The 288,358-nt window shown below is 40.4% G+C and overlaps 2 protein-coding genes, 1 long non-coding RNA gene and 2 pseudogenes across 6 annotated transcripts; 3 read left to right on the forward strand and 2 right to left on the reverse strand.

Moving 5' to 3' along the window:
* Positions 1–1,388: 1,388 nt before the first annotated feature.
* On the reverse strand, positions 1,389–113,522 carry LOC127632828 (plasma membrane calcium-transporting ATPase 3-like). Of its 4 annotated transcripts, XM_052111628.1 has the most exons (22): positions 112,858–113,522; positions 70,707–71,008; positions 44,298–44,495; positions 42,820–43,077; positions 40,332–40,457; positions 39,822–39,944; positions 38,526–38,561; positions 34,898–35,068; positions 33,747–33,961; positions 32,964–33,206; positions 32,589–32,833; positions 30,119–30,347; positions 27,694–27,873; positions 26,927–27,014; positions 26,255–26,361; positions 24,975–25,166; positions 24,305–24,518; positions 19,498–19,709; positions 18,913–19,020; positions 15,353–15,535; positions 12,287–12,376; positions 1,389–4,444 (listed from the first exon to the last, which is right to left on the reverse strand). In XM_052111628.1, the coding sequence occupies exons 2-22, from the start codon at positions 70,900–70,902 to the stop codon at positions 4,241–4,243; spliced, it is 3,618 nt and encodes a 1,205-aa protein (XP_051967588.1). In that variant the 5' UTR covers positions 70,903–71,008; positions 112,858–113,522; the 3' UTR covers positions 1,389–4,240. The 4 variants fall into 4 exon arrangements, with proteins under 4 accessions (XP_051967588.1, XP_051967585.1, XP_051967587.1 ...); XM_052111625.1 differs by lacking the exon at positions 12,287–12,376; XM_052111626.1 differs by lacking the exon at positions 38,526–38,561 and having other exon boundaries at positions 4,303–4,444; positions 12,175–12,376.
* Positions 113,523–122,560: 9,038 nt separating this feature from the next.
* LOC127632835 (uncharacterized) lies at positions 122,561–135,335 on the forward strand. Its single transcript, XR_007969143.1, has 3 exons — positions 122,561–122,795; positions 132,507–132,676; positions 133,722–135,335. It is a non-coding gene; the product is annotated as an uncharacterized LOC127632835 (long non-coding RNA).
* A 53,758-nt stretch (positions 135,336–189,093) lies between these two features.
* On the reverse strand, positions 189,094–203,122 carry LOC127633003 (epiphycan-like; annotated as a pseudogene).
* Positions 203,123–224,366: 21,244 nt separating this feature from the next.
* LOC127633005 (uncharacterized) lies at positions 224,367–225,137 on the forward strand (annotated as a pseudogene).
* Positions 225,138–251,972: 26,835 nt separating this feature from the next.
* Positions 251,973–266,187, forward strand: csf1a (colony stimulating factor 1a (macrophage)). The gene is made up of 7 exons (XM_052111856.1): positions 251,973–252,235; positions 257,855–257,968; positions 258,455–258,517; positions 259,758–259,928; positions 261,113–261,302; positions 263,024–263,878; positions 264,044–266,187. The coding sequence occupies exons 1-7, from the start codon at positions 252,203–252,205 to the stop codon at positions 264,268–264,270; spliced, it is 1,653 nt and encodes a 550-aa protein (XP_051967816.1). The 5' UTR covers positions 251,973–252,202; the 3' UTR covers positions 264,271–266,187.
* Positions 266,188–288,358: the final 22,171 nt, after the last annotated feature.

Below are 288,358 nucleotides of genomic sequence, written 5' to 3' on the forward strand. Positions count from 1 at the left end.
GGTTTAAGCTACACAGGACACTAAAATACCAATCACACCAGGTTGTACATATTGCTTTGAACCACCAATTTGTTTATAAGTAATGCATGCCACATACAGTTGATGATATTATGTTTATACAAAAATAACACCAGTGTATATTACGGTTTCTTATGAATTACAGAAAAATGATTTTCTATTGACTGCTTCCCCACTAACCCCACGTGCAATCAAATACAATTCTGAATTCATATAATACTTAGTTCATGAATTATGAATAAAATTCTTATTATAACTTAATCTGTTATTTTCCAGTTTTAGAACACAAACTTTTATTTACAGCTGTGGTGTATCATTCCTCCCATCCCAACCAAACCAAACAAGAGCTGTCAGACAACTTCAGTAGAGTAGCAATGTGTTAAAATTCAGTTATTGCACAACAACTTGAAGCAATTCTCTGTTTAAACAATGCAAGAGAAAAACAAATGCAGTAACAAATTGTCCTTCAGAGCTGTTAAAGTTAAGGTAAATTCAACAACAATGGCTTTGATCAATTCCCCTTTTGTTTTTTTAAGTACCCATCATTTACAGCTGTGTAATTACTGTAATTACTGGAACCTGAATATAGATGCAGTCCAATTAGGTTATTTCAATGACAATCAAACGTTGTGGAAGGAGAACAAACATTGAACAATCTTTAACATAAGTCGGAACTGATTGTACAAAACAACACTTTGGCAGAATTTAAAAAAAGCTCTAATTGGAAACCACTGACTGCATCCACAAGAAGTCAGATACATCCTTTGTCCTTTCGTGGAACATGACAAATTGTAGTTAAAAATGTTCTGTGTCTTTTATATCAACAAAATGTTAACTTTAGTTAGCCTAATATTCGCCAATGTATTATACATCAATCTCTTGCAGGACATAAAGTACAATATAGTTTCAATCTAAAGAGCAAGTTTGAAGACAGCATATTTGTACCTTAAATAACCAACTTCATCTTGAATGAATATTTCCCAAAGTAGTCTTATGAATTAGTCTGTGTAACCTCATAACAAAAAATACATTGTAAAGACTGCCAGGACCAGCACATAAGGACATCTTATGGATGCAAGCCAATAAATGCTCACTCTTCTGATGAAAACTTGACCAGACCGTTGACTTGCAGTAAACAGTAAACTTTCTCAGCCCTGACATCAAATTTCACACCCTATGTGGTTACAAACTTGGCATAAATATTTATACTTTTATTTATATAACTGCAATATGTACTCTTGTTTATTTTGCTAATTTGTCATGCCACCAAACCTTCTGGCCTATACACCTATATTTAAATTTTTCCAAAATATTAAAAAGTACTTAATATAAAAATACAGAACAATTGTAAAAAAGGAACAAAACATTGAGTTTTATATGAAATTCAGGCATGCTTCCCTACAATAATGCACCATGTTCCACTTTAGCGAAATAATAAAGACTGCCAGTAGGGGGAAGCACAGCATCAACTGACTGCTGTGGAACCGTTCCGTAAACATTAAAGTGGTCCATTTAGGGTTTTTTGTTTTGTTTAGTTTGTTTTTCCTTTTTTCTCTAGGCAGTGACTCTCTGTGTTTTTGAATTTGGTTGGAGATATAAAATAAATTGCAAAAACAATGGGATATAAAAGAACAATCTATAAAATATGGCTCTGTGCAAGTAGAAAAGGTGTAATTTGAGGAATCTATTTAACCTAGATTGGTATGCGCGGAAAGTTGGGCTATGGCAGTAGTATGGTTCGGCTAATCAAAAGTACATGTCATATGGTAATTTTCCACTGCACGGTACAACTCAACTCGACTTTCCTCGCTTTTTGGAGGTTTTCCACTGTGGATAGTACCTGGGACTTTTTTTTTTAGTACCACCTCAGTCGAGGTTCCAAGCGATCCAAGCAGATACTAAATGTGACGTCAAAACCCTGCATATCACTGAGAGAATTGTCACTACCAGTGTCACTGAATTTGCGACATGGGACATCAACCCGCTAGTTTTACAGTTAGCTACAGTGATAGCAGTATCATTTGTTCATGCAGCATCATTTGCACTTTCGAATTGTAAAAAGAAATGGCTGTGCACAAAACCATGCCTTGGTCAATAAACGAGGTGCAGATGTTCCTCTCGTTAGCGACGAACAAAACAAAGTGAAACGAAAAAGTCTTTAAGGATGTGTCTCATCTATTGGCTGCACACGGCTACCACCGGACCTACCAATAGTGTATGGAAAAGAAGAAAAAATAATTAAAGTGGTAGTGGTTCGACCAAATGGACGCACGCTATCTAGACCGGCGAGCAATGGGAGGGAGAGTGCCCTGGAATAGGCCACGGCTGGAGTCCACGATGGAGTACATTAACTCTATATTCTGCTTGAAAGCTTCACTTCAAAAGTTTACTGGAGTACAAGCTACTGGAAAGCTTGCTTCTAAAACAACCAGGCCAATTTACATTTACATTTATGCATTTGGCAGACGCTTTTATCCAAAGCGACTTACAGTGCACTTATTACAGGGACAATCCCCCTGGAGCAACCTGGAGTTAAGTGCCTTGCTCAAGGGGCCAACCGTGGCATCTTGGTGGTGCTGGGGCTTGAACCCCCGACCTTCTGGTCAGTAACCTAGAGCCTCAACCACTGAGCCAGCACTGCCCCATTTAATGGTTACACTTGAGTAAAATCACCATGCAACAACTGCTTTGTGCAGCACAGTGAGCTAGTAGCAAACAGCTAGCGGTCGTGTTATTGTTTTGTGTCACGTTTAAGATGATGTCAATGCAGTAATTTTGATGATCAGCCTATAATCCCACCCACGTTGAGGCGGCACTAAACAGCAGTGGAAAAGAAATCTCAGAAAAGTAAAGCGAGTAGAGTCAAGTCGAACTGTAGTGTGCAGTGGAAAAGTGCCAAAAGAAGCCACATTCAAGACCAAACAGAGAGCTCATAGGGTCCAACAGAGGCTCCATGCTGCATCAATGATGTTTGTTATTGTGTGTGTTTTATTTCTCTTTCATTTTAATATGAAAATCATGCTAACTACGTGCAGTGTCCTAGCACTTCTGGGATCCGTTTTGGGATGGCATTTTGGAGCTTTACCGGTGCCATATGCATAACTGATCACTCTCTTGGAGCTTGTGTGAACCCCAGCCTGATGTTAGACAACAAACAGTACACCTAACTGCAGAGCTGATCAAGAGTTGAAAAAGACTCAATAGTTTTGTTTTAAAATACACATATACATTTGAATTAATTCTATGTATTTTTTTCTCTGAAAGATGTTAAAAGAAAATTCATTAGTTGAAAGATCATATAAAGAAGCATTACAATTCCCATTATCATACAATCAGACACAGATAAAGACAGATACATGCACGCTATGGTGGTGTGCTGTACCTTTGATAAAGAACTTATCAATTAGCTGGGGCATTCATTGGAACTTTGTTTTGAGGCAGATAAGCATTAAATGAACTAACAAGAGACTAGAGATGCCTGTTCGGTGTGATTTGATGAGATGTAGGATAACCCTCCCTGCCCCCACAAGAGCCAATCAGGTGGTATTAACGTGGCGATTAAATAGGTTATAGCGTCTTTTATTCTGCTAACTTTTTACTATAGCATCCTTGCATCTGTACATATAAAGTGACAGAACACCCAAAATGAACCTGACAGCATCTTATGTGACAATGTCTGAAACAATGGCAAAAATGTAGTGTGTCTGAACTAATTAAAACTGTCCATTAGAACATAGAGCCATTTTTAAAAACAGAACAGTGTGCATAAACACATTTGGCTTTTTCAGAAAAAAAAAAAAAAAACATGTAAATGAGAATCCTGAAAACAAATAACAAAAACATTTACAGTATTACGCAAGACCAGAGATGTGACAATACAAAAATGAGTAAATGGTTGCCGCAGCGTCGCCCTCTAGTGCGTGAGTTGGGCCACTCGTCACATGGGCTAGAGCACAGCCCCATGTACTTACAGAGCGCTGCTGCTGCCAACACAGTGCAAGTCAAGAGGGGCAGAGGTGGGGGAGATGGAGGATGTCTGGAAAAGGATGTCTGGAAAAGGATCGTGGTCACCCCAACGGCCACTGGAGGTGCTGTCTTTCAGGTGTGCATTTGCAGGGCTCACTGTGTTCCACCGGAGTAGTTGGAGTGTGTCCGGTGCACATGTCAAGATAGGTTTTGGGGCAATGACATTTAGACTGGAGAATAAAGGGTGGTGGGCGGGTCAGACAGAGCCAACCCCAGCACCGGAAAAGGAGAAGATGGGCTCGATCTGTACAGAGTTCTCATCAATCTGAAAAACATGGGGTTCCTCCTCAGAGAGGGGTACAAACTCAGGGTGGGACATGAAGTTATGGATGGAGTTTCTGGAGTCTGGCTTCTCTAGGCCCTCGTACAGGGAGCTACGGAATGCATTCACCACCTTAATCTGCAGCGAGGAGTTTGGAGAGGAGAGACAAAAAGAGAAAAAAGGGAATTAGATGGATTGCATTGGCATGGTGTTTGCTTCATGCGAGCAGTAGGAATAGATGCATAAACATCTTCAGGGAGACAAAAATATGGTAATTGGTGATATATGTTAACATCTCCACAATAGCTATCAAGCAACTTATGAAATATAAATAATAAGCAAACAAATAAAAACAACACACACCCACTACAGAAACTGGGAATGAGGAATAAAATAAAAAAAACTAAATCACAACTATAATGCATTTTCTAAGATTGACTAGGGGTAAGTGAATGATGAATCATGCATAGCATAAAATCGAACACTCCACAAGTGAAACACAATAATATCAACCCACAAGCATCAAAACAATAAAAACAAAATCACAGCAAACACAGAACCACCACAAGACATGACAGGCATGTTATGTGTATGTTTGTAGACTTTAATGGTAAACGTATTCTGGAAACCGTTAGGTAGGGGTGGCCGATAAAGCATATGAAACAATAAACTGTTAGAGAATAGGCATTCCAATTACTCAATGTTAAAATAAGGAGGAACTTGTGAAACTGACCCTCTGCGGAGAACTCGTCCACCATAGTTACTGTTCCTAACTATGTCAGGCTTGCCTACTTACCCTTGATCTATCTCTGGCAAACAGGGAAATGGAAGCGGATTAAGTGAATTACTACAAGGCGTATTAAATAATCTGGGTTGAGCATTTCTATACAGTATTTATATTTTGTAAGCAAAACATGGATTAATAAGAGTGAGGCTGAGCAAATAAAAATGGGTATTTTTTTAAATGACTTATTTAATTTGATCGCACATGAAAACCAATGGCACTGGTCATCAATGACAAATTGTTGAAAATGGTGCACCAAAAAACAAAACCCATTAGAAATGCTTGATATGAACCTAAACTCTCAAAATATGCTTTTAAGGTGATACATTGCAAAACATTGGCATGTTCTGACCATTTGTGCACATGAACCAAAGGTCTGACCTTGGTACACATTTATTTACATTTGGAAGTGTTTAACCCACAACTGATCCTTAAAGTGGATTGCTACAATCTGGAGAACAATTTTAAAACAGGTGCTTCCAGGCATACAGAGACTGGCAGTGTATGGGCATAGCAGTCATTTCAGCCCTCATTATAGAAGTCATTACACTCAATCTGCAGCATCTCCTGTCAGCATTCAATAAAACAATATACAACTGCTTCAATACGGCAAATACAACTCTCCCTGAAGCAAGGAGGTCATTGAGCTATTCCATAATGACAAGGCGGGCTCCCTCAAGATATTGCATTTGATGCAGGTGATGGAAACGTGCAATGATTTGCATTGCACTTCAGTAAAAGTTTTGGCAAAGTGCTTAAAAATGTGAAACATTTTATGGAAACCCAGCTATAGAAGATTTTCAACGAATAATGTCTTCAATTTATGTCCGTTTCTAACTCAAAGCTATCCTATGTCTTCAGAAAATTTGGAATATAGTGCCCGAGTTACATGGACCATTTCATGTTGCTTTTTTGTTCTTTTGGAGCTGTGCGCAAAATCACGGTTACTTTTGTTGTATGAAACAAGCTTCTCGGACATTCTGCCTAACATCTATTGTGTTTTATGGAAAACAGAACATAATACACAGGGTTGAAATGACATGAGGGTGAATAAACAATGTATAAGAAATATTTTTTTTATTTGTATTAATTGATATATATACATAAACAAATGGTGATATACATTATGCTTATATTGTCGGGCTGCCTCTACTGGTAGAATTTTAACATTGTGAAATGTGCAAGACCAGTGATGGGGTGAAATCAAGCATGGAGAAGTCAAGAGCTGTCAGGAGTCAGAGAAAGAAGAGAAGATGCTTTTGTCAGTAAGTGAAGCGCACACGCGTGCACACACACACACGCAAAAACAAATTCAATATGGGTTCTTGATTTTATGACTCTACAGAACTGTTTACTAATGAGCATGAAGGGTATAAAAGCTTGAGCACTTAGTATGCAGGCCTTCATTCTGCCATAGAACATCTCCAATTTATTAAGAAGACAAAAAGAGGCAAGTATACTCTGGAGATGCATGTGAAGGCATAGTGAGCATTAGTGGCAAGAAGGCAAGCAGGACAGTTTGTCAGGTTGTCTTGTGGGTAACTAAACCAGAATGAGTTTTGACAGGCCGTTGCGCTTGGAGAGTAGTGATCCATGCCCGGTGCCAAACAAGTCAAGTTACCATTCTCTCAGGGTGTCATTTAGTTTGAATTCAGTTTGAATTCCGTGTACAAGGAAAAAAACCCAAACTATAAAAGCAGATCTCCCAAGAATTTTAGTAGACTAGACAGAGTGTTAAAATGAATAGCATGTGCATCTACTGCTTTAAAACATATGCTCTGTGCCTCTATGAGACCCTGCTAAAACGTCAGAAACTAATCATGCCCTCCTGCAATTTTCATGATTTCAACATTGAAAAAGACCATAAAGAAAAATGTGAATTGGTGTAACATGTAGCAACAGAATTTTAGGGTCAGACAGCTTTTAACAGACACATCTGAAGAACCCTCTCCCCTGCCAGCTCAACCAATTAGCAGTGGTTTAGCCTGCTCAATCCCTGTTTATTTCTCTGGTTTACATTTTTGTACCATGCAGCTATGTCGGTCACGCTTTTCCCCCCGACTTCCTCCTCCAAGCCGGAGAGAGCCAGGGCGGTATGTTGCTCTCTTATTCAGCCCCGCCCCTTTTCCAGGCTCTTCTCTTCTGAATTTTGTCATTTATCTTCCTGTTTGTATTTAAGCTACTGAGAAGTGTTGATCAAAATGGATTAGGATTGGGAGTACAGAAAGTATTTTTCAGCAAGAGTTGATGGTTGAGTCTTTGGCACCCCTTTAGTACACGAACATGCTCGTGAGGTTTTTTCTGTCACAAGCTTTTGTTTCAAAAACGTTTCATGCTTTTTCAGACACCCGAAAAACCTACTCACCTTAACAATAAAACGATGGGTGAATGACATGAAAAGATGGCCAGCTAGAGGTGTCGTACAGAGATATTTTTAATGACTTTACATGGTCTCTTGGAGTTTGAGCATGGAGGTATATCAGTACGTCCACAGCATGAAGGCAGGATCTTGTGTATTTATGAATGAAGTACTCTTGTTTTAAAATCTTCCCACTCTGCTTCCCCTGAACACTTTAAAATATTCATAATAACTTTTGACAACTCTATAACCTGTAAATCCACTTCACTAGCTAATTACACTTTGGTTCCAAACTTCTTCCATTTACGGCCACTGTGCTCCTTGGGACCTTCAATGCTGCAGAGATTTTTCTGTACCCTTCCCCAGATCTTTGCCTCAATAAAATCCTGTCTCGGAGGTCTACAGACAATTCCTTGGTCTTCATGGCTTGGTTTCTGCACTGACATGCACTGTTAACTGTGGGACCTTATATAGACAGGTGTGTACCTTTCCAAATCATGTCCAATCAACTGAATATACCACAGGTGGACTCCAATTAAGTTGTAGAAACATCTCAAGGATGATCAGTGGAAACAGGATGCACCTGAGCTCAATTTTGAGTGTCATGGCAAAGTCTGTGAATACTTATGTACAAGTGATTTTATTAGTTTTTTATTTTTAGTACATTTGCAAAGATTTCAAAGAAACTTCTTTCATGTTGTCATTATGGGGTATGGTTTGTAGAATTTTGAGGAAAATAATGAATTTAATCTATATTGGAATAAGGCAGTAACATAACAAAATGTGGAAAAAGTGAAGTGCTGTGAATACTTTCTGGATGCACAGTAGATGGCTTGTTGAGGAGAGGTTTTCTAGGTGATTTTTTTTAGTCCTTTTTCACCTGCCAGACTATAAAACAGGTGATATCTCATAGACTTAGATTGAATAAGGGACCCAAGTGATATCTATAGTTCAGACTTCAGCCATGTCCACACTAATCCATTTGTTTGAAAAGAAGTTTGAACCCTTCAATTTAGTTTCCTAGCAAACGTTTTTCCAAAGTATGTGGTTACGGACAATGTTTTTGAAAATGCTGCTCTAGTGTGGATAAGAGTGTAAACAGCTAAATAAAAGAAGATTTGTTCTTCTGTGTCTAACCTAGCTCGTCCGTATGCTATGCATACTGTAGATACGCTGTTTATAGAGGTCGACAGATATATCGGTTTTGCAGATTAATCGGCACTGTTAACGATTTCTGGAACTATCGGTTATAGGCAAAAATCCACACTGATAATTTTCCCCGGCTGTGTCCAGTGCTGGAGCGGTTGGGAAGGGTGCACTGTCATTATACAGTATGAGAGCGGCCTCTAGAGGTGAAATAAAAACTATCACTTATGCCTTGTGGTTGTTTTGGCACATGTAACTGCATGAACAATGCAGATTTAAAACACGAACAACTAAAAGGTATGTATACTGTACATGTTGTCATATCATTATAAAGTAATTAATTTCTTAAATAGATGCTGCCTTAATAGAGAACAGCAGTATGTTTGCAGACCAGGCTGAGAGGACGCTAACATAAAGCTAACCTCAAGCAGTTAGACAAATGTGATAAAAACACCTACCCAAATGTTTAAATAAAATGTATCACCATCTATTTGCATTAGTTTATATCTAGTCACGATTATGCTTTAGCCAGCTAAGCTGTATATTTAAAGGTACTGAGAGATTTGAGAAAAATATCTTCATGCAGTCAAGAGAAACGTATAAACAAATCAGAAATGCATCTGATTTTAATTAATTGTTTATCCCCACAGTAAAACATATTTTTATCATTTTGTTTAGATAATCATCAAGTGATTGGTGTGTGTGTGTGATGAGTTTCTTTGAGAATTTAAACGAGCGTAACAGTTTCACATCAAAGACCCCTCACCAGAAGTGAAGTGATCAGTCACTTGAAGACGTGCTATAGCTCTATGAATCACAAAAGGCTGAGTTTAATAAGTAAATGTATAGTATGCGCAGCGCCAGCATGTTAGTGAATGGTGCTGCTCTGTTTACACACACCCGCGGCTATTTTTAGCCTTCACGCATTGCGCAATATTTAATATGCATTTAGAATGGCACGGGAGGTGCATTTGACCAGAATTTGAATAAGAAGTGAATTAAACTACTGTGAACTTGCCTACAAACAGACACATACAGAACTTCCTGGAGAGTTTGGATGGAATGTCGAAATAAAAGTGTGAGGGTTTTTAAAAGTGCACGACTTACATATAAGTCAATAATAATAATAATATTAATAACTATGTATTGTTATTATTATTGTCATCATTAGTATTTGTTTACAATTTAGAACTATTTTTAAATTGAATGTGTTCCAAAAAACTTTGTAATTGAAAAGTGGACTGATGTCTTACAACTAAATTGAACAAAAAAGAGATCTGAATCCTTTAAAGTCCAGATGTAATTTAAAGATTTTTGAGAAAAATCTAAAATAAAACACTGGTTTCTTTTCTACTGAAGACTTGAAGATTGGAATTACTGTTAATTTTGCTGCTACATTATACAGTCTAGCAATAAATAATAAAGTGTTTCTTAATAAGCTCTACATTTATATTGAAATAATGTGTAGTTAGAGGTTTGAGATTCTTTACATATTAAAGAGTACTCCCAATTAGTTCCACACAAAAATGTAAAGATATTCTAAACTGATTATGCAAAAAAACAACACTGGTATCGGATCAGGATCGGTATAGGCCGATACTGAGATTTCCGGTATCGGAATCGGAAGAGAAAAAGTGGTATCGGTGCATCCCTACTTTAAATGTTGTTTTTTCATTCAATATCGGCCAATTAATCGCTTGTCTTCCCAACTTAGTTATCAGTATCGGCAAAATCCTATATTGGTCGACCTCTACTAGTAACCGACCACAACACCCTAGCAATCACATAGTGACACAACAAAAACACTCAGAACACCTTAGTAACTGCATAGCAATGCACTAGCAACCACCCATAACACCCTAGCATCATGGTGTTGACGTTTGCATGGGCAAGCACCACTTACAAAATCTAGAACAATTTCCATAGCTGGACTATCTCTGTCCTTCAATCTTCAAATAAATATTTTCAATTGATTCTAGTCAAACCTTTTTATTTCTTTCCAACTGCCTGTATCTGGATCTCTCTCATCTACGGTTCATCAAACCTCTGACGCAATTGCTGCCTTCACAAACACATACATGCACATTGAACAGTGTAATGCAAGAAGCACTACTGATGTAACCTAAATAAAGCTGGAATAAACATCCTATGACTCATAGCTCCTCCAAGAATATCAATGAAGAGAGATGGAGACAAAGTATAACATGTGGTGTCAGAGTAGGAGACAAGGTGTGATGAGGGGGCTGAAAATATGAGAGTGAGAGATGGAGTTGGCACAGTAAAGGAGAAAGAGAGACAACGAGAAAAAGACTGTTTAAGAGAGAGAGAGAGAGAGAGAGAGAGAGAGAGACAGAGAGAGAGAAGGTGCATGAAAGGTAGTTGTGAAAAAGGAAAAGCGCTGGTGATAAAAAGAGAAAGAAAGAGATGGTGCAAGTGAAAAAGAGAAGCAGAGAGTGAAATAAAGAAGGGAGAAGACTATAGTACATAGCGTGAGAGTGGAAAAGGCAGAAAGGACTGCAAGGGTGCAAGTCGGGCGTCAGTTGTCAGACAGTGAATGCGCCGTGCAGGTCAACATTATACATCATCCATGTGGGAAAGATCAAGGTCAACAATAAGACCGTCTAAATGCTACAAGCCAGCTCAGCACATTGTGCCCCTTAGAGTCCAACCACACTGTTTCATTATAAGTACAGGGGTGGTACTATCGGTTAATTCAAGACCTGCATTAAACCCCAGTTCTCAACTTTCTATCGATCCAGTGTTTAGCCTCAACACCTCATCCTGACTAGATATGACGCATCAAGTTTCCGGAGTCAAGTCCTTTTTTTTGTCCTCACTGAAAGTGAAAGTGAAAGTTTACGTAAACGTAACAAAATCACAGCCAATAAGAGCATTATTGTTGTTTTAAATAGAGCTGGAGTTTGGATGTACAGTATTTCAAAATTAATAAAAGAGATGTTTGGGATTAGTTTGGGATTATATTTTCCTGTGGTAACTCTCAAAAGCATGCAGTCATCAGCCAGGCAGTCCATATTCAAATTACACATCATGCACTGGTTCAGACGTTGGAAGAAATGCAAAGTGAATGAGAAAGAAATATTATGGACAGGGAAGAGAATGGTTAGACTTTAGTGCAGAGATTGTGAGAATAAAAAGAGGCAAGAAAATAAAAATAGGGATAGAGCAAGACAGAGAAAGGAAGAACAGTCCAAAAAGGCAGAGAGGGATGGGTGGACAAGGTTCCCACACCATAGACCAATTTATTTCCATGACTTTACCAGTCATTCACGATTACTGGATGCAAATTTAAAAAACTCCCTGTACATTTTTAACCAATTAAATATGTTAGAACTCTTTACTAAATCATTTTCTATGGCCTTTTTAAAATTTTATTAATTTTCATAATGTTTTCAGTCCTGGAAATCATAACTTAAAAACTTCCCTGTGGGAATGTGGGAACCCTGAGTAGAACAGTCGTTACTGCAGCATATTCATCAGGTTATGAAAGCATTCAGTGCATTCAGCATGGCCATCATGCAGCAGCAGTGATAGTTTGCCGGCATGTTATGTGGCACTCACTGCCTGTAGTAGAAGAGGAAGCAGGGGCGGGTGGCCCAGCAGCCACGGCAGAGTTGGCAGACAGGGAAGAAGAGGAAATCCCCACATGGGTGGGGCTAGAAACAGTTTTTGCATCGTTATGCTGGCTGACCACGGAGGGCTGGCGACGAAGTGCCCCAGGCACCGGCGTTTGGCCCGTCTGGAATGTATAAACCACGTCCATCTGTAAAGAACAGGGACAAGGGGAAAAAGAGGAAGAAAGGGAGGCAGAGAAAGACCAAGACCCAAAAGGCATGGTTAGAGCAGATAAATGTGTTACTGGAAAAAGAGAAAGGGAACATTCTCTCCCCCAACAAATAAAAAGTTCAGTTAGTATTGAGTCTGTCAGGCAGGAGAGGGGCTGGCTCAGGAAGATAAAAAGGAAAGTTTAATGTGGAGGGAGTTTTTTTTTGTATTTTAGGAGAAAGGAAAGGCTGTGAAAGTGTCCATGAAATAGAAAGGCAAAGAAACTAGCTCTATGAAGTACTGATTAGTTTGAATTGTACTTGTGCCAATTATTTATTTTATTGTGTGTCACTAACCATGCATGACAGATAAAAATAGAATTCCAAAAGGATTTTAAAAGTAGGATGGTGGGACTTTGGGCGAGGGGGAGAGATAAGGAACAAATTAGTCGAGCAGTGTTTTTGCTGTCAGTTGGCTGGCTCCTAATCAGGAATAAGAGGAGGAGGGGAGATGAAGGAGTGAGAAGAGTGTTCAGCCTCTTTTTCAACTGGGCTTGTAGGAAAGTCTGGTAGAATTAGCAGGGATGGGAATCTGGAACAGGGGGTCTTAATCTATTCAGGGCAGCTACACATTATCTCTCGGATACATCATATTAATTCCTAACACCCAAATGACATAAGAGATGTACCAGAGAATGGAGACAGGAAGAGGGAAGGTTTGAAATGCTCCCATATAGCAACAGCTTAGGAACGTAAATTCTCCACGACCTGGTGCACCACTGAAAGCGAAATTACGCTCTCTTAAAGCTGAAGTATGTAATTTCTGCATCACCACAACAAAATAGCAAAATAAAAATAGTTTTCAAAAAATGTTTCTGAATACGCCCCCTGCTTGCCATTGATCAAACAAACATACAGTCCCGCCCCAAGCTCACTCCATTGGTTGAGTCAATGTTGTTGTCTCTATTGATCTCACTCATGATGGTTCGCTTAAATCAAACAGAGGAATTATCATAATGCCACAGAGACACAGTGTTTAGTTATCAAGAAAAATAACCAATGATTGGCTCACTTAAAGTCGTCTCAGCATATCAATGTGGGATAGGAGGAAGTATTTTACATTTACATTTATGCATTTGGCAGACGCTTTTATCCAAAGCGACTTACAGTGCATTACAGGGACAATCCCCCTGGAGCAACCTGGAGTTAAGTGCCTTGCTCAAGGACACAATGGTGGTGGCTGTGGGGCTCGAACCAGCATCCTTCTGATCACCAGATAACCAGTTATGTGCTTAAACCACTACACCACCACCACTCCTTTTTTAACACCGAGAAAGTTACATACTTCAGCTTTAACGATACCAAACAAAAACAAACCCCTGAGATTCTTAACAACTAGATTGTGATAAAGTGAATATGTTGTTTTTCAAAGTGGAGACAAGCAAATTAAATCCAGAGGGAAAAATCTAAGCCTGTGGAACACATTCAAACTCTTCGGTGGGAGGTTTAACGCCCTTTCCACAGTGTTTCATAAAGAATATTCTCATTCACTCCTTCTCAGAATCCTCGCCCACAAACGCACAAACACTCCTGGAGGATTCAGATAAATACATTAGTGAATCCGCTCACTGAATCCACTCATTGTTAGTGAGAAGCAACACTGTGTCATGAATGAAGCCAATGGAAACTGAAAGGAGATCCTCCCACATGCACTTCATAAACAGAGTAAAATTCAAGGTCTTATTCTCGTACATCTTCCAATGAAAGAGTGAATGTTGCATTCCTAAAGACAGAGCCAATATGATTTGTATGCGAATCCCTGAACACAGAGTTCCTCTTAGACCCCAGATATCTCTACGTAGGCTCTGTGTATTGTCAGAGAGTCATGGCTGCCCAACTGGTAATTCATGTACGTCGTCTCCAGGGCATGTGCTGCTTTTAAACTGGGCCACCATAGCAGCTCACAAATCTGTGCTCAGTCTTTAGGGAGATGGTTTTCCATGATGAATCTATCGGAACACTCGGTGGGCACTGCGGTAAAGTGATTGTAGATGCCTCGCAAACTTTTAAATCAGAATGCATATTTTTGCACTCTTAGAGTACCATTTCGTGGAATATGTGCCGCACACCATATATTGTGCTGTTGCACAGCATATGGAACTTATCTGGAAATGTAGTGTTTTGTTCTGTGTATGTATGATTTATTTAAAATTAATAAAGATTATTGTGTAGATCAATGCTGATTTGTTTGAGAAAGAATCATGGCACATTAGTGAATAGATTTCCCCTCCACCCCTATAAAATACATGTACCATTTGAAATAAAGGACTAGGGTAAATGGTAAACATCCTGTGAGTGTGCACAAGGGTTTTATGCCTGTATTAAAAGTATTGTGATGCACGGTGAATGTTTTTTCCCTTTCACCTGATACATACATATATAGAGTTGCAATATGAGGTTAATATGTATATACTGACATGGTCAAACCATAAACACAGATAAACTACACACCTTTTTACAGTGAGCTGCCAAAGACCATATACAATTTATACAGACAAGACCTACAGTGGCAGGGATTTGTGTAGGTCATTGCCCTTGTATCTAAGCCTTAATAGACTTTATTCACACTAGCGCAATCATTGATTTTTATTGGGAATGACAGTGAGGCTGTGCAGTATAGACTTACCATCTCTTCAATGGCACGAATGGTATAAAGCTCCTAGATCAAATCTGATTTTCCACAACTCCTGTTGTCTGGAGTTCTATGTATACTGAATGTTCTTGAACAAATATTTTAACAATGAACGATCCAAAAACACTTCAAACTGCAGTACAGCTCATTGAAGAGTCTGTAAGTCTATCCCATTAAAAATCAAAGATGGAACTAGCATGAATAAGGTCTACACCCACTCCTGGGGCATTTGATGGTAGAGACAGGCATGAGAGGCTGAAGTAAAAAGCAAAGAGCAGCTTACCTGGGTCTGGATGCGGTTGAGTCCTCGGAACCATAGAATCTGACCTCGACGGAGCTCCATCTCAGCAATGTCAATCTCATTCTCACCCTCTGTTAGCACCTCCTCTGAAAACTCATTCTTGGGGATGCCGTGACCGGCCTCCTTCAGGAACTTGAGGTGGTGAGTGGGGATGGCAGAGATGAGCTGGAGGAGGACAAGGGGAAAAAAACAGGGTAAAGTGATAGCAACTGTGGCTTATTAATTCCCAATTTTTCGCACCTCAGACTGTAAACGAGTCTCGAAATGGGCAGGAAAATATGTGGGCTGGTATTGTGGACGGGGAGAGGGAAAACGGAAGGGGGTCAAGCGGAGCCAAACACACACACACGTGAATGAAGATGAAAACAAGAGTTTGGGGCTGTATATTAATCATGGTACAAATGTGTGAATAGTGAAGACAATAGAACCGTTTTGCTCAAACCTTTGAAAATTAAGTGAGAACAGCACTCAGAGCAGACATTACCACCAAACCAGCACTGCTTTGAGACAGTGCTGGTTTGGTTATATTTGTTCTTACAAGAAGTGTTTTGGGATTAATACAAGTTAAACTCTAAAGACAACATTTATGGCATGATGTTGATTGCCTACAGTAAACAGGGCCAAAAATTAACCAGGTCACAGGGCAACGGTGCCACTAAAAGTGACAAAAATACCCCAGGTATTTCAAAAGAGAAAAGGGAAATGATCATTTGATCTATTTGATAATATTCTCTTAGGCCTATATAATTATGGGATTTAGGGCCTAAGCAGCCACTATAGGTGTAGATCTCAGAGGCAAGTGTATTTGAATGTGTAGCTAATAAGAAGTGATTGAAAATGGAGTTTACATAAAAATTTGTGGTTAACCGATATATCGCCGAGGCAGATAAATCAGCCGATATTCAGAATTTTTTTATTAAATCGCATCTGCCGATTCATTTTCCCATTTGGCTGATTTGTTTCTTGAGTGCACTGAGAATCGGTTTGCATGTGAAGCGGCTGAGACATGTAAACGACCAGTCACGGTTCGTTTTGTTGTTACATGCCATTGTGTTACTTCAATAATAGACCGGTGTGCAACACAGTCTCATTTAAATGGTCCACATATCAGAGCTGCAGCAGACGCGTTTGAGCTCATAATGTTAAAGTGCTCACCTGTGTCATTCTCCCTCTCTCCCCAGCAGTTCCCTGTAACTTTTAACTTGTTTTATTCTTGTCTAATGATACTGTAAAAAGGCAAATATCTATAAAACTAATATCATATACCGTCTGCTAATATGCACATATCTCGTTCAAATAGATGTAATAAACCAACCTCACACAACTTCAGCAGATCCAGCGTCCTGTGGAGCGCTCATTTAGGGCAAATATCAATAAAAACTCTATATACCATTTGTAAATATGCAGAAATCTCGTTTAAACAGATGTAATTCACGAAACTCACGAAAATCCAGTGTTTTCTTCCAGTGGAGCAATCACCTAATAAATCCTCTGAAGCATAAATTCTATCAACCAGAATCAAAACTTCAAGATCAGGATCAAAAGTTCCTCTGATACAGAAATCATGACGGTCAGTCCGTGACAATCCAAGCAGTTGATCCAGGACATTTAAACTGTCAGGAGATTGCTGCTCACGCTGGATCCGCACAATGCGTGAGTGCAACTTCAAAGTAAAAGCACTTCACGTGTGCTATAATAAATGTCATATTCACTATGCACTGTTTGTACAATTGAAATCCTTCTGTGTTTTTTGAGAATATTAGATTGTTAATGCGCACATGCCATTCATGGTTGCTGGACTACTGTGTGTACTGTTGTTTCCTTCTTCCTAATATATTAAAAAAAATTTCATGGGCAAATTAATTATAATATATTATTATAATTATAAAAATTATAGATATCGGCATCGGCCATTAAAAACCCATATCGGTCGATCACTAATCAAAATCTACCAAGACAGATTATACAGCTTTCTGCTGTCTACTAACGTAAGGGCTGGTCAATTATAAATGCTATGTTACTTGTGCATTATTTTCAGGTACTTCTGTATTTCATGTTGCTTTTATTGTATTGGCAACAACCATAATTGTTCAAATGTAAAATTAAAGGAATAGTTTAACAAAAAACATTGTCAATTCTCTCATCATTTATTTTGCAGTCTTAAACTCGTATGACATTTTTTTCCCTCCAGAACACAAACACAAGATTTTTTTTAAGGTTATATTATGCGGTTTTGTCCATACAATGCAAGTGTTTAAATGTTTAAACAACAAAAAAAGACAAGGGCAGCATAAAGGTTATCAATACAACTTGAGCAGTTTGATCCATGTCTTCTTTTCGAGTTGTATGGATTACATTTATTTGGCATTTATGTCCTTTATTGAGCATGAAAGTTTCGGACCCCATGGATTGCATTGTATAGACAAAAACGTATCATATATCCTTAAAAAAAATCTTTGAACAAGTCTGAAAAATCTAATGCGAGCTTGTGACGACATAAGCGTAAGTAACTGATGGCTTTGACTTTTTGGGTGAACTATTTCTTAACTGACATAAAAAAAGTATCTAGCATAAATGGATGACACACTGAATGTTATATTAGTTAGAAAATAATGTCCTAATAAGGTAAATAATACCCATAAAAATCAATTTCAAGGGGGCAAATATTACAAAAAAGAAATACATTTCTGACAAGGTGCTAGAGTTAAATGGAAAAATATTTTGACAATTTTAGTGATAATTTGCGTTTCCATTAGCTATAAATTTTGTCGCAAAAAACCCTTGGATGGAAACAGTGAATTGTATGTGCCATTCACGCTGGTGTCATCTTTTTGAGAGCTGAACTTTGAGGTGGCTGCAATCATTCTCTGCCTCTCTCTATCCCTCCCACAGGTTTAAAATCACACATAGCTTCACCTCCCCCTCCCCTGCCCTCCCGGTGGGATTGAAGAGGGAACTAAAGATGTTCAAAATCACCCACGCGGTGCATTCTGTTATGATGTTTTCATTATTGCACCACTGAGAAGCTTGTGCATCTCTATCTCATGCACTTTGTCATCGGTAAATGTGTTCTTCTGACTATTTAGGCTTGATTTAGGCTTGGAAGACTCAAGAGTTATTGATAAATTGATTATTGACCAACAAAGACAATCTGTAACAGGTTATCTTCATGTTTTATATAACTAAATTGAAGACATTCAAAGAATTTTTAATACAAATAATTAAAAAAAAGTTCAAACCAATTAAAAAAAATGAAACAGAGGGGTTAATCATTGGAAATACTGCATTTAACAAGCCAATCAATTAGAAAGACAAATGCTAATTAAAAAAATTTCCATTTCATTAAGATACAAGCAATATTGCATCTTTGCCTTAGATTCCCTTAAAATTGGCTGTGTGAAGCAGCATTTTTGGAAGCCTCTCAAAATTTAAGACAACTGCAAACAATATTAAAGATATTTAAGACTTTCTTTCTGGGCTTACGTTTTGGAAAATAATTTTAAGACATTTGAAAGCTTTTTAAGAATAAGAAATAGCCTTACTTGACCCCAAAGCAGCTCACCAACCCCTATGAACACACACCAGAGCCACTGATCGATGGTAAGGGCTGTGCAGGAGAATGGCTTCCCTCCAAACTGCACAATGACAATCTGTAACAAGGTATATTCCATTAGTCCAGTTAAACTGCAACAAGAGGCTGAGAGTTACAGACATTTTAACACCATTAAGGGGTGTTGTCTGACACAATGCAAAGAGGAATACCATGGTAAAAATCACATTAACCCGCAGACTCAGGTGGCTTTTACCATTTATAAAATAGTGTCAATATGAAAAACATTCAATTAATAATACAAATTATCATTAACAGAACCAAAATGTACAATTCTGACCAAGTAATGCCATTTATGAACCTATATGTAGGCTGTTTACGCATGCTAAGCAACATGACAACTTAGCACATGCACAATTGTATTAATGTGCGTTTACAGGTGAGTGCATATCAGCAATTTTACATCAGATTTTAGAGACAGAACTCCGTTTTACAAAGACTAAACAGCTCCTTGCATCAAATCTACCAAACCGACTTATTAAACAATTATTTCTTTAACTTTGTGATCATGTTTCACCTGCAGGACAAAGGTTCCCAACACAACGCTGCAAAAAATTGGGTTCCGATAGATTCCCTCAAACACGTTCCTCTCGCCGTGGATCTTGCGGGCATTGATCTCATTGAAGAGCTGCATCATAACGAAGACGTTGAAGATGATGGTGTAATGCTCAGATGGCGGGGAGTGGAGGGGGGCGTTACGGCCGTTATCGATGTTAAACAACTTCTCACCTTTGGGGACAGCAAGATAGTTTCAGTAAGTGAATTTTAAAAACACAATTCAAAATTAATACAGTGGTATAAGTCTTGGAAAGCACTTAAGGGGATTTTCAATAAATACATGTTCTTGTTAATTAAAAACGAATGCGATAATTCCAGTCAAGCGTAATGGCCACAGAGAGAAACATGAAAAAGTGTTTTCCAGCTGTAAACTTGTAATATATTTACACTTGTCTAATCAGTTGGCAGCAGCATAACATGGGAACATTTATAGAGAACTCTCCTGAAGCACTGTGACATGCTTTAGGGCTTTAGTTGGCCTGTGATGTGATCTGTTAGACAAATAGGGATCACAGGCTGGTATAAAACAATTATTTACACATACACCACCAATTTGAGTCAGGGTTTTACTGTTAAATTTGCAGTTGCATAGAAGAAGGCAATTAACTTTGAGAGAATATCCTAACAAGGAACTATTTTACACTTTTTACTCCAGTGAATATTTCTCAGGATAGGCTTAGTTTGAAAGTCAGTTTCTGTATATGCACATACTGTACTTTCAAGTCTTGGCTACAATAAAAGTGTATGCCTCTAATTGGGGTGTGCAGCGAAGCCATTATCTGTATCTGTTACTATGACAAAATTATCTGGATCTGTCAATGTATTTGGATAGAACCGGTTGTGGGCGTGGCATTAACCGGAAGGGTCTCAAAACTAATTTTAAAATGCAACTCTTTTACATTTATAGTTCCTGTATATAAAACATGCCTCGGATAGGCCTATTTAATTATTATTATTTATTACTGATATGTTCTCTATTTTGTTCTCACCAAATGAAGCTGGATATGTAGGCGACATTAACTGTGGAATGTGTTTTTAGCTTTGGTTTTTCCTCGTATTTTTGTCTTTAATATCTGCTGAAAAAGAATTTTGGTTTATGTCTGCAATGTGCAAGTATATGTTTAAGTTTATGTGCAATGCGCAAGTATAACAAAGTTATTCTGGAGGCAGAGGTGCCAAGCAATTGTGAAATGTCAAGCACACATTTTGCAGTGAATATTAAATACAAATACAAACATTCAAAAGAAATGAGTAAAAGATTAATTAAGCTTACAAACAGGTTAAAGCACTCTAAATTTATATCAGAAAGTTTTGATAGGCTACACTTGAGGCACTTGTGTACACATATTTTAACATAATGTGGAGGATGCAATTATTAAGTTAAATTACATGTGCAGAATAAATAGCAAGAATGAGGCTCTTTACATTTCTAGAAGAGAAAAGTGGGAAATATTTGCATGTTTTGTTTTCTCTGTAATCCTCTGTGCATGTGCAGGAATATTCTGAGCAGATTTACAAGTATTTAAACCTCTATGGAACATGTCAACTGTTTGGTAGTAAAGGCTAAACCATGCAATTACCTTAATTGGTGATGTGGATAAATGTGGCCAGATTAAAGAGAGGGACAGACAAGCTCCTCTATAAAATCATCACTTCTCTTTTATGGATTTATGGATTATGGATTCTTATGTGTGAATTGTGTGCAACAGTTGGTGTTAATGTGTTAACGGACATTTTAAGAAGTAGAAAATGTGTATGATATAGTATCCTTGCTAATCTTACTCTTGACAAGATTCGATTTCTGTGATGTGCACAATTAAGAGACTGAAACGGAGTCAAGAATGGAACAATCTAATGAACTTGAAATCATACCGTGTGAATTTTCATTCATAAGGTTTACGCTGTAGTAATATTGGCTTCAAAGACTCATCATTGCTTTGTAATTTTGATTTAAAATAACACTTAATACCTGTGCTCGTTGGATGATCAGTCTTCTGAATATTTTTTGTATTATTCGGATGAATTCGTTATCCATTAGTAATTATTTGTGCCGGTATTCGGCTTCGGGCACATCCCTAGCCCCAAAAAGTGGGGCAAGTTGTCTAAATGGAACCTGCCATTAAACAGCCTATTATAGTCTTTTCAGCAAAATGTAAACATTAAAACAATAATGAAACAGCAAATAAATATATATAAATAAATAAAAATGACATACATCAAACTCCAACTTGCCCCAGGCTGACATTTATGAGAAATACCCTTGTCCTGAGAACACAGTTTAACCTTTCTGTTAAAACTATACTGTATACTGTAAATGACCCTGAATGTACAGTATGCTAGTGTGGTTTTACTGTGTTCACTAGTTAACCAAACAATTATAGCAAAAAAATAAAGAAATCTATTTTTGGAATTTTAGTTTGTAGGTTAAAATTTGCAATAAAATATTCCAATTTAAGAGGGTTTACAAAACCACAGTTAGAGTGCTTGTGACCTTAAAGGTTACTGAGATATAGCCCTTCCTTTCCCAGAAGGAAAACTAGTCCAGAGGGGTATTCCAGAAAGCAGGTTAAGCGACTTTACCTGGGGTAAATTTACTCAGAATATGCGGATACCTAAGCTTTCTGTCCAAAAACTCAGGGAACTTGCAGGGTATGTTAGTAGCCATAGCAGCTTACTCTCTGAACATAACCTGCTCCAGAGTAGGTTATGTTCCAGAGTTAGTTTATTTCAGGTAGATGTTGGTCGTTTCAGAGGCTGCCATCGCATTCGTGCCCTTTTAATAGTGGCACAGTGGGCGTGGAAATTCAGATTACACACAATATTATACTTTTAAAGCAATATTACAGTAAACTGCAATCTTTACCTCACAAATCATCTTTACTCCGGGATTTCCAGTCTCACAGTTTTAATACAGAAATATTTTTTAACGCAGAACACATTGGAAAGTAACCCACACTCTTTACTATGAAGACAGGGCTTTATGTATTTATATTTAGTCTTCTAATAAATCATTTTTATTCTATACATTTCATAGAATAAAATTATTATAGCACCCACATTCTCTTTACAGTTTCTTCAGTCAATGAATATTATTGTTATTTATAAAATGACATTCCATTGTATCAATATGTACTGTATGTAGGTAACGTCTACCAATTAAAATCTTAAGCAATTAATCACTCGTAATTTTTCTCACTAACAAGATAATATGTGATCATTTCACAGACCACAGATATAGAGGTAATATATTTTATCACTTTAATTCATGTAGGCTACTGTACATATAAATGCACACATTTCCAGACTTGTTCATTGTACTCTCGTTATTATCTGAAAATATAAATGAGACATGATGTCATTTAAAGTCACCCACAGTGCCCTCCTTTAGCTGGTGGTCAGGTGATTCAATGAAAAGATGAATCAGCCTCCTCTACTCCAGAAGCTGTACATGGTCCATCTCTAAATACAATTTTTGTTCTGCCTTTCAATAGGGACCTTTTACAGTTTCTTATTAACAAGGAAGAGATTAGTTACTTTTCCCTAATGCTGAGATCATGAGCATCTATAATGTATAGTTAGACACATGATCTTCAATTAAAACAACATAATTTCATTCCGTACCAAGTTGCTGGAGGCAGATGGACCCTTCTGAACATGACAACACGACATGACAAGTTGTAATGACACATTAAATGAGATAAGAACACAATGGACATGTAACTCCTATCATTGTCCACCTCCTACAGCAGATCTTCATCTTATAATGCACATGAATAATCATGTGTGGCCTACTGAAAAACATTACATTAAATCAATGGAAAATGATGACAACTGTGGGAGATCCTACAATTGAAAGAGGGTATATTAATACAACGAGACCATCAGCAACTGTGGGAAAATAAAGGTGATATGATTCTAAGTTTTTAGAAACCCCAACTGGGTACATCAAATGGCACTAAAAATAAAGGAATTTATACATTATACATAATACATTCAGTTCACATGAAATACAGTAAAATAAAATTAGTGTGCACAGATCATGGTAAATACCATTAAAATTCATCTTAAAATATTTAGTAAACATATAGCCTATTATCATAATATTAATAAAATATGAATGTAATACTTATAATGAAGTTCAGTGCAAACAAATTACATAATGGTCGACCAGTTAAACATTAATGTAGGCGAGAGAGGTCTAATATTAATGTTGAATTAAGCTTTTATATGTACGGTAGAACTTTATAGTTCTATTCATTTAAATATTCACCCAATGATTCAGTATAATTTCTGTCAAGCAAACTCTCAGTCTTAAACCAATGTAGCTCATATCGCTATTACGAGTGAAGATGAAATAATGCTCATTTGCAGTCATTAAAACTTCATGTTCTACTTCACTGAAATACGGCACGCCTTTCTTCTTAGCGTCTGTTTCCATGGTGACTCATGGATTCGGTGATCTCCTGAGAATGCCTTTCTACATTCACAGAGAACGTGCAGAAACTCTGAGTTCCAAACTCATGGTTGAGTGAACCTGTTCTGGAACCCACATACCACGAGTAAGCAAGTTTTGGGTTAATCAACCGAGAGTTCAGGATTTATGTCACGGTAAGTTTACCTTGCTTTCTGGAATAACCCTCAAATCTCCCTCATTTCAACTCAATACTCAGGCAACGCAAAAACAATGAATATTTGAGATGTTGGAACTCATTAAATTGTAGATTCAATTTTGGTAAAACCTTATCATGAATAGAGAAGCCTCTTACCAGCAAAAAGAAGAGTAAATGTGATGACAAGTTGGTAAATGGCATGACCTAAGATGTTCTTCATCATAGTCCTGGAAATGAGTGGTTTGTTCCGACCGTAAGGTTTTCGCAGTAGGAGTGATTCTGTCGGAGGTTCCGTTGCCAGAGCCAAGGAAGCCAGTGTGTCCATAATCAGATTTACCCACAACATCTGAACGGCTTTTAGAGGAGAGTCCTGCCGACACAATCAGAGTGAGTCGCCACAGAAAGGACATTATAATAGTATTGTCATATGTTATGTAGTTAGGCTAAGACACAATAAGACTTGCCAGCCCCATTTGAGTTGAAGTCTGGCACCGGCGCTTAATGGACACGACATGTTTCATTGAATAAAAAAGACTTTGTCTTTTCTTGTAGAGTTCCTTTGTCTTTATGGTTGCATTCTTTAATTATGAAACATCATGATGAATTGTCCCGCACAATGGCATACTTAACCACCAAGTACTCTTGTGTTTTTCCACCTAGAACCCAGCAATTCGGCACTTTTTGTCTTTTGTAGATGACTCATTCTCTGTCTTTTATAACATATACGTTTGGATTTCTGGGCCACAGTGTCAGATTTCATCTACAGATGACATAAAATCAAATGTGAAATACAAAAAAAGAGTTACGTCAAAGGATGTTAGTGTACCTGTGTGATGCATGCCCCAGTGAATGCAACGATCACCGCCACCACATTGACAGTCAGTTGAAACTGCAGAAACTTGGAGATGCTGTCGTAGACGTTACGTCCCCACATCACAGCTTTGACGATACTGGTGAAGTTGTCATCCGTAAGGATGATGTCAGAGGCCTCCTTTGCAACATCTGTGCCAGCAATTCCCTGTAAGACAAAGAAAGCAGCAGCTCTTAAGAAATATTACACGAGTGGTGGTGGTGTAAGGGCTCTGTAAGTCGCTTTGGATAAAAGCATCTGCCAAATGCATAAATGTAAATTTGTCTTCGTAAATACTGGAGAAGTCTACTTTATTATGACATGGAGATACAGGTTCATTCTCAGGAATGAGATGGTTCTTGTTAACAAAAATGTTGAAAGAAAGGAAAAATCATCACTTCGTTAAAAGAGGAAATGCTTTTTCATGGCTTTGGTTGTTTTCTATATCAAGATATAAAAGAAGTTGTGGAGAAAAGACTGAAGGGGCAGGTTTACCATCCCTGCCTTCATTCTAACCTAATGTCCTCCAACTGGCAGTTACCACAATTACTTAATACTTTAAGATGGTGTGTCTGTTTACACTCTCCACATTAAGGGCATTTTTGGAAGCCCACTAATTCTTCTTGTGGGGTCATCTGATCAACAAGCAAGGGCTCCATGAGCATTGATCACCCACTGATGAACAAATGAGACCACATTTTGCAATGATGGCCAGAGGCATTTTGGCTTGGTGCAGAGCAGGGGATATTGGACATGGATTAGAACAAAACCTCTCCAGTTATTAAGGCAATCTTTGACAAAGTCTAACACCTGCTGCCAAATCTTTTGGGAAAAGAAATGGCAATAAATAAAATTAAATCACTAGCCAAAATGATATTAAAAAAAGCAACAGGCAAATGCTTTTTTAAGGATGCATTTAAAAGCTATTATTTTTACACACACACACACACACACACACACACACACACACACACACACACACACACACACACACACACACACACACACACACACACACACACACACACACACACACACACAACTGTTTTAATTGTCTATTTATCCATTTGAAGTGATTTATTAATGTATTCTTTTATTGTTACATTTAACTACATTTTTATTTTTCAATTTAATAAATTAATAATGAATTTCCTTAATTTTATTGTGAAGTCCTCCATTGTGTAAAACCGGTGTCTGAAAGAAAAACGAAGCATTGATTTGACTGGGGGAACACAAAAAATAAACACATTATTTACCATAGCAAATCCAACATCTGCTTTTTTAAGGGCAGGACCATCATTTGTTCCATCTCCAGTCACAGCCACCACCTGTCTTGTCTCTCCAACTGTGCTGTCAATGATGCCTGAAAGACAACAAAGCAGGCATTGCCTTAGGGGAAACCAAAATAGGTTACAAGATTTTAACCTACACAAATAAAAGATTATACAATACCTGCACACACAAACAAAACGTCTGTCTTTGTATTGTTGTTTAAGCCTCATAAATATGAAAAGCATCCATTATTTCAGCATGAATTCATTAAAGGTCACCATAATAGGCATTGGGCATCTAATACACTACATGGACAAAAGTATTTGGGCACGTGAACATCATCCCCATATGTCTTACATGTGCTTGTTGAACATATCATTTTAAAATCATGAGCATTAATAGGGAGTTGGTAGCTTCCACTCTTCTGGTTCAGCTTTCCAATAAATGCTGGACACATGGTTGTGGGGATTTCCTCCCATTCAGACAAAAGAGCATTATTAAGGTCGGACCAAAGGTGTTCAAAAGGTGTTAATTACAAGTGGTGTCCACATACTTTTGACTATGTAGTGCATGTATAAGGTTTTATACAGTAGAAAAGTGCACTGAAAGTGTAAACTGCAAAATATCCTATTACAAACCATTCATAAGTTTCTCACCTTTAACCAGAGTGTGTTTGTCTGTAGGGGAGGAACGGGCCAGAACACGTAGTTTTGGCCAGACCTTGTCAAGACGCTCTTGCTCCACCTAGGGATAGAGACAAGAGTAAAATAAGCACTTTGCATGTCCTTGTATATTAAAGGAATAGTTCACCCAAAAATGAAAATGATCTGCTAATTTACTCAGCCTCATGCCATTCAAGGTGTGCATGACTGTCTTTCTTCAGCAGAACACAAATTAAGATTTATAGAAGAATATTTCAGGCAGCTTTGTAGGTCCACAAAACTTAGCGAAACGCTAAGGGTGTGTAATATTTAAAACATTTTTTTTACTAAAAATGTGCGCTTCCGGACAGCTTGAGGTTTGTACATTGACGAGGGTGGAGTTCAAACCGCCTCTAGAGTGACGTAAACGTATCTTCTCCACTCGCTCACTCACTCAAACTGCATTCAAACTGATTCACACATCTCTCCTTGTTCAATGTTCCAAGATGGCGCTGCAGTTGACATATTTAAACGTCGAACGAGATTACTTTTATGATTGCTACATGTGATTTTTGGAGCTTCAAAAATTTGGCACCCATTCACTTGCATTTTATGGACCTACAAAAACTGAGATTTTCTTCTAAAAATCTTAATTTGTGTTCTACAGAAGAAAGAAAGTCATACACATCTAGAATGGCATGAGGTAGAGTAAATCATGAGAGAATTTTCTTTTTTGGGTGAACTAATCATTTAACTGTCCATAAAGATCTCAAGCTCCTTACCTCTCCTTTGTCATTACGAATCTGCTGGTTGAATTCTTTGCCCTCCATGCACAAGAAGTCTTCTCCAGGCTGCAGGATTCCACATTTGGTGGCGATGGCGCGGGCTGTGTTGATGTTGTCTCCAGTGACCATACGGACGGTAATGCCTGCTCGCTGGCATTTAGCAATAGCCTCAGGAACCTGCAGAGTTAGCACACAGGAGAATAGAAGGACCATTGATTGGCTTGGTTCAAAGCAGGAGTTACTGGGCAGCCACTGGCAAATCTTTATCCATTCAGCCAGACATCCACTCCAATACTGATCATGCTTAAATAACAAAATAGGCAGTCTGGATGGATTTTGATGAAGGTCGAAGAACCCAGATCACAGGGTTTAGCAATCATATTTTTCTCAAATACTCCACAAAATTCTACACAAGATGTTTACAATATCTAATTAAATTTAACAGCCTGAAGGTATATTTAAAAATGTATACGTTTGTAGGATGCATTTTCTGGCAGGTAGTAGGCAGTCGAGTCATTTCCCAAATCCAATCCACTGTCCTTTCAATTAAAAGTGACATTAGTTCAGATCAGTGCGTTGTCTAGACTAGGGCTAGGTGATAGGACGATGTAATCCGATATCGGCGGTGTCGGCATCTTATCATGTGGGTCATTGTGCATGACACTGCGGAGACTCACAGCATGTGGAGGCTCATGCTACTCTCCGCGATCCCTTACCAAGACTTACCATGCGCCCCATTGAGAACGAGAACTCCTAATCACAACCACGAGGAGGTTACCCCCATGTGACTCTACCCTCCGTATAGCAACTGGGCCAATTTGGTTGCTTAGGAGACCTGGCTTGGGTCCCACAGCACACCCTGGATTCGAACTTGCGACTCCAGGGGTGGTAGTCAGCGTCAATGCTCACTGAGCTACCCAAACCTCCTCTCGGCCAGGGGTTGACGATGTAATTGGATATAGTAATATTTTTTATATAAATATTGTGGCCATATTTCTTGAATATCTCCCAGCCCTAGTCTGGACAGCTCAACTTTGGATTTAGATTTAACTGAACTCAACAATGCCAGGAAACCTCCCACAATTTTTTTAAAACCAATTGGTTCATCTTGCTCCAATACAGTGGAATTTGTTTTGTATTGTTGTCACTGGAATAAATGTTGAACTTTTTTTGAAAAAAAAGACCAGCTGCAATTGGGTGGAAGACAACCCTATAGGTGATAACATTGCTGGCCTCAGATCAGTACTGAGGATATTGTAGTCACTCTTGGTGTGGCACTCTGACAATTCTGTGTTGTTTGTTTAGTGGTGAAGGTAACGAGACTACTTAACACATGAAGAGGCTGGATCCAGAGGTTGTGTGTGTATTCTGGAGTCCTATGTAATTATCCGTACTCAGTCTTGCGATGAATCACACCACACCCGTAATTAGAGCCAATAAGCTCACTTATTTATAGATAATTGAAAACCTCCCAAATTGTTCCCATTCACAGAGATTTCACAGGGCGATGTCACACAATACCATGTCAGGTGAAGAACATGTAATCTTGACATGATGCACAGAAACTAGTGTGCATTTATAACCTATAAACTTGAATGCTGTCTTGCCTCCAAACATGGCTACAAGTGAGTGTTTCTCACTAGGACAAAAATATTTTAACCCATCTTGTCATCACTACAGTGCTCTAAATTTCCATAATAAAGCTGTTAATGAGTTTGTTCTACTATCAGGCAGATTACAGTATTGTCTTTATCTCTCATCACAAGTCACAGGCTTTTTCTTGGTTTGCTGATAGATGGGCAGGTAGATGGGCAGAAATATGGAGTAAATAGACAGGATATTTGTATACTTCAGATTTCCTTCCATAGCAAGACATGAAAGGCATTAGCTGGCAGCTTAAGATAGGAGCAGCCCACCACATTTCATATAATGAAAATGTACAGATCATGATTATCATGAGATAATGATGAATTCATTGCAGAACGTCAAGTACCATATGAAAGTGTGGACAGGAATAGCCTCATTGGTGGGGGACAATCTGACCTATTTCCCTTGAAGGTGGTAAAATGGGTATATGACAGGGGACTGTGCTATTTTTTTTATTATGGATCAGTGCAGAATTTATGTCAGCTTCCCTCAAATTAAGTGGCATACATAATTGTGTATTTGGGTTAAATTGATTCCCCCCACCTTTTTGGAGTAATGTGATCTATTTTATCTCTGATTCCTGTTAAATATCCCTAACCCTAACATGTTTGGGATTATTGTAAGGTAATCAAGAACAAAGTTCACATTCACTTCTTGGATACAAGTTGTCTTCCTCTGTCCGTTCACCACACAGTCAGATGTTCTGTGGCACTGACAGGTGGTCAGTTGTTCAATTCAGCTTTAGATATAAAGTGTACAAGTTTGTTTTTCTCACCTCATGGCGGACAGGATCTTCAATGCCCACCACACAGATGCAGGTCAGGTCATTCAGAATCTCAGCTTCATTGTCCCAGTCTGGCTCTGTTGTAAAGTTTCTCATGGCTACGCAAATGGTCCTTAAACCATCACAGGCCATTGGCTCGATCACTTTCCGCACCATCTCATCCCGATCCTTGGCCTTGAAAGCACGAGGCTGGCCTGAAGCATCGAGAACATGGGAACACCTGATAGAAAAAAGAAAGTTTAATATTACTTTAAATAACAATTATTGCAACTTCATCCGAGTTTTCAACATCAGTTTATCAATCTCAAGAAATCCCTATATAATTAGGCTGGATTTGGGGATTACCTGAGGCCAATTGGATGCTTTCTTGGGAAGGCATTTACAAAAGACCCATTCTTCCCAAAAATAGGAGCATAAGAGAATCCAACAGAAAGCAGAGGTCTGGGCAATTTTTACTTGAAACACTGTCTAAAACATTATGCTCAACATGCAAGATGTATTGCAATGGGTGAAGACCATCTGCATGTGTATGACTGTAGCAGCTGTGGCTGCTATAAAGGGATTTATTCATAAAATTAACTCAACTGTACAGACATAACTGCGAGTGTGATATTGCTTTTATTCAACAGTAGTTCAACAAACAAGTAAATAAGGAAAAACTAAGGACTGTCCCAAAAAAAAGCCCTTGTGTGTGGAACTACTTTCTTAGGCCACGGATCAGGATCTTCTGTGGCTAGTTTCTATTTCGAAAAAGTCACTTTAGAACTATTAACGACAGCCTTTGCTGTTTCTAACAAGTTACTGAATTAACAAGGAGGTGTGTGTGTGTGTGTGTGTGTGTGTGTGTGTGTGTGTGTGTGTGTGTGCGTGTGTGTGCGTGCGTGTGAGAGAGAGCAAGAGAGAGAGAGCGACTGAGCATGTGATTACCTGCATCTGTTACAGTGATGAAGAGTAAGCTGTTAGTTTAACTCTATTCCTCAGCTGTAGTGGTAGTTCGCTGCTCCAATCGTGGAGTAATGCTGCCATACATGCTCTCAGAATTATCCTACGTTTTCAATAATTCTACAATTTCAATAATCCTACAATTTCATCAAACAAGGAGGACACCAGTTTCATTCATGGGGAACTCTTATTTTGAAACGACACAGAAACCATGTTGGAATTTTTTTATGTTTCCTCCCTACTCAGATAGGTGTGATTACTCTGTCTGTCGCGACTCTCGGCTGTGATAAGCAGTACTACTGAAGCTGTTAGTTTAGCTTTATTTCTCAGCTATAGTGTAGTAGTAATCTGAGGGATCATGGAATGAGATACAATGCAGATGACTTCAAAGAAACTTGCACTCTGACTGACAGCAAGGTCTCTCTCAACGCAAGTTCAACTCGCTTATTGCACAAACAAGACGTTCTTTTGTTGCCACTTGCTGGCTGAAATCTTTAATGTCACAGGGATAAATTAACATTCACACCTGCTCTTACACTCCAGTTTGGAACACCACAAACACAAGAGGAGTGATACAAACAGTAAAGTATCCCAGTGGTGATGATCTAAGCTATAAGCACTCCTAGAACACCTCACTTCCAATCAGAAATGAGGACCGGAACTAACTGTTGCATAAATTATATAGACCATTCTATGAATGTAAAAAATAACAAAGGAATTAGAATGCTACTAGCCTTGTGGCACTTCCGGTATCATTACTAGATCTTATAAATAAGGCTATGAGTTATCATATTTTCTCAAAGTACATCAAACTTTTACCTGAAGTGATTTATCTAGACGTGTTGTTGATACTGATCGTCTACGCAAAATAGGTGATGAAATTATATAATAGTTTAGATGCTCAGAGTTATTTTCCACAGCGGAAAGATCCGGAATATTGGACCGCTCCTATTATACTCAATGAAGCTGTTCAATGAAGCTGTCTGCATGGCCTGCGGATAATGTAAGAATTTATTTTTGTGTCCCTAATTTGTTATTCGTTTTGGATAAAAGCGTCTGCTAAATGCTTCATTTATTATAATAGGAGCGATCATTGGTCACTTTTAGAGCTCTACCTATCAAACTTACAACCAGTTGGCAAAAATGTTCACCTTCCAAGATGTGTGCTACAGTTGTTAGTACTGCACCACATAACCTCTCGCTTCACTGCAGTGGTTCATGCATCCATTTGTTGGCGCATATTCTGAAATCTTAATGTTAGTTAATCTTAGTGTTAAAGTCACTATTAATGAAGCACCTCCTGCAGTTCATAAGTAGAAAATGTTCAAGGAACAAAGAAGTCACTTCCTTAAACCGACAAAGTCCTTGAAATGGTATATATAAATACACACACACACACACAACTAGAAAGGAACCTATATAAACTACTCAACTTCGCTTATCAACTAGTCAACCATCTTGACCCATCTCTAGAACTTTGCAAGTGCAAAGAGAGCGGAAAAGGATAGATCTCGCTTACTTGCGCAAGACGATCTCAGAGGCACCCTTGCTGTACATTCGGAACCCAGGACCAGTTGCGTTCTTTAACACAGTGCTCATGCTCTTCCGGGAGGAGTTGAATGTGTAAACCTTATAAAGTTTCTCCTCGGGAATTTCATCCCGAATAGGCTGATAGTCTCTCTTCAGATCCAGCACCAGACCCAAAAGTGAACACTCAGTCTTATTGCCCACATGCCTTGGCAGACCTCCCTCCATCTCTGGCGGCTATTGGGAAATAAGATACCTCATAAATAGCAGTCAAGAAAGGATCAAGTAGAATCCATTAGATATGTGATTAACTCATACCAAGATCAATTATTCATCGGAATCTTATTTACTTAAGGCTTATACTTACCATGATCTTGGTTGTGTATGCAGAGTTTATGGAGATGCTGTTGACTAATAACTCCAGAGTCTCTGGATTAATGGCCCCAGGTTCTGGAACATTCTTATAGTGTGTGTCACCAATATAGGCCTGGACCACAGTCATGCGATTCATTGTCAGCGTTCCAGTTTTGTCAGAACAGATGGCGGTGGCATTACCCATGGTTTCACAGGCATCCAGGTGCCTCACCAAGTTGTTGTCCTTCATCATTTTCTGTAGTGGAAAAACAGCAATTGATCTGTATTTTACAGGGGAAAGGCTAAATCTATTGCAAGAGAATGTTTTAGCCCTCTAACATGGGCCCCTTTTACACCTGGCATATACATGCGTTTTGTATCAGATATTCTTTTACAATACTGCTCCAGTAGGAGTGCATAGAGATCTCACTTACCCAAATAAATTGGAAAACATAATTGACATATTATTCAGAGGTTGCATTAACCAAAACATTTTTATTTATATTTTATATTTTTAAAAATTTCTATAGATATAATACCCTCACAATGTGATTTGATTGTTTTAATGTGGTCAAGTGCTATCTGATTGTGATCTAATCACCGAAAACAAATGTTAAGGTGTAAAAGTGGGTATAGATGCATTTATGCATCCCTCCAGCATAAATGCTGATAATGCCTCGCCATGCAGAAAAACACAGACTCACTGAAGAGTCACAGAGTTCACAAAGATGCAAAGCAACTTTTATTTTTTAGTTATTGTTACAAGACAAGTGTTAACTAATCCAAAGGCTCTCACCTTTACAGAATAGGCCAAGGAGATGGTAACAGCTAGAGGAAGTCCCTCCGGAACTGCTACCACCAGCACCGTCACACCAATAATGAAAAACTTTACAAAGTACTGGACGTAGATAGGCGTGCACTCGGCCGTCCATTTGTGCCCCTGCACGCCAAATGTGTCAATAACAAAGTACAGGATTAGGATGATGACGGTCACTGCAGACATGATGAGACCTGCCAGAGGAGAGGGAGTTTTAAGACCAATATGCCACAGGGGATGCAAGAATGCCTGCTGACTTCCTGTTAGTCATAACAGCAACAGCTGTGGGCTGATGCGCTCCATCTGAATGTGATTTGATTGTGAGGGTAACTGTAGGAAGTAGGATAATTAGGTGGAACACAGCCCAAAGGGACAAGCCTGTTTCCATACTGGATGACACGATTTCTTTAAGTAAAACAACCAAATGAACTCAGTTGCAGAAAGGATGTCTGAAGAAATCCATGTGTTATCATATCATATTTATAGCTAATGGTACACATATATTGTGCTTTAAACCAAACACAATTTACATTTCTGTGTTATGGGCAATATGGCTAAAGATTATATCTTGATATTTTCAGCCTTTTATCTACATACAATATATCTACACATAGTATTGAACAAATATATTTACCTACATATATTTTAAACTAAAACATTTTCAATATAAATACATTTCCACAGAGTGACTGATGCAAACACATTGCTGAACTTTATTGAAACTAATTAACGGAAATGAATTAAATTTACTAACCCAGTTTTTTTTCTACTGAAGTTTAAATCAGAGACAAGTATTATATACTTGCAAGTTGCGAGACAAGGACGGATCACAACTAGTCTAACAACACAGACTGAACGACCACTTGATGCAAGTTCAATGGCAAAATAAAAAGCATATTGAATTCATTGTGAAATTCACATTGTTCCTTCATTGTGATTATTCAATATATCACCCAGCCCTTTAACAAAAATGACATTTTCTGGTGTGTGCACCATGGGAAATATCCCTTTTCTCAACCTCTGCATGAATCAACAATGAATAAAAGAGTGTAAAAGTGGCATTCAAACAGGTCAGAATAATGTGAGTTTTAACAGGTGCACCTGACAATCAGGTCTGTGGGGCTCCTAACCTGCTTTTCCAATCTGTACTGCTAGCCTGGTCAGCTTGCTCTGCAGGACCGACTTCTCCTTCTTGGAGACATTCACTTTCTTTTTCTCCTTTTCTTCTTTCTCTTCCGTTTCTGCTCCTTCCTCACTTTTCAGTGGTTGGATCTCCAGGGCGATGCCATCCTGAGTCTTAGCTGTGGAGGTTGATTTCAGGAGTTGTTATGGGATCAAGGAAGGAACATGCCAAAAAAGGATGGAAGGAGATGAGAGGGTGCATAAAGAGGAAGAGGGGAGAAGAGAATGGGCAATTTAGTAACATCAAGTCATACAGTGGGTTCCAAGAGAATTATACAAAATAACCATATCAAAAGCAGAACTTCTTTTATGTTAGAGTGAATCTGGGCTGGTGAGAAGAAAACTCGAAATTCACATAGCCATTTCCCGGCAGGGTTAAGGTATGCAGGGTGAATTCTAAGTAGGTTCCAAGCAGAGCACAAAACATTTCTATAAAACCTGATTCTACATTGATAGATCATCCTTTTGTGGTTGGCCAATGGGTTACAAAACCCAGTAATATAATGAATAAAAAAAACTAAGTTTCTAGGTGTTTAAATCTTTGTGAAGATCAACCCGCAATCTACTTTTCTTCACACAAAAATCTCTTAAATGGCAATTAAAAAAATGGTATGTAATGGTAACTTTGCTAGTTTTAATTCAATTATAAAACAGGCAGGGATAAAATGACATATTGCATTACCCTATTTTAATCTTAAATAGAAACTTAATGGAGTTGAAGATCCAATTCAGTCATTTTCCATGGATATACATTGAGCCCTCACTCCAATTCGCATTAAGCTTCCAAGATAAACAAAAAGATAAACAAAGCAAGCTGCTTTTTCTACATGACGTGCAACAGACTGAAGTTAAGCACCTCATTGTGCTACATAAAATTGAGTGGAGAAATTCCTTAAAATCTAACTGAAAAACAGTCCAAGAGCCTACCTGACCACCAGTCACAACAAACAACTGACCAGAACTGACAGAGATGACCAGAACTAATAGAACAACCACACATGTATTGGGGATTGATGGACGGACTGACTGTCTGACTGACAACACGAACAGAGGCACGCACGACGAACAGGAGAGGCAAGTGATTTACAGACAACTGAAAACAGAAAAACAGTCCAAACAGCCAGATATACAACCACCACGAAGAAAACAAGGACCAAGAGGAAGACGAAAAAAATCATAGAGATTTTGGTTGATTTTTCCGCTCCCAAAGGAGAGTGCGGTAGGGGGAAAAGGTGAAGGGGTCAGATTTTGACCAAGAGAAGAGTGTACAAGAGGAGACAGCATGAAGTCCTGAGCCACACCCTAGAAAGAAGCAACAGTGAGTACAACAAAGAGCTAAACTAAACAAATGGACAAAAACAACAATCCACAGCCGGTCTATTCTGCAAGGGTGCAACTCCCACATAAGCCACGCCACTAAGCATTACATCAATACCATCAAAGACGTTAAAACTGGATGAAAACGGCCCATTTGTACAGAAATAAATGAAAACCAGCCTGATCTCATGAAAATAACATTAATGTGGCATCATTTTCAAAATGAGAGCACGTGGTTCCTTACAAGTATCACAGCAGTTCTGAGGTGAAATGTCTATACTAACAGAGGAGTTGTTTAAAGTTAATGGTATATCAAGTTTTTAATCAACAAAACATATCTCCCTGGCCTAAACCTTACAAATAGTGTCATAAAAAGCAAATGTGAGTTGAAAAACACTTCTAAAGCAACTGTGTCATTTTGTGGTGCTTCTATGAATATTTCGATTCAGGTTGCATGCTCTGCTGGACTCGTACCACTGTCCTTTGCATCGCAGAGCAACGCACTATCACTATTAGCTAGTGCCCAGTTGATAGTGTGTGAACTAGCTTGTAAATGTAGTTGATTATGTAATGCAAACATTAAAGTGTACGTAAGTCATGCGCTATAGTAAAAGTGTTTAGATGTCATAAGATAGCACTGCGTGAGGAACAGGGCAAAAAGTACGTTTTTATGAACTTATATTCTGCCATTTTACTTGTGATTTGTGTGAAAGGGAATACAAGCCATAGTTATTGTAGCGCCTCTAGTGTTCATTTCACCAGGAAACTGCCACAATACAGAAAACGATGCACTTAAAAACAATTTAGGTATTGAGACGTGTTTCAATGAGACCAGAAGATTTGCCGTACTCCTAACGCTAACATATGGTGTCTGTAGTCCGCCTTAGTGTTAAAACAGCCAATCACATGCCCTTTAGCTGGACCAGCCTGAATGTTTTTGATGTGTGATTTGAGCTAAAGAAGCACAATTTCTGAAATATTTTTGCTGAATACATTTTTTTAGACAGTTTCTGAAATTTTGGTCTTTCCGATTCATGTTGATAATAGTTGCAAGAATGAAAATACTGCCTCGAGACATCATGAATATATCTTTCATATCATGAACCTCTTGCCAAAGAATAGACAAGCCTCATCTATAAAGCCATAAACACATTTATGTATTTCTTTCTGGGAATTCAGCATCTGTGTGAAAAGATTTTGGCTGCATATGAATGTTTTATTTAAAGAAATTAAAAATATTATATTAGTTTTATGACATTGGGAACACTTTATAATTATGTATTCAAAGCTACAATCACAGCTCATGTAAATGTATGTGTGCTTGAGGTCAAGGAGATCTGAGCAGTTCTGTCTGGAGCAGATGCTTGGTCCCCGAGCACTATAGGGGGTTGAGTTGGGAGGGGTCAGTCAGAGCAGAGCGGGCACACTCTGAAACAGTCCACAGATGACCCGGTCAAGCAAAAAGAGTTTGCCATCTGAAAATAAGAGCCCTCTAAAATGTCACATTAGTGGAAAAGTATATCCACAGGACATAAATCTTTAAACCACAAACTTTGTAATTCATATAATTATTAGAGCTGTCAATATTAATGTGTTAACTTATGACATTAATTAAATGTGTTTAATGGCATTAAAAGCATTTAACGGAATCAAGGCATTTACCTAATTTTCCTTCACAACTTCATTTTACATTGTCTCATTTCTAAAGACTAGTTAAGAACCGGACATTCGTTTATCAGTAAATCAAAATTGATTTATAATACAAATTGCCCTTTTAACAAAACTAAAGACATTTGCAGTCTTTTTGCATGGTGGAAATTAAATATCATCAAAGCTCAACATGTTCAAAATATCACCTAAGCGCACAAACTACTGACAATAACAATATTAATAAGGTCACTGGAGGATTTCCGAAGCATAAATAAAACCTCTTTGCCACATATTTTGATTTCTTACCTTAAAAGAACAACTAAATGCATTACAACATTTTACATTTATTTATAGACTTTGCATAGAGAGGAGTTGCGGACATGCAAAGTCATCTGGCTGCTTAGTGCCATTTCCAGCAGGTGAGAGTTGCACCCTTTCATAAGTAAAGCGAGGCAAGAAGCTCCCCTGGGCTCAGCAGGAAGGGGTAAGCAACAGCGTGAAAGACAGAGAGAAAGTGAGCAAGTGAGTGATTGGGACTGACACGAGACTCCGAGACTTGCTGCTGAATGGGGAGGGAGGGGAGAAGGGAGAGGGAGTGGGTAAGGTTACCTTTGTTGCGATTTTCGGGGGGTCCTTGTTTTTTACCTGTTTAAAATGAGAGAGAGAGGGCGGAGGGCTGATATAACATGGCTCAAATTAAATAAACCAAAGACAGAATAAATAAAAATAAAAAAAAACAACAACAACAAAAGGATAAAAACTAGATAAGTAACACTACATTGCACGAGTATACGTGGGATTGGATGTGTCATCTATAGAGAAAGACAAGGACTGGAGGGTCTTTATGCACAAAACACTGATGGATCGGTCATTGTTTTTGACTGGCATACAACTGACGAAACTTCATTAGAATTCAGTTGTTTGATGAATGTTCTGTTTTGTTCGCTTGTATCATTAACTATGATAATGCCAACAGGGTTTGGCTGAAGCAAAAAGCAGTTTCTCAATTTGCATTAGCAAATCTGTCAGTCAACACATTCAACAGAAAACAATAGATTATTCTTGCATTATTGTCAATCTAAAAGTGGATTGCTGAACTTTCATTACAATCAAAATATAACAATTCTAAAAAATAAAAATCGATCACAGTACAGAAACGTTTTCGAGGTGTTCTTTTGACACTGGATATGACTTAAGGTCATGACAGAACAGAGTGTCAAACCATTTAGGTTGATGTGACTTTTGAAATAGATGGCGACCCAACAAACAGTAACATCTGAGAGACATTAAGAGGTGGCATCAGGTGAATGCAGTATTTGACATACCCTGGGGCACTAGGAAAGCCAGTCACAGCTTGTGTCCCAGAGGGGGTATATTTAATGCCAAACTGGCAATTAAAACAATGTGATGGGAATGACTGTGTTTCTTTGTTTAATTATCCCAATCATCCATCATATGGATATGTGTGTAGTGTTTACAAAACCTTTGAATTTGTAAACACAAAATAAGCCTGGTATTATCTACTACGTCTAACCAATTTGGAATGAGCAGCTAAAATTAAAAAGTGCTAAAGCTGAAGGACAAATAAAAAAGATACAAAACAAGGAAATCAAAGAAAACTTCAAGATAAAGAGTACAATGATTATAATGTAGGAAACTCAGGGAGCAATTTCAGTCACAGTTATGGATTCGTCTCCATTGATGTATGACAATACCGCAAATTAGGTTTAATGGTAGCAGAAGGTTTAGGAGGACGGGGAACTGTCCGGTAAATCACTGAAACAGCTCTTACCTCTGGCAGGACTGATGGCAAGTAGACCTCCCAAATAAAGAGGTAGACTGGTTTACTTACTCAAACACAGAGGGTATTATCCAAATTAGAAAGAAAGTATATCATATATTCACCTTTCTTCACTTTCTTCTCATCCTCACCGGTGGCGCCCAGTAGGGTGACAATGATTCCAGTCTGAGAGTTCATTCCCACAGCAGTGACCACCATTCTGCCAGATCCTTCCATCACATGAGTTCCTGAACAAAGCAAAAAGACAAGCACCATACAATTTGGCAATTCAAAAGCTTTGACAATAGCCTCATCATTGGTAACCAGAAGCATACAGGTTTGAGTTCCACAAGGAGCGAGTCATAGGTAATGTGCCCTTAAGCATAGCACTTAAGCCTAAGCTGTTCCCAGGAGAATGGCCCTTTAGTAGTCTACTGTCAGACACTTTGGATAAAAGCATCTGCTAAATGACTACAGTACTTACCAGTTACATGACAATACTTCAAACAAGATCAAAAGCCTCTATTGTGTTTCTAGAAAGAGTAGGGCCTTACTTGCCCAATTTTTCAAGAGACATTCAGTAATAGAAGTACAACATAATGTTTAAAACAAAGAAAGGAGACACTATGTCTCACCAGAAAGGAGCATGGGGTCCTTCTCCAGAGATTTGCGGACATGATCAGACTCCCCAGTCAGAGAGCTTTCATCAATCTTCAGGTCATTACCTTGGATCAAGATACCATCAGCTGGTAGAAGGTCACCTGATGGAACAGAACAAGGAGTTTGTGTGATGCACATGGATAGCTCTGAGATAGAGGAACAGATAGAGAGAGAAAAAGAGACACACACTGAGCATTTCAACAAGAGAAACGCAGCAGATTATAGATTGGCGACCATGACGACAGATCTCTCCTGTTGCTCTTGGACCCCCCCACGCGTCGCCCACGTTGCAGGCATCATGAGCAGCAGTGCAGTGACACAAGATGCAAAGCATGAGTCATGAGCCATGCTTTGTCTCCCAGAGAAGATCCTCTGACCAGCAGTCACATATGATCTGTCACAACCGCTGAAGAATTCACTGAGGCACTCGCCTCTGAGGTTTAATAAAAAGGCAAAGGTTCTAGGGGAAAACTATGCTTTATAAATACCTCAACACTCATATAAAAGAAAGATGGCACAGATGACAGAATACAGTGACAGCAGTACAGTCAGTACTATAAGGTAACAACTCACATCTAAATCAATCACACTGTGGAGACAAATTAACAGTTACAATAAGGTTAGCATTAGTTTAAAGTCTTAAACCATATGTGGATAAGACTAGTTCTTCCTGAAGATTTACCTAACACAGGGTCCTTTGAAAAATCTATCACCATCTGGAAAATAAATGGACCTTTCCTTAAATATATGCTTTAAACAGATTACATATTAAGGGGTATCTTATTCAGAACCAGTTCCCTTTTTTTATTTTAAGTATGAGGAACTTAATGATTTCATAACATTTGGTACTATTCACAGTTCCCGAATGTGCATTCTTAACCTAATTTGCATGGGACGCCGTCAAAAAATAAGATGACAGTGTCTCCTGCTCCATAATTCAATGGCACTGCAACACCGATACTGAGGCTACAGCGCAAAAATTCCAGCGCAACCAGTGTGGTCTAAACAGCCATCTCTTTTTAGTGAATTAAAAACACTTATGAATCAGTCAATGGTTACTGAATTTATCTGACTAATTTCCTGAAGCACAAGGTATTACTTTTGTCATGTCCGATGCAAAATTAACCATGGTCCATTATGAATTATGTTGTAAATAAGGCTTCAGAGACTTAAAGCAACTGACTGGAAATCCATATGAAAATGAGAATGAATTAATACGGTGTATGTTACCACATTTTATTTTTATTTAATATACAATTGGGACCAATTATTGGACTGGACATTTATTCTGCTACTAAAATGTCAATGAAAAGTCATTGGGTTTCTCATCACTGGCAACCAGGTCAGGTTCTATGCAAGAAATAAGAGCAAAAATTTGTGGGGGGTGTTCGCTGTCATTTTCTGCACAGGTTTGTGGTCCGTTCTGCATAACATGGCGGCTCATTTTAGCTTATCGCGGCCCATTCGGGACGTTTCGCGGCCGTACCACCGACCCGCTCAGTTCTCCCGATGGCCAGTGTGCCCCTCATCAGACCCAAAGTGCATCAGCACACTGGGAAAATGCCCGGTATGCCAGATTACCAGTCCAGCTGTGTTGCCAACAAATTGGAAAAATAGAATTGCAAAAATAGATTTTTCTTCAAATTCAAACAGATTTTCAAATACACACTCCATCTGCCAGTGGTTGAACAAACAGATAGTCCCAACTCAAACTTACGCAACAGGTTGAGCCAATGTTGCTGTGTCAGACTAGACAGACTGCTCAAACAAACAGATAAATGTTTGCAACCGCCATAGAGTCAGCATTTACACTTTTCGGGAGAAATCAAACCATGAAATGGGAATAAATGTTTATTCATAGTTTAATCTGCATATTAAAGAGGGACAGGAAATAGTAATTTAACATTGAAAAAATTACACAAATCAGCTTTAATAGAACTCCTTAAATTCCTTACATTAACCATCTGCGTCAAGGAGGAGGGTGAGGCTGGGCCATGAGGATGCATGGCCAGAACTGAATCAGCTGATCAGCTAAAGGGTAGCCAGAGGCGCCGGTTTGAGATAAAAGAGATGCATGTAGCCACGTTGAATGTGTGTCTTTGTTTGTTTTATGTTTGTGTTTTACATTAAAATTTATGTTGACTGTTCAGCCATTTCCCGCCTCTTTCTTGCCCGTCCTATACCCGTTACATCATCCCACACAAGTCTTGAATATTTAAGTGGGTTTAGTGATTCACGTATCCAGAGCACAAGACCTTCTGTAACTGCCACATTCAGACAACAGAAGCTCCAGTCTTAGAAAAAACCTCAGAGACCTCAATCCCGTCTGTGTCAGTAGATGCAATTAAAGACGTTCTATGTTAACAATTGTAACTCAAACGTCATTTACAAAACTAATCCTGTTCTAATAGTGCTCATCCTACATTTCCTCTTCCCTTTAATTCTGCAGACGTGAACTCTCACCGTATTTGATTTGTGCTATATCTCCCACGACGATTTCAGCCACAGAGATCTGGATGACCTGACCCTTCCGGATGACCGTGAACTTCTGTTCCTTCTCGATGCGGTTCTGCAGCCCACGGAACTGCTTTTCTTTACTCCAGTCGTTAAAGGCAGTCACCAGCACCACGATAATGACAGAGAACAAGATGGCAGCACCTTCAATCCAGCCTGCCTGAGCCTCACCCTCATCCTCCACACCTCCAGATGCTTGGCCACAGTCTGGAATAATAAAAACACAGAGAGAAAGCCCTTTATATTCTTGAAATATCAAGTAATGCAAAATCTGCACTTAACCAGCCTAAGCCAAGTATAACCTTTAAAGAGGTTTGTATAACCTTTTGAGACCTTTAGGAAACAAAACAATTTAAAACAGCAGATGCATGCTCGTGTTTTGTCAGGAGTCCAGAAACATGTTTCATCACAGATTTACACTTCATTGACCTAATTTCCTTCTTGAGAAATTTATGATTTTCTAAGGTCAGCCTTGTAGTTTGAGCCATATGGCTATTAGGAAAAGCCTGAAGTCACAGCCAAATTCAAGATTCAGAGTGGTGCATATGGTCAAAAGTCCCAAATGAACCCAGAAATAAACATAAGATGGAAAACATTGTGTCACAAAAAAAGTTTAGATCAAAACAGATTAGGGCTGCACAATAATGGTGAAAATGATAATCATGATTATTTTGCTCAAAATTGTAATCACGATTATTCTGTTATTTGGAGAAAAAAAATTACTGGACTGCATAATTTGAAAAATAAAATAAAAATAAAACTACTGTTGCCACAGCTTAGATCTTGATTCTAAAAAAAACATAAAATTATATTAAACAGTAGCTCTCATGTTATACAAGTTGTTAGAATTGCAAACTAGTAAATTATTCCTTTTATCCAAAATTAAGGTATATTTTGGCCATTATTTACTGCTAATAGAAACAGTTACTCTGAAAAGTGTTTACACTTCCATCCTCTTTTAAGATTATTATTCACATTATTATTATATTCCCATACCCTACAGTACTATATAGGTTAACAGTAACATATTTCTGTAATAATTGAGCATGCAGAATTGCTATACATTCTCAAGTGTCTATTTTGAAGGAAGCCTAATTATTTTATCAAGCCTTCTATAAAAGAGCTTGTGATTTGGTCTATCATCCATAGACACAGCCTAAAATGAAAAGCCTATAAAGAAAATGAAAAACAATTTGCAACTTTACCGTGCTGATAACCTCTCTTTGCTAACTCACTAAAATCACAGACGATTATGCTTAATTAACTGCGAGAGGCAGAAATCATGATCGCGATTAAAATACGATTAATTGTGCAGCACTAAAACACATAGCATTGGACTAGTCTCTGATAAAGCTCAGCCAAAGCATTCTCTGAGCTCTAATCCAATACTACCCAAACATGTTCAAACAGTGTGATTGAATACTCACTATCTTTGCCTTCCCCTTGTGGGTGGTAGAAGGACAGACCCAAGGAAATAATGGCTGCCACCTCCAGAATAATGAGGGTGACATCCTGTAGTGCCTCCCATACAAGTTGCAGAAAGGTCTTGGGCTTCTTGGGAGGGATGAAGTTTTTACCGAACACTGTGTAGCGTTTTTCCAAATCGGTAGGGTTTGCAGAAAGTCCTGCAAAAGACACAAAAAATAATATCAAGATATTAATATTGTATATAAATATTATTCACCAACTTTGAAATCTGATTAGATGACAGTTGATATTACCATTATACTTGGTTTTACAATATTGCATTACAGCATGTAATGCCTTATTGCTTTATAAAAACAAACGGACATCAACATGTGGTATGGAAGACTCTGTAAAAAGTAGCTTTTTTATATATTTGTATACAACAGGAGAAATTTGTGAGCTAGCATTTTGAATTACTAAATGGGGTTTTAATAATTGAATTATTAAACTTGGAAGTGGCAGGGGCATTGAGCCTGACTAATAGCACACCCCGATTCATTTATAATGAAAACAATTAAGCATGCCTGGACGCAACCAATGAATTTTAAAATGCTCTCCATGCCATGTCAGCTTTCATCGGTGCAAGAATTTGCTTTTGCAGTAGAAGGTGTAGGAACAGTAATCATATACCTTCAAAAGGTTAATATTTTAAACGCACACACAATAAATACAGTATAATTGCAGTACATTTTTGCATTTCAGGTGGATTATCATGGATATGTGTGTCAAGGTTGATATGAACAATGGAACAATTAATCAGTGTTGAGAGCCGGGTGTGCTTGTAGACGATAAGCCCAGAATATTGAATGAGTTTTAGCCTTTGCTTTAATCAACCAGAAACTAGTACATGGGGCTTGGGAGGGTTTAGGCAAAAAATACATTGCTTTAAATGGAATTCACACCAAAGCCATTTTGAAACAAGGTTAGTAAATTTTCCTCTTATCTGCCCATACAAAATACAAACAATTGCTCTGCCAAGTTGTCCCTTCCTCACAATAAAATCCCCATTCACAAAAAAAAAACACATTCAAACACATCTTCCAAACATTTCCCCCATCCAATTGTTCAGGAAACAGGTAGTCCCAACCCAAAGTAACACTATTGATTTGAGCCAGAAGTTTTTTGGCACAAAAGCAGACAGAGCAAAAAAACATGTCTGCAAATTCTGCCTGGGCATGCTCATACCCTGACATCAAAACCTCTGTTGTCTTTGAAACTGCAATGTTGTTTTGACCCAGCATTTCTATATCATCGGGTCAGTGTTCAGTAATCGAACAATCCCTCTTTTTGCCCTCTAATTTAAACAAGCTGAAGGTCAGAATTGATTTTCCAGAGATTGCCCCTCTCTTTATGCCTCCCCATATATTTATCTCTCGTTGCACTAACAGTCCACTCCAGGCTGGCCTGCGAGTGATTTGTATATGTGTCGACATTTACAGGATTGGAATTAGGGCAAAACCATCCTGGCCCGCCCTGTGGATTATTGAGTCAAAGTGACATTTCTATAAGCATTTCAAACATGCTCCACATCTTCTTGAGTTGGCTAGATTTTGTTTTCCATATCCACTTTCACAGGAGTGGCTCTTGGGAATATGCAAAACCACATATTTTCGATTAGTAGGCGTGTGGTCTGAACGACTAATCTGTTTCAAACCCTGTATAATTATGCATGTTTCGGCTTTATCAGATCAGAAACGTTTCTTATGGGTAGTTCACAATGGATGTGTTTATGCATTCAAAAACTTCTAGATGGAGAGCAGCAGAATGGATCAAAAGGCAGGGATTTTAAATGTTGGACTATTTTTAACTTGATCTTAAAAACATCTTTAAAATGCAATGCTTGTAGCAGGTCACTCAATTCAACACTCTTTGACATCTATTTGATCATTTGACACTCATGTCCCATCCCTATAGATGTCCTCAGGCTACAGCAGATGTTCTCCTTTTTTTTCATTTCATGCCCCTTTTTTTAAACTAGAAAAACTTTTTTTTGTAGAAGTATATATATAAAAGTATATAACATTTAGCTATTTTTATATACTTATAGAACATCCAAAAACAGAATAAATACAAAAGTCAAAGTGCTTGCAGGAGCAATGTTAATGTATAAAAGCTCAACCAAACGTAACATTTGTTATCTACTCATCCTTCTCTTTCCAAGCCAGCAGTGGTGGACAGTAACGAAGTAAATGTAATTCGTTACTGTACTTAAGTAGCTTTTTTGCGTATCTGTACTTTACTGAAGTATTTAAATTTGGGGAGACTTTTACTTTAACTCCACTACATTTCAAAGTCAAATATCTTACTTTTTACTCTACTACATTTTCAAAATCAGTCGTTCCTTTTTATTTATGAGTGGATAAAAACGTAACTGGTCAAACGAGCCACCAATCACAGTACAGCCGCGCTTTGTTTTGAACTTGCCTTGGCGGCATCTACTAAGCGCTGAACCAGGGGTGCGTTTCCCAAAAGCATCGTTAGCCAACTATGGTCGCAAGTTCCGTCGTTATCATCATAGTTCAACGAGTCGGTGTTTCCGAAACCATCGTTCCAACGAACATTCGCAAACAGCATCGCAGAGTTGTGTGGTTGGAACGACAGCTCTCGACCTGTGGTTAGAAGCAGAGTTTCTTGTTATTATAACATGTGTGCTTAATAAATTATTATCTTGAGCCAAATAAGCAAGATGACATTCAGTACAATCAGTATCATTTATTTAGAAGACATACAAATGTCCTTTATGTCTTTTAGTTTGTCAATAGATTTAAAGCACCGTTTTTGAAGAGTGCGCATGTGTGAACGTGCTCTAGTGCATAAGAACGAGCCTATGATTGAATCTGGAAATAAAGCAAATAACTGAGAAAAATATGAGATAGTCCTCAGATGACATGTCCGTAATTTATAGCAAAACATCTAGCATTAATTCGATCGCAAACAGATTCATTAAAAGTAGTTTTTACTCCACCACATGTGTGACGTCATTAACCAACGTGGTTGAACAACCAATTTGCGACAATACGGTTTCGGGAAACAGTTGTGACTAGCAAGTTGATTTCTTCAACAGTGCATCATACTACGGTAGTAGAGCAGCAAGTTACGTCGTTGTACAGGAAACGCACCCCAGAGCCGTTAAATATGAGAGTTGCGAACATAGACGGTTGCGACAATGATCTCGCCACCGCGCGGTCACGTGATTCGTGTAGCTCTCAATAGTTCCAAACAAATTGCGTTGCCAATGATTTTAAGCGGGGCAGAGAGCAGCAGCTATTATTGCAGCAATTATCGGTAAATATTGACGCATAATGTACATTGCTTATTATGTTGACACTAAAATGAGTAGCATTTTTTTTCTGGGGAGTAGCAGAAACACTGCATTAATACGTTTTTGTGTTTAATTTTGGAGGGAAATTGCCTGCTCCCATAACATAGAATATATATATATACTGTATATATATATATATATATATATATATATATATATATATATATATATATATATATATATATATTCTATGTATGTGTGTACGCGCGTGCGTGCGTGTGTGTGTATATATATGTGTGCGTGTGTCTGTATGTATGTATATATACAGTGAGGAAAATAAGTATTTGAACACCCTGCTATTTTGCAAGTTCTCCCACTTGGAAATCATGGAGGGGTCTGAAATTGTCATCGTAGGTGCATGTCCACTGTGAGAGACATAATCTAAAAAACAAAATCCAGAAATCACAATGTATGATTTTTTAACTATTTATTTGTATGATACAGCTGCAAATAAGTATTTGAACACCTGAGAAAATCAATGTTAATATTTGGTACAGTAGCCTTTGTTTGCAATTACAGATGTCAAACGTTTCCTGTAGTTTTTCACCAGGTTTGCACACACTGCAGGAGAGATTTTGGCCCACTCCTCCACACAGATCATCTCTAGATCAGTCAGGTTTCTGGGCTATCGCTGAGAAACACGGAGTTTGAGCTCCCTCCAAAGATTCTCTATTGGGTTTAGGTCTGGAGACTGGCTAGGCCACGCCAGAACCTTGATATTCTTCTTACAGAGCCACTCCTTGCTTATCCTGGCTGTGTGCTTCGGGTCATTGTCATGTTGGAAGACCCAGCCTCGACCCATCTTCAATGCTCTAACTGAGGGAAGGTCTCGCAATACATGGCCCCGGTCATCCTCTCCTTAATACAGTGCAGTCGCCCTGTCCCATGTGCAGAAAAACACCCCCAAAGCATGATGCTACCACCCCCATGCTTCACAGTAGGGATGGTGTTCTTGGGATGGTACTCATCATTCTTCTTCCTCCAAACACGGTTAGTGGAATTATGACCAAAAGTTCTATTTTGGTCTCATCTGACCACATGACTTTCTCCCATGACTCCTCTGGATCATCCAAATGGTCATTGGCAAACTTAAGATGGGCCTTGACGTGTGCTGGTTTAAGCAGGGGAACCTTCCGTGCCATGCATGATTTCAAACCATGACGTCTTAGTGTATTACCAACAGTAACCTTGGAAACGGTGGTCCCAGCTCTTTTCAGGTCATTGACCAGCTCCTCCCGTGTAGTTCTGGGCTGATTTCTCACCTTTCTTAGGATCATTGAGACCCCACGAGGTGAGATCTTGCATGGAGTCCCAGTCTGAGGGAGATTGACAGTCATGTTTAGCTTCTTCCATTTTCTAATGATTGCTCTAACAGTGGACCTTTTTTCACCAAGCTGCTTGGCAATTTCCCCGTAGCCCTTTCCAGCCTTGTGGAGGTGTTAAATTTTGTCTCTAGTGTCTTTGGACAGCTCTTTGGTCTTGGCCATGTTAGTAGTTGGATTCTTACTGATTGTATGGGGTGGACAGGTGTCTTTATGCAGCTAATGACCTCAAACAGGTGCATCTAATTTAAGATAATAAATGGAGTGGAGGTGGACATTTTAAAGGCAGACTAACAGGTCTTTGAGGGTCAGAATTCTAGCTGATAGACAGGTGTTCAAATACTTATTTGCAGCTGTATCATACAAATAAATAGTTAAAAAATCATACATTGTGATTTCTGGATTTTTTTTTTTAGATTATGTCTCTCACAGTGGACATGCACCTACGATGACAATATCAGACCCCTCCATGTTTTCCAAGTGGGAGAACTTGCAAAATAGCAGGGTGTTCAAATACTTATTTTCCTCACTGTATATATATTTAATGGTGTTGTGCAGGTTTATGTGAATGTATCATAACATTAGGATGTTAATAATTATGACCATAGACACTCGAGAAAAATATATACATTAAATAGTGTAAATGTATTATACCTTATGGGAACAGTCCCCTTCCCTCCAAAATTAAACACACAAAAAATGTATTCAATTCAAATATATATATATGACTAATTAATGTCATTTTATTAATAGATTGGTGTGCCAAGAGTGACATTAGTCTTCATGTAGACTGAGTTAAGCAAGAGTCTTGTGACAAATTATAATAGGACATTATGGCCATAAAAAATCATAGTACTTGGATACTTAAGTACATTTGAAGGCAAATACTTTTGTACTTTTACTCAAGTGAATGTTTAAAGGTAGCACTTCTACTTTTACTTGAGTAATATTTTACCTTGAGTATCTTTACTTTAACTCAAGTACATGGTATGTGTACTTCGTCCACCACTGCAAGCCAATATGACTTTTTCATGCATAAACACAAGATTGAGGGATGAGAGAATCGTGACTGAGACTCAATCTCCAAAACCACATAAAAGCACCATAAAAGTTGTCCATATCACTCGTGTGCTATATTCCCAGTCTACTGAAGCCATATGATAGTGTTGTGTGAAGGACAGACCGAAATGTAAGTGTTAATTCACTGAAACCTCCCACTTCACCCATTAAAGTCTGGCATGTATGTGAGAACATCAGTGTTTACATAAGTGCAGCACAGCGAGTGCACCTGACACCACATAAGAAGAAATAGAAATTACGCAGATTGGCTCTTCCGCATATTGTCACCAAGGGGTAGTCTTCCTTCCCCACTTACAATTCCTCCGCCCCATACTTTGAGAACCAATGGTTTACAGGATTATCTTCCAGGTATATTCCCATAAAACTCCTGACTCATTCAGGCCACTTCATCATTCAACAAAGACGGCATCCAGCCATATCAAAAAGAATCGTTTCACTTTGGAAGACAGCAGCTAGCCATGCAAATCAGTCCTGTCTGGCCTAGAGACAAAGAGCAGGGAGATGTTTGAGAGCTCAGGCCTTGGAAAAGTCTTGGGTTGGGAAAACAATGCAGATGTCCATCTTAATGTGCTTAAACGAAATATTATGAGTAATATTAGGAGCAAGAGTCTACCTTATAAACAGAAGAAAGCCCTGAGAGAAGGAGCTCTATTTTCATGATAATCAAGTAGAGGCACCAAAACATTATTCATGTGTTTATACGCTAGAGGCTAACAAGAGCTGCTTGCCTCCAGACAACGGCAGTCACATCTATAGCTGAGAGGCTGTTGCCGGGGGGCTGGTGTCAAGGTGACTGAAGCAGAGGGAGACGGTTGTGATGGTATTGGAGGAGATCCTTAATAGGGACACAGTGCTCAGCAGGGACGAGCTGACAACCAAGCACAACAGGCTGCATTCCAACTCGACACACAAGTAACTACACGAAAGAGAAACAGAAAAGGAAAGACATACGCAGAGAGCAGCCTTTCATGTTCTATATATTGACCCAATCTATTCACCTTAATCTGTGCTGTATGGTGTTGTATTAAGAACAAAGGTCTACTGATGAGATATCTGAAGCAGCATTGTGTCACCAGCAAAAATGTGTAGTTACAAGACATCTTCACATAGAAAGAGGAATACAGTGGTGACAAACACATTGGTCAATTTGGGAGTAGAACTCTTGCGGATTAAGGATACAAAAACAGAGGGAGGAAAGTCAGAGGAATGACAGGAACATTTTAAGCTTCCATAAGTATGAGAAGATCATGTATTCTGGGATTCAACCAGACATCTTGGATGCTTGGACGTGATTAATTCTACCTTTAAAATCATGAATTTTGTTTTACTCTCTTGGCCACAATGAGAGGTGGGATAGAAAGATCCTTAACACATGGAGAGTATAAGGGCTGTGGCAGTCTGGAGAAGACCCAACAGCTACACAAACTCTCCCTTTCTCTATGAACAGCAATTCCATCATTTTCTCACAACATCACTCAACCTGAAGCAAAAAGCCTAGCATTAAATGCACCAGAACAACAAACACCATATCCTCTTTTGCTTATACTGTGTGTGTGTGTGTGCAGTATATCCAATATATATTAATGTAACGCATGTGATTAATGAAAAAATGTTTAATGCTTTTATTTTTCATATTCACAATTAAGGCATGTACCAAACTGACATTAGATTCTGACAATTTATTCAGATCCATGTGAGTTGTAAATACTGTTAGAGGGCAGGGCTTTTGCAATGTGTTTAGTGGGGACATTACACACGAACACACAACAGAGAGTCTGTGCCAATGATCAAGTGCTGGAGAAAGAACCTCTTTTCACAACCTTTCACTGAAGTCCTTCATGGGTTTTTGTAAGTCAGCATTTTACCACATAAGCATGTAAATTCTTACAAGTTTGCTGTGCAGCTAGTTTTTCTCCCTGTTGATGCTCCGCTCAAATTTCAACTTTGTACCTGTTGACGCAGAGTTTTTGAAGTGTCAGAATTATCTTTATATTGGAAGTACCACCGCTAAAATCAGAACAATACGTGCTTTTCATATGGAGTTCAATGCAGCGCTGGATGCCCTGAAATGTCAAGGGCATTCCATATCTAAAGTGAAAAGAGAGCCTGTTGACTTATTAATATTAAATGAGGGTTTAATGCGCATTGAATTGCATAAACATCCCACTTACACTTTGGGAAATGTTTAATGTTACTCAAATAACATTATTGGAGCTATTTGAATACATTTCTGTATTTATACTATGGAGTGAAGCATTTTTGTTACATACTGTAATGTTTTGTCTTATTGTGTTGTTCTTTCCAAAGAACAAATAAATGCATTATGACATGAAGTATATATAGAGTCAAATTTTACAACTTTTAAAATCTGAGTTTAATCGCGATAAACTATGAAAAATTATGAGATTAATTTTGATTGATAAATGTTATCTTCGGACAGCCCTTATATATATATATATATATATATATATATATATATATATATATATATATATATATATATATATATATATATACACACAGTACTGTGCAAACATTTTAGGCACTTGTGAAAAAGTGAGGATTTCTTAAAATAAATTATGACACAAATAGTTTTCATGAATCAATTAACGTCACACAAAGTCCAGAAAACAGAAAAAGAGCTAAATAAATATTTGGTGTGAACACTATCGCCTTCAAAACAGCACCAATTCTCCTACTTACACCTGGACACAGTTTTTCTTGGATGTTGGATAGGATATTTTTTATGTTTATTTATTTAGTCTCAATTACTTCTGTCTCTACATGTAATCCCAGACTGACTCGATGTTCAGTGGGCGGCTCTGTGAGGGCCATGCCATCTGTTGCGAGGCTCCCTGTTCTTCTATTCTATTTGCAAAAGGAATGTTTGGGAGTATAAATAGCATATCTCCTTTTAAAACACTAATGTAGCAGATATAAATAACCATCTTAAGACAAATGTTTTTGTGAAACATCAAACAAGACATTTGCATAGTAAAAAAAATACAATAATTATATATATATATAGTTTATTATAAATGTTACATTTCTGCAATCTACATACACTACTGTGATGATAGAGCATGCTCCCATATAGCTTTAGTATACAAAAATAGCAAGGAAATACCCAATTTCCATTTGACCTTTTTCTGTCTGGTTAAGAACATTTTTATCAGCTCTTAATGATGTGTCAGGAATGTGAGGCTGCTCAACTTGCCTGTACAGTGGAATGAAAGTAATAACCTATGCTTGCAAAATGCAATGCTCTTGCTGTAGAGAACGCCACTACAAGAATTTAAGGAGGTGGCCACTTAATAAAGCCTTATTTTGTCATACAAGTCTGGTGTTCAATTAGCCTTTAACTTTTAATGAAACACTAGGGGGATAAAAAAAATTGTCACTTAAAAAAAAATTTCCGGCTAGATGCCAACTGATAAAGAATGCCCCCATTAAGAGTTACAAGTGCAATGTATTTATGTAAATCTTGATGCACTCTTGCTGCATTTTGTAGACAAATATTTAACCACGCTGTGTGTATGGATATCTGTGTGTCTTTCCCTTTCAGTGTGTATAGCCTCAGATTAAACAAGGATGTTTTTCATCCTTTCAAAAGAACCATTCACATTGCTTATTGCAGATCTACATAGACTACATATTGGTAGCTGGAAGGATCACCAACTTAGTTAGAATATTTAATAATACAAACAAGCATGGAGGAGGCAGGTGTTCTGTAGAGGTCTGCAGGCGTTGATTTCACACTAAACCAAGCTTTCCTATTAATACATCTAATGATTAATGCCTCATTGAACCCACAGACCCACACCTAATAGCCATTATATTGTATTTACCATCTAAGATTCTCTCTTTTCTAGTAGTGTGATCTAAAAGTCATTAGGGAGTGGATCCCAAAAAAAACACTGTCTTGACCTGATGAAACTGGACAATTGAAGGAGGTCTGAGGCCAGTGGTGTGGATGAGGGACTTTTGGTATGTCTTCTTCCCCTCTTTCCACTCCCCTTTCAAAAGACCACCTGACTCTCCTGTTGACATGCACAAACCCCAAGGAATTTCTGGACTTACTCAACAGGTTAATTTAACAAACAACCCATTGCATACAGCTCTAAATAAAATAAAGGCTGCTTGAATTTCACTCCCACTCAATAGACCACATTAAATCTGCAAAAAATAATTAACTCATTTCATATCAAAATACAGTCCACCATGAAAATTCAACTGAATGACAATACAGTGACTGTTAGAGGTGTTGTCTGAGCTGACTAATCACATACTCTCAAATTCGATCAAAAATGCCATATTAGAGCTAAGAGAGGAAAATGCAGAAGAAATTATGTGTCTATAGCATGTAGGAAATGTGGTTATATAAATGTACACAGTACTGTCTAAAGTGCCCATGTACCTCCACCATTATATGTAGGAACAGTATGTGTGAGCTAGGAATTAAATTAAACTGTCCTTATTCTACATTATTATGTAAGGAAATTTATAATGGAATTAGCTGCATTCGACAACCATTAAATAACCATTAGATAAATAACAAAAAACTAGTTAATTGTCTGAATAAAAATTCTCCACCATTAAAATCGTAATACAACGTCTTGTTGTATCCGCTCACAATTTCTATTGCAATGAATTAGCTTTAATAAGGGAATTATGATTAATTCACTCATTAGCCATGAGAATAATATTATTCTCATGGCTTATTGAAAATAATATTACATATAGGTACAGCTTTTAAGCAAAATCTTTTAAAAAGAGGGATAAGATTATTCATCAAAATATACCACAGTCAAATTATCGTTTGAGTACAGACAACATTAGTGCTATTCTAAACATAAACTAATCTAACACATAAAACATGGAACAGGTTGGTGAGTAAAGTGACAGAATGATCAATACAGTGAAAATGAACTTTATGGAGTCTGTTGACAATTCCTTAAGAACCATTTATCCTTCTTCGAGTCTAAATCGATTTGCAAAGTATTTGGATTACCCAAAGTATTCAACTAATACACCAGCACTTTGAGCAAAAGTCTTGGAGATGTACTTGCGTGTTGTTGTGTTTCCTTGCATTGCGTTCTTTGTGTTGCTTGGTTCTTTGGCTCTTTGTCGAAAGTTCGTTCCATCAATGTTTTTGATGTTATGATCGCAGATATTTATTGTCTGGTTGAAGCAAGGCCTTCCACGAGGAGGACTCGCAACTCCCGTTGGGTGTGTGAACCATAGAGCAGAGAGTGAGAGGCTTCCTCGGGACTATGCATGTCCCGATTTTTCCTTGGACTCTACATGGCACGAAGGATCTGGAAGCAGCAAGAGTTGCTTCCAAAAAGAGCATTGCAAGAGAGAAGTTCAGAAGAAGAGGAAGATCAAGAGAAGAGAGAGGAGTTCTTCCATGGGTAGGAAAGTTTTGAACTGACATTGGCCGAACCCAAAAGGTGTACTGAGCCAATCAGAAGTGACTTTCCAGACTCACAAGGTCGACTGGGCTATCCTTTTCAAAAGTTGATTTATGATCCTATGTGGAGGATTCTTACAAACTCCCGCTCAAAAATAGTGCATGTTTAATCATGAACTTTTATATATTGAAATGGTACAAGAGAGATGACATTCTCATCTACATTCTCTATGTAAACAAGCAATTATTTACATAATAAATATGACATTCTTTCATGAATATTATACGTGTAAGTAACAAAACATGAAAATACCTGGTTACAAATCATACTGGTTAATTCATTAGTTTTACAGCATGGATAATGCATTACACGTTATGAGAAACCTGATTGTCAGGGTATAATATCCATTTGAACCTTGAAGTTACCATACAAGATTAAAGATTATAATCATCGATTTGTTAGTTAGAAGTGATTACAAATCACTACACATATTTTTAAAAGGTACATCGGCTATAATCATTCATTTGTCAGTTATACAAGTGATCACAGGTCTTAGAGTAATTTTCAGAATGATCTAGCAAGGCTAGGTATGGTGTATATTTTATAGTGGTAAATCAAAAGAACTGGGACCTCATGAGGATCTCACAAGGAAACCTTTCAAAGAAAACCTGCTTTAGCTCTGTTTGGAAGTTCAGAAGGTCATGCTGAGGGTTTAAGTTTTTGAGCAAATAAGGATCTTAATTGGTCAGCTCTGTCATTACAAACCCTAGTTTGAAATTAAAAAGGCAACAAGGATCTCCCTCAGCAATATAGGCACCAAAGATTAATTTTTATGACACTCTAATAGCTCGTGGGGATCTCTCTCTGATATGTGGAATGTGACATTGTGTTCATTTGATGGCTTTGTTCGTGGATAATCCCACAAGCATTTGTGCTCTCCCTCACTCAATCTGTAATTGTTTAGGCCGTTCTGAAAAGATGGATGGTGCGGAGCATGGAAACATGGCCTGTCCCAAGCCATTTAGCTTCTCTGTCAGGATATTCAGATTAGTAGGAAAACCACTTTATTGACCATCCAAGTAAATTTATGTAGATATAAACCTGCAATTGGACTTAACAGTGGGCTACAATATGATTTTGCTGCCATGGCAACATGCTATAGAGGATATTCAAATTGCACAAACCAGCAATGCTCTTATTCACAGTATCAAATGCTAAATGAGCAAGTTCTTACCTGTGAAATGACACCTTTGAGGAACATATTAGTCATGATACATTCAAAGGAATATACCGGGTTCAATACAAGTTAAGCTCAGTTAACAGGTTTGTGGTATAACGTTGATTACCAAAAAAATTCATTTCAACTCCCTTTACTTAACAAAAGCAAATATTATATTTAAAGTAAGGCACTTACAATGGAAATGGTTATCAATATGTGTTAACATGATTTTAGTGTGCTACAATCGCTTACTAGATTACTAAATGATCGACAGTATGCAAAATTATATCCAATACTGGATATTACAGGATTTCATTGTCATGAAAACAAAGTTGTAATATTGTATATTGACCTGTTTCAGTAATATTCCTTTTTTCCCACAACCGCCATATGTGTGACCATCAGCTGAGGAAACAACGGAGGTGAATGGAAAAACACCCATAAAACGATGGCAAGTACACACGTCCAGCGGTATATCACCGTAAACATCTCTCATTCAGAAGTTACAAATGCGTGTACAAATACAATACATCAGTGATGATCCGTCTGTATAAATGTAAAAGCTGCTTTTAACTCAGAAGGTGACCGAAGCATATTAGTGTAATTGACTAATACGTTTACACTGCAGTCAGGTGGTGTGAATAAAGTCTGTGCTTCATAATCTTATGAGGTGTTATTTATTGACTAACATTAGTATATTAAATATAGACTATATTTATTCACATTATAGTGCTTTTTTATTTATTACAATGTGTTACAATTATGACATACCTTTATACAGTCTGGATGTTATGAATAACATTGCACTATGTGCATTACCAGTTTAAAATGTATCTGAATCGATGATGTTAAAAATATAATTGACCTATAATTGTACACATAACTGACATGTCTGAATAAATGAGCAAAGACCCACTAGTGTTTTATCATTTGCTCTCCCACATCATCGCTGCTTGACTTTCGAAATTAAGCCATAGGAGTTGAAAGATAAAACTTTATTGAAAGAAAAATTAAATTTCGGATTGGGTACTTAAACATCATCACCTTTTCAAGACGTATAAACAGAAATGTGCCCATTTCTCCTGCATGCCTGGTTCACTGCTTGTGGATGATGTCTTCATTCTCTGTACATTAAATCCGCTCCAGTGTTTATTATGCCCATGACATGTATAGTGAATAAGCATGCACTGATTCAAACAATCAGTTTCTGTGTGAGCGTGTACCTCCTGAAAATGTATATATGCCAATTTTAGCCACAGAAAGTGGGGAAAGGCATTAGTGAAGTTTCGCCCATTGTACAAATGTGCCTGGGTTTGTTCCTGTCAGGCAGCAGATGCCCTAACCCGCCCCCATCCTAATCAAAGCCTGTAAGGCTGAGTAGCCTGCCAGGAACAATTTGAGACATCTTTCTCCTATCGCGTGAAGTTTCGGTAAGTAAAAGAAATATGGATACAACATTAAATGTGTAATTATTTTTATTAAACGCAGTAATTAATGTTTGAAATTTCCCAGCCCGAGTACACCTTTAAAAAAATAAGTGATTTTGTCACACTAAAATAAAGTTGGTATGTATAATGTTTACATCTTGAAGCTTACTTTTAAAACAATGTGTATTTTTGCTTTTATGGACTGGATTAATAAATGAGGTGTTTCCTTTTGAAGAGATAAATTTGCTTGACGCTCGGCTTCCATAAGAAGGAATTGAAAGCGCTCTCTCAAATCTGCTCACTACACGCCAATGGAAACATACGATAAGTAAGCCAAACTGCTAGCTTTTTTAGCAACAAATTTTCTAGATGTAGAACACAGGCTATATATCGAAAATGACTCAAAAGCTTATCGTCGATATCATGGAGTTTTTTTATCGCGATAAATATTGATATCGTTTTATCACCCAGCCGTATTTTGCTCTGAAAAGATGAACTTATATACATATCTTTACATTAATTTTTTACATGAATTGTATAACAATAATATATATATATATATATATATATATATATATATATATATATATATATATATATATATATATATATATACACACACACTCACCTAAAGGATTATTAGGAACACCACACTAACACTGTGTTTGACCCCTTTAGCCTTCAGAACTGCCTTAATTCTATGTGGCATTGATTCAACAAGGTGCTGAAAGCATTCTTTAGAAATGTTGGCCCATATTGATAGGATAGCATCTTGCAGTTGATGGAGATTTGTGGGATGCACATCCAGGGCACGCAGCTCCCGTTCCACCACATCCCAAAGATGCTCTATTGGGTTGAGATCTGGTGACTGTGGGGGCCATTTTAGTACAGTGAACTCATTGTCATGTTCAAGAAACCAATTTGAAATGATTCGAGCTTTGTGACATGGTGCATTATCCTGCTGGAAGTAGCCATCAGAGGATGGGTACATGGTGGCCATAAAGGGATGGACATGGTCAGAAACAATGCTCAGGTAGGCCGTGGCATTTAAACGATGCCCAATTGGCACTAAGGGGCCTAAAGTGTGCCAAGAAAACATCCCCCACACCATTACACCACCACCACCAGCCTGCACAGTGGTAACAAGGCATGATGGATCCATGTTCTCATTCTGTTTACGCCAAATTCTGACTCTACCATCTGAATGTCTCAACAGAAATCGAGACTCAACAGACCAGGCAACATTTTTCCAGTCTTCAACTGTCCAATTTTGGTGAGCTCTTGCAAATTGTAGCCTCTTTTTCCTATTTGTAGTGGAGATGAGTGGTACCCGGTGGGGTCTTCTGCTGTTGTAGCCCATCCGCCTCAAGGTTGTGCGTGCTGTGGCTTCACAAATGCTTTGCTGCATACCTCGGTTGTAACAAGTGGTTATTTCAGGCAAAGTTGCTCTTCTATCAGCTTGAATCAATCGGCCCATTCTTCTCTGACCTCTAGCATCAACAAGGCATTTTTGCCCACAGGACTGCCGCATACTGGAGGTTTTTCCCTTTTCACACCATTCTTTGTAAACCCTAGAAATGGTTGTGCATGAAAATCCCAGTAACTGAGCAGATTGTGAAATACTCAGACCGGCCCGTCTGGCACCAACAACCATGCCACGCTCAAAATTGCTTAAATCACCTTTCTTTCCCATTCTGACATTCAGTTTGGAGTTCAGGAGATTGTCTTGACCAGGACCACACCCCTAAATGCATTGAAGCAACTACCATGTGATTGGTTGATTAGATAATTGCATTAATGAGAAATTGAACAGGTGTTCCTAATAATCCTTTAGGTGAGTGTATATATATATATATATATATATATATATATATATATATATATATATATATATATATATATATATATTAGTAAATTGCATTAATGAACATGTACAGTATTTTAATCGTGGGTACTTAAAAATACTGTAAATACTTCTAGATACCTTAGAATTAACCGGTTAAAATGTATAACACTGCGTGTATGCTGTGTAAAAATGCGGTCAGATTTTCACATTGATCTAACAAAAATGGCAGACGGGCTGAATGAAAATGCAAATTCACTCTCTGACAGTAGGTGGCGCTTATGGAACAGCAGAAATATAGCCGTTTCCCTGGTAACGTTAGTACACAAAGCAGCCCTGCACTTATAAACAATACTTTATTAGGCATTATACAGAGGTAAGATGAAAAGAAAATGCCATCAAAACTTTTCTGAATACAGTCAGTTCCCTTCAGAGATACATTTAAATAAAATATTCATAAAGGTATTGCATTCAAGGGCTTTAGTTAAAGTCTTCAGAAGTCATAATCAAAATGAGAGCACTTGGATGTCGTCACAAACACTTGTCATGTTTTAAATAAAGTATTGTGACTGCAAATCTGCCAGTTATGTTTTTATTTTGCCAACAAATGGTTATGGTATATTGTTGACTGTTGAGAAGGTTTAGAAAAGGCACACACATTTAGAGGAAAGGTCGGGTCATTTCAAACTTGTCACGCTACAAAACATGAGATTAATCGTGAATAATTTTTATTTACTGACAACCCTCAAGCATTTGAAAAGTAATTTTAAATATTAATCTTTCTGGATAATGAAATTATTTAATTACCTTTCCTTGTGGTTTTTAAATGTCTTGTGAAATTCGAGGTTGTGGTGGTTGTATCGGATATATTTGCTTTGCATATTGTGCATATGGCAAATCTTTTTAATTCAAATGGTCCAATTCGGGATCTTGACAATCATCATCATCATCAATATGACAATTCATCATATTGGCATGTTGTGAGTGCAGCGTTAACTGCGCAGATGAAGATCAGTGGAGCTGGCGGGCTTACATTTTTGCAGATGATTTAATTGATGTCGCAATATTTTTTTTAAACACATTTCATTACTGTTTATAATAAGTTATAGAAAATAATAATAATAAAAAACATTTATTTGTCGAGTCAATGGTTCTCAAGTTAAAGTCAAGTAAAGTAATTTTCTTCATTTAATCAAGCAAGTCACAAGTCCTTAAATTTGCGACTCGAGTCCCCCACATTTGATCCATACTGCCTAAAATAAACCACCCAACCTCCCCCCAAAACAAGACAGGCGCATATCATTTCTCGAAACTTTGAACAAAGTCCATGGCGAGTCATGGTTGTGAACACAGATTTGATTGATTTACCATAGAATTTAAGGAGTGGCTGTTTACAACTTGTGAAGTCCAAAGGCTGAGATAAAAAGATTTAATTCTTTGCATGAACTGCCATGATTTAGGGTTTGCAACAGCATACAAGCCGACCGGTATCTTTTTGCTGACCTATCACAAGTAGCGTATATCCTTATGATATCTTTCAAATGTGAAAGTAAGAAATCGATCGATGACAGAAAGTAATTAAAATTATGGTTGTTTGATACCAAAATAAACTAAATAAAATACATATATCCCAGTAAGCAAAAAGGGACAGATCGTATATTATGGGAAAACCCGCCCACGGCAATAATACGTTTTTCCTCCATTTTGTCTTCAGAACTATTGTTTGGTGGGAACCAAAGTTTACACTGTTGTGTTCTCTAGAATTCGCTAGAGCTGAGCACTTCTATACACCAATAGGTTGCCGCCGAACCGCGTCAAAGCTCATTACCATAATTTTACCCACGCTTGAACTTTACTCTGACAGCCACAAACGGCCAAGACGTGCCGGCCATGGATGCGCCACTTCGCGCTGTCGAGGGACGCTGGCTGCCATAGAAAATGAATGACCCCTGGTCGATTTGACGCTCTTGAAGCCTCTGGTTTGAACACACCAGGACAGTGATTTCAGTGCCAGGTCAGTATGACTCAATTGTCAATTTTAAAAGTTTTTACCTTTTTTCTTTTAACAAATTAACACGTACCATCGAGTAGATTGCTTACTTAGCATGTCTCAGACAAAACTTGTTTATAATATATGATTGATTGCACTGATTGAAGATTGTAAAATAGTGTCAGAGGGTTTAAAATCTCCACACTACTCTGCAATGCACCTACACAGAGCCTATGAAAAATGTTTTGTTTTTTTTCACCCACTCCTCCATTTAAGAGTGAAATAGAAACACAATTATGTGCCCTTCAAAAAAATGAGTCACTTCTTGTGTAGGGAAGACTGTACAGCTGTCCCTCCATTACTAAATGGAACGGAGCGATGATCAAAAATGTAATTAAGGGCACGATGTGGAGCAAATCTCAATGCAAAAATGATCCAACAGAGACCATATGCTGAACTGGAGACGAGAGGCCCACCGGTGTTTACTTTGCATGCTCACATTGCTCAACAGGGCGACAGCAAAGCCCAATCTCACCTTGCACTGATGGAGGAAAAATAAGGTGACCTTGATGCTGACAAACAGGTTTATGATGAAATATCACTAAGGTTGTTGAAGAGGAGTATAGTGGAGCAGACATTTTGACAGCCATTCTCTAAACTGGGATGCTTATTCATTAAGGGCTTGCAAATATCTTTTAAAGATCACAGTGAGGATCCAGCTTTCCTTAATATAAGCCAAGTCACCTTCAGTGCCACATTAATATCTTAAATCAAGAGAATTCTTCAAGGTTTGATGGTAAACAACCTCCTGAGCTAAAGCCCGACCCATGGAGCAAAACAAGGGTGTAATTATCTTGTCATAAAATGTTGCTTCAAATGCTATAATTGCTCATTGCACTCAGTACTCAGTCTCTTCTGGTTTGAACAATTAGTCCTTACATTAGCTCTTAATGGAGTACAGGCATCTCACATCCTTAGAAAATCAAACATCAAATACTATTGTAGCTTCCGCCAGCACCACAATAGGCGATTTTTCCAGTGATTTTCAGGTGTGAGGGAGATGGAAGCACGCATTAGTGTCTGCCAGTGGGAGGTCATTAATCCCTTGACAGTCAGGACTCTGTGCTGAGTTAATGGTTCCAGCAATGGAAAAAAGGATCCAACATGACAGCAAAAAAAACCTTCCATCATCGGGGTGGGCTCTTGTGTTCTCTACATGTTCTTTTGTTACTGAAGAACTGACAAGAAGCTGACAAGCAACTGACATTAAACTGATCTGTAGCTAACATGGTGTCATATGGCTATGAAATTATATAAAATATATTTCTGAATAGTTTTTATAACTTGCCACGTTGGCAGCAATAGTACTTTGTAAAGAACAAAAAATCCTAAACAGTCAAAATAGTCTCTTCAAAACTGGGCAGGAATGAGGACATTGAAGGCCCAGAGAGAGCCAAATGATGTGGGGTCTGAGGGATCTTCCACTAAAAGATTAAAATATCCAAGGCACTGATGACATGAATATATAAAGATAAGATCAACAGTTCGTTTTGTAGCTATATGACAGCAGTCCAATTTTTGTGCCATGACGACATCTCTGATTCATTTTCACAAAATTAGAACAAAAATATGTTTATTATTATGAAAGGCTCATAACATGCTGATTAATAAAGGTAAATTTAGACACAAAATATTTACAGTCTAAAGACAGCACGTTAACTTAGATGAACCATCTGAATCACAAATCAGACAGATGATGAGTGCTTCATTTTGCTTCTTCAGTGTGTATAAGCAAAAGATGCCAGTATCTGCAGTTGTGTCACCGCTGCTATTGTTAAAATAACTGTGCTTGCAACTACGTACAGTAAATTAGGCTTTATGTGGCGCCTCATGTCTATAGCATAGAGAGAAGCAACGTGCAGAGAGGAGAAATAAAGCGCAATCAGTGCTAGGGAATAAACGCATAGCGCTACATAAAACTTTACCTCTATGAAGACAGTGCTATTCCCGCTCTGTGTGTGTGTGTGTATTCATGTATGCTTACACAATCACTTAGCCAAGTGTCAGATAAGTAGCACAAAGATGTAGATCTCGGTCTGGATCGAAGAGTCTTGCCTATTAAGTACCCCTGCAATATACGGATGATTTTCATGTGCATCAGAAAGTAATTTACTTTATTTTTCCTCTCTCTCTCTCTCTCTCTCTCTCTCTCTCTCTCTCATTTTAATGTATACAATTATGTAATCATTTAATGTAATCTGCAACAATCATGCAACCACTTTGCTGTTACCAACTCACCCACAAAAATAACTACATTTGTTAAATAATTTATTTATCTATTCATCCATATTGACTATTTTCTGCATTTATTTATTATAATAATAATTATTATTATTATTATCATTATTATTATTATTAGCCTTGTCAGTTTAAATAAAAATAAATAAAAAATATGTATCCTGATATTTATGTCTTAGCATAAAGCTATAGGTATTTCATTGTTTTAGGTGTAATTTCGCAATTATCCTGCAGGTGTCTGCATAAATTTGCGTTCTTATGATGCTCTTAGCCCTGTATGATCACTCCAAGGCACTCATAAATCTACAAGCATTTTCAAGTACTGCTTAAGTTTCGATGGTTTGGGAAATGGCACGCAAAACAGAGGAATCGTAAGGCAAGGCAAGGCAAGTTTATTTATATAGCACATTTCATACACAATGGTAATTCAAAGTGCTTTACATAGAAGAGATTAAAATAAGAATAAAAAAATAAGAATAATTGAAACAGTTTAGAATAAAATAAAATACAGTACAAACAGTCGGACACACAGTGGCACAGTGCTCATTCAGTAAATGCACAGCTAAACAGATGTGTTTTGAGTCTGGATTTGAATGTGACTACTGTAGGAGCACATCTGATCTCTTCTGGAAGCTGGTTCCAGCTGCGGCTGGCATAAAAGCTAAAAGCAGACTCTCCTTGCTTAGAGTGAACCCTTGGTATTTCTAGCTGATGTGATCCTAATGATCTGAGTGATCTGTTGGGTTTATATTCAGTGAGCATATCTGCAATATATTGAGGTCCTAGCCCATTGAGTGATTTATATACCAGTAATAATACTTTAAAATCAATCCTAAATGTAACTGGGAGCCAGTGTAAAGACCTGAGGACTGGTGTGATATGTTCATATTTTCTGGTTCTGCTCAGAATCCTGGCAGCAGCGTTCTGTATGAGCTGCAACTGTCTTATGGTCTTTTGGGAAGGCCAGTGAGGAGTCCATTACAATAATCCACCCTGCTGGTGATGAAAGCATGCACAAGTTTCTCTAGGTCTTGACTGGAAACAAAGCATCTAATTCTTGCAATATTTTTCAGATGATAGTATGCTGATTTAGTTATTGCTTTGACATGACTACTGAAACTAAGGTCTGACTGTAGAGACACACCAAGATTCCTGACTTGATTTTTAGTTGTTTGACCCCTAAGCGTCAAGGTATGCATTCACCTTGAGAACGTCATCTTTGTTTCCAAACACAATGACTTCAGTTTTGTCTTTGTTTAACTGAAGAAAGTTTTGGCACATCCAACTGTTAACTTCATCAATGCATTGGCACAGGGAGTCAATGGGGCTGTAATCGTTAGGTGATAGGGCTAAGTAGATCTGTGTGTCGTCTGCATAGCTGTGGTAAGCAATTTGGTTCTCTCTCATTATTTGGCTCATTGGGAGCATATACAGGTTGAACAGGAGTGGCGCAAGAATTGAGCCTTGAGGGACTCCGCATGTCATGGGCGTCCACTCAGACTTATGGTCTCCTATACTCACATAATAACCTCTCCCTTCTAAGTATGACCTGAACCATTTTAGGACCATCCCAGAAAGCCCCACCCAGTTTTCCAGCCTGTCAAGAAGTATGTTGTGATCAACAGTGTCAAATGCAGCACTGAGGTCGAGTAGTACCAGTATTGATAATTTGCCTGTATCAGTATTTAAGCGAATATCGTTTATTATCTTTATGAGCTGTCTCTGTGCTGTGATGCGATCGGAAACCAGATTGAAAATTGTCAAAGTATCCATTTGAGTTCAAGAATTTGTTCAGCTGATTGAAGACAACTTTTTCAATGATCTTGCCTATGAAAGGCAGATTTGAGATCGGTCTATAGTTGCTTAATATGGTCTTATCCAGATTGCTCTTTTTCAGGAGGGGCTTGACAACTGCAGTTTTCAGGGAGTTTGGAAAACTCCCAGAGAGAAGTGAAGAGTTTATCACTTCTAGGAGATCTGCTTTTAAACAGTTGAACACACTTTTGAAAAAAGATGTGGGAAGTGCATCAAGGAGCAGGTTGATGTTTTAAGGTGCTGTACGGTTTCTTCCAAAATTTTGCCATCAATTTCTTTGAAATCAGACATAGTAACTACTTTCTCAGGTTGTGGTTTGATTTGTCTGACCCCAGAACAACTCAAGGATGTGCTGATCATCTTTCTGATATTATTGATTTTTCAGAGAAGAAAGAAGCAAACTCATTGCACTTGCTGTCTGAGAGCAATTCACTGGGAATCTGGCTTGGGGGTTTGTCAGTCTCTCTACAGTCGCAAAAAGAGTGCGTGTGTTGTTTAAGTTGCTGTTTATGATATTCGAGAAGAAAGTCTGTCTAGCTTTGCCTAGTTCCATATTAAAAGCATGGATGCTGTCTTTGTAGATGTTATAATGGACTACAAGTTTTGTCTTCCGCCACATGCGCTCTGCTTTTCTGCATTGTCTTTTCATATTTTGCACTGCTGTTGAGTTTCTCCAAGGTGCTTTTTGTCTGCCACTCTTCTTCCTGACTTTCACAGGAGCAATATCATCAATTACACTTTTAACTTTTGAGTTAAAATAATCAAGGAGAAAATCAACAGAGTCAGCAGATATACTTGGTGTTAAAGATATAGCCTTCATAAATAGTACACTAGTGTTCTCATTTAAGCATTTCTTCTTGACAGACACAGATCTAGCTTCAATGGCAGGAGAGATCAATATATCAAAGAAAACACAGAAATGATCAGACAGTGCTACATCCTTAATAACAATCTATGAAATGTTTAGACCCTTACTGATAAGTAAATCTAGAGTGTGTCCATGATTGTGTGTGGGTCCATGTACATGCTGAGTCAGATCAAAAGTTTTTAAAACAGTTATGATTTCTTTTGTCATATTGTTTTCTGCATTATCTATGTGAATGTTAAAGTCTCCAGCAATGGCAAAACAGTCAAACTCTGAGGTAATTGTTGATAACAGTTCTGTAAAGTCCTCAGCGAAGGCTGGAGAGTATTTTGGAGGCCTGTAAATAATGATAAGTAAAATGCGTGGAGCACCTTTTAACACACTACCCAGATATTCGAAAGATGGGTAATTCCCAAATGATATTTGCTTACATTGATAGACATCTTTAAAAGAGCAGCTAAACCCCCACCTCGTCTACCTTCTCTGCAGACACTCAAATAAGTAAAGTTAGGAGGGATGTTTCATTAAGGACTGTTGCACTACAGCTGTCTTCTAGCCAAGTTTCATTTAGAAACATAAAATCCAGGTTGTATGTGATAATTAAGTCATTGACTAGAAGTGATTTATTTTTAAGTGAGCGGATGTTTAAAAGTGCTAACTTAACAGTTTTTTCCCCACAGCAATCTTAGTTTGGCGTGTAATAGGCACCAGATTAGATGGGTTTGCTGTACGGCTTTTGAAGGCCTTAGACTTTCTATGATGTAATCGAACAGCAATAGAGATTGATACAGGCACACTGGGTTCCAGCTTGTTTTGTAAACATTTGAGAAAGTTACTGTTATCATAGCAGGGACCCAACACATATCACTGAGAGCTGGTATCAGTTGTTTTTGGTTCACCTCGAGCAGATGGAGGAGGGTGTGAGCCCTGGCGTTGTGGCAGAGGTCGAAGAGCTCTCACAGGAGGAGGGGAGGGCGAGCTGGGCCCGCAGGTGCTTGAGGGGCCTGACGTTTTTGCTTGATATCTGGGGGCTTGCAGCAAAAGAGTGGGATAGTTTGGTTCCAGCATACACCAGTTCTTCCATTTTCTCTGAGAAACATAGATGTGGAGATGCTGGAGAGAGGGATAACGTGTCTGGTGAGAGGGGCTGTAATATGCTGTCCTGGTTTCCCTGGATGTTTTCCAGAAAGTCGTCCTTGGGTGCTGAATCTTGGAGCAGTTCTAATATGTCACAGTCTGTCTGTGGTGAAATTTGTGGGCAGGGCTCAGATGAGATTGTGTCCATGAGCAGAAATTGTTGTGGCTGAGTGGTGTTATCATTGTCCTTGTGTGATTTGTCAACTGCATGTCCATTCAGGTGCTGAAGTGAAGTCCTGTGGTCATTCATACTGTGTCCAGGTGTGTGTGTGTGCCATTCAGATTGAGTGGATTGGCACACACTGCAGAAGGATGATTGAGGGAGAAGTAGATATTGTCCTTTAGCACTCTTGAACCAAGTTTGTTTGGGTGGTGGCCATCCTGTCGAAACAGTTGCCTCTGACTCCAGAAAAGATTGAAGTTGTCAATGAAGTTCACTCCTTTTATATTGCAGGTTTTTTGCAGCCATGTATTAAGCCCAAGCAACCGTGAAAACCTGTTTGTTCCTCTTGCTGGAAGTGGTCCACTGATGAATGTTTGAACTTTCAGTCTTTTAAGTGTTTCAAAAGTTCATTGAAATCCTTTTTAAGGAGTTCTGACTGCTCTTTATGAATATCATTCTTCCCCACATGAATGATGAGTCGATTTGCAGTCTTATGTTTCATCAGAATGTTCTGAACTTCCCTGTTTACATCCGAGGTTGTTGCTTGTGGAAGGCAGCATGTAGTTGTATCCCTGCTGCTAATGTTTCTGATTATGGAGTCACCCACTATCAGAGTCCTGGGTCGGCTGCGCTCTGAGCTGAATGCAGCTGTCTGCTTCGACCTTGGCGCCAGTTCACATCAGTGTTAGCTACTGGCTGATTCAGTCTGTGTTCGATCACATTCATCACATTTGGGGATTCCTCATTCATTAATACTTCAAATCTGTTCTCAAGATGTATAGGCGGTGGTAGGAAACCAGTGTTTGCATTCCTTGTCAGAGCCAGTATCTGGGGTAGAGGATGCTACTGCGGCAATATGAGATGCTCGTGACAATCTGATGTCTCGAGTGCCTTTTGGTCTTGCTCCCTGTTTTTGCCATCGATTTGTAAGTCGATCGGTTTGTTTCTCTACACTCAGTATGGCCTGTCGAGGAGCACTAGATTCATGGGACTCACCGGCTGTATGCTGAGGGCGTCCATGACGAGCTCTGTTGTGTGTTCCGTCTGGTTTGGTGGTCCTGTAAATAACTTTGTTTCAAGAACTGCAATCCTTCAGTAAAAGTCTGTGGCAGTTAGTGCAGCAAGTAGATTCCAGAAGAGGCATTTTCTCTTATCCTTTTGAATGTAGGCAGTTGTGTTTTCCCTTCCCTGGAATGAAAACTTTCAGTGGGAGGCTGGTCGGATAAAAGAATTCTGCTTTTTTTTTTTTTTTTGTAGTAATCCAAGCTTTTGAGCACTGTGCTGATTTGTTTAAGTTAAAATTAGTTAAAATTAGTTGATAAAAGGAGATAAAATATGAAAATATAAAAGCGATAGAGCAAAAGCGCGGAGCAGTAAGCAAGAGCGTCCGAACAGAAGCTGAGCAGGAACAGGCGTAAGATAGATTCTATGATCTACTTAGGCTTTCGATCCTTTTGGGAATCACAAATGATTCACAAATGCTGATTAAACCCTCTACAGACAAGTTGGAGAAAAAATAGCCATTTGCTAATTAATTTTTATTTTTACACGCCAGACTTTTGACAAAATGTAAGCGTAATACAACTGAAAACTGAAAAAGTTGATATGCAAACTGATAAGAGGGCATCCTCACTTATATACAAGTTTAAAACAATCTGTGGAAAAGTTCAACAAAAATCATAGTTGACTTCAACTGTGACTACAAATTTACCCGACAACAAAGTAGTGGTAGTGCATCTGAAGGTTAGCTGCATAAGTTCACACTGCCCCAACAAACACCAACATCCACCACTTGTTGGGTTCTGTCAGATCAGTGTGATCACCCTTTTGCCATTTGTTGGTGTCTGTATTCACAGAGTCAACATGTGTAAGGTGTTTAAAATGTTGGTGTCTGTTGGTGTTTGTTGGGGCAGTGTGAACTGGCCTTAAGAGTATTTCAAAAAAGTTTACAAAATGCTTAAATTAGAAAAAGGGGACACTGTTGGTTCAATTATAATGAGGCGTAAACTACATCCAACCACCAAAATATTGCCTAGAAAAAGACGTCCCTCAAGGCTCTCTGCACAAACGTGAAAAACCAAAGAGACACCAGCAATCAGAGAGCAAGTGAAGGGGCCAGTCAACCATCTCAGGAGCTCTACATAACATTGGCATGTATTAGCCTAGAGGGTGGTACTACAGAAGTCACTACTCGAAAAGCATATGCGACCTAATTGTTATGTGAGATAGGATAGAGCTTGTGCAGCATCATGCTGTGGAAATCCTTTTTTAGCTAAATATTAAGCAAATGCTTTCATAGCTGTAAAAGTTTCATGAATACAAAAATGTGGAAAACTGATATATGTAAACAACTAAAAAAATACTTTGTGTAGACCATTTCATTAATATAAGTGTCTGAGTGCTTTTGTATTGTGCACCAGTGCTTCCTGCATAGCACAGCACTGTGTCAAGTGCAGATCTTCATTGCCTCTTACCCTCAATTGTCGAAGTCTTGAGCCTGCGGCAGATCCCTTGCACGTCTCCGTAGCATTCTGCAATCTTGCTGACTGCTTCACCACTTCGGAGCTCCATCAGATCACGGAGCTGAATCATCGTGATGCCAAAGTCCCCATCTTGGTCGATCTCAGTGACCGAGTTCCCTGGCGGGTGGTCTGCAGTGTTGTTAGCCATTTTGACTTGCTAAATGTGAGTCACACCTCAGGACTCCGTCGGCTTGTAAACTTAAGGCTGGGAGTTGAAGTTATGCTTGCACTGCAAAAGATGCACCACGGAGAAACTGGAAAAAAATGGAGAAACAGACAGGCTTTAAATTATTTTGCAAATCAATGGAAACTGGCCTCATTTCTAAGATTTTGTGACAGAACAGAAAATATTCTGTCAGGAAATGTTGACACCATCTAAATTGCTGGGAAAACTTGTGGTTCTGAATGACGCATCGTGTTGAGAAAACACAGTGGGGTGGGGATAAATCAAACGTTACGAAACAGTGCAATCTCTTTCATGAATCTTTCACAAATGTTCACATTGCAGTTTTAAAAAGAACTAACAACTTCCTTGTGCACTCGAATATACAGATGCAGGATTTGCACATCTAATGGGAATCTCTATCTCAGACCCAGATTCTATCCATCACAGTCATACAATTAACCTCTGAGGAATCTGCAGTTTGGGAGCAAATTAAAGTGTTTATTGTTTTGCTACCAGTCTCCAAGCACAAAGAGGAGGATGGGAAGGGGAATCGAGAGAGAGAAAAAGCGGGAGCGAGGGTACTGGTGTGAGAATAAGCTGGTGGCAAAAAAATCCAGCCCATATCAAAGGGGCTTGTGTTAATGTGAGATAGGCGAGGTTCCAGATCCATCGTGTTTTCTTATGCACACCGAATACGAAAAATAGAGGTCACTCTTTGTTGTGTGCTTCCACTGAACCAAAAGATTACATTTTGGACTGGGAATCATCTATGATCACTAGAGAAAAGGAATCATCTCTATCACACATGTACAGTCAGTGTTAGTAGCCATGAAAGCCAACCACAGGGTGGTGGAAAGCCCTGAGGTGGACTTTAACCAAGATTGGATTACTGTCCACTCCTCTAATGTTTTAGCTTTAGTGTGGCTCAAGCTTCAGCCTCAGCCAGTGTACATTACATTGCATTGTCTCAGAGAGGAGAGATCGGGCCAGGGTTGTTTCATTCTGAGCAAAGTGACCTGATTCTTGAGTCATTCTTATTATTTAAACTACATGAATGGCAAAACTGCAGAGGTCAATGACTTTTCATCTCTCTTTAATTATATTGACCCTGCATAAAAGGGAATGATCTTATGGCAATTTTCCACTGCACGTTACGGTTCGACTCGACTATGCTCGCTTTCCTTTTCTGAGCTTGCTTTTCCACTGCAGTTTAGTACCGCCTCAACGTGGGTGGGATTATAGGCTGATCGCCATAGTTGCACCACCTCTACTGCCGTGACATCATCTTAAACGCGACACAAACAATACTGACCATAAACAATAACACGACCGCTAGCTGTTAGCTACTAGCTCATTGTGCTGCATAAAGCAGTTATTGCATGGTGATTTTACACAAAAGTAAGAGTTAAATTGGCCTTGTTGTTTTAGAAGAAAGCTTTCCAGTAGCTGGTCAACTAAATAAAGTGAAGCTTTCAAGCAGAATATAGATTTAACATAACAAAACATACCATCATCCATCGTGGACTCTAACTACGCCATGACTGAGTCAAGGGCACTCTCCCTCCCATTGCTCACTGGCCTATTGCCATAGACAGTGTCCATTTGGTCAAACCACTTTCTTCTGTTTGAACCACTCTGGCTGTTTTGGTCCTTGATGTTTCTGTAGTCACTTATAAGTTTTTCTTATTTTTCCCTACACTTTTGGCAGGTCTGGTGGTAGTTGTGTGCGGCCAACAGCCGAGACACGTCCTGAAAAACGTTTTCGTTTTGCTTAATTTCGTTCGTCGCTAATGAGAGGAATGTCTGCACTTCGTTTATTGACCACTGCGTGGTTTTGCGCACAGCCATTTCTTTTCACAATTCGAAAGCTGCGTGTACAAATGATATCGCTATTGCTGTTGCTAACTTTAAAACTAGTGGGTTGATGTCCTGTATCGCAAATCCAGTGACGCTGGTAGTGACGATTCTCTCTGACCAGTCAGTGATCTGCAGGGTTTTGATGTCACATTTAGTATCGGCTCAGCTCACTTGGAACCTCGACCGAAGTGGTCCTAAAAAAGTACCAGGTACTATCCACAGTGGAAAACCCTCAAAAAGTGAGCAGAGTCAAGCTCTACAGTGCAGTGGAAAAGCCTCATCAGTTTCAGGAGTATTAAGTGAGGCCTGACTTAAAAATATATATATTTTTATTGTTCTGTTGTATGCATGTGTGTGTGTGTGTGTGTGTGTGCATTTGAGTCTACCACATTAACCAGAGTACAGCTTATGGAGTTTAGTTCTAACATTAGTATTAATGTAACGGATGTCTGCAAATGATGAAATGTGTAAATGCCACAAGAACATGTTCTACAGTGTTTCTAAACAAATGTCATCCATTGCCCAAGGCATTCAGAGAGGCCATTATGAAGCCTTCAGATTAGAACAGCACAAAAATATTTGATCGCTAATGTGGAGGTAAAAAACAAATCTATTGTCGCATGCCATGTTTAAGAGAACCTGCCCAAATGGTGGAAGGGAACAAGATTTTGTGTCTACCCTTGGGAAAACTCACCACAACAATGCTAGGATGTAGTTGGTGGTTGCCAGGGCAGTCGCTAACTTATTCTGAGTGTTTGTTAGCATGTTGCTAAGCAGTTGCTAAGGTGTTTTGGGAGGTTGGTCAAAAGAGCCTTTCTGGATTAATGTGGGACCTTTTCACCCAATTCATCACCTGGCAAGCAAAAATCCTTGGAAGTCAGATAACTTAGAGAAGTAGCAGCACACCTGACCTCAACGAGCCATAAAAGTTTAGGTTTCAAATGTCATGTCCCTAGCACAAACAGTACAGGACGGTTTGTACACCAAAGTTTAATACTTGGGGTTAGGGGGTTGTACAAAACCCTAAGTATGTGCAATAGACACAGTGATGCTTGTCTTGGCAAACATCACTAATGAGGAAGACATTGGTAACACTGTGATTAACATATCAGCACTACAATTAGTTGCAACGCTGTTTGACCAAGGGTGAAAAATGCTGTTAAATGACACTTGTGTATTCAAGTAGGAACATAAGTTGGAACTATTGCTGCAACTAAAAATTATTTTGATAGTCGATTAATTTTCGATTAATTGATCAATCGGATAACAACATTTTATTTCCTGTATTTTCATAAAAAAAAATTTTTATATATATATATATATATATATATATATATATATATATATATATATATATATATATATATATATATATATATATAATTTTAATACAAAAAATTTAATAAACAGAAATGATAAAGGGCATAAGGATTTGTTTTTATTTACTGTACTGAATTCACAATTCTATACTCTTACAAAACTTTAAACAATGCCTGAATCATGAAAAGTTACATTTGAATTATTATTATCATCATCTTTACTTTCATGACATATGCAAAATAGTTCCTTTCTTTTACTTGTAAAACATAACAAGTACTGTTCATTAAAGAGTAAAATGATTCATTAGGGATGGAGTGGGACAAAAAAAAATCAACCCAGCAGAGGGCAATGGAGACACCAGAATAGAAATGCAGTATTAATAATTCTGCCAAGCTAAAATATACATAATTACATTAGATACATATGTTTTTACCATCACTGTTAACATAAAATGTAAGACTTTTTATGGTAATGTATGCTTATCCAGTAAAATTATGTTTGCCACAGTATATATTTACTGGTGAAATCATACATTACATTTGTCATTATCATGATGACTATTAAATATCAGGACCCTTAGCATTATTATACATCATATTCAGCATGAAATATAGTCCAATCATCTGTAAACACAGTGGAGATTCACTCTCACGATGAAAAGTCTGATCCCGGTCATTGTATAACATGTGCTTACATGATGAGAATACAATCTAAAACATTTAAAAAACTGGCACACTTTGACCTCCATGAAAGCTGCATGATTGATTAAATTGAAACTGAAATCGAGATATGTTGTTGCACTCTGCTCTCAAGATATCAGCATCGACACTTAAAAACCCAGTTGATCACTAGTACAGAACATAAATGGCATCTTAACACACGTTTGAGGAACACTCTTTCAGACAGAACAGCAACTATGGCAAACATCTGTAAGTTCACACTTAAGTATAACAAGACAAATAATAAAACCAGTTAATCAAGGACATTTCTGTCTTAGTCATACAAAAATATCATATTTTAAATCATGACCTGAATAATACTATTAACTCTTTCCCCGCCAGCGTTTTTAAAAAAAGTTGCCAGCCACCGCCAGGGTTTTTGACGATTTTCGCTAAATTTTATGGCCCGCAGAATATTTTCTTCCATGAATATATGAAGATGCTATATATCAAAATAAAGATCTGAGCCTCTGCTTTTAGGCAAAAAAAAACGATTTTATTTTATCTTCATTTGTTCTTTTTCATTGCCACTTGAACAGAGGTAGGTTTTGTCAAAAACAACATTTCGGACAAAAAGCTGAGAAAAAGGCATTTTTATCAAACAAGTGCTTTAGTATTAGTATGGTGTTCCACTTCTTCACGTTTGAAACGATCGCAGTCTGTTTCTTTGATCAAAGAGTTGCGTACTCTTTCAAAACATGCGCGCGGGTCTTCCTTACCGTATACCACCTAAAACACGGATACCTGGAAAATTCCGTGTTTGGCGGGGAAGCGTTTTTTCATAAAACCCGGAAAATTCTGTGTTTGGCGGGGAAAGAGTTAAGGGTGGAGTATACAGCAATCATACTTCTTTGAGTAGCTGTAATTTAAGCAATCAAGTGTAGCCTGGTAAAGCACTGCCAAAACCGCACTCTAATGCAAATCCTTCCACCCTTTATTTCTTCAGTGATGCTAGTGAGTTTCAAGAATCTCTTCGCATCTCGAAACAAACAAAATTAAAAGATTATTACCCTTTTGCCAAAGGCATACTTCCAAACCAATTTTAAAAAGAAGTACAGTCAAAAAAAGTTATTTGTGCATGGAACTACTTTCTTACGTGACAAATCAGAATCTGCCGTTGCTGGTTCAAAATAAATGATGCGTAAAAGCCTCCATTAGTAATTCAAAATTGACACTTCAAAAATAGGCTTGTGCTGTTTCTAACAAGTTATTGGATAAACAAGGATGGATGGGGTGTGTGTGTGTGTGTGTGTGTGTGTGTGTGTGTGTGTGTGTGTGAGAGAGAAAGATGGAGCATGTGCGATCACCTGTTGCCACTCCCAAGCAGGAAAAATAGCATCCAAGCGGGGGTATTTCTCCTTATTTCGCGGTAACCGGTGCACAAGAGTCGATCACTAAAGAAACTGCAATGTCCTCTGCCATTTTAAAAAACACCTATTGTGTAAATAATAGGTCTGTTGTGTCTCTAAGCTGTGATGAGCCGTAATGCTGTAGTTGTTCGTTTCAAGCCGTTTAAAGCTATTTCCTGATTTAGTAGTAGTAATACAAGCGATCAAGAAGAGCTGTTGTATGTAAACGGCTGACCCGGATTCACTTCACATCACCAAGCTGGCTCATATTAGACACAAAAATGATCTTTTGCCACCATCTGCTGGTTAACATATGTAATGTAAAAAAAAAAAAGTAACTTAACACATCTGCACTGCTCTTATACTTTAGTTTAGAACGGCACGAACACAAGCAGAGTGATACACACACAGTGAAGCATCAGATTGCTGATGGTGTCAAGACCATCAGTGCTCATGTAACATGCATACATACATACACTTGAAGTCAGAAGTTAACATACACTTAGGTTGAAGTCATTAAACAAATTTTTTAACCACTCCACAGATTTAGCAAATTACAGTTTGGCATGTCGTTTAGGATGAAATCTACTTTGTGCATGACACAAGTAAATGTTTCACTTTTAATTGACTATATCACAATTCCAGTGGATCAGAAGTATACATATGCAAAGTTAACTGTGCCTTTAAGCTGCTTGGAAAATTCCAGAAAATTATGTCAAGCCTTTAGACAAATAGCCTATTAGCTTCTCATAGGATGTTTACTGAATTGGAGGTGTACCAGTGTATGTATTATAAGGCCTACCTTCAATCTCAGTGCCTCTTTGCTTGACATCATGGCAAAATCAAAATAAATCAACCAAGACCTCAGAAAAGAAATTGTGGACATCCTCAAGTCTGGTTCATCCTTGGGAGCAATTTCCAAATGCCTGAAGGTACCATTTTCATCTGTACAAAAAACAGTATGCAAGTATAAACACCATGGGACCACGCAGCTATCATACCATTTAGGAAGGAGAAGCATTCTGTCTCCTAGAGATTAAAGTAGTTTGGGGCAAAAAGTGCAAATCAATCCCAGAACAACAGCAAAGGACCTTGTGAAGATGCTGGAGGAAACAGGTAGACAAAAGTATCTATATCCACAGTAAAACGAGTCCTATATGGACATAACCTGAAAGGCTGCTCAGCAAGGAAGAAGCCACTGCTCCAAAACTGACATAAATAAGCCAGACTACAGTTTGCGAATGTAAATGGGGACAAAAATCTGACTCTTTCGAGGAATCTTCATCTTGTCTATTGAAACTAACAAATTTTACTGTTTGGCCATAATGACCATCATTATGTTTGGAGGAAAAAGAGTGAGGCCTGCAAGCTGAAGAACACCATCCCAATCGTGAAGCATGGGGTGGCAGCATCATGTTGTGGGGGTGCTTTGCTGCAGGAGGGATATGAGGAAGGACAATTATGTAGACATACTGAAGCAACATCTCAAGACATCAGCCAGGAAGTTAAAGTTCGTCGCAAATGGGTCTTCCAAAATGGATAATGACCCCGTACCATACCTCCAAATTTGTGAGAAAATGACTTAAGGACAACAAGGTCAAGGTATTGGAGTAGCAACAAGCCCTGACCTCAATTCGATAGAAAATGTGTGGGCAGAACTAAAAAAAACATGTGCGAGCAATGAGACCTTCAAACCTGACTCAGTTACACCAGTTCTGTCTGGAGGAATGCGCCAAAATTCCAACAACTTAAATGAGAAGCTTGTGGAAGGTTACCCAAAAAAGTTTGACCCAAGTAAAACAATTTAAAGGCAATGCTACCAAATACTAACAAAGAGTGTGTAAACTTCTAACACACTGGGAATGTGATGAAAGTAATAAAAGCTGAAATAAATAATTCTCTCTACTATTATTTTGACATTTAAAATAAAGTAGTGATCCTCACTGACCTAAGACAGGACATTTTTATACACACACACACGTACACACACGCGCACACACAACTGGCCAAACGTTTTGAAATACTTGACAGAAATGTTTCTCATGATCTTAAAAATCTTTTGATCTGAGGCATATACTTAAATGTATGAAATTAGTTTTGAAGACAAAAATATAATTGTGCCACCATATTAATTTATTTAATTATAAAACTAACATTTTATTTAAAAAAAAAATACATTTTGAAATTGATGATTTGGACCAAATACTTTGTGACTACTTTGAAGATGCTAAAATATAACACAGATTTTTGTTTAGTCAACATAATTCCCATAATTCCATTTAATTTATTCCATAGTTTTGATTTCACTATTATTCTAAAAAGGTGAAAAGAAAATATAACAAAGAATGAGTATGTTTGACCAGTAGTGTATATATAAATTCAGCAAAAAAAGAAATGTCCTCTCACTTTCAACTGCTTTTATTTTCAACAAACTTAACATGTGTAAACAACTGTGTGAACATAAAAAGATTAAAAAAACTAAGACATAGACTGAACAAGTTTCACAGACATGTCACAAACAGAAATGGAAAAAAGTGTCCCTGAACGGGGGGGCATCAGCTGCATTAAGTATTGCAGTGCATCTCCTCCTCATGGACTGCACCAGATATGCCAGTTCCTGCTGTGACATGTTACCCCACTCTTCCACCAAGGCACTTGCAAGTTCCCGGATATTTCTGGGGGGAATGGCCCTAGCCATCACCTTCCAATCCAACAGGTCCCAGACATATTCAATGGGATTGAGATCCGGCTCTTAACTGGCCATGGCAGAACACTGCAGGAAAAACATATGTATCTAAAGATAGTCTTGCAGGAAATCATGCACAGAACGAGCTGTATGGCTGGTGGCATTGGCATGCTGGAGGGTCATGTTAGGATGAGCCTGCAGGAGGAGGATGTCTACGATTGCCATTAATGACAACAAACTCAGTCCAAAGATGCAGTGAAAGACCATGACCATGACCCAGACCATGACGGACCCTCCATCTCCAAATCGATCTCGCTCCAGAGTACAGGTCTCGGTGTAATGCTCATTCCTTCGAGGATAAATACAAGTCCGACCATCACCCCTGGTGAGACAAAACCATGTCTCGTCATTGAAGAGCACTTTTTACCAGTCCTGTCTGGTCCAGTGAAGGTGGGTCTGTAGCACATAGGCAACGTTGTTGCCGGTGATGTCTGGTAAGGACCTACCTTACAGTAGGCCAACAAGCCCTCAGTCCAGCCTCTTTCAGCCTATTGCAGACAGTCTGAGCACTGATGGAGGGATTGTGCGTTCTTGGTGTAACTCGGGCAGTTGTTGTTGCTATCCTGTACCTGTCCCGCAGGTGTGATATTTGGATGTACCGATCCTGTGCAGGTGTTGTTAAACGTGGTCTGCCACTGCGAGGATGATCAGCTGTCCTTCCTGTCTCCCTGTAGCACCGTCTTAGCCGTCTCGCAGTAAGGACATTGCAATTTATTGCCCTGGCCACATCTGCAGTCCTCATGCCTCCATGGTGCATGCCTCCGGCATGTTCACACAGATGAGCAGGGACCCTGGGCATCTTTCTTTTGGTGTTCTTCAGAGTCAGTAGAAAGGTCTCTTTAGTGTCCTAAGTTTTTATAACTGTGATTGCCTACCGTCTGTAAGCTGTTAGTCTTAATGACCGTTTCACAGGTGCATGTTCATTAATTGTTTATGGTTTATTGAACAAGCATGGAAAACATTGGTTAAACTCTTTACAATAAAGATCTGTAAAGTTATTTGGATTTTTACAAAATTATCTTTAAAATACAATGTCCTGAAAAAGTTTTTTAACTAAAAAACTTTGACACAGTCAAGGTTCCACAGCTCAGGCTGAATCACTATGGATTAAAATGGACTGAGCTCAAGAGAATGGATGGAGGGAGGGAGGGAAGCAGTGGTGGTGACTGGGGGCGACACACCAGGGGAGAGCAAAAGTGGGTGGGAACATCTGGGTAAAGAAAGGGAGAAAATAAGAGAGTGGCATTGCTCTGAGATTGAAGCGTAGTATGTTATTATGCATCTAAAAGGGGTAAATATCTCAATTCCCCCAGATAAGGCACTTTCATGCTGCCAATGTCTACAAATTACAAAACTGCCTTTATGTATCCTTCCTGTGTTGAAATGTCTGCCGAATAAGTTAGTGGCTGTCTGTCAGCCATTTCCAAAAACCCAATAATGCTTGCTTTATCATTTTAGGCAGAGTGACAAAAGTTTTTCTGCCTTTTACCAGGAAGCGGATAAAATTTATAAGCTATGTAATATACTTATCAAAGAGTGTGGCAAAGAGTTCTTTTAGTGGAAGTTTTTTTTTTCCTTCTTTTTTTATACCAAATATGACTTTCCCCTCTGCAGGTAGATGCAACGAACCAAAGTAGGCCAGTTTAACCCACCAAAGCCAGTGGGGGAGAATCAAACAGTCTGATGCACTCCCAATAATTAAAGGCAGAGCACCGGATGGAGGCAGCTATTAAATTACACCTGAAAGGTCTTTGTCCAATGAAGTTCAATTCAGGTGAGGCTGAGATGAACACATGGGGACAGAAGCAGTTTACAGGAAGTATGTTAAAGGAGAATTGTTTATTTTAGAGCATCAGCTTTATTTGTAATATACAAAACATCCATTCCAAGCAAAAGGCTTGAAGGGCTCACAGAAACAAACCAGTTCCCTGGGGAGAGTGAGATAAATGGTGTGCAAACAAACAAAGCATACGGCAGCAACAGGAACTTATGAACTCTCATTTTTAAAGGGATAGTTCAACCAAAAATGAAAATTCTGTAATTTACTCAACCTCATGTTGTTCCAAATCTGATAGCAGCAATCACTATTAACATTCATAAAAAAAATTTCCCATATGATGAAAGTGAATCGTGGCTGACACATTCTGCCTTGTGATCACATGAAAGAAAGAAAGTCATAAAGGTTTGGAAAATAAGGGCATGCATTTATTGATAGAATTTTCATTTGTGGGTGAACTATTCCTTTAATGTGAGGAAAGCAACAGAAGGCTAGAAAGAGTATGCAGTTAGTGATTTTGAAATCCCTTAAGTTACCCATATGGAGAGCTGACCAGTTAATAACACTTAAATGGTTGCCATCTCCCCCTTCCCCTGACCCCAGGTATGGCCACAGACTGTTGGACAGACAGTCATTCATCTTTTCTGTTCCTCCATTCCCAAGCCCCTACATTTCAGCTTTTCATTCATCAACTGCCCTGGGTCCCTGACAGGGAGAACAAGAAGCAAATATGCTGTGGCTGAAACGGATGACAAGCCAGCACAGAAAACAAAGGGTGATTGGAAACAGGCAGATAGTGGATGTATATCAAAGTTGACAAGGATTGTCTTTTTTGGAGGGGATGGCTGGGGAGATGAACAAAGTGATTGTAAGAGAGGAAAGCTGATACAGAGAAGGGTGGATTTGGTGAGACATTTTGACTGAAATGATAGAGGGGGGATGAGCAAGATGGAAAGATAGACATAACGAGACTGAGTGGAAATAAATGAAAGAGACAGATGCAGAGGATTAAGAAGAAAAAAGCAAACAACAGAGTGTTGGGATAGAGAGGGGACGGACACAGTATGATTACAGATGGCCATGTGTATGTGTGTTTGTGTAACAGGGGGCATGTAATTGGATGAGGCCAAAAGCAGAACACACTGTCTGTGTGTATAGAGGTGGCAGCCTGTGCCCACCCTTCCTCTGACTGCAGCCACACCTGCCTTGCATACTAAAGCGGCAGAATGCGGAAAATGGACCCAGCTGCTCTTGCTCTGCACCAATCCAGTCCACTCGCACTCATATGCTCACACACTTGCTGCACACAGACATCCTTCAGCCCAAAACACCCCCCAAATCCTAGTTGTGCTATACCATATACTCATAGTGGGGCATTGTACTCCATTTAATGTGTTAGGAATCCCAAAATGCAAGTGGGTAGTACAACAAACAAACCTTCCTATACCACAACTATGCAGTGTGCCAAGGCACAAGAGTGTACTATGCAGGTGTAACAGGGTTAAAATGTGAAAAGAGGTGGCAGGAACCAGACGAACCATCAAAGTAATATTTAATGAAAACTTAAACAAAAAGACACAAACATAATAACACACGGCAGCTGCGTGTGGCTCTCTCTCTCCCGAACTGCCGCATCTGGCTCATCTTTATCCATCTCCTCGGCTGATTAGCCTGATTGTGAGTGCACTCACGGCCTGGCCCCACCCTCCTCCTCATCACACTCCTCCCTCCTTTGCCTCAGGCCGAGGAAGCCCTGGTATGAAGTACAACCCCTGCAGTCTGGCTTTCCCTCCTTCTTCGAGACCTGGGAGTGAGACAAGGGAAGGGAAAAGGGGAGAGGGAAAGAGCGAGCCCAAGCGACAGTGAGAGAGAAAAAAATATTGCTTGCAGGTTCCCAGACACGCCATCGCCTGGTCCTCGTCCAATCCTCCACCCTCTGGCAAGTGACAGCCACTCCTCCCCAGGTGGACAGCAACAAGTCCTCCGACCCCTGGCTGATGAAACGCCCCTTAGTGTTATGGCAGCCGGTAGCGAGCACCTCCACCCCTCGTGGACGGCGGCCTTTCCTCTGACCCCTCCGCTTTCTGGTGGCCGGTAGCGAGCCCCTCCTCCCATCACGGATGATGGCCGTTCCTCCGTCCAGGCAGTCCAGGCAACCCCTGTGGATGGCCACGGCTGCTCCTTTAAGCTGACGGCAGTGGCGAGGACTCCATAACAGCATATCCGTCCTCCTTCCTGGATTTTGGCACCAGTGTAACGGGGGTTAAAATAGGAAAGGTGGAGGCAGGAACCAGATGAACCATCAAAGTAATATTTAACGAAAACTTAAATAAAAAGACACAAAAATAAACACACACAATGCAGCAGCATGTGATTCTCTCTCTCCTGAACTGCCACATCCGGCTCATCTTTATCCCTCTCCTCAACCCTTAACACTTACTAAGTTTAATAATTTTAAAGCATGACCACTATACATAAGTAATATTGGCATTATATTCATGATGGTAGCCAGAGGGGAACTGGCCCCCACAGTGGTTTTTCCAAAGGCTATGTCTCTCCATTAACCAACATCTTATGGAATTTTGTGTTCCTTGCCACAGTCGCCTTCGGCTTGCTCACTGGGTTTCTAAATACAATTATTTTTAATTACTTATTTTTAAACACAATTCACAATCGTATTTTAATCAAACTACACAACGATGACTAAGACATTATAGGTATTACAGTTTCATTTTCCGTTAATGCATGATTAGAAATGATAAGAAATGTGTTTTGGACGCTATACTGTAAAGGGGTTAAAGGAAAAGGAGGAGGCGAGAACCGGCTTGAGAATATAAATAATATTTTAATTAGAAACAAACCCACAAAAGGTGTCTGACAGCTGCCTGCAAATCTATTATCTGAATTTTAATGGAGGAGTGATGTAATCTGTCATGCTCAAGTTATGCCAATAGTATTAACACCAGCATTTATATCATAATACATATTATTTTTTGTAATAAATCTCATGCACTGTAGCTTCCAGTCTGCCTTTTACCCTCTCTGAGGCTTGATTAGCCTGATTAGGGACCGGGTGAATTACAACCCAGCCCCGCCCTCTGCCCGGTCACATATTTGTCACATATAAATTGCTGAAAAATACGTCACATGGGCTAAATATTCATATAGGAAACATACAATAAAATGGGTGAAAACAAAGCCATTGATTTACCTGATTCTAGGGACCAGAATATTACACACTGTGCTTCCTTCCAACTATATTTAAGCAAATTTTGATATGCACAAACTCCCAAAATTTGCTTTAAAGTTTATGTGATAGGAAAGATACATTTTCTAGAGTTTTGCATTAGTCAAAATGCGCATTAAGGCAATGGAAACAGTTAATTCGCAAAACAATGATGTGCTTTTAACCATCTGTGCATGTGCAATTTGTGTCTGATAGCATGTTGTGACATGGCCCAATGAAAGGTCCGACCTTGGCAAACAAATCTTTAACATAGACTTTGACATTCAGAAGTGTTTAACCCAATCATTAAAGTGTGTCTTGCTCCCATGTATGCAGAGTTTTGCAGCATATGGGAATAGCAGCCATTTTAGCCCTCATTATATGCAATATTACACTCAGTCTGCTGCATCTCCTGGAGTAGCAGTTTTAAATAAGACATTGTGCAATTCCTCCGATATACAATTGCTCTCAGGGAGAGTTGCAGCAAGCACAACTCTCTCCGTCATTCAACTGCTCCATCATGACAAAGCGTGCTCCCTTAATATAATTGTTATGATTTAATGGATAGAAAAACGTAATGATTTGCATCATCTTTAGTTGAATTTTTATAAATGTGTTGAAATAATGCTAAACATTTGGATAAAAAAACCCAGCTATAGACACATTTGATTTGGGCCGTTAAGCAACCACCCAACAATGACCCAGAGCACCCTAGCAACAATCTACAAAACCATAGCATTGCGGCTACGTGATTTGCATGGACAAGTATCACTCACGTTTCCTGCAGAAAATTGAAGAATATATATTTCCCTTACTAGAAATGTACAACCTGCTGTTTATGTGCATTAGAACAGATGGAAGGAACTGTCACACCCATGTCTCACCCATGTGTGCATACTGTGTGTGTTTGTGTCATTGTGCAGTTGGATGAGGGGGTTGGCATGAACACTGACTCATTCACTGGCAGGCTCATTCCTTTGACACAAGAACATTGAGGCACACAGCCTGGCTGCCTGGAGAAGGCCACACCCTGTCTGTAGTTATGTGACCAAAGGAAGTAGGAAATCCCGAACACAATCTCAAAAACTCTTAAAGTCTGTCAAAAAAAGGAGGCAGTGGATAGGAGAAGGAAAAGCAAGTGCAACTGCATTATTAAAATATTCCGAATGCAGAAAGAGTACGCCATTATTTTTTTGCTCTTTTCATATCATGAGCAACATGCTGAACTCATTCAGCTGCCAAACACTGTGCGCTCACACAGATAGCAAGCGATGTACCAAATCTATGTCTAAACAACGAGGTTGGTAAAATGCAATTAAACCCACCATTAGCAGAGCGTGGGTAGCAAGAGTTATCACGCCACAGGAGCAAAAGAAAAGAATGAAGACACAAATCAAACATTGAAGAGAAAAGAAAAATAAAACTAGCCAAAAGCCCTGGGGGTGGAGGGTGAGACAGATTGCATACAGGTGCAAATAAGTGAAATGAGCCAACTGTTTCTCCAACGTGAAACTCTGCTCTGCCCGCATCACTTAGGAGAGAATCGTCGCACCAAACAACTTTGCTGGTTTCACAGTATATCATTCATGTTGTGTAAATGTTTAACCCACACACACCAGTGATGGAACTTCCTAATGATGGGTTATGCTCTTATTAAAGGGAGAACAGAGGCAACCGCAGTGAAAAGAGAAACAAAATCATGCAAAATTATTATAAGCATTAGCGGTAATGAACCCTATTACAATTTTCATTAGAGTCTGAAATATGTTGGTCTTTTCCTGGAGCTGTAAAGTCCCTTTGCCAGCCCTTGAGGAGAAATCTACACCGAATAATGAAGCAAATTAATTAAATTTCACTGAAATACAACAACTGCACAAGCGCTAGTTTAAGAGGCTTTCAGAAGATGGCAAACACAATGGTCTTGTTTTTCTCCCAGACGTGCAGACGTCACAGAACCTGAGCCACAGGTCCCTCTGGATTCCCCATCTGGTGGTAGAACAAACAAGTCTGAAATGGCAGAAAACAGGCCTCCATTCTGCAAAGTGAAGCAGAATTTATAAAGTTTGTGAGCACCCATGTTTTGGTCACCACTGTGGTGGATCTGTAAGTGACATACTCTTTTGTGCATACACCACACAAGTGGTAGAAGAAAAGGAGTTGTGCTTTATAGACTTATATCTCTGCAGAACAAAAATGGGCTTTTCCCAATCAGTGGGAGTTTTCAAACCATTGAGATTCCCTACTTTCATTGGTTCATTTAGAAACGCCCATCCTTGTTTGGAAACGCCCACTGATTTCTACACTGAAATTCCCTACTTTCATTGGATAGCTTAGAAACGCTTATCCTGGTTTGAATACAACTACATATTTGAAAACACCCTTTACTGTTCTGCAGAGACCTTTACTTGGTACTTTGGGGAGGAGGAGGAGATCAGGAGTGTTGATCAACTCCTCCTGGAATCCAGTGGTGCCGCATCCTGCCAAATTCATGAGGCTTGAGACCTGCATCAGGTTTGGAGTGTGGTTTGCTTCAGAAGACAGGATGGGATACTCCTCAGGGCAAGTATGCTCTGGAGCTGAGCGTCAGCATCTGACTATAATCCTATTCTCTGAAATTAAATCTGTGCTCACTTGAGTTTTCCACTCTGCTGCCAAGGGAAGTTTTAATGGTAAGAAATACTAAATCTTTACAGACAGTAGTTGCTTACAGACGGTTGCTTCCCCCACAGCGTTGTGAACGCTGTGGGGGAAGGATCAGGCAGCCATCCCAAATCGTTGCATCTGCCTCTGGTGAAGTGCCTATTTGTTCAATACTTCAGTCACCAAAGCAGAGAAAACCAAATGAGCAAAGAGAGAATGTGTAAAAATTAGGGCTGTTATCGAGTTCGATACATTTTAGGCACTGACCGATTTGCCTCTAAACAATCGAGTATCAAAAAATGTCTTGTTGTTCGGTACCAAATTTCGATACCTAAGGGGTTAATCTCATCAACGTCAGTGACGTCAGCATGTAGCATGCTAGAAGTGCCCAAATCTATGTGTCAGTGATTGGCTGTGTTTAGGCATCAAGGAAAAACACTAGTTTATGCCGGTTACGCCCAGAAACGTGGCTCACACGTGAGGCTGTAGTGTGTATGTGTCCCAGTCCCCATAGATGTAAAAGATGTGGAAAAGATCAAAAGTGTGGCCACATTTCACCAGGCTCGATGCCAACAGCACACGATGCAATATTTGCGACAAGATAATTGCTGCCAAGACCGGCAACATGACAAATCCGACAGGTAAGGTCACTGTTTAACAAACAAACCAACAAACAAAATCAGCTAACTTGTAGTGGTACACGCTTGTGTACTTGTTACATTTCTGTGCACGGTGACAGTCCTATAAACTGGGACCTACGTAACGTTAGATATTGTTTGGATGTATGGCTATAGATAGCTAGCTAAATCGATGCTAAAAATGCTTTAAGGTTGACAGAAACTGAACAAGTTTAACTCACATTAAACAAGTTATCTTGTTAAACCGTACTAATCCTTAGGGTTGGCTGAATTAACAGTTTAGCTTTCTTGGTTTTTTTTTCCCCTCTTCACATTAATGTTATAGCCTCTGCCCCTGCCGACCCTGGCATGAGGAGACCAAAAGGCTCAGGAGATGATTCTTTGAGTCTTAAAAAAAGTCAACAAATTGAAAAAATAAATACAAAGTATTTTTAGGTAATGTTTGTAATCTTGTTAAAACGGATTTCATAAATGGTATCGAAAACGGTATAGTTCAGAAACCGGTATCGAAGTCAAGATATCGGTATCGATATCAAAATTTTTTGAACGATACCCAGCCCTAGTAAGAAAACAAAGCTATTTCTGCAGAGAGAATAGAGGACAGTTTCTAACACCTCATGATTCTTTAACAAGTCATTGTGAAACATATAAACAACAGTGCTGTTGCTCCACAGTCGATCATGCAAATTGTTTATTAGAAATGTAAATTCTGGTAAAGCTTACCCAGAGCACAGACTGTTAGTAACACTAAGCTTTCATTTTATTAAACCTGGACTTACCAAAGCATATGAAAATCAAAACACAAACACGGGACACTCCACCATGCCAACAAACAACCAGTCCATATAAAGCAAGCATTGCCTCTGGTCTAAGCAAGGGCCTAGAAAGAAAGTCAAAGGCAGGCTTATCACCTGTACTTGAGTCAGGGAAATTAGGGTATATCCAGGGGCTGGAACTGAGCTATTAATAAAAAGGAAGATGGTGTACAGGGAGGGGTATCCCTGAATTACTGACTGTGCGCTGGGTTAATTATAGTATGACTCATGGCACTGCTTGTGTCCCCTCAGCCTCTAAAAGACAAACTCTGAATGAGCGGGCCAACATTTCTGTTTGATCAACATGCGAATGCATATGACTCAGAAAATATGTGGGATTAAATCGGTTGTGTGTGCATGCGTTTCTATGTGGAAACATGCAGTTGTATTTGGTCCTCTAGATGCATTTGTGCTACTCAAACATAAACATGGCTTTGTGGTCTTTTGCATATTTTTAATAGTGATAGACCAATGTATGTCTTCAGGCTGATTAATCAGTCTGTATTTGCCTATTATGAGATAATCAACATCGACCCATATCTGTCCACAAGGCCGATTTTCACAAGTGTTTTTTTGCATGTGTGGGAGTTCCAAAATCTACTAAGAGCATTGTCAATGGGTAATGGACAAACATTTTCATGATTTAGTGAATTTTGAGTCAGTGTCATTATAATAAGTTTTTACATGCACACCAGTATGGTGATAACTATAAAAATCAGATTATTAAAAAAAAAAAAAAAAAACAGACAATGCAAGAAAACCGTTGTAGCAGGGCGGAGGGCGGGCTCGGTCGTGATTCTACACACCCGGTCCCTTATCAGGCTAATCAAGCCTCCGAGAGGGATAAAGGTCGACTGCGGAGGATTGTGCGGGAGAGAGAGATAGTTTACGGACATGTCCGTCATTTGTGTGTTTGTGTCAGTTTAAGTTTTATATTAAAAATATTATTTATATTGACAAGCCGGTTCTCGCCGCCTCCTTTCCATTGAACATGTTACAACCGTGTTTACATGAGACCTGAAATCATGGGGCCACTTTCTGCTTTTGACGTCAAAATATAAACACACATTTTACACACATTGGTAAAGAAGAACGTTCACTGTAAAAAATTAAATTGGGGGTTAAGTCACAGATAACATGAAATGTGAATTACTTTGCATCTACATACTTTATTGGCACTGTTAGTTAATTGTTGTGTAGTGATGTTAAGAGATCATCTTTTAACTTTATGAGGTTTGTTGATTGCCACCTTTACTGAGGATTGTGTGTTATGGGTATGGGTAGGTCTATTGTGTGTCTACAGTATGTCAAACAATTCTACGTACTGTCTTGCCTTTTCAGAGGCAAAGATTGTGCTTAACTTAATGTTAAAGTCATTTAAGACCATTCATGAGATTGAAATGGTCACACAATTTAAGTTCTCGTATTACGAATTGATAGCTGAATAGCTGAATAAGAAATTAGTAGTTCTCTCAACAAGAAATTTTGCATCTAGTGAACAAATTCTAAATGACTAAACAAGCAATGGTACGGAGGAAAGTTATTAAGACCTGTGATTAAGAAAACTATCGTGCTGCACTCATTTTTTAAACTTGACTCAACAATTCCTTTTTTACTGTGTGGTGGTTCTTTTAATCACTATGGCTGTCGAGTACTGCACTCTAACAAACTGGTAGCCAGTAAGGATGCTGCAGTATATAGAAAAGAGTAGAGAAGTCCTGGGGTCCGATTCCATGCTCATGTACTGGTACTCGTAAAAATGGTCAGATACCAAAAACCGATACCATCTGACATACGAATGTCATTAGGTAAACATTCAACCCACAAATTAAAACCATGTTATGTTCTAGTGAGATATTTTAACTGCAAAAGCTGTGATTTAATGAGATAAATTTATAGTTTGCATGTAATTCAAATGTGAGCGCTTGTGAATGTGTGAAGACAGTGTTGTGCTAACGCCAGCAGCTCATACCTTTAGAGCTCCTCCAAAGTTCATACAGGGATAACACCATCATGAGCGTTGTGCGCTCTGTTTGAGGCCAATGACAATACACAGATTGCAAATTCAAATTGTAGTGCAAGGTACATACAGAGCAAATACTTATTTAATTAAACAGCAGCCTTTTGCGGTTTAATAATCAGTTTGAGTCATTTAGCAACCGGCTTTTCCAGAGTGGGGAACTGCAAACATAACGTCAGTGTTCCTTGGTCAAACAACAGTGAAACACTTCAAAATAAAAGCTCTGTCAAAATAAAATCTACAATTATAAGAAAAAAGTATGACAGAAATATATCACTACTCTAAAGTTATCTAATATTCACTGTACTACTACTACTACTACTACTACTAATAATAATAATAAATCAGTAGTAATTGTATAATACTTAACCAGATCTAACATCTGTGATGCTCTGTTTTGCATCACTTTGTTTTTACAAAATATAACTCCAATGTTATAGTTTGGATTGTGCTGTGAGGTTCTGTATATAAGCACTTAATTTGATAAAAAAAATACTACAATATTGTGTTGAAAATTAATTGTTACCAATATTTTAATTTGATTCAAGTTGTAATTAATTTATTTATTTAAACACCATTTTGATGATAACATTGAAATAAACTCATAAGGATTATAGAAAAAAAACAAAAACAGGTATAGGATTTGTATCGGCAAGTACCAAAAATGAAGTATCGGTACTGGTACTCGTTCTAAAAAAAATTGTATCAGGACATCCCTAGTAAAGAGGATTAGTACATGGTACAAATATAGCACATTCCTCAATATCTGAAAAGTTCCCAACTTGGGTCACAGCAGATGTTACAACTGAAATAATACAGTTGCGACTGCACTGACTTAAGTGTGTGTGTGTGTGTGTGTGTGTGTGTATGTTTTTGTGATTTACGAGGACAATTTTGTAAGTTACAAATTAGTAATTACAAGGGTATTATGCTATAAATGTGATTTATGAGGACATTTCTAGTGTCCCCATAATTCAAATCGCTTAAAAATCATACTAAACAATGTTTTATTGAAAATGTAAAAATGCAGAATGTTTTCTGTGAGGGTTAGGTTTAGGGGTTGTGTTAGGTTTAGAGGATAGAATCTATAGTTTGTACAGTATAAAAGTCATTATGTCTACGGAAAGTCCTCATAATGATAGGTTGACCAACATGAGTGTGTGTGTGTGTGTGTGTGTGTGTGTGTGTGTGTGTGTGTGTGTGTTTGTTTTTGTTGTCCTAAGAGTTAAGCTCTGCAGACCCAAAAAAATTGCTCTAATTCCTTGCATTCCAATCCTGTCTTGCAGACCAGACTCCAGCTAAATGCAAAGACAAGCAGAAACGTGCCAAACTATTCATCAAAAATCAACAGCCTGAGTCACAAAGCACATTCCATTGGTTTCATTGTGACAGTGATTCTCTTCCTCTTGTGTTTCAGGTCCCTTTTCCACCATCTCTCTCTCTCTCACTCCCCCCCTCCCCCCCTTGTTTTGAACTGTTCCGAGAGATATGACTGTTAGTCATTCTGAGCCACTCCAAAAAAACTGTGTGTGTAGTGGGGTTCCACAGCCATATTTGTCAACCATATTCATTTCATGACATGCTCCACGAGTTTAACTGAGTCCGAGGCCCAGCATTAGGAAGAAAAGGGTAGCTGTTCAAATAGGTCCTGGATGCTCTTATTGAATTAAAATAGTGTCTCTTGTGACCTTTTCCTGAAAATTGCCAGGTAAACTTATTGAAATTCAGATTAATTAAACAAAAACAATCAACACACATGCTGACATTCACATTGTACAAGGCCTGAGAGGCATTCAAGCTTTAAAATAAAATGCTACAACAAAGGTTGCATAACCTCCACCACCACTCCACTTTTAAACAACCACACACAAGCAACAACACTCAGCAAGAAAGAACAGATAAAAAGCATCTACCCCATTGTTTAACAAATGATACAATGGGAATTGAAACTATCTGTTGTGCATAGTGAAACCATCAGCAGCTAAAAGATCTCAAACACAAGCTGAAAGTTTCAATTTTTGTGCATTACTGCATTTGAGGAAGTATTCATATCCAGAACATATTCCAAGTTAAAGAGCCAATCTCATCTAAACTACTGGGTAATAGCGTGTACTGACATATGTGAGCTGACTAACACATTTTGCCAAGAATGATAACCAACATGACCCACTTTGCTGTTTGGCACAGTAACGGGGTAAGGTAAAGTAAAAAGTACTAACGAACATATGGCAAATTCCACCTGCAGATTACAGCACACTGATTCACGCAAAAATTAAACTCTGCGGTTGGAATACTGAGAATACAAACATAACCTTGTCAAACAAAACTTTTTAAAAGTTGTGACGTTTATTTAAAGATTAAAGGGGCGTTTACGCGGACCGATTAAATTGCTAAATGTTGCCAAGTCGATATACTGCTGGTTGAATAGGGATGTCAAAATGATTAATCTATTGCTTGTAATTTGTTACTTTTTACTTATATTATTACTGGCTATTTACTTGTCATAAAAATGTACTTAAGAACTTAGAAATAAGACTAAGAAATTTGTTATTTTAGAGTTAGCCGTGTTATCAATTGATACTGAGAATTGTGAAATTTCTCTGGTATTGGTACAGATTACTGATATTTGGATATGGTAACAATGCTAGTTTGTTGCTTTTTTCACTCCTACTCAACTGCTGTTTCCAACTTTATCATGAATTGGATCACTTGAGCTCCAATGTCTGCATTGGTAGTAGACACCGTGTAGATGATAAAAGTTGAACTCTGCACAACTTTATCACATCGCCAATGGTCTCTATCGTTCACGTTGCCCCCAATCACAAACTCTCATTGAAAATCAATGACCTCTCGTCACTTTATCACTGAAAAGTGCTGTCATTGTAAATGCCCTTAATGTATCCATCCAACATCATAGTAACTATTAGCATAATAACTGATTCGTTTTAAAAAGCAGAACACTAATTACTATCATTTATCATTATGTTATTCAACAAACACTGCTGAACAAGCCACAGAGTCATTTTAAACACTTAATATAGTGCAATAATGTTTTTTAATGAAGACACTGATGCAGTGTTCATAAATGAGCATCACTAATGGGCAAAACCACTTCATAAGGGAGTCAAGTTTAGTGATTCTATACTGGCATCATGGCAGCAGCATGGCATAAATGAAGCAGGATGAAGTCTTGACATATCTACAGATGTCACTTTCTTTCCTTGTTAAGCCTTCTGCTTTATGCTGCCAATTATTTGACAGCGACAGAGGCTTTCTATATCAAATGTCAACAGTCAGTGAATGGCTGTGTGACTATCAGACAGACACACACCCTTGTGAGTTTTCTTTTGTTCCATTCAACAGGCCAAGCTACATAAAAATGCTTCATTTCCTCAAATGGACAACGCAAAAAATGCACACCCCACTATCACACACAAAACCACAAAAGATATTTTGCCTGCCACTTTTCTGAAAGTTTGTAAGACTTTCACAAAATGAAAGCTCTGGATCAAAACATTATCTTTTTCTCTCAGAGGATCATCTTTACTGTGGATTTTATTACAAACTGTCAAGATGAAAATTGTGCAGCAAGCTCTAATAATAAAACCCCAATGAGTAAACTCGATACAAAAGCCTAAGTATATACACATCTAGTAATGTATTATATTTTACAATTTTCTGAAGAAAATGTGAGTCATACCTGCCTAGGGCTGTGTATCGATTTAAAAAAAAATGTCTTGTTGTTCGGTACCAAATTTTGATATCTAAGGGGTTAATCTCATCAACGTCAGTGATAAGCATATAGCATGCTAGATGTGCCCCAATCTAAAAGTGCCGGTGATTGGCTGTGTTTAAGCATCAAGGAAAAAGACTAGTTTACACCGGTTACGCCCAGGGAAACGGCTCGAACATGAGGCTGTAGTGTGTATATGCGTCCCAACCCCCATAGATGTAAAAGATGTGGAAAAGATCAAAAGTGTGGCTACATTTCAACAGGCTCAATGCCAACAGCGCGCGATGCAATATTTGCGACAAGATAATATTGACATTTTATGAACTATACCCAACCCTATACCTGCCCATGAAAAACTCACCACTACAATGCTAGGGTATTGCTAAGGTGTTAACTATAGTTTATGGTACATTGCTATGTGGTTAATAGTGTGGACCAAGTCAACACTCCCCCTAAATCTTCCACATCTGATCACTATATGTGGCTTGGGTTCTTCCTTCAATGCAAGTTTATTTGTTTTGTGTTTTTTTACCCGTTATATCGTTAACAAGTTGAAAAACATGCAAAAATGGTATTAGATGCACCACCTATAATCTAAAGGTATTATTTATATAAACCTTTGTGTTGTATAATATTAATTTCCTATCTTTATTTTATCGGAAACACATTTAAAATAGTCTAATATGCATTTATTTGAAAGGTTGGCTTGACATGATGGCTTAGCAACTAGAAAGCTTCACATTAACTGTCAAAAGAGGCTAGGCTGTTTTGATGTAGTAAAGGCCCTCTGCTTGTTCAGTTGAAGGCCAGCTGCCACCCATGAGCTCCCATCCATCTCGGGATTGTCTTTGACATCTGCAAGGAAATTGGCTGATAGGAGCTCGACCAGAGAGCTCCACCCAATGTCAGCCAAGGATCCCGTAATTTCAATTAATTTTCAATTCTTCTGGCACACTGCATAAGATCAAACTACAAACATCATCATTTGCATTACAACATATTCAAAATGGTTCCACAAATTCGAAGGAGAGGTTACAAATCCTTAGATGTCTGAAATAAGCCATCAGGCAGAGAACAAGATGACTTTTTGTGAAATGTGTCCCCTAAGAAAAATGAATGTCACAAGATGCTAACATATGCATATGCAACTTTCTGCACAAACACACAAAATTCAGGAACCAAAAAGTTTAAATAGGGTAATGGAATTTCTTGTAAAAACCTCTTTTTTTACTCAGTTGTGATGGGGACTGAAAACAAATTCTTGTCCAGCAGTAGGCATATCTGACCACATTCTGCTATGCTGGATGTCACACTCTTATCCCCATTAACAGTTTGCCTTACACAGCAGTGGAAAAAGTTGGGAAAGAGACCTCTATCTACAAAGACTCCTTCAACTCCTCGCTGACTTGGGCTCACATGTCTTGAAAACTAAGAGTTCTTGTTTGCAGGGTGTGTGGGTTTTGCAGACAATTGCATTTCTGACCTGTTTTACCCTCCCTGTGCTGTTCATAGCCTCAATACTATGAATATGTTGGGTGTGTCACAATGTATGGAAAAAGATCACGACAGTTTCCATAACAGAGCTAAGATAGATACGAAACTTCCACCAAAGACTATAAGAGGTATGTGGTGACTGATCACATGAAGAAATGTGGAAAAAATACAAACATTCCATTCATCACTCTGTTACTTTGGAAATATTGTCACTGTGGAGATTAACAGTGAACAGTGAATGTTTGAATGTCAAACCCTTCTCGACTACCCAAACAAGCTATACGACCATACTGTAAAGTGACCTTGCATGTCACCACCAGATGTTGAGAAGGCATGACATAGTATTTTTTGCATCTATCATAGCATTCACAATAGCTTGAGGTCAACAATCAGCCAATAAATAAATAATTTCAGTCGGCCATTAAATATAAAAATTTTACCTTTTAAATCATGTTTTGTGGCATAACTGCTTTGTTATTGAGAGGATGGATACAGACTGGCTTCTTCAGTTAACAAAAAGCTGCACTGGTCAGCAGGCGGCTGAATCTAACACTGCAGCCCCGCAAAAGATATCAGGGAGGGCCTCGACACGAGGAATCATGCCCAAGAGTTTCCCATTTGGCATGTCGCCCAGCAACTAAATTAGAACCTTGCCTCTGCCAGGCACCTCTGAGACACAAACAACAACAACCAACTAAAGCAGGGCAAAGAAAAATAGCACCGCAAACATAAATATAATTGTCAGGCAGCTGTGGCTCAGGTGGTAGAGCGGGTTGTCCACTAATCGCAGGGTTGGTAGTTCAATTCCCGGTCCACACGACTCCACATGCCGAAGTGTCCTTGGGCAAGACACTGAACCCCAAGTTGCTCCCAAAGGCAGGCTAGTGCCTTGCATGGCAGCTCTGCCGTCATTGGTGTGTGAATGTGTGTGTGAATGGGTGAATGAGACGCAGTGTAAAGCGTTTTGAATACTGCTAAGGTTAAAAAGGCGCTATATAAGTGCAGACCATTTACGATTTACAGGACTGCAAAGATTTATGAAAGCAATATGAAGCATTAAAGATGAGGAAGCTTTTATTTTATTCATGACCACCAACTGGTATAACCCTCCACTCTGCGCCACGGCTCTAACCTGCAATCCGTCAGGCTTGTGAATGAATGCAACAGAATTCTCTCTCTTCGTGCCTTTCATTAACTGTAACATGCCACTGTTTGGCTTCAAATCAATGAAGTGAACCTTGCATCATACAATGCAAAGTAACTAATAAATGTTGCCTTAAATGCTATTACACTTGATCTTCATTTGTAAGGAAAGTGGGACATCTGAGGGTTAATGTTAATATACAGTACACACATTTAAATGCAATCTCATAATCACAAACTAAGGATTTAAGTATGTGAAGTGAACTATATCCCCTTTTTATATGTTATGCTCTAAGATCTAACTTGTCCTGACTTAGTCACAAACTAAATCTATAGAGTGCAACAGTAAACACCTACTTGTAATACAGCCTTGGTTCCAGAAGTATTTTTCAAATGAATTTTCTCCTAAGCCATTGGAAAAAAAAAAAAAAGCTAATCCAATATAAGCCACATTCACCACAACGTTTCGGGAGTGACAACTGCATTTACATGCAGGAGTGAATCCTCTGCTGTATTACATACACACATGGAATGACAAATGTAGTCACTCCCGTAATTACAATGACTGACAAATGATAACCATAGCAACAGGATTAAGCAAAAAAACAAAAAAGGTAAATGGACAACCATATATAGCTGCTATGTGTATGTGGACATATACAAGCCTTGTCCTTAACATCTTTTGAGGCAATGCACTACTCATTCTATAAAGCATTGCGAGTGATGTCATAAAATCAGAAACGACATTATAAATGTAAAACATATTATATATAAATTAAACATATACAAATATATAAGTGGTTTGAGAGTGTAGGGAAGCTGACTTGATGACGTCATCTGTTATTTTGCTGTGATCCCCGTTTCTGTGGTAACAGTGACTTCTTGCTCATGTGTACAAAAAAAATTATTTTAAGATTTATGCATTTCAATTTAAAAACTAAATTCTATCAAATTTAAAAGTATTCTTTAATAAAACATTAAATGTAAAAAAACTAAATATTTAAAGTTTTATAATTTTTTTTTAAACATTACACAATTTCAATTTGATGAAATTTTGTTATGAAATAGAAATGCTTAAATCTAAAAATGGCTAATATATTTTTGAGCATACGTCTTTAGGATTATGGATAGTGCAGTTCTTTACTGGTAATTCAGAAATTAAACAAATTGTTTTAATGTTAAAAACACACTGATAATGTGGCTGCTACAGAAGCATACATCACTTACAGTATGTCAGAGCTCATAGGTCTTAAAACATGTTTAAACATCATTACTAAAAAATCCTTAAACCAATAATGGGATTTGTACATCTGAACCCATACTGTTGCACTCAGTATTGATGATATGCTTAATGCATCACCAAATGATGAGCAAGGATATCCCAGCACAGGATAAATTGCCAAGTATCTTTCATATTTCCCTGATGTCAATTTACCAGTCAAAGGGCTATTATGGGTGTGTAGCCAACCTATGAGATTGTTTAGTCCAAAAAACACTCAGTCTATTCAGTAATTGAGAGCTCCCTCAGCATTGTCTCCAAAAACATTTCATTAAGAAACTGACAGTATCTGTTAAATGGGTCTGTCATACCATCTGAGGACATTGAATCCTTTCAGCCCACTTTTCTTCTCCTTATTCACAACTCACCAGTGGTGGACGAAGTACACATACCATGTACTTGAGTTAAAGTAAAGATACTCAAGGTAAAATATTACTCAAGTAAAAGTAGAAGTGCTGCCTTTAAACATTCACTTGAGTAAAAGTACAAAAGTATTTGCCTTCAAATGTACTTAAGTATCCAAGTACTATGATTTTTTATGGCCATAATGTCCTATAATAATTTGTCACAAGACTCTTGCTTAACTCAGTCTACATGAAGACTAATGTCACTCTTGGCACACCAATCTATTAATAAAATGACATTAATTAGTCATATATATATATTTGAATTGAATACATTTTTTGTGTGTTTAATTTTGGAGGGAAGGGGACTGTTCCCATAAGGTATAATACATTTACACTATTTACTGTATATATTTTTCTCGAGTGTCTATGGTCATAATTATTAACATCCTAATGTTATGATACATTCACATAAACCTGCACAACACCATTAAATATATATATATATATACATACATACAGACACACGCACACATATATATATATATATATATATATTCTATGTTATGGGAGCAGCCAATTTCCCTCCAAAATTAAACACAAAAATATATTAATGCAGTGTTTCTGCTACTCCCCAGACAAAAAATGCTAGTCATTTTAGTGTCAACATAATAAGCAATGTACATTATGCGTCAATATTTACCGATAATTGCTGCAATAATAGCTGCTGCTCTCTGCCCCGCTTAAAATCATTGGCAACACAATTTGTTTGGAACTATTGAGAGCTACACGAATCACGCGGCGGCGAGATCACTGTCGCAACCGTCTATGTTCGCAACTCTCATATTTAACGGCTCTGGGGTGCGTTTCCCGTACAACGACGTAACTTGCTGCTCTACTACCGTAGTATGATGCACTGTTGAAGAAATCAACTTGCTAGTCACAACTGTTTCCCGAAACCGTATTGTCGCAAATTGGTTGTTCAACCACGTTGGTTAATGATGTTAATGATGTTGGTTAATCTGTTTGCGATCGAATTAATGCTAGATGTTTTGCTATAAATTACGGACATGTCATCTGAGGACTATCTCATATTTTTCTCAGTTATTTGCTTTATTTCCAGATTCAATCATAGGCTCGTTCTTACGCACTAGAGCACGTTCACACATGCGCACTCTTCAAAAGCGGTTGCTTTAAATCTATTGACAAACTAAAAGACATAAAGGACATTTGTATGTCTTCTAAATAAATGATACTGATTGTACTGAATGTCATCTTGCTTATTTGGCTCAAGATAATAATTTATTAAGCACACATGTTATAATAACAAGAAACTCTGCTTCTAACCACAGGTCGAGAGCTGTCGTTCCAACCACACAACTCTGCGATGCTGTTTGCGAATGTTCGTTGGAACGATGGTTTCGGGAAACACCGACTCGTTGAACTATGATGATAACGACGGAACTTGCAACCATAGTTGGCTAACGATGCTTTTGGGAAACGCACCCCTGGTTCGCGCTTAGTAGATGCCGCCAAGGCAAGTTCAAAACAAAGCGCGCGCTGTATTGTGATTGGTGGCTCGTTTGACCAGTTACGTTTTTATCCACTCATAAATAAAAAGGAACGACTGATTTTGAAAATGTAGTAGAGTAAAAAGATATTTGACTTTGAAATGTAGTGGAGTTAAAGTAAAAGTCTCCCCAAATTTAAATACTTCAGTAAAGTACAGATACGCAAAAAAGCTACTTAAGTACAGTAACGAATTATATTTACTTCGTTACTGTCCACCACTGCAACTCACTTTCAATCCCATGCAAATGTGTCTGATAGCTTTCATCTTTCAGCTGAAGGGGAAAAAAGTGTTGGTCAGAAAATGACAGAAATATAGATTCCTCTGTGAGATTAAAGGGCTGATGAGGTAGTTTATTCTTAAGAAATTTTTTACTGATGTAAAAAAACAGCACCATCACTATTTGAAAAGTAATTTTTTATCAAATCTAGACAGGCCCAATTTCCCTTAGCCATCGCTCCAACACCTTATCCTTGAGTAATCATGCTAAATTGCTAATTTGGCAATAGAAAACACTTGCCATTATATCAAACACTGCTGAAAGTTATTTGTATTTTTAAATAAAGCTTAACATTGTCTTTGTGTTTGTTTTGGAGTTACCACAGTATGAGATAGACTGGCATGTCTTAAGGTCAATATTAGGTAATTGCCCAAAATAAAAGCAATACAATGCTTGAAACTGCCAAAAAACTTAAGATGTCATACAAAGGTGTACACTACAGTCTTCAAAGACAAAGGACAACTGTCTCTAACAAGGACAGAAAGAGATGTGGAAGGCCAGATGTACAGCTAAACTAGAGGATAAGTACATCAGAGTCTCTAGTTTGAGAAATAGACGCCTTGCATCCTCAGCTGACAGCTTCATTGAATTCTACCCGCTCAACACCAGTTTCATGTACAACAGTAAAGAGAAGACTCAGGTGTGCAAATAAATTCATCTTGTTTTAAAGGACATTTAGATATTTTTCTAAGAAAACAAGAGAAAAATGTTTTTTTGCAGTGAGGAAATATAGGCCAAGAATATTTAAGAAAAAGCTATGATAATTATCATATCAGTTTTGTGCTTCGTTTACACTTGAAGAGTGTCACCTTCAAGGCTCTCGAGTTCTTGCTCATCCGTGGTTGTTGATAAAGATGGCTGGCTGATGGCAAACCTCAACCTCCAACTACCACATTCAAGTAGGACACTCTCATTTTAAAATGTACCATAAATTGGAACATGAAGCAAAATCCAATTCAATATGACATGTTGAACAATTTCTATGAGCCACCCTCACTGGGAATTTTTTATACAAAGCTTTGTCATTGTTTTCATATTCGCTTTTTTTTCCCCCACACAATCTTCCACCCAGGCTTGTGTTATTGACTATGCCGCCCACCATTGCTCATAGTACAAGGCCAGCAGTAGAGGTTGAATGTGGGACCTGTCAACTGACTTGAACAGTTGCACTGGGAGACATTAGCGATCGTTATGTAACTGCCATTGCTGTGTGGGCTGGAGGAGCCGTGCTATCATTCTGATAAAGCCAGGAAAGCTGCTCTGTCTCACTGAGCTCAGACCAGCTAACTCACTGAATTTTGAGAAACAGCACAGGTCCTAGAACATTACAGCCCTGTATGCTGCCCTGGCGGGCACTACTAGTTTTGAGTTTAAACTGGGTCCTTCAAACTTGCTTGGTTGTTTTATGTTATTACCGCATGTTTTCCATGGTATGTGGATAAATCAAATTATTCAGTCCACACTAAATACATTTTCGCATCCATCTGTGCTGTTTTTCAAATGTTGTTTTATGTAAAAATGCACTAGACCTTGCTGTTTTTTCAGCATCTCGCACAAGAGCCCCCAGCTTTTTCAGGTGTTGTCAAACTGGTGAATGAGCGCAAAATTAATCTCAGGAGGCTGTACGCTTGCAGTCTGCAGTTCGGTTCACTAATAAAGCACTCCAGGCTCACTTGATTTTTCCCATTCACATAATGCTAAACATGTTTGGCCATGACAGGTTGTCACATACTCAGGAAAAGACATCACTTAAAGAAAGGATACGATGAGCATATTATCTGTTTCTATGGAGATGACAGATTCAGAAGCATATTAAAACTATTGAAAACTACACAAACCAAATTATAAGATTTTTTGTCAGTGTACTGAGCAAATTAAAATTTGAGGGTTTAACCGGATGCCTTGAAAAGCTGAATTAAGAAAAGATTATATTACTACTTGTGATACTTGTATTCTATGAATGGAAATAACCTAATGAAGTCAGGTGATCAAATATTAATTGTGATCAATATTATTGTTTCTTGTTATTATGACTAATATTCTAAATAAAAGAAAATACACTTCATTCAGTGCTACTGCATTAGTTTTCTCTTTTACTGTATAAAGTTAAATGTTATATGTAATAATATATTACATAACATTGATAGCAAAAATCTATAAAATACTTTTTGTTGAACAGACACCTGAAATCATGCTGCATACTCTTTTCAAGAGCATTAAACATGTTTAATTAATCTCATAAGTTAATATGCAGAGCTAATTGTATTATTAAAATTAAATATAGCCTATAATAATAATTATTAAAATCACTATTAGATTTTTCAAGTGGGCTGGGTCCCACAAATGACACAGTGTGAATGCAAAATGGACTGCCATAACTTTCAAGGTCACAAACCGGATCCTTTACTCTATCCATATTTTGGTCCACTTCAAGGGGCATCAAGTGTGAAAACATCCTCACACCATGTCAAGTTAAAAAGAAATGTAACTTTAGAAACATGCCTTGAGACCCCTGTGTCCTGTTCTTTATTTGTTGTGCTGCATTTAACTTTTTAGCTCAAGAACACGTTCTGTCTGAACAGCCGCCAAGCATCTGATAAATTCACACTGCATCTACATGCTGTAGCACAATGGCTTACAACAGGTTTCAACACTGAAGACGATCTTTTAAACCCAAACCAGAAGACACTAAAAGAAGACTCATCTGAGTATGCAAAGAAAAATATAAATAAAATAATATAAATTATAATAAGAACTTTAAATGACGTTAAAATAAAGTTATAGTACCCTGAAGAAGGCAGTTGCACCGATACACGTGGGTTTCCAATCCACAGTTCACATTTTTTACCGTTGACAGTTTTTAAATAGTTTCTAATATGAAATAGCCAACTTAATAAAAGGCGGTTTTAATTAAGGACTGAAGAGTGCCTTGGAACCAATTCTTGATCATTTAAAAACTTTCCCTACCAAACAACACCTGCATATATCTTTTAGAATTATTGAGTATAACATCAAGTTATAGCTTTGTCAGTGAACCACCAGATAATGATCCGAATGTAAAGCAAGTGAGAAGCCCAGTGTTTCAAGTTACCCCTCAAATGACGAATGTTTTATTTGGCGCCAAGTAAAACTACTGACTTAACTACTAAAACTTGCAATTTCTATGTTCGCCCTTGCAAATGCAGTAATATTATTTTCCTTAAAAAGGACTCAATGTGTTAATACGTCAAATGCAAATATATATACACACACACACACACACACACACAGTGTTTCCATGTTTTATGGGGACTTTCCATAGACATAATGGTTTTTATACTGTACAAACTTTATATTCTATCCCCTAAACCTAACCCTCACAGAAAAATTTCTGCATTTTTACATTTTAAAAAAACATAATTTAGTATGATTTATAAGCTGTTTTCCTCATGGGGACCGACAAAATGTCCCCACAAGGTAAAAATTTCAGGTTTTAATATCCTTGTGGACATTTGGGCCCCACAAAGTGATAAATACACGCTCACACACACACACACACACACACTTTAATTTTAAATTCAACTCGCAGCCTCAATATAAAAAAGTAGGACCTAATCAATCTGTATTATCATTTAAATGCAATGTTTTTACTTTTTTGACAAGGTTCAAGCTTAAGAGATTTTGTATGATGTTGTTGATGGATAGGCTTCCGAAAAGGTGAGGACTCATTGCTGATTTGATGAGACATCCTTTGATCTAGTAGAAAAACAACCACAGTACTATGTAATTATAGCATAAATCAGACACCCTACATCGATATTTCAGCCAATACGATGTAGTGAGATTACATTCCAAAAAGGAACAAAAATACATCCACTATGAAAACCCAACGGTACTTAGTAATGGTTTCGTTCACATATGTTTATTTGGGTATCAACTTTGGGCAGCTTTCTAGCTAATGTTGCTGCATTACACTGATAACGAACCTAAACTGATAACCAACAATCACACAAACTCAAACATGGCAGTACACAAACACGCCCTTAGTATTTCATCAAACATCACACAGAAGTGGGTGGGTGAAAGATAAATAGAGACAGAGAAGAAAGGGAAGGAATGAATGTAATGGAGCGAGTGAATGAAGACAAGATAAATAAAGAAGACAGAAAAAACCAGTAATGCAAGAGAGCACATCTTTAGAACTTATTTTAAAGTGGGCGATTTGGGGAGCACCATCCTCCATAACAACACAAGTTGTGATTGGAACGCAAAATATATATATATAATTTTGCCACTAATACAAAATTACTTATTTATGCATTTTGTTGCACATTCACTATTTCACCCAAGCTGAGCCAATATGAGTTGTGGCATCCCTGCAAGGTTCACTGGCATGTTGCATTCCTCTTCCAACAAACCCGAGCACGCACAACACAGCATCTGACAGCAGAGAGGAAAACAACATGCAATGCTAAGAATCACCTACCTATGTAATCATTACACTGCCACACTTAACCCTGGTACAAATGTTCTTCTCTTTAGTGGTGCTAATGCCTTAAATAACAGCAAACTACAAGGCAAACAATGAAAAAAAATCTGTGTAACGCATTGCTGGCAGAGGACGCAAAATCAGCATGCAGGAAACTATTTTTTTTTACCGTTAATGTGTAATAGAAGGACATAGAAGGATTCTTAACTATTGCTAACATACAATTCTGTGTCAGCCTGGCCTGTTCAGAAATGACAAAGTATAAAGCAATGGTGAGAACATGGTTCTTTCCATGCCATTCTGTCAAGAGATATTTGTCAACCTGCTTTTTAATTCAGTAGAAGCAGAGACTATTTAGCAGAGACAGGTCACGTCTATTAAAATTAATGGGAGAAATTGGAACGCCCAACCATGGAGATCTAAGCGCCCAATGATTAACGGGTATAGAAAGAGGGTCCTGCCTTACAGGTAAAAGAGCCAATAACCTTTCAGATAGAGTAATCAACTGTCAATCAACTTGAGAATGTGCATGCAAATTATTTTTTTGTGTAATATGAGGTAATTAAGCACAATTTATGATAACAGCATTATCAGATTTACTGCTGATTTGAAATATGTTCTTTGATCGTAATCTTGATAGACTATTTTGGAGATTTCAGTGTTCCCCCATTCAAGCAGATATGAGCTGCACTATCATGACTGGAAATATCTTTCCAGGAGCATTCCAAAGATGGCCGACAGTGTAATGACTTGCTAAAAAAACTTTGGTAGAAGTTAGAGGGTGAATCTCACAAAACCTGTTAAGAACACGTCACATGAAAAAGTCATATCAAACAAATAATAAAATATTATCGTGCACAGACTATGTTCTTTCTCTCTCTTTCTTTTTGGTTTGTTTTGGTTCATTTTTGGGTGTCATTTTCCTATTCTGCTCATTAAAAAAAAAAATTGGTCAGTAAAAAAATTACTAAAAATCAACATTGAGAATAATGGGAGTAAGGCTACAAAATAAAACTGAAAAAGTAACACATCTTGATTGTATGCATTACAGTAATAAGGAATGGGGGAAGGGGGATATGGGGTGTAAATGTATATGTTTTAATGAGACTGACCCTAGTATGCCCAAATTTTATGATACAACACATTGGAGCCTCTTCCACTAACAAAGGCTATATTTTCCATGTCAGCCAAATTCAACAGGTACATCCCCCACACTGTTTCATGCTAAACAATCCCTTACAGCTCGTTAAGCACCTCTAAGTGTGTTTTCAACACAACACTCTGAGCTAGTACATACAGTGAGGAAAATAAGTATTTGAACACCCTGCTATTTTGCAAGTTCTCCCACTTAGAAATCATGGAGGGGTCTGAAATTGTCATCGTAGGTGCATGTCCACTGTGAGAGACATAATCTAAAAAAAAAAATCCAGAAATCACAATGTATGATTTTTTAACTATTTATTTGTATGATACAGCTGCAAATAAGTATTTGAACACCTGAGAAAATCAATGTTAATATTTGGTACAGTAGCCTTTGTTTGCAATTACAGAGGTCAAACGTTTCCTGTAGTTTTTCACCAGGTTTGCACACACTGCAGGAGGGATTTTGGCCCACTCCTTCTCTAGATCAGTCAGGTTTCTGGGCTGTCGCTGAGAAACACGGAGTTTGAGCTCCCTCCAAAGATTCTCTATTGGGTTTAGGTCTGGAGACTGGCTAGGTCACGCCAGAACCTTGAAATGATTCTTACAGAGCCACTCCTTGGTTATCCTGGCTGTGTGCTTCGGTCATTGTCATGTTTGAAGACCAAGCCTCGACCCATCTTCAATGCTCTAACTGAGGGAAGGAGGTTGTTCCCCAAAATCTCGCAATACATGGCCCCGGTCATCCTCTCCTTAATACAGTGCAGTCGCCCTGTCCCATGTGCAGGAAAACACCCCCAAAGCATGATGCTACCACCCCCATGCTTCACAGTAGGGATGGTGTTCTTGGGATGGTACTCATCATTGTTCTTCCTCCAAACACGGTTAGTGGAATTATGACCAAATAGTTCTATTTTGGTCTCATCTGACCACATGACTTTCTCTCATGACTCCTCTGGATCATCCAAATGGTCATTGGCAAACTTAAGACGGGCCTTGACATGTGCTGGTTTAAGCAGGGGAACCTTCCGTGCCATGCATGATTTCAAACCATGACGTCTTAGTGTATTACCAACAGTAACCTTGGAAGCGGTGGTCCCAGCTCTTTTCAGGTCATTGACCAGCTCCTCCCGTGTAGTTCTGGGCTGATTTCTCACCTTTCTTAGGATCATTGAGACCCCACGAGGTGAGATCTTGCATGGAGCACCAGTCCGAGGGAGACTGACAGTCATGTTTAGCTTCTTCCATTTTCTAATGATTGCTCCAACAGTGGACCTTTTTCACCAAGCTGCTTGGCAATTTCCCGTAGCCCTTTCCAGCCTTGTGGAGGTGTACAATTTTGTCTCTAGTGTCTTTGGACAGCTCTTTGGTCTTGGCCATGTTAGTAGTTGGATTCTTACTGATTGTATGGGGTGGACAGGTGTCTTTATGCAGCTAACGACCTCAAACAGGTGCATCTAATTTAGGATAATAAATGGAGTGGAGGTGGACATTTTAAAGGCAGACTAACAGGTCTTTGAGGGTCAGAATTCTAGCTGATAGACAGGTGTTCAAATACTTATTTGCAGCTGTATCATACAAATAAATAGTTAAAAAATCATACATTCTGATTTCTGGATTTTTTTTTTTAGATTATGTCTCTCACAGTGGACATGCACCTACGATGACAATTTCAGACCCCTGCATGATTTCCAAGTGGGAGAACTTGCAAAATAGCAGGGTGTTCAAATACTTATTTTCCTCACTGTAGCTACAAGAGATCCCATTAATAGCCAGTCATCATACCATGGAGACCTGAGTCATGGTACTGGAAGCTACAGGCTCATCTTACCCACGATCATGTCTGAGGAGGGAACTGAACAACAGTACAACTCTCCCTTAATTAGAGGGAACAGATGCTCTGCAGGGTAAACAGCTTGATATGTACAACAATAAATTGCATCAGTTGGCTGGAATAATCACTGGAGAATAAAAGTTCTCAATAGCTCCAAACATCCCCTCCCCACCCAAAAGGTTGTGTAAAGTTTAAAACACACACAAGCACAACCACACACATACATTCACTGATCAGCCACAACATTAAAACCACTGACAGATGAAGTGAATAAAATGTATTATCTCATGACAATGGCACCTGTCAAGGGGTGGAATATATTAAGCAGCAATTGAACAGTTAGTCCTTGACGTTCATGTGTTGGAAGCAGGAAAAATGGGCAAGCGTAAGGATCTGAGCAACTCTGACAAGGGGGTAAATTGTGATGGTTAGATGACTGGGTCAGAGCATCTCCAAAACAGCAAGTCTTATTGGGTGTTCCCAGTATGAAGTGGTTAGTACCTACCAAAATTGGTCCAAAGAATGACAACCGATGAACCGGCAACAGGGTCATGTGCGCCCAAGGCCCATTGATGCGTGTGGGAAGTGAAGGCTAGCCCATCTGGTCTGATCCCACAGAAGAGCTACTCTAGCACAAATTGCTGAAAAACGTTATGCTGGCCATGATAGAAAGGTGTAAGTACACACAGTACAGTGCATCACAGCTTGCTGTGCATGGGGTTATGTAGCCGGAGACCGGTCAGAGTGCCCATGCTGACCCCTGTCCACCGCCGAAAGTGCCTACAATAGACATGTGAGTGTCAGAACTGGACCATGGAGCAATGGAAGAAGGTGGCCTGGTCTGATGAATCATGTTTTCTTTCATGTCATGTGGACGGCCGGGTGCGTGTCATTTACCTGGGGAAAAGATGGCAGCAGGATGCCCAATGGGAAGAAGGCAGGCTGGTAGAGGTAGTGTTACTCTGGGCAATGTTCTGCTGGGAAACATTGTGTCCTTTCATTCATGTGGATGTTACTTTGACACGTTCCACCAAACTAAAGATTGTTGCAGAGAACGTACACCCCTTCGTGGCAATGGTATACCCTGATGGCAGTGACCTCTTTCATCAAGATAATGCGCCCTGCCACACTGCAAAAAATGTTCAGGAATGGTTTGAGGAACATGATAAAGAGTACATGGTGTTGACTTGGCCTCCAAATTCCCCAGATCTCAATCTGATTGAGCATCTATGGGATGTGCTGGACCAACAAGTCTGATCCATGGAGGCCCCATCTCACAACTTACATGACTTAAAGGATCTGCTGCAAACATCTTGGTGCCAGATACCACAGGACACTTTCAGAGGTCTCGAATGGTCAGAGCTGTTCTGGCGGCACAAGGGGAACCTACACAGTGGTTTTAATGTTGTGGCTGATCGGTGTATATGTATGCATGCACACATGGTATCAGCTGTGATTTGTGGTTACCCTAGTTCTTTGCAATTATTAAAATATTATCCTAAAACATTGACTTTTAATATAAAACACTCTTATTGTTTGCAAATCTATCAGATGATACAGTGATCTCGGAGTTACAGTCATTCTCATTTTGTTAACAACAATCCTTCAGTCATGGGTTGGATTCTCTTGAATTATTGAGGCTCTGCAGGGATAAACTCAAATTTTATCACAGCATATTTCATAATGACTGACCTTTCTCCACTGATTATTTTGTGGCCATACTAAACATTGCTCATACATTTTCCACAAAATAAATGATCCTCACCAGCAGAAGATTAGCTCGTAAACATCCCCTGTGGGCCATAAAACAATACGGTGGCTTTTCACACAAGGAGACTTTGTGAACGTGAAACAGTAAACAAACCAATTGCCAGGCTTTTGCAGCAAGCAGTTCCTGCAACTTCTCACAGAACAGCCACTCACTTTAACCTTCTAAATCTTCAATATTACATTTTGGATTTTTTAAATAGAAAAAATAAAAACATGATTGTGCATAACTTGTCCTTGTCACTTTTCATACATAATGCATACTATCCACCTTTTTCCTGAATGAGGAAGTGTTCCACGATATATAATGGAAACCTCTTTTTGTTATCTGGTCTCCAGTGTTTTCAATCACATCTGAGAATTTTTTATGACATATGCAAAACAGTTCCTTTACTTGTAAAACTTTACAAAAAGTACTTTTCATTAAAGAGTAAAATTATTAATCAGGGATAGAGTGTGGCAAAAAACAATCAGCCCATCAGAGGGCAACTGTGACACCAGAATAGAAATTTTTATAATTCTGCCTAACTGAAAAATGCATAATTATGTTAAGATACATATGCTTGTACACAGCAGAGTATGTGAGTAGAGCTGAGTGGGAGCGGACCGGAGTGGCATGATTTGTGCCTGGAGCGAGGAGCGGGTGTTTAAAAAATCAGAGCGTCATTGTTTTCTATCGCTCCAAGAACGCTCCACTAATGCTCCATCATGGCCAAAACACCTGTTAACAGACCTTAATGCAATAATTCACCACGTGTTAAGCAGTGTTAAAAACAATTGGCATGAAGGAAAGATAGAATTTCTGATATAACCAGAAAGAATTTGATTAAAAAAAATATGAATTTAAAATCTAGCAGCACTTGGTAAAGTTCGACCTTCAGCGTGAAGGGTACGTTTCCTTTCTGTTTTCATGCTCCCTATTATTGAGTTAAGCTTGCAGTAAAGCTTGACTTAACTACATGCTTGTGTCTCGTCTCTTTATTCTTACGTCAACTAGTAAAAATGAATGACGGGATGGCGAAGGACAACACGAGTGGGGAAGTGATTGCCACGATCAAATGTTTGTTGTGAAATTCTAAAAGACATGTCTAAATAACACAATGATAATCCACTCACATGTGGAGAGAAAATCTAAAAGTCATCAATACATACATCTATCTATATCTCTCCCCTATTAAATATTTAGAATAATCATAGCAACATTATAATCTAATGCATCTCAATCTTATCTGTAGGCTATTATGTCCCGCATTAAATAGAATTGAACGGCGCAAAACACCAACTGAACCAATCAACATGTTAATATTGCGTAGTTTAATCGATTGCCATCTAAGTTTATTTTAGTGCCGTAGGCTAATTTATGCATTATACATTTGCAGATGAAGAAGCTCACAAATACGAATACAGGACAAAGTGTAGAACATTCTGAGAATGTTCCGTTCACAATTATTGGGCAAGGTTAATTAAAAGTGCAATAATAGAAAATAAAAGGCAATAATTAGGCAAAAATACATAGGCCTAATCATGTTTTTTTTTTTTTATTAACTTAATGTTTTTTTTTTCTGGTAATTTATAAAAGAAACTTGGACAAAATTGTTGTGTATTTTCCGCTTCAACTTGTCTCTGTTGTTTTTTAAATGAATTATAATTTACTGACGTCACTGATGCATCTTCTCTGTGTTCACTGCAAATATCCAACTTATTTAAATTCATTGTTGACGATTTCCATTATCAACAATTATTGATTTTATCGAATAGTTGTTGCAGCCATAGACAGCCACCACCATTGTGTCCTTGAGCAAGGCACTTAACTCCAGGTTGCTCCGAGGGGATTGTCTCTGTAATAAGTGCACTGTAAGTCGCTTTGGATAAAAGCGTCTGCCAAATGCATAAATGTAAATTATAAATGTGACTCAATTTTGAAGGACATTTTATTTTTTTCTCCCCTATTTGGAATTGCCAATGCGCTCCAAGTCCTCGTGGTGGCGTAGTGACTCGCTGCAATCTGTGTGGCGGAGGTCGATTATCTTGCCTCCGCGTCTGAGACAATCAATCCATGCATCTTGTCTGCAAGCATGCAATCCACGTGTCTTGTTGAGTGCGTTATTGCGGAGACATAGCGCGTGTGGATGCCCACGCTTTTCTCCAGGGCATCCACACACAACTCACCACATGCCCCACCGAGAGCGAGAACCACACATTCTAGAGACCACAAGGAGGTTACCCCAAGTGACTCTCCCCTACCAAGCAACCAAGCCAATTTGGAGACATGGCTGGAGTCACTCAGCATTCCCTGGATTCAAACTTGCGACTACAGGGGTGGTAGTCAGCGTCTTTACTCGCTGAGCTACCCAGGGCCCTGGGTGTATTAAAAACATAAGATATGTAAAATATATTTCTCTTTCTGACATCTTTTTTAAAGCCATGATGGTAAAAACAGCTATTTGCCATTTTTGTGTTGGGCCCAACCGGGCCAATAGAAAAAATTCTTAGCATTGAGTCCTGATATGTATTAAACAGCAACAGTCATTTAACATAGAGATTAATCTGGAAAAATATACTGATTTAAATATGTAACAACACATATGTAAAAGAAGACACGTGGATGTACTATAAATGTATATAAGTGGATGTAAGGTAATTTTCTTGCATGCATTTACACAAGCATATTGTGAAACTCCTAATCTGTGGGACTCAAGCCTTGTCTGTGTTTGATGATGTTGAAGGGTATTACAAATGAACTAATTTTGTCAAGTGAAGTGACTTTCAACAGATATCCCATGTTCAGCGAGTAGGGAGCAGTTACTGCATAAGGAAACCCTACGAATTGAAAAGCAGCTTTGGCCTGTATTATCTAATGGATGAATGACATTTAGCCTAATGGTCTGACTTAAAATAATAATAATCAATAAAATAATTATTAGTTTTATTATGTAGTAACCGTTGTATGATAGCACCAGGGCACTCGAAACTGTGTCATATTACGAATATAGTCACGATAAAGTGGATATACACGGATTTGCACAATATAGCATTGCCTCTTATCGCTTATGAATATTAAGTTAAGCGACAACTTGCGCATTGATGATGAAAATCCTGAGGTAAAGGGGGTCTTCTTGTTTTTTAATCGTTTGAGCTTGTAGCGCGAGGACACACCCAGAGAGGCGCGAGAGAGAGGCGGTGGATGTTACCCAAAGGGATGACGTCAGAGGGATCGACCGATTACCTCTTTTATCAGTCAGCCCTTCACTCGAAATACACCCGTTTATTTTTACCCATTAAAGAGAGACTTGTGAAATTGTCCATAGTGGAAAAAATGGAAGAAACCGCGGCCAAGTGAGCAACACAAATTCTCGACAGTTCTCACCTCGCCGTTGTGTGACTGCTCTGACACCTCAGACTTGACAGCAGCGATTGTGAAATGCACTAAAATGCGGCAACACGTATTTATATATTTTTTTAAATTTTATTTAAAATGTATAAGCACAACACTGGCATGCAGCGCACAGTTGCGTTATAGGAATACCGAACGAAAACAAGATCTAAGTAATATTTGTAAAGGTATATCCTCGACAACTACTACTTCCGCATTCAAATTGTTCACTGAAAAGCATTGCTGAAATAATATTTGCAACGGGCACTGGCAAAATCTTGTGAGCAAATGCACTAGCTTAGAGGAACATTTACAACAAACCAAATGGGACATACAAACACACCTGTGGGAAGAAAACAAAAGGGAAGTACATGGGTAGACCAAGAAAACAAGAAAATAACAAACCTTCCTTAGAGCTGGAGGGCAGTTTCTGTCAGGAAGAGTGAAAGCCGCACATGGGACGTTCCTCTTCATTCAGTGCATCCAGAAGAAACAACCATCGTTCCTTTTTGCTTTAGAACAAGCCCTTTCTCCTCAAAACTCACAATGATTAAAGAATGTCTGTAAGTGAATCTTGAACGGAAAAACAGATAAGTCTTTCTTCGGATAGTTGCTTTCAATCCGTGTTTGTTTACTCTGTATCTTGAAACTAACTTTAGAATTGGTGCCCGTCAACCAGCAGGATGGAATTCGTCGTTTTTCCTACATATAAAATCTGACCTCCGCGTTGGCTATATGTAAATAAACAGTAGATGGAAACTTCTTAGATCACACCAGTATAAACTAACCCGATGAGAAGAAGCCCGTCTGCTCGAAGCCAATCCAACAACCTTTTCCCAACAAGAAAGAAGAGGAAATAATCACAAGATGTTTTGGTGAATGTTCCGATTTGGTTACGGCGGAGCGCAACGCAACAGATCCCAGTTTTGTTTTGTTAACTGCTCTATTTTCTTGCGGGCGAACTGCTTACTCTTACACCCGTTTAACCGCCTGGAAAAGTGCGGATAAACGCAACCTTTCAGCGCGCAACGAAAAAGACACCGTCTCAATTACTGGTTGCCTTGGCTGGAAATCGAAAGAGGGAAGATAGAGATTCAGTACGAGGGTTGGGAGAACTGCGGCGGAGAGGGAGGGAGGGACTTGTGTGGAATCAGTCATTTAAGGTGGATCATAAGAAAAAAATCCAAACAAATGAATGGTCAGATTCTGGATGTTAGCGCTTATTTGAATACGAGCTTGTTCTTTTGAAGCACCTTTTTGGTGGGGGCTCAAATAAGTTTGTAATTAATGTTAGTAAACATTCAACACCTCTTGGACAATTGAGAACTGGAACATGATACTTGACAGCTATAGTCAAAATCAAAATCAACCAATGCCATGATAAGAAAACAATAGTTTAATTCCTAGCAGGTTTATCCAGACGTGCGCCCTTGTCAGTGTTATGAAATGAGCTTAAAGCCAGTAGCCCACATGTGGCCCATTAGTGTTTGTAGCCATGGTTACCTATGATTCTGTCATTATTGCATACTCTTAAAAGGGTAACTGCACCATGTCTTTTGATATTTCATAGATGTTTTCATTCATTGGACGCTTCTTTGACTGTGCATCTAAATAATGAGAATGTGCCTTATCAGTCTCACAATTATAGTGTTGTTGCAACTGCTTGTTTACAAAGACAAGTTGTTTTCAGTTATTATTAAAAATATGATACTGAAAATCATGCATGAACAGAGGAACATTAAAATAAATATTTTAGCCTATTTTCAAGATTTACGTATTTCAATTTAATAAAATTCCATTGTAAAATTCAATTGTAAAATTAAATTTTTGTGTAATGTAATATAAAAAAAATATTTTTTATAATTAATTAAGTATTAATTTGAATAAATTGTATTAATTTATTTAAATTAATACTTAATTATAAAAAAATATTTATTTTTTTTTGTATTTTTATTAAAGATTACATCAATTTGATGGAACTTTGTTATGAAATTGAAATGTGCAAATCCTTTTTGTGAAGCGAGGAATGTTACCACATTATTCCTAAGGGCAGGTGCTCATTGTAACATCACATAAAAGCTTTGAATGGCAGGGTTGTATCCAACGGGCAACAACTTCAATGTTGATCACTGTAATGAGTTCAAGCTCGGAGATGGAAGGGAGGAGATGGAGAGTAGTGATCCAGTCAAGTAAGGCTCTTTATTTCTCAGCCTTCAACACTCTGCGTGCACTCTTCTCGCTGCTTTTTTCAGTTCAATCAGATCAGTTTAACACAAACTTTGTCAACATATACTTCTCTGAGTCTTCAGCTTCAAAATTAAATAAAACAATCAATAAGACATGGCAGTCACTGGTCACTCGTGTTATTCTCTCTCTCTTGTCTGGCGGTGGCGTGGCCATTTATATGCCGCTATCCTCATGCTCACTGGAATTAGAGACAGGTGTTAGACATAATTTAGCTCAGGTGCCAGGTGCCCTTACTGCATTCTCTCTCCCCTCAACCACGCCCCCCACTGCCATGACTAAATCCGGGAAGCCATCCCCACCCAGAAGATTATTTTGAAGAGTGCCTCCGCAACACCGTGCGCAGAAGCACTGCTTCCGGATATCCACTAGGACTAATAAAAAGCGATGTCCGCTCTGTCAGCTCTAATGGCCCGACGAGGTCCATGACAATTCTTTCGAAGGTGACCTCGATTAGGAAGGGGGCGCAATGATGCTTTTGTGGCTGGTGGATTCACCAGCTGACATTCATGTTATGCCACACACCAGCTGCGGACATTGCTGCCAATGTCTGGCCAATAAGAATGGGCTATTAAGCAGTTCAGTGTCTTACTTTCCTCTAGGTGACCTGCCAACTGATTATAGTGAGCTGCCTGGAACACCATTTCCCAGTGGCTCCACGGTATTAAGTGCTGGGTTGTATCTTCTTTTGTTTAAGTGTCCTTCGTCACTCTATACAACAACTCGTTTATAATCGTAAAATAGGGATATGAAAGTGCGACACTTGGCCGGAGTTGTTGACCATCAATCACTCTCACTTGGTCGAAGGTGTGCTTAAGTGTTTCATCTCTCGACTGTTCCAGAGGGATATTCACTTCGGGAAATTACCTTAGGATGGGAGGGGCCGCAGCGGGAGCTGATGAAGATGGCCCCGGCTCCGCCTCCCCTGCCAGAGCATCGAACAAATCGCATCTCATTGCTTTTACGCAGGACCCATCCGCACATATGCCCTTTAATATATTTCTGAATTCAGGCCAATTAGTCCCCAAAATCAGCAGATGGGTGAGGCGGGAACTAACCGCGGCCTCTACTCTATGTTTTGTTCCCTGAAATTTAATAAGCAGGGTCACCATATGGTATTTGTGAATATCCCCATGCACACACTTCACTCTCACGGTTTTAGCTGTACCCAATGCCTCGTGTTGAACCAAGCATTGGTGGACCATGGTTTGATTATAACCTGTGTCCACCAATGCTTGGTGAGTAACCCCCTTGATCCTTACCGGCATCCGGAAAGCTCCGGCCCCGTCGGGGGCAGCCTGCGGGGTGTTGGGGATCCAGACCACTGTCCCCAGCTCCATTACAGGGCATTGATCCCGGAAGTGCCCCGGATCCCTGCAATCCCAGCAGGCTGTCCCAGATGCCACGGCTGCACTTGCGTCGGCGGACACGTCCACCTGAGGGGGGAGAGTGATGGGGCACTGTAGAGGCAAGGGCACTGTCCATCACCTCACACGGGGAACTTGCCTCGGAGGTGGAGTTCTGCAGAGGGAAGGGGGGAACACACAGGGGGAGGGAGGGAGAGAGAGAGGAGGGCTCTTTCGCCCTTGGATATGCCACCATATGGTCCTCCGCGAGTTGGACAGCTTCGTCCAGCGATGCCGGGCAGTGGCACTGGAAAAAATCCGCCGTTCCTTTTGGCAGATGAAGGATTAGCTACTCCAGTACCAACTGGTCGAGCACTCCCACGACGTCGCGGTTCCCCACCAGCAGCCATTTCCGGCATGCGTCTCGGAGCCGTTGGGAGAAGGCAAACATGCGGTTGGTCTTACCTAGCTTCAAGGACTGGAAGAGCTGGCAGTACTGCTTCTGGACTACAACCTGCCTTCTGCAGGATGGCCTTCTTCAGGTCATCAAAGGCCAGGAGGTTAGCCTCTGGGGCTTCCCCCGGACAACAACTGAAGGAGCCTGGCCGTCCACTAGTCACGCGGCCAGCCCCAGATCTCGGTGGTCCATTCAAACAGATCAAGAATCTTCTGCCCCCATTTTCAAGAGTGTGGGTGGGGGAAGGGGGCTGCGGTTTCCGGGCTCATAGTCAGGGCTTTCTACTGGCCGAGAAGGCTCCGGATCGCATGCTGGTCCTCTGCTTGAGCTCGCAGGATCTCAAAGAACCGGCGATCCTGGTCTTGGCGCAGCTCAATCAGGGATTTTTGGTGGCTCTGATGCATATCTCGGCCATCTGGGAGGACTCCATGGGGCGTATTCCATGTCCCGAGTTTCAGCTCCATTTCTTTATTTTTCTGCCTTCAACACTCTGTTGCTTTGCGCTCCGCCGAAATAGAGACAGGTGTGAGACATAATTTAGCTAAAGTGCAAGCGCCCTTACTGCATTCTCCACAGACGGGCACTCGACCACGCCACCACTGCCACAATCATGTATAAGATTAGAGGCCTGTGTCTGTTGAAATTCCAACATCAGTTCTGTAAAACTATGCAAAGCCATCTTATATTTAGAGGCTAAATAAAACAGGAACTATGTTCAAAAGTGTCATAATCTTCTCTTTGTGTGCTTTGGCGCTGTTAAAATTTCACAAGGCATATGGTAAGTTGCATAACTCGTCAATTTTCCTTCAATGCCATAATATCATGATCTTCAATCGTCTAGTTATATTTGGTTTTCCATTATTTGTTTGTCTACACTTCATGTCCTTGCTTAAGGCTATGCTAAATATCAGTATTTATATATGCAGAGTGTCAACAGATCTGCAGCACTTCATCAATATGTGGACTCCCAAAACACAAATGCTCCCCTTGGAGAGCCTTCGAAGCCTGGTGAGACATCCCAAAGAACAAGGTGTGCCCGATTTGCACGTCTTTTGCTCCTATAACTCAGGGATCTGACTTTGTAATGTAGCATTTACATTTGATAGAAGTTGTGTTGAGCCAGCATTTGAGAATAAAGTGTTGATGCTCCTCCTACCAGTGGAACACAAAATGGAAGATGATTAATGTGTGATACAGTGCAGACACTTTGCACAGATGTTCAAAGATGTTGTTTAAAGTGACAAGTCTAATGCTTTCTTTTGATGTATGGACCATCATTGACTAAAAGATAATGCATCCCAAATTTATGCTCTATCTCAGCTGAGCCACAAAATAGTCTCGCCTCTTTTATGTGTTATGATGAACCAGCTCTGCAGGGTCAATTAAAGAGCAACATGCAGGTTGGACACCCTATATAGCATAGTGTATGTTGATGATAAAACAACTAGATTTTCTGAACTGGAGTAATATATATTTAGCCATTAACGATATTGTGAGATAAATTGTGATAAAATAACTTCCGCGTCTATAAAGCACTAACCGGAAGTGACGATGGGCGAGGGAGTCTGGTCAAGTTCAAGCTCAGGTTACAATGGATGCGAATGAAGAAACTGAGTTCTCCGGTGTGGCCGAACATGCCTATGATGGCCCACAGGCCTATAATTATGAGCAAATTAAGAGTTAAAATAATTAAAAGTAAGACTTACTCTGCTAAGTCCTCGTTTTCGTTGCACAGAATGTCTGCTAACGTTAGCACTTTGTCCTCCAGTCCAGCCCGCGCCAAAATCCGGTGTACACTTTGACGGTGGACTTGATTCCATCGAGTGCACCGAGGGAACAGCATCAGTAATCAGCCTCACGTGGTCCTTACTCCGAAATCCCATCCGAGACTCCAACAAATCTCCAGGTCGATAATTCTCCGGAGTGAAATGTGCGCCACAAACGACCGAGTGTGTGGTAACAGACGCGGCAGTGAAGTCTGCTCTCTTCACCTGCACAAAACGCACTCAAGACCGAAAAGCCTTGTTTTTCTAGAAGGAAAATGATGGACACGATGTCCTGACAGGCTGGAATTCGTGCAACCAGCACAAACACAATAATTTACCATTATGGCTTCTCTAAAACTTTCTGTCTACTACTGCTATAACTACATCAACACCCACAATGAGAGCTGACCGTGAGCTCTTTTGTTTGCCTCAGCCTCTACGTCATATGACGCGTTGATAGCGGGAAAGGCGTATTCCAGAGCCTAGCACATTTTCATCAAAATCTCTACATCAAATGAGATTTCATTAGTAATTTCTACATATGTGTTTTTAAAAGACCTCTGCAGACAATATAAAGTATTAATTCAGTTATAAATTCAACCTGCATGTTGCTCTTTAAGTAAACAATCAACACAAACAATCCTGGCCCAGCTATAGTAATGATATCCATCTCTATAATGGAGACTTTTAAACATATCTCCCAAATAAACAGCCCTCTTTCGCTTTTGCTTGTGCTTTTAAAACACCCAGATGACTCCGTTCAAAGAAGCACCAAAGGACAAATGTGGAGGGGAGAGAGCTGTTCAAAAGTAACTTTGTAGATATAAAAGTACTGCAAAAGTCTTGTGTGTGTGTGTTTGTTGTGATCTGCGGAAGCTAAGGGAGTCTCAAAACAGCAGGCAAGTCTAGGGGCAGAGGAAGCAGACAGCCCAAAGACAAGGGAAAAATGTTAGAAAAGTGAGAATAAATTTGCTTTTCAAAAATTTTATTGTGGCGAAGCACTGGCAAACTGTAAATGAAATGTCTCCTTGCAGATTTACAGATAATGCCTGAAGCCTTTACTGCTGCTCTCACTTTTTAATATTCATTATTGTGTTGAAAAAAAAAAAATCCACATTTGCCAAAGATAAGTGGAAGAAAATGGACCCTAACAGTGTAGGCCTATAACTTTTGAACAGAAGAACATAAAATCCAATCAGTTAAAATGAACCCCATATTTTCTACTGTGATGTTCTCTCTGTTCATATTTATTGCTTTGATTTTATTGCAATATTACATTTTTAACTAACACCCTTCATATATTTGCATTGATGTATTACTGTACATACAGTGCTTTGTCAGTGGGATGGATTTAACATGCACAGTGTCAGATGACCAATACAAGGATGATTGCAGAAAGCAGGCACCCTATTTATCTATCAAGTAACCTAATGTTGTTGTTCTTTTATGCTTGTGATTTCTCTAGAGAGAGCCTTCGAAAACAGGACTCTTGGGTGTCATGGTTTTTCCTCTGATATGCATTCATATGTTTTGCCTCTGCTACAATGCATGATTTCTATCACTATCTGGCACCAAGGAAACCTGCCAAGAAAAGCTGAAATGCTCAGCTTCAAAAATCTCTCTGAATGTTTTTTTTTAAAATTACTTGAAAACTTTCCTTATATATTTTAGATAAATCCCAGGACAATGCATTCTGCATAACCACTCTTTCCTATCTGTCATGATTTTAGATCAGCGAGTTGACGAGGCAGACATGTCAGCCTTTGGAACAAAAGTTTCCATCAAATCCCTCTTTCAATAGCACTTAGTACATGCCGGATGGGTTTACATAATGTAAACATACTGTATCTATCCCCACAAATATATAGGTTACTATCTGTGTTTTCTGTGCTGTCATGGAAAAAGCATGGGCCAATCATAATTTGCAGTCTTCCCTCTGCATCAATACTATACTGTTAATGAAGCAAAACGCAGTAAATACTGACAGAGTTAAGACTAGAATTAGTTCTCTTCTGTGATAGTAGGGTTTTGCTCAACTATGCTCAGTTTTAGGGAAAACAGAGTGTGAAAAGTTTACAGTCCAGATTTGGCTGGACAACCAAACAGCTTTGAAGTAATTTTTCTCAGTATCATTTTTGGCATAGTTACTGTGTTTTGCCTTTATATGGCACTGGGTAGTACATCTTTTTCTGTTTTTAGACAATCAGTATATCAGAATTTGTTTCCTCACTCTTTTAACATTTTTAAATAATATATAAATGATTAAATGTTAAATAATAACACTGTTTTCTCTCTTCTAATGATCTCGCACACTAATCGAAACAACATATATTGTTTAAACACAATACATGTGTAAAGGCACAAAAATGTATATTAGTCCTTCTAAACAATTCTCAACACAGTGCGAAGCACATAGACACAAACACATTAGTTTCTGCTGAGATTAACACCTCACCTCAGAGTGTCATCCTTGCAGTGAGCTAACTTGAAGGTTAAATATTCACTCCATTAACACCCTTTATCAAATCTTGTATGAAAAGTGTAGAAGGTCTGTGGTTCTCATCAAATTTCCAAGGATGTCTCAGGATGACTTTAAAATATTAAGTAAAAAAAAAAAGTTAAATCAAACTTAAAATAAAAAAGGATAGAGCATTATATGTAGACCTATGACATGTAAATTGATGTCATATTTCTCACTCCGGTGAAAATTCTCTCAAGCGTTTTGTTTTGTTTTGTTTTCTTCACTGTAGCGTAGAGGTGTGCACAGACTGCAATCAATGTACTCACATAAATAATGCAAGTCACTTTCAATGAAATCATCTGCTAAATAACATACCAGCCAACCCCCAATGTTACAATTCCAGTGTTCGATACTCAAGAATTGTCTAGTTAATTAACATGGTTTCAACACTTATGGTGTCAAAGTCTACCAGAATAGTGTAATGATTTGCAGTGTTCAAACTAGACAAACTTTGATGTTGATTTGACAAAGCCTGTCCTTAAAGTTTAAAAAGCTTGAGGTTTGGCAGTAAATAGACCTTGCAGTAAGACAACAGCCAGCTAGTTAGATAGATAGTCAGACAGATTGTCAGATAAACCATCTGGTATATGGATTGGTAGCACTGAAAATGGGCCCAATAGGTGCTTTGTACTGAGACCCATAAGGTCCATGTTACACCACTGACCAGGCGAATCAATAATAGGCTATAAAACTGCTAATTACACACAATGTGTGCCAAACTACAGAAAGCTGAAGGGACTAATAGTTGGTTTTTGTTAGATAATGTTTTAAAGTACATAGGGGGAAATTCATTACTATTTGTTAGGAAACGCTCTCTTTGCTGGTTTAGCACCACATTCACTAAAGATTCCGATTTACGGGCCGATTCTGAGTGCTTTTTAACACACTCTGAGGCTGTGAAAACAGTTTTTGGGAGCTTTTAGGTTTTTTTTTCACTAACATTTAAAGATGTACTATATAGATGGCACCCCACAGATGTAACATATAAACTTGTATTAAAGTGTATTTTATCCCAGTATTTAATCAAAGGATGCCCCCATACATATCTACAGAGGTCTGGGTTAATCCCTGAATATCCACTGACCCTAGAACTGCCCCTGGATAGAGATATTTGGTATCTTATTTTTCAAGCCAACATAATTATAAACATCCATGGAGAATTGCATTTGTTTTTGGCCCCTCTCCCATTCACTTTGACTTCCAAAGCCAAATTAATGTAGACCTGGAGTTAACTGTAGCTAGATTTTGGATACTAAATGTTTGAGTAGAGGTTCTGATAGCACACTATGTTATAATAAGAATAACTGTCATTTTAACCATGTGCGGCTTCACTATCTGTCAGTGGAGTAAAATTGTTATATTATAGGGAAAATGCAACCTCATTTCAATTGATGCAAAGATGTCTAATGAAAGATGGCACTTGTCAGTAATTTGACAGATTATTCTGAAACATTGTTGACTTTTCATCTGATTGTGCTGAGTGATCATTCTACTAAATCAAGCCTGGAACATCAGGCCAAAAATCTTTTACCATTTTGCTAACCAGTTACCTTTTGTTAATCTGGTACCTACGGGAAATCAAGACGGGAACTCGTTACACATTTATTGCAAATTATTCACAAATTTCCCCCTATTCTTACCTGTGGTTGTCAGAGAGCGAGTCAAAGAGACCCAAGAGCAGAGGAACATTACAACATCCGTATCCACACAATGGGCAAATCCATGAAGAGTGTGTTCATAGGCGAGTGTGTGTGTTGTGGAAGTCAGGAACAGATTCGTAGGAATCCTTTGTTGAAGTGTAATGAGGTGCAGAGAACTACACCCAGCAGACTGGAAGTCAATCAATCTCCCAACATGCGGACAGAGACGAGGAGTCCTCTGTTGAAAACACGTGAGTGCAGAGAACAAGCATACAGCAAACTGGAAGGCAATCACACTCCCGACACTCGGGCAGAGACGGACAACCAAACAGATACACAAGACATGACCAACTAGGCAGAGATATTGAGGTAAGTTACTTCACATCAAACACAATCTAGCAAAGATACTTCTCTTGAGTCTCTTGAGAAATAGACACATGTCCTCACATGTCCTCAGCTGAAAGCTTCATTAAATTGATCCCATTCAACAACAGTTTCATGTACAACAGTAAAGAGAAGACTCAGGGGTGCAGGCCTTATGGGAAGAATTGCAAAGAAAAGGCAACTTTTGAAACAGAAAAACAAAAAGAAAAGGTTAGAGTAGGCAAAGAAACACAGACATTGGATACCAGATAATTGGAAAAGAGTGTTATGGATCTTAACCCCATTTAAGTTTTGTGGGATCAGCTACACTGTAAGGTGCATGAGAAGTGCCCAACAGGACAGCCACATCTATGGCAAGTGCTACAGGAAGTGTGGGGTGAAATGTCAACTGAGTATCTGGACAAACTGACAGCTAGAATGCCAAGGATCTGCATAAGAACACTTTGAAGTAGTTTAAGAATTTCAGATTTTTTTTTTTTTTTTCAAATTGTAATAGTAATTTTTTACATCAGTTATTGTCCTGACTATACATTGTGATCAGTTGAATGCCACTTTGGTGAATAAAAGTACCAAATTCTTTCCATAAGAGCAAAATCTTTACATTATTCCAAACTTTTGGCTGCCAGTGTATAAACAGGAAAGTGTTCATTGGTTTAACACTTGCAGATTTGCTGTGAACCTATAGGGGACTTCATGCCAAAGGGAGTTCTTAGTTACTTTTTGTATTTTACTCAAACTGAATCACATATTTGTATATATTTTAATCATTTTGAGGCTTAAATTTTCACACAGTATCTTACAGTATAATGTTCAATATATTAAACTTTCTCTCATGCCTTGGAACAAGTACATTTCAAGAAAATGTGAGCTAATAGTTTTGATGATACCTTGTGTACAGTGTCTATAATTGTCTGTGTGCGAGTGGGTGGGTGTGGGTGTGAGTGTGTGCACCCAAGAACATGTGCGACAAGTGGTCTCCATGGCTACGCTGACAGGCAATCTATATTTCTCCTGCAACTTGCTTTGCATGCTTTGACCTCCTAATGATTGCCTTCTGGGATTTTTTGCTGAGCATTTTCTGTATTGTCCAATAATAATAGCATTGATAATGACATAAATAATCAGTCTAAACTTAGTGAAAATTATTAGAAAAGTAATACATACAAAAATGATTTAATCCAAGCCTCTTAACCATTATTTGTTGTCATGTGTTATAATTCAGCTAAATAAAGAATCTCTCATTTGCGATTAAACATACAATATATATATTAGTAGCCCATAATGCACATTGTTTTTTTCTGTGAAGACTCCCGTTTTCAATGTCACCTTAAATGTCAACTTCATTTGTGGCATAATGTTGATTACCACAAAAATGTCTTAAAAAAAGAAAGAAATCGCTGTCACGGCAAGGCATCTACAATGGAAGTGAATGGGCCGACTTTTTAGAGTGTTTAAAGGCAGAAATGTGAAGCTTTTAATTTTATTAAAGCACTTACATGAATTCTGCTGTTAAAACTCATGTATTATTTGATCTCTTAAGTTAATCAAATTACATAATTTTTATCGGTTTTAGGGTTTGTTGACATTCCATGTTGACATCATGGCAATGAAGTTGTAAAATTGGGTATAAAGATCCCCCCCCAAAAAAGGTTAGTTAGTGATTTTATCACACTAAAATCATGTTAGCACACATATTGTTTATGCCTTCTGGCTATACTTTTAAAATAGTGAGTATTTTAAAGTTAATGGATTAACTCCATTCACTTCCATTGTAAGTGCCTTACTGTAACTAAGATTTGTACTTTTTATTATTTTATTTAATTAAGAAATCAATATTATGCCACAAACTCTATCTATTAGGTCTATTAGGTCTAGTCTATTTAAGCTGAACTTTATTAAAAAAAAGAATATTCCTTTAAATCATTCCTTCACCCCAGGATTGACCTGACTCAACAGACAGTGTGAGACTCTCAGAAGAACATTCTTTCAAGACTGTAGCTAGAATTGTTGCTCTAACCTTTTGCTCCTGGCAATACAATTAGATTTGGTGCAAGGCTGATCTTAAGGCTCAGAAATTCATGAGCTCTACAGTGACACTGCTGTGACAAAGTGTTCCCAAAAAGGCCCCATAAGGACACTTTGATACAAGTATCTGCACATCACACTACCTTTAACCATGATAAGAACCGTGACATTTAGAACAAGATACTGTACCATTGCTGCCAACTTTTCATTCAGTTGACTACAAATTAATGTTGGCCATAAACATTTGGCCAAAAAAATAATTATAAATTCTTCCAAATGTATTAATTTCAGGAAGCATGTAGATCTTCTAAAGGAGAGTAAACAGACACTTCTGCATCTCAGTCATCTTGCAGTAGGAATCCTTCTGATACAAGATATCTTGCATTTTTAAAACCGTAATACAGATGGTCATTTACAGGGGGGTGTTATTTGGAACTCTGGGAATGAAAGCATTTGGATACTTGAGCATTACTATAGTTATAGAAGAGTGTAGGACTATTTTCGTCATCAGAATCAGTCAGGAAAAGTTACAGACATTTTATTTGATCTATGACAAATATATCTCAGACCCAAAGATGGTCTTAGTTAAGTCATGCTAAATGGTTGAATAACAATCATTGCACTTCTCAATTCTGAGTCAAATCTTCCAAATGTATACAGCTGAACTAAAGCGTGTTTGCAGCATTATATGATTTCTCAAATCCGTTATCATAGAAGAAAAGTGTGAAATTGTGTTTCTGCTGTGGCAAAGCCTCTCTTGAGTAACGTCACCAACGTGGGCTGTGTTAGACCTTTCTCCCTCCCTCCCACGCTTGGTACCACTGCCTCATCATTAGCATGCAGCCGACAGCATCAGAGCACAGGATACTGCAGTTAAGAGAGCAAGCTACATTCAAAACATATGCAAGCATTGCCACAGCACACATCTAAATCCATGTTTGCAAATGAGGAGGGTATACACAAATAAACACGTCGCACACAAGTAGGGAAGACCAAGGTTAGTTATCAAACTCCATTGAATATTTACTCCACTGAATATTTCTTAGGATAGGGTTATTTTTGAGTAAGTACTTTTCTGCATAGTGACATACCTTAAAGTCTTAGATACACTGTTATTGTCCAGTGAAAAAAATTATAATAATACAGTTCATTGAACTCAGGTCAACCTTTCGTGACAACTTGCCCAATAGTGGGGCATGTTAAAATTGTATAAATTCATTACATTTAAAACACGTGTTACACCATGCCCTGACCTGACTTACATAAAAATTACCTTTTTCTTAAGAACATATTTCAACCCTTTGTTAAAAATCTGCCTTCACAGCATAGTTGACCCTTGCCTTAATGTACAGTATGCCAGTGTGGTTTGATTATGTTTGCGTGTTTCCCAAATCGTATTTCAAGTGCTATGACAAAAATATGATGAAAGTGAAAATGTACTTTTTAGGGTAGAATTCACAAAGATTATTCTAATTTAAGAGTATTTCGAATTAGTTGTCTGAAACCAAAACACAAAAACTCTGCCAGAGATAATATATTTGTGGAATTGTACTTTTGACTCCAAATCTTATTGTTACTGAGATATATCCATGTGACTATATAACTATATGTGTAACTTCCCCGTCTGACAAAAACGCTCATGTGAACATATTCACCTATCAAACCCCACAGCAGCCTGCCCTCAAAATTTGAGTATACAAAGATGTAGGTACCAATATATTTAATGAATTCTTTTCCCTTCTCAAAAGTAATGCTCCTCCCAACATTTGCATGCTTGAGTTTGCCAGTGGCCAATTTCACACAGAGCTGCTCTGAGAATATTCTGCTGCAGAATAATTTTAAATGTAATAAGTTCACAACAGAGAGAGTGAGCCAAAAGCTGCTCACATAAATAAATATTCCAAGCTCAATACAAGTTAAGCTCAATCGACAGCATTTGAGACATAATTTTGATTACCACTCAGACAGCTTTGCCATGCCAAAGAGAACGTTTACAGGGGTGGGGATAAAGTCTTGTACAATCAGGCTAGGAACACACTGAATAAGGAAATCAGAGTGTCTAAAAGAAGCTACTCTGAGAAACTGGAAAACAAGTTTTCAGCTAATGACCCTGCATCAGTGTGGAATGGCCTGAAACAACTTACTAATTACAGGACTCCTACCCCTATCCCTGTGGTGGACCGACGACTGGCTGATGACCTGAATATGTTTTACTGTAGATTTGAAAGGCCCAATCTGACACCCCACACCCACTCTGACCTTCACTACACAAAAACACCAACACCTCCTGCAACCCCCTCCACGCCCCTCCTGCTACTCAACCTGCACTCAAAATCTGTGAAGATGATGTGTGCAAAGTCTTTTGGAAGCAAAAGATGAGGAAGGCTTCAGGCCAAGATGATGTCTCACCAGCGTGCTTCCGATCTGGCCCTCATCTTCACTAAGATCTTCAATAGATCACTGGAGCAATGTGAAGTCCCATGCTGCTTCAAACGCTCAATTATTATCCATGTCCCTAAGAAACCAAAAATCACATGATTTAATGACTACAGACCTGTCGTCCTGACATCTGTGGTCAGGAAGTCATTTGAGAGACTGGTGTTGGCCCACCTGAAGGACATCACTTGACCCTTTCTAGATCCCCTTCAATTTGCTTATCGAGCAAACAGGTCTGTGGATGATGCAGTCAACATGGGATTGCATCATATCCAGCAACATCTGGACAGACCGGGGACATATGCAAGGATCCTTTTTGTGGACTTCAGTTCGGCTTTCAAGACCATCATTCCAGCTATTCTCCGGACTAAGTTAAAATAAAACTCCCTGTTCCTATGTCCATCTGTCAGTGCATTACCAGCTTTCTGACGGACAGGCAGCAGCTTGTGAGACAGGGGAAATTCACTTCCAGCACCTGTACAGTCAGCACTGGTGCCCCCCAGGGATGTGTGCTCTCCCCACTACTCTTCTCCCTCTACACCAATGACTGCACCACCAAAGACCCCACTGTCAAGCTCCTGAAGTTTGCAGATGACACCACTGTCATCACTGAACATGCTCAAAATGGTGGAGATGATTGTGGACTTTAGGAGGAACACCCCAACACTGACCCCCTCACCATTCTAAACAGCACTGTGGCAAATGGTTGTGCCATTGTGGAGCCATTCAGGTTCCTGGGCACTACCATCTCACAAGACCTGAAGTGGGAGACACACATTGACTCCACTGTGAAAAAGGCCCATCATAGGTTGTACTTCCTTCGCCAGCTGAGGAAGTTCAACCTGCCACAGGCGCTGTTGATACAGTTCTACACAGCAGTCATTGAGTCTGTCCTCTGCACTTCAATAACTGTCTGGTTTAGTGCAGCTACGAAATCAGACATCAGAAGACTACAAAGGACAGTTCCGACTGCTGAGCAGATTATTGGTTGCCCCCTGCCACCCCTTCAAAAACTATACACTTCCAGAGTGAGGAAAAAGGCTGTAAAAATCCCTCTGGATCCCACTCACCCAGCCCATTACCTTTTTAAACTGTTACCTTCTGACCGATGCTTCAGAGCTCTGAGCACCAGAACCGTCAGGCACAGGATAATTTTTTCCCTCAGGCTATCCATCTCATAAACAGTTAAATTGAGCAATAATTATGTGCAATACACAGTTTAAGTCTATTTATATTATCTAACATATCCTCTTCTGCCATTACATACATAAAGAAAAAAAACTTTTTGCACTGTACATAACATGCTGTATTTTTGTACTTTATATAACGGATTTGTTTTAGATTTGCACTACGTCTGTGTATGTATGAAGGTGTGTGTCTGTGTGTATGTACGTATATGTATAATTATATATATATATATATATATATATATATATATATATATATATATATATATATATATATATATATATATATATATATATAATTTTTATTATCTATGTCTTGCTGCTGTTTTTGTATTGTTTTTTTTTATTGTTGTGCACTGGAAGCTCCTGTCACCATGACAAATTCCTTGTATGTGTAAGCATACTTGGCAATAAAGCTAATTCTCCTTCTGAATAATATAAATCAAACTGTAAAGGTGCTGCTTGCATTTGTACAATGGTTATTGGGTGGGTTACCACAAGCACTCTCACACTTGTTAACAGCTGTGATCCATGTGAACCTGCATGCATGAATAACAAAATAATGCCATGCTCTGAATCGCATGCCAGGCCCAGGTCATTGCAGGAAGCCTGCTACATCACTTGCCCATTTTGCTCTAGTTGTTATCTAGTCATATACAGTATGTAAATATATCTTCCCACCATTTCTATTGCAGATATTATGACAGATGAACATTGATACATGATTGGTGTGTTAGTTTATTTTCTAGGCTGGCACAGCCTATGCTGATTCTACTGTCATGTGAAGTGGTGTGAGTGTGTTGTATGATGCCCTTTTGGGAAGATGATATAGTGCTGGCATTACAAAGAATGCTTCTGTTGTAAATTCACTTCATGTAAAACAGAGAAAGAGGTAAAGGGAAGTAGGGTACCGAAATAGTTTCTTAGAAGGGTCCATATTGCTCATGATTTAACAAAAGAAAGAGGAGCAGTAAAGGAATGAGAGACACACTCCACAGATTAATGTGCTTAGCAGAAATACTGCTCTCTCTCTCTCTCTCGCTCTCTCTCTCTCTCTCTCTCTCTCTCTCTCTCTCTCTCTCTCTCTCTCTCTCTCTCTCTCTCTCACTCTCAGTTGGATCACAATAATTCACAGACCTTTGTAAGCCCTCAAAATCCAACTGGTATATATGATGGCCTTTAGATGGACCTGCCTTTCTGTAAGATGTATTTCTTCTTCATATTTCTCTGAAAGAACCCATATAATGTTTTGATGAACACAATTTTCTTTCCTGTGTTGATGTATTTTGTATTGCAACAGGAAGTTGGATCAGAAAGTTGGATCCTTTTTTTAAAAAGACAATAGTTTGTAGTTACATAGCTTAGCAAAACCATATGCCAAGGGTGAGAATCTAGGCTTTCGAGCTTTATACAAATGCATGTACATGTGCATGTACAAAAACAACCACCTCTTTAATCCACATATCAAAATTCGGGGGTGAAACATGTGTCCACCTAGCTTATAATGTCAGTAAAGCCATTTGCAGTGGTGATGGAAAGTCATTTTTCAAGCAGATTGATCTGAAAGTGAATTCAGAAACCATCCATGGACTTTTCTTGATATCAATTCACTCTGTGATAATGGAAAATTGAAACAGTGTCCCCAGTGGCTGAAACACAAAATGTTTTTGAACGTAAGAGTACCTGTGACTGAAATGCCCACAGAAGGATGGCAATTTTTTTCAGCAAATTATTTAATACAGTAGAGATGCATGTTTTCTTAACTCTACCCCAATACCTCAAACTTAAACCTAACTTTCAGTGGAGGAAAATTTAATTTTAAGGGAATAATGTAACCTATTAATCACTCTTATCATTGATAATGCAAATACTTCATTGTTTTTAAGAAGGACCAGAACCCTGATGTCCCACACTGCAGCTGCTGATGTAGGTAAATACACTTGAACCAATGCAAAAATGTCTAATAGAAGATGTCGCTTGTCAATATCTCAACATAATGGGGTCGGTTTCAGGTAGGGTTGCCATTTTGGCCCTGGAAAATACCTGGACACCAGATTAATGACCGAAAAAACATACTTCTGGCCATCATACAAGAAATAAAAAACATATTATTTGTGATTGTATACTACTTGTTTCAAATGGAAATTATTGCATATATAGCAAACAATTAAATCAAACAATAACATAAATATACAATTTTTTTTTATAGATTTTAGCCTATTTTTAAGATACAAGTTTAAAATTATTCACAAAATTCTATCAAAATGAAGTGTAACATTTTAAATATTTAGTTTATTTTATTATTTTATTTTGACAAAGTTTAATCAATTTAATTTGATGGACTTTTGTTATGAAATTGAAATCTGTAAAAAAAAAGTTATGCAATTTGTGTGTGTGTGTGTGTGTGTGTGTGTGTGTGTGTGTGTGAGAGAGAGAGAGAGAGAGAGAGAGAGAGAGAGAGGTTGAACATTATTTGCTTATTCTGGCACTAAGCAGTTCTCTTGAGTTTATGGTTTACACTGAACAATGAAATGTAGAAATATGTATGTATAAAGAATTAAGTTACTGTATGTTTAAAGTTGAAAAAACATTCATACATTTAAACCAAATTAAATCAAATAAAATTACATAATTCACTCAAAAAATATTTACAAGATTAACAGTGTATTTCAAGATTAACGTGTCTCAATTTTCATCAAATTGAATTGACTAATCTTTAAGAAAATTAAGTAAAATAAAAACTTAATTGTTATTTATCACATCACACAATTTAATTTGAAATTTGTTTTGAAATTGAAATACATAAATCTTAAAATGATTTTTTATTTCAATCATCCTAACAAACCGGTTCCCAAAAAATGAAAACATGAAACAGCCTGCAATATATGTTTGAGCCTCCAGTAGAATTGCCACCCACTTTTTCTTCATTATTGCTTTATGTTCGCTTGTGTATGCTAAAGTTCAGTTCATGCCCTTGCATGCCTTGCAGCAAGCAAGAAGGTGTGAGAAGCTGTAACACTACAACTTCGTCGAAGATACAACCAAGGGGCATCGCAGAGAACAAGAGGAGTGACAGTTAGCCAGGCTATCCATTACTGTGACACACTGCATGCCTGTGGCGTTCATTATATACACTCACTGGCGTGAGAGAGTTGTGGCCATTCATCACGGGTGTGACTAGAGTCTTAAGGCTCATGTGCAAGCTGCAAATGAGATTTTCTAATTACTCCTGCAATTTCTTTGATTGAAAGGGGGCAAACTGGGGGCATTAATTGGAGAACACTTTCCAATGGATGGCTTTGTTTGTTTGACATGCATGACCTATCATAATGGAGCTCATAAAGCTCATGCTCCAATAGGAATAAAAGAGTGTGTCATGTCTTTTAAAGAAAAAGTAAGCCTGAGACATACATAAATAAATGAATGCAAATAAAAATGCTTTGTATACTATACATAACATTAAATGTCATGGAATATTACAGGCAAAGTTGTATTCTGGGTAATTGTGACCAAAGGGTATTGCTCAGAAGAGCATATTCAGTCCTGCAGGTATCATTTCTGTTTACAGCTGAAGTCTAAAATTAGATAAAGGTGACAGAGCAAAGCGTTACGCAGTGATATAGTGGACAAATGCTGCCATCAGCATACACCAGACACAGCAGTGGAGGATTTATTGAATTACAGAAGTGCTATTGGCTGTGCAAGATCATGAAACATCACATTTGGCCACCGTTTCACACTAAGCTGCCTCTGAGAAAATGTATGGGTGCACTTTGTGGGGGATCCAACGCCTCTAGTGACGTCTTCTCTTTCCTTTTTTGCCTTCATTTTTAATTTCCTCTGCAAGTGGGGCTTAAATAAGTAAGTCAACCTGCCCCTCAGCTTTAGTAGGTAATTTGCTTTCCTAATAATAATCATCTATTATGTCTTGACTTTTATATCTGTGCTTTTCAGTGCCGCTGCTATCTGTGGCTCAATATGAAGTCTGTATTTGTCACATTGTCCTCAGCACCCCACTGTTGTTCTAAAGCTGTTTTTATTCCAAAAGTCCAACTGTTGATGCTTGGTGCCAGAGAGAGATCCTGCCAGGAAACAGACTGAGTCAGCATGGGAAGGGGAGTCATCGTCCCTGTTGTCTGGAGATGGGCCAGTGCTTGCCGATTTATGACGATAACAAGAGAGAGGAGAGATGCTGGGAATCCCTGCTAGATAACTCAGGTGTGCAAAGTAACTGCTAAATAAAATCTATATATATTATAGATCTAACAACCTGCAGATATAATAATTACAGGTAAATGAATTTAATCATTATTACATAAACCATTCGGTTGATTTCCATACATTTGTTTTTAAAACTTTGTTTGAGCTTCCTAATCAGCCTGACATAGCAACATTGGCACAAAAATTTTTGATTTTGGGAAGGGGCTATACAATTTGCAAAACAATAAAAGATGGGGGAGTGTTTGGAAAATGTGTTACAAAACAATGACGAGTTCGGAACGGCATTCTACCAATACTGCTCTTACTATTAACTACTGTTGTAACAAGTTCAAGCTCGGAGATGGAAGGGAGGAGACGGAGAGCAGTGATGCAGTCAAGTAAGGCTCTTTATTTCTCAGCCTTCAACACTCTGCGTGCACTCTTCTTGCTGCTTTTCTCAGTTCATTCAGATCAGTGCAACAGATACTTTGTCAACATAAACTTCCCTGAGTCTTCAGCTTCACAACAATTACTTTGTCAACATTAACTTCTCTGAGCCTTCAGCGTCACAATAAAATACAACACTCAGTAAGACAGTCGCTGGCCACTCGCGTCATTCTCTCTCGTCTGGCGGTGGCGTGGCCGTTTATATGCCGCTCTCCCCATGCTCACTGGAATTAGAGACAGGTGTTAGACATAATTTAGCTCAAAGCTTACTGCTTCCTCTCTCTCTGGACGGGCACTTGACCACGTCCCCACTGCCACATATCCCCACCGCCCGTCTCAGGCCGGGGAGCCATTGACTTGCCCCTGGAAATATAGAGACCAGACCTCTTGGAACTATAATTGAGCATTAAGTGAGGTTAATGTGTTCTCACTTTTTGATTAAACATGGAAGCCTGTGTATTACAAATAGCCTTTTATACAAAGCATCAGTTATATATATCTGTAATCATTGTGCAATCATCTTTATTTTTTTTAATTGATGCAAGCAAATAGTTAGTTTTTATCATTGAAGAGCTATGTGACAGTTACTCAATTTTGAAATGTATTCTTTTTACAGAGAAAACATCCAGCCAAATTAAAGCAGTACAATGAATGCATCTTGAAAAGAAAGAACTCTGAAGAACAGAGGTGTGATTTAGCTGTGAAACAGATGAAGATTAAAGACTGCTCCATTTCAGGCAGGTTGCTCAGGCCACAATTGACAGGCTTCTTGTTGAGTTTGTCTGTGAAAGCCTTCAGCCTGTACAGTTATGTCCAGACCAACTGTGAAGCTGAAAATCCAAGAAGCAGCTGCAAAGCTTAAGGAAAACATGATTGCTGAGGTGGCCAAAGTCAAATACATAGGTACCACTACTGATTGTTGGACAGCACGACAACAGAGTTACATTGGTGTAACGGCACACTGGATCGATGAATCTACACTGGAGAGAAGGTCCACCTCCATTGCCTTAAGACACATGAAAGGTTCACATACCTTTGATTTGCTCGCTGGGACCCTGGATGACATCACAGAAAAGATAGTGAGAAGGACAACTGATAGTGGATCAAATTTGATCAAAGCATTTAAAATGTATGGTGAACAGAGTTGGCAAGATGAGATGGGTGCTGAGGCAATGACTGTGGAGAGTGATGAATATGCAGAAGGAGTTGAGGTTCAGAATACCTGTTCTATTTTAAACACAAACAGTGGGTTGGAGTATCACCTACACAAGCATCAGCATTGTGCATGTCACCTCCATAATTTGGTGGCTATTGTGGATGCATCCAAAGCAGAGGTCAACAGTGAAATATTTAAGAAGGTTTCCCATGCTACATTTGCAAAATGTCAGGCATTATACAATAAAACCAGCCGGTCTGCCATCAATGCTGAAATCATGAAAGAACAATGTAAGCTGCAGTTCATTCAGCCCAACCACACAAGATGGAATTCAGTGTACAGTAATGCAGAAAGGATGATGCAGATCTTAAAGGAGCAGGAGGAAGCATCACTTTGTAATATATGTGCCAGATTCACTGACTTTAATCCACATAGTTCTAATTTGAATACTTAAGATGGTTGTGTGTGTCTTAGTTGTTTGACTTATTAAAGAAAAACCTTCTTTTTTATAGGCTGAATCCTGCTGAAGTTGCTTTTCTCTCTGAATACTGCTGTGTGATGAAGCCTGTTGCCATGGCCTTGAACATCCTTAAGTCCGAAACAAACACTCACATGGGGTGGCTGCTTCCCACCATCTACCTTCTTAATTCAAAGCTCAATAAGATGGAGGCTTCAGTCAAGGTGCTTATTCACACTCTGCAGCAGGGTCTACAAAAGAACTTTGGGGAGCTTATGGATGCTCCGGAACTCATCAGTGCTGCAATCTGTTCAGTGTTTTTTACTTGCCTACTGTACCAGTCAGACTGTGCAACAATGATAGAAAGGATAAGGGCTGTTAAGGGGTTGTAGTAAATGCAGCAACACCTATGCAGCAAGTGAACAGTTTTATTTAACTAGTAAAATAAGCATGACCACACTCATATTTGGTCCGTACCACCCTAGGAAGCATACAATAGTTTGTCAATCACCACTCTCCACATTATTTGTAATTTGTGTATATGATAGGTACAGATTACATCCTGCATCATCTTGATGCCATGAAGGACACACAACAACAAAAATCATGGTGCGATGCCTCTGACAAGGATGACTTCTTTTTTTCCATTAAGACAGTTTCATTCCCAACTGCATCTGAATTGGATGGATATTTGGCTTGTGCCTCAGAAGAGATGGAACAGCTTTACTCATTCCCTTCAGTGAAAAAGCTAAGCCTCAGACTGAACACACCCTTGCTTGCCTCTGTGGCACGTGAGCGCCTTTTTAGTTGTGCTGGTCAGCTGTTTACACCTAATTGAGCCAGGCTGGACAGTAAAAATGTTGAGAATCAGCTCTTTGTGAAACTGAACATCAACCATTGTGCCTGTACCGAAGCAAGCTATAATCACATGCTTAAATGACTGGCGTCCTGTTGCTCTGACCCCCATCATCAGCAAATGCTTCGAGAGGTTAATCAGAGATCACATCTGCTCTGTTCTGCCCCCCTCTTTGGACCCATTGCAGTTTGCCTACCGCAACAACCGCTCCACTGATGATGCCATTGCATCTACAATACACACTGCTCTCTCCCACCTGGAAAAAAGGAACACATATGTGAGAATGCTGTTTGTAGACTACAGCTCAGCATTCAACACCATAGTGCCCTCCAAGCTTGATGAGAAACTCCGGGCTCTGGGCTTAAACAGCTCGCTGTGCAGCTGGATCCTGGATTTCCTGTCAGGCAGACGTCAGGTGGTTAGAATGGGCAGCAACACCTCCTCATCACTGACCCTCAACACTGGAGCCCCGCAGGGCTGTGTTCTCAGCCCACTCCTGTATTCCCTGTACACACATGACTGTGTGGCAACACATAGCTCCAATGCCATCATTAAGTTTGCTGACGATACGACGGTGGTAGGTCTGATCACTGACAATGATGAAAGAGCCTACAGAGAGGAGGTGCACACTCTGACACGCTGGTGTCAGGAGCACAACCTCTCCCTCAACGTCAGTAAAACCAAGGAGCTTGTTGTGGACTTCAGGAAGAAAGACGGAGAACACAGCCCCATCACCATCAATGGAGCACCGGTGGAGAGAGTCAGCAGCTTCAAGTTCCTCGGTGTCCACATTACTGAGGAACTCACATGGTCCGTCCACACTGAGGCCGTTGTGAAGAAGGCTCACCAGCGCCTCTTCTTCCTGAGACGGCTGAGGAAGTTTGGAATGAACCACCACATCCTCACACGGTTCTACACCAGCACTGTAGAGAGCATCCTGACTGGCTGCATCACCGCCTGGTACGGCAATAGCACCGCGCACAACTGCAAAGCCCTGCAAAGGGTGGTGCGAACTGCCAGGAACATCATCGGAGGTGAGCTTCCCTCCCTCCAGGACATATACACCAGGCGGTGTGTGAAAAAGCTCGGAGGATCATCAGAGACTCCAGTCACCCAAGTCATGGGCTGTTCTCACTGCTACCATCAGGCAGGCGGTATCGCAGCATCAGGACCCGCACCAGCCGACTACATGATAGCTTTTTCCCCCAAGCAATCAGACTGTTGAACTCTTGATCTATCAGGATCAATAATTAGCACTGCACTTTATTAATCTATAATCTCACACTGGACTGTCAACATATTCTCCTCAATACAACTGCTATATATATATATATACACATATATATTTCATATACTCCCACTTATTGTATTGTATTGTATATTCTGTTCTATATTCTGCATTGTATATAATTATTGTGTTGTGTAAGTATGTGTACATCTGATTTGTAAATTGTTTTGTGTAAGTATGTGTACATTTGATATGTAAATTGTTTTGTGTAAGTATGTTGTTTATTGTAATTGGTATATGTCTCGTCACTGTCATGACTGCTATGTTGCTCGGAACTGCACACAAGAATTTCACCTACTGTTGCACTTGTGTACATGGTAGTGTGACAATAAAGTGATTTGATTTGATTTGATTTGATTTGATTTGATTTGAACAACAAATTTAAAATGTAGGCTCATTGTTGACTCCTACATTAAAATAGCTGCGAATCTGCGTTAACGTTCATGTTCATTTTGAGAACATTGCCAGTTAATGTATATGATGTTATATTCACTTCAGTGTGATTCTCCAATTTGTGCTACAGACTTGTTAAGGTACAACACTGTGAAACGAATCGGTTACCTAACGTAACCTCGGTTCTCTCTAGATGAGGGAACGAGTATTGCGTAAGCTAGCTTACGCTACGGGAAAGATTCTTCTTTTCTGAGATATTGAAGCCAAAAAATTATCCTTAATTTTGTATAATTTGTCAACGCAGTGCAGCAACTGCAGACCTTGAGCGGGCTAGCTAGCGAGCTCATTGGTTGCTCTGCGGCAACTGCTGCAGCCTATAGACGAACTTGGGCGTAACTCGCGGTCCAATGAGAGGCGTCCGCGCGCTTATTGCATCAAAGCCCGCCAAAATGGGCGTGGCTAGAGTGCATATAAGCGTAGTTCGTAGGCTGGAACCCTGGTTTTCATTGAATGAAGCGAAAGTCGCTCGTGGCGCGAAGCATCGGCCGGCTACGCAATACTCGCTCCCTCATCTAGAGAGAACCGAGGTTACGCTAGGTAACCGATTCGTTCTCTTACGAGAGGTTCTCTCAGTATATGCGTAAGCTAGCTTACGCTACGGGAACCCATTGTCAACGCCGTGCGCGCCAAGCATCCACTGCATGAGCCCCGGGGTGGGGGACCCGGGGAGCCCTTGTGAGTGGGGAAATAATATTTGGCCGGCAAGAGTGCGGGCCAGTGTGTGTGTAATACATAAGCACATAGTGGGAAGGGAACGACAGAGCGGCGGTGCCGGTCTGTGTGGAATGAGTCCCATCAGTGCAGCTCACCAGGGGAGCTGTAGCGTATTAAACCGCTAGTAGTTTTGCCTGCAGGGCGGGCACTTCCAGATTGTAAAATCTGACAAAGGTGGAAGGGGAAGCCCAGCCCGCTGCCACACATATGTCGTGAATGGAAATCCCGCTGGACCATGCCCACGATGAGGCCATGCCTCTAGTGGAGTGAGCCCTAATGCCCAACGGGCATGGCAGGTCTTTTGACGCGTATGCTGCAGCAATAGCGTCCACTATCCATCTAGACAGTGTCTGTTTCGAGGCGGCGAGACCTTTGGTGCGCCCTCCGAACGAAACGAAAAGCTGCTCAGAGCGTCTGAAAGAGGCGGAGCGCGCAGTATACAATCTCAGTGCTATGACTGGGCAAAGTAGATTGGCGTCGCGTTTGCTATCGGATGCTGGCAGCGCCGATAGGGAAATGACCTGTGCTCTGAAAGGAGTACCGATCACCTTGGGAACATAGCCGTGTCTAGGCTTTAAAATGACCTTGGAGTCACTTGGTCCAAACTCAAGACACGCAGCGCTGACAGACAGCGCGTGAAGGTCTCCCACACGTTTGACTGATGACAGGGCAGTCAGAAAAACGGTTTTGAGTGAAAGGTATTTCAAATCCATGGATTGAAGCGGTTCGAAAGGAGGGGCTTTCATAGTTTCGAGAACTATAGAAAGATCCCAGATAGGAACCGATGGAGGGCGCGGGGGGGGGTTCATCCTTCTAGCTCCCTTGAGGAAGCGGATGACCAGCTCGTTTTTCCCAGTGACTGGCCGTGCAGGGGTTCAGCGAACGCCGCGACGGCCGCCACATACACTTTGAGCGTGGATGGGGATCTGCCCTTATCCAGCAGCTCTTGTAACAACACGAGCAGCGACGACACCCCACATGTCCGTGGGTCCAGGTCTCTGTCGGTGCACCATTTTGAAAACACAGACCATTTTGACGCATAGAGTCTTCTCGTGGAAGGGGCTCTAGCGTGTATGATGGTGTTTATTACCCCTTCTGGCAGAGCGACGGGTAGTCGTTGATCACCCACGCTGCAGCGCCCAGCTCTGGGTGGGGATGCCAGATCGTGCCGCGAGCTTGAGAGAGGAGATCTGCTCTCACTGGGATGGGCCACGGCGCTGTCAGTGACAGCTGCGTAAGCTCCGGAACCATGTCTGATTCTCCCAACGCGGGCTATGAGGAGCACCGAGTGGCGCTGCTTCCCTGATCCTCTGCATTACCTGTGGCAATAGCGAGACGGGAGGGAAGGCGTAAAGCGGGCGGTTGGGCCAGTCCTGGGCCAGCGCGTCCTCGCTTCGAGAAAAATATTGGGCAGTGAGAGTTCTCTTCTGACGCAAAGAGGTCTATCTCTGCTCTGCCGAATATGCGCCATAACTTCTGGACTGTTTGAGCGTGCAGGGACCATTCCCCTGGAGGAATATTGTCTCTGGACAGTCTGTCTGGGCCGTCGTTCAGGTGGCCTGGCACGCGCGTCGCCCTCAGGGAGCGCAGGTGGCACTGGGACCAACTCAGTATGCGTTTCGTCAGATGGAAGAGGTTCCTGGATCTGACACCGCCCTGACGGTTTAAGTAGGATACCACATATCTGTTGTCCGAACGGACCAGGACGTGGTGACCCTGAATGACTGGGAGAAAGCGCACAAGCGCGTACTCGACCGCTATCATTTCCAGACAATTTATGTGAAGGAGCTTTTCCTGAACTGACCATAGGCCAAAAACCGGAGAGCCCTCGCAGACCGCGCCCCAACCCGTGTTGGACGCGTCTGTCGAAATGACTTTTCGGCGAGATACAGCTCCCATCGTCACTCCCCGCTGATACCATTCGGCCACTGTCCAGGGCTGCAGAGCTGAAATACAGGTCTGAGTCACCTTGATCGGCTGGCGGCCTGTGGCCCAAGCCCGGCGAGACGCGCGGTGTTTAGCCAATGCTGAAGCGGGCGCATGCGCAGTAAACCCAGCTGAAGTACTGCTGCGGCTGAGGCCATGTAACCTAGCACTCTCTGAAATTTTTTCAGAGGCGTGAGGCTGTTCATCTGAAAGGACGCGGCTAGTCGCTGAACACGGCGCTGCACGCGCTGTGTAGATAAGCGAGCCGTCATAGCCACGGAGTCTAGTTCTATTCCAAGGAAGGAAATTGCCTGACTGGGCTGTAGTGAGCTCTTGGTCCAATTGACTGCAAGACCCAAACTGTTCAGATGGCTGAGGAGAACTGTTCTGTGAGACAGAAGCTCCATATGTGACTGTGCCATAATCAGCCAGTCGTCCAAATAGTTCAGAATTCGCAAGCCCTGACTCCGCAGGGGTGCGAGCGCCGCATCCATGCACTTCGTGAAAGTACGGGGTGCTAAAGACAGGCCGAACGGAAGGACGGTGTATTGATAAACCTGGCAGTCGAAGGCGAATCTCAAGAATGGCCTGTGACGGGGATTTATCTGAATCTGAAAGTAGGCATCTTTCAGATCGAGAGAGATAAACCAGTCCCCGTGGCGCGTATGCGCGAGGAGTTTCCTGATTGTAAGCATTTTGAACGGTCTTTTTGCAAGCACCTTGTTCAAACCCCTGAGATCTAATATTGGTCTGAGGCCGCCGTCTTTCTTGGGAACAAGAAAATAACGGCTGTAAAACCCCGACTCGCTCAGCTGAAGGCGGCACTTTCTCTATGGCCCTTTTGCACAGAAGGTTTGCTATTTCTGAACGAAGCATGCAGGCTGCTTCCGTGTTCACAATAGTTTCGAGCCGCGCTCTGAAGCGGGGAGGGCGGCGATCGAACTGTAGCAAATAGCCCTGTTTTATTGTGCTTAACACCCATTTGGATATCCCTGGGATAGCTTCCCACGCTTTGAAGCGTAACGCTAGAGGGTGAATGGCCAAATCGCCCTGATTGCCGCACACAGCGCGCTGAACAGAATGTGTGAGCGCGCTTACTGTGCTTATGCATGACTGCTCGCAGACAGCAGGGACCGGCTGTTCTGTGAGTGACTTCCCGATTGAGGTGAATGGGGAAAGAGTCACATCTGTTAAGTGATGCGCGAGCATAGTCACGGGCACGGGACTTACATACAGAGAAGTGTTTGCTGGCCGTGTGACAGAGCGGGTAGAGAATGGGCGCGCGCCACGTATTCGTGAGCGCGTTTATTGACTCTAACACTCTAGTGGTTTGTGTCCGCTTTATGTGAGTGGGCTCTGATCGGGACACAGGAAGTGTAATGCTTGTGTGTAGAGGTGAACACTGGATTGTGGGCACATTTTCTACACATAAGGCTGGTCGTGTGACAGAGCGGCCAGAGAAGGAGCGCGCGCACGGATTCGTGGGCGCGTTTATTGACTCTAACACTCGAGCGGGCTGTGTCCGCTTTATGTGAGTGGGCTCTGATAGGAACACGGGAAGTGTAATGCTTGTGTGTAGGGGTGAACACTGGATTGTGGGCACATTTTCTACACATAAGGCATGTTTGCTCTTTACAAGATTTCTTTGGGTCGCCGTGAAAACGGCGTTTGAGTGCAGGCAAGCGGGCAGTATCACCGGCTTGTTGGCTGCTGAATCCACCACTGTAGTAGCCTGAGAGAGGGGACTGACAGGGGCGAAGCTTTGATGGTGGTCCGGCCGCGGCGGACTGAGCCGTCGTTTTTTCAACAAGGCTAGGAGGACTTCGGTTGCTCAGGTTTCAGCGCAACCTTAGACCAAGGCCCGCGGGGGGGGCGGCGGTCTGCGGCGGCTGTCTGAGCGCGATCAAGGGCGGCCGCCCTGTCGACGCTGAGAAGTCTGACCTTGTTGAGCTTGGCGCTGTGAAGAGGCTCGTGCAGGAGGCTGGTCACGTGGGCGGCCTGCAGAGGAGCTAGCGCGACGCGGCAGGAAGAGGTTCATGGCTTGGGTGGCTTTCTGGACTTCTGAAAAGCGGTCAACAATGCCACTCACCGCGGAGCCGAAGAGACCGGTCGGAGAGAGCGGTGCGTTGAGGAACGTGGAGCGCTCTGCTTCTCCCATGTCGGCTAGCGTTAGCCACAGGTGTCTCTCGGTCACAGTCAGCGAGGCCATGCACTTCCCTAGAGCTTGGGCTGCAGCTTTGGTGGCGCTGAAGGGCGAGGTCCGTCACGCTTCTTAGATCTGCAACAGCCTCTGGGTGCCTGCCTTTCTCATCCCACTCCCGAAGAAGGTCCGCTTGGAGGATCTATAAGACGGCCATGGAGTGCAGAGCAGATGCGGCTTGGCCGGCGGCGGAATAGGCGCGGCCAACATAGGCGGAAGTCGCTCTGCAGGCCTTAGACGGGAGCACTGGCTTAGACCGCCATCTCGCGGAGGGCGGGCAAAGGTGTGCTGCTACCGAATCCTCGACCGTGGGGATGGAGGTGTAGCCCTTCTCGGTGGCGCCGTCCACCGAAGCGAGAGGGGTGGAGACGTGGGAACGGATCCTGGCCGAGAAAGGCACGTTCCACGACTTTGCAAGCTCAGTGTGGAGTTCCGGCAGGAAGGGCTCTGAAGAAAGCAGCCGTCGAGTCTGTTGGGAGCCTGCTCAGGGGGCGGTGACCACTCGAGCCCGAGGCGGTCGACGGCCTGTGTGAGGAGGCGTGTTAGTTCCCCTTCGACTCCGGCGCGGGTCCTGCTGGATTCCTGGGCCGAGGAGGAGGCGTGGGAGCCTGACCACTCCTCGCTGTCCGAAGCCATGATGGAACAGCCCTTATCCTCCGCCTCGTCCTCCGAGATGGCAGCAGTGCGGCCGCTGGGCGGCAACTGCGCGTCCCGGGGGGTCGGGGAGGGTGAGAGCGATGCTCGAGGGAGAGGCTCCGGCGAGGCAGTCGCTTCTATCACCGGTTCTGGCAGCCTTTGGGAGCGGCGCTTTTCCTGCGCTGGCGGAACGGAAGGCGGCGCGGTGGCTTCGGTTCTGAGCGCTCGAGTCGAGCCCGCAGGGTCGACATCGAAGCTCCTCGCAGAGGTCGCATCCGCCTTCAGCGAGGGCGAGCTCTGCATGCCCCAGTCCCAGGCAGAGAGCGCAGATGATGTGGCGGTCTCCGGGGCTGAGAGGGGCGCGCATGAAGCGCAAGTGTTGCGAGGCATCTTAAAAAGACGCTCGTTACTCTTTTGTGAAGTTCGTTAAGAACTAGCTTGCTCTAAAAAAGGATACGTCGCCGGATGGCGTAGCTCGCAGGATGGCTGAAGGTGGCGGAGACGGCCGGCTTCTTCGAGCGCTGTCCAAGCTTGCTAGATGCCCCTCGAACGGTGACGCGGCTTCCAGTTCAGAGATGCAAAGAGCTTCGCTGAAGAGATGAAAATCAGGGTTCCAGCCTACGAACTACGCTTATATGCACTCTAGCCACGGCCATTTTGGCGGGCTTTGATGCAGTAAGCGTGCGGATACCTCTCATTGGATGCGAGTTCGCCCAAGTTCGTCTATAGGCTGCAGCAGTTGCCGCAGAGCAACCAATGAGCTCGCTAGCTAGCCCGCTCAAGGTCTGCAGTTGCTGCACTGCGTTGACAAATGATACAAAATTAAGGATAATTTTTTGGCTTCAATATCTCAGAAAAGATTAATCTTTCCCGTAGCGTAAGCTAGCTTACGCAATACGAGAGAACCTCTCGTAAGAGAACCCTTTCCTCTTTATAGGATGCAAAATATTGACATAGGAAAACGTCTATAAATGTCATGATAATCTTTTGTTTGCTTATTCAAAAATTACATGCCTCTATTTTAAATGTTAGCAGTCAAAAATAAAACTGTTGGAGGATTCCTAATTGTTTTCATTCTGAGAAACACCCATAAAAGTGAATGAAACCGATGTAAGCTATGTTTTTAAATACGTTTTTAAATCGCAGGCAGGGTGTAGCCTTATAAGGCGGAAAATAACATCCACAGCGCAATACTAACTACTCTTGAGTACTTTTAAAAGAGCTACTTTTTACTCATACTTTTAGTAGTATTTAGTACTTTTACTCTACTCACACTACATTTTGTAGGAAGTAACAGTACTTGTATTTGAGTATGGTATTTCAGTACTCTTCCCACCCCTGCATTTCACAGTATACTGCACTGCAAGCAAATTTGCCTTCCCTTTCCAGTGTGTTGAATGAGCCAGAAATAATTAGTAAACGTTCATTCAAATTTCTAAAATGAATGACTATAAAATGAATTGTGTCTTTTTCCAAGATGATAACCAGACACAATTTAATGAGGCCATGTGACAACAATGTAGTATACTACTATTCAAAATGTTTAGCATTGCATGGGGTCTACTGCTTCACTAACTATTTTAAAACAGTTGGTAGAATACAGTGAATAATGCATAGTAGTAAGCTAGCATTGCATTCTAAATATAGCCAGTTATTATTTGTAAAAATCTATTTTGTGGCACAGAAAATACACCCTAAATGGTGTAAAATGCATATTATTTATTCTAGGGGACTTTTATGTTATTCTGCATATCAGTTAGATTCAGACTGTGCTGTAAATAACTAAATTTATTTAGGAGGACACAAAGAGCATCAGCTATGTGGGAATTAGGGCAGATGGAAAAACCAATGCAAAATATGCCTGCTGCAATCTAGGTTTAAGTATTGATCGTTTTTATAGTGAATTGAAGTTCTGTTTCGCCTTTAAAGGATAGAAACAAACCCAGTGATCTCTGTCATTCAGATGGATTTATACAGTTTATATAGTTCAATGTTGCATTAATTGCATCCTCCCCTCTGTCTCTAATTGTATTTAAATTCTAGTACAGGGCTAAAGTTTTAGGCAGTTGTGAAAAATTTTGCGTTTTTTATATTATCAATTAACTTCATACAAAATGCAGTAAACATCTAAAAATCTATATTTGGTATAATCAAACATGTGCATTTAAAATTCTCCTAGGTACACTTGCACACAGTTTAACAAGATTCATGGCAGATAGGTTGTTCTAAGAATCTTCGAGAATTTGCCACAGTTCTATGTCTCAATTGCTTCTTTCTCTTCATGTAATCACAAATAGACTCAATGATGTTGCGATCTGGGCACTGTGGGGGCCTTAACCTATGTTGCAGTACTCCTTGTTCTATTTCTATTCAATCATATTTGCAAAAGGATTCCACATTTTTGGAATTCTAAAATTGATATTTCTATTGACACACTAAAGCAGATGATATCATATAAGCATCTTAAGACAAACCTTTTTTTGTGAAAAATGTAATGTGCCTAAGGAATTTGCACAGTACTGTATATCACTGGGAATGTCATGCTTTCAAAATGTGCTCAGATATTATATTATGCAACTCTATTTATGGATTTGGCACTGACACTGTACATAAACCCATAAGTGAAGAAAGAGGAAGCAAGGGAAAATCATAAGTGTCAGCTAACCCACAAAAGAAAACGAATCACGTTGTTATGCTCCAAAGCTGCCAAAACATCTAATTTCTCTCGTCACCCCGGTTTCTACTTCCTTTCATTCCGGACCACCAGAGCAGTATCCTAACCTATCTAGTGGAGTCTTTTCCTGGTGCTCGTATCTTTGCCGAGTATAAATATCAAAGTCGTCACCCCCGTGACCATGATGCTCAGGCAGACAGTCTATAAAGGCATGTCATTACGTCATGTCCGCTCTCTTTCCAATTCTAGTCTTTGCGGAAATCGTTCCCAAGAGTGAAGTTACAGAGCTTGATCTATAAATAATTTGGAACGTTTGCAGAGAGCTCCATTTTTTTTGCCTCTGTTAAACGGCTGGAAGGTAAGCAGTATTAAGCGACTGCTGTGTCACCTTACTTTGTTTATATTTACATTTTTGCCATATTGTCAAGCAGCATTGGCGCAGCTGGTCATCGGATAATTTTGTAGAGATATAGTGATTATGCTGATTAGCTATTTTGATTTGCAGCATTCAAATAATTTATTCAATTTCTCTATTCAGTGGCGAGCTGCACGCTGTGTGACTCACCTATGGAATTAGATGACGACCACAATCTTTGTCTATCTTGTTTGGGACCTGAGCACCTTAAGCAGGCCCTTTCAGATCCTTGTCCCAGCTGTAGTTATATGCCATTAGCAATTCGTGAAGCCCACCTTGCACATCGTAATGCTGAATCAGGTTATTTATTACCCACCATGGATGCAACCTCTTCAAAATGTGGAGCTAATAGGGTGGCAGTGGCAGTCAATCCGCCTCCTAAGAAAAAAAGGCGTAAACCCCCTCTGTGTTGGAGTGCAGGGTGGATCAGCTAGCTGAAGGTGTGGGCCAGATTCAGGCACTGTTGGCTTAAATCAGCATAATGATGGGCAGCATTTAACAGAACCTACTACAATTACTCCTTGCATTGAGAAAGATTTTGATGTGGTTTCGGTGTCTGCAGCAGACTCCTTTTATGATGAACAACCCGTCATGATGGAGAGAGTTGTAAGCCCAGTATCATTGCGTTCAAGCAATGTGAGCAAATATCAGCAGGGAATTAATTGCGTGCTAAATTAAAAGACTCAACCTTGATGCTCCACCTATTGAAACGAATCAGGCTCCTAACCTGATTTGCCGTGCATCTGGTCATGGTAATGATTTAGTTGTCCCACAGTGTGGTGACTTCATTAAAGAATTATCATTTGGTTTCAAGAGTGCATTGACCATGCGGCCTGATAAGGTATAGTGCTTGCTGTCTAGTATGGCAGATTGGATTGGATTCAATGCCACCAGTAGAAACTGTAGTGTTGTCACTTGCATTGCAGGCTGATGCAGCGCTGCGTTCTGAGCCGCGCTGTCCACAGCCAGAATATAAACGGTCTGATACACTTGTGCGTAAAACGTACAGTGTTGTAGCGAATGTCGGATGCATCTCTAATACATTGGCACAGTTACTGTTTGCACTCAATGCTTCATTACCTTCATCGGACGATTCAGGAAGTGCTAGAAATATTACAAGCTTCACTCCAAGCAGTTGGAGCAGCTGCGTCAGAATGTGGTAGATATCTGGGTCTTCTGACACAGCTGAGAAATCAGATGTGGCTAGCCCAGACTCGCACGCCATGCAAACTGCTTTAATGGAAGTCAGATCTCAGGCAATTTTAAAGACAGTGGCAAATTTTTTAATGGGCAGGCATCTACCATATGCAGATTTCCTGCATCTAGCGGGGATGTTGGTTGAGGAAACACCAGTGGTGTGGTTGGGAATGCTGCATCTCAGAACATTTCAATGCTGGCTAAATTCACAACACCTATCACCCATGACCCACATCAACATCCTCGAGATGAAGGCAGTGTGGCTAGAACTGCAACATTTACACCATCAGCTAAAGGCAAATCATATCATGGTAAGAACAGACAATACCACAGTGTTTTTTTTTACCTCAACCACCAAGGGGCACAAGATCTCAGAGCCTGCTAAAATTGGCACACAGGCTTTGGAAATGGGCGGATGTCCATCTGAGAGCCATATAGCTTTCCGGTCATTACAACCAGATAGCGGACTCACTATCTCGTGCCAATCCCACATCATGGGACTCTCAGATTCACAAGGAAGTGATTCAGTCAATTTGGAACACCCATGGCAGGGCGGAGGTGGACCTATTTGTGAACTCACTGCCTGATGTGTTTTTTAGACAAGGATGAGCCAGAGGCTCTGGGCCTGGATGCATTGGCACACAGCTGGCCGAAAGGTTGCTTGTATGCATTTCCATCCCTGCCATTACTATGGATGACGTTGTGATGAATCCAGGAGACGAGACAACCTGTTCTGCTAATAGCCCCATTCTGGCCGAACAGGCCATGGTTTCACCTACTGTTGCTTTTACTGACAGACAAGCCATGCCCACTGCAATTTAGAATAGATGTTTTATCTCAGGTGGAGGGACACTGTGGCCCCACACACTGAAGTTATTGGTTTGGCCCCTAGGGGCAACCCATCATATTGAAATGTTCACAAGGGGTTAAGCACATGCTACGGAATGCATTGTCCCTCATACTTGCACAATAAGTAAAATCTTGGACTTTCTGCAGAGCCTCTTAAAGCATGGTCTGACTTGCTCCACAATTAAGGAGTATGTGGCAGCATTGTCCACACAGAAGACCAGTTGAAGGTGTGTCAATAAGCATGCATGATTTAACTAGAATGTTTATTCAACTCTGACCCAGTCGTAAGGGATCTCAATTTGGTTTTGAGTAGCCTCTCCTGCTCACCATTTGAGCCGTTAACCGATGTAGGTATTAAGTGGCTTTCATTCAACTAAGTGTTTTTGCTGGCCATAGCCACTGCACGGCATGTTGGTGAATTGCATGTGTTGTCAGTCAGCCCGCAGTGTTTACACTGGGAACCTGAGTGTAAACAGGTAATGCAGTGGCCGAACCCGGCAATTCTTCCGAAGGTATTGTCACCACAATACATGAACAAGCCCATTATTTTATCTGCATTTACAGATGAATATAGGTCAGTCCTGTGTCCAGTCAGGGCTCTTCGGCAGTATGTGGAAGTGACAGCAGCCTTGCGGGTCACTGATCAGCTGTTTGTGTGTTATGGTGATCACAGAAAGGATTCGGCTGTGTCTAAGTATAGATTATATCATTGGGTGATGGAGGTAATCATGCATGCTTATTCTAATGCAGGTCATTAAATCCCAGCCTTTGTGAAATGCCATTCAGTACGTGCAGTTGCCACTTCCTGGGCAGCCCTGCGTGGTGTGCAGCTATCTAACATCTGTGATGCAGCAATGTGGAAGAATCCATCTACTTTTGCCTGATTTTACATGCTTAATATGGCTACAATGCCTCCAGTGTGTTCTGTGATGGTAACAAAAGATTCTCAACTTGAATAAAGATTAATTCAGCATTGTCAAAGTGTCTGTTGTATATGTTACTCAGAAACTTTGGAATATAAATCATAGATGGCCCTTTTATACTATTGTTTAAAATGTACCTGATGGGCAGTAACCCTCGTGACTGCTTTGGTATGCGGCCTCCACTAGATAAGTTAGGATACCGCTCTGGCGGTCTGGAATGAAAGGAAATAGAATGGGGGGTTACATAGGTAACTGTGGTTCTAGGACTGAGTGGAGGACCACCAGACTTCTGGTCACTCGGGTAGACGAAAATGACCAGAGAGCAGAGATGACGTAATGACATTCCTTTATTGGCTGTCTGCCTGATTGTCATGGTCACAGGGGTGACGACTTTGATATTTATACTCGGCAAAGATATGAGCACCAGGGAAAGACCACTAGATAAGTAAGGATACCGCTCTGGCAGTCCGGAATGAAAGGAAGTAGAACCACAGTTACCTACATAATCCCCAGTTTCCTGAAAGGAGGGAACGAGATTCTGCGTCAGAAGCTGACGCTATGGGAGCACCACCCAGCGCCATGACCTTAAAACCCTGTACCATCACACCAATTTGATTGGCTGGTGATACTTGGTGCTCCACCTATACTGCTGGCTGTCATTGTGTGCATATAAGCCGGGACCCGCCGGGACCCAACGCGACACTGTCAGGATTTTCTGACTGAAGGGAAGGAGAGTGTATTTCTCTTCCCATAACAGTTAAAAATCAGTAACTGCAGCAAAGTTATGCAGTGCTTCTTTCCCTTCTTTCAGTAAAAACCAAGGTTACTAGACTATTCAAGACATTCCTTTTCAAGAAGGTAACTTCAACGATGCATCAGAAGCTGATGCTATTGAAGCTGTATACCATGATGCCATAGCACTAACTGGCAAGAATCACTACTAACCAATATGGTAGTAAAAAGTAACTGCTGTAACCACCCTTTCATACTGAAAATAGGAAGGAAATTGGGGAGCAATAACTAGTACATACACTGCTCATCAACTGAGCGTGACCAGCTCTTAGCATCAGAGACCTCCAGCGATATAGCATCACCTTCTTCATCCACACCGGCACAAATGATTGAACCATGCCCATAAATTTTAGTGCACAGGTCATCGTGGGAAGAATACACTCTATATCAGGGATGTCAAACTCGGATCCTGGAGGGCCACAGTTCAGCAGAGTTTAGCTCTAACCCTAAATTAAACACACCTGAAGCAGCTAATCAAGGTTTTCAGGAGTGCTTGAAGAGGCATTTTGGATCTGGGCTGGAACTAAACTCTACAGGGCTGTAGAGGAACTGAGTTTGACACCCCTGCTCTAAATGGAGTAGCAGAGGTGTGCAAGGCTTGTGCCAGCTTGTGCAATCTTCCTCAAAGTCTCCATACTCTGTATTCCGTCATCACGCTCCTCCTTTATGTGACCCCTCGTGAAGCACAGAAGAAGTGAAGCAGGAGGGAGAAGGATCGGCTTCCACTTTGAAATTAAAGCTAGCTGTGAATGCAGTGTCTTGAGTTTCATGCATTCGCAATGAACACAATCTAACCCCACGAGTGCTGCTTTAGCGTGAGCTCGGCCCAAGGATAAAAGACAGCACTTGTGCCCGTCGCACACAGGGATTTATCGCTCGCATTGTGGAAAACACCTGAAAAACATTTGCAGTCTAAAAGAAGACCTGTTTCAACAAGTTAGTTTGCAATTTGCTCTTTTTTAAATGCAATGTAAACACATTGCAAACACGGAAGAACACACAGGGAGAAGAATAGAACTCATTCTCACTGACAGCTGCAAAACAAACAGCAAAGCATTGGATTTAGAGTTCCACAGCACGAGAGATGTCCACTGTGAAAGACCTTTGCTCGTGTGGGAAGAAGGAAGCGGGAGCCGGGGGCACATCCAAACATCCAGCATTTATTTTTACACTTTCCAGTGTCTTCACAATCACACAATGCTTTTCCAGCAGCACGCACCCTAGTGGCTTTCCATCTCACTGACCTCTCAGTCGCTCTGCTTATCAGCAGCAGCTCTTAATCACACAAACAGGCACACATTCTCTCTCTCTCTCTCTCTCTCTCTCTCTCTATGTCTCTCTCCCGACTGCAGCTCTGGTCGTGGATTTATCCCTTGCCCACCAACACCGCAATCACCAACTGCAGGGTCCTTCGCTCCAGGTGTCCATCATGGCCTTGCTCTGCACCGTCATTGCTTGGTCCCAACCGCCCGCCATATCTATGTTCCCCTGAATGAGAAAAATTCTGACAGTTTGGCTCTGGGCTCCGGCATATACAGTATGCCCATGATAACATCAGCATAAGCAGAGCGCCGTATCACGAGCCAGTCAAATTGCTGTTATTGTTTAAGGTGTCATGGTCATCACACCAAGGAGGTGCTCCCATAGCATCAGCTACGCATCGAAGTTACCTTCTTGAAAGTTAATTTTAGTTTGACGGCTGTCACGAGAGGGGTATTCAAACAATGCTCTCAAACACTGTTTTGCTGGGAAACACAAAGCTTGTATATTATTTTTAACACCTAAAAAAAATCACTGTGTTTTTTCTATTATCATTAGCCTCTGTGGACACTAATCTCAGTTAATTGTGCATAAAGACAGTTCCTATATCATTTACATGAAGCATCTATTTACGCTGTTTCCTAGTGTTTTCCCTTTGCACCATCAAAAATGAATATCCTAAGCCTCAATGACCTAGAAAGAAACTGTGAGACCCTCTTAAAGTCTGCTACCATGAGCACCAATGCTATCTCAATAAAATAAATGCTGCATAAACGCCTTATGGGGAAGAAGTCTTTCATTCGGGGTCAGGGAAAATTCAGAACATTCTGTAGCCAAGTAGTTGTGCAAGAAAAAAAGAAACTCATTTAAAGTCTGTGTTCAAAAGGTTTTCACTCTCTATTGTGGATTTATCATTGTGCATTTCATTTCTAATTACTGGTGAGATGCTTTGTGCTCTTGGCTTGATTTCTCACTGCAAAAAAAAAAAAAAAAAAATTCTTAACAAGGATGTTTAGATATCTAAATTAGAAAACAAGATGTGATGAGGAGGAGTGCGTGGCTGGGCCGTGATGGAGCACGGGAAGGAGAAGGGATGAGCTGTTGCGGAGTCCTCACCGCTGCCATCTGCCAGGGGAGCTGGCCACAGAGAGCCGGAGGAACTGCGGCCTTCTTCCGTGAAGTGGAGGAGTGGTTCCATCCGCCAGGGGCCAGAGGACTCGTCCGGGAGCCGGTGAGCAAGTTCTTCTCTCTATCTTCTGTCTTTCTCCCCTAGTGTCTCCCCCAGCTTCACAGGGTGGACCACCGGCTGACAGAACGGCCGGAAGTGTAGCGTCTCCTCACAAGAGATGGGGGGGGGGGGTAGTCAGAATCGGGCAGGGGAGGAGTGCGATGCATTTGTGTCTGTGTTTATTTGTTTGAGTTTTAACATAAAAATGTGTTCACTGTTCTGCCAGTTCCTACATCCTCCTTGCTCATTATTTACATGTTACACAAGAAAAAAAATACTCAAAGATTTTCCTTTTTTTTTTGCAGTGTAGATGCCTGAATGTACAGCTGCAAGAAGTGAGATGTTTTTCTTTGTAGTTTGTATTTTGTTTTGGTTTCTTATTTAAGCCTTAATAGCAACTGATTAATCAGGCAACAATAATTTCTCCTTCCTCACAAATATTGTAAATTCTCTGCTTAATCCGAGTGCACTGGAAATTTTATCCATTAAATAATTTGAAGAACTATGAATCAATTTGATAATTCAGCATGCATTTAGATAAATTATCTGCATTGCTTAAAGCTGTATAAGGGTGTTCTAAGTCCAAAGCTTTAAACTGGTAGAAATTAGACAACATGCTTTGCGATCACAGCTGTACTTTTTAAGGGAGCTTTATTCATCCTTTTCCTAGATAAGGAGGATCTACACATTTTGTTTGGCAGTTCCACTTCAAGGAACCAGCTAAGCCCGTGGGAGCACATCATATGCTTGATTAATCTGTCTCTGGCTGCTGTAAGTGTATACAAAGGATGCCATCATACCTCGTATTCACAAAACTTGTTGTTTACAATCACATCCACATATAACAATACCGAACATCAGAATCCCTTATTATTTAATATGCAATTATTTCTTTAATCAATGCACACTGAAATGTGAGCTATTAAAAAGCTGGCGTGCATTGTTCCCACATCCTCAGAGAAAATTAGCTTTTTATATGAGTTATTCTCAGATTTACAAGTACTCAACTGTGCTTCTCAATTGCAGTGGTTATCAACTGGTTTGCTATAGCAACGTTTTCAGTGGACATCATGTGGTGACCCATCACAGTACAAAAATGTATTCTTTTACAAAAATAAAAAAAATGTCCTTCAGACATTGAGTTTTGTTAATATTACTATAAGCTGCATAGATCCAACATTATGCAAAATTATTAGCATGACAAAGGCAAATTTACAATCATTCTAAATGTCTTTTGAATTTTTATGGTTTCATGTTCTTGTCAGCCAATAATTCACCACACAAAACTAATAGTGTCCGGCACAAATAGTGTTTATCTTTGATGCAGTGTACTCAATTCAATGTAGTCTGGGTCATACATCTGCCAGGGTTCTGCCCTTAGTTTTGGGTTTTTACCTTTGTGGCAGTGCCCTGACATGTATGTGTTTCCATGTGTTTTATGTCTTGTTGATTTGGTTTATTTACTCTGTGGCCAGGCACTTGTGTTTTGTCTTGTGCTGTGTGAAACACAAACTTGGGTATGTGTGTTTTCACATTCCCTTGTGCATTTGTGTCAGTCTTCAGTGATAACCTTGCCCTCTCATTTGCCTTGTTACCTGTCTGATTATTAGTTGATTGTTCCTACCTGTTATTCCTTGTTATCTCCTTGTTTTATTCCCTACATAACCTCATTGTGTTTTCTGTCCTGGGCCAGTTTGTTGAGGATGTTCCTGTGAATGTTTCCCTGTCAGGTGTCTGTTAGTGGGTTCCTATCTGTCCCAGTCCTATGTCTCCAGCTCAGCCAGTCTTCACTTCGCTTTCCATGGACTATTGAGTTTTCTCCTACAGAAAAGCCCTTATTCACCTGTGGCAGGGCGGAGGGTGGGGCCGGGTCGTGATCATACACGTGACTGTGGAGGATTGTGCGGGAGAGAGAAATCGTTTTAATGATAAACTTAAAAGACAAACACATACACATGACGGACATGTCCGTAAACTTTATCCCTCTCGGAGGCTTGATTAGCCTGATAAGGGACCGGGTGTGTATGACCCCCCCCCCCACATCTTTTCTAAAGATGCACATCTAATTTACTCTCAATATCACTAAACACTTTATTATAAGTGATTAAAAACATTATAAATATTATTAAGAATAAAATGTGAGTATATGTTTAAAACAAACTCTATGGTATTGATCATTTTTTTAAGGGAGGAGTCAATTAGACCTTTGTACTCACTTAAAGGCGCACATTAGCAATAATTTGAAGTCGATCATTAACATCGATCCCAATGGAACGCTCTCTAATATGAAGCAAAAGACCACAGACTTCAGACACACCTCAAAATATTTTAGAGTAGGACTTTAACACATGTCGACAGCCTCCGTTTGAGCCTGGTGTTCAGGATGTGAAGCAGTGAAGCACAACAGCTGGATACATGCAGTACTAACAACTGAAGGATATGTTGCACACAGTTTATCTCTGGTTGGTGAATAAAAGTTTTGTCAACTACTTGAAAGTTTGCTAGGAAGAGTCTAGCTGGCTAGTTAAGTCAGAGTATTTCTTTACGTGCTCTAATAGTGACCTTATAGATTGCTCTCACACACAGTGTTATCAACTTCATTCACACAATGGGAGTGATCAATTATTCCAGCCCTTTCTGTTAAGGAAATAATTATAAGCATATAAACTACGATATGCTTTAATCGCCATGACCAGACGATTTTATGAGGGATGCACAGCTTTTGATGTATATATATATATTTTTTTTCCCTGCTCTCCACAGCCCTGTCAGAACAGACCTGTGACACATCCATTTTAAGAACCACTGCCTTATGCAGAAAATCAGGAAATAAGATATATTTTTAAGACTCTGGCATTGTGTCCCATCCTTATGTGGAACAGATCATATCTGCTTGGCCTAATACTCTGCATCTCAAACTATTATCTCATGTCAAAGGAGAAGATATTAACGAATTCATAGACAGTACATCTTGCTTGCCTCAGTGATATTCCAGATAAGATAACATCAGGGTTGTCATTGTAAACACTTCTTAAAATAGTTGGCTACCAGTGTCTGATTTGGTAGAATAGACAGTTGGCATTTTAATGTTGCAGAACAAAACTATTTAGCAATCCTGAATATGTCTTTTGGTGGGAATACAACATATCAACGGCTCACCTCCTGCATTAAACTAATTAAAACACCCTTAATGAGTCATTTAATCCTCATTAGCCCATGAGAGATTAGATATTTGCAGAAATAGTCTGGCAACAATACATCCAGACACAACACAGTTCAGTAATAAAAGCTCTCTTGATGGGAGAATCTATTTCAACACTAATTTAAAGTGGGAGACATCTCTTCGTAAATCTAATATTTGTATTTAAATTTTTTAATTATCACATTGCCAGTTAGTGCACTTAATCATATGCGTTTTTGATGAATGGATTGCTGTCCAATCATGAAAAACCAAGTAGCCTATAAATGCATTTCAAGATGGATTTGAGAAGGGTATAAATTCGATCACTCAAACCAACTCTGAGGTGCATTCAAAACCCGGTCTATTGTAAATGCATCTGGCTGTTTAAGCTATATGTAAACGGCAGCTGTTACCAAGTATTAACCTCAGGCGCGCTGCACAGCTAACTATTCGACCCAATTAGAGTGAAAGGTGAAAGGTGAAAATGCATGGTTGTGTTGCTTTAATCCTCATATTTGATATTTTTTTCTCCAATGGCAGCCCATTGGAAATCCATGTAGTAGTTCTCTCCATGGCATTCGCTCTATTGATTATGTGTCCAGATAGCGAGCAAGCGGGTCTGTGTGAAGTGGTGTGGAAAGAGAGGGTGGAGAGAGGAGAGAAGAATGAGAATGAGAAGGGAGGAGCACAGCAAGACGGATGGAAAAGGATGACAGGAAGGATTCAAGAAGAAAGGCCATAACCCTAAATGCAATGGCTACTTTAAAGAAAGACATTTAAGTTATGTATTGACTTTTGCTCTGCACGTGTGAATCCATGATGTGAACACATCATGGATGTGTCACATCCATGATGTGACAGTGTTTCCCTTGGGAAACACTGTCCAGAGAATTCCTAGTGATAAGCAGCCTGTCATAGCTCACCACATTGGATGCAGTAGGGATGTAACATGCATAAGACAAAACCTTAAATTACTGAGAAGAACATTTGTTGTTTAAGATGTGTTTATTGACTCTAAAGGTGAAGTGTGTAATTTCTGTGTCAAGCTGCACCATACAGAATAGCCAAAATATTGGTATTGCAACATTTTCAAACAGGTCTCTCAAACACTCCTCTCATCTGCTATTGGTTGGACAAACAGATAATCCCACCGCAAACTCACACCATTGTTTGAGCAGTGTTGCTTGTTGCACTGGTTGGGATACTCAAACAAACTTTTTTTGTTGTTGCAATGTTTTGATAGTGCTACAATGTTACACTTTTAGGTGAAATCAACATACAACCTACAAAAATCGCATGCTTTTGCAGTGACAACTTATTGTTGTTTCTGCATATTAAGGTGGGATAGGAGAAATAAACTTTTCTTCTTTAACAGATGATCAACAAGGAGAGTGAAAGCGACAGAGAAATTCTAGGCAAGAGAGGACACAGAAAGCAACTGATGACATTTATGAAAATGCCAGTAAACTTATGGATGGAGCTTTGCATTGGTAGGTGGGAAGACTTCTCTCGGCAGGTGCAGAGCAACACCAAAGAGGACACAGTCAAAGAGAATCGGCAGTCTCGTTAATTATTGGCACAACTGAATATCATTAGGCTTTCTGTAGGAATTTCTATCCATAATTAACACACAACTTAATAATTAATGCACTTTGATACATTTCTAACAGCTACATACTGCTGGAACTTTGCCAAACAAATATATGGTAAGCAGGGTAAAATGGTGGATCTCACATAAAGTGAAAAGTGGTAAGATTTATAGTGTAAAAGGAGTTACATATTTGTCAGTTTCTCATCCCAAATTGATCATAAAGCTTCAGAAGACATAGATTAAACCACTGCAGTATTCTGGATGACCTTTATACTGCCTTTATTTCCTTTTTGGAGCTTGAAAGTTTGGACCCTATTGACTTGCATTGTATGGATGTATTCACCTCATATATATATATATATATATATATATTATTTTGTGTTCTGTTAAAGAAAGAAAAGCTGGTAGGACAAGGCACAGGTATCGCACACAGGACACGTCGATGCATTGCAAGTGGCAGTCAAATGTTGTGAATCTCGTCACCATACAAACAAAATTTATGAAGGTTTATGTACTTCCTTCAAGAATGAACAAATTGATGTTGATAAGTATGAAACTGGTGTAAATGCACAAACTGAAAGATTAGAAATGCCAAAATTTATAATGCAATTTCTCTGTATCCTTGAATATGTTTTATTTAAGCTCAAAAATAAATAAAAACATACTAGTGTGGAGGTGAGGGCGTGGTTGAGTGCTGGTCTGGAGAGAGGGAAAGCGGTAAGACTCAGCCAGTGCTGAGGCTCAGGGCTGTGGATGTATGACGGCCCACTCTGACCCTCTGTCTGCGGCCTGAGAGGAAGCTATGAATCCACATGCAGGTGGAATGTGGAAGCCCCAGGCTGCCCAGTTTTACCACCAGTTTGAGTGGGAGGATGGTGTTAAACAAAGAACTGTAATCCACGAAGAGCATCCGCACATAGCTCCCCTGCTGCTCCAGGTGTGACAGTGCAACATGTGGTGCTGTGGCCACGGCATCCTCCGTGGATCGGTTCGCTCTGTAGGCAAACTGGTGGGGGTCAAGGCTTCGTGGCAATGTTGCAATGATGTGACTCTGGACTAATTTTTCAAAGCACTTCATCACCACTGGTGTCAGTGCTACTGGCCGATAGTCGTTGAGGCTGGAAATGTGGGGTCTTTTCCGCAGGGGGACTGTGGTGGAGGACTTTAGGCAGGGTGGTACCGTGTACTGTTTCAAAGGCAATTTGAAAATCCTTGTAAAGACTCCAGCCAGCTCGTCAGCACAGTCCCTCAGCACATGTCCCGGGACGCTTTCCTCGGGTTGACAGCCCACAGCGTGCGCCTCACTTCATGCTCCTCTACTGCGAGGTTTAAGCTGCTGTGGACCGCGGGGTTTGGTGATGCTGTCCCTGGTGGTGTCACCTCAAAGTGGGCAAAGAAGAGATTCAACTCCTCTGCCAGGGCGGTTTCACCATCAGCAGCTCCGAGGTCGGCCCTGTAGTTGGTGAGGTGCTGAATTCCCTGCCACACCTGCCTGCTGTCATTACTATCCAGGCATTCCTCGATCCTCCTCCTGTAGTCTGCTTTGGCCTCACGGATGCCTCTCTTCAGGTTAGCTCGAGCTATGCTGTAGAGAGCTTTGTCTTGGGATTTGAAGGCGATGTTCCTCTCCTTCAGCAGCTGATGGACCTCCCAGGTCATCCAGGGCTTCTGGTTGGGGTAGACCCGAATGCGTTTGTCCACAGTGACAGTGTCTATGCAGTTTTTAATGTAGCACAATACACTATCTGTGAACACCTCCAGGTCCTGATGTTTGAAGACCCCCCCAGTTGGTCCTATCAAAGCAGTCTTGCAGCTGATAGGGTGGCACCCTCAGGCCAGGTGGCAACCGTTTTTGTGATGGTAGGAGCCATTTTCTTGATGGGGGCGTATGCAGGGATCAAAAGCAGGGACACATGATCAGACTGGCCCAGGTGTGGTAGTGGTCTAGCCCTGTAGCCTAGTTTGATGTTTGTGTAGACCTTGTCCAGAGTCTTAGTTCCCCTAGTAACACACTTAACATGCTGGTGGAATTTAGGGAATGCTGCCTTTAAGTCTGCATGGTTGAAATCCCCTGCTATAATCTGCACAGTGTCAGGATACTTGCTCTGCTGAATGCTAATGCTGCCATGTAAAAGTCCAATAGCTGAGTTAGCATTAGCATCTGGTGGGATGTAAACAGCAGTTATCATGACCACAGTAAACTCTCTTGGGAGGTAAATGGGCCTGCATTTAACAGTCACATACTCCAAATCTGGGGAGCATTGGCTGTTCACAGTCACTGTGTTAGTACACCAGCTGTTATTCACGTACACACAGAGCCCCCCCCTCCTCTGCTCTTACCGGAGTCTACTGTTCTATCATGACGCTGTGCTGTGTAGCCTGCTAGCTCAATGGCAGAGTCTGGGATGGATGAATGAAGCCAGGTTTCTGTGAAAAGCAGAATGCAGCTGTCCTTCACTACATTGTTCGCTGTAGTCTGTAGCCTCAGTTCATCCATTTTGTTCGCGAGGGATCTGGCATTCGTGAGAAATAGGCTGGGTAGCGGTGGTTTGAGTGGCTGCCTCCGTAGCCTGGCTAGCGCACTGACCCTGCAGCCTCGCCTCTGCCTTCTCTCTCTGCGCCGCCCTCGCCTCCTCCCCGCCGGGATGATAATCCACAGAGAGCCTTGGCTCCTCGCCAACTCTACCAATATCTTGTGAAGACGGAGAAACTTGCTTGTAACACTCGTCCGTTCTAAACATAGTCCGATCTTAAGGAGATCGTGCCGGCTAAAGATGTTACTCGCCCAACAAAATTTACACAAAACAAGACATAATGTGTACATAAACAACCATACAAGCCACCGACCGGGTGGACACTGAGCTGCTGCAACTGTATGCGCCACCATAATCTGGAGAGTCCTTTATTATGTTCAATGAAACAGGGGAAAATTACCCAGAAACCAGTTCCCTGGTCACAGGGTTTCGTACAATCGTTAGTTACCCCTGTCTCTTCTCGCTCTTCCCCCCAGGTTGCTGAATCTGGTGCCGCAGGTGCTGCCGTAACATTGGTCCAAGTCTTTTATGTCACCCACACTATGCGAACTATACAAATTATTGGGGAATCGGTCTGCACCAATGTTTACCATCCACAGACAGATAGGCAGTGTTTAATAAAACACTGAAAAATATGATTTGTACGTTTGTGCACGAGGACACTAAGAATTGGTATAAGTGGCTCAAACACCTATTATATGTAGTCAGAGAGGTTCCACAAGCCTGCACAGGGTTTAACCCTTCGAGCTTCTGTATATGCTCCAGGCTCAAGAAAGTCATAGCCAGCTGTATAATAAGGGCACTCAGCTATGGGAATTTGCACTGGGAGATAAAGTGCTTGTATTACTCCCAACATCAAGCTCTAAATAACTTGCCAAGTGGCAAGGGCCCTTTGAGGTCACACGCTGAGAAGGAGATCTCGATTATGAGGTGAAGCAAGCAGATAGAGGCGATGCATGTCAGATATACCATCTCAACCTCCTGAAAGCCAGGAGGGAGACAGTACCCTTGATGTTGGCGATGGTAGTTCCAGAGAGGGAGGAGCTTGGGCCAGAGGTGAGGTCCAAAATCACTAGTCGAATCACCCTAAATCTTGTGGAGACCACCTCTGGCCGTCTCAAATCATGGAAGTGACCAAGTTGCAAAAAGAGTTTTCAGAAGTTTTCTCGCCTCTACCCGGTCGTATGAATCTCATAGAACATTGAGACCACCCTGGGGATAGTAGTACATAGTCATACCTACTGGCATCCTGAACAAAAGAAAAAAGTGTAACAGGAAGAATTGGATGCTATGCTTGAGATGGGAGTAATAGAATAATCCTACAGTGAATGGTCCATCCCAGTTGTGCTGGTTGGTCCGGTTCTGTGTGGATTTTCGGAAAGTAAACGCAATGTCTAAATTTGATGCATACACAATGCCTTGTATTGATTAACTGCTCATTCGATTTTATTAGACACTGGATTTGACTAAGGAATACGGTGTGGAGAATGCAATTTTTTGATGGGAGATTGGCATTAAGGGGATCCCCCCTTAATACAATCTCCACACCATTTGGATTACACCAATTCGTGACGCATCCATTCGGTTAGTTCGTCCATGAGCTGCATTCCAGCAGCTCATGGACAGAATCCTCAGGCCACACACTGCTTATGCTTCTGCCTATTTAGATTATATCATTATTTACTGTAATGCTTGGCAGCAGCACATGCAGCATCTGAGGGCTGCCCTGAGGTCGCTGAGGAGAGCGGGCTCACAACAAGCCCAAAAAAGTATGCGATTGGGCGGGTAGAGGTGCGGTATCTGGGCTTCCACTTGGGTTGCATGCAGGTGCGGCCCCAAATTGATACTGCAGCGATTGCAAACTTCCCGAGACCTAATGACCAAAAAAAGAGGTGAGACAGTTAATGGAGCTGGATGGCTACTATCATAGGTTTGTAACAAATTATTCAGCAGTCACCAGCTCGCTGACTGATCTTACAAAAATGCAGCACCACATCCGGTACATTGAACAGAGCAGTGCCAACAGGCGTTTATGCAGGTGAAAGCTGCTCTTTGTGGCGGACCAATTTTACATGCACCTAACTTCTGTCTCCCTTTTATTTTATAGATGGACACATCGGACGGCGGATTGGGGGCGGTGCTCTTGCAGGTGGTGGAGGGGGGGAACGGCCAGTGCTGTACATTAGTTGGAAGCTATCCTTGAGAGAGACTAAATTACAGTATTATTGAGATGAAGTGCTTGGTCATCAAGTGGGCCATCCTCACTCTTTACCCTCTGTTCGGATCACGCCCCGCTCCAGTGGCTCCACCGCATGAGGGATACTAATATGTGGATCACCTGTTGGCATCTGGTGTTACAGCCTTTTAAGTTCGAGGTTGTCCACTGGTCAGCGGTTCAGACAGCTGTCACAGATTTCTTCTCCAGAAATGGGGGGAGCAGTGGGCAGGCTGGATGGCTCCCTGTTCTGAGTCAGGTGGTGGGGGTATGTGGAGGCAAGGGCGTGGTAGAACGTTCGTCTGGGGAGAGGGAAAGTGGTAAGGCTTCACACCTGGGTGATTATTATGGCAACAGCTGTTTCTTGTTGCAGTTAATCCTGGAAGAGTGATAAAAGAGGAGCCGACGCCAGTGGGGGAGAGAGATACCCAGCAGACCTATGTGTTTGAGTGAAAGAGTGTGTGTGCTGAAAAGCAACCTGACCTTGAGTTTTCATGTGTTAATAAAAGAGTGAAAGAGACCTGTTACCTGATCCCCGCTTCCTCTGTCCTACACCATCCAGACCAGTAACAGCTTTTAACTAAAAATACATTTTGTAGGTTATATGAAAGATACATATACTCGACATATCATTCAGTGATGGCTAGAGTAAATAATCTATGTCCTTTAATAATTATTTAAGTTTAATTTAACGTAAAACTAAGCGAATTTTGAGCAGATTCTGGAGTCGTAGCTGGGCACTGCTGACAGATGCCAAGCAGTGGCAGCGTTGTGCATACCTTCATAGAAAACAAACGTTTTGAATTTTAGAACATACCGTGCTGTCTTCCAAATGAGTTCAGTGTGTGACCCTCTAAGTTGTATGAAGTGAGATTAAATTATTTGGTGAACTATTCCTTAAAAGATGAAGTGTGTCTTTTTTTAATTGTTAAAATACTTTCTTAGTGAAAACACCATGGCTCTGTGACCCTATAAAAAACTTTTTTTTTTATTGTTTGTTTTTAGCATCCTGACCAGCCTGAAAACATAAAATGTTCTGCAAAAACATATGGCTCAACCAATGGTGTAAGTTTCCGGGCAAGTCTATCTTGGGAAGTTTTCCGGGAACCTGTTATAAAACAATCATTATTTAAAAAATAAAAAATGTTATGTCGCTAGAGGCACAGAAATGACTCTCTTTATCTTTACATGCTGCAACTGAACAAAATGTGTTTTTGAGCACAAAGGCACCCTGTTAAGTATGCAATAAAATTTTGCTTGTGCCTGATGAAACATGGTCTTACTTGATTAAGTGCAATGGTATGTGAAAAGAAAGGATGTACTGAGAAGAGAGTGCACAATTCTGTGCCTCCATTACCATTTACTCCATTTTCTGGTTGATTGCTTAACATACTGCTCTCCTTGACTCTTTTCCTTCCTCTTGTCCTGTTTTTTTTACACCTATCCAGTTATTAATACATTTGTTATGCCCCCTTAACCTCATTTAAATTTTCCCCACATCTCTCTCAGAATTAATGCAGAGCTTCCTGTGTTACAGCGGTGTCTAGATCTTCAGAATTATTTATTACTTTATGGGATTTATTACTTTTATGCTTTGAAGGGCAAAGATATAATCCTCAGTACATGTGGATGTTCTTTGAAGGTAAGAAACATTCAGCCTGACGATTTGAAATAGTTTCAACACTAATGAAGAGATTTTGTGTCAGTATTTCAAATGACAGATTTAAATAAAATTGACCCTATTTAATTTCTTAATGCACATTTCTTATTTTACATGATTCATTGGTGCATGTTTTTCCAAACATAAATTAATTAATAAATGTTTGTCTTCATAATCTTTCAGCAATAAGAAATAACTTGCTCCACCTCTGAAACTACTTTCCCTGTTTGCACACTTTCAGCCCCTTCACTATAAAAATTTGGCTCCATAATACCCACTTTTAACAATCCAATCCAAAACCGATTTTAGCAGACAAAACATTCAACCTCCTGTTACCGAAAAAAAAAAAAAATTTGAGAGAGAGAATGATCAGTCTGGTTCCTTAATAACGATGCAAGATTGAAACATTGCTTTCAGTTTTATAGTGTTCCACTGTCAAAATAACAAACTGCTGTGATGCACTCCAAATTAAAGCAGGAAGAGGTGATAACAGCAGAGTAGCAAGCAACACTGATAGGGTGATCAACCTTCCATTTATATCTAAATTGAATCTATTCCACTGCCATCTAAAATGCACCATAGTGTGTCCTTCGAGAAAGCACAAACATTATGGAGGATGTTTCCATTAACACATAATGCAACAGAATATCCCAGGAGAAACAGATGATTTTAACTCAGTAGCATATGCATTGTCTTCTTATGATCATAATGAGATACTGTTTTCATTGTCTTATGCTAAGTTTTTCTCTCTGTCTATTTCGCTTTTGGGGAGGTTGTTTGCTGTGGTAAATGAGCAGTGAGGTTGTGCTGTTTTTTCCCCCCTTTTCTTCCCAATTTGTAATGCCCATTTCCCAAAGTCCTCATGGTGGCGTACTGATTCACCTCAATCCAGGTGGCGGAGGACGAATCTCAGTTGCCTCCAGGTCTGAGACGGTCAGTCCTTGCATCTTATCATGTGGCTTGTTGAGTTGCATTGTGTAGACTTAGCGCATGTGGAGGCTTCACGCTAATCCCCGCAGCATCCTGTTACACTCACCCCCCATGACCTTACTCCCATCCGGGTCACTGCACCACTATAACCGGTCCTGCTTGACCCACTCTGAGAGGGATTCGGACCGGCTTCAGATGGCATTGGAGGTAGGTGAACTAATGAGGTGCCTAAATGCTACAGCCTCTAGCATCAGTCACTAGTGTGCCACTTGAGGCCAGGGGAGTGAGGTTTACACATTCCGTACAGCTATCATATAACAGCTGGCTCCCTTTACATTCTCCTGTTGTGCGACCAGCAGAGCACTGCATCACCAGCATGGGAGACCCGGGTTCTCATCCTGTGGTGAAACCAGAAAGTAATTGCAATCACATAATCGGTGAAGAGCGTGATTTTGGAGGTTCCATTTTCCCTCTAAGATTACATTTTTATTCCATTGACGGTTAGCTTTAGGGTTGGGGTTTCGGTGTAAAGTTAATTAAATATACATTCCTCCTCACTGTATTACATTGTTTACTGCTAAAAACAGCTCGCTTTATAACTTACTTTTGGTGCCCCTCTGTGGCTATTTTACCCAGAAACTGGAGCTCACATCTGCCGCTACGTTCAAAAACACTTAACGTTTAGACCACTGGGGGCAGTGTTTCAAACTCTGGTCTGCACAGAACATGTTTTGCTCAATAAAAGTCAACCTATAGACCTTATTCCCCTTCATCTTGATTTTTGACAGGAATTACATTAAATCTATGAAGGATAGACGTATAGTCTCTTCAGTGGGTTGTACAGTTGTTTAAAGTGTTTTTGGATCATTCCAATAATGAAATATTGAAAAAAAAAAAAAAAAAACAGAATGTGTTGTGGAAAATTAGATATGATCTAGGAGCTTTTGCTACATTTATTCAGTGCTTTTCATTGAAGAGACGGTAAGTCTATCCCTCACAACCTTATTTTTCATTCACGTCAAAAATCAAACATAGTGCTACTGTGAATAAGGTCTATTGTTTCCGAATTCACTGTTAGATCAGTTTGGTAGTACTCAAGACCATACTTGGTTTTCCCAGCTGAAATGCAATTCCTATGTCGGTCTAGGTTTTTGTTGGTTTGTGCTGGATTGAGGCTGGTCTAGCTGGTGGACAAGCATGGCCAAAAGATGGTCAACCAGTATGGTTCTTCTGGTAGCTGATATGGGATAACTTCTGCCCATTCTTGATGGAGGCCTGAGCTTGAGATGAAGGATGTGGAATTATAAAAGCCTCTCCATAATCTCCTCCAACAGCATAGCTGATATAAATCATTCCATGAGCCCATGGGATGAAACATTTCCACTGGTGGGGGGTGAAATCTGATTGACAATCTAGCCTGCTTTTATTGATGACATCCCCAGATGAATGGCTCATGTGTTGCCATTAGTTCAGGCTATGGGACCACAACTCACTTGCATCATCCTGTCGACCAACCAAAACACCCACAACCATTACCATCAACAATCTTAAACCCTTCATTTTTACACCAGACCTCTAGTAATCTGAATTAATTCAGCCTCTAATCCTTCCAATGTCATAACACTAATCTTACACTAACACTAAAATCCAACACTGAATAATGGATGTGCACATGCAGTATTTGGTGTTTACAGTGGCCCCAAAAAAGTATTTGGACACGTAAAGGTATATTACATTATGGTGGCATAACTTTACACTAAAAAGTTTAGTAAAGGATTTTTTCTGATTATATATCATGATTAGGCACATACTCTTTACGGTTTATGGTTAGGGTCTATACATTTGAGTATTTTAACATTACATCACTGACATCAAACCTGAAGCTTGACAGCCCCAGTCCCCGTTTATTTTTATTACAAGGAAAAGCGTAGCCTGAATATTCGTACAAATTCGAAATTTTGTGTGAAGAAGAAAAAAAAGTCATAGGGGTTTGGAGCATTATAAGGGGTAGTAAATCATTACAGAGTTTTGATTTTAGGATGAACTATACCTTTAATCTTCAGCTCCTTGCTGTTTTGTTAAATGAAACATCTTTATTTAAATATCTTCTATTTTGCTCTCTTTTTTCTCACACTTTCTTTTTGCCCACAAGGCTAATGAGGACTGGCCACACACTCCGGGACCTATAAGCATGTATATGTGTGTGAGAGAGTTCTGTCAGTGCTCTGTTCTTTATCACTCCTCAGTGGCATTGAGGTGCGCAGTAGGAACTAACATAATTATCTGCTATGACCTTTCAGCAACTCCCCTGGCACCGTGCATATATCCTGAGAGACTCCGCACAGCCCTGAGAGAGTACCTACATGTATGTACATTTTTGTGTACTCCAGAAGGACAGCAGAGCTGGCAAGGACACTGTGATCCCGCCCTGTGACTACTTTTGTGCTAGTGAGCACACCAGGCCAACCGGGAGTCACTCCAATCAATATACAATTTTTCTCACTAACAGGTGGAACGTCCATGGGGATGAAAATTATCATCAGTAATATTATGATGTAATTCAGCATTTCATATATTCTCAATCTTCTTTACAAATGTCAGTGGCACTGCAGCTTTCCAAAAAATTATTAGTTGCATCTACAAAAGTAAGGAGAAAAATGCTAATAAGAGGTACTCTGTTATGAAAGCTGGAAAACTTCTGTCTGTTATGTATCTATCAATTATACAAATGATCTATTGCTAAATGGATGAGTAGTATTTGTTTTAAGGAGTTCCAGTCTAAACCAAACCAGCTTGACCTCCATGTTAGACAATTTTTTCATAGAACAGAAAATTAGACTGAAGCAACCAAAATGAAGAATGAAAGTAATACAGGTTTCAGACTGCATGCAGTAAGGGTGAGTAAATGATGACAACATTTTAAAGGAAGAAAATGAATGCTTTTCAAACATACATCTTTTTGCTTTGCGCATAAACATTCACGGTTGCTCTACAATCTTATAGTGTAATGCTTTGCATAATTACATTCTCATGATTAAACTAGGTACTTAACAGTACTTACTCTGTTTGGATACAAAGAGCAATGTACTCTAATTGTTACTGAAAGAACCATTAATTCTTGTTATTTGGAATAGGAATGTAAAATAAATGTATGTTACTGTCACAACCTATAGATAATGAGAATCTGACCTAAGAGACATCCACCACACACAAAAAAATTGTAATCAGCCCACATGCCTACAGATTCTTGCAGCAGCACTAAACAGTGTGCCATAAAACAAAATATCGGACAATGCAATTTCTATGTAAATGCACAACACAGCCAGGCAAGTGACTAGAATAGAAAACATGGTGGATAGGATTTCATTGACAGAGCAATCACAAATCAACTTGGTATAAGAAAATCTACAGATCTATAGCCTACTTGGCTTTTCTTCGACTCTCTGAGCGAAGCTGTGATTTAGTAAACCTTTAACACATTATTTGTGTCACGCACAGTGCGTGAGACGTAGCGGCACACTGAAAACTGAAGTATACTTTGTTCTTAAAGACTGGGGTGTTTCCGCATGCCATTACATCACATGATCGAAGGCTCTAGCCACCCCCCCCCCCCTTTTTTACCCAATTTGGAATTCCCAATGTGATCTAAATATTTGTGGTGGCGTAGTGACTCGCCTCAATCCGGGTAGTGGAGGACAAATCTCAGTTGCCTCCATGTATGAGACCGTCAACCCCATTACCGGAGACATAGCCCATGTGGAGGCTTCATGCCATCCACATTAGCATCCATGTACAACTCACCACGTGCCCCACCAAGAGCAAACCACATTATAGCAACCACGAGGAGGTTACCCCATGTGCCTCTACCCTCCCTAGCATCTGGGTCAATTTGGTTGCATAAGAGACCTGGCTGGAGTCACTCAGCACACCCTGGGATTCGAACTCGTGAACTCGTGAGGGGTCAGCATTTTTAACACTTACCACCAGAAGTTGCATTTGCAGACAATTAGCACAGACATGAATTGTACACATTTTCTGTGCTGATGTTGTTTATATTGATGTTATAACCAATATTTTGGCCTTAAAGGCTGGGTTATCCTTTGTTTTTCGCCTTTATGTTTCGTGGACAGTCAAACATTCTAGCCTTTAAAAGTATACTATTTTGGCCCACACAGACAAATTTGCCACACTTGCACTGTGACTGCTGTGTGATATTCTTTTAGTACAGCCAACTCCAGGTGCATGCGTAGACTGTCCATGTATTTTGAAAAACTGGGCATACGAAAAACCCAAAGTATACTTTGGCCTTAACAGTGACCTTTTTCTCTTCTCCACAAATAGAAATACACACACATAAGGAAACACATACAGTACAGGTCTACTTTCAAAACATAGTCCCCCTTGCACTGCCAACTCACTGGTAATATCATAGCATGTTGTTGGGCTGCTTTAGCAAACTGTGGACAGCCAATAAATGTGTAATTGATGGTTGCTCATAAATGCTCTTTTCCTTTTTTTTTTTTTAAAGAGTAGTTGAGGAAAATGAAGGGGCACGAACGGGCTTGTTTCAATTTATGGCAGTGTGGAATTCTTTGCCAGGCTCCACGTCTCTTTCAAGGTAAAGAACATTGTCTCCATGGGAACCAGTAAGTCCTGCACCTTCATGTTCAGTCTAGTAGACCCTAATGACACCATACACTATCATGTTGGAATTCTGCACAGGTACACTTATATTACAATATAATATAATCAAAATCAGGAAAAAAATGGGATTGCTCCTCCATTAAGTGCTGGGTGGTTGCATAAACAAATTAAATACCTACCCATAAAAAAGGTGAGGTTGCATGGCAGAATAACAAACAAAAGGCTTAATGTTGCATCTGTGAATGGCTGTTGAAGTGCTTTGATGTTTGTTTTACCATGTCTGTTTACCTTTTTTGAGTTTCTTCGTCGACTTTTTCTGGAAAATTTAACCCCATAATTCCACAAATAGAATCGTCTGAAGCAGGCTGTAATTTGATTCCTCTGGATATCGTGGTAATGCAGGTTTGCATGACAAACAGTGAAAAATATAAATATGTAATGGACTTGCTCACTTTACACACTTAAGATTACAAATTCAATCTGTCAAGGGTTGTTATTGAGTTACCACAAGGCAGAGCAAGGGCACAACATGAAAAATGTTTTTCAATTTAAATATCACACACAGGTGCCCTTAATTTATCCTGACAGAATTCATAGAACTGACTTCAAGAGTTAAAATGAAAATTATGCTCCATTAAAAGCAGTAACACTTTGCATTATTTGCTGTATACTTATTCCTTTACTCCACCTTTCTTAAAGGAGTATTTCACCCAAAAATGAAAATTCTCTCTTCATTTACCCACCTTTATGTCATCCCAGATGTGTACGTGTTTCTTTCATTTGCCGAACTCAAATGAAGATTTTTAGAAGAATTTCTCAGCACTTTTGGTCCACACAACGCAAGTGAATGGGTGCCAAAAAATGTTTTTAACTCCAAAAATCACCGAAGTCAGCATAATATAATCCATAAGATGCCAGTGGATAAATCAATATCTTCATAGGCAATATGATAGGTGTGGGTGAGAAACAGATCACTTTCCCATTCTTCTTCTTGTGTTTTTGTTGATTGACATTATTCATGCATATCACCCCATCATGGGCAGGTAGAAGAATTTAAAGCAAACTGGGACCTTAGTATTGATCTGTTTCTCACCCACACCTATCATATCACAATCATATCACTTCTGAAAATATGGATTAAAACAATGGAGTTGTATAGATTACTTTTATGATGCCTTTATGTGCTTTTTGGAGCACCCTTTCACTTGCAATGTATAGACCATGGGTGACCAACCCTGCTCCTGGAGAGCTGCCTTCCTGCAGAGTTTAGCTCCAACACACCTGCCTGTCATTTTCAAGTAATCTTAAAGACCTTGATAAGCTGGTTTGGGTGTGTTTGACTAGGGTTGGATCTAAACTCTGCAGGAAGGTAGCTCTCCAGGAGCAGGGTTTGTCTCCCCTGGTATAGACCTACAGAGCTGAAATATTCTTCTAAAAATCATAATTTTTGTTCTGCAGAAGAAAATTATACAAATCTGGGATGACATGAGGGTGAGTAAAATATGAGAGACTTTACATTTTTGGGTGAACTATCACTTTATCTTTTGCCCCCAAATTTTTCTCCAAAATTTCTCCCATTTTCCTCTTCAAGGACACAATATCCAATCAGCTTCATTCAGAAAGGCCATGCTGGTTGAGCAGGAATTGTTCTTTTATATTTTGTTTTTATTTCTTTATTTATTTCTATGTATTTCCTGGTGAAAACATAGCTATGCTGGTATACCTGCTATACTAGCACTAACCACCTTGGAAACTGGTCTTTTAAGCTGGGTATTTGCCATAATAGGGAGGTAAATGTCACGATTCCCTTGTTGTCTGCCCTGGGTTTCACTTGTCATTGTTAAATGTACTACACTTCCCAGAATCCACCTGCCATCACCACTGCCATTTTGTTCATTGTTCTCACCTGTGTCTACACCTGTGTGTGTTTTGTTCACTCCTTGTCGTTCGTTGAATGTTGTCAAGCCTGATCTGTGTTTCCCTGTCCGAGTTCTTAGTTTATGTTTGTTTCCCCATCGAGGGTTTTTCCTTTGTGTTTGTTTTGATTTTGCTAAATAAAGAAACCTGCATTTAGATCCCCTCTCCTCGCTGCCTCATTCGTAACAGAAAGCAGGGCTTAAATAACCAGTGAGTGATGACTGAATTAGACACAGGTGAGAACAATGAACAAAATGGCAGTGGTGATGGCAGGTGGATTCTGGGAAGTGTAGTACATTTAACAATGACAAGTGAAACCCAGGGCAGACAACAAGGGAATCGTGACAGTAAAACAGTGGGAAACATTACAAAATAGAATTTGCATGGACTAAAACACAAGATAATATATTTAAAGGTTCATGGCAGCATGATATAAACCTAAACACTGCCACAGTCAATGCTTTACGATAATTTGTGTGTGCTATATATTATCTGTGGACTCTTTTGATTAACCTTTGCTCTTTTCTGAAAGCTGAGAATGGCTCTGGAGAATGAACACACATCAGCGTAGGGCTTGCCGTATAGCCTGCACTCAAACCTTTGCATAACTAGCACACAGAGCAGATCAATGACTGAGCATTAAAGCTATAATGAGATGAAGAAGGAACAAATGTTCCAGAGAAATGGTTTGTGTAGAGAAGACATTTTTGATGTGCCTGAAATAAATAAGTGTTGTGAAATGGGAGGAAAGGCAAAGATGAAGGTGAGTATTGAGTGGTTTAAATCAACACACCCAGAGTCCATCGGCACTGTCACATTTCACACGCTTTGATAGGTATGGGCACAGCGCCATGCTCACACATACATTATCAGCGGTATAGGGAACCTGCTGCGCCTGAAGAGCACGCTAAGACTGGGATGATATTGGTGCTTTGTGCTATAATGAGTCTACTCCATTAGGCTTTTATTCACTTCTAGGGTTTCCCCAGCCTGGTAGGATTGAGGGAGTAGTTGGAGTGCGTCAATGATTTCTCATTGATAGCAGAATGTGCATGGTGGAGAGTAAGAGAGGGAGAGGGGAAATGCATTTTTAGGCATTGTAAAGTGCATGTGAGTGGTTGGCGTTGGATGGAAAATGAGATTATGAGAGAGAATGGCTTGTGTGTGTGTCCATGTGTATCGAGGAAGCCTTGGCACAATGCTTGTATCTAAAGTGTCAGTTCATTCAAAAGGAAGCATTAATTTGAACAGTCATTAAAGATGAAGTGTGTCATTTCTGTGCCTTTAGTAGCACCAAATGGAATTGGTTAGGTAAACAGCTCCACAATACAGTCCAAATGTACAGCATTATTTGAGTCAATGTTGCTGTGTCGGGCTGGTTGGGATGCTCAAACAAACAGTGCAATGTTTTGATAGTGACACAGAGCCACAGTGTTTCCACTTACAGTTCCCTCTGTATATTAAGCTGAGATAGGAAAAAGTATTTTAACATCAAACAATTACACACTTCACTTTTTTTAACTAATCTGTAAATTCCTTAGCATGGAGTGCAGTGTTTGTGATGTTAATGTATTCATCGTAAGTGCTGTGGTATGTAGGGAGGGAGATGACTGTGGGACCTGCCAGGCAAGTTCGTCACTTTGTATTTATTTGTCTCACTCAGCAGTCGCAGTCACGCCTGTAGGAAGGGCCTCATCTGTGGCAGCTTTCCAGACACATGTCACTTTTATTCCAGGCGGACATGGCCAGACATCCCCGGCAGCCAGTCCGCTGCTATCATAGCATTGCTTATTTACAAAACACCCTGTTAGAATGTTGATGAACAACCCGCTTTCTCTCTCTCATGCTGGGGATTTGCTGCTTGCTCACTACTGACCTCTGTTGATCAATGGTTGCGTTAAGGATTGGACTAGGGTGAAAATGTTGGGACCATTGGTGTAGGCTAGGAATGGTAGGGTGCTGAATTTGTTTTATCAGAGGTGGGTATAGTAGCCAAAAACTGTACTCATGTAAAAGAACAATTACTTAAATAAAATAATTGCTCAAGTAGAAGTAAAAGCACTAACATAAATAATTACTTGAGTAAGAGTAAGAAAGTATCCAATTAAAAGAGTCCTCAAGTAGTGATTAACTCATTATTTTCACAAATGACAATGGATGTTAACTCATCTATATTCCATTACATAATACACATTTAAAATGTATTACAGAATTATTATTCTTATTAATGGAAATTCTTTCATCTTTCACCATCATGTTGTTCCAAACCCGTATGGACTTTCTTTCTTCCATGCAACACAATAAGGAGATATAAGACAACTTCTTATTCTTCTTATTCAACTTCTCTTCTGCAGAACACAAATTAAGATTTGTAGAAGACTATTTTAGCTTTGTAGGCCAACATTTTTATGCTCCAAAAAGCACACACTGGCAGCATAAATGTAATCCATAAGACTCCAGTAGTCAAATCCATATCTTCAGAAGTGATATGATTGGTGTGAGTGAGAAACAGATCAGTAGGGATCGTTATGCTGAGAAGAATGTGAATCACCAAAAACACAAGAAGAATTTGAAGGTGATTTGTTACTCTCTTCCTCATCTACACTTATCACATCACTTCTGAAGATACTGATTTAACCACTGGAGTCTTATGGATTACTTTTACGCTGACTTATGTGATTTTGTTTAGCTTTAAAATGTTGCCACCCATTCACTTGCATTGTATGGAGTAAATAATGAGAATTAAAATTTTTGTGTGAACTATCCCTTTAAGGGCTCTTGTCAGATCAAGATGAATTTGTCAATAAGAAGAGAGGTTTGGAAACATTTCTAGTCATTATTACGGTGAAAACGTGAAAATGTCCCACAGGGACATTATAATGCTGAAATATAAACCAAAGCAAGATTGTGCTTCAATAATGCCTACTTTTGCTATTTCATAGCTTTTAAAGTCCTGCGTGGATTCTTATTTCAGTGTAGTTACAATTTTCAATAGTTCTGTACAGCAGTGCCACCACTCTCTAAATGTAGAGTACGCAGCCTGCATAGGGCACCAACTCCAGTCCAGGAACACTTGTTGTGTCTAAAACCGCCTCCTATCCACTATATAGTGCACTATTTCGAGTGTCTGCCATTTTGTAGGAGTGTAGGACTGAATTCTGAGTGAGCCACTCGTTCCCTACTTTTGTTCACTCATTCTTGCACAATGCACTCTAATTCTGAGTGTACATTTGATGTATACTCGACAACGGTTAATTGCCCACAGTCCACCACGAGGAAGACGTACCAGCTGGGAATTTACTGTTTACCTTCATTCTTGCAGTGCTTTATTTCATACTGACTGTATTAAATTACTTTTAGACAATAATTTATTGATTAAACTAACATAACATATAGAGAGGAAAAACATACAGATACATTTTAAAATCTACTCTTTATTTGATGTAATATGTTTACTCTTTATATTAACACACAGTTGTGAACTGGTTTGGTTTGCGCAATGGAGGAGTCAGGAGACAACGAAGCAGGTTCAAGGTCAGTCCTTTTATTATTCTCCTTAAGCACACAATCGATGGTAACCGTCGATAACAAATAAATATTCTTTTAAATATATGAAAGCACTCTAAATGGAAAACACTCTCTCTCGGTTCAGTGCTATCGTGCTTTCTGGACACTCTCTCTCTCTCTCTCGACACTTGGCGTTCCTTAAATGTCTCTCTCCGTATCACTATAACAAGACACAGGTGTTGGAGGTAATTACAAACCAAGTGACAAGCCTTACCGCTCTATCTCTCTCTCTCTCCCACAGACCGACACACTACCACGCCCCCCCATGCCACATGACCCCACCGCTGACTCAGGCCGGGGCAACATCTGCCCCATTTCTGGAGAGAAAGTCAGCCACAACCATCTGCACCCCCGGCCTGTGGATTGACACCTTGAATTTAAAGGGCTGGAGAGCCCGATACCAACGGGTGATCCGCCCGTTAGTATCCTTCATGCTGTGGAACCATACATCCATACATCCAGCTACATATTTGTTCTTTGAGGTATACATGGCAAAGAAGTCAAAATGCTCTTGTGGCAGGATAAGTTATTTTACCATCCTATTGGCCTGGTTGGAGTATGGTTTTGGCAGCCCAATGAGGTGGGAGCTGCCATACAATTTAAGGACCCTTATTTTGACGGGTGTATACATGTCCTGGTGAGTCTGGCTTCCTCACTTCCTGGCATTTCCGTGTTGTTTCCATTCAGGTAGGTTGAGGTGTTGCTCACTCTTTAATGATGTGAACATCTCGAGGCTAAAAATGCTGATCTACCATCTTTAATAGAGTGGCGCTGGTGGCGTGCGCGTTGTGGCGAGTTTGCGGTGGAGGTTGCTTTCAGGTATGTCTGGTATTTACATTTTCTAGATCGCATATTGTGGAGGTATTTATTGTATTGTGTTCACAGTAACAGCAGCCTTAGCAGGTGGGTGAATGATGGTCTGTACACTGAGCCTCAGGTTTTCATTGTGAACAATCATACAACTTTGCGTCTGGTGGTTACTCAACCAAATTGTAAGTACACCTCTCCCTTTTTCACATCGGGGTTCGTTGGATGTAATTTAACTCTGTCTTTTTGTTAAGGTAAGCATGGAGAGTTTAACCTCAACAAATCGCTAGCTGAAGACACTATATGTGACGCTACTGCTGTTATGCTTACGGGCATTTTGTTTTGTTTTGCTTACGGGCGTTTTGTTTTGCTTACGGGCATTTTGTTTTGTTTTGCTTACGGGCATTTTGTTTTGTTTTGCTTACGGGCGTTTTGTTTTGCTTACGGGCATTTTGTTTTGTTTTGCCTTTTTCGGTTTTGCTTATGGGCATTTTTGTTTTTTATTTTGCTTCTTTAATTTTGCCTTTTTCGGTGTTGCTTACAGGCATTTTATTCTGCTGTTTGCTCACCGGCAATTGTGTTGCTGTTATGCTTTGCGGCTCGCTTGGGCTTTCCGGTTAAGCGCCTCGCGTTTGCTGTGCTGCATATCAGCTCCTATTCGTGTAGTTCGTCTCCCTTTTCGCTTATTTCTTTGCCTTCAATTGGTAAAACTTCTACACTTGTGTCCTTTATTGGGAGTATTTCCCTGGCTCTCCCCCAGGGTGGCGTAGTCGGGTTTAATTTAAGTTTCCCTCCAGTTGGGAATGCCACACTCTGAAGACATTAAAAGACACTTACGTGCTCAAGCTTAAACCTCTGACGGCCTGCGGATCAGGGATTCAATTTGAATGGTGCAGCAGGAGAAATCCAGAGAAACCACATTCACATCCAGAGACATTATAGTATGAGATGGGTCCCTTGTATTCATACAATATGAATGGGAGAAACTGTAACACTGAATATGGCAGCTGTATGATTGTCCCATCTACAGTCAAAAGAGTCAATCACCTTATTGACTGACATCGGCTGTCTGTTTACTCAAGAACGCTCTTGTGCATTAAATGGATCAGCCTGAAAAATACTGTTTTTTAAGTGTGATTTGAACTAAAGAAGTACAGTTAATGAAAGTGAATGGTGACTGTGGCTAACATTCTGCCAAACAAATCAATTTTGGAAGATGCCATGTTGTCCTGGTATTCTACTTGATTCTTAACATTTCCATTAGCATGGTATGCTTGGCTATTTTACTGGCCAGAATCTCATTCAAAAGGCAATTGGACTCAAACTCACCCAATCATTTAACGTGACTTGACTAAGCAATTTCCCCTTGCTTAGGACATTGGGTGAAGAATCTGTGCCTCTTGGGCAACTAAGGCCCAGGGGACCTCAAATTGGAAAGCAGGAGAGTGGAGTCAAATGGATGGAGAATGTAGGGGTCAGATCTGTTAAGAGACTGAGTGATGGCCTTGTCAGGTGCTCTGACTGTAATGATTGGATTACGGGGCAGTCACAGTCTTGATAATAAACCAGTGGCACCTTCCCATTAATGATTACGGTTAAAAGGGCAGTCCTGTCTCATGAGTTTGTGTGTTCTCACTCTAAAGATTGTTTGAGAAATTTGGAGAGGAGCTATAGTGGCGGTCTAAGCCATTTTAAACTTGCAGTGTAACAGTTTCACTTTCCATTCATCCAAGTACATAGGAAAAAGTATTAACACACTACAAGCTTGTAATAAAAGATGATTACATGGTTAAAAGACTGTCTAGTACAAACTCCATTTATCTTCATATAAAAAAAGGTTATTCCAGGACAGTGTTGGATGTTATTTCATTACAAAGTAATACATTTTTGTAATCTAATTACTTTTTTTGAAAAAAAAAAGTAGTGCAGCAGATTACATTTCAAATTCTTGTCATCTGATAAAAGTTACTGACTTTCAATTAAGTTAATTACTTTTAATGACTTTACTTTAGTTACACATATTTCTAAAATATGATTCATGTAGAATACATTGAAACATGAATTAAGTATGTGACAGCTGAAGTGTGTGTGAGCAACTTTTTTAAATGTTAAATTTGTTGAGTGGAAAAATAAAAGCTTTTCTGCAAACATTGTTTTAAAAAGTACCTCAAAAGTAATTAATAATATGATTTCTGATTAAATATTCAGTAAAGTCAGTAATCTGATTACAATATTATAGTAGCAATTAGTAAATTTTTTGAGTAACTTCCTCAACTTTTTACCTGTTTAATTGACTAAAGTCATGTGATCCAAATATGTGCACATATTTTGTACAAATACAAAATATTAAACCAATTAATATTACTTAATGACATTAATGACAGTCTAAATATTCAAAACATGCATATTTTAATATAAGAAATTACTATATTATGAATATCTTAAGTTATTAATGGCTCTTACCAGAGCTTTATTTCTTTAGACATGCTCATTCAAAAATACCAGCATACTCAAAAATACACAAAGAAGAACAGAATTGACATACACCAACAAATGTGAAAGTAAAAACCAATTTATCTCTTTGCATATTTTGCAGATGCTTTTGTTCCCCGAAGCGACTTGCAGCGAATTCAAAGTTGGATTCATTGGTGTGTTCCCAGAGAACTTCATGAGGGAACCTTGATCTTGGCATTCTTGCACTATGCTCTCTCAGTTGAGCTAATGAAAATATATATACATATTTTTAAACAGACTTAAACTGGAATCTGTTGAGGTAGCATGCACACTTCACACATTGACTGCATGCTTGGGCTTCTTGATTGAAGATTGATTCACATAACTGAGAAAAACACCCATCATGTTACATTTACATTATCAGGCACTGATGTTAAACTCATGCAATTATAGAGTAAGCCTAATGTATGCACACCCATCATTAAAACCCACAGCCATTTCCTACATTTCATCCAGCTCACTGTGCTGATGGATGACTCCTGACTGAATAATAAAACTGATCCTCTCTGATCGCCTGTCCACCTAGACTTCCTCGTAGGCAGCTATCCAGAAGTCATAAGGGATCGACCGCTCTGGCACCACAACAGCAAGCTGCTGTTAGCAGCCAGAAACCCTCCATCTACAGTGTTTTCTTTTTTCTATGACCAGCCCCTTGTTTCCTCAGTGGCCATGCTGAAGGATAGATGAATTCAATTAAATATGTCTCCCAGCAGAGAAGCGTCTATGGATGAGTAATGTACTAAAAGATAAAAAGTGTTCAAAGCTCGCAGTGTGTGGAGGATTCATAATGAATGCTATAATATTCTGCAAAGCTGACTTGGATTTTGATGTGCGTATTTTTATGTTTGACTACGCTTGATAAAAGAAAATGCTACAAGTCTTTTTACCCCCTTAAGCGACTTCAGGTTTGAAGTCTTTAGTTAGTTCCAAATAATGAATTTAACCAAGTTGCTTTTTATAAATGTTAAATAAAGGTATACAGACACAATTTTTAGTTGTCAGAAATGTACTAAAATTTGATTTCTTATCCTTAGCACCTCTTAAAGTAAAGAGAAAGGGAGAAAGAGAGGGAAGGAGAGACGTTTTTCCAATAGTTTCAGATTGATCTTTTTGTTTCAGCCATGGACTGGATAAGCTCTCTGGCTGGAGTCGATGAAATGATAAACCTTTCCTCTGAAGGTAAGACAATTTAAAGAGGATCATGTCATTCTCTGTGATGCTCACATTAGAGAAAGGGAAGGTAGGGTGAAGGCAGACATTTAACAGCTTACAGTAAACCTTTCTGCCATCATGGATGTCAAATGATTATTTGCCCACAGTATAGCATTAGAAATAAAACATTTTGCTTTCAAAGAAATCTTTGCAGATCTGTTGCTTATCAAATTGCCTACACTTCTAAAAAGACCATGATGGTCACCAGCACATGTTGTGTTTTGAATGCTAGTTCCTAGCATGGGATGCAAATGTACTGATGTTCCCGACAGGTTTCTTTACTAGCCTGGTCAACGAGCATTACAAGAGACCATCCTACCATACTGCTGTAGCACAAGATAAGCACTAACCAGCAGAAACTCTTTCTTTTTTAGCAGGGTATTGATTTTATGTTCTACTATACACAGGGTAAGCTGGAGAAATATGATTTTCCATTGCTTAATATTTAGATGATGATCAGAACACCTGCATAAACATAATTTTTTTGTGTCTTCCTAGACATATTTATGGGATGTTCAAATTGTATTGAAGGGCTACTGAAAATAATTACGTATGTATTAAATAGCTCTCAAAATCCTTATACTTCCATTTGTATGAAGGGGGTTGGCTTTTCTTTAATAGAACCACCTATTCAATGCAGTGGCATAACTAAAGGGATGACAGGGAGGGCAGTAGCCCTAGGACCTGAGGTCCCCCGCAATGTTTGCCAAAATGGAAACACAAAAAATTAACACAGGTCTGACTCCAAGTGGACCCCCCCAGCCATGGAAAGACGGAAACTATTGAGTGGGACCGCCCACTGCCCCCCTCCCCCTGAAAGGGTGAAAAGGGGCCGACAGGTGTGGCCCGTAATAGGTAAGTTATGACACTGATTCAATGTAATATTCTGTTTCCATACTGTTATAGATGCTAATAGTTTTCAGCAAGTACAACAGTACACACTCACTCACTCACTCACTCACTCACTCACTCACTCACTCATAAGCAACAACAAAATGACTGACGCTTTACTTCTGTCTGATAACAGAATCAGTATTGATTGAAGAAAAGTATGTATTTGGGAAGCTAGTATGAAACTGTAGCTTCCCAAGCTACAAGGTACTCAAAGCTTAAACTGGTGTTGTTGTATTTAAAAATAACTATTATGCTATTTAACGCTGTCATGTAAAATAAGCAAGCCTGCACGTTGACAGGAAATAAACAACACAGTAGGTGCATGTGACAGGGCGGAGGGCGGGGCCGGTTCGTGATTATACACACCCGGTCCCTTATCGGGCTAATTAAGCCTCCGAGAGGGATAAAGGCAGATTGCGGACGGTGGTGCGACGAGAGAGAGAGATCGTTTACGGACATGTCCGTCATGTGTGTGTTCGTCTTTTGTTTAAGTTTCTCATTTAAACTATTATTTATATCGTCAAGCCGGTTCTCGCCTCCTCCTTTCCATTGAACTGCTTTACAGTGCACTTGTGCTCTGGAGAAGTGTGGATGAATTCCTTCATTAGTGTCTGAATGTCTATTCTGTTTGCAAAGTTTTGATTGGATGAACACTTTAAAAAAAAAAAATGATTTGCTTTTGCACCATCATCAAACTTGAGTAGCCACAGTTCACCTCCTGCACCACTGTCAAATGTGCATGCATCAATCAAGAGGAAAGATACAACAGGCTAATCCTGTTTCGAGAAAGTAAACATAAAATGTAAAATTAAAACTATTTAATGAGCATAGGTTTAAAGCCCACTTAAAATGTATATTTACTGTAAATTTGTAACTGAAAATGGTCCTTTGAAATGACACTTGAGTAAACGTACACCTTAAATTTATAGGTGCAAATTATGGCATAAATATATAAAGCCAGAGGCTTTACACGTGATAGATGCTATTTACACTAACCTTCCCTAACTAAAATTTACTATGGTTTCACTAAAGTAACCATAGTATTATCATGGTTTACATAGTTTACATCATATATACATAGTGTACCGTAAGTATATAGTATACACTCACCTAAAGGATTATTAGGAACACCATACTAATACTGTGTTTGACCCCCTTTCGACTTCAGAACTGCCTTAATTCTACGTGGCATTGATTCAACAAGGTGCTGAAAGCATTCTTTAGAAATGTTGGCCCATATTGATAGGATAGCATCTTGCAGTTGATGGAGATTTGTGGGATGCACATCCAGGGCACGAAGCTCCCGTTCCACCACATCCCAAAGATGCTCTATTGGGTTGAGATCTGGTGACTGTGGGGGCCATTTTAGTACAGTGAACTCATTGTCATGTTCAAGAAACCAATTTGAAATGATTCGAGCTTTGTGACATGGTGCATTATCCTGCTGGAAGTAGCCATCAGAGGATGGGTACATGGTGGCCATAAAGGGATGGACATGGTCAGAAACAATGCTCAGGTAGGCCGTGGCATTTAAACGATGCCCAATTGGCACTAAGGGGCCTAAAGTGTGCCAAGAAAACATCCCCCACACCATTACACCACCACCACCAGCCTGCACAGTGGTAACAAGGCATGATGGATCCATGTTCTCATTCTGTTTACGCCAAATTCTGACTCTACCATCTGAATGTCTCAACAGAAATCGAGACTCATCAGACCAGGCAACATTTTTCCAGTCTTCAACTGTCCAATTTTGGTGAGCTCTTGCAAATTGTAGCCTCTTTTTCCTATTTGTAGTGGAGATGAGTGGTACCCGGTGGGGTCTTCTGCTGTTGTAGCCCATCCGCCTCAAGGTTGTGTGTGTTGTGGCTTCACAAATGCTTTGCTGCATACCTCGGTTGTAACGAGTGGTTATTTCAGGCAAAGTTGCTCTTCTATCAGCTTGAATCAGTCGGCCCATTCTCCTCTGACCTCTAGCATCAACACGGCATTTTCAGCCCACAGGACTGCCACATACTGGATGTTTTTCCTTTTCACACCATTCTTTGTAAACCCTAGAAATGGTTGTGCGTGAAAATCCCAGTAACTGAGCAGATTGTGAAATACTCAGACCGGCCCGTCTGGCACCAACAACCATGCCACGCTCAAAATTGCTTAAATCACCTTTCTTTCCCATTCTGACATTCAGTTTGGAGTTCAGGAGATTGTCTTGACCAGGACCACACCCCTAAATGCATTGAAGCAACTGCCATGTGATTGGTTGATTAGATAATTGCATTAATGAGAAATTGAACAGGTGTTCCTAATAATCCTTTAGGTGAGTGTACATCTATAATAGCACAAACTCAAAATGCAACATTTACTGAAAGTGTAAAATTGACTGATAAAGGCGTTGCATTTACAATCCTATGAAAACAGGGGGTGCTCCCTGGCTACTTCCCTCCCTGGAAAAGTGACATGATAAGGTGTTCCATCCTGTGGCCATTTGCTGGGTAAAACCTTTCCTTACATGGCAAAACGAAATGCTTATTCCACAAACTATCACAGTGGCTTTGAAAATAGATGTCTCCTTTGAGAGGAATGGCTAGCTGCCATAATTGGCTATGATGGGGTGAGGGGGCAGCATGTTTTTGGATTTGGCTCACTCTATCCACCTCCATTTCTCTACTGTTCCCATCCTGTTACTCTATGGGGGAGTGAGTAATATCTTTTCAAAGGTTGGCCTACAGTTCACTGCATACCTCTACCACAAAAGGAAGAGTGCATTGAAAGATCCAGCATTTGTTCCTGTGTTTCCATGGTTCTGAGAAAGCTGTGCTGAACAATAGGTCTGCATTGCATCTCCCCATGAATGCTTTCATCTTTGCTGTCCCAGACTTGACCCCCTTTTCCTGTTTTTTTTTTTTGTCATTGAAGTTTATGGTTGCCCTCACCATGTGTGCTTGTGTGTCATTTTATTTTCACAGTAACGTGAGGCGTTACGCTGGTTTGAATTTATGTGGACTGGATGTTATTAAGTGGGTCCCCATATTGGCTCAGATTAAATCATAATGGATATACAGTACAGTTTACTGAACAGAGGAACAAATGACAAGTGTCTTCATTTACTGTGGTGCTCTCATAAAATGAAGAGTAAAGTAAATGGCCTCAGAATTAATTTCTGTCTCACATTTTTCATATCTGCCACATTTAAGTGAACTACTGGTATACTTTAGTAGCTTTAATAAATTAAATTCTTTCTTTCTTCCATCTCTTTTTGTCCTTCTTTCCTTCCTTCCTTCCCTCCTTGCCTCTCTCCCACTCTGTCTACAGAATACTCAGTTATTTATTGCACACCCACACCAAACCCCTAGTGTTTGTGCCTCTAGTATAGCCATCTCTCTGCTCACTACTCTCTTCCTCTGTTCATTTTTCTTACTTTTACATTTAATCTGTTTCTCGCTCCTTCCCTTCCTGCTAAGGCACACATGTAATTTTACCCTGCAATAGAAACAATGTCTGCTTTGAAGTTTCAGTAGCTTCTCCTCTCTTTTTTCTTTGTGCCGATCAGGGCCATAGAGTCTAAAACAAATCTAAACAGATTCTTAATCTCCTCTCATGCAAGTGTACATGATTTTAAACATAGGTTTTCAAAAGTACTATCCATATACTTTATAGTTATATTCCAGATTCAATACAAGTTAAGCTCAATCGACAGTATTTGTAGCATCATCCCTCGTTTATTTAAAAATTGTGCTTCCAGTAAGGTACCTATAAAGTGAATCAGGCCAGTCCATAAACATTAAAATATACACTGTTTCAAAAGATTAGCCACAAGACATAAACATTATACTGTGTGTTAACATGACTTTAGCATGATAAAATCAATGTTCTGCATTTGCTTCGTCATGGCAGTAAAGTTGTTATATTGGATATAACTTTACACCGATAGGCTTAGTATGTTAGTATGTGACTTTATGACACCAAAATTATGTAAACACCTATACTGTTTTCATCTTGTGGCTCTATTTTTGAAACAATATGTTTTTTTTATGTGGAGTGACTATTTGCACTAGGTGTCAATAGCACTTGCCACATAGCGTGACTATTAGCACTCAAATAGTAAGGTGGAAACTGCAATGGCGTGCTGTGTAAAGAAGTGGTGGAGTGGTGGTGGCGTAGTGGCTAAAGCACAGGGCTGTTAATCAGAGGGTCCCTGGTTCAAACCCCACTGCCACCACCATTGTGCCCTTGAGCAAGGCACTTAACTCCAGGTTGTTCCGGGGGGATTGTCCCTGTAATAATTGCACTGTAAGTCGCTTTGGATAAAAGCGTCTGCCAAATGCTTAAATGTAAATGTAAATGTATGTAAGTGCGATATGGATGTGCAGACAACCCAGGTTCAATTTCCCATTTTGCCCCACAGTTTTTCCCATCATGTTCCCTGTCTCCACCCTTTAATATTCCATGGTTTTACAATAGTAATAATGCAGTAACCAAGTTCTATGACAGAAGCCATAGTTTTAATGCAATTAACCATGGTGTTACTACAGTAATATGATGTTAATAGAGTAACCATGTTTTAATTTTGTGGTTACTATGATATTACTACAAAACACCAACGTGATATTATGGTTACTGTAAAACCATGGTTAATTATGCAAAGGAAGGTTAGGGTTAGGTGTTGGTGAAGGGTGTCTATGGGAATATTATTACATATTATAAACGTATATAAACATGATGACTCACATGAGATGAAGACTCCAATCAGATCAGTAGATGGTCCCCTCTTGGGTGCTGCCATGTAAGTATCCCATCATCAGCTGAATATTACTATGTATTTGGACACTTTCTCTTGTGGATTAAATTAAATTAATGAATGCTGACTGTGAATAGTGATTTTCTACAATGGCATTTATTGTATTTGAATGATGCTGCATCCATACTTCTAGGTGTCAGTCTAGAATCCAAGATGACATACAAATACTTACTGAATGACCCTGATCTTGTTTTGAACCTGCAATATTCCTTTAAGGGTGAAACCATTTAGACAGATGCTATTTGCACCCTGGTGCAAATAATGGAGTATGCTATTTACACCCTAGTGGCAGATATGATTTGACACCCAACCCTGGTGCAAATAATGGTAGATACTATTTGTACCCATCTTTAAATACTGACATACAGTATATGGGCATCACTTCAGTGTGTTTATTGTGTTTATTTAGAGTCCCACATTAACCCTACCCCTAAACCTAACCCTAACCTTACAAAAAATATCCTTGGTTTTACTACAGTAACCACAGTCTCACCATGGTATTTAGTTGTCAATTTACAGTAACCACAAAATTAACCATGGTTACTATATTACTAACATACTACTGTAGTAACGCCATGGTTAATTACAATAAAACTATGTTTTCTGTCAAAAAACATGGAAACTACAATTACTATAGTAATACAGATGTGCAATCTACACACAAGCAATGCCAAGCTGTGGGAGTAAGATGTACAGACCCCACCGCCAGATCAAACCCTTCTATGCACTCCCTGACATTCACTATGACCAAATCACTGCCATATAATTAACACTTGGATTCCCTTTGATCTATTATTGTAATTACAATTAAAGGAAATATTAAGAGTGGAAACATTAAATAGGATGGGAAAAAGAGTTCACACCGTCTTTAAACCCCACGCCACTGCAGCAACACCTAGTGTCTGGTTTGTCGTATATTCCAGTGGTTTCACCAGACCACTGGGGTGCAAATAGCTGCACTGTATGGCAGATGCTATTTACACCAGAGTGCAAATAGTCACTCTGAACTTTTGAATGTAAAAATAATGAATGACTGCACCCTTTATGTACAGTCTTGACAGAATTCTAACCAGTTCCCCCTACGAATCTGATTCTACAGCAATTTAATGAGTTTGTTTTCATGTGGGAGGCTAGAAAAGGCATTTCTGTGTGTGCATGTGGGTGTGTGTGTGTGTTGTTCAGGCGGTGGTTTGAGTCAATTATTTGATGGCTCTGGGTGGTAGGAATTGCTGGAAGGAGAATGGATGTGTGTTTTTAACATCTCTCTTTCCTCAGCCCCTCTCCTCACCAACAACCTACACACACTCTGCTGAAATACACCCCCACAGCATACTCACCTACTGTACTGTATCTGTGGCCCCTCCCTCTCCTGAATCATGTGGGATGGAAGCCCGTAGGTCCTTTCAGTGATGAGATCAATGGATGAGCTCAGGCAGAATGCAAGGTCACCTTCATGGACCCAGAGTGGGTGAAATAGAGAGATAGAGCATGCAATAAAACAGGTGTATTCCCAGCCATCTTAGAAGCAACCCTAAGTTTTCTAAATGTTTGTTTACAAAAACATTTTTATTTCTTTGCTTTCTCATCTCAGACACTCCTCCTTTTCATGTACCAATTAGTCACCGTCTTCAAACACCCCATTCCTCTCTCACCATAAACGGTCTGTATTACGCTACACTGCAGCCACGGGGAAATGGAAACAGAGAGCTTGAGTTTTCTCTCGTCTTTATTCATCAAGTCACTGGCAACGGCTGCCTGGAAGAGGTTAAAAAGGAGTAAGTAGCAGGAGGAGGGTGTGGAGAATGGAGCCGAAAAGGAGAGGAGGAGGAATCACTATGATCATAAACCTTGACCGTACTCAAAGATTCAGAGCTCACAGCAGTGAAAGAGAGCCGAAGTGTAATTTTCCACTGTTGTGTATAATTAAGCATTTGGACAGAATTCTGGGCCTCCTTCAAAATGTGCAGATCTGTGTGGGCTGTTTGAAATGAAGACCTGTGCAGCACTTTGTCCAACTGGACAACGCGCTTATGGCACAACTTCAAAGCCATGAAAGAATGCACACACTCGTTTCGGTGTGTGAAAACCCATGTTCATCCTCTTGGAATTACATTTGTTGCGTCTTTAGAGGTGCTTAACATCCAATGGAAATAATCTAGGAGTATCTTTACATTGTACACATGGGTAAATGTCAAACTATAAATATTTGACAGTTGCTAAGTAACCTCAGTAACCACCTGATTTACATGAACAAATTGATTTAAAAATAGATGCAGAGTTGTCACTGACTGTATATGGTCAATGGGAAACTCAAAAGATATCAGTCAAGCAAGCAAGTGTACAGTATCATTAATAAACAATAGTACATTCTTAAGGCTGTGTGAGCATCAAGCTGTGATTAAATAACACGCTCACTGACAGATGGAGCAGAGGGTCTGAAGACACGCTGTGCGTTCAGCAGACTGAACACACTGGAGAAGGGTGCCATTCTGTGGTGAAAAGAAGCACTGCACCAAATCAAGTGTGTATACACTATACACTTGCTCTGACTTAGTGTGCAACTTGTCATAATCACTGTTTTTAAACCCCTGCAACCTAGAAAGCTGCCATAGTCAGTATTTTAGGGCATCATATGAAAACTTCAGACGCAAAAGGTAGGGAGCATAATTATGCTGCCTTTCAAAGGCCAAAGTATACTTCGATTGGTCACATTGCGGATCGGAAAGCACACAGTACGCTTACCAAAAATTTAGAGTTCTGACAAACTTGCTGCAAATTTCCCACTCGTTATTTCCACATGCAAATGAGATTGTGATTCACTGCAAATGTATGTCAGAAGTTTGCAGCTCTTCATCGGTAGTGCTAAGCCAGCAGCGAACCTTTGGTGACAATGTAGAGGGTGCCGCAAAGCTCATTCGCATTTGAAAATAAAGAGTGGTGAATATGCAGCAAATCTGTGGAAAGTTCACGGCAAGTCTGCAGATTCATCTGATACTGCTATAGAATTTGGCTAAAAGAAGGTATCTGAAGGTCCAGGTATACTTTGTTTTTCAGTGTTCCTGATTGGATTCAGTCCAGTTGATCGCATTGCCTTTGAAAGTATACTCTTTTGACCGCAAGCGAATACAAATGCGTTTGATGCATGCACACTACGATTCTGGGTTCTGTCCATTGTTGCCAACTTAGCGAATTTGTCGCTATTTTTAGCGACTTTTCAGACCCCTTTAGCGACATTTTTTCAAAAAAGCGACTAGCGACAAATCTAGCGACTTTTTGGACAAACCTTAGCAACTTTCCAAATTCCAAATATCGCCAGTACTGCAAGCGTGAGGTCTTACTTCCCCGCTGCGTCTGCTCTGTTCAGTGAGCGGCTGAGAGGAGCAGCACATTCCGTTGACTGCACGCCAGCGGACATAGACATGAATGAGCTGCGCATGTGCACGCTGTGTTAGCAGGAACCAATCAGTGATCACATAGCAGCTGCCTTCTCCTTTGTTTTAATTCAAAACATTTAATTTGACCGTTTTTTCTTGGCATGCGCTTATATTCACTACTAATCAGAGTTTTAGTTCATTCCGGTTCGGTTTCTGAACTCTCCGACTTCAGATCGTATATTTACAGACTCTATACATTTTACTTATCCAAACACAACAATAAACCTTCTTCAAACTCATAAACATGTAACGTTAGCTAAGTTCCGTTCCGTTGTCTAACAGAAAATATGTAATTGAGAACCGTTTTACTGGACATTCGGCTATATACTTATATAAAAACAGTATGAGCACGGTTTAGGGGAGACAACCGTTATTATAAACTGAAGTAGGCTACAGTACCGACAAATTAGGCAGAATGCAAATACGACGCGATGACGTCATTAATATGCTAATGACGCATGACGTCATCTGGCGACATTTAGCTACTTTTCGAGCAGGCTTTAGCTACTTTCCATTGAAAATAGTTAGCAACACTGGTTCTGTCCTCTGCACAGAATCCAAGATGGCAGAAGTGAGAAATTGTCGATTATAAATATGTACTACTCATAATTATTTTAATAATGAAAAATATTTTAAACAATCTAATGAAATAAAAATTACTATTTTACCTAACATTTGTGTGTGCGAAGTATTTTTATGCATACTGGAATACTGAAATCAATTTTGCTTCGAGTTGCACTTCGCATGAGAAGACTTGGAATGCAGTAGTACGCTATGCTAGTAGGCTATGGAGGCAGTAGACAGCAAGACAGCTCGGTGTTTTGTCGCAATCTTTACATCTAATGTATGGTGATAAAATGACATATCCAGAGTGCATGTCCAACCTGATTGACTTCAGTTAAAAGAGAATAAGTCAACTAAAGCTTGCAGATAAACTCATTACTAATTTTTCCCAGATCTCCCAGATTTAAAATACTTTAATCTAGCTTCATAATATGTTGCTGTAGTCACACAAAAGTTCAAAAACACTAACAAACAAAGTAGGGGAATAGAGAGAGACATCTTCCTAGACTGGCATGCCTACAGGAAGACATGGTAACAGACATAAGCCTGGGCATAAAGATTGATGTCCACAGGATGACGTCAAGCCTGATGTCTTCCAGGGCCTTCTGTATGTAGTTTATGTCGTGGGTGTTACAGAAAGTGTCTCAGCTTTAGCTCTGGATATTGTTGTTCTGGAGGAAATATGAAGAGAAAGACAGAAGAAGCCTTCAATCTCTGGAAATTATTTGTCAGTTGTGACTAGTAAGTGCGATGAACTGCTGGTGGAGCACTAATATGCTTTCAGGTAGGGGTCCTGGAATGTTATCTACTTTGTTTTTTGACAGGTACAGGATCTGCAGATTTCCTGCTCAGAAGATAAAATTAAGACACATAATACAACATCACTGAGATCAATTTGTTTCCACATTCTGAAGCTCCTGACCCATGCATGATTTTATGCACTGCACTGCTGCCACATGTTTGGCTGATTAGATAATCGCATGGACGAGTGTTGGTGCCACAATGTATAACTGATCACAATGTATAGTCAGGGCATTACATTTTTTTTTTATTTTTGTTTTTTAGAACTTCTTAACCTGTTAACCTTTGCCAGAGCGCCAGCGCACGGAAGAGTTTTTTTCCCCACAAGTTTAATGTTTATGAGTAGATTTAACGTGAAAGAACATCATTAATCTTGGCAAACTATATATCATTTTAAAGGTGTAAGCCTCAAGCATCGATGATAGAGCTCTGTTTTTCGATGAAAAGCTTATAACGAATGTATTTCTTGCATTTATGTAAGCAGTACAGATCAAAACACACGTAATCAAAAACGGAGTACATACCAGTAGTGTCGTAATAACGAGCCACACACGCATCCACTGCTAAAAGTTCCAGATTGAATGGAAAGGTGAGGGTCCACTGAATAACATCCCATAGAGCATTTTTAGTCCAAAGAAACAATAACGTTATAACATCGATGGTTATTCCTTTGTTTACATCGAGTTTCTTCAGGGTGAAGTATCATACTTGTCGGTTATGCAATAAAATTATCCATAAAAACAGACTCCGGTAGCCGAACGTTATATGGGTGTGTTGCTTAGAGTGTAATGAACAAATTAAGACCGCACACACACACACAAATACAAAGATAGGCAATATATAGGTCAAAATATCCAAACACTGCGGTCAGTTTTTTGACGTCATGATATGCTGATCCTATTATTTTGTCTTTACAACGAAAGCCAATGAAAGAATTTAAATTATATGACTGATAGAAAATGTAGCCAAGCAGTGCACGATTCCAACGATACCCGGAAGTCTAAATTCCTCGTGAACAAGATGTTTTTTATTTATTTGAATCAGCCACTCTCTATTGAGGAGCTAACCTGCGACGTAGGCTGTGACCACACCCCGTCATTTGACAACAAACAAGCCATAGTAAAAAGACGGTTCCCCAGTCAACATCTGTTTTCGCGTCTTACTTACTGGACGGATTATCTCATCAAATGGATCGTCAAAAGAAGTTTTTTCTGCTGAAGATGTTTTATTTGCGATCACTCGAAGCAGCGATTGAGGAGAGTGAAGACAGCGTCGAGGGTGATATGCTTGAGGACGGAAAAGATGGTCCAATTTTACATCGGTGAGTTGCTATGTAACATGCACACATTATACGTGTCTAAACGACTGCCCATCAGTTTGATTGTATGGACGACCTTTAGTATGAATGCTGTCTAAACGACTGCCCAGCAGTTTGATTGTTGATTTATGAATGCTGTCTAAACGACTGCCCATCAGTTTGATTGTTGATTTATGAATGCTGTCTAAACGACTGCCCATCAGTTTGATTGTTGATTGAATGGCCAGCCACATAAAAACTATACAGAATTATTTACTTGACATGCGGTGCTAATTATCTTTCCATTCTTTCCCATGCAACAGCTGTGTGGATTATTTTATAATTGAAAAAGCATGGAACAGTGTATATGATGACTAAAATAGCTTGCAGTACCCTTCATAACATTTGGTCATTAGGTTGCTTTTTGAGGTATCCAAGGAGGCTTCTTGGTACCTGGACATAGTCTTGGAAAAAATATTGCAGAAATCTCATTTTTCATAATATCTTCCTCAAATGTGAAATATAAACTAATGAAACTTGTGGCTTTCAATCAATTACCTAACTGGATTCCTCCAGGTTTGTTTTCATTTATTTTTTCATAAAATAATGCAATGTTACTTGCAGTACAAATTATCTTCAAGACACTTTAAATTCTATAAATGTTTGTCTGTGTAAGTTTTTTCAACTTTTACATTTGGGTAATAAACTCCAAAGTGTCTTCTTTTTAAATATGTCTAAATTGTGCATGTAGAGCAAATTGTTCAGTAACTACAATTATTTTAGTTTGGGGATGTCATTTCTGGGGATGTGCCTCGCGCAGGGGAAGGGAGAAAGGGAACTGACATAGTCTTGGAAAAAAGCTTGCAGGAACCCCATTTTTCATTATATCTTCATCAAATTTGAAATATAAACTGAGAGACTTGTGGCTTTCAATCCTTTACCTAATTGGATTCCTCCAGGTCTATTTTTATATATTTGTACATGAAATAATAAAAAAAATTTTTGAAGTTCACATTATTTATGATGCACTTCAACTTTTATAACTTTTTATTTGTTTGAGCATTATCAACTCTGATTTATTGTTAGTAGAGTGCCAAGTGTCTTCTTTCCAAAGAGACCTTAATTGTGCCTGTGGTACACTGTTCTCAGGAGCTATATTTATTTTAATTCAGGTATGTCATTTTCAGCTGTGAGCCCCTGAGTGGGGGTGCAGGTTAACAGGTTAAACTACTTCAAAGAGGTTTCATCAAAAAATCCTCCACATGCAGCAATGACAGCTTTGCAGATCCTTGCCATTCTAGCTGTCAGTTTGTCCAGATCCTCAGGTAACATTTCACCCCACGCTTCCTGTAGCACTTACCATAGATGTGGCTTTATTGTCGGGCACTTCCCACACACCTTACAGTCTAGCTGATCCCACAAAAGCTCACTGGGTTAAGATCCACGTGACAGTGTGAGAGATTTGTGGAAAGCTGTCCAACATCTGTGTGTGTGTTTGTCTTTTTGTTTAGTTCTTTATTAAACTATTATTTATATTGTCAAGCAGGTTCTCACCTCCTCCTTTCCATTAAACTCTTTACAATCCATAACACTCTTTTCCAATTATCTGTTGTCCAATGTCTGTTTCTTTGCCCACTCTAACCTTTTCTTTTTGTTTTTCTGTTTCAAAAGTGTCTTTTACTTTGCAATTCTTCCCATAAGGCCTGCACCTCTGAGTCTTCTCTTTACTGTTGTACATGAAACTGCTGAGTGCGTACAATTCAATGAAGCTGTCAGCTGAGGACATGTGAGGCGTTTATACTCTTGATTTGTGTAAATAGCAATGGCAGATATTATTTGCACTCCTAATTAAATACTAATCTAGAGTATAGGGGAATCACTGCAGTGTGTTTATTTAGAGTCCCACAGACACCCTTCACCAACCCCAAACCTAACCCTAACCTTCCCTTACAAAAATTAACCATGGTTTTACTACAGAAACCATAATTTCACCTTGGTATTTTGTAGTAAAATCATAGTAACCACAAATTAAAATATAGTTAATATATTAACATCATATTACTGTAGTAAAACAATGATTAATTGCATTAAAACTGTAATAAACATGGTTACTAACTTCTATTGTTTCTACCATGGTTATTGTTATAGTAAAACCATGGTTAATTTTACCAGATCAAACCTTTCTCTCAACAACCTGACCTTCACCGAGACCAAATCACTACGACCAAATCACTACGAGGAAATCTACCTTTATTTTACATTTCTGTTTATTATTATATTAAAGGAAATATTAAGAGTGAAGACAGGAAACAGGATAGAAAAAAGTGGGACAAAGGGGGGAATTGGACCCAGGATGTCTGCTTGATTTGAGCGCATCCATGCTGCACTGTGTGGCAGGTGCTATTTACACCTAGTGCAAATAGTCACTCCTGTTTTCAGGATGTTTAGATATTTTGTAATGAAAAACAAAATTATTTTGCAGTGCATGTGTAACTAGAAGCCTTCTGCATGCAAGCCTGTACTTCTCAGTTGATTATTGTGGACATCAATATGTTTCATGGTGGCTGGGAGTTCTGGGAGGCCCTGGATGTTGTTGTCAGACAGCAGCAGATCCTGAAGCATAGGCAGTGAAAGTAAAGCATCCTCGTCCACTTTACTAATCTGGTTTCCATTCAGGTGAATCCTTTTCAACTGATCTGAGAAAACAGTGGCCAGAGAAACACAGTGAAGCAAATAGAAGATCATGCTTCATGGTTGTTTTCAGTCGATTCTTTGAATATGCACTGACTTAGAAAAATGTAAGCCTTAGAAAAATTTATTACCAATACTAACTCTATGGTGGCTCATTTCCAAGTGCAGTGATTGCCATAGACACTTTTATTAAAAATAACTTACAGTGAATTTAAAGTATATGCTACATTTGTTCCATTTTGGGTTGCCTGTGAACCCATAATATGGGGCATTGTTAGTAGTTAATATACCAATTAAGCTTAATTAACTAATTTAAGACTTTTTAAGGTTTTAAAACACTCCCACTGTCTCCAATCATTTGTGCAATCAAACATTGCCAAGGACATTAATTACAGAATCGCCATTTTGAATTTTTGACAGAAATGACAACGAGGCTCAAACATTATTTGACTTCGCTGAGGCTTATATTTTTCATTCCATTTATATCTTTAATACGGTCAGCACTGACCACGTTTACATGTATACATATTACATGTTTTGTGTTACGTCGCTGCAGCCATTTAAGGGATTAAAGACTGTTAAGTGAAAGTGCTTTATCACACACGGCTTCTGTTGAAGAACATGGCTTCTGTGTGTTTAAGTTAATGCATAAGTGCTGTTTATATGGTTTTGAAGAGTGTGCATATGTGTATGTGCTTCGGGGAACCCTGAAGTCTGATGTAGATTGAAATCCCACTATTGCAGTGCAATGTATCTGTTGCATTACACAGGGAGTGATTGGTAAACCTGATTGTAAACAGTCATTATTAATGCAATTCTGTTTGGTGACGCTAGTGACGAGAATTTACACCTTTAAATTGACTCAGACTTTACATTTTTAATAGCGAACACTAAATGCAATTCATGTTAATTTTTGTTTAAAAAAACAACCTCCAAATCTGCAAGGAGAAGGAATTTTCCAATTTTACTGAGATTGATGAAGTCCTTGGCCTTTACCTCAGTGATCTTGTTGAAGCAAGCGTAGACGTGTGTGGTGTCTTTGGGTAGAGGGGTGATCTGAGTCAGCTCTGAGTCATCGCAGTATACACTGTCACTGATACACACACAGCAGAGAAAAGGGCATCCCTGCAGTAGATAGGGAGATGACTGTATTATGCCTTTTTAGGCCACTAGAGGGCACAAGACTCACAACTGTTACAGAAAATGAATTTTTTATTATGGTCAAACATTGATTAATCTACCTAACCCTGTATCAGACCCAAACAGTCCTGGTCCGCAAAAGTCTAGAGTGGGAGGAGCAGGTGAACTTTTTGGACGGGGTGTCAGCATCACTTCCTCCACATAGTCCTCAGGAGGAACTATGGTGGCAAAGTGACAGATACAGGAGGGCCCAGCGTTCCAACTTCAATCTGTAAGAAGAAAGAGAATGCAATATGAAAAAACAGAACATAACATCTACACAGTAAACAAGTTTATAATGACTCTTGGGGTTCCAAAAGACCCCATGAAATCAAAATTGGGTCTATAAACTTTGAGACCATCTGTACCATCGAGATCACTTTAAAGCCTATAAATGCACACAAAGTTATCATAAAAGTAGTCCATGTGTCTCCTGTGTCATATTCCAAGTCTTCTGAAGGCTCTCTTTTTCACTTACAGGCAAAGGCAGGAAACTTTTTAGCACCAAAACAACAAAATTATGAAGTGACACAACTGTGCATTAGGTGTGTAATTAATGCTTTTTGTATTTTATCATTCTCGTGTGGCACATCTAATGATGGGATATGTAGTTATGTTCATTGGTTTTCAGATGGTCCCTTACCACATCCACCACAGTTTTAGCACAATGTGTGATCCATTTACGTTTCCGTTACATTTAAGATCCATGTTTGGACTTTTCAGACTGCCCCTTCCTTACCGTAGGTAAAATTACAAACAAATATCCAGGTTAAATTAACGATTTGGAACAATTTCACCGTGACATCATCTAACCCGCTTAAATACGGGACAAATTGCACTCCATATTGATTCGATACTGGATGCATTTTTCAGGTAGCCTACCAATCGTGTATTTTAAACACAGCCTCAAGTTGGAGGGATGTTCCGGGTTGGATGCGGGTTGGGCTCGATCGACAGCATTAGTGGCATGGTGTTAATTGCAAAAAAAAAATTTTTTGATTTAAAATAAATAAATGTATTGTTTGCTTTAAGTAGACATGGAATGCATGAGCCACATGGACTACTTTTATGATACATTTCAGTCCTCTTTAAGCTTTAAAGTGAAGCACTATCCACTGCCATTGTATTTAAAAAGTAGCCCGAAATATTAATTTAAAATATCTTCTTTTGTGTTAAGATAAAGATAAAAGATAAAATATACTTTAATGTCCCCCGGGGGGGAAATTTGTCTTGGGCTACAGTCACTGCGACACACACTTACAACAAACCACATAACATATACACTGTGTTGCTGTCATATTCCCTGTTGTCTTTTGTTTTTGTACTTTTATGTTGAAATTCTTGTTTAGTTCCTGTTTCCTGTTAGTTTTGTAGTCCTTTGTAGTTTTATTCCTTGATTGGTTCTCCCTGATTATTTCTCATTCCCTGATTGTTTCCCTAGGTGTTCCTCGTTCCTTTGTTTGTTCCCTTGTGTATTTAAGCCCTTGGTTTCCCTGTTTCCTGTGTCAGTTCTTGCATGTTTAGTTTTCATGTTCTGTGCTTGGTTCCCAGTGTTTTGGGTTTTCGAGTTCGGTTTTTGAGTTAGTTTGCTTTTTCTTCGTTAATAAGCTGTGTAATACGGTGGCTGAGAGAGCTCAACGTGCTGCAAATAGAAAAAAACACATGCAAATAGAAAAAAACACCAGCGAATTAAGAAAAAATCTTCATCAATTTTACAAAACACGTGTGCTCCAAAGACTCACAACACAACCAAATACGGAACGCGCTGCAATTACAGAAACGCGCTGCAAATACGGAAACGCGTGCTGCAAATACGGAAACGCGCTGCAAAAGTTCACAACACAACGGAAATTATTCCAGGGGACCTGTAAGAAATTGTATTCCTATTTCAGCTCTGTCCAATAAAGAAATGCTGTGTGTGCATAATCAAACATCTGTTTCATATCAGCATGGAGTTGTAAGAGCCCCCTCCTCACTCTGTCTGTGTATACTCTGTCTGTGTGTACATTGTATTAGTGTGTATGGCAAAAGGTCCGACGGGCTCGCAAGGGATAGAGGAGTCTTTACCATATAGGTCCGAAGGCTCCCAAGGAACATTTGCCATATGGAATTGTTATATGTGATATCGATATGAGGTAATGTATGCTCTTATTGGTTAGCGCTGTGAACTCCAATTCACTATTGCAGTATATCTTTGCATGCCACACATAAGACGAGCTGAGCTGCGTATTTTGTTCGCTCCCCAACGTTGGATTCAATGCTTTGTATTGATTCATTCACGACTCAATAAAAGACTGAGAGAAAAAGGCACTGCTGTGGTGTAGAAGACTTTTATTTCTAACAGGACCCCAACAAGTGACGAACCCGGCTGGCTGGGACATGCTTAGACCTTAATAAGACCTCATCAGTGGTGGTGTTGTCTGTCCATGACCTGAAAAGTGAGTTTGTTTTACTTTATTTTAAAATGCTGATCGTATAATTCATTGGCCCTTTGGATATTATTAGCCTAAATAATCTGAAATACACAATTAACTGTGAAATGTTATGTTCATGTTACTGGATTACTCTAAATTAACAGGGAACAAGCCAGTAAACTACCTATAGGTTTTGCTGACACTACTAATATTAAATTAAAAAAGGATACTAATACCAGTTATATAACTTTATGAAGCTAACAAAGAACGTTGAGCATACAATTTAGAGAAAATAGCCAATTTCTTATGAGTGTTGACAAGCTATATTTTCATTTCAGTGAGAATACGTGTGAATACCTTTGTGTATGTTGAGTTTCTCAAATATCTGTGTTTTCCCTTCCAAGTCAAAATGACTGCTGTAAAAATGTCTAGGCTATATCAGTGGCATTAATTTGCTTAGTTACATGTTAATATTGTTTAGCACTAAGCAGTCACATTGTTCCTCTTCCAGGTTATGCATTGTCCATATTGTGGATTTGAATTGGTTGGATGTATTGGATGCTTTTCTTTTGTGGTTCCTGTGGTAGCAACATTAGATTTCTGGCACCTTTTCTACAGAATGGTAAGCTCTGCTAATACACTCAATAACTTGTTTATTTAATTATCAAGTTGAACCAAGTGAGTGTATGATACACAGAACTAAACACAAATTCATTGAATCAACATAGACCTCCTGATCCGGCCTAACTGTTAAAAGTGGTAAGCTTAAATGCCAGCCCAAGTTGTACTTTTGTTCTTTGTGCCTTTTAGTACCTGGATTTGTGCAGAAATGAGCAGATTACATACGTACATTTTTCAAACTGCATCAAATAGTTTACCTGTTTATTTCTTTGTTAATGATGAAACTATAGGGACACAGATGTTTTTTACAAGTCTGGTTTTGACGTGTGCTTCTGCCTTGAGTAAAATAAACACATTGTCCATACCTTCTGGTTAAAGTCGGATATGCCAAACTTAACTTCTACTTTCTGCTAACAAACAAATTCAAGATAAACTGCTACGGGCACTAGCACAATCTTGCATGATATGCTGCACAGCATGCTCGACACGGCATGGTCAAAAGGTTTGTTTGACCTTCCATTGTGCTACCTGTAACTGTATAAAAACAAAAACTCAATATAATGTCTCTAACAGAAACATTTTTATGTTTAAGATTATATTTGTGGATTCTTGCGTTCCTAATGACGCTGTTCTCTTTTTCCTTCAGGCCCAGAAACAGTGTCAGCTGAACTCACAAGAGGCAGACCTTATCCATAAATATTTCTGAGAGGGTCACACGTATGAAGTGATCCTTGATTTTCTTGGAACACAGCATAATATTTTCCTGAGTCTGAGCACCTTAAAGAGAAGGCTAAGGAATGCAGGCCTAACAAGGAGGACAGAGTATACTCCCATTGACTCTGTGAATGCCGCTATTACGCATGAACTGACAGGCTCAGGTCAGCTTTTGGGTTACAGAGCTCTGTGGCAGACATTGCGACAGAAGTATTTCCTGACAGTTAAAAGGGATGATGTAATGCATACAGTTCGCAGACTGGATCCATCTGGAGTTCAACTTCGCCATAGGCACAGATTTGTCCGAAGAGGATACATTACAGCAGGACCAAACCAAGTGTGGCATGTTGATGGGTATGATAAGCTCAAACCATTTGGTGTTGCCATCAGTGGCTGTATTGATGGGTTTTCTAGTAAAGTGATGTGGCTCAGCAGTGGCAGCTCAAATAATGACCCAGGGATAATTGCTTACTATTACATGCAGTGTGTATCAGACTTTGGACTTCCAGCACGCCTTCGCACAGACTGTGGGACAGAAAATGGCACTATGGTAGCCATTCACTGTGCATTAAGAGCACAGCATACAGATGATTTTGCAGGAGCCCTCAGTCACATGTATGGCACTTCAACTGCAAATCAACGAATTGAAAGTTGGTGGTCCTTTTTCAGGAAGCAAAGGTACAGGCCTTTTAAGATAAATCGCAAAAACAAAAATGTAATGCTACTAATTAGTCAGGTTTTTTTGTGTGTTGTCACATGATCGAGGGTTTAAGCTGTGCCACAACATATATTATAACACTAGACTAAAATGTAATGCAAATCTTTTTCCTGATGCTATTTTATTTACATGGATGTAAAAATAGGAATACAGTTTAAATAATACCATTTGTTTGAAACATTTGTTTTAGAAATCATTTCCATATAACATTTATTCAGCACTGAAGTAAAACATTGTGTATACTGTCATTTCATCATTAGGACCCAGTTCTGGATTGAGCTCTTCAGTGGCCTGAGAGAGAGGCACCTTTTAAATGGCAGCCATGAGCATAAGTGCCTTCTACGGTATGTCTTCTTGAGCATCTTGCAGAAGGACTTTGAGTACAGAGAACTTTGACGAACAGGTCGGATGGTGTGGTTATTCCAGTCTCGATGTCATTCTGGTAATCCAGAAGCAATGTATCACCTGCCTCACAGGTTTGTATTTAATCCATGCAATGTGTGACCATTTTCAGTAAAAATCAGATTGCGTTTTCACATGATTAAATTGAATCATTAATTATTTCAGAAATTAAATAATTAACTATTAAATCATACTATATGATTGCCTATAGCTGACGCAGAAGTGTATAGTGGAATGTCTCTGAAATTTCTACTGGGACCCTTTCCACAAGTCCCTCACTTGACGATTATCCTATTATTTTAAATCAGAAAACAAGATTGATATTTAAAAAATAATTCCAATACTCTTAGACAAAAAAAACCACCATTCCACAATAAAACCGAAATGTACAATGCACAAAGCAAAAAAGGTGGATTTTTCAGATTCAGTAATGCAAAGTGCCTTTGTAGTAGAAGCAAATATAATGACCATATTTGACCTCAGTCAACCGTTGGCTGATTTGTAGTCAAATTCAAAATAAAAAATTGGGTTATAATTTATTACAGCTGGGGAACTGACTTGCATGAGCTTTTTTTCCCACCTCAGCCTTTGTAGTTTTTAATATTAAAATTTGTAATGAGTTGACTCGTAGTGTTTTGATTTCTGACTGGCCTTAGGTTTGATGCAAGGGATTGTGGATTCCCAGTGTCACAGGAAGTCATTCAAGAGTTTGAGGACATTCTACCACCAGCGCAGTCGTTGTGGTGACGGTAATCTCCAAATTTGCTTTGCAGACTTGGAGAGAGACGGAGTGGGCTGTCTCCACCAGTCAACTGGATAAATGCTGTTGAGAATTACATAACACTCAAATATGTCTGGACTATAAAATCATTAGTTTCTGATTCTGTGATATGATTATTTATTTGTGTTGCACATGTTACTGATGCCATTGATGCACATGTTACTGATGCCAAGTCTTCTCATAATCTACTGGGTAGCTTGATCTGCTATTTGCAAAGAACATTTATGCTTCCAGGAGGGTATTGATTCTGGAGATCCTGTGAACAGCCTTCAAATACTTTAAAGCACAGTATTTGTTATATAATCCCTATTTTACTCATCTAGACAGTATAGTGTAACTAATTAACTGTTGACTGGGTAGATACTTGTGCAGAAGTCAGATTTTTTTTAAATTTTTATTTGATAACTTTGTCATTTCTAAATGAAGTACATCCAACAGCTTTATACATTTTAAACAACTTTATTTGTTCACTGCATGTTTACACTAGTGTTTTTCTGAACATCAGTGATTGAAGCTCTGTGTATAACACAAAATCTTAAGTTTTGTGCCAAGAACATGCCATGCATTTATGTACAAAAAAAAAGTTTTGGTCCTTGATGAAAAATGTCACTTGTGAAAATATTAAAACTGTTATATTATTCCTCAAAACTCAGCAGTGCATCAATACAATCAAAGCAGTTAAAAATGTTGGTTGGTTTGAGACAATAAATATTTGCAAAATAAGAAAGGCTGAAGAACAAGGTGCAGAAGTACTTATGTGATAGTACCTGTCTTTCTCTGGCAGTTTCTCTACATCCTCAAGATCTGAGGAACTGCTGTCAATGGTGATAGGTGCATATATATTGGTATATGTACTGTGGGTGATGAGAGAGGTACAAGAACAACAATAACAGAGTTAATACAGAAAGTATTCTGACACAGACATGTTTTGTTGTTTTGGCTGTAGTCCAGTACTTTAGTCTAATAGTTTTATTTCAAATCTAGTGTTCTAAAGTACAGAGCCAAAACAATTAAAAACTATGTCCTAATACTAAAGAAGTGATATAAAGTTGTGTCTTATAACCGACCTGTAGAAGTCACTTGACTTAAGTTCACCCACTGAGGAGGTTGTCTGTTTGCATCTTGTTGCACTGTTGGCCTACAGCACCAACATCACAGAGCAGAAATGTAACTTCCCAAGGTCTATGCTGTGGTGTACTGCTTTCGGGACCAGACCAAAGCTGAGAGGTGTAAACATAAAACCCTAAAGTTATTCATAGCCTTAACACTGTCTGTATATGCTTTTCTCTTTCTAATGGTTGACCATTCCAGGAGATTTTATTGCATTATAGCTGCACTGCAAAGACATATTGAACACCTAAATCCCTGTGATGTACCTACCACTGTGTCAGAAAGAGGTGACATATTGGGTTGCACCCTAACAACTTCATCCTCATCCTCATCTTCATGACCTCACAAGTCATCTTCATGACCTCATAAAAGATTTTGTGATCTTTATTTCATATTACATGTCCAGTATTGTTAAATGTGTAGGCTGTAACTGTAGTTGGAATCCCACTGTCATCATTTACTCAGCCTCAAGTTGTTCCAAAACTGTATACATTTCTTTGTTCTGCTGTACACAAAGAAAGATATTTGGAATAATGTTTGTAACCAAGAAGCTCTCACCCCCCATTGACTACCATGGTAGGACAAAAAATACCATGGTAGTCAATGGGAGGTGAGAGCTTCTTGGTTACAAACATTATTCCATGTGATCCTTTGAAACGCCTTTCCAATGGCCTCTTTGTATTGTCCAATGGTAAAAGGAGTGTCAGTCCCAGGGATATTTTTTTATCTGAGAGCAATCTGGATAAAGCAAGACATATTCTCCATCTTCCATGTCTTGATTGAAATCTTTTTGTTTTTTCACTGCAGCTGCCAAGAGTTGCTCAGATGCCCACTGGGGGTCAACATGTAGAGGTAGGTTTTTCCCTCTCATGGGCTTAAAGCCATTCCTGGTCTTGCTCATGATCCCAACAGAAATCTAGATTATCAGTGAGAAAAGATGGAATAATGATAATTATCAACGTCAACAACGTCATTAACTTAAAAATAAAAATGTGCTTACCTTTACTGTTTTATTTGACTTCTTTTTACTTTTAGAAAATGTCTTCCTTTCAGTTTCTTTTACTTCTCTGTATTTCATAAACTGGAGAACAGTTGGCTTTGATGGAATGGCACATGCATCAGTCACTAAAACACAATCAGAAAGAGAGAGAGAGAGAAAAAGATTGACTCAATGTAGTTGCTATAATTTGATGGACGGAACAATAGATTGAAATCTCTGTAAGAGAACATTACCTGCTCTGGGCACAGTCATACGTGACACATGGTCATCACCTGCAGTTCTAGAGGCGTTCTCTACAAAGCTTACATCTCGCCCACAGGATCTACAAAATCTGGGCAAAGTCGCCCATTGAATGCCACAGAAAGGACAAAACATTTTTATCTGAAAAAGATGAGTGGACTGAAGTTAGCACGATGTATTCTTTTGTCCATTCTTTCAATAGTAAAAGGGTCTGAATACATTTTTAAATATTATTATTACCATCAATCTGCAATTTACTTTGACCTGGTTTTAACCATTACAGTAAGTTTTTCAATTGCTAACAAGCATTGGTCAGTACTGAAGCCACATTTTCAAAACTCTTCATATAGTCTGCATTAACAAGATCAATCTTGCCCCAAAACTCACTCAGACCAACAAAACACTTCATATTTGTCTCAAAATAAGCTCATTCCACCAATCACTGGCAACAATTCTCATTCAGAAAACATACATACAGGGAGCATTACATACATTTAATTTTTTATTTTTAATGTTTGAATGACTTTTTCACATAAATATTCATTATATGATAAGAATAAAATCGTTTCTCTTTACTGACTGTATTACAGCAAAAAGAATAAATGAGAAATGCAGCAATATGTTAAAAACATAACATTTTCAATTAAAAAAAAACTGTATTTTGCATTGCGGAATTTATTTTCCTGAACCTTGATGTTATTTATTTGTGAAAGTAATTAGCCTGCTTACATACTAACGTTTCACAGTTAATTGTGTATTTCAGATTATTTAGGCTAATAATATCCAAAGGGCCAATGAATTATACGATCAGGATTTTAAAATAAAGTAAAACAAACTCACTTTTGAGGTCATGGACAGACAACAACACCACTGATGAGGTCTTATTAAGGTCTAAGCATGTCCCAGCCAGCCGGGTTCGTCACTTGTTGGGGTCCCCTGGAATCATTTCCGTTGTGTTGTGAACTTTTGCAGCGCGTTTCCGTATTTGCAGCGCGTTTCTGTAATTGCAGCGCGTTTCCGTATTTGCAGCGCGTTCCGTATTTGGTTGTGTTGTGAGTCTTTGGAGCACACGTGTTTTGTAAAATAGATGAAGATGTTTTCTTAATTCGCTGGTGTTGTTTTCTATTTGCATGTGTTTTTTTCTATTTGCACGTGTTTTCTCATTTGCAGCGCGTTGAGCTCTCTCGGCCACCGTAGTGTAAGGCTTTGGGGGCGGAGCCGTGGAAGACGCTAATAAAACTACATGACGCAGCCTGTCTCGCAGGTCTTCGAAGAACGTAGGCTACTACCAATAATATTGCTACATTTTGTTTGAAGTTAACGTGACACCCTCCCCCTCTGCCTCCGGCTACTAGAGAGAGGCAGCTTGTGTCACACTGGAAGAAAAATGAAACGCAGCCTTTTGGACTTAATGGTGAGGATTTACTGATGTTACCTACATGTTTAACTACTTGTGGGTTGGTCAAGGATGTCCAAATGTAGGGTGACCATACATCCTCTTTTTTTTCAGACATGTCCTCTTTATTGGACCTTAAATCATCTGGCCGGGATTTCTAAATTTGCTTAGTTGAATTATGTGCATCTGGCCTAATACTTCATTGTGTGCATGCGCATATTTGCATTGATTTAACCCCTTTTTGTAAGTCCTGCCTTCTCGCACACCTATTGGTCGATTATAAGAGGCTTGCAGCAACTATTGGCCAAATTCCTGCTTGTCAATCTCAGTTGCTTGACACTGACAGTAGCAGCAAATGACAGCTGAGTGGAAACAATGCCCAACCGAAAGTGCGAATTTACAGGTTTGCGCAGAAAATTCCCATGCTTTCGTCCAGGTCGAGATCCATGTGAAACAGAATGTATTATTACATGTAAAGCTGACACTTATGTGTCAGTTGCTAATAAAGGTGCAATTGATTTAGAAGCACACATTAGCTCTGCGACGTGAAAGTTCATCAGGTAAATTAACGGAATACTTTTTGTGACCAGGTAAAATTGTTATCACATTGCTTCATTTTCCATGGCCATTCAGAATAATAGTAAATGAAGGTACACTCATGACTTCAAATATTTTACTTTAATACATGGACATTAAAAAGAATGTTACAAATGTAAATGTATTTATGTTTTGCTAATATATATATTTTTTTCACCGTATTAAAGTTTAATTGTAGCACTGTTTTGAACCCTATTACCCTATTTTCTTATGGGGGAGCATCTGGCTTTCCTGTAATAAACCTGTGGTACCGCTGTCACATTTCCGAAGAAATATCTGGCTTTCCTGTAATAAACCTGTGGTCCAATTGTTGTATTTTTTTTTTTAGGAATTGCTCAGTAATACTCTGATATTTCTCCAACAATAGTATGGTTTCTATATAATAACCCTGTGGTATTATTTGAATAGTTTCATGTGTGACACACCATATGTGGTATTCCCAACATTTATTCACAAAATGAACATCATATATCTCATTATTACCCTACAAACTAGGGTAAAATGCAACATGGACTGAAGCAAGTAAATTCAGCTATATTTACAAAACATTTAAACATCATTTTTTTTTTTTTAATTAACACCTCTCTCAAGTAAAAAGCTTTCGCTCATTTGAGTTTGTTCTGAGCTGCCTCTTTTAGGGATCTTGTATCAACCTCTGGGAAAGAACATCTCACCTTTTCTGGAAGGGAGAAAAGAACATATGATGTGAATACGAAATCAAACAAAAAAAGAAATAAAATAATATAGACCTAAATGCTCTAGCGCACACATTCGTTGTGACCATCTGCTCAGACTAACCGCCTCTCCATGTTGCTCCTGTCAATCAGACACGCAGTGTCAACCAATCAACCAAAGATGCATGAGGTAGTGCGGAGCCAACTTATGTTGTTCAGATTGTATTCGTTTTGAATTGGCAATATTCTATTATCAGTACCACCGTTCCCTTCACACATACTACGCAGTATGTCACTACTCCCTATTGAACTCCATTTGTTTTTGTTTGGGTGTTGGGAGCCGCCCTTTGTGGGGTGGATATAACACATTGATGTCTTTTGTTCATGTTTTGTGTTCATATCTTTAATTTTGAAAACTTAATTCCTGTTCATGTCATGTGGTTTCCTGGTCATGTGATGTCCTGTTTTCCCTCCATGTTCATGTGTCTTGTTTTTTGGTGCTCTTGACGATCTCCACAGAGGAGTTGTCGATGTTCAGCGGAGAGTGTTCACTATGTGCCCTCTTGAAGTCAACAACCATCTCTTTTGTTTCGTCCACATTCAGAGACAGGTTGTTGGCTCTACACCAGTCCATAAGCCGCTGCACCTCCTCTCGGTATGCTGACTCGTCGTTCTTGCTGTTGTCTGCAAACTTGATGATGTGGTTCGAGCTGTGCATTGCTTCACAGTCTTGAGTCAGCAGAGTGAACAGCAGTGGACTGAGCACACAGCCCTGGGGGGCCCCAGTGCTCAGTGTGGTGGTGGTGAAGATGCTGTTACCGATCCGGACTGACTGAGGTCTCCCAGTCAGGAAGTTCAGGATCCAGTTGCAGAGGGAGGTGTCCAGGCCCAGCAGGTTCAGCTTTCCAATCAGGTGCTGAGGAATGATTGTGTTGAATGCTGAGCTGAAGTCTATGAACAGCATTCGAACGTATGAGTCCTATTTATCTAGGTGGGTGAGGACCAGATGGAGGGTTGTGGCGATGGCGTTGTCTGTTGAACGGTTGTGATGATACGCAAACTGCATTGGGTATAGTGAGGGGGCAGCTGGGTGCCATTAATGTGCCTCATGACGAGCCTCTCGTAGCACTTCATGATGATGGGTGTGAGTGTGACGGGATGGTAGTCATTGAGGCAGGACACTGGAGACTTCTTTGGCATGGGGACGATGGTGGTGGCCTTGAAGCACGTTAGAATGATGGCGCTGCTCAGAGAGATGTTGAAGATCTCGGTAAGAACATCTGCCTGCTGGTCTGCACATCCTCTAAGCACTCTGCCAGCAATGTTGTCTGGTCCAGCAGCCTTCCATGGGTTGACTCTACATAGAGTTTTTCTCACATCGGCTGTGGTAAGACAGAGCACCTGGTTGTTGGGAGGAGGGGTGGTCTTCCTTGCCACCACGTTGTTCTGTGCCTCAAACCAAGCGAAGAAGTTGTTCAGCGCGTCTGGAAGGGAGGCATCTTTGTTACAGGCCACTTATGTTGTCCTGTAGTTGGTGATGGCCTGGATGCCCTACCACATGCGCCGCGTGTCGCCGCTGTCCTGGAAGTGACTATGGATTCTCTGTGCGTGTGCCTCCCTGATGGCAAGGGACAGTTTGGCACTCGATGTTCTTAGGGCTGCCTTGTCACCTGCTCTGAAGGCAGAGTCTCGGGTCCTTAGCAGCACATGCACCTCTGCAGTCATCCATGGCTTCTGGTTGGAGCATGTGGTGATGGTCTTGGAGAAAGTGACATCATCAATGCACTTGCTGATGTAGCTGATCACTGATGCTGTGTATTCCTCCAAGTTGTAGAGTGGTAGAGTCGCCATATGTTGCAGCCTCCCTAAACACGTGCCAGTCAATACACTCAAAACAGTCCTAAAGAGCAGAGATGGCTCCTGCTGGCCAGGTTTTCACCTGCTTCTGGAGCGGTTTTGTGCGTCTGACGAGCAGTCTGTATGCTGGAATTAGCATAACAGAGATGTGGTCTGACATAGTCCACATACTGATGGAATTTAGGGAGCACTGTCTTGAGATTCACATGGTTGAAATCTCCGGCAACAATAAACAGTCCGTCAGTGTGAGCGTTCTACAGTTCGCTAATAGCCCCATACAGTTCACAGAGTGCTTCCTTAACATTAGCGCTAGGGGGAATGTAAACTCTGGTTATTATGACTGTGGTGAATTCCCGTGGTAAATAAAAAGGTCTGTATCTAACAGTCACAAGCTCCAACAGCGATAGAGACTAGCAAAGAGTACTTGCACCATTCCGTGTTGATATAAACACTCAAGCCATCACCGCGAGTCTTACCACACATTGCTGCATTTCTGTCGGCACAAAACAATGTGAGCCTGTCTAGCTGAATGGCAGCATCCGGAACTCTGTCGCTGAGCCACATCTCCGTGAAAACAAAGACGCAGCAGTCTCTAAACTCGCGCTGCGTAGTCTGTTGGAGACAGATGTAGTCCAGTTTATTGTCCAGGGAGCAAATATTTTAGAGCAGTATAGACGGGAGAGCTGGCCGGCTAGGGTTTGTTTTTAGCCTAGCATGGACCCCCGCCCTCTTGCCGTGCTTCTGCTTCCTCGCACACTGCTTAAGACGTCCTCTCCCCCTGTCACCGGCGGATAACGACGAGGACTGGAGGCCTGGTCTCCGCAGCAAGCAGAGGTTGCGTAGCTTCTCCTGCAGATCATCATGCAGCTTGGTTGTTGCATGAATCTTATATTTTAGTAGTGTCTGGCGATGGTAAACATGAACACCGGATGCTCCGATGTCTATGTGCCGTAAAAGGGCTAACTAACAAAAATAGCACCATTTTGGATCTGGAGCAGCCGCTGCGTGCTACCGCTCCACCATTTTGGATCATCAATCCATGATAATATATCCATCATAACATATGTCCCCCCCCCCGCCCTCCCAACCAGATATTGGTTTGTTGTGCCACGAGGGTACTGAAAAACCAAGGTTTTCTATAGTACATATGATAAGTGGAATAAGGAAAACAAGCAATATATGCATTAGAAAAACTTTTATTTTGACAAACATCAACCACAAATGGTTCCAACCAACCACAAACATCAAACAGTCAAATAAACAAACTACTACTAATTACAACTAACACCTCATGTATAAATGTTTCTCACATTTCATATAAACATATAAACCAACATCCAAATGACTGTGTGTGTGTGTGTGTGTGTGTTTGTGTGGTGTGTTTGTGTGAGCGTGTATTTATCACTTTGTGGGGACCAAATGTCCCCATAAGGATAGTAAAACCCGAAATTTTTGACCTTGTGGGGACATTTTGTCGGTCCCCATGAGGAAAACAGCTTATAAATCATACTAAATGATGTTTTTTGAAAATGTAAAAATGCAGAAAGTTTTCTGTGAGGTTTAGGTTTAGGGGTTGTGTTAGGTTTAGGGGATAGAATATAAAGTTTGTACAGTATAAAAACCATTATGTCTATGGAAAGTCCCCATAAAACATGGAAACACAACTGTGTGTGTGTGTGTGTGTGTGTGTGTGTGTGTGTGTTGCATAGGCCTTCAGCAATGTATGGCAACACCATTCCATAGAGGGTTAAAGGAGGACACTCCATATACTGCAGCCTTCAAAGGACGTGTCCTGCCTAGCATGCAGCCATCCAAACGAGACACAGCCAGGGACTCATTTTGCATTTAACAAGGAGTGTAAAGACAAGTTCAACCACATTACACCAATTTATTCAGCTTCCATGTTGTTATTTTATGGGAAGGTTTCTATCTTTCTTCCAAGGATTTTATAGCTGTCTGCAGGAGTTCTTTGTCTAGTGTCCTGGATGACTGTGACTGTGTTATTTAACCTTTCAGGGCTTGTCCTTCTGACTGCTCGGACACGCAAACCCATAATAGCTAGACAGATCGCAACTGACTGTTTTGAGAGTTCATACACGTAGTTTAGGTTAAAACCTGAACCAACCCTAAGACAGCATTGTAGAGTTTTTTGAAGAGTGCATTCAAAGAGTGTTTACTTTAGTGGCTGACAGGGGTGTGTGAGCAATGAAATATGGGTTTTCTATACATATGTGTTCATTGATAAATCATCTAGAGAGTCACTATGAGATCACAATATTGCAAAGACAAACTGATTAACCTACCAAATATAACATGATAAATTTAAGACTTTGACATGAGTATGACAAAATAACCACATATCATGTATTCTCCACCACACTAAAAAAACACAGATGGGGTCAATAATACACAATTTACGTGCTAGCACACAAAAGTAAATCCATAATTACAAAGTACAGTCAGACAACATGTCTGGTCTTTAAAGATTGTTCCTAAAAAGGGGGAACCAAACTATCCTTCTCTACCAACAAACTTCTAACATCTTCAGCCTGACATATCATAATTCAGACATGGCTCTCTCTCTCTCTCTCTTGGGGCTATACTATATTGGTTTGAGCCACAATAAACATAATAATGTAGATATTCAGACTGAAATGTATTGCATTATTGAGGCAGGATAGTAAAGCATTAATTAGATAATACGAAATGTGGCTTTAGATGCCAAATAGTGTTTTATTCCCACATCATTAAGCAAGCAGACAGTAGACAGCAATTCTTTATAGATTTTTTGCATGTGTTCAATCTGTCCTGTTCTCACAGAATGTGTTAAAACTAGGGTTGTCAATCGATTACAATTTTTAATCGAATTAATTACATTTATTGTAATTAATCGTGATTAATCGCATATACAAATATTTGCTGAGAAAGCCCCTCATATAACAATAATTCAATCCATAATGATGAAATAATTATACATAGTTATATTTAAATATAAAAAATATATATATATATATATATATATATATATATATATATATATATATATATATAATATAAAAAATATTCAGATAATTAAAATGCATTACATTCTTGTAACAGAAGAGTTAATCATTGATAAGACAATACAGAAAGCGGCTTTAGAATACAATGTATTGTTTACAACCGTATTATTGATCATAAGTCAATCATTGACATACAGTTCACAGCAATCCATTTCACAAGTCAATTTGTCAATCAGTTGGAGATTTATTATGAGGGTTTGTTGAAGAACCGTCAAAGTACACCGCGTCAGACAATTTGTACATTTTTTTGAAACAAGCCAGGGGTATACATAGGGTGACCACCTGGCTATTGCTCTGTTGCAGGTCAGCAGACCTGATTTTGCGGGACAAGTGGGAGAGATAACGTACTATTATTGTACTAGGTGAATCAATATTGATTTTATATTAGATGTATTTTTGCAGTGATGTTAAATGTTAATGACGGCGCTGTGAACGTCACTCAGTTTGGCATAAGGTCTACGATACAAACTCATTTTAACAGCTCAGACCTGCTCAATGTAAATATAATGAAGTGAAAATAATAATCTAATCGTTAAAAAGCACATTTCCAAATTAGCACATCAATTCCATTATTAAAGACTAGAACGATTAAATGCGTTGCATCATGAATAAAAAGATTTTGTCTGATCTGACTGCTTCGAGTAGGGCCTTCTCATTCATTATGACTGTAGAACTCCTGGCAGGAGTAGGTATTCACTTTCACCAGGAGTTCACTTTTGATGAAGTCCACAGATGCTCAGGTCCTTGTCTCTGTCCACGCTGTGGTCAGTGAAAACACCCTCTCCATGAATGTGTTGGTGACAGGAATGCTCAAAGCCAAAGATATCAGAGCTGTCATGTTTGGGGCACTGAACTGCTTCAGCACTTCGGTGGCATACCCTGCACTCTCCTTTTTTAGGGTCACCTGTAACTGGTTTTAACCATGTATATATTGTCTCCAATTCTTTATTAAACGAACAAAGACACTTTTTCTTCTCGGGAGCTCCGGATAGACCCATTTTTCTGTTGCAGTTTTTTTCCCAGTGTTTTCCCGCTCTGGCAAGAATAAAAGGCTGCGCTGCACATTTTCAGTGTTTTCTTATTAACTTTTTTTAGTGATTTTGTAATTAAAGTATAAAATTATGCCGAAATAATAATAAAGATAAAAAATTATACATACAAAATTAAAATGCGGGACACTGCTTATGACTTGCAGGACGCAGGACAAAGCAAAATGCGGGGACAGGTGGTCACCCTACAATACAACCTGCATCAGACATGCTTGTGTCACGTCTTGGGTGTGTTGCATCATAAAAATAAAATGTTTAGGTCACTGTGTCAAGTTAAATATAGTTTAATACTCAATCTTTAAACACATATTGAGATCCCTTAGTGTGCATTTGAACCCTTAGTAACGCATATTTGTGTTATTTCTTCACTGTATAAACTGTGTTGCTCACACAGCTGACATTTCACTTGCTGCCCTCTGGAGTACACAGGTGGTACGGCGATTAAATGCGTTAATTATTTAAATTGTTAATAATTTTTTGTATAATTAATCGAGCGTTATTAACGCGTTAACTCGACAGCCCTAGTTAAAATGTTCCATCTGCACAACTTTTAATTATCTATATGTACTGCACATGCATAAAAGTTGTTAAGGTGCCGTTCTTAATCTATGTGGCAACTGCTACAGATTGTTCAGGCGGAACAATAAATAACTTGGACCATGTCCACCATAAAGTTCTTTACTGTTCCCATTTGATTCATACATCAGTATCGGTGTGGTTCTATGAATGAACAATAATAACAATAATGAATATAGATATGATGATAAGACAGATACAGTAATAATTGAACAATATAAAGTAATAATGCAATAGCATAAAGATAAGGACATATTTATATAAGTCCAGCTGTTTTAGACACATATTCACTTTAAATCAAGATCAGATAAAGCAGAATTAAATATTCCCATATAATATTCACAGCGTTGCATTTAAATCTTTATTTAGCCTGTTTTGTGCTGAAATGAATGTGCAATTGAGATTGACTACTTCAAAGGAATAAGCGAACATTTATTATTGCAATATAATGTAACAGTAATTCAATCCAACAATAGATGCATGAAAAGAGAATTTAACTACTTACTTTTAAGATGTGGACAAAAATCCATTAGAAATTGGACCAGATCAGCACGGAGCTCAATACAAAACTGCTGCAGAACTTAGTAACTTTGGTACATGTCTGGACATGAACAGTCTTTGATTGACATTCAGTTCTGCTGACATAAAACAATCAAATTACAGAAATAATAGTCATGGGATTCAGAGATAATACATATGAAAGTGCAAAAAAATAAATGTCCTGCAGAGGGTACCAGTGTAATTAAAGCTTGGCCTTTTGCACAGCACATGTGTTTCAGACAGACGCTTTTGGAACATCACTTGTTTACACTGTCATAAACACTGCATTTTTAGGATGCTGAGTCAAGATAAAAGTAGTTTCTCAGAAATTAATGCAAGAAAAATGTTTTGAAACCTGGCTCTCATTCTGTGGCTGCACTGCTTGTAAAGTTTGCTGAGGTGCCCTGACTGCCTCCTGCTGAAGGTACTTATAAAAAACAAAGTTACATATACTTAAAGCTTGAATTGCTTCGATGGTTGGGTAATGCGTATTTTTGGAATAAACGTAAATGTCAGGGTTGATGAATTAATAAAAAAGTAAAAAGATTAAAAAAAAAAAATTGTGTGTAATTTTTTTTTATAATAATCACACTAAATTGACCATCCTTAAGTAAAATATAATGCAGTAATATACATTACAATTTTATTATATAATTTTTCAATAATTTGTAACCCTAATAGGGACTCATTTTGCATTTAAAAAGGAGTGTAAAGACATGTTCATCCACATTACACCATTTTATACAGCTTCCTTTTTCAGTTAATTGATGGGAGGGTTTCTATCTTTCTGAAAATTTTAGTGACACTTAGAAATGTCCTCCTATCTGCCGCTGTGACTGTTTTGAGAGTTCATAAAGAGTTCTTTTGAAGAGTGCATTCAAAGATTGTTTACTTAAGTGGCTGACAGGGGTGTGTGAGCAAGGAAATATGGGTTTTCTATACATATGTGTTCATTGATAAATCCTCTAGAGAGTCACTATGAGATCACAATATTGCAAAAACAAACTGATTAACCTACCAAATATAACATGATAAATTTAAGACTTTGACATGAGTATGACAAAATAACCACATATCATGTATTCTCCACCACACTAAATCAACACAGAATGGGTCAATAATACGCAATCTGCTTGCTAGCACACAAAAGTAAATCCATCATCACAGAGTACTGTCAGACAAAATATCTGGTCTTTAAAGATTGTTTTTGAAAAGGGGGAACCAAACTTTCTCTACCAACAAACTTCAACATCTTCATCCTAACATATCAGAATTCCGACAGAGCTCTCTCTCTCTCTCTCTCTCTCTCTCTCTCTCTCTCTCTCTCTCTCTCTCTCTCGTGGTGCTATTCTATTGCATGTAACCCAGTTCTACTTGCATTCAGAATAAGACTAATTACCAGGGTGTCTTCACGCAGCAGGGTAAAAAGAGACATACCTTTGATGTTGCCATGGCCTGAGTGCAGATCTTGAGGGAACTATGGTATGTAAGCTGGACCAGTGTGCTCCATAGGTTAAGGCAATGAATAGCTGACCCAGGATTGAGGACACCAGCAGGCTAGGTGAGGGGGAAAGGAGGGAACTCAGCTGGGGGATGGCCAGGTCAGTTTACTCAGCTGTCCCTAATTTTACAGCCCTGTCAATGCTGTAGTCTCAGACTTGGTCTGGTTTGGTAATTTACTGCTCCCTATCGGCAGGTTATTATATTCTTCTGTTTTTCGAATATGTGCCCTAGCAAGATGCAAAGGGTTCCATCCAGCTGTGTGTGTGTGTGTGTGTGTGTGTGTGTGTGTGTGTGTGTGTGTGTGTGTGTGTGTGTGTGTGTGTGTGTGTGTTTGTGTGCTGCATTTAAATATATTTTAGTTCGCCTGATTCTGTGCCACAAGACAATTTCAGATAACAATGATTTCCAGATAGCAGCTCATAGATGTTAAAGTACACACTGTTTCAAAAGTATACCCATAAGACATAAACATTGTGTTTAAAATTATTTTTGCATGATATAATCACTTTCTAACCTTATCTCTGTGAAGTAATATGCAAAATTAAAACTTTTCTGCCATGACGAGATAACAATGGTGAACCCCATAAATGCCGTAACACTGGTAAAACCCTGATTTGTCACACTAAAATCCTGTTAACACATATAATGTTTACGTCTTGTGGTTTTACTTTTGAAACATTGTGTACTTTTATTTTTTGAACTGGCCCAATTCACTTTCTTTGTCAATGACTCACTGTAACCTAGATTCTTGCTTCTTTTAAAGAAAAGGCAGGACAAGATATATATATTTTTTAGCTACAACATTATGCCACAACAGCTGTTGATTGGGCTGAACTTGTATTGAACCTGGAACATTTCTTTGAAAATGTGTATTCATATATATATATATATATATATATATATATATATATATATATATATATATATATAAATATGTTCAATTAAAGTTGTCACTCGATTAATATTGTTTAAAATATCAGTATTTGCCAGGAAAGGCCCTAGTATAAGGTAACTGACTGTATTAATTCAAGTAATTATAAATATAATGCATAGGGGCCACAATAAACATAATAATGTTGATATTCAGACTGAAATATATTGCATTATTCGGGCAGACGAGTAAAGCATTGATTAGATAAAACAAAATGTGGCTTTAGATGTCAAAATATTGTTTGTTTTATTCCCATATCACTGAACAAGCTTACAGTCGACAGCAGATTTTGTTTGCATGCGTTCAATCTGTCCTGTTCTCTCAACATGCGATAATACGTTCCATCTGTAAAATTTGTACTGCACATGTGATTCAAATGGACACTTTTAGAGCGTCACTTGTTTTCACCATCATAAACACTGAATTTTTAGGATGCTGTGCCAAGATAATAGTAGTTTCTTGGAAATTAATGCAAGAAACAAGTTTTTTTTCTTCTTCTTCTTCTAAAAATTGCATCTCCAGATGCATTCTGTTGTGTTTCGCCCCGCTGTCAAGAATGTAACCTGGCACTCATGCTGTGGCTGCACTGCTTGTAAGGTTTTCTGAGGTGCCCTGACTGCCCCCTGCTGAAGGTACTTGTAAAAAAACTAAGTTACATATACTTCAAGCTTGAATTGCTCCGATGGTTGGGAAATGCATATATTTATCATGCAATTATCATGTCAGGGTTGATAGTGAGTCATTTTTTATATAATTAATCGCACTAAATTAACAATTGAATCGGCATCCCTAAGTAAAATATAATGCAGCAATATACATTACAATTTTAAAAACAACTTAAAATTTCAGTAGACTTCCTCAAATGTCTTCGTATCATCTCGCCTGTCAGACAAAGAAGGTAAAATTAGTCCATGGTAGCAAAACTGCTCATTACTGTACTGTACTGCCATTTCACATTATATTTTGAATGGTTTTGAAAAACATTCATATTAGCAAAGTGACAGAGATTGTAACTATAATCAAATGTGTTGTTTTGATGAAAGGGCAGTGGTGTATGTAAAAGACACAAAGTTTCATTCCCAGGAAATGTTTTTCTGCAGCTGTGTTTACATCCCAACAGTGGAACATGCCACAGCTTAAGATGCTCAGTTCATCATTGTGTCCTTTCCCATTAAAGTAGGTCCAAAAGAGCCTTCAGTTCTAAGATCTCTTAATATAATACTGAGAACAAAATCCACTTTGTAATTTGATTTGCTGAAGCCATGTAACTCATGTCTCTCTCTCTCTCTCTCTCTCTCTCTCTCTCTCTCTCTCTGACCACCCTTTAGAGCCTCATTTAATCTAATGAGCTTAACTTTATTTCATGATGTATTTAGTGGAGCAGTAAGGTCAGCTGTTTGTGATTTTTGTCAGACTGACGTCCAACAGCAAACCAAGTGGACGACCTTTGACATCCTCTGATTTTTACTGGCGTCTGCTTGACGACACACACACACACACACACACACACACACACACACACACACACACACATATGTTGGTCTACCTATCATTATTAGGACTTTCCTTAGACATAATGATTTTTATACTTTACAAACTATAGATTCTATTCCCTGAACCTAACCCTCACAGAAAACTTTCTGCATTAATACATTTTCAATAAAACATCGTTTAATATATATTTTTAAGATATTTAAATTATGAGGGCACTAGAAATGTCCTCATAAACTACATTTATAGCATAATACCCTTGTAATTACAAGTTTGTAACCTAAAAAGTTGTCCTTGTAGACCACATAAACATGCCCCCACACACTCTCTCTCTCTCTCTCTCTCTCTCTCTCTCTCTCTCTCTCTCACACACACACACACACACACACACACACACACCCTCTCTCTCACTTCAGTTCAAATGAGCTTCATTGGAATGATGTCACCATCTTTCAGATATCAAGCATTCCATGATGTTATTCAAAACAATCTTCATTTGTGTTCTGCAGAAATGATGCATTTACTCTAAGAAAGTAAATGATGAGAGAATATTCATTATTGGCTGAACTATTCCTTTAACGACATGGAAACCTAAGCCCGCGGACGGGCCCTTAAATGTACAAAATAAAAGTATGCGATAAACAAAACTGCTGTGTGTTACATTGGTACACATGCCACATATCTTTGGAAAGCTACATTTCTTGATTTTCTATTGATATAAACCATTTTAAGATACAATCACAACAGCAGGTACAATCTATATCTTTGTCAGACCACCAACATATAAACAACCAATAACAAAATTTAGGCAACTCACCTATGAAGCTTCATAGTAGTCCACTGAGCCATAACTTCCCAACAAAAACGGTGTTGTTTCATTGTCAAATGTCCAAATGATCAAATCAAGTAAAATGTTTAGTCCAAATCACATTATTACATCAATAAATATCCACAGACTCTTGTTGCATCATTTCGAAGCACCTGGCAGCTGTGCCTAATCTTTCACATATAATCGGTACTAACTTCAGTTCAGATGTAAACATTTCCTATATCCGGTATCAAAATGGAAGCACGCACTCTGACCTTTCGATTGACACCTCATTTGACCCAATAGGAGCTTCCATGTCCTGTCCAAAGCCTTCAATACCCAACCACAGTCTGTGTCGAATGTAAGGGCATACCCACTTTCCTTTGTTTACTGATCAAACCAATTACATCGAAGAGTGGAAATGACTGACGCATCGTATAGCCAATGAAATTCTGAAAACAGTGATATGCGGCTTTAGTGGATTAATTAGAGCACGATTCTGTTATGCGTGTGCGCAAACTATAATCTCCTTTACCCACTGTTTTGCGCCTCCGTGCGTAAAGCCATTGGAGAGTTGTTTTGGAACTGTTTACACATTTGGCGATTTAAATATGGTGAAACGGACGCGAAAACAGGATTTTCACCTCAGGATGATAAGAAGGCATTCATTGTGAAAATTCTGAGTTTGGAGATGAAATTTCTGAAAACAATACGGATGATTTGGAGGCAGAGGAAATATGGAGAGATGAGACATTGCTCTGGACAAGTAAGTGTTTTCTTGTGTTTTATAACATATATTACTGTATATTCCGCATAAATAAGCTTTAGTTTGAATAATGAATACACATTTTGTAATAACCCTTTGTCGTGTGTTTCCTCAGTGAGTGTTTGAACCGTTTGTGCGTGTTTTTAGTTCATTGTTTGTTTCAGATCTATTGACATGCTATATAGATGTTTTGTATATTTACTGTAACTATATATTTATATATATATATATATATATATATATATATATATATATATATATATAAATGGACACGAAATATATATATATATATATATATATATATATATATATATATATATATATATATATATATAAATCAATAAATATAAGTTGAAAATAAGAATATATGTTGTGTTTGAGAGTCTATTTGATACAATGCGGGAGGTGGGGGAGGTGTAGGCCCATCTATTTGTTACAATGCTGAATTCATGGGGAGGTGTAGGCCCATCTCTTTGTTCCATAGTACATTGGCAAAGTATACAGTATTTACAGTAAATATACATACAATAATACATATTTACACACTCGAAAAGAAAAACTATATATATATATATATATATATATATATATATATATATAGAATACAGAAAAGATGGAAAAGTTGTGTCTAGCTTTCTAAATTACATTTATTTATTCTCCCCACTCAGCAAGCGGCCACATAAAGTGGAGCAGCAGGACAGCACCTCATCAAGAGAGGAGGGCTTTCAGAGAGACCCTTGCTGACAGAGTTGGGGTCTCAATCCACAGCCAGACCCGTATCTCCTGCTCCACGAAGAGCACATCACAGGCCGTTGCACATCACCAAATCTTGCACCGCTGGTCGTCTGAAGTGCAGGCAGTGTCATGCAAAGACACCAGTGAAGTACTCTCCTGTGTTGTGCCTATGTGCTTTGTACACAAATGTGACTGCTACAATGACTGGCATGTTGCTAGAAACATGTAAAATTTTATAATGGTTTGTAAATACTTTGTGTAAAAATTCATGTAAATAGTTTGTTGTGTATTTTTTATATAAACAAATTGTCCACCATAGCACTAGTTTTGACTCTTTTATATGCACAACATTTAGTTTCAAGAAGGGAAAAGGCACTCTAATGTGTTTATGCATCAGTTACTCTGTGTCAGCAAAACTAATAGTGGATCTGGATATTGAATATGATAGCTATAAGTGTCATCTTTCATTAGAGCCCAAAATTATGACTGTACGTTGAAGCGTTCAAAAGTAGTAGCCTTTTTGTCCTAGGTTACCAAAGGGTCCTTTTGGAGTATCCAAAAGGCACTTTTGTAAAACGCCTGGGTGTACCCTTAGAAAAACATGTGTAAAATATTTATTTTTTATGGTATTGTTATAACATTTGAACTTGGACTAGGTAAGGATTCATGCTGTGATCCCATTGTGTTCTCAAGCTAATAGCTACAAGTTATAGTCATCTGCAGGCATCTGTATGCAAAAAAAATTTCAGGCGGAAAAAAAAAACTTCTATTTCATTGTGTTCAAACTTCTATTACTCAGAATCAGTAGCACTTACAGTAATTCTGTCTGCTGGGGAAAAAACTTCAGAGTATCCCCTTTCAAATGTGACCAAAACCATGCATGTACTCCAAACGGTTCAAGACCAGCTTTAAATTTACTTTGGGTATGCCTTGATTAGGCGTTTTAGGCTAATTTTACAGGATTGGGAAGAGGTTGACTTTACTATAATAGCCAAACCCATTCATTAAAAGTGGGTGTACATGTACTTTTGGCCATATATGTAGTGTCCTTTAAAGCAAATTTTAACTGATTTGTAATATTTTTCCATATCCTCACCTGAAATCTGAAGACACATTTATTCATATGCCTCATTACAACACACATTATTTAGGGATTTAGTGACAGATTCCAGCCCACAGGCAGTCAGCTTCTCATGATTTATATTAGTATGCCACTAGTGCACTAAAATTTAAATTCCTCATCTTCTCTCACTGAAAATGTCCAGTAAAGTCCAGTAATGAGATACACATTGCATGGCGAGTGAAATATGCAGTTTCCAAGGTGCTTTTCAACAAATAACACAAGTTCTAAGGCACATGGCCTAAAGAAAAAAAAAGCTGTCTCTATAAAATAAAAAATGTTTTAGCCTCCGTGTTCGTGTGACTTTAGCTGCTAATTTGTGTTTTATTAGGCTCAGAAAGTTAAAGTATAAAGCTTGTTTGGTCAGTATATTTTCAAAACCATTATTATTAATCATAACAAAAATGATTTTTAGATTAGTTATCCAGCTAACAGCATCGAGCATCAATATTTTTTTGTTCAGAAGAAAACAAAAAAAAACAACTTGAAATAAAATGAACTTGCCTGTTAAAAAAAAAACTGCCAGATTTCAATGAGAACAAGAGATTTTATGTTTTAATATCCACCTGTTGGGGGAGCAAGAGCTCTGAGCTCTGGCAAAAACATTTCAGTACATGGTTTGCATCAGCCATCTGTATAAAAGTCAAGCCATGGAGGATGTATAATATTTCAGGAAGCTGAAAACTTTTGTAAAACTTACAAATCTGGTGACAAATCTGACCACCATATTACTTTAAAAAGCTGCTGTAAGAATTAGTTTGGTCTTAAATTCAATGGAGCATGTGCTAAATTATATTTTAAGATAAATTATCAGATTAAATGTATTTTATATAAGGATTTGGACAGATCACAGCATCACGGTATGAAAAAAAATATTATAATTTAGCCAACTAAGTAAAAACCAATGGAGATGTAACTGTTGGTGTAATAGTGTAAACACTGCAAATCTAAAATACAATAATCCAACACATGATGAAACATTAACTTAAAACCCCACAATGACATAAAAACTCACAACAGACAAGACCTGACAAGGGAAAAGGGAAACAACTGTACTGACTAGAACTAATAGGAAAACAAAAATAATTAACAAGACACACCAGGGAACAGTCAAGGAAGGCATGACATGACAAAGAAGCAGGGGTGGAAAGAGTGCTGAAAAATCATAGTCAAGTAGAAGTACTGTTACTTCCCAAAAATGTCGTGTGAGTAGAGTAAAAGTAGCTGTGCTAAAAACTACTCAAGTAAGAGTAAAAGAGTAGCTCATTTAAAAGTACTCATGAGTAGCGAGTATTGAGAACTGAGCAAAACCTATGCCCCATTATAATGAACACTGTATGCCAACTTTTAAAATACATAACTTATCAATGATAAACTACATGAATCTGATTCCAAAAAATAAAAGAGAGACATGATAACAGAAATGAAAAGATGAAAAAGTTATTTTCAATACACTGATCACCATTTTAAATCGTAATGTATGAAACAATTACATTAAAATCAGTTTATATGTTATTGTTGTGCATAAAAAAATGCTAAATAAGCAGGATCACTTGGCACGTCACGTCCTGCACAATAGAGAAGGTTGAGCAGGTATGGGAAAAGTTGTTTGGTACAGGGGCTACATCACGCTTAAAAAGGAATAATTCACCCAAAAATGACATTTCTCTCATCATTTATTCACCCTCATGTCATCCTGGTTGTGTATAACTTTCTTTCTTCTGCAGAACACAAATTACGATTTTTAGAATAATATCTCAGCTCTTTTGATCCATACAATGAAAGTGAATCGGTGCTAAAATAATACAAATCACTTAATTCAGCATAAAAGTAGTCTAATCCCAGTGCCTCCAGTGGTTTAATCCATGAATTAAAACCACTGGAAATAAATAAGTGTGTTTATTTGATTGTTTTTTAACGTTGTTATAGTGGTATTCATTGCTAGATCAGGTGCTGTTTGTTTACTGTCTTGAACGCCAGTCGCTTAGACGTGTGTTTGGTGTGTGTGCGCGCTATATTTGTGTTGACTTGACCCATAGTATTCGCTGATAGAATTGTTAGACTTGTTTAAACTTGTCACGTAGGATTCGTTGCTAGATTTGCTTAGACTTCGGGTTGGTTATCCTGTGTGTGTGTAAAACTATCGTCGTTTTAGTGTCTGCAAACAGTGCTTCACTGGTTTCAGAGTATTATTTATTGCTAAGTAAGTGCAGCATAATTTACTTGCGCTGTACAGAAGTTGCGTTTGTTCCCGCGCAACCCTGAGTTTCGGTTTCGGGTGACCACGTGACTAGCTTTGTTGTGATAAGTAGCATTAAGGCGTGGCTGCTTTTTTCCACTGAACGGCTCGTAAAAGTGGTTATTTATTGGACTTAATGCTGACGCGGAAGCGGCAGCGGAAGTGGTGGCCATCGTGTGAAGCCCTCCTTGTGTGAAGACCTATTTGGGTAAAGACCAGCGAGTCTACCTGTGCGAGTCCACCGAGCAAGGACACTGACAAGGCTCCACTCACCAAAGCACTTAAGTATTTTTCTATTCTATCTCTTTTATTATTTTACTTATATATACATACTATCATGTCTAGTTCACTAATAACACGTGCCTTCAAGCACATCCCTGTTATCTGTTGTAGACCGTTCACAAGATACAGATGCAAGACAAAACGCAACCCACACAACCTACGGCCGCTTTGCACTTCAACACCTGCTCCACTCTCGTTCTCAGTGGGACTCTGGAACTGCCAGTCTGCTGTGAACAAAGCTGCCTTCATTCCAGCTTTCGCCACGCAGTCCACCCTCAGCATCCTGGCACTGACAGAGACATGGATACGTCCTGAGGATACAGCAACACCTGCTGCTCTCTCTAACAACTTCTCCTTCTCCCACACCCCTCGACATACTGGTAGGGGTGGGGGAACAGGTTTGCTCATTCATAATAACTGGACTTTTTCACCACATGCTTCACTATGTAACAATACATCTTTTGAATTCCATGCCATTACTACAATGCAACCCACAAAATTACATGTTGTTGTCATCGATCGCCCCCCAGGTCAGCTGACAAGCTTTCTTGAGGAATTGGATGTCCTGCTGTCCTCCTTGCCAGAGGATGGCAGGCCACTTGTGGTTCTTGGTGATTTCAACATACACCAGGACAAACCCCAGGCCATTGAACTGAATACTCTTCTGGCCTCATTTGACTTGGAAAGACTACACACCACAGCAACTCACAGGTCGGGCAACCAGCTGGACCTCATTTTTACACGTAACTGTACCACCTCTAATATTCTTGTTACACCTTTACATGTTTCTGATCACTACTTTGTTCAATTCAACATGATTCTCCCATCCATTGTAAAACCGACCCCACCTTTGGTTTCCTTTCGCCGTAACCTCCGTTCCCTCTCACCCTCTCGCCTTTCCACTGATGTCTCTGCCTCTCTTCCCACAATAAATGTATTTTCCATGCTTGATGTGAACACTGCCACAGACACACTTAGCTCTACTTTAACAACCTGTCTAGACAACATCTGTCCTCTCTCCTCTAGACCAGCACGGACTACACCACCCAGCCCCTGGCTGTCTGATGTCCTTCGTGAACATCGGACTGATCTCAGGGCAGCTGAGAGGAGATGGCGGAAATCTAAAGATCCAGCTGATCTAGGTAAATATCAGCTTCTGCTCGCAACTTTTTCAAATAACGTTAAAACTGCAAAAACTTCATATTACCAGACCAAGATCAACAGCACCACAGACACTCGTAGCTCGTTTAGAACATTTAACACACTTCTCTGCCCTCCCCCTCCACCACCTGACACATCACTAACAGCAGATATATTCGCCACATTTTTTACTGATAAGGTTACAGCCATCAGCAATACATTCACAGCACCACACCCTGTCAAACACCTGGCTCCTGTATGCAACCCTTCTTTCCCTATGTTCTCTCCTTTAACTGACACTGAGGTCTCTAAACTCCTCCTCTCCAACCACCCCACAACCTGTTCCCTTGACCCCATTCCATCACACCTTCTCCAGGCCATCTCTCCGTCCATCCTACCGGCACTTACACACATAATTAACACATCCTTTCTTGCAGGCACTTTTCCCACTACATTTAAGCAGGCTCGAGTAACCCCACTGCTGAAAAAACCTGCACTTAACCCCACACAGATAGAACACTACAGACCAGTCTCTCTCATCCCATTCATGGCAAAAACACTTGAAAGGGCAGTTTTCAATCAGATCTCCGCCTATCTCTCACAGAACAAGCTGCTGGATGACAATCAGTCGGGCTTCAAAAGTGGACACTCCACTGAGACTGCCTTGCTGTCTGTCATCGAGTCGCTGAGACAGGCGAGAGCTGAATCGAGATCATCCGTTCTGATTTTGCTGGACCTTTCTGCTGCCTTTGACACAGTCAACCATCAGATCCTACTCTCCACCCTCTCTAAACTGGGTATCACTGGAACTGTGCTTGACTGGTTCAACTCTTATCTCTCAGAAAGGTCCTTTGAGGTAGCATGGAGAGGGAAGTATCCAAGCCACACAAGTTACTTACTGGGGTACCTCAGGGATCAGTGCTTGGGCCACTTCTCTTCTCCATATACACAACATCACTGGGACCCATCATCCAGTCACATGGTTTCTCTTACCACTGCTACGCTGATGACACGCAACTCTACTTGTCTTTCCAGCCCAATGACACCACAGTGACCGTTCGAATCGCTGCCTGTCTGGCAGACATCTCGGCCTGGATGAAGGAACACCACCTTCAACTCAACCCTGCCAAGACCGAACTCCTTGTCTTTCCAGCCAACCCGGCTGTTGAACACAACATCACCGTGCAGCTGGATCCAACTACAGTTTCGCCTTCCAAAACGGTCAGAAATCTAGGGGTAACCATTGATGATGAGCTAAATTTCACAGACCACATTTCAAAAACTGCAAGATCTTGTAGATTTACACTCTACAATATCAGGAAGATAAGACCCTTCCTCTCTGTACATGCCACACAACTGCTCGTTCAGTCCCTTGTCATAACTAGACTGGACTTCTGTAACGCTCTCATTGCAGGCCTTCCTGCATGTGCTATTAGACCTCTCCAAATGATCCAGAATGCAGCAGCACGTCTGGTCTTTAATGAACCTAAGAGAGCACATGTTACACCACTCTTTGTCTCTCTCCACTGGCTGCCGGTTCATGCACGTTTTAAATTCAAGGCCCTGATGCTGGCATATAAAACAGTCACTGGGTCTGCTCCAGCATACCTAAAAACATTTATGCAGAGCTACGTTCCCACCAGAAGCCTGCGGTCGGCTAAGGAACGTCGCCTTGTCGTACCAAAACAAAGAGGCACCAAAACACTTTCCCGGACTTTCAGTTTCATCATACCACGGTGGTGGAATGACCTTCCCAACTCAATCCGGGAAGCTAACTCACTCTCTATCTTCAAATAACGGCTAAAAACACATCTTTTCCAAAAGCACTTAACTGGTCAATAAAAAATAAATAAATAAATAAATAAAAAAAAAATAATATTTACATTTCTTGTTGCACTTAAATCTGTTTTGTATACTATTATGATGATAGTGAAACTTTGTAATATGGCACTTTTTGTACCACTGTCTCCCTAAGATGATTCGCTGATGTTCTTCCTCTTTTGTAAGTCGCTTTGGATAAAAGCGTCTGCCAAATGAATAAATGTAAATGTAAATGTAAATGAATTCAGAGGCGATATGATAGATTTGGTGAGAACCAGATCAATATTTAATTCCTTTTTTACAATGAATTCTCCTCCCTGCTCAGTCAATCTCCACTTTAACTTTCAATTTCTTCTTCTTTTGTTTTTGGTGATTCACATTCTTCATGCATATCCCCACCTACTGGGCAGAGAGAAGAATTTCTAGCAAAAATGGATTTAAATATTGATCTCTTTCTCACCCAAACTTGTCATGTCAATTCTGAAGTCATGGATTAAACCACTGGAGTTGTATTTATTACTTGTATGCTGCTTTTATGTGCTTTTGGAGCAGTCAAAATTTTGGCACCCCATTCACTTACATTGAATGGACCTACAGAGCTGAAATATTCTTCTAAAACTCTTAATTTGTGTTCTGAAGAAGAAAGTCAAACACATCTGGGATGTGTTTGGGATTTTTGTGTGAATAATTTTTTTAAGTAGCACATGGGGGGCCAAATTGTTCTCCTTTTTAGATACAATGTTCAACATTGATTTAGTTCTTGTATCTTTTAAGCCCAGCAATAGTTCTGTTCTCATTCTAATGCATGATGCATGATTTTCTAAAGTTTGTGGCTGGTGGAATGTTCTGCTTTACAAATGTTGATTTTTATAAAGGTTAAGCATAAATGTAAATTATTTTATCATCTCTACTTTCCAAGTAATTTATTATACAAATGAACACACTCTACATCTGGGGTCGGTATTATTAAAAAAACGAACAATATTAAAAAAATATATATATTATAAAAAATGTCAATGTTTATTCTATTATATTAATACTTTTAAAGCTACTTTAGTTATTCAGCCAAAAAGTGGTGAGTGGTTTTCTCGTTTCCTTGTTAATGTTGTTTGATTAATAGCCTTTATATGATAGCCTACTAGACAGTGCTCTATTTGGTTACAGGTAAGGAGTGGTGGTGGTGTAGTGGTCTAAGCACCATAACTGGTAATCAGAAGGATGCTGGTTCGTGCCCCACAGCCACCACCATTGTGTCCTTGAGCAAGGCACTTAACTCCAGGTTGCTCCGGGGGGATTGTCCCTGTAATAAGGGCTCTGTAAGTCGCTTTGGATAAAAGCGTCTGCCAAATGCATAAATGTAAATGTACACTTCAAGTCCGACATTTTGATGCAAAACTGCTTTTTGTTCCACTGTTTAAGTTTAAAACTGTTTAAAATGACTGTGTTTACATTAAATCCTCACCAAGATGGGCATTGGCGGAATTATAAAGTGTATTTGACCATTTAGGTGCGCAACAGCATTAGCGCTCAAACATTAGCCGCCTGTCAATCAAACAGCATGCAACTACAGACACCAGGAAATTAAAAGTCAATCTTTTATATTTTATCTAGATCAACCAACCAGTGGTGCTCTTGCTATCGCGATCGTTGTTATGAACACCCCTGTTCTAGATTGTAGAACCCTCACGGGAAGGAGGACAGGAAACGAAGGTTCCAGGGAAAAAGGTAAGGTTTTTAATGGTTGTCTGTCTCACAAACAATTATAGAAAAACCAACACACAATAACACAAGCGCACTGGGTTGGCTTGCTCTGGACGGCTCCCTCTGCTCTGCGGCCGCTGGCTTTTTCACCGCTCTCCTCACTCTACTGCAATTAGAGACAGGTGTTAGTCATAATTTGGCCCAGGTGTGAGCGCCCTTACCGCTTCTCTCTCCCGGACGGGCGCTTGACCACGCCCCCGCTGCCACATACCCCCACCGCCCGACTCAGGCCGGGCGTCATCCGGCCTGCCTACCACTCCCCCATTTCTGGAGAGGAAGTCGGCGGCAGCCATCTGCACCCCGGTCTGTGGATCACCTTGAATTTAAAAGGCTGGAGAGCGAGATACCAACGGGTGATCCGGGCGTTAGTATCCTTCATGCGGTGGAGCCACTGGAGTGGGGCATGATCCGAACAGAGAGTGAAGGCCCGCCCCAGCAGGTAGTAACGGAGGGTGAGGACCGCCCACTTGATGGCCAAACACTCCTTTTCCACGGTGCTGTACTTAGTCTCCCTTAAGGAGAGCTTCCGACTAATGTACAGCACCGGCGCTCCTCCCCTCCACCAGCTGCGAGAGTACGGCCCCCAGCCCTCTGTCTGAAGCGTCCGTCTGCAAAATAAAAGGGAGAGAAAAATCAGGTGCATGTAAAAGCGGCCCCCACAAAGTGCAGCTTTAATCTGCGTAAACGCCTGTTGACACTGCTCCGACCATTGGACCGGATCTGGAGCCCCCTTTTTAGTGAGATCAGTCAGCGGGCTGGTGACGTCCGAATAATTAGGCACAAATCTTCTGTAATAGCCAGCCAGCCCCAGGAACTGTCTCACCCCCTTTTTGGTCTTAGGTCTAGGGCAAGTCGCAATCGCCGCAGTCTTTTCAATTTGGGGACGCACCTGGCCATGACCCAAGTGGAACCCCAGATACCGTACCTCCACACGCCCAACCGCACACTTCTTAGGGTTTGCCGTGAGCCCCGCCCGTCGCAGCGATCTCAGGACGGCCCTCAGATGATGCATGTGCCGCTGCCAATCATTGCTATAGATGATAATGTCATCCAAATAGGCAGCGGCGTACGCGGTATGCGGTCTGAGGATCCGATCCATGAGTCGCTGGAACGTGGCTGGGGCCCCGAACAAACCGAAAGGAAGCGTCACAAATTGGTGTAATCCAAACGGCGTGGTGAAGGCTGTTTTCTCGCGGGACATTGGTGTCAAGGGGATCTGCCAATAGCCCTTTGTTAAATCCAGGGTCGAGTAAAATCGAGCAGTACCTAACCGATCGAGCAGTTCATCAACACGGGGCATTGGGTACGCGTCAAATTTAGACACCGCGTTGACTTTCCTGTAATCCACACAGAACCGAACCGACCCATCACTCTTGGGAACAAGAACAACCGGGCTGGACCAATCACTGTGGGATTCCTCTATTACGCCCATATCGAGCATTGCATCTAATTCTTCCCGAACGACTTTCTTTTTATGTTCGGGTAAGCGATAAGGCGGCAACGCACCACCGCGCCCGGCTCGGTCTCGATGTGGTGCTGTATGAGGTTCAGTACGGCCCGGAGAGGGGAAAACACGTCCGCAAACTCTTTTTGTAACTCGGAAACCTCTGTGAGCTGCCGCGGTGAGAGCTGGTCCCCACAAGTGACCGGAGTGTTAAGATTGTAGTTTTTGTTTACCTCCGGTCCGAGCTCCGCCCTCTCCGGAACTACCGTGGCCAACGTCACAGAGGCCGCCTCCTCCCTCCACAATTTCAGGAGGTTGAGGTGATATATTTGACGCGCGCCCCTCTATCGGTACGTTTGACTTCATAATCGAGATCCCCTACTCGTCGTGTGACCTCAAACGGTCCTTGCCACTTGGCGAGTAATTTTGAGCTCGATGTTGGGAGTAATACAAGCACTTTATCTCCGGTGCAAATTCCCGTAGCTGAGCACCCCTGTCATACAGCCGGCGTTGGCGTTCTTGAGCCTGGAGCAAATGCTCTTGTGTTAATCGCCCCAGTGTGTGGAGCTTTGCTCGAAGATCAAGAACGTACTGAATTTCATTTTTGGCATTAGAAGGTCCCTCCTCCCAATTTTCACGGATGACATCGAGGACCCCGCGTGGGCGTCGTCCGTACAACAACTCAAACGGGGAGAACCCGGTGGAGGCTTGCGGGACCTCTCGTACTGCAAATAACAGGGGTCTAGCCACTTATCCCAATTTCTAGCGTCATCGTGTACGCAATTTACGAATCATGTTCTTGAGCGTTTTATTAAACCGTTCCACTAGGCCATCTGTCTGAGGATGGTAAACGCTAGTGCGAATCGATTTGATGCCCAAGAGCTCGTAAAGTTCGCGAAGTGCTCGTGACATAAACGTTGTGCCCTGGTCGGTGAGGATCTCTTTCGGGATCCCCACCCGGAGATTATCTTGAAGAGTGCCCCGCAACACTGCGTCGCGGAGATGTTGCTCAGAGGCACTGCTTCCGGATACCGCGTCGCGTAATCCACTAGGACTAACACGAAGCGATGTCCGCGTGCTGACCGTTCTAATGGCCCGACGAGGTCCATCCCAATTCTTTCGAAGGGGACCTCGATTAATGGTAGAGGGCGCAATGGCGCTTTTGGGGTGGCCGGTGGGTTTACCAGCTGACATTCACGGCACGCCGCACACCACCTGCGGACGTCACCGCCAATGCCCGGCCAATAGAAGCGGGCTATTAGACGGAGAAGTGTTTTTCGTTCCCCTAGGTGACCGGCCATAGGATTATAGTGAGCCGCCTGGAAAACCATTTCCCGACGGCTCCGTGGAATCAACAATTGAGTTACTTTTTCCTTTGTCTGGGCGTCCTGCGTCACCCTGTATAAGCGATCATTGATCAGCAAAAAGTACGGATATGAGACGGCGACACCCGGCCGGAGTTGTTGACCATCGATTACTCTCACTTGGTCAAAGGCGTGCTTAAGGGTTTCATCCCGCGACTGCTCCAAGGGGAAGTCCCCCTCCGGGAACTCCCGGAGGGGAGGAGCGTCCACCTCGCCCCTTCCCCCGTCACTCGGAGCAGCAGAGGACGGCCCTGGCTCCGCCCTAGGAATCGCCGCCATGTGGTCCTCCGCGAGCCGGACGGCTTCCTCCAGCGACGCCGGGCGGTGGCACTGGACCCACTCGGCCGTCTTCCGGGGCAAACGCTGGACAAACTGCTCCAGTACCACCTGGTCGACGAGCTCCTCGACGCCGCGGTCCCGCGCAAGCAGCCACCTCCGACACGCATCACGGAGCCGTTGGGCGAACGCAAACGGGCGGTCGGATTTCTCAAGTTTTAAGGCCCGGAAGAGTTGGCGACTTTCTTCTGGGGACCGACCAACCCGTTGCAGGATGGCTTTTCGCAGGTCGTTGTAAGCCAGGAGGCTTGTTGCCGGCAGTTGTTGGGCCGCGAGTTGTGCTTCCCGGACAGGAGAGGGACTAACCGGGCTGCCCACTGGTCTTGGGGCCACCCCCAAATCTCCGCCGTCCTCTCGAAGAGGTCGATGAAGGCCTCTGGGTCGATCCGCCGGCCCCATCTTCTGTAACGCGGGTGGGGGCAATGTGGCGTGGGTGTCCGGGGTCGCGGCTGCGGCTGGAGCGGCCTCCTGGCTGAGGAGGCTCCGGATGGCGTGCCGGTCCTCTGCTTGAGCCCGCATGATTTTAAAAAAACGACGATCCTGGTCTTGCCGGAGCTCAAGCAGGGATTGTTGGTGGCTCTGGTGGAGTGTCGCGAGGGACTGGAGGACTTCAGCCAGCTGGGAGGACTCTATGGGGCGACTCTGTTCCATTATTATGGTTTTCCCGGGTTTCGGCACCAGTGTAGAACCCTCACGGGAAGGAGGACAGGAAACGAAGGTTCCAGGGAAAAAGGTAAGGTTTTTAATGGTTGTCTGTCTCACAAACAATTATAGAAAAACCAACACACAATAACACAAGCGCACTGGGTTGGCTTGCTCTGGACGGCTCCCTCTGCTCTGCGGCCGCTGGCTTTTTCACCGCTCTCCTCACTCTACTGCAATTAGAGACAGGTGTTAGTCATAATTTGGCCCAGGTGTGAGCGCCCTTACCGCTTCTCTCTCCCGGACGGGCGCTTGACCACGCCCCCGCTGCCACATAGATGTAAAACATAGGCTAAATATTAAAAAATTACACAAAAGTTTGATTGAAGACATCTCTCTTTTTTCCGATAAACATCTAGATAATTTTATTGCCCAGCCCTCTTGATAACATTGCATTAATCTCTCACAGTAGCCCACTAATCTAAGTGATAGTTAGTTAAATTATAGGCTACGTTATAGACACACAGAATCTAGTAAACAGAAATATGAGATTTACCTCGATATGTTTCTTCAAATTAGAGGCAGGATTAATGATAATATCTGGCTTGATCAAGTTAAATTCACATGACACGATCAATCAATTGGCCTATTTTCACTGTGATAATCCCTTTCAGGTGCTGCTGTGATGTTCAGCTGTAAACGGTGTTTTATGCATCCTCTACAGTTGGCGCCAGATCTACACCTGCCATTCAAGTTAATGTGTGATTTGATTTGATGTGAGTCACGAGACTCTCCCTAGCCAATCATGTTGATAAATAAAAATAAAATCAGGACAGGGAAGTAGCGAACACAGACGGTGGGAAAATAGCGCAGTAAAAGTAGTTACAGCACATAAAATGTACTCAAGTAAAGTAAGACATTTTTAAACTACTTCAAAAAGATTTGTAAAAATCTTGGGAAAAAGTAGTTAATTACAGTAATGTGAGTATTTGTAATTTGTTACTTTACACCCCTGCAAAGAAGACATGACATAAACCAGGAAATGATTCAGTTGACCTGTACTGTAAATGTACTAAAGTTACACTTAACTGTGCTAGCTTGCCACACCTTTTAATTTAATGGGTATGCTAGCAGTGTAACGATGCTGCTGGCAATGACGATGACGATGGTTTGAAGATGAACCCAAGTGCAGTTTATTAATCAAACATGTAATCCAAAAAAAACCCTAACTAAAAACATGAACTAGACTTGACAAAAACTTGATTATATACTTTACTTAAACATAACGTAACATGACTTGACTATGGCTTGACTTGACTTGATCAAAACAACAAAGTTACATACACAATATCTGACAACAAACAATGGAAACATGAGGGCGAAGCAGAACACATGACAAAAATGACCAATGACAAGACTAAATTATAAACAAGATAACAAGACTAAATGAACTATAACCAATGAAAAGAAAAGACCAATAACAAAGTAGTCAAACAATGAACAAATGAAAACCAGACACATGAACATGGAGAGGAACAGGAATCACATGACTAGGGAACACATGACATGAAACAGGAACTAAACTTGAAAATAAAAGACATAAAACCAACAAAATAAACATGACAAGTGGATAGTTTTCACCAGGTATTGTAGACCTCCTATGGTGCATGCAGCCTGGAAGCAGTCAACGTGTGCTGCATTCTGCCATCTTTGCACCATGGGCTCTCAGTTCTGGGCACTTAGTATTGGTAAATATTCACACTTAAAACTTGTCGCGAGGAGCATGATGTCCGAGAACCAAGTCCGGGTGAGCAAATAATGTGGCACTAGGATGACCTGCTCCTCTTCCTCCCTAACCTTGAGCAACGTCTGTGCAAGTGGGCTCACTGGTTGAAACGCATACTTGCGCAGGCCCAGGTGCCAGCTGTGTGCCAGCACGTCTGTGCCAATGGGAGCCTCGGTCAGAGAATACCAGAGCGGGCAGTGTGAGGAGTCACAAGAAGCGAACAGGTCCACCTGCGCTTGACCGAATCGACTCCAAATCAGCTGGACCACCTGAGGGTGGAGTCTCCACTCTTCCCTGAGTGTGACCTACCTCAACAGGGCATCCGCTGTGCTGTTGAGTTTGCCTGGGATATGAGTGTCCCGCAACAACTTGTTGCAAAATTCGACGAGAGCATAGGCGGTTGATGTACGCAACCTTCACTGTGTTGTCCATCCGGACCAACACGTGCTTGCCCCGGATCAACGGCAAGAGCCTCCGCAGGGCAAGTTGATTTGCCAAAACAGTCACGGGCCATCCAAGGGTTGGCGGCTGCGTGCCCATTGCACACGGCACCCCAGCCATGCTTGGAGGAGTCCGTTGTAACTACGACGTGCCTGGAGACCTGACCTAGGGGAACTCATGCCCATAGGAACGCTATGTTGGACCAAGGGCCAAACAGATGGCAGCAGACCTGCATGACTAGCACATGTGCGCCATGGCGCCATGCCCAAGACCAATGTCTTCTGCCTTAACGTACTCAGACAGTTCAGCACCAACTGCACACACGCGTTCATGAGGCACGCCCTCATTGAGACCAATTCTCCGAGAAAAGAGATGCTCTTAAGACGCAATGTGACATGGACAGACCGAAGGGGAGGACCTTGTACTGGTGAGCCCAGCCCTCGAAAGCAAACCGTAGGAAGGGTCTGTGTCGAGGTAAAACCAAGACATGGAGGTACACGTCCTTCAGGTCTACCGCCGCGAACCAGTCTTCATGCTGGCCGCTGGCTATCTTGAACGGGAGTCTGTGCAAAGCCTGGTTCAGAACTCGCAGGTCCAAGATTGGCCGCAACCCGCCGCCTTTTTTGCGTACAATGAGGTAGGGGCTTTAAAACCCCTTCCCCATCTCGGCTGGAGGGACAGGCTCTATCTCCACCAGCAAGGCAGCAGTACTTTCACCACAGTGAAGTGGATTCTGTTGAGCCTGGGCGGGCGCTTGGCAAACTGAATGGCTTAGCCAAGTTGGACAGTCCTGATCAGTCATCGCGACGGGTCGGGGAGCAAGACCCACGCCCCCAAGCTCCATGTGAGGGGGACCAAGGAAACAACCTTGCCGGATGTACGGGTGGGTGGGGCCTCGTGACGGGGCAGAGCCTGAGGTGCCACTTTTGGCTGTGCCGAGTCCAGGGACATCAAAGCACTTACCTGGCTCCTTGTGACCACCTTCGAAACAGCCTGGGACAGGGGAGGAAGAAGTTCGTCCTCGTGACCCATGAAGGCCATCACATCGGAGGTGGATTTGTGCCACAGCTGGGCACGCAGGGTGCCGAACCTGCCAGAGAGAAACGGTGCCCAGGGGTCATGATAACGACGGCCGTGGACACCGAATGTGGGGCCCAGGAAGTGAGGAAACTGCTCTTTTCTTGAGAAAGTGGGTACCGCAGCCCACTGGGTGTGCGGCAAAATCTAAAGAAAAGGAAAATAATGATTCTTCACCCGGCCCTCCACTAGGGGAAGGAGTAGTCTTCTTACCAGCTCCTGAAGTGCAGGTTCCTAACTTCCTGGGCTGCCCATCTCAGGGGCGCTTCGAAGTCTTCTCGAGTTCTTGGTGGCCAGCCGTGAGAGGGGTGGCATCTGTTTCCTGCGGGTGGCTCCGTGGGGTAGATTGGTTGGTTAAATATTGTATTTATTCAGAAAATATCCTTTTTCAATTTTGTGTAAAGATTTGTTGATTTTTGAATGGTTATGTATTTTATAGATCACTAACGCATGCACAATGTGGCATTGTTTTCTTTGTTGTTGTTCTGTGATTGTGATAAATGTAGAAATAGCAGTGTTTCACATTAATTACCTAGATTTGTCCCCATTTTCTCATTTGCATGAGTGTATGGGTATTGAAATAAAAAAGATGTAAGTTAAAGATGTGCTACTGTATGTATCTTTATTTTTTACAAATAATTATATATAATTCTTTTTTCCGCTTGAGCAACTGACCCCCACACACACAAAAAATGTCTGTGCACAGACTTGCAGTGTGGTTTTTATTGTAGTGCTGGTTAACCGTTTTATGATAAAGGTTTGTCCCAGTGCCCCATTAGTCTTGAGGTACAGTCAAGGGGCAACCATGGTATACGTATGTGGAATAATTGACTCCAGACTCACCACACCCACATTGTGGCCGCATTACCACTTTGTGTGTGCATAAAATTAAACATCCATTATCAGTTATTACTTACATACAGTAGTCAGCAAAAAAGTAGATCTAATCCTGAAGGATGTCCAAAGGACTAGACTCAAATAATCTCAAGAAAATATGATGATACTTTTTATGTCTTTTTTCCTGTCCCACTCATAAATCTATGTTCATACTTTTCACTGAAAAACAATATAAACCGTATGAACAACATTATTTTATTTTCCTTCCTGTGTTCAGGTAAATCAAACTTTAAAATTCTATTTGTTTTGTCTCACACTGAGGGACATAATAAAGCAGGCCATTCTCAGACGATATTGTTTCAGCATTTCAACCTTGCACAGTGGGAAGGAAACTTGGATCATCTGAAACCTAATACTGTTTCAATGATATTCCATTTACCCCTACAGACACACTGCAGTCAGTGAATAATCAGTTATGTGAGGACAGTCTGTTGCTTATTTAATCCTGTCCAAATGACTTTGACCTCTTCTTGGTGGAACCTCTTTATTTTATAACTCAAATGATTTTATTCCGTCATTACTAGACCAATTAAAATGTCAACATCAATTTTGACTCATTTGTATGGTATGATGCTGCTGCATGAGAGTTCCTCATAGTCATACCCCAAACAGAAAGACAAATGTAAGAGTTTATTATTATTATCATTATTATTATTATTTTATCTTGTAAAGGTGCCTCAATAGATGAACAGACATAGCAGAAATGGCTGCTGTAAGGTGCAGGCAGTGTCATTGCATCCCCTGTACTATTCTATATACTGTATAAGAAGCTACATATTGGGGAGGTGAGGATAGTTGTCATTTGACATTTTCATTAAACAATTTTGAAACCCAAAGCAATTCAGGAAACTGCAAAAATGTAAAAGGTAAGACAAAATATATAAATACCTTGTTTTGGCTGACTAATATTTTAATGAAGAAAAAAAAAGTATAAATTGATTAAACGTAAAACACATATGAAATCTTGCACTGACATGCCATTTCTAATAAAATGCCCTTGTCCTGAAAACACAGATCCACTTTTTTGTAAAAATTACATAGTTTACCATTGGCTGAATGATTGTCAATTCGGTTTTATTTTGTTTCTTGTTTTCCCAACAGCTACATAAAAATATGATCAAATCAGAATTTTAGTTTGGAAGATAGAATTCATTAAAAATGAATATGGTTTTGAACTAGGTATTTTAAACCAACATACAAAACCTCTGCTAGAGAACACACTTTTGTCTACAGTAATTTTACATTTTACTCAACCTTAAAGGTACTGAGATAGCTCTTGGGATAACTTCTGTATGCAATAACTATTAATATCATATGCAAATGCCCACACTTTAGATATTTAGAGATATTCATACAATTGTTTTCATATAAAGTAAAATATAATAGTTATAATAATTCATATAATAATATGATACATTATATACTAGTTTCTCCTAAAGACTGCTTGCAGATCAATTATCACTTTCTGCAATGTAATTTTTCTTCATCCTGTAGTTAACTTCTCTGAAGAATTGTTATACTGCAGACTACACTCACCTAAAGGATTATTAGGAACACCATACTAATACTGTGTTTGACCCCCTTTCGCCTTCAGAACTGCCTTAATTCTACGTGGCATTGATTCAACAAGGTGCTGAAAGCATTCTTTAGAAATGTTGGCCCATATTGATAGGATAGCATCTTGCAGTTGATGGAGATTTGTGGGATGCACATCCAGGGCACGAAGCTCCCGTTCCACCACATCCCAAAGATGCTCTATTGGGTTGAGATCTGGTGACTGTGGGGGCCATTTTAGTACAGTGAACTCATTGTCATGTTCAAGAAACCAATTTGAAATGATTCGAGCTTTGTGACATGGTGCATTATCCTGCTGGAAGTAGCCATCAGAGGATGGGTACATGGTGGCCATAAAGGGATGGACATGGTCAGAAACAATGCTCAGGTAGGCCGTGGCATTTAAACGATGCCCAATTGGCACTAAGGGGCCTAAAGTGTGCCAAGAAAACATCCCCACACCATTACACCACCACCACCAGCCTGCACAGTGGTAACAAGGCATGATGGATCCATGTTCTCATTCTGTTTACGCCAAATTCTGACTCTACCATCTGAATGTCTCAACAGAAATCGAGACTCATCAGACCAGGCAACATTTTTCCAGTCTTCAACTGTCCAATTTTGGTGAGCTCTTGCAAATTGTAGCCTCCTTTTCCTATTTGTAGTGGAGATGAGTGGTACCCGGTGGGGTCTTCTGCTGTTGTAGCCCATCCGCCTCAAGGTTGTGCGTGTTGTGGCTTCACAAATGCTTTGCTGCATACCTCAGTTGTAACGAGTGGTTATTTCAGGCAAAGTTGCTCTTCTATCAGCTTGAATCAGTCGGCCCATTCTCCTCTGACCTCTAGCATCAACAAGGCATTTTCAGCCCACAGGACTGCTGCATACTGGATGTTTTTCCTTTTCACACCATTCTTTGTAAACCCTAGAAATGGTTGTGCGTGAAAATCCCAGTAACTGAGCAGATTGTGAAATACTCAGACCGGCCCGTCTGGCACCAACAACCATGCCACGCTCAAAATTGCTTAAATCACCTTTCTTTCCCATTCTGACATTCAGTTTGGAGTTCAGGAGATTGTCTTGACCAGGACCACACCCCTAAATGCATTGAAGCAACTGCCATGTGATTGGTTGATTAGATAATTGCATTAATGAGAAATCGAACAGGTGTGCCTAATAATCCTTTATGTGAGTGTATGTTCCATGTGGCTTATTATCACAGGCCTAAACACAAATGTACACATGCAATTGTGGCTTAAAGGTGGAGATAACAAACAAGCCTGTCAGTTTCTTTTGCCATTCCGACTGAAATACAATTGTATAAGATTGTTATATTTACAAATATCTCATAAATGAATTGAGTGTATGTATTTTTAAAACTTAAATATATAAATAACTCACATAACATCAAATCCAGCTTAATCGCATGATTTAAAAGGAGTAAACAGCAGGTGTCAAATAAATATGAATGGTGGATTGCTAAGTATGAGTTGCTTAACTCTGGAAAAAATCTGTTCATGCATCAACAACTGTTGAACTGAGCCAATAACACAGGTTGTTGTAAAAACATTCTTATTTGTTGTGACTGTTCAAGTTGCCCCTGATCTTAAAACATGCTAACTAGTGAACAAATAAGATCTTAGCACCTGCCACAATTAAGTGGTTTAATACAACAAGGACACAACCAGAAATCAAAAACATTACAAAGTACAAATAATAAAAAATATTATTATTAATAATAATAATGTCCCAAAGACTAAACTTGATGATAATAATCAGATTAAAATAAGAGCCGTTAAACAGCCTAAGCAGGGACAAAAAGCATTTCTTTAATTTATTATGAATTGCTTGCCAATTCCTACCTAAACTTCCAATATTTCCATTATATCAGGAAGAGTCCCAGACTTGAGTGAAATTTAAGATGACATTTATTTGATGAATATAAAACAGAAAATGTAATGTCTCTCTTTGGCGTAAACCCCATATGGCGGTCCGAAGAAGTTGTACTTGGAGCCATCATATCCTGCCAGAGATAGGAGGCTACACCCGTGGAGGACGGGACTCAACCAGTGGTGGTGGGGTGGTGAAGGTTGCCGTGTTAACACACTGAAACATCAATGTGATAGATTGTGAGCAGACTTATAAAGCATTGGCTGACATGTGATTGACTAGGAGTTACCCAGCTAATGGTGTGATGTACATCTGCTAGTCTTCCCGCTAGAACTACGCTGTGCTTACATTTCTATATTTCCTGAATTGTGCTAACAATATGAAAAAACACCACTTGATAACCTGCCTGAGTTTGCCTGATTCAGCTTTTTTAACTTTTTTTTTAAGAAAGAAAGAAAAAAATCATGTTTCTCATGATCTTAAAAATATTTTGATCTGAAGCAGTATGTTTAAATGTTTGAAATTAGTTTTGTAGACAAAAATATAATTGTACCACCATATACATTTATTTCATTATAACTAAATTACTAAAATGTAATTTAAAAAAAGTTTTTGAAATTGATGACTTGGACCAAATAATAAAGAAAAGCAGCCAATAAGTGCCCAAAATAGATGGGAACTCCTTCAATACTGTTAAAAAGCATCCAAGCTGGTTGAGAAAATGTCAAGAGTACATTTCTGCAAATTCTATGCAAAGGGTGACTATTTTGAAGATGCTAAAATATAACACAAGTTTGATTTCTTTTGGATTTGTTTAGTCACAACATAATTCCCATAGTTCCATTTATGTTAGTCCCACCTCCTGGGAATCTGAGTAGGATGAGGGAGAGGGGAGAGGGACAGAATGAGCGGGAGAGACAGAGAGAGAGAAAGAGAGAAAAACTGGCTTGCCGGTCCCGAAACGTGGTCGACTGGTCCTCAGCCAGCTGTGCAGTGGTCTTCCACGATGCCGGGCGATGGCACTGGAATGATGTTATTACTGGATAAGGATTATTTTTATGATTTAATAGAGATTGTCCTCGCATAAATAGATTTCAAGCTGATGACATTTTTTTGAGCGCAGCATAACTTAAACAATTTCACAACAACCATTTATTTTTTTAATTAAGATTTCATGAATTTCCATTACATTTCCATGACTTGAAATCACAAATTAAAATGTAAAACTTATTTAAATGTAATAAATTAAAATGGACAGTTAATTTACATTTACCAGACACTTTTATCCAAAGCGAATTACAGTCCACTCATTACAGGGATAATTCCCCCGGAGCAACCTGGAGTTAAGTGCCTTGCTCAAGGACACAATGGTGGTGGTTGTTAGGATCAAACAAGTAACCTTCTGATTACCAGTTATGTGCTTTAGCCCACTACGCCGCCACCACTTCAAATGCAATTTAAATGTAATGTTCCTTGATATTTCCTGGATTTCCATTACCGTGGGAACCCTGTTAATATGTCAGACAGTGTCACTGTTTCTGCACTCACGCACATCCACTGCTACATGGGGGATGGGGAATGGTTTGTGGATAAAGAAAATATATTTGGAGCAATAGTGTCATGGATCCTTCTGGACCACCTACCAATTTCACTCAACACTCTCACTCTCCTGAGTACTGATAACCCACACCTGCCTCCAATCATTGCAACAATAAACTCTATATAAACTTCACTCCCCTTCCATTCTGTGTCTGGTCTCAACTTTGTGTACATAGTCACATAACTGTGTCTCCAGCATTAAACGCCATCATGATTCCACTCCTCTCCAGCGACTCTTCTATTCCAAACGTTTACACCCTAGTGCCCATCTCCTTAATGCAAGCTTCATTGTTGCAAAACCTCCTCCTCAAGGAAAGTCACCATCTCTATCAGCATCAGTCTTCATCCCGTAAACTATCACCATTTCAACCCAGTACTGTCATGTCATCACTTACCTGCTGTCTCTGTTTGTGTTTGTGTGTCAATAAATACCTGCTTGGGTTCAAACATCATCCTCAAATCTGAGTATATGTTACAAATAGTCCCAAAAACGACTCGGTTACTAACGTAACCTCGGTTCCCTGAGAGGAGGGAACGAGTATTGCGTAAGTAGCTTACGCTATGGGAAAACTCAGTTTCTCGAGAAATATTGAAGTCTTTATGTAAAACGCATTGCAGCTGCACAGCAGACAGCAATGAGCGAGGCAGCTCGGTCATTGGCTTTGCTGCGGCAACTTGCTCGAACCAATGACGGGGTGACTCTGAACGCGCGGCCAATGAGCGCGCGCTTCGCGCCCGTGCGCTCAGAGCCCGCCAAGATTAGCGTGGCTAAGGCTATATATTAGGCGCCCCGTCATGAGAGTTCTCTAGGTTCAATCGACTGACGCGAACTGACCAAGCACAAGCACGGCAGCTTACGCAATACTCGTTCCCTCCTCTCAGGGAACCGAGGTTACGTTAGTAACCGAGTCGTTCCCTCTCGAGAGGTCTCTCCTATTGCGTAAGTAGCTTACGCTATGGGAACACCATGCAAAACGCAGTGCGTGCTGACTTCGCTCTATAAAGCCAGAGGCGGATGCCTGAGCCTTAAAGCAAAGTGATTAACCAACAAGCCGGCCAACAGCGAGCTATATAATGGGAAAATACAGAGCGCCTTTGCCCCAAGGAGGTCCATGGTGGGAGCTCATTGTAAAAACACAAGCACATAACTTATGTACTGATTTTTCTATGTTTTGATATGCATAAAAAATCCTCTAAGTCAGTCAGAGACGGACCTATAAGGGAGGAGATAATGCTCAGCATATACATACTCCAGTCCATTCTACAGTCAGGCTGATAGAATGTTGGAATGCAATGAGGGGACCTGTAGGTTATAAAACCTGATAAATGTCGAAGGCGAGGCCCAGCCTGCCGCCGCACAAATATCTTCAATGGGTATCCCACTCGACCACGCCCACGAGGAGGCCATGCTCCTCGTAGAGTGAGCTCTGACACCTAAGGGGCATTGAAGGCCCTTGGCTTCATAAGCCAGTGCTATAGCATCCACTATCCAGCGCGATATTCTTTGCTTTGAAACTGCGAGACCTTTAGTGCGGCCACCAAAGCATACGAATAATTGTTCCGTCTGTCTGAACGGGGCAGAACGTTCCAAATGAAAACGCAGAGTAAATTAGCGTCACTTTCGTCCGCTGGGGACAATAGCGCTGCCAGAGATATCACCTGTACTCTGAAGGGTGTGGACAGCACTTTAGGAATATACCTGTGCTTTGGCCTAAGGACAACTCTGCAGTCGTTAGGTCCAAATTCCAGGCAAGCAGCGCTTGATGACAGCGTCGCCCACTCTCTTGATTGAGGCGAGCGCCAGCAAGAGCGCAGTTTTGAGCGAGAGCTGTTTAAGGTGCACGGTTCGGAGAGGTTCGAACGGGGCAATCTTGAGTGCGTCCAGGACCGTGGCCAGGTCCCAGATCGGCACCGAGGGGGGGCGAGGGGGGTTCATCCTCCTAGCGCCTCTTAGGAAACGAATGATTAGGTCGTTTTTCCCTAATGAACGTCATTTATCAGGATTGTGTGATGCCGCTATGGCAGCCACATAGACTTTGAGCGTGGAGGGTGTGCGGCCCGCCTCCAGCAACTCTTGCAAAAAGGCGAGTACACTTGGATGATTTGGGGTTCAAGCTCTTGGTATCACACCAGTCACTGAACACTTTCCATTTTGGGCGTATAAGCGTCTCGTAGAGGGCGCTCGCGCCTCCGTGATGGTTCTCAAAACTCCACTGGGGAGGTTCTCGGGAACCCGTTGAGGGGCCATGCATGGAGGGCCCACAGATCGGGGCGGGGATGAAGAATCATCCCGTTGGCCTGCCTGAGGAGGTCTAGCCTCAGCGGAATCAACCATGGGGCAGATTGCATCATCTGCATCAGTTCTGGAAACCACGTCTGGTTTTTCCAGAGTGGGGCTACCAGGAGCACTGCACATTTCACTTCCATGATCCGACTGATGACCTGAGGTAGCATCGCGATCGGGGGAAAAACATACAAGTGGCGGCTCGGCCAGACTTGGGCGAGCGCGTCCGTGATCTTTGAGAAGAAAAGGTGGCAGTGCGCATTTTCCCTGGAGTCGAAGAGGTCGACCTCCACCTTGCCAAAGGTTTGCCATAACCACTGAACCGTCAGGGGGTGGAGAGACCATTCTCCTGGGAGAACCTTGTCTCTGGACAGCATGTCCGCTCCCTGGTTCAGGACGCCTGGCACATGCGCTGCTCTCAGCGAGCGCAAGTGGTGCCGTGACCATGAGATGAGCTCCCTGGCCATAGAGTGCAGGGAGCTCGACCTGAGTCCACCCTGGCGATTTATATACGATACTACCGGTCATGTTGTCCGCTCGGACCAGGACGTGTTCGCTTTTCAGGTACGGAAGCAGGGCTCTGAGAGCCAAGGCGACCACTTTCATTTCCAGACAGTTTATATGTAGGCGCTTTTCGGGTTTGACCAAAAGCCGGAGACAGGCCTGCCCTCGTAAAGGGCCCCCATCCTATTTTGGAGGCATCTGTCGTGATCATTTTTCTCCGTGTGTTCACGCCCAGACTCACGCCGGTTCGATACCAGTCGACGGCTTTCCAGGGCGTCAGGGCTTTTATACAGCCGTGATTTGCTCTGATTAAAAAGTGGCCCGAGCACCACGCGTGAGTGGGGACACGGCTCTTGAGCCAGCGTTGGAGAGGACGCATGTGCAACAATCCTAGCTGGAGTACAGCTGATGACGAGGCCATGAGACCGAGCATCCTTTGAAATCGTTTGACGGGGGCATGCGTGCCCGGTCTGAGTGATGTTGCAAGGCGTCGAATAGAGAGCGCGCGCTCTGATGAGAGGCGCGCCGTCATCTGCACTGAGTCTAGCACTATTCCCAGAAAGGAGATATTCTGGCTGGGGGATAGCACGCTCTTTGCAAAATTGATTCTCAGACCCAGGCATTCTAGATGGCTGATAATCCAAGATCTGTGCGTCGTTAACTGACTCTCTGATTGTGCTATGATTAGCCAATCGTCGAGGTAATTCAGTATTCGCTCTCCCCGCTGTCTCAAGGGGGAAAGTTCTGCGTCCATACATTTCGTGAATGTACGGGGGGCCAATGATAGGCCGAATGGTAGTACTGTGTACTGGTATGTGAAAGTAAGCGTCTTTCAAATCCACTGATAGAAACCAATCCCTGGGGCGAACTTGCGCAAGGATATGTTTGGTCGTTAACATTCTGAACGAGCGAATCATTAAAGCTTTGTTCAGATGTCTGAGATCTAGGATGGGGCGGAGGCCACCGTCCTTTTTCGGGACGAGAAAATAGCGGCTGTAAAAACCTGCCTCGCTCATAGAGGGAGGAACAGTTTCTATAGAGCCCTTCTCTATTAGTTTGAGCACCTCGGTGCGTAGAACATGTGACACATCTCTCCTCACTTTCGTCTCGACCACCGCTGAAAAGCGGGGTGGTCTGCGAGCGAATTGAAGCGAGTAACCGTGTTTTATTATGTTCAAAACCCATTTCGGCAGGTTGGGGATTTTTTCCCAGGCTTTTGCTCACACAGATATGGGCTGAATACTGGCTGGGGGCGTGTCGCAGTGACGTATGGGCCCCACCGGCAAATTGCCTTGTGCTAACACTGAGCTTACAGCTGTCAGAAGCGGTAGCCGCTGAGCAGCCTTGTTGAGTGCCGAGTGCAGGGGTGCGTGTGAGATTACAGGCACGCGCGCTATCTCCGAAATGCTCGCAGCATGAGCTGGAGAAATGTTTGAAACTGTATGGACAGTGTTTTCGGGTGGGGGTGCATACATCGTAATAGGCACGCGCGCCACTGTCATAAAGCTTCCCGCTCTTAGCGGGGAGTTTCTTGGCTCGCGCGTTGCATCTGTGATGCTTGCGGTATGAGACAGAGAACTGTTTGAAACTGTATGGGCAGTGCTTATGGGTGGGGGTGCATATACCGTAGTAGGCACGCGCGCCACTTTCATAAAGCCTCCGCTCATGGCGGGGGTTTTGGCTATGCATACAGTGTTTGTGTGTAGGGGTGCATGCAGGACAGCAGGCACGCCGCTACCTTTATAGTATTTCCCGCTTTTACTGGGGAAGTGTTTATAACTGTGGGAACAGTGCTTGCGTGTAGTGGTGCATACATGACAATAGGCACACGATCTACATATATGGTGCGTCCAGCTGGAGCTGGGGAAGTATTCGGCACTGTTTGTACAGTATTGATACGTGGGAATGCGCACTTTAGTGTGGACACGTGACCCCTTAGTGACACAGGCAGAAAATGACTCTTTTTGTGATTTCTGTGTGTTGCCATTAAAACGACGTTTGATTGCAGGTGAGCGAGTTCTGTGACTGGCCCATTGACTGCTGTACAGACATTTCCAGCCGCCTGTAAGGGGACTGGGTAATGTTTCACACGTTTTAGAGAGAGTGGTCCGGCTTTTGCGAGACATGCACTCTCTCTTTTTCTTCCTATTGCTAGGAAGACTTACGAGGCTCCGGGTTCAGCACGATCTTGGGCCGAGGACCCCGTTGCTCAGGCGGCTTCCTTTGGTTAGCGGAATGCGAGCGGCGTCGAGCGTCCGTTTCAGGTCTGCTCTTTGGCTGGGAGACGGGAGGCGCATCCCTGGCTTGCTGCTGCTGCTGAAGGTCTCTGGCCAAAGGTCTCTGGCGGTCTCTGGCGGCTCTGAGACGAGTTGGAGCGCTTGGGCAGGAAGTGACGCATAGTCTGCGAATCCTTCCGAGCTTCAGTGAAGCGTTCAGCAAACTCTTTTACCGCCGGTCCGAACAGGCCGCTTGGAGCGATAGGCGCATCAAGAAATGGCGCCTTATCCGCGTCCTTCATCTCTGTTAGCGTCAGCCACAGATGGCACTCAAGGACAGTCAGGTTAGCCATGGCCTGGCCGATGGATTGGGCGGTGGCCTTTGTGGCTCGCAGGGCTATGTCAGTGGCGCTGCGCAGGTCCTTGAAAGCCTCAGGTTCAGGTCCCGACTCGTCCATGGTGCGGAGAAGTTTGGCCTGATAAACTTGTAGAACAGCCATGGAATGAAGCGCTGACGCAGCTTGGCCGGCGGCGGCGTATGCGCGGCCGGCGAGAGCTGAGGTAGATCGGCAGGGCTTCGAGGGATGAGAAGCTTTGGCTTTCCATCCAGCGGTGGAGGGTGGGCACAGATAGTTGGCCACAGCCTCCTCGAGGGGCGGGGTTCCCTCGTAGCCTCTTTCTCTCGCGCCGTCCACCGAGGAGAGCGAGGAAGAGAAAGAAGGCTTCAGGCGAGCAGAGTGCGGGGCTTTCCACGACTTTGGACAGGATGCGGACGATCTCAGAGTCCATGCTGGTGCCCGTGCTCGTGTCCGCTAATGTCGACGGCGCGGGGTCGAAGGCCGAGCCCGGCCAGTCGTCGGATGCAGTGTCAATAGAAAGGCTGTCATCCTTTTCACCGTCGTCCCCTGACGCGCCGAACGAGACGAGACCCACCACTCTGTTGGAGGGGTGCTGGTCCGCCTGCGTGAAATGGAGTGGCGGCGGGGAGATCTTGGGTAGTGGTGAAGCACGCGGGGACTGGCCCGGCGTGACGCCACTGAATTCCGCGTGCTCTGGCAGCCTCTGTGAGCGGCACTTTTTCTTGCGCGGCTCGAACGGAGGAGACGGCAGCATGGTGGAAGCAGGCTCGTTTGCGGCGAAGGCGGCAAAGCGAAGCGCCATCCGGCGAGGCCCAGGGAGTCACATTCGGGGCATCCGCCCTGAATGAGAGCAGCTTCTGCGTGGTCAGGTCCCAGGCAGCTAGTGCAGATAACGTGACGGTCCCCGTCAGGAAGAGGGCCTCTGCACGAGGCGCAGGTTAAAGGCATTTGGAACAACGCCTTGAAAATTGCTCTTTTACTTAAATCAAAAGCGTCGCAGAGGTGAACACTTGTAAGTAAAAAAGGATATCAGTGACGCGCGCCGGATGGCGTAGCAGAAGGCTTCGAAGGCGGCTGAAGGCGCCGGCGTCCTCTTAGCAGTCCTGCTGTAGGCTTGTCAACGGCAGGCGAAAAGACTCCAACAATCCGGAGGATCCAGCGAAGAGAAGGTCTTCGCTGAAGGAGATTAAATCTAAAGAACTCTCATGACGGGGCGCCTAATAGCCTTAGCCACGCTAATCTTGGCGGGCTCTGAGCGCTGGCGCTAGCAGCTCATTGGTCGCGCGTTCAGAGTCGCCCCGTCATTGGTTCGAGCAAGTTGCCACAGCACAGCCAATGACCGAGCTGCCTCGCTCATTACTGTCTGCTGTGCAGCTGCAATGCGTTTTGCATAAAGACTTCAATATTTCTCGAGAAACTGATTTTTCCCATAGCGTAAGCTACTTACGCAATAGGAGAGACCTCTCGAGAGGGAACCCAGGTGTGCTGAGCAAAGGTGTAGAACTTAAAACCAACCTTGTGGTTGGAAGTCCAAACATATAGCCTCTCTGTCACCACAACCACCACACCATAAGCACATATTTGTCAGAGTGGTTACTAATCCCTGAAAACAGCTTAATATGTTTTATGCATATCCAAGATCAATGGAACTTTTGATTAACCAATTATAAAGCTGAAACAACATATTGTATTCCAAAGGGCATTGGTGTCCCACATATTTTCTTAAGCATCCAGGCGATTCAACCAATGTTGGTAAGCCATGTGACACAGTGTGCCTCTGCTTCAGAAATGCAATTAGCCATAAGAATATGGTATACAGATGGTGTTTAAAGTTAGAGGGGCAAATTGTGTGTGTGAGTGTGAGAAAGTCAGATCAGTAAGTTTTTCAATGTTATTTTGAGGGTCAGTTGGAACTTTTACTTTTTCACTCCCTTGGAATAATACTGTAATAATGAATGTGTTTAAGCCTGCAGAGGAAAAACAACATCCAAAAAGATAAGAAGACGATGGTGCCTGGAAAGATCTATTGACAAACACATTCCACCACTGTTCAAAACTGATCCAGTGGCTTTAAAACGTCCACGTGGATTTCAGATTTTAGTTTATGCTATGACTCTGTCCATTCAAGTGTGTTGAGTAGTGTTTACCAAAGCAGTCTGACAAAATTAACATTCACATGTTAGCTGTAGCTATGTGTTGTTCAAAGATTTTAAATTTTTTTTTTTCTTATTCAACATGTAATAAAATACACAATTGCAACAAAAAAAATCTTGGTTACTGTAAAAAGGCCACTATTAGAGTTATATTCAAGTGTCGTAGTTCCTTTATGACAAACGCATTAGTCGCAGCATCCGTCCAGCGGGCCAATCAGCGCCGCGGAAAAGACGTGCAGGTCAGTCCTCCCGCCCACTGAATTGAGTCTGACCGAACGGGAAAGCGGACGGCTGCAAGCTATAATGCAGCGTTTATCTTTGCTTAAGTTGTTTGTGCGTGCAAAAAAAAAAAAAAACACACACACATGCAAAGTCGAATTTATTCAGTGTACTGAGTTGTGGTGACAATAAATGGGTTATTCCCGAATACCTGATCATCTCTGGTAAAAGTCTCTCACCGGACGCTCTGTAGTGGGTCTGTTATCGACCGGCAAAATCAGCTTCTACTAGCCAACATTTTTACAGTTAGCCACATACAGTAAAGCTGTAAAGGCTTGGTGTTTGATCCCTTTTAACTGATCTCAAAACTACAGGAGAACCAAAAATCACGTGTCACTGCCGAACCATTGACAATGAAAATGGTTAACAAATGGATAGTTAACTCATAAATAGTGCTTCTGTCACTATTTACTCACCCTCGTGTTGTTAGAGACGTTAGTTTCATTCACCTAATCTTTTTCCATACATTGACATTTAAGCATCATTTCATGGAAGAAATACATTTGTAAAGGTTTGGAACATGAAGATGAGTGATTTTGATGACAGAATGTACGTTTTGGGGTTATTTATCACTTTTAATGCAAAAGCTTTAATTATATCCCTAAAACTTAACCACAATGACGTATGTCCCTTTCTGCATGAATTACATTATAAATCACTCCATGAGACACTCCAATGACTAGTTGAAAAACATTACATTTTATTAGCGTGCCCTATAAATTGCCATCTAATTTTCTATACATTGCAGCTATTTCAACCAAGCTCAAATTAAAAGGAGCACTAAACTGTTCCAGTTTTAAGGCTGAATATCCCACTCAGTGCCTATAAGTGGAGAGCAGTTTAGTGATCTACTGACAATACACATAATTTGTGCATGTAATGGATTGGATCTGTTTCTTGGAAGAGACGGCACATGTGTGACCAATGTGCATATGGTTACTGGGGTGTGAAGATATTCACGTGGGAGATGTGAAACACATTTTACTCCCTGACAGAATGTGACTTATAATTATGCTATGACTCCGTGCTCAAGTTGGTAGGAGAAACGGTCAAGATAGATGTTTTAACAATAACTAAAAACACAGTGAAAGCCTTCCTATCCTAACTTTTTTTGTGATCCTTTATGTGATTATTTGATTCTCTCAGGACATTCCTCTTGAATATATTTTGTTATATCATATATCATTTTGTTATAACAGTGTTTCTCAACAGTTTTTTTTTCTTTTTTGTCTTCTGTAACCCCACTGCCCCATCCATAAGGCTCAAATACTGTCATCGAGACCCAGTCTGAAATCTGGTTTCTTTTAAAGATGAAGTGTGTCATTTCTGCACCACTAGAGTCACCAAACATATTTGCAAATAAAGAAATAACACTCATCCTGTCTTTCATTGGGCTGTCATAAAGATGGTTCCCAAACTTAAACATTGAAGCAAATGGTCGGGATGCTCAAAAATATTACTAGACAAAGAAATGTTTTGATAGCACCACAGGGCCAGTGTTTATACTTTTCAGGCCAGGGAAATCAACCTTGGCTTACTTCTATTGGCTTACTTCAAACTGTCTCTGCATAACAAACGTGATAGGAGAAAGGATTTTTACTTTAAAAAAACCATCTCAGATTTAGCTCATATTAAACTGGATTTTCTTTGAAATGAACTGAATATTATAAGACGTATACTTTAAAAAATTAAATAAAATAAATAAATAAATAAATACATAAATTATATATAGAAAATAAAATATTAAATTAAACAATTAGCAACTATGTCCTTTTTATTAACTTATTATTATTATTATTAAATTATTGAAGTTAATGGCTATAGTCACATGCAAGAGACTTAAAGATAATTTGATTTAAAATGCATGTTTAATGTATGTATATATATATATATGGCTGCAATAATGAGTCATTTGCAATACAGAGCTCAGTGAAAGACGGTAAAGTTACATTTTAAAAATAAAACAAAATGTCTTCTTTTCTTACTAATCTCAGCTAGTCTATATATGCCCACACATTTCCCCACCCTTCATGCTTTTATATGTCCTTTAGACTAGATGTCTCAACTAAAGAATAGGTCATTGATCACCTAATTGATTTAAGTGGCATCAATCAACTTATTTAAAGAGATTTATGACACAAATTTCTAGTAGAGACACTACTGATGTTTAGAAGCAATTTAATAAGTTAAGAGAGAGTGAAGTCTAAGATATCTAAGGTATTTTTGTCTGGAGGAAGTTAATGATTCCCTTCCTCTGTGCTACATGGTTATAAATGGCTAAAGACATGTATTATTGCCACATGATCAGGCTTTAAGTGAACTTACATTTGACTGATATGTCAATGTCTTGTTTAACATAAAATCATCAGTTTTATCAAACGTAAATATCTGAAACGGCCAAACATTTTTGGACACTTTTAGATAGTTAGACTTGCGTCTGAATGTCATAGAATTAGGTACAAATGATCAAACCAATTGTGGCATCTGCAAACAAATGTTATTAGACCTTCTCTCAGAAGTAACTTTATTTTTCTGAGCCTGGTGTCAAGATGATTTTTAGTGGATGCATGAAGACAGTTCCCATTAAATTTACATATATGTCTGAGAAGTAACTACACTACAGCAGGTTCATCGCATTAATAAAAGAAGCATCAACCATGGACAAGATACACACCAAGAATGGTATCTACATACATTTTGCTTTAACTTTAAAATATGTCAATTGCTTTATCATTTGAAACCTAACAAACTTCTTTTATTAAACTTTTTATGAAGTGTTTTTCTTGAAAAGTGTGTTAGTTCTATTTCTTTTAAGCAAATGGGCAAAATAATGTAAAGACACTGATACATGTGGCTTAAGTGTACAAATACTTTTTGGGGCCAGTGTGTTTATGGTGAACATCTCTCAATACCTTTCAACTCCTTCAGAATTGATTAATTAGGTTATGGTTAGGGTTAAAAAACATGCCTTTTCCAAACTAGTATGTTTCTCTTTCTTCTGTAGAAAATGAAATGTATTTTTAAGAAATACGCTGTATATATTGAATGAGAATGGGAATGGGGGTTGTTGAGCATCAAAAATGACAAAAAAAATAACCATAAATATACCACAGAAGTAGTCCATATGATTTGTTGCTGTATTCCAAGTCTTCTGAAGCCATTTGTAAAATCTAACATCTTATTTGTTCTAAAATCTAGTACTAAAATCAATATAAAGCTTCCTCATTTTTAAAATATCACATTGTGTTTGGTTACAAGACAAATCTCATGCTGACATCATATTTAAATATACGGAAGAGCCATTGAGATTTGAGAGCAATGGTGGAGAGGAAGATTTTCAATGAATAACAACTTCCCTTACCAAAAATCTAGAGTTCTGTCAAACTAGCTGCAAACTTGCTACAAATTTTCCACTCATTATTTTCACAATTAATGACATAAAGATGAATAAATGATGACAGAATAAGAAACAGTTTAGTAGTCAACACCTAACAGAGATTAGCTTAGAGACCTATAGGTTTCTTGCAACACACTCTTGAGAATTCGTCACACTATTACGAGGTGGAGAATTCATACCAATTTAAACGTACACTTTACACATCAACCAAGCGCAAATGCTTCACAAACATGCTTTCAGAACCTGAATGTGTAGCTTTCTTCCATATTACATTTCAGGGATTTTAGCATTAATATCACGGTTATGTTTACTTTCTGGGTTGGGTAAGGTGTTACACTACATGGTTAGTTTAGGGATGGGGATTTGGTTAGGAGTTAAAATTACAAAAACAACACAACACAAACAACACATCAGGAATTACAAGGACATGATGAAAGTATCTCTCATTGCTGGGTGTATGAATTTGTACAATTGAAGTCATACGAATCGAATGAATTCGCAACCTCATACTGTTGTGATGATTTCTTGTGAGAAAGGGTTGGTTTCTAAAGATTGCAGCTCGTAAATTACCAACATAATCTATTTAGAATGAACAAATGATTCAATGTCCATGTGGGATTTTCACCACATTTTCAATGTAACTTTTGAGAGGTGAATACATATTTATATTGTTTCTTGGTCAGGGGGAACTCACGTCCTTCATCAATAAAATGGAAGGAAGTTAGAATGCTTTGAGCACAGAGAATGGGGGAGAGGTCTTTTCATTTTAGCCCAAGAGTGGAAGGACGTATTTATCAGAGCAGCTCACTTTATTGGTTCAGCACAGACTCCAGGCACTTTGAAACATTCATTCTCTCAAGGTGGTACTCTTCAGCTCCCCAGCAACCCCAGCAAGATATCACACGCAGATACATTTCAAGAGATTGCAGATCAATATCAATAAGTTTGAAGCCCACAGAGATCTTCAGGAGGGCAAACACTATCTTCTTTAGGAACAGAACGCAAAACCAAAAGGTCAATCAAATGAATCTACTTGTGGTCTTTATTCCTTACTACTTGATCAGGTTAGCCAGATGAACACAAACATAACAGCCCACCATGCCAAGGTAAGTCTGTTTCTCTGCTCTGCCGTTTGACATTTGCTTGAAGTTCAGAGAACGAATGGAAAGTAACGTTTGTTTCATTTTCTGACAAGTTCCAATACAAATGACTGAACTGTATTGCACAACCCAGCTTTTAGCTTCATCTCTGCATGATATATGGCATGATTGCTTGTTGGATTATGACATTGTATTGATGTCTGCTGAGGTTTGATTGGCCAAAATATTACTTATTAAACTAAAAGCACAAAACCAGAAAATAATTCAGTTAAAAACTTGCATTACTTACTTACTTTGGCATTAATTTAATACTTGGGAAGACATCACAGGGAAACATCACCTAAATTGCTCAGTTTGAAGATCTCAAAGGAACCTGGATTAGATCTCCTTCTTGTGAAACTTCACAATACTGTTTTTCTTAAATCAAATATTCTGGTCCAGCTTCCAAACCATTAAACATTGGGGGCACATTTCTTGCACCACAGAGTTTGAAAACTGTGGTCTGAGAAATTGCATTGCTTCAGTTGGCTGCCCTTTTAGGCAACAGTCGGCAGAATAATAAAAATCCAAGCTTTGCCAGTTTTCTCAACCTCAATGTTGATTGCTAGGTTGCAATCTCTACTTTGTGAAATATATTCCAAGTTTTCATTTGGTCACAAATAAACCTGCACATTTAAATGATCGCAGAGCTTCTTAGAACTGTTATCAGTTGCATCCTTTAAATAACCCAGGACTTCCCAAAGCCATAACAGGGAGCACATATTACAGATATACAGCTGTGTTATTATGGCTTGGCAAGAATTTTTTTTTTTTTTGTAACAGTCGTCTTACTAACTCAAGACATAGATATGTGGTTAGAATTAAATAAATATTTCAGGATTAATACAAGTTAAGCTGAATTGACAGCTTTTGTGTCATAATCATTAACACAAAAAGGATTTTGACTTGTTCCTCCTTTTAAAAAAAAATAATTATTAGGTTTCTACCACCCCTAGAGTCATGAGTACGAATCTAGTGCAGAGTAACTCCAGCCAGGTCTCCTAAGCAACCAAATTGGCCCGGTTGCTAGGGAGGGTAGAGTTCTTGGGGAAACCTCCTTGTGGTGGCTGTAATGTTGTTCTCGTTCTCTGTGGGGCACGTGGTGTGTTGTGCGTGGATGGCGTGGAGATTATGTGGGCCTCTACGCGCTACGTCTCCACGGTAAGACGCTCAACAAGCCACATAATAAGATGTGTGAATTGACTGTGTCAGACGCAGAGGCAACTGAGATCCATATTGAGGCGAGTCACTACACCTCCATGAGGACTTTGGGAATTGGGCATTCGAAATTGGGGAGAACATTTTGTTTTATTAGGTTGAATTGTTGAGGTTACAGTAGTGAGGGACTTCTTAAAAGCAAAATTATCCACACTCCGTTTTCTCAATTTCTTTACATTATATTTTATGTCTCACAGAACAGGAGAACACAGAAGTTTCTGCCTCATGGTCTTCCTCAGTGTGTATTATTAGTAGGTTTGTGGATCTATTCTACGCACCCTGAACTGGTAGAGCGCAGTGATTCCATTTCTTTGATTACAGTGAGGCACTTACAATGGAAGTGAATGGGACATATTTTTTGAAGGGTTTAATGGCAGAAATTTGAAGCTTATCATTTGATAAAAGCCCTTACATTAATTTTTCTGTTAAAACTTGTGTGTTATTTTAGCTGTAAAGTTGTTTAAATCGTTGATTTTACTGTACGACTGTTTAATGTTTTACGTTGTCATGAGAAAAAGGTTGTAAAATTCTATATAACTTCACACAAAAAGGGTTAGTAAGTGATTTTATCATACTAAAATCATGTTATCAATTATATGGTTTACTTCTTGTGGCTGTATTTTTGAAACAGTGAGTATTTTATCTTTCTGCCCCATTCACTTCCATTTTAAGTGCAAAAACTTTGCAATTAGTTTTAGCACTGTATTCATTTAAATTTTATATTGTGATTTGAGAGGTTGAAAATTTCTCCCCACATCACAAATTGCATTATATCTCTTTTATGAGTACTTTACAACTTAGGGTATTGCATTACATTTCTGAATACTTCTGAATTTTTATATACCGCTTTGTTGCATATCAGTTGTTGACCAAAAAGTGACTATTTGCACCCCGGTGTAAATAGCATCTGCAACACAGTACAGCTATTTGCACCCCAATGGTTTGGCGAAACCACAGGAATAAACAACAAACTAGACAATAGGTGTCACTGCAGTGGCATGGGGTGTAAAGATGGTGTAAATGTGTGCTGTTTTCCTAGTGTCCGCCTTTGTTCCCTCCCGAGGCTCGGTGTCGCTTGTGTGTAGATTACATCACTCTATTACTGTAGTTATATTTTAGTAACCATGTTTTTTTTTTGGTAGAAACCATAGTTTTAATGCAATTAACCATGGTGTTACTACAGTAAAATGGTGGTAATATAGTAACCTTTGTTAATTTTGAGGTTACTGGTTTGAGGCAAAATAACAACAAATACCATGGTGAAAATATGGTTACTGTAGTAAAACCAAGGTTGTTTTTTTCCCCAAGGAAATGTAAGGGTTAGGTTTAGGGTTATGGGGTAATGTAGTGTGTCTGTGGGACTCAAAATAAACATATCATGTGTTAGTATTTAAAGATGTGTGCAATTAGTATCTTCCATTATTTGCACCTTTAACGTTTGGTGTCCAAGGAGTGGAAGAGGAGACGCAGGAGTAGACTCCTTTAAATCCTTAAATTATATAAACTGGAGTGGAACAAACAAAAGGCTCAACAATAGTAATCGCTGGAGTGGAACAAACACTAAATATATATATATATATATATATATATACACTCACCTAAAGGATTATTAGGAACACCTGTTCAATTTCTCATTAATGCAATTATCTAATCAACCAGTCACATGGCAGTTGCTTCAGTGCATTTAGGGGTGTGGTCCTGGTCAAGACAATCTCCTGAACTCCAAACTGAATGTCAGAATGGGAAAGAAAGGTGATTTAAGCAATTTTGAGCGTGGCATGGTTGTTGGTGCCAGACGGGCCGGTCTGAGTATTTCACAGTCTGCTCAGTTACTGGGATTTTCACGCACAACCATTTCTAGGGTTTACAAAGAATGGTGTGAAAAGGAAAAACATCCAGTATGCGGCAGTCCTGTGGGCTGAAAATGCCTTGTTGATGCTAGAGGTCAGAGGAGAATGGGCCGACTGATTCAAGCTGATAGAAGAGCAACTTTGCCTGAAATAACCACTCGTTACAACCGAGGTATGCAGCAAAGCATTTGTGAAGCCACAGCACGCACAACTTTGAGGCGGATGGGCTACAACAGCAGAAGACCCCACCGGGTACCACTCATCTCCACTACAAATAGGAAAAAGAGGCTACAATTTGCAAGAGCTCACCAAAATTGGACAGTTGAAGACTGTAAAAATGTTGCCTGGTCTGATGAGTCTCGATTTCTGTTGAGATATTCAGATGGTAGAGTCAGAATTTGGCGTAAACAGAATGAGAACATGGATCCATCATGCCTTGTTACCACTGTGCAGGCTGGTGGTGGTGGTATAATGGTGTGGGGGATGTTTTCTTGGCACACTTTAGGCCCCTTAGTGCCAATTGGGCATCGTTTAAATGCCACGGCCTACCTGAGCATTGTTTCTGACCATGTCCATCCCTTTATGGCCACCATGTACCCATCCTCTGATGGCTACTTCCAGCAGGATAATGCACCATGTCACAAAGCTCGAATCATTTCAAATTGGTTTCTTGAACATGACAATGAGTTCACTGTACTAAAATGGCCCCCACAATCACCAGATCTCAACCCAATAGAGCATCTTTGGGATGTGGTGGAACGGGAGCTTCGTGCCCTGGATGTGCATCCCACAAATCTCCATCAACTGCAAGATGCTATCCTATCAATATGGGCCAACATTTCTAAAGAATGCTTTCAGCACCTTGTTGAATCAATGCCACGTAGAATTAAGGCAGTTCTGAAGGCGAAAGGGGGTCAAACACAGTATTAGTATGGTGTTCCTAATAATCCTTTAGGTGAGTGTATGTGAGTGTATATATATATATACATACATACATACATACATACATACATACATCAACGCTTAGCAAAACATAACACTTCAAACATTACACTTCAAGGACTAGAGGGTCTATATATACATGGAAACTAATGAGGGAAAGCCATACAGGTGGGGATAACGATGAACAGATGAAGTGATTAATGCAGTGGATACTGGGAAACATAGTGCAGGAGAAAACTTCAAAATAAGAGTCTTTGAATGGGTGTTTTCCCCTATGTCTCTGCTATGGTTTACTGTCAATAAAATGACTTCTTTTCAACCATCGGTCACTGCTTCACAACTCTACTCTCATTAAAATAGGGGAGAGATGACCCTGCTGTGACAGCAATGTAAGAGAGAAAAAGCATAAAGGAATCAGGTTTCAAAAATAAGAGGCTGAAGTTGAAAGTTTTAGGAGTTTTGAAAACTTATTTTATCATCAAAAATAATTCATTTCAGAGAAACTTAATCATGCCATCACAAGCTGCAACAAATAGAAGTTATAACGTATAAAATTCATAATCAATTCATACATATGATATTTGAAATAAACATTATTATATTAAAAAAATAAATAAAGTGGATAGAGTTTTGAGTTTTAAGAGTTTTAATGGCATTTAAACATCCAAAGTTATTTAATCTTATGTCAACTCGATCTGATTTTAATGAACAGATTAGAAGTTACAGTATTTTATACCTGTAGCCTAATTAATACAATTCCTAGCAATCAATTCACATATATGACAGTTGTTACAAATATTTTATTAGATGGGTAAATAAAGTTGTTGGAGCTGCTGCACAACACAGGATGCCCGTCAACTGAACGTAATACTGCGAGTGATCTAGAAAAGTTTTTTGAGCTGCTGTTGTTTTGAAAGCTTTGATGCTGACATGATCCATCCCAGCAGCCACTGACATTACCAGTTCGTGGTTCGAAGCTATTGCCTATTGGTGGAAAAGGGGCACAAGACAATGACTGGGTGGGCCTAAATGCCAGTGGGTGGCACCGGCCTTCCCAGGCCCACCCATGGCTACACCAGTGGTTCTAAGTTGCATATAAGTTGCAGAAATGCTCTGAATGGGAGCTTGCTGTTTGTGTAACTATTCTAAATTAGATGAACAGCACACCACTTACAACAATGTGAATAACAACTTCCGACATGTCTCAACTGTTTTATTTATACTGTTTCTACCTTGCTACTTCCAGTCCATGTAATGTGAGTTGCTCGTTTTTGAGCACTGTACACATTGCCAAGTGGGAAATGTGTTCTACTTACAACTGATATGCTAAAATGTTGTTCAGCTAATATGTTGTTCCAATATGCTATCCAACCCGAAATTCAAGTAATTCATTATAAGCGTTCATGAGTGAATAAGAGAAGTTCATTCACAGTGGCACACATTTTAACATATGCACATTTTTAACTAACCTGACAAAACTTTTTTTTTTTTACAGTATACTATACTATATTATAAGTAAGTTCTACTGTAGTTTTTTAGTAACCAGTTTTTAATTGTATACATTGTCTGGTTGCAGGTAAGGCATCAGTGCTTCTTCCTTATCCTGTGCTTTCATTTGGTCTATGCTGGTGTGCCGGGTCCATGTAAGCACTCTGTCACGCAGGACCATCTCCGGAGTATAAGACGTCTGGTAAGATGAACTGTTTTGCTTTATTTAACTTCACCCAAAGCAGTATATTCCTGCTCAACTGCACATTGGTTACAAACAATTCTACAGTATAGGGAAACACTTTATATTATTCTACATTAGTGGCAGTAAATCGACCCATTGGCGGACACAAATGTACTTATTATAGGATTATCACACGCACAATAAATTTTTTGAAAAGCAACTATATTTCATTAGTCATAAAATACCACCATAAACCACAACTGCCTGCAGTGATTTAAATGCTGGTAAGGCAGATATTCAATTTAGAGGTTATATGGGATTCAAACACAGCTTTTTGATTGAATGGCAGTAAACTACCCTAAAATTAAAAGAATGACATCTAGGTATGCACCTTTTTGAATCTGTATTTCGTGGAAATTAAATGTGTTTTCCTCTTTTGAAAACACTCTTTTAAAATGTGGTGTCAAAGTACAGATTGATTTTCCCCAGATGTTTTCTTTACAGATTAAAAACCAGCTGCAAAATGGTTGTTCAATAGCCTACACCTTCACTGAGCGCCAGAACCTGGTATGCATGTTTCCTGTTCTTTCATATAAATGACAGATGTGGATTACTCAGCATTTCTGTGGATATTTGACTACCTTGTAAATAGTATTGGGCAGTATATTAAGTTCAGGAAGAGCCTAATGTGATCTTTGACATTCTGGTATCATAGATCTTTCTTCCATGCCAGAAAATCTGAGACACTTATCTGAAAGAGATGTTCCTTGTGAATTTGTTTAAAGCCAAAGAGGCACTGAAACTGTGATGCAAAAATCAAAAGAATAAAATGAGCAATATTTCAATATTTCACCATGAGCCTAGAAAAAAAAGTTATTCTGGTTTATTAAATTAAGGCAAAGTCTTCCGGACTTTGTAATTCAGAGTTATGAAGTTCCGGCACTTTTAAAAAGGAGCTAGCGGACTTCAAACATGATATCAAATCACTTTCTCCTTATATTTAAACTCATGATACATAAAACCTTGTCTGAATTTGACATGCCTTAATTCATTCTGCCAGTGCTTTCACAAGATGAATGCAGTGGTTCATCACATTCATTTCCACCAGGCCATTAAACCTAATCAAATTATGCTATTATAACACCTTTCTGAGCTCAAAGAGAGCTTGTTTCAAAGCCTTTCAAAAATGTCAGTCTTGTGTGTGAAGAGGAAACGTTTCGCTCTGGCAAGACCACTGGCAACAACCAAAACAGTTAAAAGTTTCCTCTTGTTGCCATAGGTTTGCAATCACTGTTTGCCAGTAGTGGCAACATGTCCATTGTTGCCAAAGGTTTGCTGCAAGTTCGCTATAATATAAGATGTGACTGAAGTAAAATGTGCTTGCGTCTTGATATTAAGTTGACACTAATTCTAAGTGTTGATGTTGTAATTCATTCCAAGGCAGTGCATTTGGTAATGCAGTGAACAGTTCTTTCTTATTTGTTAGACATAGAAAATCCCGGTGGCCAAAGTCACTGTTGCACAGATTTGAGATGCCCCATTAGCATTCAAATCTACTGTGAGCTCTAGGGCTGAGCAAGTTTAGTATGAATCATGAAATTGGCAAGCATTGACCTTTGGAAGGCTCACTCACTGTATTAAAATAGGAAAAATATAATAAATTGCAGTCCTAGAAAATTAGAAATAGATTTGTGTGTCGCGTTGTGTGATCCAGGATAATATGTTTTTCAATGTGCGTGAAATTGGTGTGAAAATATCAAATGTTTACTGTAGTTCTAAAGGAAAACTTTTTTTTTGTCTTTTCCAGAGTGTTGTGTGTTATGTTAAAGCAACATTCCCTCATATACTGGACCTACTTAACACACAATTTAGATATGCTAAGGACTCTGACAATTATCGTTACACTAATTCACTGAAGAACTTGATCTACAACATTTACTCCCAAAGATGCATTCCTCCAATCAATGACGAGATTGAGGTAATGAAGTCATCAATTGGTTTCTAACAGAGCTTTTGCCTTAGATCAAAAGTTTGTTACAAATAGAATTGTGAATATTTTTATACTTTATATTGTGATATTTCTCATTCAAGAGTGTTCATATAACAGAGTAATTACACACAAATGAATACAAATAACATAAACAAGTGAACAATAATCAATTATTTTGTGGTGATGTTTAGAATTACCTTTCATTCTTAACTATTAGAACTGCTTACAGAGTCCTATATGCTTTAGGCAAGCTACATAATGATAAATATTCCAAGTAATTCCAATTTTTAAAAAAATTAAATTAAATTAAGTGACAACAACATTTAAATTTCACAAAACATTAGATTTTAAAATGTTTTGGCAGCATTACTTTAACCATTTAAAAAAAAAAGGTTTTGTATTTACCTATATAAATGTATGTATATAAATTACAAACCAAGAGACAGACATGCAGAGTTGAGCGTTTTGGCCATAATGGTCTTCATTAAAATATTTGTTTAAATAGAGTTGAACTGTATTACTAAACTTTTAAAAAATGTGAGAATTTATATTTTTATTTATTTATATATTTACTTATGGGTAAAAAGGAACTCAGAATTTTGTCTATGTAGCTGACCTCTGCCAACATGCATTTCATTTGACCACATGCTAAAAATGTGATCTACATCAGCCAAATGCCATGAGAGTAATTTCTACTAAAGAACAGAATGTCTCAAAAAAAAAAAAAAAAAAAACCTAATTAGATCACAGATAAATGTCAGTGGTACCTCAATGTCTTTGTCTGCTTTTTTTATTTTTTACAAGATCAGACATTTTGTTGTTTTTGGCTGCAGCATGCACTGAAGAGTGCACATGGGAAAAACCAGTCCCTTAAATATAGCTAATATTACATACCATGGAATATACATTTCCCCTACTCATAAAATGTAATTAACCACAAAAGTTAAAGGACTTGACAGATCTGATTTTTAATCCTTTGCTTAACTTAAAATGCTAAAAAGTTTAAGAACTTAAAAAAGTGAATAACTATGTGTTTACAATGACCCTTGTACCGCTTACTATCAATTAATACTATAATTTATTTTTACTATCAATTATTGTGGTTCAGTACATTATAGTGTATAACACCAAAATTCCACTGGAAAAACATGATATTATCTTACGCCTTAAAGGATAACCCAGCGAAATTTGCAAGAATCCATATGACCTTGCCCAGGTCTGCTTTGGAGAAAGCTGAGGAAGTAATTCGCATGTACATGAGTCTGATGACTAAGAGTGACAAGCCTGTGGACTGGAACTGTGAGGAGGAGTACACAGAGGATTACATTGAATTCACCACTCTATCTCTCAGCCAAACACTAGGTAACATCTTAATAAGGTTATAGTTCCTTATTTTTAAATACTTGTTAATATGTATTGTAATACTTCCCAAAGAAGGAGGACAGGAAACAGGTCTTCACCACAAGGTAAGGTTTTTAATTCCCTTTTGCTTCGTACAACTATCACACATACAATACAATACAATGCCAAACACTGAGTTCGCTTGTCATCTCTCTCCTCGTGGGGCCCTCTCGCTGCCTTTTTATGCCGCTCTCCTCGTACTCACTGAAATTAGAGACAGGTGTTAGACATAATTTAGCTCAGGTGTAAGCGCCCTTACCGCTTTTCTCTCCCGGACGGGCGCTTGACCACGCCCCCGCTGCCACATGTATATATATATATATATATATACACTCACCTAAAGGATTATTAGGAACACCAAACTAATACTGTGTTTGACCCCCTTTCGCCTTAAGAACTGCCTTAATTCTACGTGGCATTGATTCAACAAGGTGCTGAAAGCATTCTTTAGAAATGTTGGCCCATATTGATAGGATAGCATCTTGCAGTTGATGGAGATTTGTGGGATGCACATCCAGGGCACGAAGCTCCCGTTCCACCACATCCCAAAGATGATCTATTGGGTTGAGATCTGGTGACTGTGGGGGCCATTTTAGTACAGTGAACTCATTGTCATGTTCAAGAAACCAATTTGAAATGATTCGAGCTTTGTGACATGGTGCATTATGCTGGAAGTAGCCATCAGAGGATGGGTACATGGTGGCCATAAAGGGATGGACATGGTCAGAAACAATGCTCAGGTAGGCCGTGGCATTTCAACGATGCCCAATTGGCACTAAGGGGCCTAAATTGTGCCAAGAAAACATCCCCCACAGCATTGCACCATTCAACCTCCCGTGTCTACTACCTGCGCAGATATCAACAGCGCAACTGGGTTGTAGGTTGCCAGGTTGAGGTCACAATTGGGTTGAAATTTGTATGATGTGTCGATTGTGTGAGCAGGATGCATTTCATATAAGATCTGGCAACTGAACAACCATGGAATATTGACGTGATTATTCATATAACGAGGTTTGGGCCATGCAAATGTGCTGTTTAGACTCTCAATACACACCACTAGCAACCTAACCACCAGCCACTGGCGACATGCAGCGATAAAGTTGCTGGCAGTGTGAACGCAGCTTGAGGCATGCGATAAAACCAGTGTTTGTGTAATCTGCATTTGCACTGTTGTTTACCAGGACAGAGGGGCTGAAGTGGTTGTAATAAAGAAACAGCTGCTCAAAACAATATTTTCAACATTACAATATCTTTATTTTTATGTTACCAACATTCAAATAATCACAGAAATATTGGATGTTATTTATATTATTAAATACTTTAGCTGGTATAGTATCGTAAGATATTATTATGGTATCGTGACAACCCTAGGGATAATTGTTCCAGCCCTGATCTATTTTGACTTCATCTGTGCATAGATTAATTCACATTTTTGAATTTAACAAAACCAGTTAATTTAGATGTTACTACCTGAATCACATTTATATGTTACCTCAAAAAAGTTAAGTTTGTGGGAAAGACTCTATTGACCCTATGCATTGAATTGCACTTTTGGTTACGTTTGGGGGAAAGATTTCAAGTTGGAATATAGCATGCTAATATAATTGAATGAATAGGTTAGCAAAGCCCCACACTAAATTAATCTCACTTCAGTTGTTGCATTTATGTCATCTTTCCTCTAGGTGCATCAGAATGTCTGTGTACTTGCCCAACAGTAAGCCTTGGGTCATCAAAGGCATCTACTTCCACAAGACAATGGAATATTGACTTGGAATCTACTCCATCTCCACAACACTCATCCTTTTCACCTGTGGCAGCATTGCAGAGCAGTAATGGGAGAACTAAACAACTCAAATCTGAAGTCAAACACCATGGAGTAAAATTAATTATTGGTACTGTACCATTTCCAGTTTTAAAAACTCCAGATCCTACACTAGTTCCACAGACATCTACTACATGGAGATCAACGCAAGGAGATTTATCAGTCTTTGGTACCAATCCGGTTTTAATTGAAGAAACCTCAAATTCAGCGATGGAGCCGCATTCATTTACAACTTCCAAGGAATTACCTGATTTATTACCTGGTAGAACTGAATCCACTCAGTCATCCACGTCTGGAACCAATCAAAAAGCCATAAGAGATAATGCACTGGACAGTGTAGAGAGAAGCACTGCACTTTTACTTGCCAAGAGGTCTTTAGATTCCAAAAGCAAAGAAGGACCGTCCAGTTCCTATATCAAATCGCCCCAGAACTGGGTTGCTTCATCTCACCCAACATTTGATATAAAGAGCCCTCCTACTGCAAAAGGCAAAGCTTTCCAAATGCTTGAAATGAGCAAACACATTGCACCAGTCACAACCACAACTCTGTCTTCTTTGAAAACAGCTGTGCATTCAACAGAATGCCTGACCACCCTTGTTGAGCAACCAGGTCATCTAAACAGTCCTCCTGAAAATTTTCAACCGCAAAACAAAGCATCAGTGATGGCGCCAAGGAATTTCATGAAAACCATTCATGAGGAAAAACACAGCAAAGGTGAGAAAGTCTGCAAGTCAGATAGCAGATGTCAAACAAGTGTCTTCTTTCATCTCCAGCAGAAGAATGTATCCAAGGTCACTTTATTCATATGCTACTAAACACGATTCATTGCTAGAGCCTATTTACTCTACATAATCTAAAGCAGATTTTTGCACTTCACAGACAGCAGATCTCAGGAGGACAGGCAGATGATGAAGGACCAGACTGCTAAAGATCATCCAGAGAACTCTACTATGTCAGAAACCAACAGTGCAATCATTTCTTTTGGCACTGCACTTACAATTACACTAGTGTGTGGTGGACTTCTGCTTATAACGGTCTTATTTTACAGAAAACAAAAAGTACAAGACCAAAGTTGCTTTTATGGAAAATATCAATGCCCAAATTAATGTCAGTCAAACAGCTTGTACAGAAAAAGAAGAGAACACCTTTTTCTTTCATTTCCAAAATGAAAAAGACACATCAAGAGGAATAGAAACCTAGAAGTAATTGAATTAATTATTTATACATTCATATATATATATATATAAATTGAGAGGCCTTAGAGCAGGTAGCAATTTCTCATTTTGTATGGACATGTACAACATTTTAAAGTTGTGTCTACAACCAGGATATTGTACTAGAACAATTATTGCTATTGTAGGTGGCCCATTGACATGATTTGAAATGTTAATTAATATATTGACTCATTCCAGTGAAATCTTGATTAGAAAATAACCAACAACCTTCAGAAAAAGAAAAGAAATAAGAAATAAGAAATAATGTTCACTATTCTTTCATGTCAGTGCAAGATCATGCTTCTTGTCTTGGTATGCAAACACACAAATATATATTTGGTGTATATAAATAAAAATGATGTTGTCTTCATGTCATCATCGGTCCGTGACCTTCAGCTCTCACTGGATCGCTTGGCAGTCGAGTGTGAAGCAGCTGGGATGAGGATTAGCACCTCTAAATCTGAGGCCATGGTTCTCAGCAGGAAACCGATGGAGTGCGTACTCCAGGTAGGGAATGAGGTTTTGCCCCAAGTGAAGGAGTTCAAGTACCTCGGGGTCTTGTTCACGAGTGCGTACTCCAGGTAGGGAATGAGGTTTTGCCCCAAGTGAAGGAGTTCAAGTACCTCGGGGTCTTGTTCACGAGTGAGGGGACAATGGAGCGGGAGGTTGGCCGGAGAATCGGGGCAGCGGGGGCGGTATTGCACTCGCTCTATCGCACCGTTGTCACGAAAAGAGAGCTTAGCCAAAAGGCAAAGCTCTCTATCTACCGGTCAATCTTTGTTCCTACCCTCACCTATGGTCATTTACATTTATGCATTTGGCAGACACTTTTATTCAAAGCAACTTACAGTGCACTTATTACAAGGACAATCCCTCCGGAGCAACCTGGAGTTAAGTGCCTTGCTCAAGGGCCCAACAGTGGCATCTTGGTGGTGCTGGGGCTTGAACCCCCGACCTTCTGGTCAGTAACCCTGAGCCTCAACCACTGAGCCACCACTGCCCACTGGTCACCACTGGTCATGAAGGTTGGGTCATGACCGAAAGAACTAGGTCGCGAGTACAAGCGGCCGAAATGGGCTTCCTCAGAAGGGTGGCGGGCTTCTCCCTTAGAGATAGGGTGAGGAGCTTAGTCATCCGTGAGGAGCTCGGAGTAGAGCCGCTGCTCCTTTGCGGCGAAAGGAGTCAGTTGAGGTGGTTTGGGCATCTGGTAAGGATGCCCCCTGGCCGCCTCCCTAGGGAGGTGTTTCAGGCACGTCCAGCTGGGAGGAGGCCTCGGGGAAGACCCAGGACTAGGTGGAGAGATTACATCTCCACACTGGCCTGGGAACGCCTCGGGGTCCCCCAGTCAGAGCTGGTTAATGTGGCTCGGGATAGGGAAGTTTGGGGCCCCCTGCTGGAGCAGCTGCCCCCACGACCCGACTTTGGATAAGCGGTTGAAGATGGATGGATTGATGGATAAATAAAAATATAAATGTATTGTACATACAGGGAGGGAGGGATAAAGCCCTATTCTAAATACTGACTTAACTTTATAAGCAAATAGTAAATGTAATGATTTGGCACATATTGATGATAGGAATCTACTTGGTTTTATTGTAAGATTTTTTTTTTAAAGATTTACGCATTTCAATTTAAAAGTTAAATAGAGAAATCCATTTAACTTTTTGTTATGAAATGAAAATGTTTAAATCTTAAAAATAGGCTAAAATATATGTTTTTAGTTTAACAGCAATATATTTTGTGCTTTCTTAAAGTATATTTTTAAAATGCTTAGCAACAGTCAACATTAACAATGTTTTTGTCATTAAAACTACCCATTTACAATAAAAAGATCTCATGTTAGTTAGTTTGATGGTTTGTATTTGTTCTTTTCTCACATGTGTTAACACAATTACTTTAAGAGTCACATGCTGCCTCTCTCCTTTAACACATGACAATAATAAAATAATGTCAGGGCAGAAGAATGAGCAATGGTCGTACCATGCAAAATGTTTTGCCGTAGACTGATGTTTCAAAGATGTGTCGTGCTGTTTGTGAAAGATACTGGGAAATTTTTGGATCTTTTTATTTGTTAATTGTAATGTTTCATTGAAACATTAATACATTTTACATTATTAATCCTCATAGCCCAGGTTAATTTAAGTATTAGAATTTGGTGAATACATTTTAAACTAAGTGTTTGAAACCAACATACAAAACACTACTGGAAAACCTTATAGTTACTGAGACATAGCCCTTGACACAACATCTCCATGTGACGATGCTCTTTCTACTAGTATAGGAAAATAGAAGAGCTCAACAAAGAATCAATTGAAAGCTAATCAGGAGTTTGATGAGAGGTGTTAATGAAACTTTCATTGCACGCATGCAATATAAAAACATTCCAGTGAGTTAGAGTTATTTTAGTCTTAAAGCCATGCAATACTGCTGATGGACTGAGTCAGATTAATTCAAAGTCAATAATTATTAAAACTAACAATACATTTTATTAATGACAGAAACTTATAACATGTTCTGTATCACACTGTTCTTTGATTTCACTTCTCTTTCGTCACTGTTAAATAAAGTTGTTTACATTGTAACAACTTAATTAGATGATATTGGTTTTTTAAGCAACAGATGGATGACCACAAAGTTAACTGCCTGCATTTAGTGCAACTGGCAGAACTGGAAGAACTGGAATTAGCCAATAGCATGGTTTACATTAAGAGAATATAAAAAGACTAACCACACCAACTTAGCAAGGAATTCAATAGGGGTGTTTGTTTCTGACTTGCAACACAGAGATTGTGATCTTGCATGTATTGCAGGAGATTTTTGAAAACACAAACCGTTTCACCAAACCACCAAATGTCACACTCCAAACCTCTGTTCCAAATAAGTATTTGGAAAAACCTCCTCGTTTACAGCATGTGAAAAAGAGTGTATGTAATTTTTCTTATTTATTTTTTAATGATTTTATAAGTTTTAATAATGAAACAAAAATTGGACTAAATGTCATGTGCCTGTGCACATGATGAGCTCAATAAAGCAAACAGAATTAAGTTGAGTACTGAATGAAAGAGCAACAGAGGGAGTGTCCATTATTAGATGGATAAGAGCAATAAGAAGGATTTATTTTCTTGCACTGCCACTAATATGAAGTCACTTCAGCATCTTTTATTAAATACATTTTTTTCAGATTCTAAACAGATCCACATGCAAGCGGTGTGTATAAAGCATGGGTAGGCCTAACCAGTAGCGGACCATTGACCACCCCACTCGCAATTGCTGTTTTAGTAATTTATTGGGGTCATTGTTTGGCACAATTTAGTTCTTTAGGTGTGAAATCATCGCTGTACTAAAAGCCAAAACTCTCCGTCCGGGGTGTCATTGCATCCACTCAAACCCCTTCCCAGACAGGAAGGGGTCAATCACCAGCAACAGTAAAATCCAAGGCAATCCAGAGAGGTAGTCAATAAACAGGCATGTGGCCAGAGCAGGCGGCAGACAATCACAGGCAATAGCAATGTAAACAAGGCAGTAACAGTAGGCAGGTGGCAACAGGTCAAAACAGGGTAAACAGTCCAGTATCAAGCACAGGCAAGGTAGTAAACTCAGAAAACACTCATAAATGTTAGCCAGGGCAAAACAAGACCTCACAATGTGTGAGAGTGAGTCTTAAATAGCTGAGTAAATGAGGAACAGGTGAGCAGGTAATCAGTGCAAGGTACGGGGATTCTGGGAAATGGAGTTCAGAGAGTTAAAGTCAATACTCAGGTGATGGAGCCCTCTTGTGGTGATTGGGAAGAACAACAAAGGCAGGATTCATGACAGTAAATTAGGAGGGTGATATAATGTTGAATATGTTGTTAATGCATGATGAAAATAATGCAACTAAATAAGGTTACCCAAAGCACACAAGGTACTGACTATAAATAGACACTGCTTTCAAATGAGAGCATTAGACATTAGATTACTAGACAAATGTATTTGCATGATACGGCCTTTGCCTATGAGTCTGCTGCTCTCTTGTTAAAGGAATAGTTCACCCCAAAATGAAAATTCTCTCTCATTTACTCACCTTTCATCATTATTCATGAGATTTGTACCGTTTCCCCTGGGCCCTAAATTATATATGCTGCTTGGTAGGGGAAACGCAAGTGTCAATAAAGAAGAAGGGGGGATGTTTTTATAACTCGCCAGCAATTGATGACTGCACATTAAAGTAGTTATTTATTTCTGTTAGTCTTTCACAGATGCATGTCTGGTTCCTTCCTGACAGGATGTGGTGTTTTATGATCTGAAATTTTTACTGAGAAGTGCACCTCAAAAATGTACTGGATTCTACCTCTAACCTAAATATATATATATATATATATATATATATATATATATATATATATATGGTAACACTTTATTACAGATATTCAGCTGACTATAAGTGAATTAACAACTGACTTGCTATTCAGTGGACTTTAAGTAGCCTATATATAGATCTTTATTAATGACCTACTTACATTTCTTTGCTTACCTGCCTATTTCTCCTTTTTTCAACTGTTACCCAAAAGTTTTCTGGAAATTCTCAAATGACTGTTGTTGCATATGAATTTTGCCACAACATTAAAACCAACTGCCTAATATTGTGTAGGTCCCCCTTGTGATGCCAAAAGAGTGCCAACCTGCATCTCAGAACAGCAATGCTATTCTTCTCATCACAATTGTATAGAGTGGTTTTCTGAGTTACCGTAGACTTTGTAAGTTCGAATCAATCTGGCCATTCTTCGCTGACCTTTCTCATCAATGAGGCGTTTCCATCCACAGAACTGCTGCTCACTGGAAGTTTTTGTTTTTTGGCACCATTCAGAATAAATTCTAGAGACTATTGTGTGTGAAAATCCCAGGAGATCAGCAGTTACAGAAATACTCAAACAGCCCATCTGGCACCAACAATCATCCATGCGATTATCTAATCAGGCAATCATGTGGCAGCAGTTCAGTGCATAAAATCATGCAGATATGGGTCAGGAGCTTCAGTTAATGTTCACATCAACCATCAGAGTGGGGGAAAAAATGTGATCTCAGTGATTTGGACCATGGCATGATTGTTGGTGCAATATTTTTTAACAAATTGTAATTTTTCATGTTATTAATGTCCTGACTATACATTGGGATCAGTTGAATGCCATTTTGATGAAAAAGTAATAATTTCTTCCATAAGTGCTCATAAGTGCCAACATCTGTACATTATTCCAAACTTTTGGCCACCAAATATAAATATATATATATATATATATATATATATATATATATATATATATATATATATATATATATATATATATAATCTGAGACAAAGTAATATAAATTAGTATAATTTAATGAAGAAAAAAATAATAATATATATATGTATATAATTTTTTTTATTAAATTATACTAACGTAAGTTACTGTGTCTCAGATGTTTCTCATAAAGTTACAATTGTGAGAGCATTGATCTATAAAATTAAAGTGGATAGCATTGCTCAAACAATTCTGTTTTCTAAGACTTTGATGAGGAAAGTTTGGTTCATATTGAGATCTCTTGATTTTGGTGTCTTGGCACATCTAAGAAATAGTTTGAAGACAATCTCTCTTCTAAAACTTTAGAAGAAAACACATGTGACTTGGGTCTTTAAAAAAAAAATATTGAGAAGCAGGAGAATTCAAGATGAGCCCAGTAATTTGTGTTTATGTTGTTCTGGCCAATATGGCTGCACTGAGCTGGTCATGTGATCCATTTTCGGCTACTGACATGACTGGAGTCTTCATTTCTTGTGAGTATACATCATTTTAAACATGGCTTTAAACATTTTTGTAAGTGCAAAACTTTTCAAATACAGATAACAATACTGAGTGCACCTCTAAAGAAAAGTCTCCTTTAGCTCTCAATTATTTCTCAATGTTATCTTGGAGAAACAACTGAAATATTAAAGAAATCTTATTTGAAGCCATTTTTACTTGCCTACCTTTGTAAAGACAATCTCTGAGTAATTCACTACAGACTCAATGCTTGCATTGCTGCCATTGTCACTGTTCTCCCTGTCTCCTTTGGTGACTTCTTTCCGGGTGTTTTTAACATTTATATAGTCCTCGCCTCTTTTTTTATTCTTAAAGTCCACTCGTCCAGATGAAGCACCCTCTGAAACATTTATGTAATCAGAAGTCTCACGACGGCCTTGGAGACTCACACATCGCTGGGATTTAGAGGAAAGATCTGTGACCTGACATCAAAAAAAGGATGCAAAGCAAATATGTGAATAAAGAAGCATAAAGCGTTTGAAATTATGAATAGCAAACCAAGAATACATAATGGATTGCTGTCCGAGGCATGGGAGAAAAGATTTCAAATTACTTACCGAGCCTACAGAGCTCTCAGAACTAGTAGAGGATGAATCATCTGCACCTAACAGTTGAGGGCAAAGTTTAGTGTGAGCGCCTCAATTGACAAATAGTATGACAAATGTAAAAGGTGTGTTTTTACCATTGACTGAAAGATGGGAAACATTTAATTTATTATTCTGGCTCAAAGGCGATGATTCCCCTCTGTCGGTATTCATGTTGATATTGTCTCCTCTAATGCCTTCAAAACATAAAAAACACATGCAAAATAATAAAATAAAGATAGGTGCACCTCTAAGGAATCTAAGGAACAAAGACATTTTGTCATTATTTACTCATGCTCATGTCGTTCTAAGCCTGTACGACTTTCTCTCTTCTGTGGTATTTATTTTGTGTTCCACAGAAGGAAAACAATTCATACAGCTTTGGAATGAAGTGAGGGTAAGTAAAATATTTTGACCCTTGAACTTATATTCTAGTCTTTAAATGTGTACACAGCTTTGTAATTTAATTTGATACTTAGAGTTAGTAACTTCAGTTACACACTCACCACCATGCCTTGCACTGATTAATTTACACAAAATTATCAGGAGAATGAGAATCTTGGTAGCAAGGAAACAGATGATGCCATACACCAAAGGAGTAAGAACGGCACTAAAAACAATGCAGAACAAATTTAAAATCATCAAGACATTAAAATATAAAGACAATATTTGTATCGGACCTTCAGTTGTTATTATCACAATATAGCAGAGTAGCCTATAAAGTGCCTTAAGGGCCAAGTGTATAATATTTAATTTAAACATGACTTCATTTTGGACATTTTATAATTAATAATTCACATCTTAATGCTTCAAGGATTAACATCACTTCCTTGAACATTTAATACACACTTAAATAGTGTCTTCACCTCATATATTATAGTTCTAGGCTTTTCTTAGTGATCTGACAGCTTTATGAACACCATATCCAGATGCCATTTTTACTTGAGAATACAGATTACTGAATATGGACATATATCTTTGTGCATTCATTTTGTGCAGGAGTTTAGATTTAACATTGACAATTAGAATTACCAAACTGGATTTCCTCTGCTTGAAGCCGGTTTCATCTTTGTTAAAACTTCTTCAGTCCCTGCAGAAATCAATACATTTAATTTGCAAATAAAATACACTGGCATTTGAAACGCATGGTATCTAGGAAATGTGATGTTTTGCATGATTCTTAATTCATATAGAGTAAGGTCCATTTTTTTAATGAGTTTTGAATTTGCATCGGCACAGTATATGTCACAGAAAACACATTGCTTTGAAGTCATATAAACTTAATTATTATTTAAAGCATCATTACCATTAATATATTGCATGATAACCCCTACAATTGTGGATTCTGACAATCTTCCTCAAAAAAAAAAAAAAAAAAATCCATGTTGTTTTATGCCATGAAAACACATGCTGTTGTAATATTAATAGACCTTCCAATAATGGCATTTACACTTGCTCTATAAAGTTACACTCCAAACTATATATGTCTTGTTTCATAATCACAAAATATTTTACAGAAAAATATGCCATGTGTCCTACCTTCCAGCAAACTGAGAAACAAACAGAATGTAATAATGAAGACAGGGTGTATAATCCACTTAATGATTTAGGATTTCAAATTTCTTCTTACACTGATCTTTACCAATTTTCATCAAAGTGCTCATTAAAACAGCCACGGAAACACTTGATGATTACCATATAATGTCAGTGGAAACTTGTGGTTTAGACACCCCAGTTTAAATAAGGCAAAACAAGATGACACAGAACAGAATTATTTGTGATGAAACACAATTTCCTTTTACAAAATACTTGTATTTTCATGTCATGAGGTTTAAAGAATCTTCTTTATTTTTCTTTATTTTGAACAATTAAAAATGTTGTTTGGGTTGCCAGCATGAAGTAGGTTACTAACACAATTTTCTTTTATTAAAAGGAAAAAAAACATTCTAAACTTAATTTTAAATAAGAAAGGGGCAATAAACTTTTTTTACTTGTAGAAAAAAACAAAAAAACAATTGTATATGCAGATATACAGTTATGCGCAGGTGATGTAATGTATTGAAGAAGAGGTAGGATATGTTAAAGAATATACATTAAATATGGATATATAAGTAGGAACAGATGGATTGAATATTTCACATGGCTATATTGACAAATGAAAAGTATTTAGGGGCAGTTTTAACTGCTCATGAGGTGGATGGCCTGAGGGGGAAAACTGTTCCAGTGTCTGGCTGTTCTGTGCTCAGTGATCTGTAGTGCTAGCCAGAGGGCAACAGTTTGAAGAGGAAGTGTACTAGGTGAAGGGGTCAAGAGTGATTTTACTAGCCATTTTCATCACTCTGGATTGGCAGATTATGACAAGCTAGGGCCCTGGGGCCAATTTTTTTAGGGCCCCCTCCCGGTCCAATTATCTTTTAAAGTTGAGATCTACACAATACATTTTCATTGATTTAAGTCTCTTTTCATACCTGTTCTGTTATTTACAGTCAGATTAATTCAAATGCACTGCACGGATGTGGTAAAGAAACCACTAAACCAAAACACGTGTGCTGAACAGCCCTGTTCTTAAAGAGACTTTGTAAAAATATTACAAATTATGCATACAATATGCATATATTTAAAGGGACCATAATAATTTATAAAATATTTTAACTTCATCAAACACTTTAAATATTGATGAATTCAGAGGTGGGTAGTAACGCATTACATTTACTCCGTTACATTTACTTGAGGAACTTTTTTGGGGAAAATGTACTTTTACAGTAGGTTTAAAAGTGGGTACTTTTTACTCTCATTCAAGTAAATTTCTAATGAAATTTTTTCTTTACAATGTGTGGCGTAACTGTCATTACATTATTGGGTTTAATTTGAATTAATGTGTAATTTATTGAGAGATTATTGAATGGGACTTTAAGGAGAGCGGAAGTTCACAGCTAGGCACAATGAGACGCTCTCACCGACTGCCAATCAAGTCATTAGTGCAGCAGCATCAAGTTCTTCAAAGTAAAACAATTTCTTCGCTCCGCACAGTGAAAAAAATTATAGTTTCGTCATGCATTGCCTTCATTTAACACCAAGACAAGCTGTATAAATCCATGTAAACATCCAAGTTGAGTGTAAACCACTGCCATTCACGTGATCGACAACTGGAGCGTGAACAGACAGCATTTCTGCGTGTGCACAGCGAGAGATGTGAGATGTGCAAGCGTTAGGCAATCGTGAGATGAGAGTGGCTGTGTCAGTAATCATCTGCAATTTCCTATATAGTGAATGGCAGTTATTGCACTATATCTCAGCAGTAAGTGAACGAAATTAGTGAATTCAGATGTGAGTGTAGAAGCTCTGGGTCTGGTGCAGAAACGTCACATATGAAATTTTAAAATACTTGGGCTTTACTTGTCATTCTTATTAAACAATAAATTAATACAAAAAATCTTCATTCTGTTTGTCATTTTTAATATATACTGTGTTTTAATATTAAGAGTAAACACATTTGATCAAATAAAGAGTACATTTTAAAATGTATCCGTATGTTTTGTCTCTCTATATGTTATTATGTTATTATGTTATTTTAATCCATTAATGATTTGTCAAAAAGTAATTTACAACATTCAGAATTAAATAAAACATTGCTGGAGTGAAGGATAACTCCTAGCTCGTACGTCTTCCCCGTGGTGGATTGAGGGAAATTAGCCAGCATCGAGTGTACTTGAAATGTACACTTGAAATTAGAGTGCATTGTGGGTAAGAATGAGTGAACAAAAGTAGAGAACGAGTAGCTCACTCAGAATTCAGACACTCCTACAAAATAGCGAAAACTCGAAATAGTGCACTTTATAGTGGCTAGGGGGCGGTTTCAGACACAATGAGTGTTCCACGATCAGGGTTGGTGCCCTACGTAGGTTGTGTACTCTCATTTAGAGAGCAGCGTGTGGAGCGGAGGGGGGGCGCGGCCGATCAGAATATCGTGCGCCCGGTCCCCAATCGGCCTGATGAGGCGCGCGAGGGATAAAGGCGGCCGGTGACAATGGTTCGAGAGAGAGAATTATGGGCATGTCCGTCATGTGTGTTTGTGTTGTCTTTTAAGTTTTCCAATAAACTATGATTTATATCGTCAAGCCGGTTCTCGCCTCCTCCTTTCCCATCCTTTAACTGTTTTACATTGGTGCCGAAAGCCGGGAAGGAGGAGGGATGCCCGTCGCAGAGTCCTCGACACTGCCGTCCACCCTGGGGAGCGCCGCTGCCATCTTCCGGGTGACGGAGTAGCCCGACCGCCCGGATGCGGGGAACGGCCGTCGTCCGCGGGGCAAATGGGGACTGGATAACCCGACTGCCTGGAGCGAGGGAGCCGCTGCCGGGGGCGGAGGAGTGCCCTGCCGTCCCCCAAGACGCGGAGGGGTCGAGGGAGACCGCCGTCCGCGAGGGGAGGAGGGAATAATCTCTCCGACCGCCCGAGCGGTAGAGCCGCTGCCAGGGGCGGAGGAGTGTCCCCATTTGCCGCCAGAAAGCGGAGGCGCGTTCTGCCCGCTGGGGGTCGAAGGTGTCACCGGTTTGCCCGGGGTTGGAGCGGCTGTCGTCCGCCTGAGTGTGGAGGAGTGTTCGAGGACCACGCTGACGGTACATCGGAGAACCGGTGAGTGAGTTTTTTCTCTCTCTCTCTCTCTCTCTCCCTTCGCACCGTGTTGGCCTTTTCCCTCGCCTATTTTGTTGTTTGTTTGTTTTTTTTCGCCCTCCTCTCCTCCCAGGGTGAGGAAGGCGGGGATGACCACGCGGGACGCAAGATACACCCCGCCCCAGGGATGGGGGGGGTGTACGTCATGCCGGTGGCACCCCGGCCTGAGATAACACCGGGAGGAGTGTGGAGCGGAGGGGGGGCGCGGCCGATCAGAATATAGCGCGCCCGGTCCCCAATCGGCCTGATGAGGCGCGCGAGGGATAAAGGCGGCCGGTGATGATGGTTCGAGAGAGAGAGAATTATGGGCATGTCCGTCATGTGTGTTTGTGTTGTCTTTTAAGTTTTCCATTAAACTATGATTTATATCGTCGAGCCGGTTCTCGCCTCCTCCTTTCCCATCCTTTAACTGTTTTACACAGCGTTACTGCTGTACAGAACTAACAATCTAAATACTTACGACACTGAAAACTGTAACTACACTGAAATAAGAATCCTCACAGGACTTTAAAATTCGCTATGAAATAGTGAAAGAAGGCATTATATTTCAGCATTATATATAATGTCCTTGTGGGACATTTTCAAGTTTTCACTGTAATAATGACTAGAAATGTACCCAAACCTCTATTCTTATTGACAAATTCATCCAGATCTGACAAGAGCCCTTAAAGGGATAGTTCACCCAAAAATTACAATTCTCATTTTTTACTCACCCTCATGCAACCCCAGATGTGTATGACTTTCTTTCATCTGCTGAACTCAAATGAAGATTTTTTTGAAGAATTTCTCAGCTCTGTAGGTCCATACAATGCAAGTGAAAGGGTGACAACATTTTAAAGCTAAACAAACAAACACAAGTCAGCATAAAAATAATCCATAAGACTCTAGTGGTTAAATAATTATCTTCAGAAGCGATGTGATAGGTGTAGATGAGAAACAGAGAAACAGATCACTTTCACATTCTTATTGTGTTTTTGGTGATTCACATTCTTCTCTGCATATCGCCACCTGCTGTATAGCAAAAAATATTGATCTGTTTCTCACCCACACCTATCATATTACTTCTGAAGACATGGATTAAACCACTGGAGTTTTATGGATTGCTTTTATACTGCCTTTATGTGCTTTTTGGAGCATCACAATTTTGGCCTGCAGAGCTAAAATATTCTTAATTTGTGTTCTGCAGAAGAAAGGACGTCATACACATCTGGGATGGTATGAGGGTGAGTAAATGATGAGAGCATTTTCATTTTTTGGTAAACTATCTCTTTAAAGTGATAGCTTTAGATGTCTCTACCCTTGTGTTGTTCCAAACCAGTGTGAGGCTTTGTATTATGTGGAACACAAAATATGTTTGACAGAATATTAGGGACTGACAGTCTCGGTCACCATTCACTTTCAATATATATCAAATCAAATTTATTGTCACACTACCATGTACACAAGTGCAACAGTAGGTGAAAGTCTTGTGTGCAGTTCCGAGCAACATAGCAATCATGACAGTGACGAGACATATACCAATTACAATAAACAACATATTTACACAACGCAATTTACATATCAAATGTACACATACTTACACAACACAATAATAATATTCAATGTACAGTAAACATACGCACAATATAGAATACACATACAATAAAAATACAAAATAAGAGTATATAAAAAATATATATATACAGTAGTTGTATTGTGGAGAATATATTTGACAGTCCAGTGTGAGATATAAGATTAATAAAGTGCAGTGCTGTTTATTGATCGTGAGAGATCAAGTGTTCAAAAGTCTGATTGCTTGGGGGAAGAAGCTGTCATGTAAACGGCTGGTGTGGGTCCTGATGCTGCGATACCGCCTGCCTGATGGTAGCAGTGAGAGCAGCCCATGGCTCGGGTGGCTGGAGTCTCTAATGATCCTCCAAGCTTTTTTCACAGCACCTGTTATATATGTCCTGGAGGGAGGGAAGCTGACCTCCAATGATGTGTCTGGTAGTTTGCACCACCCTTTGCAGGTCTTTGTGGTTGTGGGCGGTGCTATTGTGGCACCAAGTGGTGATGCAGCCAGTCAGGATGCTCTCTACAGTACTAGTGTAGAACCGTATGAGGATGTGGTGGTTCATTCCAAACTTCCTCAGCCTTCTCAGGAAGAAGAGGTGGACAGACCATGTGAGTTCCCCAGTAATGTGGACACCGAGGAACTTGAAGCTGCTGACTCTCTCCACCGGTGCTCCATTAATGGTGATGGGGCTGTGTTCTCTGTCTTTCCTCCTGAAGTCCACTACAAGCTCCTTGGTCTTACTGACATTGAGGGAGAGGTTGTGCTCCTGACACCAGCATGTCAGAGTGTGCACCTCCTCTCTGTTGGCTGTTTCATCATTGTCAGTGATCAGACCTACCACTATATATATATATATATATATATATATATATATATATATATATATATATATATATATATGTGTGTGTGTGTGTGTGTGTGTGTGTGTGTGGGTGGTGTGTGTCGGTCTGCAGGAGAGAGAGAGAGCGGTAAGGCTTGTCACCTGGTTTATAATCAACAATAACACCTGTGTCTTGTTATAGAGATGCGGAGAGAGACATAAAAGGAACGCAGAGTACCCAGAGAGGGAGAGAGAGAAACCTGCAGACGGACATTATTAAACATTGATTACAGTTCTGTATATATCTGTACCTGTGTTCGACGAGAGTGTCTTAGCAGACAAAATAAAAACTGACCTCAAGCTGCTTCGTTGTCTCCTCACTCCTCCATTCAAACCAAAGAGTGTTACAATATATATACAGTATATAAACATTCACTGAAAGTTAATAGTGATTTAAAACATTCTGTCTAATATCTCCTTATTGTGTTGCATGGAAGAAAGAAAGTCATATGGGTTTGGAACAACATGATGGTGAATGATGACAGAATTTCTATTAATAAGAATAATAATTCTGTAATACATGTTATGTGTATTATGTAATGGAATATAGGGGAGTAAACGTCAATTTTGTCATTTGTGAAAGTAATTAGTTACTCACTACTTGTGGACTCTTTTAATTGGATACTTTCTTATTCTTACTCAAGTAATTATTTACTTTTACTTCTACTTGAGTAATTATGTTTTTGAAGTAATTGTACTTTTACTTGAGTACAGATTTTGGCTACTCTACCCACCTCTGGATGAATTTAACAAATACAGTAGGCTCCTACAGTGTCTATGCAAGGGTTTTGTGAAATTCGGCAAAGAGTTCAGGCAGTTCTGGCTCACACTGCTATATCTTTTCTAACTCGTCTGAATGATGGGGTGCATTCCTATTTCTTTCAAAGACTTTACCCTCCAATGTGAGAGCTTTGAAGAGCTGAAAGTTGTGGGGCTAAAAAATTTTTGATCATTTGGTCATTTTTCGGGAAATTCTGTTTGGAATTACAGCTTAGCTGCATTATTATTCTTCCATTAAAAAGCCTTGATAAGGCATAATTTAAGACTTTTCAAAGTGTCCAAAAATCCCTAAGAATACATTACATTGACAGAATACTCAAAAGAATTATGAGTCTGTTTTGGAATATTCATAATTTCAAACTTCAGCTGTCAAAACTTTCACACAAGTTTTCACATAACTGAGCCGTTGAATTAGCCATGCCCCTTCATTCCAAATCCCTCCCCTCCAAAGATTATTTTGAGACCAGAATGAGCAAAAGAGCAGCATTGTTTATTCCCCACAATAGCGCCCTTAACTGGCAACAATATGAATTATAGCCTCGATCCAATTCAAATACAACACTATGAGAAAGAGCAAAATGATTGACAGGAGAAAAGGATCAATGTCCATGGTCTGCGAACCCATTTTTGTTTGCTGTTTACAATGTCTACAACTGTCACTGAGACCAGTGAGATATCTCAGGGCACTTATTTCATGAATAACTTTAAAGGAGTAGAAAAGTTTTTTGCATACTTTTCCATGAAACGTCTAGGTTACGTATGTAACCTCCGTTCCCTGATGGAGGGAACGAGACGTTGTGTCAGAGAAGCGACACTAGGGGTCTCTCTTGAGCACCGATATTCACCTCTGAACTATGAAAAAAGGCCAATGAGAGTTGGCAACCAGTATTTGCATGTCCCGCCCCCGGACATACGGGTATTTAAGCGGTGCAAATACGGGAGTTCATTCAGGATTTTTCTGAGGAGCCGGAAATGGTCCGGCCACAACAGTGGCTCGGCTCAGCGACGTGGCAGGGGAGACACAACGTCTCGTTCCCTACATCAGGGAACGGAGGTTACATACGTAACCTAGACGTTCCCCTTCTGTCGCTCTCTCCACATTGTGTCAGAGAAGCAACACTAGGGGTCCACTTTTAAAAGCGCCACACGCTGAGCCGTGTACGTGAACTGCTGATACAGGAGCGAGCAGGTATTCTTACGTGCAGGACAACCAACTGTATCAGGCTGCACGTACCCTTCCCCAATGCCCCATTTAAGCCATCAGGATTCCTTATCGTTACCCTGGAGGGGGGAACAAGGTGCTGGCCGCCAACCTGGGAACGGGCCAAGCCTGGCCGGGCCTCTTTTCTCTCTATGTTTCTCGCATAGAGCAACTTAGGCCGGGGCCCTTACACGCATTGAGGGAAGGGGGTCTTAGCCCTTATTCAGGGCGGAGAAGACCCTGCGGAGGCCATGCCTACCCGAGAGGGGAGGCAAGTTTAAGTGGCAAAACCATCAGAGGCCTGACTTAGGGCCTATGTGAAAAAGTCGGTGCGGTGGTGGATCCAGCCTATACGGGGGGAACATACAGCACGGCAACCGAGGCAGCCGTGACTGCCTAAGGGAAGCACGGGAGTCCACTCGCCAGAGGGGACAGAACCGTGGCGTTACACACAGGGGGAGTCCGAAGGAGGCCTTACCTGTGGAGCACCTATACCAGTGCAGGGTAGCTTGCGGTACCCGCAGTGGCTTGGGTCGGCGAGTTCCTCCGCTGAACTGCGACCCACGAGGGCTAGGGAGGAATCAACCAGTGTCCCAAACCTGAGATCTCCTGGGAATGAAGGCGCACTGTTTCCCCTGGTTAGGGGGAAGGGTGCTAGATGCAAGCGATTCACCTGGTCAGATCGTGGGCGTGCCACCGAGTTCTATGGGCTCGGTACCTGAGAGAACACGGGACGATACTGACTCAACTCGGAGATTGTAGAATCTCGCGAAAGTGTTAGGTGTTGCCCAGCCCGCTGCTCTACAAATGTCTGCTAGGGCAGTGCCCCTAGCCAGTGCCCATGAGGACGCAACACTCCTGGTGGAGTGGGCTCGGACCCGCAAAGGGGGGGCACGGCCTGGGTGTGATAAGCCAGGGAAATGGCGTCGACAACCCAGTGGGCGAGTCTCTGCTTGGAGACAGCATTCCCTTTCTGCTGTCCCCCAAAGCAGACGAAGAGCTGCTCAGAGCGTCTAGTGCTCTGTGTGCGGTCCAGGTAGATACGTAAGGCACGTACTGGACACAGCAGTGAAAGGGCTGGACCTGCCTCCTCCCGGGGCAGCGCTTGCAGGTTCACTACCTGATCCCTGAAGGGTGTGGTAGGAACCTTGGGCACATAGCCCGGTCGCGGTCTTAGGATCACGAAAGTGTCTGCCGGACCGAACTCCAGGCAAGCGTTGCTAACAGAGAATGCATGCAGGTCCCCGACCCGCTTGATAGAAGCGAGCGCGATCAGCAGGACGGTCTTGAGAGAGAGGGCCCTGAGTCCAACTGAGTCAAGCGGCTCGAAGGGGGGTCTCTGGGGTCCCATAAGGACGACCGAGAGATCCCAGGAGGGGAACAGGTTAGGCCGGGAGGGAGCTATCCTCCAGGCACCTTTTAGGAACCTGACGATTAAGTCATTGTAACACTGTTGAAGGATGGGCAAGGAGGAGGCGAGAACCGGCTTGTCAACATAAATTATATTTTAATGAGAAACTCAAAAACACATAAACAAACACACATGACGGACATGTCCGTATCTCTCTCTCTCGAACAATCGTCACCGCCGCTTTTATCCTCGGCTACTCATCAGGCTGATTGGGGACCGGGCGCTGATATTCCGACCGGCCCCGCCCTCCGGCTCCACACTCCTCCCCGGCGTTATCTCAGGCCGGGTGCCACCGGCATGACGCGACACCCCCCATCCCTGGGGCGGGGTGTATCTGGCGTCCCGCGTGGTCATCCCCGCCTTCCTCGCCCTGGGAGGAGACAGGAGGGGAAGACAACAACAACAAAAAAAAAAACAAAATAGGCGAGGAAAAGGCCAACACGGTGCGACAGGGAGAGAGAGAGGAGAGAGAGAAAAGCTCACTCACCGGTTCTCTGATGTACCGTCGCGTGGTCCTCGAACACTCCTCCACACTCAGGCGGACGACAGCCGCTCCAACACCGGCTGAACCGGAGTGAAACCGCCGACCCCAGCGGTAGAACGCAGCTCCGCTTTTCTGGCGGCAAATGGGGACACTCCTCCGCTCCTGGCAGCGGCTCTACCGCCCGGGCGGTCGGAGAGTTTCTTCCCTCCTCCCTCGCGGACGGCGGTCTTCCCTCGACCCCTCCGCGTCTCTGGGGACGGCAGGGCACTCCTCCGCCCCGGCAGCGGCTCCTCGCTCCAGGCGGTCGGGGTATCCAGTCCCCACTTGCCCCGCGGACGACGGCCGTACCCCGCGATCCGGGCGGTCGGGCTACTCCGTCCCCCGGGCGGATGGCAGCGGCGCTCCCTGGGTGGACGGCAGTGTCGAGGACTCTGCGACGGGCATCCCTCCTCCTTCCCGGTTTCGGCACCAATGTAACACTGTTGAAGGATTGGCAAGGAGGAGGCGAGAACCGGCTTGTCAACATAAATTATATTTTAATGAGAAACTCAAAAACACATAAACAAACACACATGACGGACATGTCCGTAATTCTCTCTCTCGAACAATCGCCACCGCCGCCTTTATCCCTCACGCGCCTCATCAGGCTGATTGGGGACCGGGCGCGCGATATTCCGACCGGCCCCGCCCCCCTCCGCTCCACAGTCATGCTTACCAAGAGACTTTCCGTCTACCGTGTTGTGGTGGGCCGCGATAGCGGCGACATACACCTTGAGGGTGGAGGGGGACAGCCTCCTCTCCAGCCTCTCCTGAAGAAACACGAGCACTGACCTAACTGCGCACTTCTGCGGGTCTTCAGCTCGGGAAGAACACCAGTCCGCGAACAGACGCCACTTTAGGGCGTAAAGATGCCTGGTAGAGGGGGCTCTGGCTTGATTGATTACATCTACGACGGCAGATGGTAGACCGGCTAGATCTTCCGCATCCCGTCCAGGGGCCAGACATGGAGGTTCCAGAGGTCTGGGTGCGGGTGCCAGAGCGTGCCCCATCCCTGAGAAAGAAGGTCCTTCCTCAGGGGAATTCGCCAGGGAGGGGCTGTCGTGAGGAGTGTGAGGTCCGAAAACCAAGTCCGGGTAGGCCAGTAGGGGGCTACCAGAATGACTTGCTCCTCGTCCTCCCTGACCTTGCATAGCACCTGTGCAAGAAGGCTCACTGGGGGAAATGCGTACTTGCACAGCCCCGTTGGCCAGCTGTGTGCCAGCGCATCTGCCCCGAGGGGAGCCTCTGTCCGGGCATACCAGAGCGGGCAGTGGGAGGTTTCTTGGGAGGCAAACAGGTCTACCTGGGCCTTGCCGAACCGGTCCCAAATCAGCTGGACCGACTGGGGGTGGAGTCTCCACTCTCCGCCGGGCAAGCTTTGTCTTGACAGCGCGTCCGCCATCACATTGAGGTTGCCGGGGATGTGAGTGGCGCACAGTGACTCCAGTCGCTGCTGACTCCATAGGAGGAGACGACGGGCGAGCTGTGACATGTGAAGGGAGCGTACTCCGCCTTGGCGGTTTATGTAGGCTACGACCGTGGTGCTGTCTGTCCTGACTAAGACGTGTTTGTGCCGAATTAACGGAAGAAACTTCTGCAGGGCCAGAAAAACAGCCAGCAGCTCTAGGCAGTTGATGTGCCAGCGCAGCGGGCCTCGGTTCCACCGGCCTGAGGCTGTGCGACCATTGCACACGGCACCCCATCACAATTTGGAGGCGTCGGTCGTGACCAGAACGCGTCGGGACACCTGCTGCAAGGGTACTCCAGCCCTTAGAAAGCAAAGGTCTGTCCAGGGTTTGAAGGTATGGCGGCAGGCAGAGGTAACTTTTACGTTGTGCGTGCCGCGGCGCCATGCTCGTCTCGGGACTCGAGTCCGGAGCCAGTGCTGAAGTGGTCTCATATGCATCAACCCCAGCGCCGCGGCCGCCGCGGAGGATGCCATATGCCCCAGGAGCTGTTGGAAACGTTTTAGCGGGAACACGGCGCCTGGCTTGAAGGAAGCGAGGCATTTCAGCACTGACTGAGCATGCTCGTTGGAGAGACGTGCTGTCATTGAGACTGAGTCTAACTCCAGACCGAGAAAAGAGATGCTCTGGACCGGGGAGAGCTTGCTCTTTTCCCAGTTGACCTGAAGCCCCAAACGGCTGAGGTGCCTGAGCACCTGGTCTCTGTGTGCACATAGTAACTCTCGAGAGTGAGCCAGTCGTCGAGGTAATTGAGTATGCGTATGCCGGCTACTCGGAGTGGGGCAAGAGCTGCCTCTGCGACTTTCGTGAAGACGCGAGGGGACAGAGACAGGCCGAAGGGGAGGACTTTGTACTGATACGCCTGGCCGTCGAACGTGAACCGTAGGAAGGGTCGATGTCGAGGGCAAATTGAGACGTGGAAGTACGCGTCCTTCAGGTCTACCGCTGCGAACCAATCTAGATGCCGGACGCCAGATAGAATTTGTTTCTGGGTGAGCATTTTGAACGGGAGTTTGGACAAGGTCCGATTGAAAACTCGCAGGTCCAAGATCAGTCGTAAGCCGCCGCCTTTCTTGGGTACAACAAAGTAAGGGCTGTAGAAACCCTTCTTCGTTTCGGTTGGAGGGACAGGCTCTATCGCGTCCTTTAATAGAAGGGAGGTGATTCCTTCGTGCAGGGAATGGGCATGTTGGCTGTGTACTGCGGAAAAATGTACGCCCACGAAGGGGGGCGGAGACCTGGCAAACTGAATTGCATAACCGAGTCGAATGGTCCGGTGCAGCCAGCGTGACGGGTTGGGCAGTGAAAGCCACGCCTCTAAACTCCATGCTAGGGGCACCAAAGGGACGGGTTTTTTGGACGTACCCGGCGGGGCTTCGCAGCGGTGCGGTACAGGCAACGTGGCGTCGGGAGGCAACGTGGCATCCCGAGGCTCTGGTGCTGAGAATAAACTCAAAGCACTTACCTTGCTCCGCGCACCCAGCAGGGGGCGGGTTCGTGACTGAGGAGGAGGTCTGATGCTGGCGTCCTCTGGACTCGTCTGAACTGGCCGGCCGAGGAACAGTCGTGGGGCTGAAGGCGGGGACACCGCGTCCATGGAGCCGGGACTGTTGAGGCCTGAAAGCAGAGTGCCGTGAGAACGGCATTTGCAGGCCATATGCCCCAGAGACAAAGAAAATAGCTCTTTTATTGAGAATTTGGGTACCGCAGCCCCCGTTAAGGGGTGCGGCAAATGAAAAAAAACAAAGGATTCTCCTCCCGGCCCTCCACCGGGGGACGGAGCGGCCTTACCACCTCCGGAGCTAACTTCTTGGACTCTGGGTGAGTTGTCTCAGGAGCGCCTGGGAGCCTTCCGGGTCCTCGAGGGGGTCCGTGAGACAGGGGGCGTGCGCTTCCCGTGGTTTGCTCGACGCTGGGGCTGAGAGCTGGGCCCGGGTTGAGGCGGAGCAGGAGCTTGTCTTCTGGCCGCGGGAGGATGCCCTCGGCGAGCAGACGGGGCATGGGCCGTGGCGGCAGGCTTGCGGCGAGGCATGATGTGAGAGATGGCCTCCGTCCGCTTCTTTACCGTGGAGAACTGCTGGGCAAAGTCCTCGACGGTGTCGCCGAAGAGGCCGAACTGGGAGACAGGGGCGTTGAGGAAGCGAGTCTTGTCGGCTTCACGCATCTCGACCATGTTCAGCCACAGTTGACGTTCCTGGACCACTAGCGTGGCCATCGCCTGCCCGAGCGCTTGCGCTGTGACCTTCGTCGCTCTCAGGGCGAGGTCGGTCGCTGAGCGCAGTTCCTGCAGCGTGTCGGGATCAGGGCCACCCCCGTGCATGTTGCGAAGTTCCTTGGCTTGGTGGACCTGCAGGAGAGCCATGGCATGCAGGGCGGAAGCGGCGCGTCCGGTGGCGCTGTAGGCCTTCGCTGTCAGCGAGGAGGTTCCTCTACAGGTCCGGGAAGGGAGTACGGGGCGACCTTGTAAGGTGGTAGGGGTACCAAGGCATAGATGGATCGCAACCGCCCTATCCACCTGGGGAATCGCCGCATTCCCGTGGCGCGCTCCGCCGTCGAGGGTGGCGAGGGCAGACGAGCCTGTGGCGGTGTGACGAGTGGAGAGGGGTGCTCTCCACGAAGACGTCAGCTCGTCATGCACTTCCGGGAAACACGGAACCGGGGGGGGGGGCGAGGCTGTGAGCGGCGCGCAGACCCCAGGAACCAGTCATCCAGCCGTGATGGCTGTGGGGAGGATGGAGGGTTCCAATCCAAGCCCACGCTGTTGGCTGCCCGGGAAAGCATGTCGGACATCTGTGCGTCAGCCTCAGCCTGGGCGTGCAAGCCCGAAGAAGGCGGCAGCCCAGGGGAGTCCTCTGCATCAGATGCCGCGCCCTCCGATGTCGCGGCGAGCTCATCGGCTTCCATCGCAAGAGGGTCGGCTGACTGGCTGTGAGGCGAGTCGCCGCTGCCTCGAGCACGGACGGGAATCAACGAGCATGCTGGGGCGCGGGTGGTCTGAGGGGGCGTACCCGGCGGAGCTGCACCCGCAGCCATCCCCAAATCGCCTCCATCGCCAGCCGCATCGTCCTCAATCCCGTGGGAAGAAGGAGCAATACGGGGGGCGGCTGGAGTGGCTTGCTCATGGTTGTAAGCAAGCCGCGACCGCAACGTTGTCATGGTCATGTTCTCGCAGTGAGAACATGAACCATCCACAAACGCAGCCTCGGTGTGATCGCTACCCAGACACACGAGACAGCGCCTGTGGCCGTCGGAAGCGGAGAGCACTCTACCGCATCCAGAAACAACACAGGGGCAGAAGGGCATCTTTATAAAGACGCATCCTTAAAAGGACATTCAACGCCGCTGTGTTTTGCTCTTTTAGAGGAAATTACTCTTTTAAATAAAATCACTCTTTTAGGGAAAAAACTCGTGAGAGTTTTTAAATCTGCACTGTCGATGCCTCAGGGGCAGGAATGCACAGCTGTGCAAACAGGAGAAAGCCGCTGTTGTGCCGTGGAATCCAACAGTTATGCAGCAGAGGGATGACAGGAACTCGGTGTGTAGTATGCAGCAGTTGCAGACACGCACCATCGGCTCGAAGAAATTTTCTGAATGAACTCCCGTATTTGCGCCGCTTAAATACCCGTATGTCCGGGGGCGGGACATGCAAATACTGGTTGCCAACTCTCATTGGCCTTTTTTCATAGTTCAGAGGTGAATATTGGCGCTCAAGAGAGACCCCTAGTGTCGCTTCTCTGACACAACGTGGAGAGAGCGACAGAAGGGGAACAAATCACTTACCGCTTATATAATCTGCTTTAAGGTGCTCTCTTCATGATTTCTTACTGTTAAACCTGTGAAAATGTCTAATTTCAAACATTTTCAACTTTCAGACAAGATTTTGTCAGACCAATATTAGTTTGTCTCAACAAACTTTATGTATCTAGTTTAATCAGTACTTTTGAACCACACAAAGTAAAATATATAAAAAAATAATTCCCAACCACCTGAGCCAAGTTATTTTTTGTAATGTAGGGCAAACATGCAGTTATAGCAATTAGTATAATACAATATTTTGTTTTTGACAGCACTTTTATACAAAGAATAAAGCTTAACCATATAAAGCCTAATGAAATAATAGTCTGAAAATTATATTTTGTAATCCTATTTTTCTATAAAATAATGAAATTTAAAGTACATGTTGCTTGAATTTAATAAATACTAATTTCGATATATCAGTAACAATATAAAAATGATTGCTAATTTTACTGTATCAAAATCAGCAAAGATTTCACATAAAAATATGAGTGCATAAAAATATGAAGGTAGCTATTTTGGAAATTATTTTACAAGGTCTACTAATTCCAGAAGAACATGGAAACTTTCACCAGGCAGAGTTATAAGATTAAAGAGTGGCTCAAAAAAAAAGAAATTAGAAGGAGGAAGGCAAAAGGTTTCTATAAGAGGACTGAGGGCCCTCATAGTCACAGACTCATGTTGAGGGGGCATTGTATAAGCTGTGGGGCCCACATATTTTACAAACATTTGTTTTTCAAAGTTGATGGGCCGCAACAGGCAAACAGCAGGGGATCCAGAAAGGGTTCATTGGTGTCCTTCAGGTGGGACAACACCAGTCTCTCAAATTACTTCATGACCACAGATGTCAGAGTGACTGGACTGTAGTCATTAAATCATTTGATCTTGGGTTTCTTTGGAAAGGGGATAATGGTGGAGCATTTTAAGCAGCAGGGAACTTCACACTGCTCCAATGATCTGTTGAATATCTGTATGAAGATAGCTAATCTCGGCTAGCTACACTATGTCTGTTGTGACAATAGTATAGTCTACACCTAAGTTTTATAGCTAACTGAAATGTCTGAAAACATGAACCTTTGAAAAGAAGAGCAGGACTGCAAAATGCTAGCTAACTAATAGACCTTTTTCACACTCCGGGTTTTGGAATGCGGAAGTAAACAATTACAAGATAAACGACAACAGCGATGAATGGGAGTGAATGGGATACCACAGAAAATATTATTTTCACTTAACCATTTGCTCCAAGAGCAAAGTAAAAAAAATCCACTATTACATTTGAATGACTTTCCAGAAG

Source organism: Xyrauchen texanus, chromosome 39 (assembly GCF_025860055.1).
Source record: "Xyrauchen texanus isolate HMW12.3.18 chromosome 39, RBS_HiC_50CHRs, whole genome shotgun sequence".
In the NCBI taxonomy this organism is placed as follows: Eukaryota; Metazoa; Chordata; class Actinopteri; order Cypriniformes; family Catostomidae; genus Xyrauchen; species Xyrauchen texanus.

Bases quoted from the DNA above. Each gene is read 5' to 3' on its own strand.
- LOC127632828 (XM_052111628.1), bottom strand. From the start codon at position 70,902: ATGGCTAACAACACTGCAGACCACCCGCCAGGGAACTCGGTCACTGAG. The intron at 30,348-32,588 runs GTAAGCGAGATC...TTTTTCTATCAG, and splicing joins TCTGAGATCGTCTTGCGCAA to GTGTTCCCATGTTCTCGATG. The intron at 19,710-24,304 runs GTAAGAGGCTTC...CTGTCCCCAAAG, and splicing joins ATTTACTCTTCTTTTTGCTG to GTGAGAAGTTGTTTAACATC.
- csf1a (XM_052111856.1), top strand. From the start codon at position 252,203: ATGAACACAAACATAACAGCCCACCATGCCAAG. The intron at 252,236-257,854 runs GTAAGTCTGTTT...GTCTGGTTGCAG, and splicing joins TAACAGCCCACCATGCCAAG to GTAAGGCATCAGTGCTTCTT. The intron at 263,879-264,043 runs GTGAGAAAGTCT...TGCACTTCACAG, and splicing joins TGAGGAAAAACACAGCAAAG to ACAGCAGATCTCAGGAGGAC.